The sequence below is a fragment of the Pyrgilauda ruficollis genome, unplaced genomic scaffold, assembly GCF_017590135.1.
Source record: "Pyrgilauda ruficollis isolate IOZ18807 unplaced genomic scaffold, ASM1759013v1 scaffold5, whole genome shotgun sequence".
Taxonomy (NCBI): Eukaryota; Metazoa; Chordata; class Aves; order Passeriformes; family Passeridae; genus Pyrgilauda; species Pyrgilauda ruficollis.
The window spans coordinates 15,874,415-16,162,772 of NW_024526599.1; the positions used below are offsets into that span (position 1 = coordinate 15,874,415).

General features: G+C 37.6%; 4 protein-coding genes across 17 annotated transcripts; 3 read left to right on the plus strand and 1 right to left on the minus strand.

Moving 5' to 3' along the window:
• Positions 1-2,693: 2,693 nt before the first annotated feature.
• SORBS2 (sorbin and SH3 domain containing 2) lies at positions 2,694-147,574 on the minus strand. Of its 13 annotated transcripts, XM_041479779.1 has the most exons (26): positions 147,222-147,574; positions 130,739-130,862; positions 82,142-82,191; positions 74,566-74,592; positions 73,445-73,569; positions 71,844-72,461; positions 64,091-64,570; positions 59,023-59,167; positions 56,566-56,741; positions 51,270-51,336; positions 50,425-50,469; positions 49,054-49,237; positions 45,802-45,916; positions 38,877-38,960; positions 36,726-36,782; positions 32,990-33,042; positions 32,130-32,317; positions 28,304-29,863; positions 25,536-25,624; positions 23,130-23,176; positions 21,725-21,839; positions 21,498-21,626; positions 19,537-19,740; positions 8,346-8,395; positions 5,482-5,588; positions 2,694-4,719 (listed from the first exon to the last, which is right to left on the minus strand). In XM_041479779.1, exons 3-26 carry the CDS (start codon positions 82,149-82,151, stop codon positions 4,658-4,660), a joined length of 4,737 nt encoding a protein of 1,578 aa, XP_041335713.1. In that variant the 5' UTR covers positions 82,152-82,191; positions 130,739-130,862; positions 147,222-147,574; the 3' UTR covers positions 2,694-4,657. The 13 variants fall into 13 exon arrangements, with proteins under 13 accessions (XP_041335713.1, XP_041335726.1, XP_041335715.1 ...); XM_041479792.1 differs by lacking the exons at positions 28,304-29,863; positions 64,091-64,570; positions 71,844-72,461 and having other exon boundaries at positions 147,222-147,521; XM_041479781.1 differs by lacking the exons at positions 38,877-38,960; positions 64,091-64,570; positions 71,844-72,461; positions 130,739-130,862; positions 147,222-147,574 and adding an exon at positions 75,199-75,291 and having other exon boundaries at positions 82,142-82,151.
• Positions 147,575-229,283: 81,709 nt separating this feature from the next.
• Positions 229,284-239,094, plus strand: TLR3 (toll like receptor 3). The gene is made up of 5 exons (XM_041480136.1): positions 229,284-229,364; positions 232,104-232,552; positions 233,786-233,977; positions 235,590-237,415; positions 238,195-239,094. The coding sequence occupies exons 2-5, from the start codon at positions 232,109-232,111 to the stop codon at positions 238,421-238,423; spliced, it is 2,691 nt and encodes an 896-aa protein (XP_041336070.1). The 5' UTR covers positions 229,284-229,364; positions 232,104-232,108; the 3' UTR covers positions 238,424-239,094.
• A 13,730-nt stretch (positions 239,095-252,824) lies between these two features.
• Positions 252,825-266,818, plus strand: FAM149A (family with sequence similarity 149 member A). Of its 2 annotated transcripts, XM_041480059.1 has the most exons (14): positions 252,825-252,855; positions 254,710-254,820; positions 255,756-255,888; positions 257,393-257,535; positions 258,300-258,425; positions 258,583-258,759; positions 260,556-260,746; positions 262,186-262,340; positions 263,456-263,559; positions 263,768-263,986; positions 264,304-264,415; positions 265,091-265,216; positions 265,579-265,660; positions 266,516-266,818. In XM_041480059.1, exons 4-14 carry the CDS (start codon positions 257,450-257,452, stop codon positions 266,587-266,589), a joined length of 1,452 nt encoding a protein of 483 aa, XP_041335993.1. In that variant the 5' UTR covers positions 252,825-252,855; positions 254,710-254,820; positions 255,756-255,888; positions 257,393-257,449; the 3' UTR covers positions 266,590-266,818. The 2 variants fall into 2 exon arrangements, with proteins under 2 accessions (XP_041335993.1, XP_041335994.1); XM_041480060.1 differs by lacking the exon at positions 254,710-254,820.
• Positions 266,819-274,406: 7,588 nt separating this feature from the next.
• On the plus strand, positions 274,407-287,220 carry LOC121360302 (cytochrome P450 4V2). The gene is made up of 11 exons (XM_041480061.1): positions 274,407-274,691; positions 276,183-276,295; positions 276,845-276,930; positions 278,447-278,637; positions 279,041-279,110; positions 280,127-280,253; positions 282,036-282,227; positions 283,959-284,061; positions 284,398-284,532; positions 284,705-284,884; positions 286,350-287,220. The coding sequence occupies exons 1-11, from the start codon at positions 274,478-274,480 to the stop codon at positions 286,523-286,525; spliced, it is 1,587 nt and encodes a 528-aa protein (XP_041335995.1). The 5' UTR covers positions 274,407-274,477; the 3' UTR covers positions 286,526-287,220.
• Positions 287,221-288,358: the final 1,138 nt, after the last annotated feature.

Consider the following 288,358-nt stretch of genomic DNA (forward strand, 5'->3'; position numbering starts at 1 on the left):
CTGATTTCCAATGTGTTGATCTGGCAGTTCCCTGCTGTGTAAAATGGATGGATTTAGGTGTTGGTCTGATTGGTATTTGCTGGTTGTAACAATGGATAAAAGAATTTTTTTAAGCTAACGTGTCAGTTAAGTACTAAAAAAGGCAACTATCTGCTCTGCTCTGTTGGGGGAACAGTTAAAGAAGTGGACTCTGGTCTCTGTGTGCACTCACACTTTCCAATATAATAAAACCAACCCAATCTGGACGTTCAGTTGTTCTAGTGCTTCTTTCTTATGCAATTTTAGTTTCACATTAACACAAAAATTACTACCAATACTGTGGGATCTGTTGACTTGAAAGGAGCTTGCTGTTAACTGGAGCAAAGGCAGGGTTTCACCCTGTAACTATAAATGCTGTGAGGGACTATACTTAGCAATGACCTAAGGTCTTTCTAGAGCTACTGACTTCATGTTTCCAGCTTCCCATGGGCTCATGCACTGTTTTTTCAAATGCACAGGAAGCACCTCGTGTTCCTGTCCGGGTTCTGTATATCAGCATTTAAAAGGCAACTAGTAAATGCCAGGCATCGCAGAATGACACCATGCTTTGCTTTGGCACGGGTGACAGAATGTGAGAGCTGCTAGGGTGACCCTTTGCTTAGTTTGGGATATAGATCACTACCCTGAACTGCTCATGCATTAGTCTCCCTGGCTTGTTGATATGTTAGGGGCTGTCTTGTTTTAGGAAGCTTTTGCCTCAGCAGCAACTACTTTCTCTGCAGGGTAGGGACTGAGATCAACTGGTTTTTCGGGATGCTGTTGTTATATTACCTGTTTGTCTGTAAGGTAGTGCAACTCTGCAACAGACTTGATTTTATTGCACTGGCACTGACTTTTCTTAGTCTGCAAATCCAGCTGCCAACTCATAGCATTAAAAGCAAATCTTAACAGAAATCATGAAGCATGCTACATATGCCGACAAGAGAAAAATAATTTGGTTTGATACATAATTTTCCAGAAAAATCAGTGAATATCTGAAGCTTTTAATTGATCTGTTCTCATCTTTTCCTAGATATTAAGTGGCTGGCCTCTAATTCCCCAGACCTCTCTTGCTCTCTGGCTTTTTCGATGAAACACCACCTACTTGTGTGGGGTGGCCTTCTTGGTTTTATAGGGGCCTATCCAAGGAAACTCAAAAAATGCTTTGTTTGTTCCTTCAGAAGTGTAGTTGGGATTTCAGCAGACTTAACAGAATTGAGTATGTTTGGTTTAACTGGATATACTTAAATAGTTGTCTGCTTTTTGATGAAAACATTAAGAACTACAGTCTTCTCCTGAAGTGTCAATGGCTTGCTAGTCTCATTACAATGGCAAATATTTTCCCCTTTTTCATTCACTTTACAGTTAGCAGAGGATTCTATTTCCCCCCTTAACCACTCAGACCTTTAACTATCCAGAATTTCTTTATATTAGTCAGACTATACTAACCAGCTGATGTCATTAGGCTAGTTTTTATAGAAGACTATTAAAGCACAACAATGCCTGTTTCTGACAGCTCTCACAGGTACCTGGCATACAGCAGGACTTCAGTGATGTCCTGAATCCCACGCTGGGTCACCCAGCAAGCAGAAAGGGCAAACCACACCATGTTACACTGCATGTGCCAGCATTTGGTTATTGGGCTGTGAGAAGAGATGCATGTGGTGGGTTTAAGCTAAATTAGCAGAGGAAGAGAATGGTCCCTTCAGTCATACTGACTAAATGAGGCCTTGTCCCAGCTGAAAACACTCCCAGCACTGACAGTTATACTGACACAGGAGTTTCTGCTGGAGTTTTAACAGCAGTCCTTGGTCTTAAACTTCCTGTAGACAGCTACATATTTATTATTTATTTAGAGATGTTGGTGGGCTTGCATTTTCCAACCCAGCAATTGTGAAGATGAAACAGCATACATCAGACTTGAGGAAATGGATTATTCCTGTGCAAATGCAGGTTACCGTTGTACTGGATTCTTTAGTGGTAGAAGTACACCATGCACAGCATTTGGGAAGAAGCAGCCTGGCAGGAATGGCCAGCATGACATGGTGAAGAAGGACTAAAGAGCTACTCTGAGGCTCCAGCAGTATCTGTGCAACCAGGCAGTGAAAAAAAATTTCAACAAAAAAACCAAACACAACCCCCCACCCAAAACCTAGAACCTGCTTTGCTTCTTGTTGCAAGTTTTTTTGGATAGTTGTTCTTTGCCAGGCAGAGATGTCCCAAGTGTAAAATGTTCCCCAAAAACCAGTGTTTTCCTCAATTCTCATTCCTATGCCATCATTTACCATGGGAGTTCTTGTTTTGCTTTTGTTGAAGGATTAGGATGTAGGAACTTCTGGCATGTAAAAAGGGTTTACATTGTGTGTTTTACCTTTGTGTTTCTGTGTGAAGGGTGGTTCTGGCAAGAGAAAAATCATCTCAAATTGGCACATTCTAAGCAGAAAGTCCATAATGTTGCTTTTGCATTCAAGTGTTTCAGGGATGACAGAGAAGTGGACAGTGAGAGCTGTGTAGGCAATGCTAGTGGCACATATATAACTGGTGTAGGCTTGATGGGGGGTGTGTGTGTGAGTACAAGGTGTACTGATATTTGCATATAAGCTTGAAGAGTTAAGCACTTCGCAATACTTAAGTGATAAGTTACTTGTATTTGGAGAAATGATAGGGGAAACAGTTTTGTACTCCAAGCAAAATTTATTAGAAGTCTATTCAAGGAAAAAAAAAACCACAGAGACCTTTTGCTTGTAGGAATTCAAAGTCAATTACCTGAAACCCAGGTATGAAAAACCTGCATTTTTCTAAAATCAGATACAGAGTAGAAACAGTACTTTTTAAATATCACAGGCAACAGATATTTAAGTCCTCAATCATAAATGGCATCAAAGATAGTATTAATCTCACAGCAAAGCTGCATGCAGATCTAGTTTAAAATTGAAAGCCTTTGAATATAAAGCTTTTGCCATGAAATCTGCAATAATAAAGGTATGCTGCACAAAGATGTTTCTTTACCTTTGCCTTAATGACCTTTCTCAGTAATAAAGACATATGTACATTTAGATTTGGCTGGTAAACCATATTTTAATTAATAAAATTTTGCATAAAAGGCTATCTTACAGAATTGCACTATCCAGATGTGCTTATGGTAAACAGAGAAAGAAAAGAAAAATGCATTGAAATGTTCTGTAGGTGAAGAGGGCAAATAAGAAACTTAATTTTTTAAAAATCAACAACCAAATGGCTCTGTACAAAAAAACAAGATTATGTACAAAATGCTACAGAGACTACATACATTTTGATAATTTTGATCCTTTACCCATGAAAAATGCAGCAGAAGCTTTTGCCATCTATAAGGTGCCAAAGAAACCAAATCCAAATTTTATTTTTATAAAGTCATAGTCATTATTATACTGTGCCTTAATTTCATTTGCTATTTATGCTTACCTTTGCTTATGGAAAATGTTTGTTTTCAAACACTTGTTCATTCAGACAAAAAACCAAAACCCAACACCTCTAAAATATATCCGTTTTAATACTTGTGACATTTTTTCCTGTCTAAATTACTAAAAAGAATGTGTAACTTGGGTTTCATTAACATACATACACATATATAGTTAAATAAATCAGTACATGATGCTTGTGAATATTTTTCAGGTGGCTATGTTAGGAAAGAAAAAAACCAAAATCCAACAATCCTTTGCACTAACACTGTTTACCTTCCTGCTTCTTTAATTTCCTGATAAGTAAAGACACTAACCTCTTACACTTCATGTTGCTTACTATTACAACATTTTGATTACAACCATTTAATATCAGACATCAACAGCAGGTTATTATTGTCTATGCTTACAGCACTGTCTTGCTCTTCCTTAAATCCTCTTTCCCAAGTCTATGTGCCTTTTGCACTTCTTACTTTTTAACAGAAAACACTACAGGTTCACTACAGTTTTTCATTAGGGAAAAAAAGAAAAAAGATTTAGCCAATACCATTGCACCCGTTCAGAACACTTGCAGTTCTTCCATTTTTCACTTTGCTTGCTTGAATTTTACAATCACTGTGCATTTGTTACAGCATACAAGTGCAGGCAAAAAATCTATATTATAGTTTGTCATACATTGTAAACCAGTACAATAGGCAAACCCGTGACACAGCAATGTGGAAGCAACAAATGCTGCCAAGCTAATAAGAATGTGTAAAATTAATTTTTTAAAAAATAGTAAACAGCAACTTTCCTCTGTATTACATGCATGCTGAAAAAATCCCACCAGACTTCATGGTAGTACCACAAATGTTCAAACCAAGATTCATTTTTTCTCCCTTCCCCCCTACCCCCCATGGCAACTCATTTGTGTACCTGTCATCAGGCTTTTCTTACTGTGTTTCACATGAAAAGACTTTAAAGCAGGGAGTATTTAAATGTTGAAATGATTTCTTTTGTCTCAGAAAAGCTTAGTTATTCACTCTGTGGTCGTTGCTGTAATACTGCTGGAACGTTTGGCGGGTGGGATGGGATGAGGATGAACTAGATGGCCTCTATTTGAGACTGCAAGCAAGAAAACAGAAGGCCAGCGTAGCATGTTTTCTAGCAGCTTTATGCAGATGTGTTGCAGAGATGCAGCATAAATAAGTTGAAAAAAAATTTCACAGCCTCTTGACATAGTTTCCAGGGAAAGTACCAAAGAATTTGGTTCTTCTTGAGGTTCCTGAAATTAGAAGCAATAGATGAAAGATGGGAATAACAACAGAAAATCATTATGTAAGCATGGCTTTAAAATTTTTTATGTTTAATATTGCACAAACAGAATGAACTAGACTTTCTTATACTATATAATTTTATTTGTGAGGTTTAACAAAATGTAACACAGGAAGCAAAATGCAAATGAAGAGGCATATTTGATTAAATTGTTACGCCTGATTAAAAGCTGTGCTAGAATTCTTGGTACATAGAAATAATTTAATTTCAACAACATAAGTCTATTTAAATAATGTGAATTTTTAAAATATTAAGAACTTGTCAGATGATTAAGTTAGCTGCTGTGTGCATGACGGTTTATGAAACGATTAAGCCACCATATCTACACCTGGTTATGAAATTGTTGCTTGTTTAGTAATACTTGGGTTTCACAAGTGATCAATGCTGTGGGTGTATTCCTGTGAGAAGGTTTTAAGTTACCTGGCCTTTATAAAGAGAGAAGTAATACATAGTCCATTCTGTGTCACAATTGACAGCAATGCTGTACAACAGTCTGGAGCCGTGTGTCAATTTGGCATCAATTTTAAAAGACAAAAGTGCAAAATCACCTGCTAATTTCAGTGGATTTTGGTTGGGATTTCTCCTGATAAAGCCAGGTTCAGGTTTATTACACTAAAAGCCAAAAGTCAAGTGGTTTAAAAGACGCTACACGAAGAGGGCAGCACAGGTCAGGGGGGGAAAAAAAGAAGAAAGCAACCAAATCAAAACATACCCACAAACCATCCATCATCACATTTTTCCATCACATCAATGACATCTCCCTCTCTGAGCTCCAATTCATCTTCATTCCTAGGAGTATAGTTATATAGAGCCTGAAACCTTAAATAGGACAAATGAGGCATTTAAAAAAGATGTAAGAGTTCCTTGCACTTTTGCTCAAGTAAAGGAGCTGGTTTAAACATTAAGAAGAAACACTTCTTGCAAACAGAGGGGAAATTGACTTTTTTTTGCCTGGTGGACTTGAGGGTTAGGAACTTATAATAAATAAAACCTTCATTAGAAAGGCAGCTCATGAGACACTGAAGACTGGGTTTAACAGCAAGCCTGATGGCTCCTCAACCAGTTGTTTCAAAAACATTTTTTAAAAAACATTTTAGTGTTATTTTATAGTTCAGTAACCAAAGAAAGGACTTCTAAAGGAGAGTCTAGATGTGCTAGCCCTGTAACCTTCCGTGGTCAGCACTGTGGTTCTGCCTTTAAGCTCTGGGAAGCCAGCAGCAGCACAAGCGAGGGTTCCCAGGACAGCAGCTCTCACACACTGTCACTGTGGCTGGGGGAGCTCCCTGGCTCTTCAGTGCTACACAGATCAGCCATCTATGAGAGTGAAGGAGAGGCCTGGATTGAATCAGTGGACATAGGGATGGAAACTCAATATTCAGTCCCTGAGCTGTGCTTCTACACCCGGCCAGGGCTGCAAATTGCAGGATGTAAGGTGGATAAATGGCAAGAGGTGTGCAATTACTAAATGCTTTGTATTTCATTCCTTTCCAGCTTTTGCCAATTAAAATTCCTTTTTAATTAAAGTTTTTTGAATTGAAAGAATAAACTCTCACTCGGGGGAATTGAAGGTTCTTGGGCTGACAGCCCACAGGAAGATTGTTGTACAAGCCTGTGAGTCCTGCAGAGACAGAATTGGCCTTTTTTCCTAAGCAACTGTGCCTTTTAGCCTGACTGTCTAAAAAGAAGCAGGGTATAACTGCAGAAATTGGGAAAGGGATATAGTTTTAATTTCAGATTACTGAAGCAAAACATAATTGTATCCATTCTTTTATCTTAGAACAGTTCACTGAGTTTTAAACCTTAATACCATCATTACACTTTCCCCAGTACAAACAAGACAGCTTGCTCATTGATGTATCTATCATTCTGGCTAAGTTTTCATGGCTTAAATAAGATGTTTAGTAAAAAACTCCAGTTCCTGAAAGCCCAATTTGAAAATCCTCTATACAGACTAGTGCTAGGTTTAGTTTCATGATGGTCATCTTAAATAAACCACACTCATTTTTCACATTGCTTGTTCAGAGGTTAGAAAAGAAGAAAATGTTCCAAGAAAAAAAAGAAAACCACCTTAATTTCTTGTCACTGGCAGTCATCTTCCCAAGCCCCCAAACTCTCTTTTTATATTTTAATTACTCTAACAAATTGGAAAGAGACTGGTTGTTTAAGCAATTACCTTTGGTAATTTGTGTGGCAGGAGTAAGAACAGTTTGTGCAAAAAACTAAGTGGCAATAATGTTTGCTGTTATGCTTATCATCATTCCAGGAAAGCAGAGCTATGGTGATATTCCAAAAATCATTAAATGCAGCTTCCAAGGGGACAAGATTTGTAGATTCAATAGGTCATGAATAGGATTCAAGCCAACTACTTACTCAAGTACAGTAACAAGAACTTACCAATGAGCTCTCTTTGTACTTTAGAGATTGAATTTTAGTAATTTCTAGATAATCCATCTAAAAAACACTTTTGTAGTAATTTCATTCTCTCTATGCTAAGACTTTTGTAAGTATGAAAACTCTACTAGCATTTACAATAGTGACAGAAAACATATTCAAGAGAATTTATATATAAATTTAAATATAAATTTAATTCATTTTTTTAAATTTTAGGAATCAATATGTTTAGTCAACTATATAAGTGAACTACTTATAATATATTGAACAAAAGGAATTGGAAAATTACTGCTTTGAAAACTGAGTTAGGTGCTTCAGTATGCTCAACTATACCAACAGGGAGTTGTGATTTTAGTGAGACTGAATATCCAAATCTAATTATGTATTAGTAGTATATGTATCTGGTAACTTTTTGTCCCTCTTTTTCGTCTTCAAATGACTAAGGAAAACTTAAAAATATTTTTAGACAATAAACCTTAGGTACATTTTATGAAAAATTATCTAATAGGGCTTGTGTGGAAGTGCTCTGATGCTAAAGGAAGAATGGCTGCTGGTTTCAGTGATCACTGAAGTAGGACCCGAGTGCAAGGCTGGGGGGGATCTCAAGACAATCTTGCACTGAACTTGCATTTTAACTGTCAGTAATGAAATATCCCAAGCATTTAAAAAAAGACTTGAGTTCCAGGTTCTTCTCCAGTTTTGAGAAAAGCTTTTCTTGTATCTTATATTTGAATTGCACTTGTAAATCACACCAAAAAGTGTGAGCCTGTGTTCCTGTGATCAACATTATCAAGTTACTTTTTTTTCTCTCTATTCACATCCAGAACTGTTTCTGAATAATTGTATCAAGTCAGTAAAACAGACCAGTTGAATCAGTGTTGAATCTGTAATTGTCATTTTGCTGAGATGTAAAATTGGAGAGAATAAAAAAGTCAAATCTCTTCTGTAAGTACAGACAATGGAGAACTGTTAAGTTGCCATGTCTGGCTGCACTGAATGTAAAATTAAACAAATAAGGCTTTTCCCTCTGGGACTTTCTTGACTATCTTCCTACATCATGCAGTTATCTATAAATCTGTGAAATCTCTTCATAACTGTACTTGGCCAGTTGAAAAATTATCTGATGACGTGCTGGCTGTTAGTTAAATGTTAGGTTTTGGTTTAGTAGACAAGAATTATACTTACGGTTCCCCCCCACTGTGTATATTTTCATGAGAAAGCACAGGGCGCTGTGGCTGAAATGAAATGATTTGAAATGTAATAAAGATTTGCAGTTTAAAGTCCAAATAGTTGAATAGGGGTGTAACACATAGTTGCTCAAGAGTCCATATTCTACCTTGTGTAAAACCATGGCCCATTCTGCCCCCCTTCCAACTCACAAGAAATCCTTAAGAGACATGACAAACAACTGAATTTTGGCATGTTTAAAGATCTGATTTTTGGAGGTCATAATAAAAATGAAACAAAACTCTGAACTTTATCAACAGTCCATTCTATTTATAGCATAGTACAAAGCTGGAATAGAACCCTGCTGCCTCTTTACTGTGAAACAGAAATAACATTAGAAAAATCAGATGCAACTGATGAGCATCATACATTTTTTGGGTGAAATACATTTTTAGATAAGCAGAAATTAAATTCCTCTACATAATGGCAGAATCTAGAATATTCACAGACGAACAACATACCAATTTACATTACACACAGAGAGTACTAACTTGGCAGGCATAACATGCTATGCTTTAACTAATTCTGTTTCATCTCAAGCCATGCGGGCTGTTGGGAGGCAAAGAACAGAAAACAATTTTGAAAGAATACATTTAATTGTGTGACTGTAACAATTAACACTTCAAAAGAAAAAAATAGTCTGTATTTCCAGTGCAAAGCTTTTTGAAAGGAACTATGTTCCTTCTTCATGGAGCATTACTGAGCAATAATATTCAATACATCTGGATGCATGGAAATGAAAAATACTAACTTTCTACAGAAACCATATCCTGATTAGAAAGTCATTGACTTATACTGATTAGAATCTGGCTGGGGCCAGAAAAGTGCAGGAGCAGCTGCTTGGAAAAGCTCTTGATATGAGCAGGGATTGTATTCTCTGTTGACTGAGGATGCCCTCTGGTCACTCTGTAGAGACAAGTCTGGGAACCATATCTGTTTTGGGAATGTGGATATCAAACACTGCTTATAGCACTTTCATGAATTGAGTAAACTGCAACCTGATCTTTAAGCCATGGAATTTGTCTTACTGCCCCATGATTCTCTCTTAGTTTGACTATTTCAGTCACTCTTGAAGATGATACAGTCTTCCAAGAGAGAAGGCAGCTGTAAAGAATCCCCAGGCTGATGGCAAAAATTGAACAGAAAAACAGAGGATGTAGTTAGGTTTCTTTTCCCTCTTTTCCCTCTCAGCATCTCCAGATGAAATTAGTTAAATTTCTTTTCAGCAGTTTCTATGAATACATGCAGAAAATATTGTGAACAATCTGTACTTTACAGTCTATAGAGTATAACTTTTAAAAGGTGCCTAAATTTGCAGGCAGGTAGATTACTTTTTAAATTTTTTAAAATTTTTTTATATTTTTTTTTTTAATTCATACTATTGAATGCTAGGTCAGAAACAAAGGTGCCTAAATTTGCAGGCAGGTAGATTACTTTTTAAATTTTTTTAAAATTTTTTATATATTTTTTTAATTCATACTATTGAATGCTAGGTCAGAAACATATTTTCAAAGTAAAAAAAAAAAAAAAGTTCATATTCTTTACTGTCTTGTCTCCCTTACTTTGCTCTGCCAGTGTATAAGAAAAATGGATAATTTTTATTGAAGAATAAACAGTAAAGATTACAAATCAAACAGTTCTCAGTAAACCTCCTTCAATGGCTGGCTTGTCTAGCAGGAGGAGAATAGTCAGAATTCTTTGTATTTAGACTGGAATCTGGAATCTTAGCCCTGATTTGCTGCTAATCTTTCATCAGGTCTGTAACTGAGCTGAATGCCAAACATAGAGATGTGAAAGAACTCAGCTGAGGTTAAGGACTTCTCCTATAAACAATGGAAGTAAAAGTCCTAAACAATGCTACAAATGATTTGATGCTTTGAACATAATACCAAGCCAGGAAGAAACTGGGTAGGTTAGTATTATCTTCTTTTTCTGCATATGCTTCATAAAAGGTTAATTGCTAATTAACCACTGTAGAAATAGATAAGAGTCAACGTGACTCATGATTTAACTCTATGTTATTGCTGCAGAGCAAACAGTCGCGGAGAAATAGGGTGAAGTGATTGGTGGTATGTCTGAGCAGGGGGACCTTGGTGCTTGCTCTCTATTTGGAGGCATTCCACAGTAATACCCCAGCAGACATCCAGAAGCTGTCTCCCTGTTTTCTTTCCCTAAGCTCTCATTTCCACATACAGCTGCACTGGCTAGACAAAGGACTGTTAACAAAGATTCCTAGTTTTCAACTGCACCTCAGTTTAACAGATTGTCCTGTTTCCTGGGAAATATTGCAGGACCTAATCCCAAAAACATTAAGGAGTGTGCAATCAAGTCAATGGTCCCAGTTGTATGCCTGATTTTCATGCATGATTGATATTTCACTTCTATATAAAAGTTCTGTAGAGTCCTGAGTATGCATGATATGTGCTCTTGTACTTTTGGAATTAAAGTAATAAACACACTACACATTGATCAGTACACTCCTCTTAATATATTGGCTACATGTCATTTATTTGGAGTAATGTGCAAAATTGAAATAGGACTTAATCCCTTTTTTACAGCTCTCATTCCTAGTTGGCCTTTCTGTTAGATGGTGTTTGTCTGCTGCTACAAGAATCCTGGCCTTCCTAGGATTGAACTGTCTTTCTTCATTAGTGAAGAAAGCACTGTCCCCTCAATACCTGGAAGCAAACAGAGGCCTGCCAAAAAGCTAAGACTTTGGAAGTTACACAAACCTGCATAACTTAAACTAGGATTCAAATTTTAAAAGGGAGACACCAGAAAGATGATAACCTAAAATCAGCATAAACAGCATAGGAAGCAAGTAATCCCATTACCAGTTTTAAGACCTAAATGTTAAGAAACCAATGCAAAGGATAAATAAATCCTGAACTGAAAGTAAAGCATAAACCACAAATTCTCATTCTCATATTGTTTAGGTTGAGGGTGGCGTTTTTGTGTTTGACTTTTTGTGTTTTTGGGTTTTTTTTTCCTTTTTTCATAATGTAGATTACCTTTTTGAGCAAAATCCATGCAAAACAACCTGACTTTCTGGCTAGGTGAAAATATTAGAGTTGTGTTATGGTTATGTTACAGATAAGAAGTGAAAGGTTAGAAAGTATTAAAATCTGGAATGATTGGATGAAGAGGACAGTATTGAGTGAAAAGAAATTTAGCAGGAGCAAAACATTTTGAAAAGAAGGACATGGATTCAAAACAAAAAATTCAGTCTGTATACATGCAATAGAGAATAAATTTTGACTCTTAGAAGCTGTAATTTTAATAAACTAAAAATGCTTTGAAAGAGAGGAGTAATTTTAATAGAACTAGACTAGCTATAAAGAACCAAATATAAACACCTTTTAGCACTGGAAATACCATGCAGTACTGCAGAGATACAATACACTAGTGGATTTACATAAAAAGTTCAGGCACACACAGACCTGTTGCCTTTACTCAGTCATAGCACAGAAGCACAACAGGAAGAAAACAGCATACTGATAGTATTGAGACACTTGGGTAAAAGCAAAATACTGAAAGACTAGACACAGCTCCTTGTCCATGGAAAAGCTGTTATTGCACACTGGGCACCCAGTACCATACCCTGTGTGAATAGCTGTGACCTCTGACAGGTGAGCTGCAGGATCTCTTAGTCATCACTGGGCTACGAGGAGGTTTACCCATAACAAATAGCTCCCTCTTTAAATTAGCCTAGAAGAACCACAAAAACTTTGTCAAGCGAGAGTTTAAGAATGAAGCACCATGGGATTTCTGTTGCTTCATTCGTACATGCAAGTCAGACATGCTTTTCCTGGTAACAAAAAGCAACTGTTACAGGTAGGAGGGGTACTATTAGTATACAGTATTTTCATTGCTACCACTGTATCTTTTTTTCCCAGGGGCTTCCTGCTCTGGTACACACCCTTACATGTTACAATTAGAAAATTAATCATGTATAGTATATGCAGTTGGAACAGTTATTGCATGTGTACCCCCTGAAGTAGCTCAACAACACAGAGCAGAAATGCTACCTTAGAAATACCAATGGCGAATGTAATTCCTTAGAAATACCAAGGGCGGATGTAAAAAATTACACCCCCTGGATTTGCATTTAGAAAGCAAGTAAATACTTGGTGGAAAGTACTTATGAAAGTATCCTCATTTTGTTAGCATCACTACAAATCAGCTTCACGTTTGTCAGAATTCAGTTATTAAGGGGTGTGTGTGCAGTCCATGTGAAATCTCATGGGCCGGGGTGAGCTGGGGGGAATGTGAGGAGACCAGAGTGCTATATTGGAAATATTTTCTTAGGTATTTGTGATTGTCAGTAGAATGTGACTAAACAAAAAAAAACAAAAACAAAAAAACAAACAAAAAAAACCCACCAAAACCAAAACCAGCCGCCTCTTAGGAGAGGGGTGAATAAGAACAGTAGAAAAAGATACCAAGAGAGGCCAAGGAGGCAGAAAAATGTCAGCATTTTTCCTTAGGATTTGTCTTCAGACTTCTTTTTTTGGAGGACACATCCCTCCCACCAACAAAATGTGAAGTGACACTTCCCACCCATAGCTCCTTGTATTCCATTTGGTTTTAAGCCACATAGCAAATATATATGTATATATATATGTGTGTGTGTGTATACATATGTATTTTTAAATTAAAAAAATTGTTACTGAAGTACCAGTATACAGTTTCAATAACATATATTCCTTCTATTTATTTTCAGCTCAGATTAACACACCTTGCTCAAATAAGGGCAAAGAATATTCAGGTCACCTAAAAAGAATTTCAGTGAAGATAAGGAATGTTTTTAATTTTTCTGGTTAGGCTAAGCAAAAGCGCCAAAAGCACTCTACCAACTGCTACATTATTAAAGCTGCAGAAACAAGTGCAGTACTCTATTTTACCCCTTCTCTGAGGTGGAACAAATCTAAGCTCATGACAGATTCATGCCCTGGAAAGAAGCCTTATGTCTCTTCCCTGCTTCAGAAAAAAAACAATAGATTTGTTGATCTTAAGACTTCTTTAAGTCCATTATGTTTGTGTTTTCTGTGAATGCACATTGTAAAATGGGGTATATCTCAAAAAAAAGAAAAAAAGAATAAGGAGAGAATTTATGACATAGATGTAATGATGCAATGATAACTTTTCTAGGATAGTTTCTCTTTACATTACTTTTTATCCTTTTCATGAGCAGACACATCTTCTGGAACTCAGCCCTGCAAATAGGCTTTGTCTTTCTAGAGCAAGTTTTCATTTTTCTGCCACCGAGCTTCAATGCTGACACGAACTGTAGTCCTGAAGAGGGAATAATCTTTGTCCAGTCCTTGACTAACAGAATTGGTATTTAGAACATGACCCTCAGCAGTGGTGCTTTCCTGTGAAATTTATGACATTTCTCCAAGGCTTTGGATTGAAATTGAAAACAGAAACACAAATGTTGTCTAGTTTCTGCATTCTTGGATATAGTTCTGTTTCATTCAATTAACTCAGTTACATTGCTGTCCTGGTATGAACCTGAAATTGAGTAAAGGCTTTCTGCTTTCCTATCATTGGTATCTCCTTAAACTATTTAATTGTATTACAATGGTTATAGTTTTACCTTGTGTTTCACTTGAGAAAGGCCTATAAATCCTCCATTTCTTATGTTATTTAATATTAGTAGAGAAAGCCGTACATCTGAGAAGATCAAACTCGGTGTTAGCCTTGCAGTTATTTAATAGACACGAAGGTTTGCAACAATCCATATTCAAGAGGTGCAGTTACCTTTAACTGTAGTGAGTCTTTCTCCTGCTGATGTAAGGGTTTAGAGAGGAGAGGAGCTGAGAGGGAAGCAGTAGACAGGGATACTGTAGGAACGGAGTGGGAAGTAGGTGCCTTGGCAGGGAGAAATGGAAGATTAGTGGAAAGATGGAAAAGAGGATCAGTCTCCTGATGTTCCAGCAGAGAGCAGAGCTGGCTTAAATGTTTAAGAAATATGAGAAGTAGCTCTGCTATAAAACTGTGTTCCAAAATCAGCTGAAGGATGTCAAATGCTCAGTAAGGGGACATGTAACTAACCCGAACAATCACAAATCTCATGCTAATCTTATTATTAGTCATCTGCTTTTCTGGAAGACATTTCTTGCCTCAGAAAGCATAAAAAAGTTGCCATTTGTGGCCATGGATTTCACCTCTATTCTTAAGTTTTTCTTCTGTGTTTTTCAGGTCATTTAAGGGTAGAATGTAATTAAAGGGCAAAATGTAATTAAATAGTTTAACATTTGGCCTAAAACATATTGTCCTAAGCACCTGACATGCATGCTGTCAGTGAAAGCAACTGCCTGAATAGTCTGTTGAAGTAAGTGCTGAACAGAAAAAAGAGCTATGCCTGGAAACCACATAAACTGTATAGTTACATTGTGGCATTTAATGGCCAGCACACGCTTGGGATAGTTCAGTGATGTATGGTCCCAAAGAGGAACGGGGAGGGCTTTGGGAGGAAGCATTTGTGTAACTGCCAAACATAATCTGATCTGTTACTGTTAGTCAGATCCTTGTAACAGAGCCTGCTATAAATACATCAGCTGGTGAGCTGACACATGCCAAGCACAAACCGCAGAGTCTCTGCAGCAGGCACATGTCCCTCCCTCTGGAGGCTGTTGACAGCATTTGCTTGCTGGGGCCTCTCTCTCAAAAGGGGCAGCATGCAATGGGTTAGTGAGGCAAATGATTCCCTGCTTTTCACATCAGACGCTCCTCGGCAAACAACAAGGGCAGGAGGGAAAGGACCAGCACAATTGATAGATCACAGAATTTACTATGGTGCATATGCCTGCTTCTGAGAAGGGACTGTCCTCTAACACTGACAATTTTTAATCATGGAATCATAGAACGGTTTGGGTGGGAAAGGATCTTAAAGATCATCTAGTTCCGACCTCCCTACCATGGGCAGGGACACCGTTCTTCTTAAACCAGCTTGCTCAGAGCTCAATTTTATCAAATGCAATTATATAAAAGTGTGCCTGTGCACAATACAAACATGTAGCTACAAGGCAGAGAATAATTATACTAAGTTATCTGAACACAGAAGTCAGGGTTGTCAGAAATTAAAATACCTTAAAGATATTTGGTGAAGTATATCCTTCATAACAATCCATAGAATCTTCTCCACTTGCTATTGGGAATTCTAAACTGTCATGTACCAGATCCTCCTCTATATACAGTCTAGTCAGTTCTTCTGTTGTGTCTTGTGCTTCTCCAGAGAAATCTGATTCTTGAGGTTCTGACTGATCCTCTCTATTAAGTGACAGGTCTGCAGTACAGATTTCCTCTTCATTTTCAGCACTTGCAGCTAGCACACTGGACAAGGAACCTTCTTCATATGGCAAAGGGATGTTACGCATAGCACCACGTTCACCTTCTCTTGCAGTATCTGACAAATCTCTAGGTTCTTCAATAACTAAAGGGTCAATTATGCTTTCTATGTCTTTATCTTTTCCTGACTTGGTATTGTTGCTGACATGGTTATATGCTATATCATGAGATGAGCTGGCTGAAGATGAGACAGAGGGAGATACAAGAGAGGACAGAGGAAGATCTGTAGGAGAGCTGAGAAACACCTCTGTATTTGGCATAAAGTGACCATCCTTAACATGGTGAATGCTGTTACCTGGGGAGATTGCTACAGTTTGGGAGGTTGCTAATGCCAAAGAATTGAGTTCTTCTAAGTCACAAAGAAAGCTGTCTCGAACTGATGGAGAATTTAAGTTGCACATGCCTGAAGGTGGAAACCCAACAGTCCTTGAGAAAAAGTCACTACAGTCAATCTGGAGAATCTTTTGATGAATGTGTGACCAAGACGACGGAAGTTGTCTGGAAAGTGGGGTCAGTGCTTGGGAAGGCAACTTCAAAAATAAGAAAAACATGGGAATTGAAATAGATAAGCATGACAGAGAATTAGGATATGAGTAAACTGGAAAAGAAAAATGTCTGTGCCATCATCTGGATTACAGGGTACAATTTCAGTGACCATGGATGTCTGAAATCACTACTATATGAATCAGAACAGCAGGAAAGACATTTGAAACATGAAACTATCAGGTTCTGGCTTAGGGCATAAATGTCAAACATGAAGATAGATCTGAATCATTACATTCATGAAGGCAACTGCATTTGATCTGCTGAAGTTATGTTACTTATGGTGCTCTGTTAGTGAGCCTGTCACAGGTTATTAAATCATACAATTAATATTAATGAAATTTTCCCAAATCATTATTCTTATTTTGAGAATAGAATTTTCAGAAGTACACTTCAGGTGTCATTAAATAGCTCTTTCTAAGTACAACAACCGAGGTAATTTCCAATTATTAAAATGTTAATACTTCTTACTTTTTCTTAGTACTTCTGATTAAGTGTTTAAGAAACATCTTTAATACATTGCATACTTTTATTAAGGCATGAGCAGCTGCTCAGAATGAATGAATTTGAGAATTCAGAATGAATTTGTTTTTCAAAATTAACCCTATTAGTTCAAAATGAAGTCAACATTTGTGAAAGGTACATTCAGTTCAAACTGGACATAGGCAGTCAACAATGCTTTTAAAATAGTGACAGCACAGTACACAAGAGTATGCTTTGAGTACCGTTACACAATATTGATTGAAGTATCCTTCTGGTAAAAGAAACGTCCTTTTCTAAGAACGAGAGACTGGTGAGTCATACGTACACAGCATCAGTAGATATCCATTGCTTCAGTAAATACTGAAAATGCATTTTTATTACTATAAATCCTCAAAATTAAAATTGAGCAAAAAATATTTTGACCTCATCATTACAACTATCCAAAATAATTAGATGTACACCTCTAAGTTATCTGGACTATTACACACTTATTAATGTAGAAGAGAAAAATAATTTCAGAAGTCTATAAAAATGTTGCAGAATAGGGAGGTTAGTTTACTTACCTTCTGCTTGAGTTTTCTTGAGGCAAACAGCTTTATATTATAGTTAGACCTTTGTTACAGAGTCTTCTGCACCAAAGTAAACAGCATAGACTGATACAATGCAGATTGCTAAAGCAGAGCTAGGCTGTTACAGAAATATCCAGTCTCTTTCCCTCATCATTCCTCTTAAGCAAGGGTCCCTAACCTGTGGTTTTAAGGTCAATAATACTGCTGAGGAGATTTCACCAGTTTTACTTTCCCATGGCTATAAGCTGTGCTAGATCTAAAGATATAGATGGATCAGGCTAAGTCACAGAGAGCAAAACTTGCTTACAACTTGTATTGCTTCTTTATTTTACTGCCATTAGGCCAGAGAAGTTTAGTACAATTGTTCTAGCAACAAGGAGCGATATGTGGTAAAAATCTCCAAAGGAATAGGGAAAGTGGTATCAGAAAGTGTGGTAAACTCTAGAACACTTCCAGGACTGATGAAATTCTTCTAGGTAACCAGGAACAACATGTCTTCTTCATGGTATTGCCATTTCTGAATACAGCTGAATCCAGAAAAAGGATGTGTGTTTAAGAGTCTCAGTGGAAGGTGTTTTTTTTTTTAAACCTGATTATTGAAGAACTATCCTGTGTTAAAAAGAAGGCTTCTACCAATTTCCTTCCCTCATTAATTAATTTAGTAAAAACTAACTTAATAATAGTGGCAGGATACTTTTGTAATATGGTTGTACACGCTCTGAAGCATCACCTGTGCTCAATAAGAGCTATGGAGCTTTGGCAGGATACCTTAGAGAGAAGCCTGCTCTATAGAAAACAGGGAGAGGCATCTCTGGACTAGGGAGCACTTGAGCTGCCTCACAGTCATGACTTGCCTTCAGGACCCTCTGGATTCCTGTAACAATAAGCCCTAGCTTATGCATACCTCAGTTGGCAGCTACAGAATCTGATGTTACTTGAGCAGTTTTGTGGGAATAGAAGAGATAGGATCTAGTTCTCTGTTGTGACACATTCTGGAAAACTAGACAAGACCTGTTTGAGCAACTGTCCCAAACCAACTAATACTTAGTAATAAGAAATATTTTCAGAGGCTACTGTTGCCTATAAATGACTTTTGGTAGCTTTTTGCAACCCCAAAGTAGTTGGTAAATGTGGAACTTATTTCAAAGTTGAAGCATGTGGATGACCACCAAGTATGGAAGTAGACAGAAGTACAAAAGAGGACAAACCCAAATGAAACATGAATTAATAGCAGGATAAAGAAGTTTATAATTACACACAAAACCCACTGCCCATGCTGAAGAGATAAACAATAAAGGTAAAGAGGAAGATCTAGAAAAGTTTCGATCTTGAGTGTTCAAAGTAATTGATAACAAGTTAATTCTAAGCACAGTTTGCATGCAGAAACTTCCTTAGTTTCTATCACTACCAAAAATGTTATGCTCCCCGCACAGGTGAGTGCAAAGCCTCACAAGTGAATGATAAACCAGAACACAGGAAACTTTCTGCAGCATCCTGTGGTGTGGTTTGTGGTGGTTATCTAGACTAGGAAGGAGAACAATTCAGAACCTACGATATACATCTGGTGTAAAAAATATACAGCCATAAAGGTCTGAATTCAAGTTCATTGACAAAGTGATGGCAATCATCTCACTCCTAAATGAAATAATACTGTCAAGTTTGTACCACTCCAAAGAATGTACCAACATTCTAGCCTCCTCACAGACTGTGAATGGAAAAGGAGGAAGGTTTTGGTACAGAATCACTGGCTGTTCTCCTTTGCTTCAAAAGGTACAGAACTGGTCTTGGCAAGCTGTGTCCTGCATGCTTATGGAACTGTAGGCTTTTAGGACAGCTGAGTTATGGGAATGTCTTCACATTGTACTATTAGAAGTCTGCTAGAAATACTCTTAACACTCAAATTCTTGCTAAGATATCCAAATATATTTTTCTCTGCTGACTTGACTTTTCTGCCCAAATTTCACCAATCTCTACTAAAGATAATGTAATAGCCAATTAAGAAAAGAGCATAAATCCTGGCATAATATGAGACATACTTGTCTATTAAAATTTTTTTATTAACAACATAGTAATGCAATTCTATCTGTGAACGAAAGAAAATATTGTGTAGTTAATCCTAAGTTATGTATAATGTTAGCAAAATGTTACATGTCCTTCTAAACCCACTCTAGGGTTGGCAGCTAATATCAGAAAATCCTTACCTTAGTTGAACTTAAATGATGTATTCTGTCACTAGAGTAGCTTTGGGGTATTGGAGGGTCAGGATAGTCATCTACACCTTTTGATGGATTCTTTTTGATGACTTCTACATAGGAGACAGGGAAGATGCCTTGTTTGTTGGTTCCTGGTATTTTACCTTCATACCAGTTTTGATCAACTCGCTTAAGAAGAATTACTCTGTCTCCCTGAAATGCATTATGAAAATGAGTTATCAGCACATACATTGAAAGTTAATTTTGTACATAACAGCTATTATTTTAACACACAACAGTATCTTCCCTACAGTGCTGCTTCCCATCAATCTTGAGCATCATCTCCATTTTCCCATTTTTCCTCCCATTGATAACAGCCACGTATAAAACTACCATCCCAGTAAAATGAGAGGTTAGGCATGGACTATAAATGTTGTTCTTTTATCTGAGGGGAATCTCATGTAGTCCTCTCCTCTTGCTTGGAAGATTAACTCTTTTCTTTGGAACATAACGTGTTTTAATTGTTGGCCAAACCACTAGCTAATGCCCCAACTATAGTATACATTGACTGCTATGCCCATTTTTTCTTAAGAGTGATAAAAGTTCAAGAATGAAATCCATGCAAGTGCTTTGTTATCAGTAAAATCTATATGAAGGTAGAAAACTAAAAAGTATGAGTCTGCTGAAAATACGAGAGAAGTAAGGGTTTTTCCTATGTAAAATGGGCAGAATCTCACTGTTCTTAGAGACAGTAGAAATTGAAATGGGAAACATCAACTTTGTATTCATACCTTTTACCTTATGAACTACACCCTTCTTTGGTTTACATGATGTTCTTTTCACCATGTCTTTCTGAAACAAATCCTTGCCTATTAGTTTTGCATTCTTTTGATTTTCTTTAATTTTGTTTCTGTAGTTGATGTGTGGAGTTCACTACAATTGTCTTTAGTGAGATGGAACAAAGGAAAACCAGTGCAAATCAACTTTCCAAACAAACCAAAACTGGGCTGTCAAGATTATAATCACCACAATAAGCATAAAAGCTAATTTTAGAAAGAAATAAGACATTGAATTATCCCCAACTTCTAATTTTTCTAAGTTCCTATTCCTGGGGTTTTTAAGCCTCTCTGACTTTTACAAATTCAAATGAATAAAAAAACACCCATTATTTTCAGTAGTGCTGGATTAGACTGTAGGTCAGCAACAAACATCTCTATCCTTACTTTTTTGTTCAAAAGAAAAACAAACCACTGAAAAGCTTCTATGAATTATAATTCATAAAAAAAAAACAAAACAAAAAAACAAAAAAAAAACAAATGTAAGGGGCACAACTTCCTACTGGATGAGAAGTAACCACTACTTACAAGTAAGTATTTAATATCTGCAATAATAAAGTTTCTCTACAGTATTAATATTTTGGTGTCTAACAAAATATTAGAAATTCAGAAATTAAACAACTACTTTGTTCATGTGCAATTCAGTATAGCCAACAAGATATGCATAGGAAAGGTAATAGAACATTATAAACAAAGAGCTGTTATTAAATAAAATATTTACATTCACAAAAATATCTCTGAGGCTTGTTTTTGGTATCTTTTATGTTCTGTAATTTTCTATTTATTCTGCATTAAAATCCTTAATACAATAATTGCGACAGCCAGGTATAATAATTTTAAAAAAGAATAGATAATTGAAGTGAAAACTCAAAATTTAGCTGGGCAGTTAGCAGATGATTGCATATGCTACTCTGCCACAGTCCAAATTAAAGGCAAAACACATTTACAGTATTTGCAGGTAGCTGAGACAGACTGCAAGCTAACAAGCTATTATGTTAAGATTTTCCTACCATGGCATTGCTTTCTGCATTGCAAATCTTGAATGCAGAGTGCACAAAGCACAGTATTATATTGATTCTGTGTAGCAGGAGACATTATAGTGGTATTTTGATGGAAGATAGTTCTCAACTGTACCTTTCTAAGTGATAACTCCACATTTGTGTCTGCACTGAAATTATATTTGGCAACAGCTTCTCCAATCTCTCCAATCTGTGCAGGGGGAGGTGGCCTGGCAGGCTGTGCTTTTTCTGGGGGAGAAAGTTTCTAGGGAAAAAGAAAAACCAGAATGATTTTCATCATTCTCATGTGGTTTGTGGACCTATCACCCAAATTAATTAAAGGAATTAAAACAAAGAACAAACCTCAACATAAGAAATTGGGAATATTCCAACTCTTCCATGGTGCTCACCCTCATACCAGTTTTGATCAATTTTCCTGAGGATATAGACAGTATCTCCTTTCTTAAAGGACAGCTCTCTGTAACAAATTTATTTATATCAGATGTTTATAGCTTTACATTTAACTCTCCTCGCTGCATGGTTCCTGAGATTTTACAGTTTGGAACTGAAACAGAATGTAACAACTAAACATTTGAAGAAAAAGTGTCACAGCTGTGGTACATTTATCAGTTGATCATAACATAGAAAATCAAATAACTTGCAGTTATGAATGCCATGCAGTATCTATAGGTTACAAAGGCCTGTCTTACATTGTGATTCCAAAGAAGCATTGCTAGTTACCACCAGAGAACTTAATATGATGTGTGCATGCAACTGTGATGTCTTTTGGACCACCTGTTTAAGTACTGCTTTTATGACAGAGGGATACTTGGTGTGTTCTTTATGAATTCAGTATGGAAACCACAGAGTGTATTCCACGTCTTCATGGCTTATCACTACCTTTCTGCAGCATAACAGCTTGGTGTGCTTCTGCTCTACACGTTTTCTTTTTCATAACAGCTATTCAGAAGCATGAAGGACACAGGATTATGTTCTCACCATCTCTCAGTATCAGAGACTGTGAGTTGTTAAAGTTTGGATACCAAAAAAGGGACTTTTTAACATCATTAAGAATCTTTTCAGATCCTGGCTTGGGAGATCTTTGCTCTATCATCCATTTGGTTTTTCAAGAGCTAATGTGCTGCTCTGGTAATTTCAGTTGTGAGTTTTGTCCTGACACAGCTAATGTAATTCTAGTGTCAATGTTTGGTATCTAAAGATTGTTTAAATGTCTTGAATCATTGGAAAAATGGTAGAAATGAATTGGTGATATTTTACTTTGACTGTCTCATATCCTAAATCAATGGTTCCCAATCTTTTGTTATGGACCACTGCTTTTTCTGTTGGTATGTGGCATGTCACATCCTGCAGAAAACCTGTGTATGTTAAGACAGACAGGAAGAGGCTGAAGCATTATACAGACTTTGATAAACTCATTATCTATGACAGTAGTTTAAGCAATTTACCCTCTGTCACCTAAATGTAATTCACAATAAACAAAGAGCATTCAGTGTGTGTCCTTCACAACCTGTGCTCTAGAAGGCTGAAGATGCACAGCTGTTCATGTGTTCAAACAGACACAATGGAGATATAATAATTTAATTTTGTTACAAAGTAACTTCTCACACAGTTTGCTTGTGCAGTGACAGCGAGCAGGGTCCTCCTGTCCATGGCACTTGCTGTTGAAACTGGCTCGAACACCACTTAAGTGGTAGAAAGAGTTTGCTTGAATTATGAATTCTTGAATGAACAAAAGTCTAGTACTTACTTAGAAGTTTGAGCTTTAAAGTCATATACAGCTCTAGCTGGCAGTTTCTGAAAAACAGGTGAAGTGATTAATACATTCAGGTAGTATTACTATATGATAAATGTGTTTCAATTTTTAAAAGATGTCCAAGATCCAAAAAGAAAAGGATGAGCTATTCAGTGGTTCTTGAAGAAATAGGCAATAAAATATATGTATTTCTTTTTTAAGGCAGTTAGGTGTTTGGGACTTAGTGTTCTAAAACCAGAAATAGCTAAATTTTAATGCAGACTGCTTTGCAACTTGATGTTTAAGAGAAGTACCAAAGTAAATAAAAAAGTTAACTATGTCAATGTGACTTTTAAGCAACTAGATCTCTAGGTGCAACATAAATACGCATACTAAATATTCTGTAGTATTTTAGATGCCTTTAATGTGAACTTGTTTTCTGTAGGCTAATTTCAATTGCAATGATGCATTACATTTATATATATATCTACATCTCCTCTGACAGCTGGAAATGGTTGGAATATTTTTAATTTCTATAATTACATTCATAGTTTTAAGAAAGCACAGGACTGGAGGTGATCTGAGTCATCTGTGCAGCTCTCTTGCTATCACAGGCAATCACATGATAACATTTCTTTCATACATTTATCAAGTTCTGTCACCAAGAGCATGTAAGCTCAATAGGACTGTCTGCATCTGACAAGCAGCCAGCACCAGATACTTCAGAGGAAGTGAAAGGCAGAACCACATGAGGGCATTTGTTAAAGTGACTTAGTCTTGCTCTGCAAGTACTCGCACAGACAAGATCACCCCATTCTAATAAATGCCTCTCTAGGATGTACTAGTGACTAGAATGAGCTGATTATGCTATTTCTGAGAGATACTATTTGTCATGATGTAAAGGTGCACATCTTTTTATGACAGGAATAAAAAGGGACACTTGTAAATTTCAAATTTTACCTTTATTCCAGGCCAGGTGTTCTTGACTTGGTTCTCTCTCTTCTTGTCATTTTAAGACTAGCAAACAGAGCACACCTACAGAACTGTCTTCACTAAAATAAGAAGTCCCTGAAGTTTATAGGGATCCTGTCAACTTGAATTTTGCCATACTAATACAATTTTCCATTACAGATCTCCTTCAAATAGGATAGCCTAAATTTAAAAGCATTTTTCTGTTCCTTGCTCTTATTAAAAACAGTCTTTTAGACAGGAGGGGATATTCATATCAACATATGATTCATATCAACTGTAGCTAAGCCCTATTCAGTCTTTCCTGATTTTGGTACAGCTGGTATTGTAACTATTAAAGCAAATAACAGAAAAAGTCGATATTAAAAGAACAGTGGAGCTGTTTAAATACAAAATACTTGAAAATGTACAAAACATGCCTTTCCTCTTTAACATTTTTAAACCTTTTAAAGTGATCTTAAAAATGGCTTGTAATTTAAGTATTTTATGTATTTTCAAGTTGAAAGATGACTTTCCATGTCACAAGATTCTTTAAAAGAAACATACAATATGGCTCCTATGGAACTATGGAACTCCTACAGAACAATATGGCTATGGAACTTTTTTAGCCTGTATTTTGTAATGAGAAATCTTTTTTTAAAAAATCAGACTTTTAATCAAATTGCAGCAATATAAGCACACCAGTGGGGTATAAATGGTTCTGAATTCAGTTCTAACCATACCACCATTTATCAAGGTATATAGCCCAGAGCAAAATCTTCTATATTAGCAATTAAAATATAGTAATCTTTTACGTTATTTGGAGAGCATTTATAGTTCTAGATCTATAAGCATTCTTAAGATACAGAATAATATACTTTATTTTTCAATATGTACTTTTCAGTGGTGCTTTGTGTTACTTTAAAGGTGGTATGCCTGCTTTCACTTCCTCTTCCAAAACATTACTGCAAGTAATCAGTACCTAATTACAATCACCAACTGCTACAGATGTTAGAGACTCCTCTTAGGATAACTGGTTTTTCTAATCCACTAACAGCAGTGGTTTGTTTTCCAAACAAAAAAATGGTGAAATATAGATGTTTTGTATCAGTTTTGAAACTAAGGTAGTTTCTTTGTGTAATACTTTGGGTTTTTGAACAGCCTTTCCCCAGTCAAATCTGTTATTTTTCCGTGTTCCAAACACACACTCCAATCAGCTTTGACAGAGCTGATCAATAAATACTGAATTTATGTCCATGTCTATTTAATAATGAACAGAAGAATACAGCTTATCTTACAAAGCCTGATATTATTTCAATTTCTTGAAGTACCAATCTCCTTAATGAAAAAGGAAGATGCTGTTCCTTTGATCTCCATCATTATATTGTCTTAAAACCAAGACAAATCTTGTCTCAAATATGTTACCAATTTTCCATATGAGTATTGCTGTGTTATTTATTGTTGTTTCACTACCTCTTTGTCTGCAGTTCCTCTTCTCTCCCTTGGAGTACATCGTCCCACATCAGTGAAAGCAGAAGAATAGCTTCCAGGAGACTCCTGGTCTACTGAAAACATAAATTATGTGAAACTATGATAAACAAAATCATTCGAATCTGTGATGCTGCTTGCTTTCATTTAGGGGGTTGAAAAGATATTGAAACCTATTATTTTACATTTAATAGAAAGAAAAGCATGTGGCATGAAGGTTAAGAGCACCTTTAAAGGAAAAAAAAAACCCTAACTTTAAGCAAAGGCTAAGGCTGTCCTCTGATCCAGAGCAGAAGGAACTCTATGATTGAGGATCAAGAGTGTATTTATGCCTCACTGTGGAAAAGGCTGCTCCCCAGCTGGGCCAAGGGGAAGACATGACAGCAGTACTCAGACTCCATCAGGTTGCATGATGTTGTTTTGGAATGCCAGCAATGTAAACACATAAGTACATGCACAACACATGATTCAACATGCTTCAATGAGAAAATGTGAAGAAACATTGTTTCCTCCTAAGTGATCTAAGATGCATTTCTACTTTACCAGGGGCACATGTTAGGCAGCACAAGGAAATTTAAAAGGATGTTACTTGATAAAAACAACTCTGTTTTAAGAGATGGAATACAAATAATATTACTCACCAATCTATGTGGCAGACTTTTCTAAAGCACAGTTTACCAATGTTTATTACAGGATGGTGAATATTTTCTCATGTTTTATAACATGATAAGGATAAAATCAAAACCTTATACACTCTATAGCTCTGCAAGTTGCAAATGTGAAATGAAAATAGAACTATTTAATGAACTGCCTCTTAACTTCTGAGAAGTACTGTTTTAGTCTCCTACTACGACAGTGGTACTTTCTAGTGGAAACATGATTTATATTTGTCTTCCTTTGACTTCATTCCCACAATCTGTCATACATTTCTAAAGAAATACAAGTGGAACAAAGAAAAGAACTGAAAGCATTTCATCCATTCTAATTGGTTATTGGCTAAGCCATGAAAACTTGTGGCTTTTGATAAATAAAATGGAGATAAAGAGATAATTTTATTATTTATGCCATTAGTTGTAAGCATGTCATTCCCAGTAAGTATATCATAGCCCTAGTTCTGGACAGCTTTTTTTGATATGGCATGTGTTCCTGAATGAGGATGTACACCTACTGCATAAACCTAAAGATACAATGAATGACTCCAAACACATCTATTTTTTTAAATTAAATTTCTAGCAGTAAGAGAAGGATATTGGAAATGAGTGAAAATGCAGAAGCTTTAGGACAAAAAAATCTTTTATCTACAGCTCCTTATGCAGTCAATACTGGTAGCTTTCAGTCATCTGCTATGACCTTCAGGTCTCTGTGTGGCTATAAGAGATGCACACACATCCAACAAAACATGAAAACTTGATTAGAAGTAGAGCTCAGCCATGACTGGTGCTGATGGAAACTAATGGAATATTCTGCTTTACTCATTCTCCACGCTACTTTAGGGATATTAATGTTGACAGAGTGTATTGCTTTCCTCATGCCAGGCTCCTTCATAGCTGCAAAAGCTATAAGAAATCCACATTTACTCTACACTACGGATTTCCTTATTTTCACAGACTGGAAAATTCTTATTTAGCAACTACAATATGTGAAGAACACATTTTTCAACAACTTCAGTCTGATCATGTAGTACTGTCTGCCAGGGTTAATTATGATCAGGTTTCGAGTATGACTAATTCAATTCTGAACTGCATTTTATAGCTGTTTTTTTACCAGATTTTCTATTCTAAATATGCCTATTACAACTAGTTAAGAAAAGATGGTAATAGCTTCAATTCTGATTTCTCTTGAAATACATGTGCTTCTTGCAAAAGTTACACAAAAATATGTGAGAATAAGGATAAGATGGGTCTGATCAAGTATTGCATAAATTTTATATTAAAGATATTCTCTCTTACATCCATTTGGGATTTCAAGAATATATTTTAACTATTTTTTTCTTTTTTTGATTAAAAGAAAAGAAAAATCGAAAAAACGAGGCAGAAAAACAACTCAAAGCAGTAACTTTAAAAACAGATTGGTCATACTTACCCTGTCAATTTCATTCAAGTTTTGATTATTGAGAAATTCCCTTCTATAAAGACAGGAAATTTCTCAAAATTTCATAGACATTTTGAAATTCTATGGAAAAAATTAGTTTTGCTGCCACAGAAATTGGAAGTTATTCGAACAGTGGAAATGGAAACTTCCTAAGATGACTGTAACATCTATTCACAAAAAGTAACAAAAAGCAGTGGATTCATAAGAAAACAGAATCGACTTTCTGTGGTACTGGCAGAATTAACAGCATTTTTACTGTTACTTACATTTAACAAAATTATATAGTAAAATACATTTTAGATGCACATTCTTTCTTTCTTAGTGATAAAGAAAGGGTTATCTGCATATTGTTTTCAGTTTGACCAGCATCTTATGATGCATGAATTCACTGCTTAATAACTTAATTATAATTTTTAGAACTAATTTAGTTTCAATTAGTTGAAATGCACTGTTACTTCAGTTGTCCTGATTACTGTATTTTGTGAATAGACAGCAAATTTATCTATCCGCAACACCTATGTGAAAATGATGTCCTTCACTAAGAATTTTGTGGGATGAAAGCTTCTTATAGACAATACAAAGTGGAATGAGAAAGGGTGGGAAACACAGGGAGTAAGGTTGGATAAGTCAATCACAAGGATAGAGGAAGAAAGTTAATCCACCTTGGAAACACAGTGCACTATCATTGTTGTTAGTTGCATCCATGTCTGGAAAAGAGGCACTAAGAGGTAATCTTCCACAATCATTCTGGTACAGTGGACAATGGATAGCACCATCTTGAGGCAGTGGATGAAAAGGCTGGTGCGTGGGACTCTTTTTCAGAGCTTTAAGAGATGAATTCCTTTCTGGAATGTCTGGAAGCAGCTCAGTAATAAGTCTGTGTAATATACTGTTGTCGGGTAAGCTTCCCCGCCTTTTTTCAGCTTTGATTTGGTCACAGATGTCTTTAAGTGCAGAATCTAGTGCTTCAAACACAGATGACTTGCATTTTTTCTTTTCAGTTTGTTTTTTAGGAGCTGCACTTTTTTTCCTCCGGAAAGGCACTGGACTGACGAGGAATGCTATCTTAGACAGGCCGGATTCTGCTTCCTGTCTCCTTGGATCTTCAGTGGTTTCTTGCTTAGCCCTTTCATGTTTTAGCATGGTGGTGAACCGGGTGTAGGATGCTGGGCATCGCCCTTTGCAGGAGCTGATGAGATGCCTGTGGTGGTGGTGGTGGTGGTGGTGGTGATGGCCTGATCCATAAAAGCTTTCAGATGAAGTGAAGGAAAAGTGATCAAAGTCACTTTCACTACAAAAGGATGAACCCTCTATCTGGATAAAGTCACTGAGATCAGAAACCACTCCGTCTTGATCGCTGTCTGAAAAATCTATATGTGATCGTTGTGGCTCATCACTGGTCACTTCAATATGAATTGGCACCAGGGTTTTAGACTTGTAGCTCCGTTGTACCTGAGAGGGATGTCTGACTGGAGTTTCTTCTTCCAGCAGGGATTCGATAGAAAATCGCCTCTTTGGACACAAGCCATTTTTAGGAGGCTCCAATGTAACAGTTGACAACATGTCATCACCAAGGTTCGGCATTGATTTTGACTTCTGAATTAACTTTTCAAATTCAGATATTCTGGTTGGCACCATGTCTCTGGGCACCTCCTCAGTAGAAGACTCTCTCCAGCCTTGAAGTATACCTTTGTGCTGCTCTTTTTCATATTGCAGTATTCTGGACTTGACAGAACAAATCACCTCAGAATTCATCAAGTCCTTGCGATTGATGCGGTGCATCTTTTTGTACATCTTCAGGAAACCTGGAGCATCATGTGCAGATCTATGACGAACTCTTGACCTACCACTACCACGGCCCTCAACGTATGGGGAGTTCCAGTTCATTGAGCAAATTTCTTTGGAGTCCTCCTCACACAACAGAGAGCCCATGCTCTCAGCCTTGGCCTGTGCATCGGGATAGCTATCGTGATCATCTGTCAACAGGTCATCACAGCTACGAGATTTCCTCTTTGGAGAAGCAGCTTCCTCTGTGCTACTCCAGACTTCTGCATTTTGCCGAGTCATTTGCCAGCCATTCTTGTAGCTGGTTGCCCTTCTTGAATCATTTGGAACAGCTAAATGTTGTCTGTAAGTGCTACAGTAATCTAATTCATTTGAGGTGTTGTGGTTGTGCACTGAGTAACTTAAAAGGGATGGATATACTTTGCTAATATCCCCACCTTTATAATCCATAGAGCAGCATGGTAAAAAAGAGACATTGCCAGAAATTAAAAGATTCAGAAAGTTGGAGTCAGCATCAGTAAGTTTTAGAAAAACTAGAAAAGAGAGAGCAATTAGTGCATCTATCAGCTTAGGTGAGTACATAGTTTGTTACAGCCTAGGACTGCAGAGCTAATTATTAAGTTATTTTCCAGGTGCAAAAATGCACTCATGATAATTTGAACAACAAAAGAATTCCTTATTAATTATGGAGATCTTATCTCCTCTACAATCCCTGCCATCCAAGCAATATAAGAAACCAGGCATTAATTGGGGATTAACTGGGATTTTTAAGCAGGTCAACAGACAACAGAAACTGCAAAGGATTTAAAGATGAAGCCACACAACAAATCTAGACCTCAGCATAATACTGACTTTTCCAACTGGGCATTCTGACCAAGATGTTTATGATTTTTAACCTGTATAATGCCCAGAGTTCACAGCATCCACATATTCTAAGATAGTTAAAATAAAGATAAATTTTTGGAAAATAGGATCAAAATAGGAAATAGGTCAAATAGGAAATTTCTCCAAGTCATTCACAGGTAGCCTGCTCCTTCCCTCTGTGATAGCACTGAAGGGAGCAGTGTTTTGTACAGCTTATGCAGGGCAGAATAAGGCAGTTCAAGAAATGTTATATAAGTGTAAAGGAAGGTGTATCAGTTTACTGAATCTAATCACAATGTAGAAGTAAAAATAACCCTTAGATTCACTTCCATAACAAAGGCCTGATTTTTCAAGCTTTAAGACGTATTTCTATGTGCATGGTAGATCTAGAAGGCATTATGAGACAAATCTGGAACGGTGGTCTTTCATAATTGTACTGAACTTTCAAAAATAGCCTCAAGTGGCAACATTCAGTTCAGGAAGGATGCTTCAAACAGCTCCATCTGCTTTCTAAAAAAAATGGAATCTAGATCTGAAACTGAAACACTTGAGTTCAAAATTCATGGTGATCAAACAGTTCATAATGTGCCTCTTCTTTAACAAATTGGTTAATTTCAAGAAAAATTAACATTCTACGGAGTTATAATGCTGGAAGAGAACAGTGTCACCTTCTGAAAACTAACTGGCTGTAGAAGATATTCTTAATGGAAGGATTTTCAAACACAGGAAGTGTTGAAGTCATGCTTAGTACTTGTTATTGGTGGTGGAGTCAAAGGCACAAACAGGCAAGTGGAATCTATTAACTTTTTACTGCCTGGCCTGGTAAGCCAAAAGGATGAGTTATTCCACTTTTAAATTACTGCTATAACAGTTCAAATGTTTCAAATGTTTAAAATACGTTTGCTTTTCAACCACCTCACTCTTAATGTTCCTCACTGCTTTTCTTTGACACCTTCTGTTGCAGTCTGGGTATTATGTTCTTTTCACTGAGAATTTACTTTTACAGAGGTTTACTGATAGCTACAAAATAGAGCAATTAAGAGAATAATACAAATAATGATTTGAACAGAAGGAGACATATTATATTCAGTATTATTCTATACATTACTTCCATTTTATGTTTTACTGGAAGCTTTTTTGTCTTTCTAGAAAAACCCATCCAAACCTCCAAACTCAAATGAACAACTGACTCTGTGATCTCTTTCCTGGAGAGATGTGGAAAACAGTAATAGGATGGTGAGTTACTTGCCAAAACCAAGCTAATTAGATTGCATCAGCTGTACTAAATACTTCCAAGGATTTAGAAAGTAAAAAATCAGACTATGGATGCTTTCTTGATTAAATCAGGTCCTGATAACTATGGATATTTTCTTGATTACATTAGGTCCTGATAACTGACAGCTAAGACATCAGCTATGGATTTAAAAGGTCTACTATCCTGTCCACACATCTTTAATCTTACACATTATTTGTCTCAATTTACTTTCTCAATATAACAAAACTAGTTTTAAAATCACAATAATCTAGTAAGAGAGTAGTAGAATTAATAAAAATATTAGGATTTATATATTGTGCTAGAATTCATAGTCTTCTTTTAGTCCATTCTCTTTTGTTAGAACAAGCAGTTGAAACTGGAAAATCCTTGTTACAAATCCAGCTTTCCAGCTTAAAATTACACCTGTAAGAATACACAAGTCAGCCTTTCATGAAAGGCCAAATCTGTTGCTTCACATCACATCCCCTGGGGACAGGCACTGAGCGACAGCAGGCAGCTGCTACCAACATATAGTACAACACATCATCAGTAGTTTTCTGCTAACTATTATGGTGTCCTCTTACCTTTAGCTCGTGATGGAGAAGAAGGAGATGAGCTAGTTAAAGGCTTCCTAAGGGTGGAACATGAGCCCTGTGTGTCTGTACGGCCCAGGTTAGGTCTGTTGGCGTTCTGATCGCTGGGTGCCCTCTGGTGACTTACAGTAGGCTCTGACTTCCTTCGCTTTCTGTAGTCACTCGCAGTACTTGCAGAACTACAGGAAAAAGCAGTATCAGTAGCAGTCTGACTGAGACCAGAATCCAGGAATTTAAGAAGTAAGGTTGTAATTATATTATTGGTTTATAGATTACAAAATGCAAAATAAATACATGAAAAACACATAAAGGGAAGAAGCACTGGTCTCACACATCTTACAGCCCATTTCCCAGTGAAAAGATTAATTTGTTCTTGACCCGATTGTTTTAAAGTTGTACACTACAGTACTATGCCATTTTCTTTGAAATAAATGCATCGAGTTCATTTAGACTATTTTTTGGAACTGGAGTTTAGGTGCAAAGATATGAAAAAGACAGAGACTGAGAACAGTCAAGGCATCATGCTTAGGAAAACAGCACTGAATACGCTGCAGGCAGTAAGAGTAAAGAATAAATCACTGCTGCTGAGAGAGAAGTTCAGGGATGTTAGTGGAAAGACCCAGAACACAGTGTGGTTAATTTAAATGCAAACACTAAGTCCTTGTAAAACTAAAATAAAATCTACACACCAGTATCAAAATCAACACTGTCTCCAAGCATCTAATTTGCCAGTAGCTCACAAAGCGAATGTTAAAATCTGACTCTTCACAAAATCTGCTGATGTCAGGTCCCAGAGAAGACCCTCAGGCTGGATAATCTGTGTCTGCTGAAGTATAGATAGTACTTCTTACCTGGAGGGCCTGTCCAGGCCTCTGTCTGTTGAATAGTGATGATATAAGGAAGCCTGTGAAAACAAACACATGGATTGTTATGTTTGTATTTGAAAAAGGAGTGAAAATTTTTGTTTATCATGTTTGATGGCTCCTTGTTACTCTGTGGCAAATCCTATAACAACAGCCCATGATAATTAACATCTGGGCACTCCGTCACAGAGACAGCAACATTTCATGAGAATAAATTATGCAGCTTTTAAAAAGCATCACTAGATTTCATTACCTATTCTACTTCAGCAATTTTTTTCCTTTAAAGCACTGCTAAATAATGATCCCAAATCATGCTTTTCTATATACTTTTCAAAACCAGACACAGAACAGCTGAAACAAATCTTTACTATAAGAACAGAAAAATCTGAAAATTATTCCTTTATGTACATGTGAGGTCTGCAATGCTTCTCTTCATTCCTTAGTTACTCACCAAAATACCACAATCAATAATAGCCAGAAACTTTTGTCAATCCCATGACATTTGTGGTCAGCAACTGGCCTTATATACCTTATAATCCTGGTAAGAACAGTTCTCATCACAGAAAATGAGTCATTGCTTATGGGGTTACAGATGCACTGCATGAACACTGGGAGATGGAACTTCCATAATTGTATTATTAATACAAAGCCAACCTTAAATGACTACTGATTTTAAATCAACCATTTCAAGCCTTCAGTCAGAATTAAATAATATTACAATTCTGGTAACCAGGTATGAATCTACAATGAACTGCATGGTTTCTGGGGTATTTCTTCATGGGTACAAAGCAGTCAAGTTCAAGAATTAAACTTCTTTCAAGTTCCTGGCATGTCATTTCAGCTTTCCATAACCAAATGGACTAGAAATAGAACTATCATACAGGTTTCTAAGGTGCAGGAAATATTTTTTCCCTTTATAAAGAGCCTTCTTGGCTTTTTCCCTGCATGGAAAAATCTTTGTCCTGAAGGACTGCCAAAGTAATGGCTCTCATAGGCTGCACAAGTCCTTCGTTTTGTTGGAATTTTTTTTCCCCCCCAGTGATTTCATTTGCAAGTTCATGAACAGAACTTCACCCAGGTCTGTTAAATGACACTTAGGTACATCTCCAGGAGTCACCAGTAGTCTTAGAATTTTTGGGAACAGATTTTTTAGGACTGTGGGGCAGGGAGAGCCACACAAACGTGCCACAATATGAAACAAATGTTATCTAAAACTTGAGCTAAGATAATTCCAAATGTTCACATATTTTCAAGTTTTTTTTTTACATCCTCTGAAGGCTTAAAAGTACTTTGTGACGATTTTCCCATCACTTTCCAAATGCAATCATTTTAAGATATATATCCAATACTATGAGGTCTGTCTGCAGTAAAACCATAGAAGCCAGACACAGTGTTGCTCACACCAACAGCCAGTATAACCACAGTAAGCAAAGGCCTCAGGTCTGTGTGCTTCCCTACACTAGCCATAAAACACACATTCAGCCTGTCCTGGAAAACGCCCGAGTCTCATTTCGAAACTGGCCACAACCATCTTCCTTCTCTTGACCAGTCACTGCCACGGTCTGGAACCAGCCAGGAAGGAAACTCAGGACCACAGGTGATCTCTCAGAACTTTGCACGAGGTGGTGCAAACACTGCAGATAAATTGTCATTGTGGATTCTTTTGTGCAGATGCCAACCACTTCCACTAGCGACCACTGGCCCCCTGGGAGGTGACAGTGGCCAAATGGCCCTGAGACAGTGATTGCTTCCCACCACCTGTAGTGGCTCCAAGCCTGTACAGACCATGATGTCACTCCCAAGGGTGGAGCAGATCCTCACTGTCTCCTTTGGAAGGCTGTGGGTAAATCACACAATGGAAATCACACAGAGGGAACTTCCTTATCCACAGCATTCCACAGGCTATACACAGATGGCTAGAAGTGCCTATCATGCCAAAATTGACTGCTGGGTTATTGGCTTTAATTTTTCATCCTTTAAGAATCTTTTATCACCTTGAATGCAACTTGCCCTTTTATCCTTCGTTTGATGCTGCCTTTGAAGCTTTTTCCATATGATGGATCCTGTACGTTGCCCATTCTACAACACTAATTTTTACTACAGGCATATATTATTTTATAGATTGTGTGGAGTTTATACCTTCTCTCCACAGGAAGAGCTTCATTCATGTGACATATAGAGGAAAGGTGAAAGTAAACACTGTGTATGGTTGTTTTTTACTGCTTGTTTTACTGTCTGCAGCTGTTCTATCAGCTCTTGGGCATTTATTAACTTACTTTTAGATGGCCCAATTGAACACATCTCTCCTATCTCCAAAAATAATTAGCCATCTTCCACAATATTCAATATTGCTCTGTATGAATAAAGGCAACTTGAAAAAAAATTAAATATTGGAGAGGACAACTCCAAACTACCAAATAAAATGTTTTTTGAATACTTTGATTTAGTTTTATTTTTAAAATTCTATATATATATATAGAATTAAGCCAGTATTTTAGCTGTTTTCATGCATCAAGGCTTTAATGCTGACTAAAAATGGAGCTAGGGAAAGTAAGCAAAAGTAAAAGGAAAATAACAAATGGGCCTGTTTGCATGATGGTTATAAAACTTGATAAAGTTATTTTGAATAGTCTCCCCCTATGGAGAAGTATTAAGTTGCTGTCATTTTTGAACATGGTTTATCATATTTAAAGGTTATTAAAATTTCAAAATTAAAGAGACGACTTAGTAAATTAATCAAAGAGAAAACCAGTGTTACTTAACAGCCATTTTACCCAGACCTACTGAACATGGGAATATTTCAAAGTCATATTAGGGCTTTTAAATTGTCTTCCTTGATATATTGAAAACCAACAGGAATTAGAAAAGGCCTAGAAGCTTTTTCTTTCAGAGAACTGGGCCCAAATTTCATAACTATGAGGTTTTTCTAGATATATAGAGAGCTTAAAATCAAACCAGAGTAAATTGCAAACAGTTAACAATTTAAGACCACAATTTGAGTTTAACTTTTAGAGAAACTACAGAAGATGAGAGTGAATCACAAATGTGGATGAAGTAAAGCCACCATACGAAGCAAAGCTGCCAGCAGAGGATTCACTGACTTTTGCCCTAACGCTGTAAAAATGGGGAGGGAGTGGAGAAGGAATGAAAGCCTGAATCTCTCCCACTCAGAGTAGGGCAATATCAGCCCACTACCTGATCTTGATTAATTTTATTTGGAGTACTGACAGCAACTGTCAATCCTGAGTTATAAATTACAAAAGTACTTTTAATTGCTGTTTTACCTGATAAGCAACCTTAATTGGAGATATGACAGCTTAGCCACAAAGGCTTCCACTTGACACATACAATTTTCAGTCAGATGTTTTAAAAAAAAATATATATACTGTGCTGATGGATTAATTGTGCAATGCACTTGCCCAACTCTGAAAAGTGGGAATTTGTCAGAGAGTTAGAGACGTATGGAGTGTTGTGTAATTCTGGGTGTTAATCTCTGAGAAGTTTTGGGTATAAGAACTCACAGTTCCTAGGATAATAAGATCAACATCCAAATGCACTAGTGATCTGGAAAGATATGAACACAAAGATACAATGATTGTGAATTAGACACGTCTCACAGCTACCAGAAGGAAACCACTACATTTTAACAAACCTAAGACATAAATGGTGAGCATTCCAACCCTTCTTCCCAAGAGAATCATCTGAAAAAGAGCCATTCATTTACCTCATTGGAAACACCAGAAGAACTGTCTTGAACATAGTCCAAAAGCTTTTTAGGTGGCTGCATCATAAAAGCAGAAGTGTAGAGATGAAATGGAGTAGGATCAATGGCAGCAAGGAATGGAACATGTGGAAAAGGTTACACAGTTAGAAATTAAGTGTTGACAGTGTCAGATACAAAGAGTGACACACACAGGTAGAATGGAAGGATAAATGTGTTATTTTTAAAATACCTTAATAAAATGTTAGTAACTTTAGGTGGCAAAATTTAAAACTGGAATGGTTGAATAAATAGCAGTTTTTAACACTGAGAGAGAAAAGTCTAAAGTATCACGGTTATGCTCTCTTGGAGGAATTTCAATATATTTTATCTTAAAAGCTATTGTTATCAGTAAAATATTGTTGAGATATGGTTAATCAGAAGAATTTATCTGTACTGTTTCTGCCCACCTAGAGGGAGAAATGATAATACCACTTGAATGGCAGGATAATGGAGATGAAAAGTAATCCATGACAATGTGATAACATTATAGACTACTGCACAAGAAATTAAACCCAGATATATTTACCTTTATTATTTTTTCTAATTTTCACAGGGTATTCAATGGGTAATTTTTAAAATGCTATGATTAAAGCATTAAGGTTTTAAAAGAGTGTATATGATTTGCTTTCTTTTCTGCTCTCCCTGAAGCAGCAGGGAGTTTTGATTTTGGCTCATGGCTAGCTACAGAAAGGGACTAAGGTGCCTGGTTCCAGGGTGTCCTCCAAGACCCTGTGTCAAGCTCAGGATCCTCATGTAGCTGGCATGTCACTAATTGAAATTCTGATTGGCCTCCAGAGAATTGTTGGCTGACAGGGAAAGAAAAGAATGGGGATATTTTAATTCCTGATCCTCTCAAGCTCATGTCTACTTTGGATTTCCTGCCTGTGGCTTCTGCTTTTTAAACTCAAAAAAATTAGGGGAGGATCTTGGGGAGCTATGAGAATGCTTAAAAAGACTGAGGGAGTGCTTAGGTTTACTTCCCTTCTTTTTCTAAGGGGATTTTAACTTTTCATTTTCTGCCTGTCTGGATATTCCAACTATCCTCTTAGACACTCTTCTGGGATGAAGACATTTACTATCCTTTTTCCTAAAGATGTTAGAGTGTACAGGAAAGAATTTGAGCCCTGTGAAGCCAGAGAGGGAGTGTGCAAAAGCAAGAGCAGGTGCATCTCCAACATAGTTGTTAAGGCAATGTGCAGGGAGGAAGTGAAACCTACTTCTCAGTCTTGCCTAAAGGACAGTGTTACTGTTTTACCATTGTAAAAAATATACAAACAGCCTTAGGTGCTTAGATACAATTAAACCTATGGCATTTGCAGAAGAACTGCAAGTGCTTAGGAAATCAAAGGTGAAAAATTGAGATATTTCTGATTTTTAGGTGTTTTGGCCAGATGGAATTCTTCAGGTTTATAATTTTAGATGTAAGTGCTGGCAGCAGATCTAAACCAGCAGCTGTTTGCCAGAGCCCTTGTTTTGTGTAATGGCTATTTGTGAAAATTGGAGCAGAACGGAAGTCTGTCCATTCAAACAGGTGTCCAGCTTGAAAACAGAGCAAACCCATATCTGTGTGTTCAGGTACAAAATACATATTCTGTATGTATGCATATAAGAGATGAAAAAAAGGAAAAAAAAATTGGTATTTCCTGCTATAAGAAATTTGTTTCTGGCTTCATACATTTAAATTTAGATATAGTCCTTCAAGTAACATATATGATGTGTAGCTTAGCATCCCTAATGCAAACTGTCATATTTTTCCATCCTAGAAGATTGTTCAAAAATAATCCAGCCAAATCTAAAAAGTTTAGGGAAACCAGCAAACATCCCTGTTTATCATAGAATTTGTCTTGTTATTAAATACTTACACACTACTATTTATCTAATACATACTCCTTATTAAACCTATTACTAGAACTACTCTAGCAAGTTAAGAGTTAAGAGATTTTGAAAAAAAATACTTATATTCATGGGACTTTACTGCCCTTCCTCAAAAAAGAAAAAAACAACTTATATTAATTTTACTGGCTTATACTTGCTGAATTTGGTAATTTAAATTCCTCATTCTAAAAAGATTTTTTCCTAAAGTGGAAATATCAATATTCTGTCCTCACTTACCGGACGTCCAAACTCCAGCTCTGAAAAGAATTTATACCAGGGTTCGTTTTCTAAATCTATGTCATCTGGGTTTATGCGATCAGTCTGGAGCAGTTGTGAAGGAAAAGGGAAGGAAAAGGCACACACTGAGCAAAGTGCTAGAAATGCTAGGTCACTTTAACAACAAACACACAGACATAGAACAAATGTTGGGAAAGAAATGGAATAAAATCAAAGAATGAAGATGGTATTTAAGATAGAGAATGTTCGTGTTCAAGAGCTGTCATTCACTGGTAGTTTTAATACTTTTCTTTTTGTTGATGTTCTTCCAAGGACTGGAAGATGTTAAACATTTTAAAATTACACTGTTAAAGCTAAGAGGGCTCTTTGACCTTTTCTTTAACATCATTGCATTAGTTAATTACATTTAATGCTGCTAAAGATTCCTTGTTAGGAAGATGGTTTAAATGATTGTCTTCTCCAGCATAAGCAGGATATTGCCCATCAGATCAGCAATAAAGAAACAACTTTATCTGTATTGCTTTTGGTCATTCTTTGTCTTCTCACAAAGCATGTTAATGCTGAATCTTCTTGAAGCACTGAGCAGAGATAAGGAACATGCATCATACAAGCATCGCTATGTTAAAAAGCCACTTCAGCATATGAAAAGGAACTGGTATATTTTAAATTCTATGGTCAAAACATCGGAAACAAAAAAAATTATGCATTCCATAATATTTGTTGCAGCAGTGCTGTGAAATGCTTTATCTTGCATAGCCTTGTTGACATAATGAAGCATTTTTTTCAACAGTGGAATACATTGTTTTCATCTGAAAATTCTCCCAGCCAAGGGATAAAGTAGCAATTGAAGATAGTATTAAGGAAATTCTTCAGTGAACAGAAGAATAATTGACAGATTTATTCAAGCAGCATGAAAACATGACGGTGCAAAACAGTACAGCTCTCAATGGGATATCTAATCAACTGTAAACTTGGCTGCATTAATTACTTTCTAAATAGCTTCAGTTTCTTTGTAGCATCTGATGTAAGCTTTCATGCAGCACAGAATTACAGTGAACTGTTGGCTTAAAGATCACTGACTCAGAGAAATCCTCTTGTTAAAGACATTTCTGAATTTAAAATTTGCTTCTCCATAACTGTAATTATCAGAACCTAGACATTGACTGTGGTGTGCCCTACAAAGCAATCATCAAAGAACATAGGGTCCTGCATAAAGAATGACATGTACGTGACACTTTTTCCTCCAGTCAAACTGCCACCAGTAGACCGGAGCAGTCACATACAGCTATTTCTGTTTTCTGCAAGAGATAACACTGTGCTCTTGACCATTTCAGGTAATTAAACATCTTACAGAACTTTTCTTGCTGCTTTTGGCGTTACTGGGACAGCCTGCCAACTCTGCTCTATTGAAAGGTCAACAGTCCTTCAGAACTACCTTGGTGCTCACGGATCTGTGAGCTGTTAATGCAGTATCTGGACCTCAGCTGTTGTTTTATACACTTATCTTCACAATGCCCTTTCAAGTAAGAGAAGTAGTATTCCTGTGAATGCAGAGGGAAGTAAATGTCACTGATGAAAAACTTGCTGTGCTCCACAGAAGGGTCAGGTAGTGAAGCTCCTCTGGAGTTTTGCCCTTATATTTCCACCATCCACAGCCGTACCTCAGCAGCACTAATGACAAGTGCTTGAACTCAACTATAGACACCCAAGCCTTTAGTAGAGAAACACTACTGAAATTAGTTTCATCAACTGACTACTAAAAATGTGCGACTCTAATAGAGACTATGACTAATTTAAGAAAAAAACACAGGATTCTCTTCTGCACAGATAAGAAGGCATGAGGGAACAAAATGACAGATGCAAAACGCAGAAGATAACTTTGCTGTATATCAACTTGATTCCCATTACAGGAAATGCTTGTCATATTTAGAGGCTTTTTTGCTTATCTTAAAAAAAATTCCACAATTTGCATCTGCAAGGGAGGAAGAACAGACTGACAAATCAACTGGGCTCCCCTAAGCCAGCCAAGGAGACAAAAATGAGAATGGAGTTGCCTCCCTTTTCAATTTCAAATACTCTTGCAATTAGCTGCAAGCTTAAAAACCCTTGTATTTCTGCTGGTAAAGAAGAAGCTAGAAATGTATTTTATCTAGTTTCTAAGTCTTCATGTCTTCCCGGGTAGCAAATAAAATGAGACTGTTACAAAGTATGTAAAGCTAACTCCATGCAGCCAAGTCCACTTCAATTTACAGCTTCAACCGCAGAGGGCAGCAAACAAAAAGAAACTGAGCACTAAAGTCTTCAAATTCCCTGCTGCTGGCAGTTCTGGAGACGACTGCATCTCCTGTTCTACCAAGATCAATACACAGGCAATTGATTTTGCTGGGCTTTTGGATTTAGTTTTGCTGACAGAGCTTTTTTCTATTATCTCCCCTTCTAAGAGACTTAAAATGAACGAATCATTTTGACTTAGAAGCTGCACTTGGCTTAGTCTCACAAAGTATCTCCCAAACTACTGGAATAGAGAAGTGAAAGCTATAAAGGAAAATCCTTTTTTATGAATTGCTAGTGAAATAATGTTCCTACAATCTATCCTTCATCTAGCAATTTAGTAATATTTTGATTATTTATTGAAAATATACTACTGAAGACCACTAAGATCAGTCCTTTTGCCTTTTGCCCCAGATGGTCAACACAACACTGCATCAGCATACTCAAGTACAGAACACAGATAATGAACAAAATTACATCTGTAGTATTACGTGTAGCTTTGCCTATTCTTGGTTTGACACACAAATAGAAATCCACAGGTAGTAATAAAAAAATCTGCATTTAAACTCATGAGTTAAATGGCTCTTACATGTAGATCAGTGTTTTGCATTTGCACGGTCAGACACCAAACTGAAGCCTATCTGGAAGAGAGGACTGAGACGCCTGATGTAAATTTGGCTTTGGCATTTTATTATCTCAAAATAAATTTCTTTTTCTTTTTTTTTGCTTTTTTTTTTTTTTTTTTTTTTTTTTTTCCTTTTGGACTACTTTTAAATAGCTGTGGCAACTCCAAGTCTAGTACCAGATGGACTTTTTCTGTTTCTTTATGAGAAGAAATATTTTATAATGCCATATTAAGCATACCAAGAGGAATATTCAGATAACCAGACTGAGATGTCAAAAGCAACCAAATATGCATTCTCTAAAGAAAATTTCCAATTTTTCACTACACTAAAAACCAAACCAAACAAAAAACAACAGATGTACATCATGGAACAAGCCCAGTCTATTTCTGGTATTTGACAAAACAGTAATTTAGAAAAATTGATTCTAATCATGAATTCCTCTTGCATATAAACTCAGTAGAAAATTTGTATGTTGAACAGAGACTAAAAAATCTAGAACTAAAATTTAACCTCACAGTTTTATTTGACTAGCATATGTATTCTTTTATGCTTAGAGTAAAATAACTAATGAAAATAGGGGCATTGCATGTACCAGTTTTATGAGGTCTTTTTTTTACAGTAACACTGAGATTTTTCCTTACATATTCTACTGCAGAAATAGATATATGTACATGTATGGAGAAATTGCTACTCATACATACAAGGTAAAAATTAGTAAAAAAAAAAAATAATTTCATTTACACACGAGTAAGATTAAGTTATTACATTGCCATTTACTTATTAATGAAAAGTAAACATCCTTTTTAGGAAACAAGTCCATGATTTGGATGACATTGGAGAAAAAGAGGAATATTTAGCTGAATTGCAGACACTGGAAATGGAAACATACATCCAAACACCCTATCAGTGGCTTCCTGAAATAGGAAAAAAAGGAGCTGTATCACCAAGTCTGGTAAGACTATTAAATGCCTTAATATCACAAATTTTTACTGTCATCTCAAAGTACTAATCCCAAACCCCTCCTTTATGATGATGTTTTATACTCTTACAATTCAAGTTATGGAAGAAAACACACTAATTTCCTGTTTCATGGAAGAGGCTACTACACAATACAGCAGTTTGAAACTGCACTCATCCTTCTGCATCTATAACAATTAGCGATCCCTAACCAATCTATCAATTTAATGTTTGTTATTAGGTCAATGTTTTAGTTTATTATTTCTCACATTGTTTTGATTAATGCAGATTTTCTTTTCATCAGTGAGGATCTGCTGCATAGTATTTCCCACTAAATGTTAGCTTCACACTGAATCCCAATTTCTTTTATTCTTGCCATGTTCTCATCTCCCCGTTAATCAGAACTGATTCCAATCTGTTACCTACACCAATAAAGGGAATGTTAATCAGTCAAATCTGACTTGGCAGACTTGACAGATTATGATACAAGGTAGCTGTAAATATTTTATATTTTTAACAGATTATTTTGCCATCAAAACTACAATCTTGTAGACATGGAAATTATTTAATTAAAAAAATTGGCGATTTGGAGTGTTAGAAAAACTCCCTTTGATTTCTTTGATTTTGACAAAACTAATAAAGTATGACTTTCTAGTTCAGACACTATAAATGTCCATCTTTTGCAATATTAATTTACTGCATTTATTTTATATTCCATATTTTTATTACTACTTTCCTTCAGTATCATCAAAACAAATTTTCAGACATTAGAAATCAAATATTTTGAGATTAAGATGGAAGATTTAATTCATGCACTACTGACACATTTGAGAATTTGGAGTTTTCATCTGAATTTGGAACCAATGCATTATTTTCAGATGTCAGCTTTTCCTATGCACAATGAAAAGAGCTTTTGACCTGCTTTGCTGACCATCATTTAAGAAGTTAGTTTTACTTTCTATCTGCTATTCAGTGAATACAAGGAAAGCAAATACTTCAGTGAAAACAACTAATTTTCTGTTAGTAACATGGTCCGAAGGAAGTATCTTAATTATATAAAGCTAAATAGCATCTTTATCAACAGTAGACATTCCAGATTGATGAAACTGTCATAGCTCCCTATTTTTTTCAACTATGTTACACTAGTGTAAGCAAAACTTTAATCTTATAATAATTTCCAATTTTTTACAGCTCTGAATCATACATAAACAAAAAAATCTCTCAATTCTGTACATGAATGTACTTTTCTCAGCTTTAAAAATTTCTTATACAATGAGACGGTTCCTTGTACGTACATCAGCTAAGCCTAAACTTTTAGTCTAAGCTTCAAGATGGCAAAGTATGACCTTACCCTTGATGGATATTGCTTAGTAAGTAACATGACTACAACACAACTAAAACTTTTCTGCATGAAAATATTTTAATGACCAAACAAAGATCAAAATTCCATCTCTTGATTTAGATTAGCAAAAGTATAATGCATAAGCAAGTGGAAAAAATATTCAGGAACAGTCAGCAATCCTCATTTTCTTGTTATTCCATTAGTTTGCTAGAATTGAAAAAATGTAGCTCTGGCAATATTCATCAGCACTGCAATGGTTATATGAATTATTTTTGTTCATATTACATTAGCGGAAAATGTAATTTATTAAAAAAGTGAGGTCATTCTTGGAATGCACTGAAATCAGTACAATTTTCTTATTTTTAATTTGAATCTGATTTTACACTTTGGCACTGGGAAAACTGGAAAATTACGTCAGTGTTTATAGTGCAGCCATGGCACTCAAAAAGTGCTCAGGACAAATGACACTGCCATTTAAATAAAATTCTTTGTTAAGTTCATCTGCACTCAGATAGTAATTATATTTATTCATTACCGGTTCCTAGAGAATTGCCAATTTCCTCTTTGAAAACCACATTGGTTCTGCAAGAACTCAATTTCACAGAAAAAGAGCTTTGTGTTTTCTAGCTAACAACAACACAGATTCCCGCAAAGACCACCAAAAAAAAGAAAAAAAAAAAAAAGGAAAAGGTGCTTGGTTCAGGTGTTTCACACTGTTGATATACTGCATATTCTGAAATTCAGTCATTTCCTTAATTTGCTTTAAATTGGCAAAATAAATTCTGTGAACAAGCATGTAATACAGAAGCAAATAACAATCCAGTACTCATTTCATAAACCTCTTCCTTAAAACTGGACTCCCTCAAACATTTCAACCTCAAAGTAAATGACCAAGAAATGAAAATATCAGATACAGAACAGCCTTTCTAAAATAAGAAAGTGTTAAGATAGTACAAAGTTAAATAAGAAGGGCTGGGTGAATGTGTCTTTCAGCAATGAAAACTTCTGTTAATTGTCATTTTGCAAGCATTAAGCACAGCTTTATTCCACAATTGCTATAATTATTCAGAAAGCAGGAATAAAGACTTCTAATTACATGTTAATGTACACTCATTCATAATGTACACTCACTCAAATCACAGAGTATTTGAGGCTGCAAAGGACCCAGAGGTCATCTAGCCCAACCTCCTGCTAAAGGTAGGTCTAATCATATCAAGTTCCTCAGGCCTGTGATCAGACGAGTCCTGTCTGGGCAACCTTGGCCAGTATTTGACCAAAATCTCCTTAGATATACAATTCAACACATCCTGAAAATGCAAATATCTTATTTTTATGCATTAATTATTCAGATATCATACGTGCTGTTAATACTACTGAAAATAAATGCTGTAGATGCACACCAATTAGAAAGAGCAGTTTCCATCTGTTTTGTCTATCTATTTTTGTGTTTCCAAGAAATCACCACCATGAGGTTTGCATGGTGGTGATTTCTTGGAAACACTGGAAGATGTAAGTTAAGTAAATAAGTCAAACCAAATTTTTCCAAAACAACCAATTTTTCCAAACCCAATACAACCATCAGATAAGAGCAAAGACAAATTGCTGTAAAATTATATTTGAAAAAGGATCTTCAATATTCTTCCAAATAGCAATTATTAATAGTAAATAATAAAAAGATAAGCTCTTACCAATCTCTTACTGTATTACCCATTTCATTTGTGTGTCTTACCGGTCTTTCGTGTTCAAGGATCGATGACTTTCCTGGTTCATACTCAAAAATACTTCTTGGTTCAGAACGGAACTTGCGAGTATCCACCTTTCTGTCAGGAGGATCCCAGTCATTCCTAAACAATAAACACAAGTAACTGAGCTGATTTACTGTCACCACCTTGTGATTTACTGCTCTGTACAACAGAAACCTGCATCAGAACAGCTAATATTTCCAGATCTCAGCTGTGGAACAGCCAGCCTCGTATCCCAGTGTTTTACTGTAACATCTCAACCTGTTTACAGCAGGTATGCTCAGTATAGCAGGAAGAATCCTAGAGATGTCCAGCCTGTGATCACTCATATCTTTTTTTTAACTAGTAGACCAGTTTAAAAACTACCCTGGCATACCATGTCAGGAAACATGCAAACCATTGCAAATAAATATACTTGTTTTGTGCAAATAACTATACTTGTTTTGTGCACTCTACTAATATAGGCAAGTGGTAGATATTTTTGTCACCACATAACGTGATGGTAAGGCCATATTGAAAAAGTTATAAAATCTTCTGAGCCAAAAAATGAGGAATTATTTTAAAAGACAGCAGGATGGTCATTATCTTGATCTGTAATAGAATTGCTTCTGAGTATCCTTGTAAGCAGGATATTGTTTCTCTGTTTTGAATAGAGAAACAAGAGGAAGAATTTGGCAGTTGAATTTGGAATGGAAATGTAACTATTTTCTCTATAATTACAAATTTGCTTTCAATTTAATAATGCTATGCAAAGAATAAAAAGTAACCCATGCTACCCAAAAGTAACCCAGTCATTTATGTCGTATTACTAGGTACATATACATTTTGGGGGAATACTTAGCTAGTTACAGTGGGAGCTACCTTTGCATGGCAGTTCTTGTAGTACCTACCTCCATTGTACTTGGAAAACTGTAGCTCACACATATTTTTATTTAACTCTGTGTAAAATGACCCACTAGTAACTTAAAGGTTGGAGGAAAGGGGAGGGGAAATACTACCAGCTATTGTCTGTATTTGATAAGAGCATACACTGATTAAATTTTATCAGTTCCATTGATCTTTCTGGCATGACTTGGTTTGATGTGACCTGACATCATAATGCACATGTCATGTGCCTTAAAAAGATCTGTGGAGTAGCTTTTGTTTATAGTATGCTTGCAAGCGCATTTCAGGGACACAGACATCTCTATTTATAAAATGCCCTACATTTCAAGGGAAATAGTTCTACATGGCTTTATTGTTTATTTTCACTGAGGAAAAAATTATTTTCAGAGCAAAAAAGGTTACATTTTTTGAGAATGAACAGGAAAATGGAAATATTCTGATGAAGCTGCATTATACTTCAAGCCACTGAAGCAGAAAGGATGCTACTGAAATTCTGATTCACACTCAGTTCAACTAATTTACAGTTTTCAGCCTTTTATCCTGTATGGACTATATTTTGAGCTCAACTGCTAATGCAAACCAGATCTTGCCTCGCAGCTATGAAACTTGTGATATATGTGGACCTAAGCCTCTTATGTGAGATTTTAAATACTATGGCTTTATAGGCAATTAAAAAAAGAATCTCCCAATGGCAGGAAAAGATTCATAAGCCATAGCTTTCAGCAGTGGGCAAAGCATAGCTAACATGTTTGGCATCCCTTGGCCTGGAGAACACAGATTTCCACTGCCTGTCGTATCATGCAGGAGATTAAATGGGGAGGTTAAATAGCCAAATGAAGTGCTGAGCAGCTGTTTCCAAGCTTGAAAAGATGCACTGCAACAGGCCTCAGTTTCTGTGACCGAGGCATTCGGCCTAGCACAGGACAATAACTCACACAACTTCAGCGATCAAAGCTAAACAGCTCCACATTTTTGTGTCCTGCTAAAAAAATCTGCACTTCTGTATGACCTGCTAACAAAATTCAAGCCTCATGGCCTCTGTGAGGCAGCCCAACTCTAACCTTTAGCATTTCCTCTTGACAACCTGCCCTTAGCAACAGGCAAGCCAAAATCAGTAACCATCAAGCAATCTCATCTTCCTCTGCAGTATGGGTATCTACTGATTTACATTTTGGATTGCCACTACCTACAAATTTTTCAAAAAGCTATAGTCATGTCTTAATTTTAAACACTTAGTGTGGTCTTTCCTCATAATAGTTTATTCAAATTGCTAATTACTTGAAACTGTTTAATATAATTACATTTCTACACATAAATATGTTTACAATGTCCAAACTGACAGAAATGGGCAAATTCTCTTTTGTTGTTTGAGTGTAACCAAGAGAGGGGAGCTTGTAGGCACAAATGAAAGGAAAATTATTACTCTTTTAATATGTAATATATACATAGACACACAGATATTTATAATAGCATATTATTATATTAACAGGTAGTATTAATTAATGTAAACACTAAAGAAGAAGATTTTTTCTTCTTCTTTATAGAAGAAGAAGAAAAAATACATATCTGTACCTACAGATATGCTGAAGTCAACAGAATTTGTGTGCAAGTTTTTTGCAAGGTTTTATCAAAAGGATAAGCATTTCTTTCCCGAGTCATTAATTACTAACTTTTTCCAGACTGAAGTCTAACCAATGGGACCTGGTTTCGTGCAGAGAATTTGGACAGAGAACTGTGAGATATCCAAAATGCCTCTTTAATCTGTAAACGCTGCCTTAGTCTACCAAAATGGAGATTGAAAAAATATGGGGGTATAAAGCACTTCTAAACTCTGGGGAAATGTGGGTTGGCTTCTACCCTCTTGTACAGCTTTGCTCTCCCTTAACTTTTGAATTACATCATCTTTTTGATCCTTTCTCTTTGGTGCTGGCTACAACAAATGGCCTTTCCTACTCAGAGACTAACTATTGAAGACAGCTCCTACGGTACAGATTGTTCTGAAACACAATAAACAGGACAGTACCACTAATGAGAATAAAAATCTTTAATGATGCTGATGGTTGCATCATGAATAAGAAAAAACACTTCTTTAGCCACTGAAGAAATGACAGATGCCTGTAGCAGGCCCAGAGCCTGCAAGGCCTCCTTGGAGGTTGGCCTCGGCAGTCCACCGGGCGCAGCCCGGCTGGAACCTACCAGGATAGATGCCCAGACTCCTGGCAAAGATCACCCCTCATCACCTGACTGGCCCTTGAAGTCATATTATTCTAGAGCTGCTATTTTATCCCTCGTTATATTCTGCAATTGGAGTACTGCACTTAGCAAGAATACCTTTTGAAAATGCACTAACTTACTTTTCTGGTGTAGACCGTTGCCTCATACGATGTGGTGGTACTGGTGGTGGCACGTGGGATGGCAAAGGGGACGAGACCTTAAAGGCATCGGAGCTACTGTCAGAAGCACTTTTGGACAGTGGTCTGTATGTCTGTGTCTTTGCAGCTGGGTGTGCCTGAGCAGAGAAGGATGGACTGTAGCTACCTAATATAAAACAAAACCAGAAATAGTCATAACATGAGAGTAAGTCTTAAAAAAACCACAACATGGAATGCTACAAGAGCGCACAGTAACTCAATAAAATGGCAAGATTACAAAAATGTGTAAATGAGTTTTAAAAGTACATTGCTGTGTATTATGCAGCTCATTAGAGAGCTTCTTATATATTTTTACACAAAATTACAAACACATAGGTAAAGTGCAGTATAGTTAAAATAAATTAATTTGATGGAGAAGTTAATGGGTGTATACATCCATCACATCTGTTAATGACAGCCTGTAATTAATCTCCAGGCTCATCCTGTTGCTCAGTTGTTCCATGTTCTGAAGGTAGAGAAGAGGCAGGAAACACACCTTTTTTGATTGTTTTAATAACTATTTGGTTTGTGATGATGAGGCAGTAGCATATCTTGAAGAGGATCACAAGAGTACAAAGAGATGTCAAACCACTGACCCACAACAAGTCATCTGAACAGCACAGAAAAAGGCACCATTGAGAGCATGTTTACTGCAACAAAAACTGAAATGAAAAAAAATTTGAATGGCTGTTTTGCAGAAGGCACTGTAGCCTTTTTGCACACAGTCTATTCATGCTTTCATTTTTGCTTTTTTTGGAAATAATTTTACCATATGGATATAATCTTCTTAAGACACAATGATTATATATCTGAGATGAGTATGTCTTTTCTTGTGGCTAAATAACATCAACATGAATGCCTATAACAAAAATGGAGAAGTTCGTAAAAAAATCAGTTTTATTAGGCACTCTCGCTGCATATTTTTCAAGTGTATTCAGTACATTATTTTTGTCTTTCCATGTCAGTAATTAGTATTTTCATTTTCACAGAGTAGTTCCCTTTCCATTTCTATGAAGGAAAGGCTGCTTTACTACCAATCACTAGTGAAAATAAATGCAATGTAATCAAGAAACCACAGTGTTATGTGTATCCCTCTACAGTAAGAGGTCCACAGCTGCAATTAATTTCTGTAGTAAGAATGAAACTAAAATTAAACTTGTTTCATTTGGGGGAAAAAGGCATGAACAACTGAGATCAAACGAGACACTAGAAAGTGTGTCTACAAGCATTGCAAAAGCGAGCGTGAAGAGTTAACTACACCATCACTTGCTGACATTAACAAAAGCGTCATTTTGAGCACGGAGTAATTCCTACCAGTATTGTATGCATATGCAGTATTATACAAGTCTGTGTCGTCATCTACAAAAAGAAATACATATGTTACAGTAGTGCCATACATGCCAGTTCATCACAGAAACTGAGCTTTGTCTTTGCAAATACAAGTAAGATTGGTAAGCAATCATGCACTGTATTTCTTTTCCTCGTCTCATAGGTGCTTTTGGAAGAATCTGTCTTCCCATTACCCTTAGGCTGCTTTTACCATCTTATTGTATTATATCTTCTGGTCATGTCACTCATATTGCATACTTACTAAGTTAGCACCAAACTGCAAATTACTTTTTGTCTGTTCTTTTCCCCTGCCCAGGCTTCATTCCTTCATTTTGTCAGCTTTCCTCTGCTACAGGCTGTTAAGTTGTTCCTATCACAAAGGGCAATCCTAAATATCTATGTGACTAGTGTTCAAGTTAGAGCCTGTAAGCCAACATTCTCCTGCCCACATTTCTTATTCTCCCACTAACATTCTGTGTGACCATACTGAATGTTAGCTCTGCCTCAGATGAATAGTCTCTTTCCTTCCGGAGGTATAATGAGCATAACTGCCATTTATACAGTTTCCTGGCATCCTTGGGGCAAATCATAAAGGACATGAAAGCTAGTGATGTCACCAAAGCTCAGTTTCAGCAAAACCAAGTAAGATATTCTATGACAATAGTCAAATTCAGGCACAAAATTTTTCCTTAAACCAGCCTGTTTACTAGCCCACGCTGTTCTAACACTAGAATTCTCCATAAAGAAAGGCAGATGGTAGGAGATTTACAGTAAAAAATTTCTCATCCCTCAAACTGGACATAAGGAGACAAAGACAAGAATATACTCACCAGGCTTATGAACCATATGGATTTGCTTGAACATTGTCTTGTACCAATCCTTTGGCCTGTCAACTGTCTGAAAAAAATATAGTTTTAACAATTAATGACAAAATAAAAGTACCCATGTGTACAGATTAAATCAGATTTTAATGTTATTCTGGAAAGAAATATATGTTATTCCCTATTTAATATAATAGTTTTTGTGTATTTTGAATGTATCTATGCATTTTATTGGAGAATTCCTGTAACAAATTCTGGAAGACACTGAAGATTGACTCAGTCTTGGACTCCGAGTCTTGGGATGGTATAATGGTTCAGAACATTGGAATTACTGCGAGATCAACAGTTCATCACCTTAGTGCCCTATATCTGACAATGATGAATGCTAGATTCTATGCAGGAAAATAGAAACACCTCAGCAGTTATGATTACAAGCATGTAAGAAGTGCTTCTTTTGACCTCCTGGCAATTTCTGGCTTAAATAACTTTCAAGATGTAATTGTTAAATAATGCATACAAGCTTTGTAATACTACTGAGAAAGAAGTAAGACCACACTATATTTCAGAGTTAGTGTTTAGATTGTAAACAAAGAGTATTCTTTTTACCAGTTTTAAAAGCCCTTTCCAGACAACTTAATTTTAATTTATTCAATAATCACTCAATAAATTATACTTATCCTTACTTTTGCAAACTAAGTAATCCTAATCCCAAGGTTCCCAACCTCTGCTCATATTGACTCTTGCTTGTGCTTCTTTGTATCTCTTACTCTTCTAAATTTTCTCTTTTGCTGCAATTTTCTTTGAGGGAGGATGATAATATTTCATGAAAGGATTAACACAAAGACAAATATGTTTTCAGGATTATCCTTCTTAGGTGCTAAAATTGTACTTGTCCCAGAGTAGCCATAAAAGCAGAAGTTTTAATGCAAAGAATCATGGAATAATAGAATGGGTTGGGTTGAAAGGGACCTTAAAGATCATCAAGTTCTAACATCCCTCACATGGAGAGGGACAACTTTCACTAGGCCAGGTTGCTTGGAGCTCCATCCAGTGTGGCCTTGAACACCTCCAGGGATGGGGCATCCACAGCTTCTCTGGGCAACCACAAAAACCGCTATGTTCAAACCTCATGGTACACAGGGAAAATTCAAAGGACCTCTCTTGAAGTGCATTATCTTGCACCAGCAAATACCAAATTTGCAATTACTTTGCTTACTCCTCTTTACCACAAAAAGCAAAAATCTGTAAATTCTTCCCTACAGAATACTGGACAGATTGCATGTGTTCACTACACACTGCCATCTTTACTAAATCCCACCTTTGCCATGACTACTTGTCATCTGTACATAACTAATATGTTTTGTTCACAATGGTGAGCTCTTACTATAAGGGACTAGGCAGAAATGTTACTGTATTTTGAAGACTCATATTGAATTCTCATAAAATTGCTACTAAATATTATTAGAAGAATGTTTAAAATAAGAGCTGACAGTCACTTGAAGAACTTGGGGATCTCCTGGGTAAGAAAAAAACAAAGCTGAGTCATGCTTTTTACCTAGGCCTGCCTTGCAATACAGAGGTAAAGGAGATTCAGTTTTGCCTCAAAATAAAATAGGTCCCTTCCCCCACTTACCAATATGCTGAGTTCTGCCAAGCGTAAGCTATTAAGAAGCAGATTTGGGTCATATTAATATTGTTTCCCTAAAGGTATTAAATATCTACAGTAGTGGAACTCTGGTTAGAATAATTTAGCTGGACTTGAAACAAGTATGCTGTTTAGTGCTCCAGGATGATATATGCTCAAAAGTTTACAATTCCAGGAGGTCTGAAGGAATTCACACTGATGGACATAACCTCCCTCCTTCTCATTTCCTACAGCAGCAGTCCCATGACATTGTGACTGCCATTCTGATTGTATTAAACCAAGAAGAGTGGTTAAATGAACAAATTGCAAATAATGCATAAACACTATTGCCATGTCCCTGCTGTTTGTCAAGCATTGCCTGGTCCTCTACAAAGTCAAAGGAGGCTCCCACATAGAGATCACATATGGAGAAGCTTCCATGAGTAGAGAAGGTTTCCCAACATTTTTCTGGATATTTGAATGTTTCTTTCTCTCATCATCTTCCCAGCAAACCCCTCCTAGGGGTTTCAGCCTCAGCCAATAACTTGGCTTTATGTTATAAACCAGACAGGATTAAAAAATAGAATACATTAATTTTGAAATTAATTTTCTCAATTTATATTCACTAATCCCACACACCAACATTGTTTGAGGAATTAAAGAGTATTCACAATGCACGAAGCCATTCAGATGCCATCCTGCTTTGCATATATTATGGCTGATGCAATTAAATGTTGGAACATGGCATCATGGTATGTGAAGAAAAAACAATCTGCCAAATAGCACGTAGAGGACATAACAAGTAACTGCAATTGCTTCTCAGAAGAGTCCATAATCCCTGCAGTATTGTAATCATCCATCAGGAAGTATGCAATTAAAGGAGGCCTCTCTTACCCTGAGATTAGCTCAGCTGTTGGGAACAGGGTGCTAATAATGCTTGGATCCTCATATGGGCTATTCACTTAGGAGCTGGACTTGATGATCCTTGTGGATCTTCCAAATCAGAATATTCTGAGGCTTTCAGTGGTTTTTCATTTTGTTTGTTGTTTTTTTCAAGCTGAAATATTACATCACTAAATATGGAAAAGAAACCTAGTGGGACTTGATTTTTTTTCATTCTTACTAAGTAGAGGCCTTTTCAGTCTACAGATTAATTTTGATAATTAGATATAAAGAAATCATTTTGGATGGACTAAAACAGTGCAGTCTTACAGCTTTTCATGAATCTGGCTTTTCCTTTCCCAGGTCCCCATCGGTGGTAAATGGTGCTATATTTGACTGAATGCTTTTCTGAGCGAACAGCATTTTATCCTCTCTTTTTCAGAGACTTCATTTTTAGTGTCTTGGAATTTTACCATCTTTGGGGCAGGGCTTGGCACAAAGGCAGAACCTAACAACAATCTGAATTTTCAGACTTGCATTTCCTAGAGCTAGAAGGAGCTAAAGTGGCATAGTGGGATGTTCTGAGTGAATAAAAAGCTCTATAGGAGTCTTTCCCTTCTCAGAAGCCTGATACAAAATGGGTTAGCAGGAATAGAAAGAACATCTTTCTGTTTTCCTTGGCTAAACAGCTGTCACAAACCAGACAGACACAAAGACAGGCTGGGAGGAGACAATCACATCTTGCAAAACCTCTTTACTCCTAAGAAGCACTCCAAATCTGGAACACAGATACTCCTGAGTTCTTAATAGCATGCTAAACTTTGAGCAGCACAGCATTTTGGAACACAATGTGTGTTACCTATCACCCCTGAATCTTCATTTACTGCTTTTTTGATAGACACCATTTTTGCAAAGAGGGAAGAGTAAGAAACTTCTAAACTTTACGTGCAACGATAAATTGAATTAATCTGAAAACTTCTCTCTTCAGATGGACTGAGAGTGAACCTTCTGGGAGAAGTTTCCCATTTGGATTGCTCACTGACCTTGGAGAAAGGACAGGTGATATACTCTACCTTCTACTATTAATGGAAAATGCAGTTTTAGCACTTTTGCAAGGTGCAGCATATTTGAGTCTTGCTGACAATTATACCAACTTTGTTCTTGCTCAGCTGGGATACACAGGGCTCAAACATACTCGTGCACACTTATAAAGTAATCTCAAATAAGTACTTTGAAAACAATTTTACTATGTCTTAAGGAAGGAGAATAAGGATGCAAAATGGCACATCAGATACACATGCTAGCATAAAGTTTTAATTTATATCTCATTGTGAGAATTATTTCTGTAACAGCAAGATAACAGGCTATAAGATTTCTTGAAACTGAAACACACGAAAAACCAGAGCAAAACCAGGAGGAAAATGTCCTAATTCAAACTGAATTACATTTTTAGGAGAAAATCTGAAATACTCAGATCATACAACCTCAAAGTTAAATATAGTTTGGCAGATTGCCAGCTTCATTAGGCACACTTAAGGGGGATTTCTGTTATAATCTTATATAACTGATATGCACCCTATTAGAACAATCTGCTACTAAAAAAGCACAAAACCAATTACCATATCCAATATAAAGCAAAGGGACTACTTACTTAAAAGTAGGACAGAAAGCTAGAGTATTGCTGGAAAGAAATGTCTTAATTTTTAAAATATTCTGATCATATTACTTTTTTATGTCAAAAATAAAGCAAGAAATGCCAGAGTTTTCCCCCATTCTTATAAGAATTATCCCCATCTTACTACTTATTCTGATTTTTTCCTATTGATTTTCTCCATTAATTCCTGGTTTCCCCTCTAACTTTTCAGTCCCTTGAAGCAATTTTTGGCAATACAACATAGCTCCATATGTCAATACTGGCAGACAGGATACATCCAACAGCTGCTACATCCCTGCACCTCACTAAGACTTCACCTGCAAGGGCTCTGCCGCTTTCATCCTGGCTCCCACTCTTCTCACTTTCTCCGTGCAGCACAGCAGTTCTTCTCTGGCTGGGAAGGCCAGTAAGTGCTGCCTTTACAGACCTAGTGCAGCTGCCTCTGCGCTCTCCGGAGCAGCCAGAAGAGGCTGCCCTGACAGCAGAGTGGAAAGAATGCTTCAGCATAGTGAAAACAAAACTCCTCAGTTTGACATCCTGGGACCACTCAAGCAGTGACCAGCGGCAGATGATCAAAACTGGGCTGCTCACAATGAAAGGGCTCCCCAGCTATTCGCTTATGTGCCACTCAAGGGCAAAATGATTATTTACTGCACTGTCACAAAAATGCTGCTGCCTTAGATTGCCATGAGAACAAAACCGCACATTTCCACATGACCCTGATGACATGAGAACACTGCCCCAAGAAATGCAGAAGTGTAAGATTTTTACATATACACACACACAGATGTATATACAATTATCTGCACACACAGACATATACATATATATACAGTATGCATAAACTTTATTTCAGAAATAAACCAAATGCAATTACCATGCATCTCCAAAACACAAGAACTACAAGAGACACAAGAAAGACACAAAATTTTGGCTACTTCTAATTAAAACTAGAAACATGAGGTTGCCCAATTATGCTCCCATCAGCATTCTCCTTTTCGTCAACACACAATATTATATTCACAAGGCTGCTGATTACACACGCTCTATTCCAAATTATATAAGAGTAGAAGAATGTGAAAAACCCATTACCAACAATCAGTTCATTGTATGAGTTCATACACAGATTTCCCAGAATGTCCTACCGTTCTAATTGCTGTAGGGATTCCAGATTCATCTACCGGGCCAATCCCTGCATAATGTGGAGCTTTAATTACTGTAATTTTTTTTTCTTCTTCTGAGGATCTACAGATTGGTATTGTACTGGTGGTGGTGGTGGTGCCAACATTTTGAACATGCTGTGAGTATGTCTCTGTGGACTCTGCAAAGATAACATGACAGAAAATTGTGTAATGACACAATAATCATACTTGGCAGTTAAAACATTCTTCCCCATTTCAGTACACTGTACAGAGGCTGACAATCTTAATCACATACATATATATTTTTTAAAAGAAATATCATCTTAACTAGGGATTTGCCCTACTTAATGTTACATTAACAGAATTATAAACTTATTTAAGGACCAGACAAACTATTAAACTCAGAATTAGAGTAGAAGTACTTTTTCACAATGTCTTGCTCAAAAAAATTAGAAAAAACCCCACAAATATAGCAAAATCTGTTGAGAAAGGTGCAGCAGCCTTTCTCCTGTAAATCAAACTTTTGCACCTTTTCTACCCATTCCCTGGAAACCAGTGACATAATTTCAAAACTTTCACCCACCAAGTCTAGCAAACTATAGAAAATTGCTGTTCTTTAAGCACAGAAGACAGCCTTGCACAAAAACTTATGTGATATGTACTAAAAAAAAAAGAAGTTTTGATGCATGAATATTTTTCAGAAAAAAATTCTGACCTGCAGTGTTCTTCCCTTAACGTGTGTTGATGTTTACAAGACTCCATGTATAATCCATAAAAATGGTTTTCGGTAACCTGGCACCTGCAGAGCAATCTGATGATGCCCCTACAGCAATTCAGGTGAAGTGTTCAAGCTGCTACTGTTTTATAGTGACCTGCAATATTTCTACCCTTCCCCCTCAAATCTTTCTTTATAACTAATGAAATTAATACATCACTATTACAATTTCCTTCTAAAATGCTGAACAAAACTTAACAAAAAAAAACCTCAGTGCTGGGATGTGACATGAAAATTTGTACTTCTGCAGAAAATACACTCTTTCTTGTATACAGGAAAAAGAGCCCTACTCCTTCAAGCAGCAGGTTCCAGTAAATTAGTGGGCTGCTATCACAAAGCCTCTATTTTGCAAACGCAGGACCAGTGAGACAGTTCTGCTGCAGGATAAATGAATGCAGGGAGTGCAAATATATGTTCTAACAGTAATGGTGACAATAACAATTGACTTTCATGTGGCATTAATATCCACTGATTATTCTGAAGAAAAATATGAGTTGTAATATGAGCCTGCAAAAGGAGCTCCGGTGAGTGAAAGCTCTAATTTTAATTTGAATATTTCTGCTCACTCCCACTGCAGTCTGGATTTGGCATGGCTGTTTCAGCTGTTTACTCAAGTCTGAAATCCTGTAAATAATACAGTGCTACACATATATGGCGAGGGGCAACTCTGTGTGGCAAACGTCTGGATATTTGGAACTTTTTCCCAAAATGCACGCTGTTAAATTTAGAAAACATTTTGGATTTGATCCTTCATTCTTCATAGGTCTTAAACAGGGGGATTTCTACATGAGCAAAGAGAATTAAATCAGGCTGTTACTGTGGAACACTGAACTTCAGCATCATACAAGAGTGAAAGTCTTGGAAAAATACATATTTTAAGTTTATCCACACCAGTATTGATAGATCTTTAGATCAGCAAACCAGAAGCACTCAAAAACCCTAGAATTCTGGGATGTGGAGTAACCCATGTATACAGTTTTTGTACTTATCACTATGATGACAGCAGCATTTGTCTAAGATGTCTCAGAGCAAGAACTGTCACCTAATTTCCCTGCAAGCACAAAAAAAATGTAAACTGTGGAACCACATTCAAGTTATTTTGCATGTATAATCTTTTCTAAATATGCACAACACTGGTAGAAAAAGCAAGTAAATTATTCTCTTGGCAAAACGGGATTATACTGGCAAAGAGCCTAAGGCTGATAGTATTTAGTTTGTGTTTAATTTTTAAATTAAAGCTGCCCTAAAAAAATACATGAACAAGTTTGAGATTGATGTGGCTTTAGATTTTTAAAAGCCCAGAGCCTCTCCCTTTGTTGACAGTATTTCTGCTAAAGAATTACAGAAGTTGTAGGGAGGAGCAAAGTACAAAGTGGGCTCTCGGTTTCTTGCAGCAAAATCTGAAAGGGCTGGACAGGTTGAGCTATTTTGATAGACGCCCTTTCCTTGGTAAAGCCAGTAGAAAATTGGCAAGAGGTTAGCTCACACACCTAGGTTATAAAACAGTAACTCCAGTTCAAGTATCCTGAACTGCTATTATTTCTTTGCATTTACTTCCCAAGGTAGATGAATAGACAATACCTCCATTATGGACATGAAGCACTCTGCAATTGTTTGCAGTCTTTGCCACATGAATCAGAACACGTTGTGTAATGTATAAAGCAAACATTCTGTGTGAGGCTTACCCATCATCCTGCCATGTTGCATGATAACAATGTTGGAATTGAGTGAAGCTGGTGGAGGGTAAGCTGAAGAAGGGGAAAAAGGCCTTTGAAAGTGACTCACTGGGCTGGCAGCAGTGCCAGAATTCCCATTCACTGTGATCTGAGCCTGAGAGAGACAAAACAATATCCCATTAAACTACACACAAAGCTCTTCACTGCAATCCCAAAGAAAGAGCGATGCAAGACTGTCATCTGTGCAACAATTACCAGTTGTCAGGTACACAGCCATAATGGCATCTGCATTCACTGAAACACAAAACCTATCACAAAGGGAGCAGAGTGTGGTCCTTCTATACCTTGTACCTCCCCTCTTCTCTCCTTGTGAGTGCGGGCTGTGACGCACGCTGTCTCGGGGAGGTGACAGAGAGATCATGGTCAAGGCAATGAAGATGGCACAAACAAGGTTTGCAAATGTCTGACAGCAATATAAAATGAAGATGGCAGTAAAAGCTCCCAACACTGTGTACAAAGGCTGTCGGCCACAGATCCCTCACACCAAGAGACATATTCCCTTAGTGCCCATGCTCAAGCATTATGGATATTAATGGGAACTTCTGTGCAGACTGAAGGGAAGTCTCATTAGGACTAGCTGAGAAGAGTGAAAAACATTTCTGTAAAATATGGAAGCCAGCTGGAGTGACTGTGGCATGCTGATGTGTAATCTATCACAATAAAAATAAATAGCACTAATTAAAAAAACCAACAACCCACAACCACAAAATGACAGAACAAAATCAAAAATGGGAGAGCCAAGCAAACTGGCAAAAGCAGCAAGCACCTAAAGCCATTTAGGCTTTAGTCACTAGAGGCACTTCACAAGAGGCAACTGCCCCCAGGTTTAGAATCCCTGCACTGGGGCTGCATCAGTTTTACATGATGTATTGAAAGAATCAAAACTGAGATGCTGAGCAAGCATTGAATGAAATAAGAGGGTAGTGAATATTTCAGCAGAAAAGCAAGTGAAGCTCTTTGCAACATCTCCTTTAATGCAGAACTGTTTTTTAAATCTGAATTAGAAGAACTACAAAATTTGCTCAGTTTTATGTAACAAATGAACTAAAACATGCTGCAGACGTAAACAAGAGACTACCTGAAGCAGCAAAGTATAAATAAAAACATATTAAAATGCATATTATTTTTACAAATAAAAATTAAATTATTCATGACCTTCTGTGTGCATTTGTATTTTGGAGATTACTGAACTGATTTCAAATTTTTAAAATCTTGGCCTCCCATAGCTAAGAGAGAAAAAACAATTTCTGGTCTTGTGCAGACATCATGTGAACTCCTAGATGTGTTTAAGGGTTTCTCATTTTAAGGATGTCTGCTTTCAGAAATGAGCTGAAAAGTCTATGTTGTGGTGATGTCTCCATTGAAAGTTTTGTGTTCAAACGTCCCCTCTCTTAATAAACTCCAGAACCAAAAGTAAGTTGGGTTTTCTTATGTGATCCTCTCCTCAAAAAAACCCCAAAAAACCCAACCAGCTTTGGAGATGTAAGAATAGAAAAGCTACACAACTCAAAGACAGCATTTCAAGAAGTATGCAGGCATGTTTTCAGATAAGGTTTCAAACTGAGGCCAGCAATCTCTCCTCTACTTTAGGTGTTCACCCATTCTCTTTTCTTACATACTGTCTTTGTGGGAAAGCTTGTTTCTAGGGAAGGCAGGGTGCAACTATGCAGAGCCTTACACCTTCTTACTCATTTACTATGGCTTTTGTTTCTCTGAGCAGAACTGGTGTGAGTCCTTTGCAGACTGGAAGGTACTCCTGTGAATTTCTGTGATAGAAGACTGAGATATTCCTGAGAAGGACTTTACCAAATATCTCAGCTAGACAGTAAGGCTAAGTACACTAAATAGTACAAAATACCACGAAAACAGGACCCACACAAGTAGTTGAAGGACATCAGTCATACATGTGTATGTGGCACGTTCATATATGACATTTTTGGGTTTGCTTCTGTAAGGTCTTAGATAAGAGCTCAGCTCAGCTATAATTTCTTAGTTTCTAATGATCTTCTCTTTGAGGAAAATGTCTGTGAAGGTGGCTATTTCATTTGTTCATCTGCTGCACCTTGCACGGTTTAAAGGGTTAGCTATAGAAGATAGTTTTACCAAAGGCCTTTTATTCCCATGGAATAATTTGGTAGTTACTGACATTTCAATCTGAGAATGTGACACTTTAGGTCCAGGTGACAGAGTTTATTCCCAGATTTTGAAGGAAGTGAAATCCTTTAAGATGTCTATTCATGAATTAGACATTTTGCTTTCCCAGGTCATCTTTGTGGGAAAAGAAGACTACGGAAAAAAATCCCTATTCAACCAAAATGCACCTATTTCCCAGTTTACTAGGAAAACGATAATTTTTCATGATGTTCCTTTCCTTAGCGACCTCCATTATTTTTTTTTCTCCAGTATACTTAACCTGTCCTCCACTGCAAGTAGAGCGACCTACTTCTGCAGCAAGACAATCAAGATCTTGTAAAAATTCCTATGAGGTATCAGGTTTAAAATTCCTCTAATTTGCCTGAGCATCAGAAAGAATAGCTCTCTGGATTTCTGAATCAGAACAGAAGGTGGCATCCATCTGGGACTGGAGCTGCTTTCTAACTTTCCCTCTGCTGAGACAGGGAGAAGAGGTCCCAGTATGGATGTCTGAGCAGTTCTTTGCAAGAATGCTGCACAGCACACACCTGACCTCAAGACACTAAATTAAGTTAAAATACTCAGAATCAATTGAAGCTCAAGACAGTCATAGAACTTGGTAAAAAGCAAAAATCTAATGTGTACTTCCATTTCCAAGTTTCCATTAGATTCCACAATTTCAAACTACATAAAAAAGAAGAACCCACGGAAATAATTTCATAGGAAAATGTTCATAATTGGAATACAACTAGAAAAAATAATTTCCAAAACCATCTGTTCTCTCATTTTAACTCCAAGTCTAAGCATAGGCCCAAATAAGAATTGCAAGTCTCATACTTCAGGTTTTCAAAGAATCCATAATCTGTGACTAAAGGTAAAGAAAATTGACCAGTTTTACCTTTAGCTCTGCCTTTTGCCTAGAATATTTGTAAATTTTGTTGACTCAGCTTTCCTGATGCTGCTGCTTCTTCTTAGAAGTTGCTTTAGAACTTTTTTGTCTAGTCTCATTACGACACTCAAAAATAAACATCCTCTATGTGGACATAAAGTCTTTAAAGCAGGGTTATATCTTATGCAGGCAGAGTGGTGGATGGCCCAATCCTTTATTACTTTTATCATTTTCCCCGTAGTTTTCACCTACAAAATCAACAGCACTCTGAGAATGAAGATCATTCCAGAATTAGAGCCACTACCAACATTTGTGTGCATGTGCCACCAGCTTTCCCATTGTTTTTTCATTTCATGGATGCATTTTTAGCCATCTAGCCCTTCTCTACAGAGAGTGGGAGATGATGACTTTTCTATACTGCAGAGTTGGGTTTTGCCAGCAGTTTAATTTCTGTGGGGTTCTTCGGACTACTTGGGGATTTTTGCTCTTGGGTGAGTGTCTTTTCATTTGGCTTTGTCCATTAACAGTGAACAAACGTCAGTGAACAAACGTCACACTCATCCCTGCCATGTCTAAAAGACAAGGTGGTGGTCAGACCTGACTACTACACAGCCTTCTACTGGGAGACTAACCCAAAAAGGGAAAGAAGGACCAACTGCTCACTTGAGCTTGCAAAAAATGATGCTCAAAGAAAACAAATACAGTTAGCTGACAATTTTAGAAGTAGGCTACAAGAAAATATAAACATTCTATCCTTCCCACAGCTAGCAAATGGTCATGTGGTGACTCTGTCTGACCAGTCTATACTTATTATGGTAGCTTTGGCTACAAGTGCTGTGTTGTATGCAGATCCATAGTAATGATTCTTAAAAAAACACCCAGCGTTTTCAGAGCTGTGTTGCAAAAGTTAAGAATTAAAGCTTTTACATGCCTTCTATTGGTGTTATTTTTTTAGCAGCATCCACAGCAATGCAACCAATCATTGGCTTTCCAGGTGACTATGTGCAAGGTTGGACTCAAAATATTTTTTTATAAATTATACACAAAGCTTAAAAAATAGATATACTGTTTTTTCTTTTCAGGCTTGAAAATTATTGTATGCTGAAGTATTTATACAAAGTTTGAACACTGCTGTGACCCAGTAAAACTTTGGATTCAGAACATCTTTCTGTTTTGCAATTCAGCAATGAATTGCTCAATTTAAATGAAGGCTTTGTTCTGACTCATTTTAATCATGTGGATAATCTCAAAAGAAATCAAAAGTGATCTGGGTTTGACCCAGATTCCATACCTTCTTTCTCCCCATATATGAGTATACTAAGATACAGAAAAATTAATGTATGTATAAAGTGTCTAACTGGACACTGGCTTTTTCCTTGACTTAACCAAGAGAAAAGTAACAAGACACTTGAATTGTTCAAGATTATTTATGCAGTTCAGTCCTATAAGAAACTGTGCTTAGGAGAGGAAATGGTTAATTAGAGGACAGAAAACCAGTTTTGTGCAGTCAGTCATCATGGCTGGGGAAAAAACTTCATTAAATACTGTGAACATTTACTATGAATTTAAAAATAACATTAATGAAATCTGCATCTCAGTGTAAATCAAAAATGGTGGTAGTCCAGACTCCAAAGACCTGTAAACTGTTAACAATATTTTAAACAAATATCTTCAAACTCCATGGAATGCTTGCTTTTAATACATTTGGAAAAAGTATTTCTTGAATTTATTTTCTTTTAAGCAAAGCATTTGATACACCTTAGCTGACCACACAACTGTGCAGCAATCATTTCCTACTCCCAAATCTGCTATGCCAATGCTTTTTTTTTTTTTTTTCTTTTAACAACTGTTACAAAACACTGTCAGACTGTGACCACAGAAAATTACTACCAAAATACTTGTTTGTGTAATGGTATAACAGACAAGGTCGAATTCTGTTCCCCTCTGACAACCTGTTTGAACAAAATGGAGGAGGAAAAAAGGAAGCATAATTACATGAGAAGTGGCAGCAGTGTTGGTTAAGGTGGTGCCATCTGACACAGCAGACATCTGGCTCAAGGTTGGGGAAGGTGTTTCAGAGCAGTCAGTGGTATCATAGCTACAAGTCTGCAGCTCATCTAGAATGGCTGTGGAGCACTCGCTCGCTGTGCGCGAGGAGCACTCGCTCAGGGCAGAGTCGGTGCTCACAGAGGCTGCTCCGCTCCTCTGGGCAGCACTGGCAGCAGCTGGGCACGGGCATTGGTAGGGACACTGGGACAGGGCTGGGGTTTTATAAAAGCGTGAAGGCAAAAAATCGTCAAGCGTTGGCAAAGAGTATGGTACTGGGTGGGTGCCACTGTCTGGTGAGAAAGAGGCTCTGTTAACTGGTACCACAGGAGAAGGAAGAGGCAGTGGAGAAGCTTCTGTTGATGTTTGTCTGTGTGTCTGTGAAGCATTTACCTCCATCACAGGGGCAGTTACTTTCTGGTTTCCAAGCTGAGATTTGAGGAAAAAAAAATAAGAAAAGAAACAGATTACTTAATGAATAAAGAACTTTTCCCTTTGCCTCTTGCTGGGTGTAGGGGAATTACAGAAGTGTAAGGTTTTCAGCCACCCGAGGAAGTTCACATTTACAAAGATTAGAAAATAAATCAACCATGCTCTATATTAGAGTAGGACAACATGAAAGAAATGAATGCATAAAATACTAGTGGAAGCAATGCCAGAAACCATAGTGTGCTGAGGATGAATATTCATAATGGACTGCATATATTAATGATCTCCATTGTGCATTGAGAGGGTTCACGCTATTTTATTCTTCACATAAATATGAGGCTAGAGAATGTCATGTCCATGTAGTTTTCAAAGCAAACATGTATCTGCAAGTCTGATCTTGGTAAATGTTACACTTATTTTGTCAAGGATATGTATGACTTTGAAACCAACTGTAATATAAAGTTGAGGAGGACTGCCAGCTATACAGAAACACACTTAATGACTATTCATATGATCTGCAAATAAGAGGTGGTAGATTTTTTTGCCTCTTGTGACTGAATACATCTTCTCCACTGCCTCTCTAATAAAAATATTTGGATGATCTTAGAATTTCCAAGCACCCTGGAAGCACCCTGTCACAACCTACTCTATAAGGTGTATGCATAGAAGTCTTTTTACATTAGAGGACATAAGGATTGTTAGGGTAACTGGTATAAATCTGAGGAACAAAGACTGGGAGCACAAGAACAGGACATACTGAAACAAAACATGCCAGCTTGGATTCAGCACAGTTCCTTAAAAGTAGAAGGGAACAGTCTCATGAGAGTGCTTCTGAAAACTGCCACACAATGTATGAGCTTTATGTACCATCATTTCAAATCAGTCACAGGGCACTCAGTTTAAACTAGTCCTGCAACTGGCTTTTTGCATCTGCAACTTCTTTTTGAACTAAAGCATGTTGGCTTCTAATATTTGTTAAACAGCTGCCCAAATCCTTCTATACTGCCTATTAAACCACAAGCTTTCCATTAATTCCTAAGTATTCAAAATACTGCCTTCTTCAGCACTAAGGGTTTCACTGTTGATAGGGCTGAGGACATCTGGAATAGCTACTGGGAAAGAGTGTTTGGGATTTTAAATTTATGTAAAACAGAGGACAGTAAGACACTATATGTAATAAATACCACTTTAAAAAGAAACATTCAGTCATCCATATCACCTTGTTATCAGTAATATGGTTATTTCCTATGCTTAGACTAGGCAGATGTCTTTAATCATTAAAAAAATGTTTCAAGCCATCAGATTAAAATGCCATTTTGGCATTTTAATCCAAAATCTGAAAATATCTTCTAAAGCCCTTATGGAAGACTTGGAACACAACCCAGATTATGCTACTTACAAGAGGTCACTGGGGTTCCAGTTGCATAATTCTTGTTGAGATCAACTAGAATTTACACAAATAACCTTACTGAGGTCAATGGGACCATCCCTATGAATAAGCATTACAGCAAAAGAATCTTAAGTATGTGAACAGATATCTATTACTTGTTCCAATTGATTCAAAATAAATCTTTGGCATCATTGGATCTCTAGGGCACACAAAAATAGGCAAAAGCTGCTGTTAAAATCTGCAGTCAAAACAGTGAAAAAACTTAGTCAAACAGCTTAAAATTCAAATCTTATTCACAGCAATGTTTCAAATCTACAACTGAACACCACCCAACTTAATCTTTTCATAGAAGACATCTGAACAGTTTACCTCCTAATTAAAATAATTAATAACTGAGTGTATGGCTGTAAAAGGACACAGTATTTTCACAGAGAACTAATTTGCCAATGGAAGTCTTCGAAAGAAAAATGGAATACTATTAAAAATAATGTCATGAAAAATTAGGATGATTATACAGCATAATACATTTAAGATGTTGGCATTCACATACACATATAAGAAACTGTAATTTCACCTCACAGGTACATAAAGGGGAGACAGAATCATCATTCATGATGATTTTCATCATCTATGTCATCAGATCATCATATCAAGATCTCCAGCAAAAGACAGGAACCAGGAGATCATGCTGTAATTATGAGGCAGAGCCAAAAAGCTCTGAAGTTCTTGAGACCACTTGTCCTCTCGGCATCCCCAGAAGAAAAGTTACATATGACTGAGTCAAAATGTGTAAATTAATCTCTATATGTTAAAATAACAGGAAATCTTGGGGAGTTGAGAAATCTAGTAAACCTTCTGGCTCTGTACTGAGGAGATTTCTTGCACGCTTGAGAAAAGAAGGGATGGACAACACAAGGACAGATATTCAGGGTGCATCCAGAGAGCTAATGAAACTGAGATTTTTGAAGAATTTAATTCACTGTGATTGGCAAATAATAGCTGATTTCATCAAGCCAAATTCTTAAAAAGAATATAAAGCTATTATTCTTACAATGCAGACAGAAGGAATGCAGCAAGTCTAGGGGCTGATTCCCAACATGAAGCTTCTTGGCTTTGTAGAGTAGAACTTCTGTTCTGCCTGGCTCTAGAATAGTTTCATATATATAATCATCTCTCTGGGAAAGAGTGGCTGAAATTGTGATTTAAAACTGTGTTGTTTTTGAAAACTGATTTACACCACTTAAAAAACATGGAATGTTGGTAATCTCAAACAACTACAACTGGCTACTACTAATCCATATTTTTCACTGTGCATGCGTTCTCATCTATGAATCTTATTTTCTTATATTTTTCACTGTGAAAAATATGAGAAAGACAAGGCTGAAGGCATTACAGAAAACTTTTAATACTGGTTTCATTCAGCATGCTTCAGATTAGGTTTGTTATTGATACAGCCCAAGAAATGCTAGCAGAAGTCAGGCAGATTAAATGCCAAACAACTACTTAATCAATTAGATTGATGAAAAACTAGCTCAACTGTGGCTGTTCTGGGCTGTGGAGCAACACTTGAGAGACAGATAAATGTCATCAGTCTTGATGTGAATTGAAGGTCTGAAGCGCAGACTTTGCTGCAGCCATCTGCTGGTCCTTTGAAATGCTTCTCTTCCTTCAAATAGTAAAATGTCAGGCCTGAAGAACACAGCTGGTATCCAATTCATATAAAGTAAACAGGTGACCCTAGCATGGGTTTCAAAATCAGTCATCTCTCATTTTAATGCAAGATATGTGGGGAGCGGTGTGAGATTACGAATGACACCAGAGTCCTGGCCTTGCTTCAACAGTCAAGACACAGATAAGGAGACTCAGAGATAGGTGAATAAATTCATTGTGTTAATACATAGCAGAGTTTAGTAATCAACAATCAAATTACACCCATACATTTGCATAAATGGGTAAAAATACCTCTATTTTTAATTATTAAAAGCTGATTTCAAAATGTCCAAACTAATCCTGCAAATTAAATTCCAATGCCCATTTTTCTACCTAGTCCTCTTATTCTAAATTTACTATAAGGAGGTGGAGTTCAGCTCTTGTCTAAAACAATACTTGTGATGCAGAACTTAAAAATAAAAAATACATGCTCAGTTTTCTTTGCTTCACATCTGTCCCCAGAATGCTGAAACCAGTTTTCTCTTTCTTCCATATCACTCTACATATTGTCAATACCTAAAACTCAGGAATGTACTCAATGAATTGATTTAGATTTTTTATTTTTAATTCTGGGTTTATTTTCCTTGATGCACATTTCTACAGCTATAAGGCTATCAAAAGAAACACTTTCATAAACATCTGCTATAGATGTTTTACTCCTCCAGCACATCAGGACTAAACCAAGTGTTCAACTCATCGGAGGAATTCAAATAGCAGAAAAAATGCTTTGCAACCTCAGTTTCAGAGAGTGATATCTAGAACAACAGGACACTTAGAAACCCAGGAAAAGAAATATTAAAAAAAAATCAGGTGATTATTTCTGAAGATGCAGTTCAGAATTCTTCATCAGTTTGTAACTTCTTCTCATGAGAAACTTGGACAATAAAATTTACCTCCACTGGTTTCATACTAGCAAATACAAATTTCTCTGTTGAAATAGATACAGTTATTTCTCTTGTACCTGCAGTATGGTACAAAGAAGCAGCATCTCTTGAGACTGTAATAATGTAACAATACTGAGTAACCTGAATGCTTCTATTTTCATACATACTTTTAAGGGGTTTAACCTTTCTCTGAGTAGGAGTGTTTACAAAATGTCACTCAGTGAGTCATAGCACACTTCTGCTTGCTCCTAAAGTTTCAACAGATAAGCACTGAAATTCAGTGCAAATAGGAGCACAGACATAGCAAGATACATTAACTTGGTCCACACAAGCTCCCTCTGGGCTGTGTATTTCCATACTTTGTGACAAAATACAGTTGTACATGTTGGCTAGACACAGATAACCCACATGCACAGTATTTCTTCTTTAATACCTCTTAAGAAGAGATGATTACCTGATCTTACCTCATTCTCCTTCACATACAAAAACCCAGATGCAGAGGGAGAGCTGCACCTTTCTAAGTGCACTTGTATTTTGAGAGTTTCTCTGGCAACTTTAAACACTGCTGGCAGGCCTAATCTACAGTCTGAGAGCATCCTTTGAGGACACACCTTGACCCACAACCTATATGCTGCAGGTACAGAAGTATTTTAACTCCTATACAAATCCTGTAGAGCTTGCAGATCTAAAACAATTTAAAAAAACGGTAATACTATCCTGCATTGTATACTGAAAGTTAATTTTCTGTGTGAGAGAAATTGTGACCTTTGCAAATATTATGATATATTGCACTAAAGGGATCATAATATTTGGCATTAGCTAGAACAGTTTCAAGGTTTTAAACTGAGATCTGAGTCAGAAAAGAAATATTTTTTAAACACATAGCTGCAGCCTTTATTTCTAATTTTAGTTCATGGCATCTTCATTTTGGGAACTCACCTGATGCAGATTTTTACATCATCCCCTATGCTGATTTGTACTCTAGTTTTAGGCATGTATTTTAACAAGGAGCTACAAAACCCAGTGGCTCCATGACTCAATTGTGATGCCAAATACACCCCCTTCATTAGAATTTATTTCAAAATTGAACATCACAGAAAATGTCAGCTGCATTTTGCAGATAAGAGATCCATAAAGGGATACAGCTTGAAAAGATGGCTACATGCCTTAACGATCTCTGTGATCAACAGAAATTTTTCTCCTTTTATTCAGAGCAACCCAGTCACCACATTTCTGATAGTGCTTCCCACATATTGAAATCAAGGAGAAAGCAGAAAGCTAGGTGCAGAATTGCCAAGTAAATCACAGATACTTTTCTGATTTTTTTCAGCTTGAAGTGAAACTAAACAACATTCAAAATTAAAAGGAAAATGCAAAATGTGTTTTGACTTTTAAAATTCTAAAAAAAAGCAGCTAGAAGATGAATTCTTTTTATTTTGCTGATTCGACTTTCAGTATTGCTCTTGATCATAAAAAGGTATTTCCACTAATCCTTGCTAGCTATCATACTTTCTGTTTGAGAGATTTATCTGCCTATATATAATTCATCATATTCTAAAAGGCTGAGCAACTATTTTTAAGTGAAAAGATAACAGATGCAAAAGCTGAATTGGCCACACCTACACCTGTTCTGCTGTTTGACAGTATCCTTTGATGCCCATATTTAAAAGACTTGCAATATCTTCATACCTACCCTATCTACCAGAAAAAGCTGTTGATCACCTTTCCTTACTGTTTCTGACATGGATTCTTTACTGGTGCTCTTGCTTGAAGTGACTTGTTGTACCTGACAAAAATCACTGAGTAGCAGATTGGTTCTTCTAAAGAGTAAAGCAACTTGTTTTTTCTCAAAATGTTCTAAATTTTATGCAGTCTAAAAGAAGGATTTAAGATGACAGTTTTGTGTCTAGTCTTGAGGAGGAAAAATGTGATTAGTGCTTCTGTGCTCCTATTTTTTAATGGGGAGAATTCAAAAGGAGCATTGCAGATTGTTGCCATATAATTTAACAGCTTTGTGCTGATCAAAAATTTTACTTGGGATTTGAAGGGGGAGACAGACATATTACAACTTTAAAACCATCCTGTTTTTAATGCAGATACTTATGTCTCAAAGAGTGGAGATCTGGTTGAATGTGATGCTCTGAAAGAACCTCAGTCTGGAAAAGCAGAGGTGTTACTACTATTGACAACAGAACTGTAAATGGACTTTTTAATTTACAAGATAATGCTGTATTTACTTCAGAGTAGCCTCAATGATTCCAGCAGAACTAGATGAACACAAATATGTCATGATGGGATTTTCACTCAGACAAAGCTTTGAAGCAGACATGCCTAGACCTACAGCAATCTGTACATCCATTTCAAACACAGATAAGCTGTTATACTGGTACATATACTGGAATAATTATCTTTTTAAATAGAAAAATCCTAATGTGTCTAGGTAAAGCAGAGTAGAAATTATAGAGCCAATTCAGAGCTCTCCTTTTGCCTAGTATGTATTCACTGCTGCTTTCTTGTGCCCAGGCTTATTTTATTTGACTCACGGAGTTTCTGAATGGTGACAAACCCTGCTCAGACTCCTCTGGTCCTACGCTGTGTGTCTGAAACTCCCATTTCTTCTAGGTGAGATCAGCATAGAATTTTCATTTCAGTAGGTGTAAGGTATAGGGGAAACAGATGGACTTAGAAGTTCAGTGCCCCATGATGTTTCATGTGGAGGTTGTTGCAAAGAGTTTACAGACCCATTTTCTTTAAAAAGCTCTGTTGCACAGGACACATAGGAGACGGCAGTGCCCAACCTTGCAGAAAGCACTGACTGACAAAATGTACTTTCTGTGGCCCTAGAAAACTGACAGAGCTGCATTTAAGCTTCCCCCAACCCAACCCAACCCAACCTAACCTTACTATCCATACTTGATCCTTCCAGCTTCTATGGCAGCAGAACCCTCTAATGCAATCCTCTCCAGGAAGAGCCACTTGAGCAGATGCATCACTTAAAGTACACTTATTTCCTATTTTCCTATGTTGCATTTGCACTCTGTAAAATGCTCACAGAGGAACAAAGAAGTCTGCCTTCCATCTCAGCTAAGCAACTTTTTTTTTTTTTTTTTTTTTTTTCAATAAGCTTCCAAAACCTTCAGTTTTTGTTCATTTCTGTTTTGGTCCATGTGACAGGTAGTTTTACCCAGAAAACACAAGATCTAACTTTGGTAATGTAAGTATAACTAAACAGATTGTTATTAAGTGATTCATGAAGATCTAAAATAAAAGATGGAAAAATTAAATATACCACATGGCATTCTGCAGCCTGTGAAGAAGGAAGAACTGTAGACTTTTGTCCCAAATCCTTTGAAGACATCTTTGAAGTGTCTGGAGAAATACTAGGTGGATGATCTTGGATTTCAGGCTCTGCTTTATTGTCAGGGGTGGGAACTATCTGAACAGAAAGAGACGCTGTGTGTATCTCAGGCATGGGGTTACAGGCAGGTGAGACAGGCCTTTGTGAAAATACTGGCTCTTCAACAGGCTTGAGCTGTTGCTGTGAATTACTAGGAGTGCTACTTGCTGGGTCACGTGTCCGGGTTAATTTCAGGGTAGATATCTTACGTTTTTGAGACTGTTGCCTTTGGCCTTGATGGAGAGTAGCACTAATGCCAGCTACTGTGCTTGTGTCTGCACTGGAGACTGACGTCAGTGGTCTAATGATTTTTTGTGCATAGGACACACTTGTGTTGGATATTTGAGAAGACATTGTCTCCTGAAAAAACGTCTCACTAGTGTAATAGGCAGTATCTGTGAGGTGGTGTTTAGCTGGACCAGCAGTTACTGCCTGGAGATTAATTTCGTTCTCGTGATTAGTTACTCTTGCTTTCTGAAAGCTTTCTTTTCTAGGAGGTGGCAGAGGTGCCTTATTTGCCAAAAGCATCCACACACAGCAAAATAACATTGAAGAAGAAACAGAAAGAAAGTAAATGTTAGTAGGAGATACAGTTCAGTTTTACTTTTATATTTAAACAAAGGAACAAGCAAATTAAAGGGTTTCATGTCAACATTGCTAATTCAATGGACAACTAAATTGGTCAGGTTCCCACCACCATTTCCTGTGCAACTTCTGTTTAAAAAGCCAGATGTTCCATTTGCTCAGACAAAAGTGGGATCAGAAAGCATCAGAAGGAAGCCCACAACAATTAATTTTCTTTTAAAAAACAATTATTACACTGAAAAAGAATTATTGCTGTGAAAGCATTTAGGTATGTAAGTACTCCATGATCTTAGATAGCAAGCAATTATTCACAGGTAACACACATATATAAAACACAGAGCCTCTTAAAAAATAGTACCAGAGAAAGTATTAAAATTGGTATGTTGATATTTTTTTGACAGATAAAGTTGTTTCCAAGTGTGGGGGTGGTTTTTTGTTTATGTTGTCTGATTTTTGCTTGATTTGGTTTTATTTTTGTTTCTGTTTTTAGTGTGCTCTAATTGCATTGTTCCACAAAAGTGGTAGAAGCATTTGCTACCATGTAATTAATACATCTTAATTCTCAGATATTTTGATGACTGGTGCATTTTTCCAAGTGTAAACTATTAATAAATACTCTTTGAAGCGCAGGAACACTCCTAGAAAGCTTTTACTTGTGTATGACCTAGTTTTATTTAGCTGTCTTGCTCACTGAAAGCAGTTTCTGGTAATTAACCTGGGGGCATACAGCCTGTGTGGAGTATGCATTACCTATACAGCACACCAGTGTGTAGCGACCAAATCACCATTTGAGCAGGTGATTCACACTATCTGCAAGACATCAGACAATGTTTCATAGAGGTGTCCCATCCACATGTGCTAACTCCCCGGCCATGGCACAGCATTAAATGTGGAGTGTCCAGTTTTACCTGAGTTGGTGATTTTTTATCCTGCAGATTTGGCCGCACGCTCCTGAAACCTTTTGCTGAAAGAGATGAGCTGCTGGCGTCTCCATTCAGGGTCTCTCTACTGCCATTATTGTAAGATTGCCAAGCTTTTGTAAATAAAAAAGAATGAAACCATTTTTTGGGTGTGATTAGTACATCTGCCCTGCTCTTAACATAACAACCCAGCCACTAAACAAACCACACAACTGACAATGATGCTGTTTTACCATGGAAGTTATAAGAACATGGCTAAAGCTGCCACTCTACAAAACATTAATCATTAAAATTTAGAGAATTCGAGCACTGACAACAGTTCTGGTATTGGGCAGGTAGACATCTTCCCATGATTTTCATACAAACTATGGATTTTCAACCTTGAGAGTCCTTTTGAGGTGCTGGTGCTTCAGCCCCTGTATAAATCAGGCTCAAGTTACTTCACTTTCAGATTACATTCTTGAACTTCACGGCTGTGTTAGATTTTGAAAAACATCTCAGCTCATGTAAAGTTAGCTGGTCATGGCAGTTTCACAAAATTTCATCACAGTACCCAACTAGTTGTTCCAATAGTGTTCCATTCTTATTGCAAAATCTAAATAACACCTCTATTTCCTAACCAACCAACCATGTTTTTTTCTCTGTCCTCAGACCTGGAATGCCCTCAAAGCGTTGGCCAAACATAGAGGGAGATGTTGAAGACAAAATACTGTAAGAGGCTGGGAAAAGTGACACATTATGTGAGCAGGCTGCTAAATGAAGGTGGGCAGAACTTGCAATCCTGAGTAAGGCACTAAAAAGGAAATAGCAAGTACCACTGAATGGTGCCACAGTGATGAAGCTAAAGGTGGCAAATTACCAGTCTGATTTTTTTCCCACACAATTCATTTTTCTGACAACATATTCTGTGTTACAAAAAATAACTGCTTTCAAAGGAGCCCTGAATTTGAGATCTCAGCCATTAACAATTAGGATTACAATTTCAGAGGTGCTTTCCTTGAAGAATGAGGAAGTATGGAGTAATGAAATCAAATAAATAGAAGATTGTTGCAATTCATCCACTTACATGGTATTACAGTGATACATTAATAATACAGTGTTTAATTTACCTGAATCTGGAGACTGAGAATCAGACCCTGAAAAAGAAATATCCAATATTAATTTGTGTTAGAAAGAAATTAAATTTGCAAAAACCACACAGAAGTATTGATAAGAAACAGTTCTGCCTGTCTAATGAATATTTAGTATGTTTTAATTGTTATGAATATTTTTAGGTAAGCAATCTTCATGAATTAATATTTCAAACTAATCTAGCTTCTGGCAAAGAAGCATTTTAAAACAACACTCAGATTCCTTTCCTTGAGAAGAATTTTTAAATGAAGTTTCAATAAAAAGTTTGTAATAAGCAAAACCTCTTTTTCATGCTTTGTTATCTTGAAAAAAATACAGGGGATGTGAGACCCAAAACACATATCAAGGGCAAAATTAATTTACTAATTTATTAATTTACAAATATAACTCATTTTTTCCTAAGTAGTCCCAATTTTTTTCATGAATGGCTACTAAACATAGGCAGAGAGCAATTAAGACCACTTTCTAAAAAGCATTGTAGAAGCAATACATCTGTCAGTGTAATAGAAAATAGTTCTACCCTTCTCCTCCTGGCAAAGGGATATGGCAGGAATGCATAACAGTGGAAAAAAGCCATTCAGAAGTTGTGTCTCAGTGGTTGGTGGTGATACCTGAGGCCAATAGGTTTGGAGAACTCTGAACTCTCTTCACAGCAGTTAATGTGACAGACATTGCAGCACGTTTGCGAGCACACCCACCGCTATCTGGAAGCACAAAACAATACAGACAGCAGCCCCAGACAAAGGGAGCAAGCACATGCAACACGTCACAGTGTGAGATCTGCCAAACATATATGAAAATAAGCATGCAGTTAGGGAACTGCTGCAGAAATGTGTGAATTTGCAGGTTTGGCAGATTAGCAGAATACATAAAATTTCACAGGCTTTAAATAACAATAAACCTCACAGAGAATAAGTGAAGAAAGCTGTATTTAATACTTAATCCACTAGGGAAATATATGCACTCTGTTACCTGAAAGACTGCTTAATTACAGCTAATTAGTAAAAGCAAACAAGTAATCAAGATAAAGGCTTAAGCACTCCAGAATAATACTAATCAATAATCTGCACTGTAAAATAATTTCATTGTAGGTATTAGAAAGACACCATTCATAAACTAAGCTCATGTTTGATCAGCTGACAAACTACTTTTGTTGAGTCTTTTGGATCCTTTATGCTCAAGAAACAAAATTACCAGTGAAGGCATAAATTTTTTTTTCATTTTGATGCAATGAACTGGCTGTCCCTCTTCCCTTTTTTTATCTAATGTAAGTTAAAAAAATAAAAGAAATGTATATCTGGAAGTGAATAACATTCTGAGGAAATGACTAGAAATCTAAAATAATTTTTAAAAAATGAGGTATAGAAAAAAACCCTTCCTCCTGGATCTTGCCCAGCTCTTTTCTTTATTCTACTCCTCTTTCACTGGAGCTGCCATTACATTTTATAAATACTCTCTTATTATTAAAAGACAGCTTTCCCACAACTTAGCTTTTTAGCAACTCTAGCATAGTTGTAAAAGAAAGTTAATAAATATTCTTAGCAAATATATTCAACTAGAGTAGTTTTCAGGTCTTCACTAAAATAATTATTTTAATTTTAGTATTTGATACTACTGAGATTTGATTTAGTGCTTCAAAGAAGTCAAGAAAACTACAAATATGATAAATGCCTTTTTACTTCCGTAACCTATGATAGGGAGTTTATAAAATTAAGGTCTTAATGAAGACCTGCAACCTATTAGCAGAAAGTATCTCCCATAATAGCAGTAATTTGAGCCACAGAGTCATCTTTAACCCAGGTCTGCAAGAGAAGTAAGCTCATGGTATTTCTTTGCTCATTCCAATATCCCCCTGCTACTTCAATCTTCCCAATACTCCCCTGGCCACAGGCCCTGTAGGATACGCATTAAGAAGTTGTTAACATTGGCAAATATCAGAGCTACCACCTCAGCAGTAAGTGGTACCAAAGTCTCATTGCCAATTCCAAGGTGCAAGGCAAAAGACCAAATTATTTCAGCCAGCAGTAGCTGAAAGCAATGCATTACCTGCCATTAATTATTGGCATTGTACATGTGACACAAAGGCAATGCCTATCAAATCTGTACATGTGTTTCAGTTTGCTTACATAAAGACAGAATGGAAATGGTAATTAAAATTACATTTTCTGCTCTTGTATTCCTTTTCCTCCACCTTCGACATACATCAGAGGTAATTCCAATGAGATTTGGTGACGTGTAGATACTGAGGTTCTGCTCTAGTCTGAACATTGGCAGACTTTGAAAGCATACTACATTTAATGTAAGCTAACATGCAAAAAAATTTGTTATACTGTCACAGCTCTTATTCAAACAAAGTGATGATTTATTTGTAATTTCTCAAGAGCTGCCTTCCTGAATTTCATGAGAGAAAGTGAAGACAACGAGAAAATGACTACAAACATTTAATTATTTTAACTTGGAAATTCTGCTTTGATTTAGTTTTTAATGTAACCCAGTGGAATCAGAGTTTTATACTTCATGGACCCATAATCTAGCAAAGTATTTTGGCTTCATTCAAGAGAAATGAAACAGATTTTAACTGACTACATACAATATTTACCCCTATATATATATAATTTATATATATTCACAAGTCTGTTCCTGCATTATTTATCAGTATCTGCAGAAAAAAATAATGAGATCTAATTAGCATTCAGTTAAGACATAACCTCACATTTATATGATATGGAGTTGTGCAAAATTTCTAGCAGAATAGGAACGCATGTGGCTAAGCACATATTGATGCATGATGGGTTCCATCCTCTCATTTATGTCCAGGCCAGGCTCCCATTAAGTGGAGTGTAGAGTATTAAGAAACAGCAAGGGAGACTGAATTAATGATCTTCTGCTCATTTCACTTGCAAACTGTAAGCAATTATATCACATAGCTGTCACTTAAGGAACAAATGAGGTTATATGAAACATTCGATACAAAACATTTGCATATATAAAAATGTGGGCACAAATATGCATACACACACTCACAATTCCTTTGACCTGAAAAATTCTTCAGGAAGGAGTCCTGTCTCACTAGGAATTGCTTTAACACTGAAGCAAAGGAGACCCAAACCAGCTAAGGCCTTCAGGCAGTGCTAGAATATGAAGTCAGGCAATAACTCACAATAAAAACAGCTGCCTAAATGTAATTGCAGCTTCTTTTTCTCTTCCTCTCTTAATTGTTTCCACATTTAACCCTTCCCCCTAAGTTCATAGCCCCAAAAGGTGCTCCCACTAGAGACAGCATCATCCTAAGTGAGCTGTATTGACAAATAGTCTACTAGTTGGGTCTTCCCCAAAGCCAGATGGAGATGATTCAAAACACCACCATTTCATTTAAGAGTGAGGGGTGGGTTTCTTAAAAAGACTGTTTCAGAGAGTCAGAAAAAGCAGTGGCATAAACAAAGAGGGCAAAGATGAAAGGGTGGTGACCTTGTGTGAAGAGGTGAGAGAGAGCAGCCAGGGGCAAAAAACTTTTAATAAGCTCTTAAAGCTTATTAAAGAAGAAAAGAAAAATGGCATCCAAACATTAGGCTAGCTGATTATTATTCTATTCACTGAAATTGTGAGTGGTATAATTTTTTCTTTTGTCTGCACAGTGAATTCAAGTTTAGAAGTCTTTAGAGCAGGGCTTCTTAGTCCTTATTTGCATTCTGACCTTTTGAGGTAAATACATATTGCTGGGTCCAACCTCCAAGACAGACCAAGCTGCTGCCTCTTTATGTCCCCAGGTCCAACCAGGACCAGGAGGGAGACTGGAAATGCCTTCCCAGCAGACAGATGTACACATCCACACATGGCTGGACACACAGCTCCTAACACTCACACTAACAGTGGCCTCAGCAGCCTCACCTCTCTGGCTGAAGGTCCAGTGGGGAGAATGGCACACGTGGACAGAGCGGATCCTTCCAGCACTGGGCTCAAACACTGACTCTGCCACTCATTCCATGCCTGTTCTCCTGTGACAGCCCTGGGATGGCCCTGGACAAGGGAGACCCTTTGTTCCTTGGGTCACCCTAATTTGTGTTCTTGCCTGCCCTTGTGTCCCTGTGCTCTTCCAGGCATATGGAGACAGACAGGCCATCAATGGCTCCCATGATGGGCCTAGGAGTATCCTGGCAGGGATTACTTGGGCTTCCTCTCCTCCCACTCTTTATCTGAATTCCTTTTTGGATGTGCTGATGAGTTTTTTACCACATAATCTACACTGACAGGTAAACCTATTATTTAGTTCTTTCATGCTGCTAAAATTCAAATTTTTTCTAGAATGCCTGGAACTCAAGCCCACCTAATTTACTTCAGTGATCTAAAAGTGGCTTAACAATCTGCTCAGGAACTCTGCATGGACCCAAGAAATTATGTTCTTGTCTCCCAGACAAAATATAAGAGAATAGTCCATGTAATGACTTCCATTAATAATTTTAACAAACAGATAATATTTGCAGTCTTCCAGAACTGCATACTTTTCACTCTTGGCTGTTCTTTATGTGCTTCATCTAATGCAAACAGCTAACTTGTTTAATAGCTTAAAATTAGATGCATTTATCAAGAATGATCTGTGTGAAATTCAGCCAAAATATTTACGGATGGACACTGAGAATCTGTTTTAACTATTAACTTCTATCCACTTATTATTCCTCAATGCAATATCCTCTCCTCGACATGAGCTATGCATGCACATGTGCATAATGAACAATAAGGACATTTATCCCGTGTTTTAATCTGATGTGAGTTTCAGGGGCAGCTCATGTTTTCTGTGAGTTACTTAATCAAGCAACCAAGTTAATGATGTTCATCTACCTGTAAAATACCTGCAGACTTATTGAAGAAACCCCCTAAATATAGCTTAAAATATGATTAAGCTATGATGATAGCTTACTCTGGGTATAAAAACACACACATTTTATGAGACTATTTTAAAATTATGACAACATTTGAACTCCAAAAGGAAGCAGAAACTAAAGTACCCTTGATACCTCTGAAAAACCTTCTCTATATCTTACCTCTGCTTCTTTGCTTTTGCAAAAACTGTTTCATTGCCTTATGCTGCTGAATATTCCTTCCTAACATGTGGTACAGAATTAACATCAAATGCTAAAAAATCCCTCCCATATATGGTAGAGTATTGCAAACCAAAGCTCTTCAAAACATTTTCTCTGTAGACAAAAATATCTTCCAGAGGGTTTGCTGAGACAGAGTGCCAAGTCTGCAGCCACAGGGAACTCTGGATTAGAGGAGCCCAGTCTAAGCAGTAGATTTACTTTTTATTTTTAAAGCTGCATATACATTAGCTTTGCTACTCCACCAGTTACTGGCATCAAACTAGAGAGCTCATTTATCTTCAGGAGTCATTAATGAAATGCATATTTTAAAAGCAAACTAATGGCAAATCTATAGCATCTGAAGACCTACATTTGCATCATGCACAAATTTCGGTTATAAAGCAGCGAAAGAAAACCCTCCCAACCCCAAACCAAAGCTGTAGCACTCATGTTCAAAAGACAGTGTACTGCAGAAAGAAAAAGTAAAAAAAAAAACCAAGAAAAAGCTAGACCAGAACAGCACATAGAACAGCTTCCACCTGAGTCACTCTCTTTCTTAATAAAGTAATGCTTTAGATAGGTACAAGGAATATGCAAGACATCCACTTTTACACCCTACCCACAGGTTTTTAAATTTTTTTATAGTCAGAAAACAATCTACCTCAACAGAACTGATAAGAAATGCCACATTTTGTCAATACCTTCCTTTCAGTGCATCTGATAACATGCAAATTAATATCAAGCACATAGAAGATGAAAAAAATGTTTTCACTGTCCAAGTGCAGAGTACATTAAAGCTCAACCTAAAATCATGGTAACTTTTAAGTAACCAGAGAGGATTTCAGGTGTGTTCAGGATATTAAGGTCTGTTTTTAAGGCTCCAGTGTTATCAGAAGACTCCCAATCCCCTAGAGAAGTCATTCAGCTACAGATTATTTAAATCTTATTTCTTCTCTCTTGAGAATTCATAACTTACATCAAAAATCTTAGTACAACATCGAACAAAGTCATACTTCAGGGCTGCAGTAGCACAAACTGGCAATTTACTTCTTTATTCATATTTTTTGAAGTAGAAGCTATAAAATTACCTCTATCATATGATTTTGACTCATATGACGGCAATGCACAATGTAATTATAGTATGATGATTAGCAAAGTTACGTCTGAAATTACAGTTCCGTGAAACAAGTTGTATTTTCGTACTACCTGAATTTTGCAGACTGACACGTTCAGGAAAGACATCACCAAAATTGAGAGAGGAATGGGACAAAATTCCAACAGTATTTTTATAAATGAAAAGTACACCACCTTGGTTAGGATTTGAAAAACAATTAAGAACCAAAACTTTGGAGAAAAAAAGTACACACTCAAATGAGAAAGTTAATTTCTCCTGCTTATTCTATTTACAAATGTAGTGGCTTCAAGTGAACCAAAATATTTTAACTTTGTATTAAAAGATACGTTCAAAAAATGGATCCTACTGAGTTCCAGTTGTCTGAGTAAAGAGGAAGCCACGAAGCCAGATTAATACAGTGATCTAGATAATGGCACCTCTACCATGGAAAAGCTAATCCCTTTGACTTAGAGCATGCTGCTGAAATTCAGACTTCAAAGGTAGTTCTGGTCCTCAGGTCCCACATATCATGTCATGGTGAAGCACTGCGGTTAATGATAAAGCCACTGGTTTGGAAAGGATGGATAGGTTGATCCCTGCACCACAGTTAATCTGAAAACCAGACAGCTCACCTATGGAGTCTGGAAGAGGTGACTGTAACTGAAAATTTACACCTGAGTGAGGCCACAGTTTCAGCAGTTTGCTTTCAAGAGGCCTATTCCCTCTTCCAGCACAAAGAGCAGGACTATCTTATTGGCTTCAGAAGTTCAGGAGCAAATACTACTACGCTGTCATAGATCACGAAGATAACTTTCTCTAGAGTCCTTAATTTGGTCAATACATCTGTTGCAGCAACTTGAGAGAAAATACAAAGCACTGTAAGTATAACATATCCTCAAGATTATCCTCAGCTGATATGCAGTTTATAATACAGGGATTATAAACCCCTTAACTTAGTGACAGTACAGAATGGAAATAAAGGATTTTTAAAGCATGTGCATTTTCTTAGGAAAATGTGATGCTTTAATAACACTTTTCCATCACTGTTATGTCCTCATACTATATATTTTCACACACAACACACACACGAAACTGATAAAACTGATACTATTAAATTAAGCACAGAAGTCTAAGCATGCACTTTTATTTTATGTATCCATATATGTCCATACATAGAAAAACATGTATGTAAATTTTATATATGGGATACAAATGCATATAAGCAGACATACTATTAAAATATCTTGCTTGTTTTGAGTTCAGCACCAAGTAAAGTAAAATTTGTTTACGAATATTCTAGTAAATTTGGGATCTTCTCTGCTCACACAACAACACAAAAAAAATCTCACAGATGCAGCATACCTGTGTTCATTTTGACACTGGAGGATTTGCTATAAAAGTCTTCAGATTTCCTGTAGAAAATAAAACGATCTATTAATTTGCACAGGACAAGAATGGGTGGTACAAAATGGCAGCAGAGCTTTTTGGAGGGGTGGAGAATCACTGTGATACAAATGGCAGTCCTATTTTAACACTGCTTTAATTAAATTGGTATTGCTTGTCCTTCCAAAGTTAAAGATGAGCTGCCGCTTCCATTATAAGTCACCCTATCTTCAAGTGTTTAGGAGCTTTCTTGTAAATATTTGCTGTAGGATAAAAAAACCTAGTGATTAACTTCTGGTCTTGAAACTATAAACTAAACATATTTTCCATACAGGAATACGGAAACATTTTCAAAACCGCTTATAAGGTTTATTCACTCTTTGCACAAACTAAAAGATGTGAAGAGTAGATCTCTCCAAATATTTTCTAAGCAGCCAAAGTTACCAAGTCTTTTTCAACGATTTATAAGCAGATGTGGTTGCTTTCATCCAGTGATTTAATATGTCTCCCCAGACAACACTGACATTCTTAATGTTGCTTGATGTATTTCTATGCACAGAATCAGGACATGGGTCTTGGCACTCACAGGAATCCTTATGAAAACTCCTAATGGAGTAACGAATCAGGTCACTTTTTAAAGATAATAATTTGCACCAAAATAATGTAAACTGCACACAAAGGTTGAATCTATTTAGACATCCCAACTCAATACAACACTTACAAACAAACAAAGAGTGAAACACAATCAGCCAAATTACAACTGAAGAAATCTCATAACATGCTATATTAACAGCCAACTTTAACCCACTGATGTCATGAGATGAAGCAGACACTATTTTCCACCTACTGCCAGTTTATGTCACAGCTTTACCTCAGGATAAAGTGAAATCTGCATATAGTCTTAGCTGTATTGTTACATATACACTGTCCAACAGAATCGACTTTAGCAAATGGGCAGACACATATTTAGCCAAAATACCGAGGGCTAAAAAAAAAATAAAAAAATTCTCCTACTGCATTATTCCCACGTCAAGTCCAAGATAAAACAAAGGCAAAATCAGATTCGTAATGTAATACAGCTTCAAAAAATAAATTCAAAAATTTAAACTGCCTGGCTATGTTGGAGTAGGAATGTGTGCATAAGGGGCCATTTTTATGATGGGAGATTAAGGTACTAATTAATACAAGTAAACAAAATAGCAAAACAGAATTCCAGTTTCAGTTCAACTCAACAGGAGCCCTGAAATAACTGCACCTCTGAGGTAACATCTATATTGCTGTATTCCCTTGTATCCATAACAAGGCCAGACATTCAACTGCTCGAAAAAATTACTGTTCTTCAGAAACTGTCTCATCTCTGCTGCTATTATTCAGTCAGTTTTGTGACAAAAAAAAAATTTTTTGTATTTTTTGAGATTTCTTGATTTTTTGAGATTTTATGTATTTCTTGAGAGTTATGGAAATAAATAACTGGCAGTGAATGAAGTTTTCTAATGTTATTTTTATGCTGCAGTTATCAGTAAATGCTATTTTTATGCTGCAGTTATCAGTAAATGCTATTTTTATGCTGCAGTTATCAGTAAACTACCACTGCGAATTTTTAAAAGCTCTTATAAAAATTAAGACAATTTTTTCTTTTTTTATATATGGTCTCTGACTGCAATTTTGCATTTCTTTAACTGCTACAGAATGTTCTTACAGCCTGAAATTCCCACTGCATTTTCAGACTGCTAGAGGAGACACCATTTCCATGCCTTCTTTTAGCTTGGAACTGAATTGCTGACCGTACCACATATAAGATACAAAATGCAACATGATATTTATTTTCAGACCCAACAAGTACAGGACTCTTGGAACACTGCAGAGCTAAAATGACTTCTAGCAGGTGGCTTCGATATATTTACCCAAAGCATGCTTAACTCTTATTCAAGTTTTAACAGACAAAACCCAGTTTCAGCACTACAGCTCTGTACTCCTAACAACTTCTCTCTGAACAGTTTAGACCACTTTGCTGACACTCACTGAGGGACCTCATACAAATCACTAGTTTTTCCATATTAATCTAATTTTGCTGAAAACAGGTTAGTCCTGTGTACCTAAAAGATACGCATGTAAATAAGGAAATCCAAATCTCATGCACACAAACCACAGGCCTTGTATTTAATACTAAAATGATTTTGAATTCTCTGCTTCTAAGGAGCTAAAACACCATTCAAACACATAATGATACTGGGGTAAAAGCCAAATGAATGCAATGAAACTAAATACCATATGCCTGAAATAATTTTATTCAACATTGTTTCAATCAGTCTTTAAGATCCTTGCTTCAAGAAGGAAGTGGTGGGGGGACGGAACAGGGAACAAAGGGCTGGTTTTGTTTTGTGCTTCTGCTCCTTCTTAATTTCCTCCTGAAAATTGTTCTTTGGGAAGGGGTTTGTCCCTGACAGAGGCAATGAATGTTGCACTGGAAGCATCAGACACTTTAGTGCCAAGACGCACACCTGGTGATCAGCTGAGATGCTCAGCTCTCAGACAGCCAATGCCATGGTGGAACAAAGGCCTGCAAGGGTCTGTGAACACAAAGCACCACTGCGGTGAGTGAGTTTTCAAAATCAGCCACCTGGATTGGGCTCACACCTGATCTTTGATGCTGAGGTAAAATAACACTAAGTTTAAGCACAGTAGGAGGCCTAACTTTCACAGAGGGAAATCCTGGATTTATCTTCATGACATTTTTCTACAGTTAGCTTCATCTGGAAGAGCTAATGCAGCAGGAAATGAATGACTGTGCTAATGCACAAAAACGGGTCTGTTGGGTTGCATACAACTGTAGTTACCATTGCTACATTTATTTTCCCTAAACACATATCCTTGATAATATACAATGATTAAGAGCTCAGAAATTCTTTGCATTGCAAGAGGTTACTGAAAAGACTTGTGGGAATCTCATTGACATCTGCTCTATTTTCTCCAGGAGACCCTGATATCTACTTGTAATTACTTCTGTTCCCGGTAAGTTCTGAAGTGTGGGGGGCTGAAGGAAAACATTCTGTCACCCCTTCTGTTCCACATTCATATGGAGCTATAAAAAGGGTTAGTGAGAAGTCAAGGAAGGTTTCCCCACCCTCAGTTTATTCATGAATCAAGATGTATGACTTTACTGTTAGGGGTTTAATTCCATTCCTTTTCAGATCTTCAAGCACCTGCAGACATTAAAGCAGAAGAACCATTTAGACAGAGTTCTGTGCATTGTGCTCTCAGACAACCTTGCCTGAGCAGGAAAGCTGGACCAGGTGACCCAGTGTAGTCCCTTTCAACCTTACCAATTTTGTGATTCTGTTATTTACTCTTTGCCATTTCACAAAATATATTATGAAAAGCAGATATAAATGTAATTTTCTGATAGAGTGTTTATATTAATTCTAAATCTAATTCTAGTATGTGCTCTTTATATCCTTTGTATTGAATTCTACTCCAAGGACCTTTGGTGAGAGGAGCAATTCATTTAGAACACAGAGTGCAGATGGATCAACAGCAGGATAGATACTGGTGTGTCTGGCTGGAAAATTACAGATTTTCATTTTCTTAGGTAGAGAGCAGTTCCCAGATATTTGGAGAGGACAGGAGCTTTCCTGACTTGCACGATAGGGAGTGTCAGACTTTCATCAATGGTGCTTTACCAGTTTCACAGTTTGAGCTTGACAGAGTAATCTACTCGAGAAAATATCTGCAAAGTTAAGAAATCTAATCAGTGGTGAGTTTACTACAAGGATTGTTTCTTCAGTCAGTTTATACATTGCAGGTGATCTACAAACACACATTTATTACCAGGCAGGATCCTATTTTGCATGTGGCAGTATATTCTTTTAATACACATCATTAAGACTCTGCAGAGCATTCCTGCTCTGCAACAAGACAATATCCTTCATATGCCAACGCATACACTCAGTGATGGAGGGTAAAAAAAAGGATGAAGCATTAGTTCTGAAAGTACAGTGAAGGTGACTATTTCATTTCTCTCCCTATTTAAAAGAAATTCTTTTAGATGTTTACTGTTAGCAGGAAAACTGCATAATGAGAATGTAATGAAAACTTGATAAACCCCAAATGTTTAGATTGTGACACCAACACTTGCACAAAGGAACAACTGTCCTGAGACTTCCTTGCTAGAAGAAGTCTCTCTTGCTGAGCCTATAAGCAGGTAGTAAGCTTATATGCAAATATACTCTTTGTATGAGAAAATGTTTGATGGAGCACAGACAGATGATGTCTATAATGAAAATGGCTCCCCGATGTTTCAGTTTTATTAACATATAACAAGAAGTCCCCAAAATGGCAGGAGATCTTTACTAAGATCCAGCACAACAAGCCATATGCTTAGCATATGCTTTAGTATGTGCTTTCTGAAAGCCCCACAGAACTATTTCTATGCTTTATGTTAAACAAAAGCACAAATAGTTTGCCCTAGACCACACTGCCTCACTCTATATGGATCTGAATACTCAGAAGCTAGAAATCTAGTTCTAATTAAAGTGTTTTCAGATAGGTAATCAAAGATAAAAACATAGGCAGATAATTGACATCATAGTTTTTGTAATTTTAAAGTTTTTCTTAAAAGAAGAGATCGTCATGCTAAGTGCAGTGCCATTATACATATTACACATATGCACATTGTCTGGAAATGTACTGATCAAATCATTAAACAATTGAGATGGTGAATAATTTGTACATGGTCATAAACTTCTACTGGAACACAATAGATAAGTCACTGTACTCAGCAGCAGTAAGTGCATGACCAGGGAAATCTCTACACACAAAAGTTCTGTTTCCTGGATCATCTGCAGTACTACAAACAAACTATCTTAGGCTGATACCTAACTTACAGCAGATCAGATATTTGAGCCTATTTGCTCAGCAAATACAGTACTAACATTGTTATTCAGTGTACTGCTAAGACTTTGTGTTGGACAATGGCAAGTGGTTCTAGTTCCCATGTACAAATGTACAAAGAGTATCAGATACAGGAAAATCCACCACAGGAGTCTACGGCTGATCGTTCTCTATAAGCACATCAAGGGATTGGATGCAAGTGGAGGAAATAAAAGCCCTATCAACCATTTCATGTATCTTAAATGTGAGTTGAAAATTGTAAGGTAATTTCTATTCATGAGAATCATTAAGGTCTGAAGCACTTGTCAGGAGTGCTGTGGTCAGACTTATGACTCTGAACTTGTCAAGCGTACGTGAAAAATGTGACAGTCCGAATGCAGGGGAATTAATCTGATGACACAGGAACTTCTTTCCAGACACTTTTTCTAATGTAATTCCTCTGTGAATGCTATAAATGCAAGATTAAGAGAAACTGGCATAACCTTTTGCCATGTTTCTTCATGAAACATAGAAAATTTACTAATTGTCTGATAGGAAAAGTAAAGACTGTATGTTTCTAAACTGCAGGTTTCTAACAGCAATCTTTATTTGTGCAGATAGCATTAGCAGAAAAAGTTCAAACACTTGAATTTAAATTGGTATCAATTTAAGTCTCTCTCTCTAGAGAAAACACATGAAGCTTAAAATTTTGCCTGTTTGTAGCATGATTTTTACTAGATACTTATTTTGACTTGGTATGTAGTGAAAAACAAACAATATTTCTGCACTTGGTTCTAAATAGATACTTGCTGGCATGTCAAAATACTTCTCAGATACTTCAGTAGCAGAACATTTTCCTAAAATGACACTGCAACTATACGAGGATACCAAGAAAGTTATTCAAGCCGACAACATTCTGTACATTTTACTGGGTATTTTTACAGCTGCAAAAGGATCGAGGAGGACAAACTGCTGCTCTAACATTCTGCATCTCCTCCTCTACCACTACAGTAAATTTAATTAATAATTCCAGTCATGCTTGTGGTGTTTGTGATTTTTTTCTTTATTTTTACCACTTCAATATAAATAAAAAAGGAGAAAGGTTCCATTAACTGAATAAAGGTTAAAAGAAAAGTTCCATTAACTTGCTGACTCCAACTCATATTTCTTACCCTTTTATCCAGGCACCTACTACTGTTTTTAATACTACCAAATTTCGAATTTCTAGCCTTTAGTGGTGGTTATTTTTGTTCCCTGCTTTTGTCTTCCACAATTGCTGTTACAGAAACTGTATTTGCGCAAATGGACTCATTCCATAGGCTGGAAATTATTTAAAATTACTGTATGGGAGCATGTCACTGAAGTAAATATGCAGTGGATTGGTGTGCACAGATGTAATTACAAAAAAACTCCACTTTAAGACAGAGTGCCTTAAAGGCATTCTGCATGCTTTTAGTACTTCTGAAAGTTTTCATTTTATTATGATGAAGTATTTGTCTTTTAGGAAATACAATTTTTAAACAATGGTACCCAGAATTCACCTGTCAAATCTTTTAGACATTCTTAAAATTCTATTTAATTTCCCAGAAAATACAAATATTCCTAGAATATTCAACTATTTCTCCACCTTTCTCAAGACAAATATCATTAGAACTATGTTCCTGTCAAAACCTCATCATTGAAGGGTTAAATTTGGATTCTTTAAATTGCAGTAACTACCAGAGTTATCAGGAACATAAGACAGTTTTAGTTTCATTTCCAGAACTTTGCGAATTACTGTTCACTTGAATACTTCAAGTATTGTCTAATTTTCTGTTCTATACATTATGACAAACAATGCATTCTTGCTCTTTTCTATTAAGTATGTAATAAGTATCAATTTCAGACTAAACATGTGTAAATCTCTACCTAAATTATAACTTGTTCAAATAGGGCTTTTTCCCCCCATGAGTCAATACCACTCCCTATATAATCAGTGGGAATAGTGTTAATTCATGAAAGAAAAGTCCATTTCTGTTTGCCTCTGTTGGTTTTGTCGTAAATATAAAAATATAAACAAAAATGTATATTAAAAATATATATTTTTATATAACATGTAAAAATATGTGACATTACCCCATAGTGCATTACCCTGCTAGGAGAGTTGGACCAATGGGTGAGGTGATACAAGACTCCTTAATATATTAAGTATGCTGAAGGAGAAGCATTTTGCTTTAATATTTCTGTAATACATGCATAAAACCAGAAAGAAAAACTATAACTTAAAAGACTAACTAAGAAGACACCAAGTGAAAGATTTTAATCCTTATTATCTTCCAAGATACTAATTTGAAGGGATTGTACAGGAAAACTTTTAGTTCCCTTCTACTGAGTACTTAAAACTTGTGACCAATTTTGGCTAAGCTTGACAGAGATGCAGAAGTCTTGGAAACATTGAAGGCTTACAAGTTCCATGAGGAATTCTGATAGAGAATACACACCTTACCAGAGCCACGTGGGCAATATACTCTAGCATTGTTAGATAAAAGTGAATTCATACAGGAAGGCAGACTTAGGAGCTGTACATGGATAAATGCACAGACCTTATAAACCCAACCACAAAACTCTCTCCCCCACAGCATCCAGTTTAATTTGCCTTCTTAGGCAGGAGGAAGACAACAAAAACAACCAAAATATTTCTGCTGTCTAAAAAGGTGAAGAGTTGAACCCAAGCTTTTTCCATTACATTCATTCCGAGCTCTGCATGCATTCCTGACTAACACAGTTGGAACTTACTCAACTGCCTCAGAGTGATTCAATTCCAAAGGGTGTTTCAGCATTTGCAAGCAGAAGTAACTTTCTCCAACAAAAGGGGAAATGTCAAAGCCTGACATCCACACAGGGGCTTGACTTCAGATCAGATCAACTCTGGCTCTGCAGACCAGAATCAGAGCTACTGACACACCTACTTAGTGACCTCCTGGCACAGGAAGGATGTGAGGCTCCTTCCTTGAGCCATATCTTCCAGTTTAGGTTTGTTGGTACATCTGCTGATCTACCCTGTGAACCCAAAATTACAAGAACTAAGGAGCAATAAAATGGGGGAAAGAAAGACCATAACATTTTAGTTTAGATTAAGGAGCTGTGAAGTAAAACCTAGACTAGATTTATTCACTGTTGGTCTGAACAGACATATGGTTTCATCAGTTCTGCAGCACAAGAAATACTTCGGGTCATTCAGTCTTCATGCTGACTTATAATGCCTCAGTACCTAAATGACTCATCAGCAAGTCAAATGCTATAAACTTCTATCTTCCATCCCTGCTGTAAAGCCTGTCTTATACCATGCAGTGTATCTTATGAACTCCTAGCACATTTTGCTATTTCTCAAGAATCATAGCACTGCTTTGCATAGCTGTAGTCCCATTGGAGACTTAACTGTTTAGAGGAAAGATATTTAACAGCAGCAATACTATGTGCTCTCAAGGAAAACTCTTTTTGAAGGAAAACTCTTTATGTACACATGAAAACCAGAATAATCGACCTTGCAAGCTGGAATTTGAACGTTTTACTGATACTGCATTTTGCCTTCTCCCATGGGGCACAATCATTAATTTTCATTTCATAGACCTTCACTCCTCCAGATAACAGATCAAAATAATGCCACTGCTACTGTTTACAACATGAGTATGTGCACTGTACTGTCAGCTGATTTCAGACCTCATGGAATCCAATATGCCTCAATGCTATATAGAACAACAACAAAAAAGCTACAATTCTTCCTAATATAAATAGTCAAAGAAAGAACTACCAACCATTATGGTTGGGAGCATAATTAACTCATGTAAGTAAGGAGTGTTAATACTAACTACCTGTACCTGCTAGCTGATTTCAAAAGTTCCAGACATTTGGTAAATTTTAGATTGCATGCTTATCCTTTTTTCTCCCTCTCAATACCTTATTCTTCACCAGCACATTTAAGATTTCTGCTAATGAGCACATCCTTTACTGATTCTAGAGCAAATCAGAAACCGTCTAAAACTACAACCAAAACTCACAAAGATTAGGCAGAATGTTATTGGAACAATTGTGAGATGGCACACAAAAAAGGTTCACTCTTCACAGAAACGCTGAAAGAAAACATCAGAGGTTTGTGCCAGGCTTGCAGCAAACATGGGATAAGGTTAGGGACGACCCGAGAGGTGAGTGGGTGCCTGTACAGCACTGCCACGTGTGGCTGTGCAGTGCATGGAATCTGCCTGCCACCCACCCACAGGTCAGAGCTTTCCGTGCTCTTCCACAGTAATGTACAAGACCCACCACCACAGGAATGAAGAGGGAGGGGCACAAATCAGGGTGGCTTTTCACTCTCTTAGTTCCCTACTACCAAAGCAAGCTGTGCCAGCAAATGGAAGAAGCACCTTAAATAGTCTACTACTGACCCCATTCCTTACCCAAACCTTCTCCCACATCCCATGAGGAGATCCAGTTTGTATTCTGGATGAGGCCAAAGATTAGCAGAAACAAGTGATTATAAAACAATTGCAGTAACTACATCCACATGGAGGCTACAAGCTGAAGCAGTACAGGTAGCATCAGCTGGCATTTCCTACCTCAGCCTTCACAATGCTAAGGTAATTCCTTTGCCCATCACCTTCTAGATTTTCTTTCCTTCTGAAAGGAAGGGGAAATACTCAAGTCTCATTATCTGGCACCACAGGGACACCCAAATCACTTTTCTAGAGCCATTAGACAAACATCTGCCTTCTAAGCTCTCAGCCCTAGATCCCTTCCTATCCAGTCTTAATCTCTCTTAACTCACTCAATTCCCAGTTTTGTTGCCTCTACTCTCCAAACCAAACTCCTCCTTCCCCTGCCAAAGGCAATTTGTCACAGTCTACTGCTCTTATTCCCTCAGTCTTCAAGCCAGGCAGCCTTTTCCTTGGCAAAGACTGGTCTATAGTGGGTCTGAAAGAATAGCAAACACCAGCACCTCATTTTCAGATTGCTCCAGCATTCATTGCAGTACCAACTACATGAATAGTCCCACTCATTCCCCATACTAGCCCTGGCACTCAGAAGCATTCAAGTACTCAATCCTAATTTTTCATTCATGTGCAATGGGAATAGGTTTTCAGATTCTGATTTTGCCAAATCTCTACTGAGCACCTGCACACAGATTTTTTTGTGAATTTTTGTAATGAGAGGGAAAAGTCACATTCCTATCAAAGCTGTGTTAAAGTTTTTCACACTATTCCAGCCAGTGAGTCCAATTTAGCTAAACTATAGCTGACCAGAATTTTTAATGCAAACAAAACCATTATATAGTAGAATCATGATCTCTAGCTTCTGACAAGAAACTTGAAACAGAATCTTAAATGAGCAAATTATGATAATAGTTTAACAGACAATGGGTCAGCAGCAGCTAGTTAACAGAGGCTAACAGTGCAGTTCTAAACAAAATGATTGAATATTTTAGTTTTCAGACAAGTTTTGTTTCATTATTACAATGACACATGATAGCCCATAAAGCCTGTTCTGCTTTCTAACCACCCAGTGATATTTTGCCACGGGTACGTTTCCAGGAACATGGATGGCAATGGGATTCAGTGGGTTTAGCACAGGTTCCAAACGCAGTGTGTTACACTGAGCTTATCACATTAGTTCAAAGGTACCTGCAGCAGCCCCAGCTCTGACAGCACCACGAGTGCTATTTAGGGCTCATTGTTCTGCTTGGTAAGTGTCACTCAGATAACTCATGGAGTGCCTGCACATGGGATGGTATCTGTTTCAGGAAAACACATGGATCAGTTACATGCCTTGCTGTAATACCAGCTGTTCAACCTCATCAACTGCGGGATGAATAGCAAAAAGGGGGATAGATGACATAATGCAGCATGACAGAATATCTTCCTTCACATACTACCCTCCAGATTACTTAATATAATTATTGAAATTATGGTCTCATCTTAATCTGGTGTACCCAGTACCTTAATATCAGTTTTACAGCACTAGGCATTTTTATGTGTTTATTTATTTTAAACTGGCAAGAGTAAGTGCCATTCCCTTAGCAGATGTTCTCAGTTCCCACACTCTTAATTATAGTTTTATAACCACAGCCACCTACCATACAGTGCACTGAAGCAGTGTGTCATTTTGGAAGCCACTGTTACTTGCTCATTAAATTCCCCTGCTTTGTAGAGCACAACTGATTTCAGCTGTATGCCAACCCACATGCACCTAACAGAGACTTCAACTCCAGCACATGCATTTCATGTGAATATGTACAAGGTAACACGGAGGCATGCTGATTTTGTTTAGGAGTGTTCAGAAGAAGAAAATATCATTCAGGTAAATGCATTTTATGATTTTAATTAATACACTACACTGATTGTTAAGTGGCATAACAAGTTACAGTAATTTTTTCTCTGAAGAGGAAATTTGCATAAAATAGCTTGAAAAATGGAAATGTAACTGTAAACAAATCTTACTATCAACAAACTAGACAGAGAAACATGGATAACACTGTTACTTTTCTACTGCTTTCACTCACCACTGTATGAAAATCTAAAATTTGAACAGGATTCAGACCTCACACTGAACAGTGATGGGAACAGTGTATGTTCCAATACTGCCATGGCAGCCTGCAACCTCCTCCTTTCAGCTTAGCCATACGAAAACCCACAAGGTTTTTGTCAGGAAGAAGTGTCAGGGTGCTCTGTCAGTTCTTGGTTTTCTCAGCAGCTTTCTGGGATGTTTTTCAGCATTCACAACTCACTTACAAGCTACTAGGCAGCAGCCCAGTAATCCTCACAATGGAATGCAGTATCTTTAAAGTTACCATTTCCAGATTTTTCTGCAGACAGAAGAGTCTGCAGAGGCAATTGGTAAATTTTAATTATCTTACAAATTGCGGTCCTACATAGTAGATTGGTAAAATTTTTAAATCTTTAAAAAAACATGGGGCTATAGGCCTGAAAATATACTAACTATGAAATTCATCAATATCTGCTTTGTAAGGATTTTAATATTTATTAGTCTGGCTTATAGCAATATTATTTAGAACTTGTTATTTCACAGTCATTCAGATCCAAAATGTATAATTAGTCACATGAAACAGTAAGAGAGGACTGTATGGCAGATGGGTATAGAAGTAAGCATCTCCTTTTTTAAAGAATTCAACATTTAAAGGACCAACATTAAATCAGATTTAAGACATTTAGAGTGACTCAAATTATTGATATTTCACCTGAACTTTCTGAATGAAAAGGAATAAGGTTTAAACTCACACTGCATTTTAAAACATGCATCTTTCTCATTCAATAAAGAAGTTATGCTAACTAGTCTTGAAATTTCCTGAAGTCATGAAATAGCTATCTGTGAAAAGCTGTCAAATTAATAAAGTTAATGAACTGAAAACACAATTGCTTTTTCATTCCTCACAGCATTTACTGGTGCTGCTTACAAAACACCGTGTACAAGAAGCAAGAAGCCTAAAAGAAGGAATGAGTTTTAAAATATAAAAAGCTAGTTTAATATCTCCACAAAGCCATCATCTTAAATTGGTCCCAGGAGATGTAAATACTTCCCCTGAAGATTAGTAACATTTGATGTAGTAAGATGCTCTTTCTCCCATCTAAATGAAATGGTATCAGAGTACTTCCAATCAAAAGATGAGATAATTCTGAAAGTCCATGTGTATACAAAGGAATGTATGTAGGAATCAATTTGCCTTTGAAAGGAAATTTTGACCAAGACAGATTAGTGTTCCAATTTCTTCTTCAAATAATTAAAAATTATATACTTCTTGAGAAACTAACAATTTTAGATAATACCTGTCTTATTGCTGATGCACGTCAATTTTTTTCTTTCTATTCTACTATCTTGCTGAAATTCCCTTTTTCAGTACTATAATTCTTTTCATACTCAGTTTTCACCTGTGTCTAACCCCACACAATCTCACTTTCCTGGCATCCTGTCCTCATTTCTGAAGGTGATCTGAGATAATTTTTCTCCTCTCTACTTGCTCTAAGTATTATCAATGGCACAGGTGCAGAAGTTTCTAAATTAACTCCTTTCATTTCAAAGGTGTGGCTGTGAACACCTCTCTGCTTTCTGGTATTTTGGCTGTAATTTCATCCCGTTCTGTCTTACCTCTTGGAAGCCTCCCTCTCACTCAAAATCCCATTCTGAGGCATCACTCCTATTGCTGATGAATGTGCACTTCTTTATAGGGTTACTGCAATGAGCACTATGCAGGAACACTCCCTAGAAAACTCGATGAGATCAAAATTACCACCCAAACACAACATTTTGTAGGAAAATACTTTTTCATAGAAAAATGGTCGTAGAAAAGACTAGCAATTATGGAAAATGGTGCAGCAGTTGCAAATTGTTAAGATGTCCTGTTTTGCTTTATCTACTTTTTAGCTGTTTTCCAAATTACATGTTTGATTTTTTGGCTAGTCTAAGCTTTTATTTAAATATAAGTTAGTACACTGTAAATTGGCTCTGAAGAACAACACCAACTAATGTTTCAAAAAATTATCTTAATCTGAATTTCCACTCACAGAAATTTGACATTGATGTTCAGGTTTTGCTTAGAAAGTCTGGAATAGTTTCTGTAATTTCAAAACAATTTCTGTAAAGCAAAGTAACAGTTTCCCATGCAACTCCACTGAGTTCTTTAGCTCTGCCCCATGATTTCACTTCAATTTAACTACTGACACAGCCTTGATATATGCTTGCCTTCAAGCATATTTTAATGCAATATTAGTTACCTTAAAGAAACCACAAGGTAAACACCAGATTTAAGTGAAGATAAAATTCATATTTTTCTCCTACTCCCTTCTTCTACATAGGTATAATATCTAAATGTTGGTCTTATTTAGAATAATTTATACCTCCTTGAAACCAGCTGCCTCATGATATCATGTTCATACTTCCTCTTTAAAAACCTTCTATACTACTCCTACCTGTGATACATTGTTTAGAATCAATTTAATTGATTTTTTGATATAGCACAGTAATCTAACTTGTTATTTGCTTAGGTAAGAGATATCTGCTTATATGTACTGTCCAAGTTATTGCTAAGTCACACTGTTTTTCAGTATAATTATTTTATTATTTCTTCCTAAAGAACACATGTTCTCACTACTTTACAAAACTGGTGGTTTCAACACAACCATTACAATGAAAGACGGTACAACAGAAAAATCACTCTTGCTAGAAATTTTTATGTCACATAGTAAGGCAATGCTAATACCAAAAAACATTGAGCATTTTGAAAATCCACACTGTCACTCAGTGGTTCTGTGATTCTGTCTTCCCAAGTCACTGTTACATGTGAAGGGACCCTGCTCTCCTGGGGATGGCTGAACACTGGCCTGCCCATGGGAAGCAGCGCATTCATTCCTTGTTTTGCTTTGCTTGAGTGTGCAGCTTTTGCTTTCTCTATTAAATTGTCTTTATCTCCAACCCATGAGTTCTGTATCTTTTACCATTCCAATTCTCTCCCCAGTCCTCCTGGTGGGGGAGTGAGGGAGCAGCTGTGTGGGGCTTGGCTGCTGTCTGGGGTAAACCACAACATGCATTCTCAGTTTGCTTTGACAACAGCCATCAAATTTGATCCATTAGCAAAAGCAATCGACACTGCTGAATAAAATTCTTAATGTGGAGTGAAACCTATTTATTGTAAAACATCAAAGTCAGTAGAATATGTACCAAATAAAAAGAAACAAACACTTTGCAATTGTTCAATAAGTTATTATGATGGTAAAGAAGTATACTGTACAATCAGCATCTAGCAATTGAGGGTTCTTGAATGTGACTGGTTTGAGAATTGCAGACTATCTTACTGGGAGAAGAACTATGTCAAAAACTAAACAAAAACTGTGTCAAAACATGGTAACAGATGTGATTACAGGCTTTGTGGATGTCTAAAGAAAGATATAAGCTGCATCTGTGCTCTAGTGCAGGACCGTGCTGCACTGTCTTCAGCTGAGTGACATCAGCATAAATAAAACTTAGAGTAGAAGATAAGGCCCTATGAATGTATCAGCAGTGAATTAGTAACTAAGGCCATGCCATCCCCAAACCACTGAATTTTTATGAAGTGCAGAAACTCTGAAACAGCAAATGCTCCTGAATATTAAGTGAACCAGAACTGTAGGTTTCAAAAATTATTAACTGTTCCCTCATGCCCTTGGTACTCTTATTTTATATTGAATGTCCCATTGCGTTTCATGGCCTCTGTACTGGCTGGCAAATACAATCCATTACTCTACCCAGCATTTTAAGAGACTGGATAATTTGCTTCAGCTTAGTAGATTTTAGAAATAGTGATACCAGATGAAGCTATGGCCTGAGCTAAAGAGCAAGAAAGACACGAATCCACACCTCAGCCATATCTACCACAATTCAGTGACTGCAGACAGCCGCTCTAATGCACCCCATTTCCATGGGGTATCAGGCACAAGTCTTCCAAACACCTGAACTTGTACAAAAGCTGCCCATGCACGCATAAAGCCTCTTCATTTCCATAAGCATGCAGAAACTAAATGCTGCATGTTATATCCCTCCAAGAAGAAACCTTGCACTTAGTATAAGCACAAATTCCTCTACTTTTCTGCTAAAAGCAAGGAAACTGCTTAAACTTGATGACCTCCGACGTTTTGCACAAGTAGGGTATCAGCTTCATTTAAATGATACCAAATCCCTACTTAAATTAACTGAAAGCAAAAAGTGAGTCATCAGAATTAATACCTATTTGCCTAACATTAGCAATAAAAGTCCTACTCCAAACTAAAACATACCATTTTCTGTAACACTTCATAATTTTTTATGTTTGCCCTCTGCTCAGCTCCTTTTTCTATCTTCCAATCTTAGAAATAGTGAAGAATGCAAATACTTCCTGCTATTTCCTCAGCTGTTACAAACCAGTGAAGTTCAACTGAGGTCAACGGTGCCCTTTTACTCCAGTTTAGGACCCAACCCTTAATTATCTCACATTTACTAAAACCTGTTTCATACAAGGAAGTTCTATGTAAACAGACTTTACAGACTATGGAATTTCTTCCACCACTTACGACATCAAACACAATAGAGGCTTTCTTGGTTTGCTGTTTTTAATTTAGAGACTATGTAAATACAAACTACTACTAGACATTAATAAGTCACTTGCAAGTAACCGCTACATTGCTACACTTAATGTGCAATAAATCACAATTTGTAGTGGCCTGTACACATTAATGGTCAACAATATATACTGTTGTATTACCATACAGCAAATAGAAGGGGACAGAAAAATTACTACAATACAAAAGTTTTGCATTTTGCCTCTAGAAAGCAGGTACAGAATGTACATGTGATAGTTGGAATGCTGCCATATGAGGACTTGCTTGCAGAAGCACCACAAAGCAGATCAGTTCAGTGGCTCTAAAATAATTTTGGGCTTTTTCATTTCAGATAATTCACAATTTTTGTTTGCGATAGATACACTTACAAGGGACCAGATTTTGTCTTAAATTCTTGTACACAATTTGTGCTCAGTGTTTAATACAAGTTCTATAGTAACTTCTATGCAAGAGTCTCCAAAGTATCACTTTACTATGAAATCCAAATGACCACTGTCAAAAATGGTGTAACTATCAACAGCTATCAAAAAGCAATTCTGTCACCTTTTCTTCCCTATGCATCACTTCAGTTTTTAGTATAGTTTATAAGAGAAAAATTCATTGTACATATTCATGATTACCATACCACCAAGGACATCTAACGGTTTCCTGAGTTCACAGCATTAAGACAGCCTGATTTCAGGGGCAAAACATTTTTGTTTGTGCTATCTCAAAGGAACAAAACCTGTCACTCCTTTTGCCCCATGAAATATATAATTACACAACTAAAGATTTATATTCTAAAAGAGCACCCACAGTGAACACTGTTGTAAAAATAGATACTTGAAGCAAATGAGTAAGATTCCTGCACTGCTGTTCTCCATCAACTTCTGTGCTTTGAAAAACTGACCACAGCACCTTATGTTAAAAACTTCATCTAAATGTTTAAAACACAAATTATTTCCTTTTAAGACTTAACCATTACCAGTATATTTGATCCAGATCTTGAGGGCTTCACCATCACAAACATTATTTTATTGAAGTAACCAAGATCAATGTTACCTGTTACATAAATATCACCACATAGAGAAGTAAAAAGCACTTGATTTTTTCCAGCCTTGTTTCCAAGACATGGGAGGATGAAGAGCCCTCCTCTCCACTGATGTCAGTTTTTCATCTGAGAATTTTTGTACTGCATATGAGCTGATATGTTATTCAAGAAAGTTACTGTCAAAAAGCCACACATTGTCTACCAAGCTAGATACTAGAGATGTTGACACTCACAGAAAAGCAGGCGTGCACTGATGTCAGTTTTTCATCTGAGAATTTTTGTACTGCATATGAGCTGATATGTTATTCAAGAAAGTTACTGTCAAAACTTATCACACATTATCTGCCAAGCTAGATACTAGAGATGTTGAGACTCACAGAAAAGCAGGCGTACCTTTACTAAAATGATACTTTTGAAATTTGTCTTATAAGAAATTATTCAGCACAGGACATTAGTTTGTAATTCATCGACACTGTCCAGAAGGTTATCAAACCATTCACTTCTTTCTCCAAGAATGCTAGGCTAAGTGAATATAAACCTAAATTACAGTGAACTGTCACACTCCAACACCTCAGCTAATTATATTTAGCAACAATTTTATTCCACAGAATTTTGCACGTATGGCTCACACATGAAGATGATGGGCATTAACGTCAGTAAGCTGTGTTTTCAGCCGCTGCTGTTTGGCTGCTGCAGAACATTTTACACACCCCTGTCCCACACAGACTTCCTTGAGGTATGACAGCAGGAAACAAATGTGGGTGTAGCTGGACAGGCTGTCATTGTTTTGAGCTTCCACTGGGTGTAGAGTTAGCAAGTCACGCAGAGGTCAGAGCCGCCACAGCGTCCCACTAGCTGAGCAGCGCTGCTCCATTGCCTGCTCGTCTCATCTTTGGAGCTCTTGTAGCTGCTTCCAGGCAAACAGACATGGGAAGAGTTTAATAACAGAGAAAGCAGGCAGTGGTTTTGTAAGAGTAATTTTCTCTGCACTGCTTTTGACAAGTCTTTTTAAAAGGAATTTGAGAGGAGCCTGGAGAATTCTTCCTGGGAGCAAAAAGTGGCAATTTTGAGACATGAACTAACTCACAGTAGCCACAATGGACACTGTGAAGTACATGCTAATGAACTTTCTGCTATATTAACTTAGACTGCTAAGGCTTCCTTTAAACAAATAATCTGTAACCGATCTCAGAGTAAATTAACCATATGGTTTTAGGTGCTGGACTGCACCTCAGGGCACCTGGACTCATTTCTCAATGTGAGAACAAAGAATCAATATGAACTCTGGCAGTATCGTTTTAAATAAAAGAAAACAAAATATTCTGTGAAGGAACAAGATAAAACACCTGCCAGGAATTTCTGCATTGAACATTCTGGAATTTCATGTCCATTTGGCACAAAGGTTACCAGATTTATAAGTTTGGCTCCTAATTAAAAAAGTAAACATTCATTGAAACAGTGCATTTCTGGGTCATTAGTAACAAGCAAACTCAAATTCATGGAGATCACCAGCCTTGGGAAGTTCCTGTTACAATGGAGGGATCCCTGAAGTGCTGGAGGAACAGGCTGAAAGGAAACTCATGAAATTCACCAGTCCTGCACCAGGAATGAAATGACTCCAGGCAGCACTTACAGCCCAAGGAGCAGCTCTGCAGAACAGGACCTGTGAACCTCCCCACAGGAACAGAAGTGGATCGCACACCTTGAGAGCAATGACAGCCACCTGCACAGGAGCTGCACCAGCAAGAGAAAACAGGTATGTCAGGGGTAGTTACAGGCTGGCTCTGCAGCTCCAGTTTAACTCTTCCACACATTCCATTTTTGTGTTTTGGAAGTAGCAGTGGACAGCCTGTCTAAACTCAGGCAGTTCCAGAGTTTCAAGTCTGAATGCCATTACTTTGCATATCAAGAAAAAACGTGCAGTGGTGAAGAGGGGCTCTTTTGCCTTTTATATGTTAAAAAAAAAAAACAACTAAAAAACAAAAACAAAAACAAAAAAACCAAAGAAAAAATAAATCAACTAAAAAACCCAACAAATGGCAGTAGAGGAGGAAATGACAAAATGACCTGGATGAGCTCACCAAGAAAATGATAACAAGAAATAAACAAATCTGGGAAGAAGAATGAGTTCAGCCATTCTCTGGAGTGCATACCACACAACTGCACATTGTGTGTCATCAGTAAAGTGACTGAACATTGCAGAGGTAAGGGAGAATTGCATTTTCTGCAGCTCAGCTTTAGAATAAAAAAAATGTACATGTTTAATCTACAATAAAATGTACTGGGTTCTTTTTATAGTGTGTTGACACAATTTTATTATGCACAAGCTCATTTTTGGCACAAGCTTAAGCTTACTGTAGGTAAAATGGTGATTTTTTTTTTAGAGCTGTTTTTGCATTAGCCAACAAAAGTTCCTGAAGAGGTGTCCATGAAAAATCATTACACAAATAAAGACTCAAGATCTGTAATTACAGGCTAACTTTTTGATAAATTATTTCTGGCCTCTGCCACCTGGACCAGTCTAAGCATTATAGGAATTTCATATTTTAGCTTTTCAGCAGAAAGCTCCTACAGATGTATACACATAATGCTTCCATTATTCAGAGTAAATTCAAAAATATTCTCATTTTACCCTGTAAACAAATATAAATGCCTTAGCCACGCTAACACAGTGGGAAATAGCTTTTGAGACTCACGTTCAACAGCTATAGCTAATTTATTACCTGTCAAATCTATCCCATCATGTAAATGACTTCCAATGCAAGTAGCAACACAGAGAGGCAAATGGCCAAGGATATGACAACTGTCTTAGCTACCTTTTCACTATATGTTTTTACTAGGCATTTGTGATGAAAGAAGTTTGGTTGTTTGTAGTGAGTCTTTTACTATTTTCTTAAAATAAGTTGTGAAAAAATCCCACCACCTAACCACAAACTGGTAGGTGAAAACAGATACAAGGCTTGAGTCAAGGCAAAACATGGCTAAAGCACAGGTCTGAAGAGGTTCTTTTCATTTCCATAAACACATCTAAAGCACTTATTAATTATGAAGCAAATTTTCCTGCTTTTTATGGCAGATGTGTTGCATAATTTTTTTCCCACCTGTTAAAACAACATTCCAAAAAAGAATATTAGACAACCCAATGCATCAGAGGTGATCCCATATATCTGAAAGCATCAAAGATAAAAATAGGCACTTCACCTATTTTTACTTTCCCTCAGTAGAATTGTCCAATGCTTTAACTCACAGTTCCACACCGTCCCCAGCTGGGATCAGTTTTTGCATCAGTGTTTCACCTAATTTAGAGTTTTTATGGGATCTATTTGCTGCTGTGAGTTCAGTCTTTACATTCGTGTTCTTCTGTTGTGACTGTCGCTTTTCTGAGAGGAAACTTAGCATCCAAAGGCCACCCCAAATCTTCCTGACATCTTTATTTTTACACCTACATTTTGTAAATGCTACGTAAAAATTGGTGGAAAAGACAATTGCAAAGACCTTTCAAGAAGTAAAGACCATTGCAAGACCATTCCAATAAGTAAAAATTATACATACATACATGCATATATTAATTTGCTCCTTGTGGTGTAAAGGTTACACAAATACCCTCCTAGCATTTTCTGAAGCCCATGAAAATTGACATGAATGGCAGCTAGAAGTACAGGCACCTTTAGGACATCCCAGTGTGTGGTTATATGACTCTTTAGCTAATTACAGAACTTGAAATAGCAGTCCCTGTGCATTTATAACATTTCAGAACAAACCTTTGTGAAATTGCAAACAGTACTGATGACTATCAGTAATTCTAAAAAGTTTAATTCTGTTCTTGGTCTGTCTTCTCAACTGGTCTTCCTAACAAGCACAAAATCATGCTTGACATGAGTGCACCGACCTTTGCACGAGAATGTGCATGTGGCAGGAATCATCAGCTGTCAGCTATTCCCTGCGAAAGGACCAGGTCCAAACCCTGTCCTTGTGATCCCCCAAACCCAGCCCAAGCAGTACAATACTGGGTCTGTAATTTGCCATTCTTGTACTGGCCAGAGATGTGAGAATCCTGTATCTTTGCTAGGTCCAACCTGCAATAACCATTTGACTGAGAACCTCTACAAACCACAAAACGTGTTTTGTTTTTCTCTTCCAGCCCTTGCTAATGCCTTGAGAAGCAGATTTAGTTTCCATCCTACAATTTTGCTGAATATACTTTGAGATCCATTGTCATTCCTCAATCTGGAGGTGCTCATTAAAAATTATTTCAGTAAGCATGCTACACATTAAGCAGAAAGACAGTGTAAAGTCAACAATATTCTCTAAAATTAACAATATTCTAAAGTTAACAATATTCTCTAAAACTTCTTCTTTGTGGTATTATTACATGTTGCAAGTATCATCTCACAACATGTAAGGTTTGTAACCAAACACGTTCATCTGTGCATGGTACCTTTCTCTCATTCCCTTCATAACTAGGCTACAGCTAAGACTTTACATCTCTTCCTTCTTCATTCTGATCAAGAATAACAGATTACTTCAATGAAGCCTATAGCCCCTACACTGAGCCCCTCTAACTTAGCTGAAATTCATCATATTTCTTTTAGGTTACATCTAAATTTTATGGTAAAAGTACCCCAGTAACCACTCTGTTGGTTGCTCTCCAATTCTGACTGAAAATGTGCAAATGCCTCTTTACCTATTTATGCAGTTTTAGTAACTCACACTGATGTTACCAGTGAAAAGAACTTTTTAATTAATTCAAGAACCTTTTTCACAGTAACCGGTGGTTACTCTGTGCTGTACTTGTTACTAATGTGTACTTTTTACACATTTTTTTGTTTTTTTTAAAAAAAAAATTATTTTTAAAGGAAGCACATCACTCCCACCTAAAACACAAACCAGGCATTTTTTGGATCATTTCCTGTTAAGGGGCATACTAGAGTGGCCTAGCGTTCTCTGCCTTCATCAGCTTTTCACACAGTTGAATCCAGTAGGGTGATGGTGGAGAAAAAAACCTCCTAGAAATCTCATCTTGAGAAAAAAAGAACATTTGGACACTCCTGGTAGTGGTAGCACACACCTAGGTACTCTAGTTATTAACTAACCAGATTTAATCTGTCATAATGCATGCAAAATGTGAAATAATTTACTTGTGCATACACCAAACACTCAATTCTACCAGGATCATCAGATCATAAAACTAAATATAAACTTATTTACATAAACTAAGTAAAACGCTCTGGTGTGAATCTTTCACAATTCCATAGTCACTGCTGGCATGATTAATTCTACTACCTACAAAAGTAAATCCTTTTTCTGTTTTCAGTCTATTTAGATCTAGATCTCAGAACCTAATTAAAACCAGGAAAAAATTTAAGCAAGGTTTTTAGAAAGACCTTGTGCCATGCAATTATCTTTTTAATGGAAATTTTCAGCAGGGATCCCTGTCTTTGTCCTGTGAGTACTACAAATGCCTACTAACACTATGCGTGTCTAATTAGATGACTGTGGGTTCCTATTTAGAAACATTGCCAGCCTATATACGTGAAAATAGCTTTTTGTATATAAACAATTGTTTAATGAGATTCATTAAACTTGTTCATTAACAGCTTTTTGTATATAAACAATTGTTTCATAAGATTCATAAAACCCGTTTCATCCTGCTTGCACTAAGAGGAAATGTTCAGTTGATACTCAAGAAAGGTGTATCAGAAAGCATGAGTCCTACATAGTATTAAAAGTTCATCTAAAAAGCACAGAAGCATATACTGAATTTTTACTTTCTCCTGAATGAAGAAAATAAATCAATGTAGGGGAAGGCCACAAGGCACCAGAAGCAAGATTAGTAGCCCTGATAAGATATGTAGTCATATTTTATAACTTGCTTTTCTTTCCAGAGTAAACACTGAATCACAGAAAGGTATTAAATTCCAAGTCCTACAGAAACTATGCAGTGACACCTGACCTTACCTCAAATAATGGAATAATTTACAATATTATAGCAGTTTCCAGACCTTTTTGTTTCATGGCATACAATGGCTTTGCCAGACATTTTCCCTAAGTGAGCACTGACCAAGCAGGGCAACGCTTTCTGACACTGAAAGCAGCGCAATGCTTTCTGGCCAAAGGCAGCTGAGCAGAAGGGAAAGGCAGCAACACTCTGCTCCTGCCTTTCCTCCAGCCTGCATGGCTCAGGCTCAGCTCTGTCATGGCTCAGCTTAGCTCCTGTCAAAGGCATGGGAGTCTCAGCTGATCTTAGTGCTCTGTCTTCAGTCATCTCTGCTGAAAATCCAACCTTCCCCAATAGGATAGGTACACAAAGAGGGTACTTTGAGAGCTGGATGATAGAAAAGCCTGAAGCAAGTTTCCTCTGCTGTCTTAAGACAGATGAGGCTGTTACACATCTCATAAACCATGTCAGAAGGATGCAAAGGTCCAAAAATAACCTTAGATTTTCACAGGTTCTCAAATGAGGACGCTAGCTTCAAGGCTTTGTACTAATACTGTGTCATGCTGCTAGGATAAATTATGATGCCACAACATTACATTATCACTACAGTACAGAGGATGCATCAGCTGTGAAGCAAGAGCAACACAGGACTGTCTTGGGCTTTGCACATCCTCTGTTTGGTGTTTTGGTCCCACTGCAGACGCCAATTGTTCAGGCACAATATGTGGAATTCGCACACAGAAAAGGAAGGCCAAGGGTGAGCTCTGCTCCCAATGTGTTAAATAGAACCAGCAGCCCAAGAACTGCCTACTTATCAACTTTAGCCTTGAATGATAGTATTATTCCACATGATACAAGAGTTTTCTGACATGAGACAAGCTGCAAGCTGAGAAATGATGGAAAGCAAAGGAAAACTGCTGCTATAATAATAATTTTTTCTTCTACTGACAACAGTGTTGATGTATTCCCTGTAACAGACATTGCTATGGTGTATTTCATAGACACAAATCTGTGCATATTGTGGAGAAATTAAACTTTCTGATTCGAATATCTGAAGCTGTAATTATGGCTAATACCAGGCTTGTAGCAGGATTCCATTCCTAGCGTTCCCATTTAAATATATTAGGGCTCTGAGTCAAAGTCTTTAATATATGCTCACAGAATCCAGAGTCTTCTTTGAGCTTTAAAATCAGGCTTTTCTATATAAGGATGGGATTATTCCCAAGCTACAACTAACCATGCACTGTAGAAATCTGCTGGATTTAGGCCTCAGAGAAAAAAAAACAAAACCCTCACATGAAACAGATTTTTAGCATTGATTTTGCATACTAGAAAGCACACATTTTCTACTTGCACACAGTTAACTGAGCTCAGTTAGCTTGTATTAAAAGCAGCCTAAACAATTTTTTGGCTACTGTAAGAACTGGAAAGCTTTAACTCTGCAGTTTTGCAATGCAGCAAGTACAGGGATATTTTTATGCTTTCTACTTTGTCGAACTTTTTATAGGCTATTTATTTTCTTCAATTCATTCCAAAAATGTCCCCTCCAAATATTTTTCCATATCTAGACACAAGATGTTGTTTCTTTTCTAAGAATACACAATACTTCAGTTTACAAAACTGTCAGTCAAACTCCTTGACGTGAACATATCTTTATATAGTAAAAGCATCCAAAGCCTTCTTGTGTGGTATGTGGTTACAAAGGGGCAGCCCTATTAGGTGGGAACCTATAAAGTCACATTTCCCTACCTACCTGATTGGTCATACTTGTAGAAATTTCCAGTGAAAACCACAAGATTATTTGTCATTTGCTTCTTTGCTCTGTTTTTCCAGTTTGCATTAAATGAGAAGTAATGTATATCTTCGGCCTCTAATATACTGAATATTGTTGATCATGCAAAAGAATCCTGATCATACCATGCTGAATTTGTATTTCCAGCTCTGGAGTCAGAAGAATCATCCATACTAAAAGTTATAGCATCACATGTGGTGGGGGAGGGGATTTGCAAATTAGCTGTCAAGTTGAATACCAATATGAAAAATTTAAGAAGCTGACAGTTACCATTTGACACTGCATTACTGATCATGCCTTACGGTAAAGATTAAATTATGTTAATATTGAAAAAACTGCAGCTACTGCAAAATTGAGCAACTATAAAACCTACACCAAATCTATTCACCTCTGAATTCAGAAGGTTACAAGTCTTTCAGAATAATAAAAATGTTACAAATTAAAAAATTATTGATGTATTTTAATGCTATCAAAAGGAACAGCCTAATAAATGGTTTCTAATGCCACATTATTTTTGTGTTCATAGCAATTCTCTACTGACAAACAAACTACTAGTAGTAGTTTTATAAATTAATAAATTAACATAAACAGTGAAATAAAGAAAATGATACTAAATTTTGTGTAGACTCTTTTACTAGTGTATTTTTCCCAGCACCTCTCAAATACAAAGCCTTTTGTTACTGGTTTGCATGGTTTTGCCTCACTTCTGCATTATAAACTATATGAAAGGTTATATTTATGGTAATAGGAAAAGAAGACAGCAAGTCTAGATAAGGGTGCCTCGCTCACTTGAAGAGCTGACAAAAAAACCCCAATCATTTTCTTCAGAACCTACACCCACCTTATTTCACACACAAAGTATCTGCTATACCAAGAAACTCACATCAGTGACAAGGTGACAAAACCTTAGAGCTGAAAAGGCATGGCTTGCTAAGATTTAATATTCTCTGCCTTTGATACATTCCAAATGCCAGATTTTGTTGATACAACCACTTTAATCCAGCCTTTTAATTTGTCCTTCCTATCCTACATGTAGGAATTGTTCATTATACATTTAAATGCCATTAACTGTATGCTGACTGCTATTTTGAATTACAAAATGTTAGCAGTAAACATTTCAGGAGAGGAGAAAGCATCTTGATGGCTACAACAACAGACACCTTCCCATCCCCCTCTTTACCCTCTGCAATGGGTTAAGTAACAACACTAATAAAATATAGATGATGGAAAACTCAGCCCTTGAGAGAACAAGATGAAGGCATCATATTTGTGGGGAGAATGCACATAAACAAAGCTCATTCTATATATTTAGTATTTTTATATTGCAAACAAGTATTTCACTAGCTGCTCAGAGAAGAGAAACAAAACTGAAAATTATTATTAATTTTTTAAAAAGGAAAAATACCTATAAAGGTAAGAAATGAACATTTTCTTGCCTGTCAGCTTTTTAAAAAAATGGGATGCGTGACTTGAGCTTTTATAGATCTTTTGGTGCTGCTTTCTATAACTGATGAATGTCATGAATAGCAGATATGCTTGGGAGAGAAACCAAGGGGAACAAATACACCGACCACTGCAAATCTCTTGCTGAGTATAATCAAATTCAGAACACAATTGCCGATAAGAGTGAACAGACAAATATTTCACTGAACTTTTACTAACAGTAACTTAGGTACAGTGATATCTGTAAATGAGACAGAGCATGCAGATTTAAATTCTCCTTAACAAGAGATGTATGTGTGAATACCAACACCTGCTATCCAATTTCTTGCAGAATTCCCAGGGAGGCCATGCATGTAAATACAGAAACACAGAATTAGGATACAATGTTTAGATTGGGATACCAAGCCAACTGAACAACCCAGACAAATAATAATCATACTGCTGAGTTTAGTATTTCCAGCTTTCTGGAAATATGTTTATAAAATTCAATTGCCATTGCTTCAAGATCCCAAGCTGGCATCATTCCAAACTTCCAGTTTCTAAAGGATAGCACAGCACAAAAGATAATTTAATCCTAAGAGTAGCGAGGGCCCCACATTTTCCCACACACATCTTACTATCTCAGGTATGGTGCCACATTTACACGACTTTTCTAGAACTAGCACAGCTCTGCACTGCTTGTTTGGGTTATCTGAATCCTCATTGCATGTACACTTGTCTTCCACAGGCCCTGAAGGAATTCCAGAGATTTCAAGCTCACTGTCCTATCTAGCTTCCCTATAGAATACAGAAGAGTCTGAATTTCTAAACTGAAGTAAATTCTAACTTGGACCCTGGCTGTATGATGTTTTGGAAGCAGTTTGTCCTATGTCATCAAGGAAGCGTGTCTGTGTACCCTAAACAGTCAGCGCAGCCTAAGAGGAGAAAGCGTGCAAATGCGTCACAGCTCAATTGCAGAGCTCCTTTTGCTCTTCATTTACATTTTTTGTTAAGGCAAATGATGCAGATGTTCAACATCTAGCCAAATTCTCTATTAAGCTTGTAGCATCAAGGCAAAGCTATGAACTTGGACAAGTGTTTCTAAAACAATCTAAATTTGCAGCTCATTCATCTTCTCACACTGCATGACTCCTTGAAGCAAGCAAAAATTACACATCTCCCTGCATAAAGCAGAAACACCAAAATGTGTGACACTGTAAACAAACTCTGTTGGATGATTCCATGGATTCATAACTAGCAAGATCACATCTTAGATTTTTTAATTTGGACTCCTTTGAAAGTATAAATGAAACCAGCTTGTGTTTAACTATGTGCAATATCCACTGTAGTTAACTATATGACTACTGCCTCTACACAAGCCCTGCAGCTACAAGTATATAAAATATTTATAAACATTTTACAAAAGAAATGTGCATATAAACAGTATAATAAATCAACACACAGCATACCAACATCAGACTAGCAGGAAAGATCAGGACCAAGGTCATGACTTACCTACTAAAATGTATCTGTGTTCAGAAGACAAAGAAGCCACATATACCACAGTATTGGAGCAAAGAAACTAAACTCTCCAGTTTCCTTCAGGACATCTCTGGGTAAAATTATGAACTCTAAATTAGCTTTTAACACTTTTACAGGACAGAATTATTGACACATTTCATATCTTCCAGAACAGGAACAACACACAATTACTAGCACCTGATGGCTTCCACTTACACAACAGCATCCAAATCTCCTGGTATGGTTAAACCAGGGACTAACCTCACTTTGCCTCTAAAATGCTGAGTGATGAATAATGTGGTGAATAATGTGAAAATAACGCATCACATAATGAACTGGTGAAATGAGTAAGACTCACTTTCCATTGCTTTTTCCAGAAAATGTGATCTCAGAAAGACAAATAGGAGTAGGACTAAAAGGTTTGCTAAAGAATAAAAGAAATCAGCAACTGAAAAAGACAGATAGTTAGAAAAGGGCAATGAAGCCCTTAAACAAAAAGATGACTGGGCAAAGAGCTGATGAAGAGGCCAGGCCTGATGACATTTTGGCCTGATTGGTATATTTTTGGGCTACATCTGCTCCCTACTGAGATCAGGAAACATTTAAGAGCTTCACTTCACATAACAGGATGTAAGAAGAGTAGTATAATAAAAGCCTTGGTAGAGCTCTGTTGCAGTAGCACTCTCTGGGAAAGCGACAGAAGCCTAAATACGCTCAACAGTCATCCCTGAGCACTCCTCATGTGCATCCAGCTAGGCAGAAGAGTTAAAGCCAGGATCTGCCAAGAAAAAGTACAGACATAAAGCTTTTACCCAGAAGGCAGTGAGAAATAAAAAATAAGTAAAATAATAATTATAATAATAAAATACAGCAGCAAAACCAACAGACATTACCTATTACTGTAACAAGCTCCACAATCTCAACAGCACAGCTAAGGTCAAAGTACACATCCAATTCTGAAAATGGGAACAAGAAACACATAGAAAAAAAAAACGGCTGGATTTTTTTTTGACTGATCTAGATTGAAAAGGAGATAAGAATCAAAGTCATTGACTCAGTGAAGGGAGGCATATAAATGGAGGCAAGGTTTCTTAAAAAAGATTTTGTTGTTTGTAACTTCTTGAACTATATAGTTTTTGACTGCTAAGAATTTCACATTATTTCAACTATAAACTGTAGTGTGGTGTCAAGAATTTTATTTAAAATGACATATTTCCACTACAATTAGTATATTAAAGCCTTGTCATTCCAGGAACAGAGGCATACTTAAGAAGTTCAATATATTTTATTTTAAAACTATCCATATAATTTGCAAGAGTATCTTGGAACTGAACTTGGAAAAAATATAATTTCAGATTTAAAGTTTTACAATGAGTCATTAATTGCTCATGAAAAATAGAAATGAAAAGTTAATGCACTACTCCAGAGTTGCTCCCATTGTTTATTGTAGTTAAGAACATAAGCATGACAGATACCGGCTTCAATTTTTAACATCAAAGTTACTTTTTTTCCCCCAAATTTTAAGCAACCTTTGAGATGGCCAGGAAGTTATCCCACAAAGACAAAAGGCATTTCAATGAACTGTATCTTTGTCACAATCATGTCTTACTAGAATACCAGCATACGATTGCATCTGTTCCACTAACTACTTGAAGAGTGCCCAAATCACCTCAATGTAAACATAGCTTGTCAACAAAGGATATTTTGTACAATAGGAAATGGAAATGTACAGTTCACTTGGATGTTTTAAGAGTGGTAAGTCACTTTCCTCTTCAGCTTTTACTTCCCTTTGTGTTTGGGAACATAATGTGTGTTTACTCTGTGACCATATAGGATAACAAACCATAGTCATTTCCTATCGACCACTTCATTGTGCAGCTCAAAGAATGTCAAGGTCATATTTTTATTCCAAGCCATAGTTACAGCCCCTGAAGGTAGCATGCAGGGCTTCATTAGCCACACTGAATTGTACAGAGCATTACTAATACCTAGATGAGCAATCTGCTTTAAATCAATGCAGCATCTGACATACTCTTTCTGGAATACAGAAGAGCCGAGAAAACACAGTAATTAAAAAACATGATCTGATCACACCAAATATTTTGCCCAATAATTTCTTTTATAACCAAAACACATATTCTTCCCAGACTAGAAGTGCTGAGTGTGATTTTGGGACAGCCTTGACTCAGCCCACAGATGAGTACACTCTGGTGCAATACAGCAGTGCCCTCATCTTTTCAGATGACTGCATGTGAAAATAAGTGATAAAATTTGCATATGGACAAAGAAAAGTCACATGTAAATTCCATAGCTGGGTAAACATGAGGACCAGCATGCCAGAGATTCTGTATGCAATTAGTATCACATACGTGAAATGGTGCGTATAATTATGGACCGTATTTGAAAATGCACCCTGTGTCATCCGTACCCTTCCAGGCTCCCCATCTACTCACCAGGATCTCAAGTGCTGGTCTTTGCACAGCACTAGGCATGAGTGTCTATATTAACTGGTCCAGCTGTCATGAGTGTTGCCTTCCAGCTATGATTCTCAGATGCTCATCAGACATGCTTATTCCAATCCAGTCTACAGAGTGAGTGGTTCAGCTGCTGTCTGCAGAGTGGAGTTTTTAAACAGCAGCTGTTGGGTAGTCATGATATCAAATCCACATTTCTAATGGACAGGACATTCTTGCAGAAAAAAATGGACACATCTGCTTTTGGTTTTACAGAGGTCTTAGTTCTCACATTTTTCTGGTACTAGAGCTGCAATGCCAGAAACTGTAATGCCAGAAACTTTAATGCATACACTTCCCACAAAGAAGGCAGAAAGGTATGTTCACAAACATGGAAAGACTATTTCCTCTTAATTTCCTTGTTTGATAGACTGTGCAGTTCCAGTATGTAATTTATATTCTTTTGACAGTTAAAAAATACTTATTACTATTATCTATTAAAGGGCACTTTCACCATAATAACAGGCTCAATGTTATTCACCTGTATATAATTCTACTTAAAAGTACTCAAGTACTCTTCCAACACTATTTTGTGATTTTTTTTTCTGCTTGGTTAAAACTGCAGATTACTCACATTCTCAAAGGTCAATACAATTAAATCTAATTATATGATGCCATATAGTAAGTATATAAGTCTGTAACTAAACTTCTTTCTAAATTATTGTCCTAGAGACCATCTCTCTGATCACAGCAATTGCAACTCTGCTACAAAGAGAGAAAATTCCAATTGAAAGCTTAATTAGAAAGAAAGTGTTTCCAAATCCATTGACTAGAGAACTGGAGGCCTCATAACCAAGTGTTCACTAGAAGAAATTAGAAAACTGCTAACTAACATAACTGACACAGAAAAGCTCTTATAAGATTCACTCTGGTAAGCATGAAACAGTAGGTAAATATGGGCAGCTAACAACTCCAATAGGAGGAGATTCCAGATGCACACAAAAAATTCTAAGATTTGAGGCATCACTTTCATCCCAAAATCAAAGATGGTAGACAGGCCACAGGAAACTTCAAACTTCTATGCTTCTGTTGCCAAGTACAGAATAGCCCAGTAAATGGAATTCTTGCCATTACCAGTAAAAAGTAACAGGCCAGTTAACCAGTAACAGTACTGGTCTGTTTTGACTGAATTTATAACATTGACAGACTAACAATAAATTCCTGGTTTTGCACACATATATGCTTTTTGGCTGTAAAAGTAAATAATGAGTTTGACATGAGGAGCTGTGGAAATATTTGCCTAGGTGCCTAGGGTGGGAGGAGGTGTCAAGCTTCAGAGTAACTGCTGGTTTGTATTACCCAAATGCCATCCCCCCAAACACAAATATCTGCCCTTATTACCAGCTTCTGAATTTTCTTATTTTGTCTCCTAGAGAAACTCACAAACCCTATTTTGAGTGGCATCACTGCTAAGTTACAAAGTTTATATCCGCTGTTATCTCTGATAGAGTTTGCCAAGCAGAATAATATTTGAATAAAACTTAATAAAGACATGTCCATCCTGTGACAGAAGACTTTATGGAAACACCTTTTCTTCAACAGCCACCAAAAAATTGCCCATTTTTTTTCTTAGCAAGTACCTTATTTGACCAGGTTTAGTTCTGAGGACTCTTCATTACACCAACAGAAGTTTACGGAATATTCTGAGTTAGAAGAGACCCAGAAGATTCATTGACTCCATCTCCTCAATGAATGGCCCATATGGGCATTGAACCCACAACCTTGGTGCTCTCTAACCAGCTGTGCTCATCTCAGTAGGAGAAAGTTAATACAATTAACTGGAAAGCACTCAGGAATCGGACACAACGGGACAAAAGGCACCATGCGAAAACTTGGGTTGGGGTTTCTTCACCATTTTGGAACACCCAATTAAAAAAGAATCCTCAGTGGTTTAACACTGCCAAGCACTTTTGTTGTGGCTTGTTTACAATCACTTTCAGCAAGCAGTGCCTGTCCCTGTGCTGAATGAGTTGCCAGACCCCGTGCATTTGAGGGACCTGAGTGCAAAGAGCTTGGCTGCTGTGACAGACTGCATAAAACATTTCCCCAGTCAGAATGATCTCAGGCTTTGTGTGCACTGGTCCATCCAAAGACAGCAATTAAATTACAGTGCCCTTACTAAACCTGAGAAACTTCTCAATTGTTACTTAAATGCTGAAGAAGGCTGGCTGCTGCTGGGACCAGCACTGACCAGTGTGGGCTGCTGACAAACAAAGATCTTAGCCCAGCACTTTGGTGTCTTTCATGTGGGGATCCCCCCATCTTCAAACTCATCACTTTATTAGCAGGGATAAAACTACTCCATCATATTTTTTAATGACAACTAAGAGACTGAAACTGAAATGCCATCAACATGCTGTACTCAAAGCCATTAGGCCACTCTCAAACAACCTTTTCCTTCCACTGCTCCTTGACAATTTTAGAAAGCCAGAAACTACTGCTTTCTACAGTTCCAGTAGTACACTAAGCACTATTAGAAAAATATATCCAGAAAATGGTAGACCTAATTCCAACCCTTACATTTACATTTAAAGCTTTGAAGGAGGTGCCACAGGCTACAGTGCTTAATTTTATCTTCATTAGTTTGCAAAGAAAATGTCTTTGGGGTTTAGAGACTAAATGCAGAAATGAACTCCCTTTGAGCAGTGCTTCTTGGTTTTTGGAAAAGATCAGCCCTAATTTCAAATTTTTTTTTCTAAAAACAAGTCAGACTACCCTATCAGTGCTTACTGTTATGAATCTTGATAAAACTATTCTAGGATTGAGACTCAAGAAAAAAATTGATTGTCATTCTTCCTTCTGAAATCCTGTAACATAAGTAATGCTTTTGCATCCACCTAGAGGTCATACAGCTGATAAATAAGTCCAGACCACTGCTAGTTGAATTATTTCCTCCATTCAGCTCATACATACCATCTTGTTCATTTACACTTGGTTTTACTTGTCTCTACTGAAGACAAAATAAAGCACTGGAGCTTCAAAAGACATTCTCTGAACCTGAATCATAAAGAAGGTTCCTAGTAAGAATGTTGTAAACATTCAAAGTTGCACCTTGAAGCTACAGAATTAATTTTTTTATTCTCAATAGAGACTGATTTCCAGTAAATGAAGAAGAAATATGTCACATTGACAGGCCCAGAATTTAGCCAAAAGGCTGTAATGCAAAAAAGCCTAGACTATAATTAATATTTAGTTTTCTTACCTGGGTTCTTGTTTGTTACATTATCACAGAATAGTACACTCAGACACTAAAAATGCATTGCACAAACTCTTCATGGGTTTCTCACCGTGTCACTTACCAATTTCCACATGCTTGCACTTGCTACAAGTGAAAAATGATATTTAAGAATGTATGAGGAGATATAATATCTTTAGGAACCTTAACCTATCAATTTAGCAAGTGAGGCTTCAAAGTAAACTTTCATTCAGATATCTAAGAATGATGGAAAAATCATATACTATGTAAATAAAACTGCTACTCTACAGAAAAACAACTCACTATAAAAAAGATCTCTGTGCAGATTTATTCAATCATGCATGCCTCATGTGTTACTACTACAGCAAATTACCCAAAAACAATTTCTCTGTTACTGAATAGACTCAATTCGTCTACCAGTGCTTAACAAATATTTGATCCTAATTAAACTTAATGATTTTCTCTGCTTCTGAGATGGTGCAGCAGATCAACTCTTTTTTTAGCACAATACTTGATTTAAAAGCAAAATTCTGACAACCTGGTGTCAATTCTGTTCAGACATGAGTTAACATGGAAAAACTGTGTCTTCTCTATCAAGAGATTCTAAAAGTGGTAAGTTGGTTATTCAAACTGTGTTGCTTCCCAGATAACTAAATCAGATACATTCCTGTCACCAAAAATCGGCTGCTAATGAAAAGCCACTCAGGACCCCAAAGCCACTGGAAATCTATTCATACATTAAATAAATCATCAAGATATTCTATACTTGATTACACATTTATAACTGAAGAAATAGCTTGTTCTTTTAAGGTGTTTTGCCAGTTTGTTTCCTTTAAATAAGGAAAAAAAGTTGGAGCTTGCATGCTTATTTTTGTGTTCACTTGAAATTTCAGCATTCTGTTCTGTCAGGATATTAGGGAGCCCATCTTTTGAAAGATTTCTACCACTGCATAAAAAGAATTTTTTAATTTTCTTTAAAATCAGAACATTCAGCAACTTTTTTTGTTTGCTTGTTTGTTTTTTAAATTAAAAACCTTGTTCCAGCTTTGTCAAAATTCACCTTTTATCCCTCAGGTGTGGGAAGGTTACCATTAGGAAGACAAAGCTCATTCAGCCAAGCCATACACACAGGATTTAGGGTGGCCAGCACTGCTTGTTAGAGACAGCACTGGGGAAGAGAATTCCAAGGTCTTTCTTCTATCAAAAGAAATCTTAAGATACTGTTTTGAACATCTCCCATGGATGGCACTGGCACCCTGAAGTCAAATATATTCCAAATAAAGTATTCTGTCATGTACTAGGCTAATTTCACAGTAATTCCTTTGTTGTTATTTCACACCTCACGATTACGAACTTCTCATTTTAAATAACTACTGTTACCTCCCTCACTTAGAAGTACTCACAATTTTTCAGAGTGTGGAATGGATTTGTCTGAGCATAGCTTATTTACTAGTTATCAGAAAAACAGAATTGCCACCTTATTTGACACTAACTGGTGGCCTCAGCACAGAAGGGATATTCATGCTTGCCTAGACAAAAAGTCTCCCCAGAGACGTGCTCCATAGTTGTCTCATGCCAAGGGAAACGGAGCATATGCTTCTGTGAATTCTGGTGCTGCCCAAGAAAACCTTTATTTTTAAATAAAACTTTTTTTAAATTTTGAAACTTCCAAGAGCATGTATTTCACAGGTTTTCCTCCAGCCATGCAAGGAAGAATAGCAGAGGCAAACATTCCTCCCTCAAGCTGAGCCTATAAATGAAAATTAGAATCTAAATCACTGATGTAAGGTAATACTGGCAGGAGTGGGTGCTTAGAACTAGTTTAAACTAAACATTCTAAATTGTTTCATCAGACACCTGCAGGAATCCTAATTTATTTTAATGCATGCAATTTAGCAGTTGCAGAAACACTATATTTCAGCAGTATTGACACTATCAGCTATGTAGGCCAAGGCAGTTAAAAACTTAAAATAGAAATTTTGTAAGGAATTAAAATGAAATACTGTATCCTCTATACCTGGAGCTAACCTATTTTCTGATTTGGGGACAACTAGAATGTCTTTTCAAGCTTTGGGTAGATATTTCAAATCTATGCAAAGTTGAAATTTTTAGGAGATACAGAAGTGAGACTTCATGACACACAAACACTTGTGCATAAAGTGAGAAGAGATGGCAAGAGAGACTACAGGGATAGAATCACTGCATTTACTCAGTGTTGAATAATTTCTTTTGCAAGTCCTATTTACATGAGCAAAGCATATGAGTACTTTCAAGGAGTGATTAAACCTATTCCAGATCAAACTTCCTTTTGACTGAGCTGCTGTTGACTCCATATAGAATCCCAATTCTGGCACATTAGTGAAGGGCCTAAAGTTCAGTGTGTCCAACCCAAGTCTTGTGGAAATACTGAATTCCAGGTGTATAATTTTTAAAACGTTTCTTCACAGGACTCTCAATCCCTTTCTAAGGAGCATCTTTGCTCATTGTAATGGTTTGAATTACAGGTTTTAATGCTTTTGAAGTTCTACCGTACATCTGCCCCAAACCCGAATGATTATCATCATGACCTGATTTGTGAAGAGTTTACATTTCTTTGAAGAAACAGGTTTCGAGTTTTTACATCACTTGGGTATTGCCAGGTTTCCAGCAGAATTTGAAGTCTTCACCTTAGTTCTCTCCAGGAACACCTGTACCTTTCTGACAGAAAAATATTTAATGGCACCATCTACCTCACTACGTCATTTTCCTAGACAGACTGTTTCTAATAATAATCTAAATAAGTGCATTGCTGGTTTTGCTGATAATCTTCTGACAGAAATGCTGGACATGGATAAATGTTAGGCTAGCTGGCATAGGATAGGAGAATCCAGCTGCATTTGCCTCCTTGTGCACAGGCAATAAGGTTGTTTTGTGCCTAAGCAGCTCGACTGCAACAGGAGCACACATGTAAGATGTAGTACAGCTTTCAGGATTGTGAATTCTGTTAAGAACAAGAGCTCAGAACAGCAACATAACCACCTAAATTCGTATAGGAAGGTATTTTGCTAATAAATGGAAATAATCTGAAAATGTACTCTCTAATAAAAGGGAATTCATAAGGTAGAAGCTATTACAACATCAGGAGTGCTGCTGTTGACACATGAAATGAGGTATTGAAATTTAAAAAGTAATGACTACTTACAATTTGTACTTACAAAACCAACATGAAGAAGGGAGGCAAGTAATTAATTTTTAGCCTTTAAAATACAGGAACTAGCAAGAGATTAATCTAATTTTGTGAGACTTCTTTTAAGACAATGGCTGAGACTGTCTCTTGGACAATAACCTAAGTGTTTATAGGCCAAAACACATAAAAAAGAGTCTTGCCCCTAGGATATTCACAAGGTGTCTATGCAACAAAATTACAATTTTTCTATTACCAAAACTGAAAATTAAATCTAGTTTTCACTACACATAAATCCCTCCAACACAACTACTAATGAGCAGATTGCACAGTGAAATCCTAGTCTATTCCCTCTTGCCAGATACAGCTGAGATCCTGATGGGATACAAATCATCATGGATACTGTTCTATTGAGAATTCAGGGAACAAGCTAGAACAACAGTGGAGGAATTCCCTTATCTTAGAATCCTTATGATCACAGAACCATTATGTTTGGAAAAGACCTGAGATTGTTGAGCCCAACCATTAACCTTGCACCACTGTGTTCATCACTAAACCATGACTGCAAGGGACACATTGACACACTTTCTGAAAAATTCTGGGGATGGTGATTCTAACACTTCCCCCTGGGTAGTCTGTTCCAATGCCTGCCCACTCTTTCTGTAAAGAGTTTTTTCCTAATGACCAATCTTTAGCACTGCATTATGATTAAACATCATCAACACTGCCATCATCTTAAGTCTTTCCTCTGCTTGCAGGACCTCACAGATTTCCTACTTACTGCATCCAAAGTTTCTAATACTCTTCAGGATTTAAGGCTGCAGCAACTATGATAGATATCAATAGGCAAATTTCACATGGATAGCACAAGTTTTAGAAGTTCTGATTATCAGTATCTGACATTAAAGATGATGTGTGAAGTCAATATATGAAGATACTTTAATGTTTAATGAACAAGGCAAAGTACAGTAAACTTGAGAGGCAGCCAATGTAAGGGGTTATGAAAATTCCATATAAGCTTTGAATATTTTATATTCTGGGAACACTCTTGATTTTTAAGATTCCAGTGCAAAATTATCAAAACAGTAATTTGCATCTGTTTGTTCTCCAGTTTTTGCTGTATAGTAAAATTTAATTTGGGATTTGAAATGCACTACTGTCTTCATGGTTTTAAGCTCATATTTAACTGATTCTGCTTTTTAGGGTGGTAGAAGGCATGGGGATGAATTTTTTTTTAAAGAAAGTAATGGTTAACCTTCTGTCACGTTCGTGATTTATATATCAAGAAACTATACAGCTGAAGACTGTTTTTGCATAAGTATTTCAGGATTTTGTCCACAATCCAGCTAAAATCTTGTTGTTAAGGAGAAGCATAAGAACAGTCACATTTATGATCAAACAGAAGCCTTTTAAATAATCTAATATATGGGGGAGTTTACGGTTGCCTAGACAGAAGCATAAATGGATACTTATCTCTGCTCAGGGACTGGGAAAGCTGACAATCATCTGCTACCTGCTGTGATGAATATCCCATTGCTTACCACGTGCCTACTAATTTTTCAAGTGCACTGATGTAAGATGACTGTCTAAACCAGGTTTTCTTCCATCATATTAGTTCACTCAGAGTTCACCTGAGCAGCTCAAAAAAGGCACTTCATATTAAACACAATCACTTTAATCATTCTTAATTTACAATTAGAGAATTAAAAACAGGGTACCTTAAGAGTATGGGAAGATATGGTTTATTGAAGAGATTTCTCTACTTCAGCGTGCTTTTACTGACTTTCTGTAATCCTGTACCTCATGACTGCTTTGGTGCTGCTTGTACTGAGACAGAGAAAAAAATGGTGTGTGTGGGCCATGCAGTGGTATGAAGGTAAAGTAACTCAGGCTAACCTTTAGTGATGACAGCTTATTTCCCCCTATTTCATCCCTGTCTATTGAAGGAGACCAACAAAGCTTTCTTCAGAAGGCAATGACAGGCAAATATCTGAACCTGCCTGGCCCTTTGACAACACTGTTGTGTCACACATTAAAGCAGTCAAAGAGAATGGCCCAAGAAAGCCAGAGTTATCATTTGTTAATATCACCCTTATCTTCTGCTCTAAAAGTTAATGGTATGACTAATTTAAAAATACTATTGGAATCTAATTTTTATTACCCAGAAAGCAGATTCTGTAAAACTGTACATCTCAGAGGAATTTTAAAATAAACACTCATGTCTGCTCAATGTTATATTCAAAGGTAAGACACTGGTCTGGAACTACTAGGGTATATTACATTTGAAGGTTGTGTACAAACCAGTTATTTTTCTCCATTTCCTACAAAGGCTACCAAAGACAAATTACACAGTTCTAGAGTTGATTTTGCTCAGTCTGGGATCCTGCCTTGATCAGGAAAGGTGCATCTCCTTTCCCTGTCAGTTCTGCTTTCCCTGTGTTAGGTCTACTGATCACTTGATATGGGATAAATAAGAACTAATCCTGCAACTAGGACCAAAAATTAATGCCTGTTTTTGCATATACATTTTCAGTTAGGTAAGCTATATTGATTTAAACATTATTTTGAAAATGTGAGCATAGTTGGCCTGAAGTTCATATTGACTTCATATCCAAGGTGGTTCAGACTAACAGTTCACTGCCTAATGTCCTTAACTGCACCACTGAAAACAAGCAACTAGCCAGACAAGCTTATCTGAGACCTCGGTATCAGCTGCAAAAGTAGTACCTCTGTCTAGGCCAGATGGGCTTCATCATTCCAAGGAGTTAGCACACCAAGGAAGCTAAGGAATGACAACTGATTGACCACAGTAGTTGCATTACACAGTGATCTAGCACTGAGTATTTCTTAAACACAATTTGTCTTAGTATTTCTACTTATACCATCTCCTGCCAGAACATTCTATTTTTTTAATACTATAATGCTCTCCAACTTGTAGCTTCAAACAAACAGTAAAAAAAGATTTTGCTCTTAGCTATATAACCTTTACATTGCTCTAGACACTAACATCAATAATATTCCTACTACTATACTATTTTGTAACAGCAAAAGGAGAAGATTAAGAAATGGCCACAAAGGTGAATGATGGAATTTAAATAAATTCTGACATTAGAAATAGGGACAAAATAAATTACTCAGTCATTCTCAGAAGAAAATGTCGTTTCCAAGGAAAGGTGTATCTATTTGTAACAAACACTATGCTTTTTGTCATAAAGGCAAGGCCCAAAAGAGTAACAAGTTTTAAAAATCTGTTTCACCATTATTGATTTTATATGTGTCATTGCTGCATTAAAGCTACGCCCAATCTCTAAAATATGGTAACAGAAAATATAATAAGTTGCCAAATAAGATCCAATTTAAAAGGTGATTTGAAACTTAGTTGCAGTGTTAGCAGTACAGAATGAGTTCATGTACACTGCTTGGTCCAAACAGAACTAATTCTTCTCAAGGACTATTTTAATTCCCAGCATTAAGCATCTGCCAATGTGAAAGAGAATACTGTTGGGAAAAAAAAAATTGTAATAGAAGGCCAGGCAGAAAACGAGAATGCTGCACCTACAAGAATTTACACTGGCAAAATCTCCTTTGCAACAGCATCTGTATTCACCCAAGCACCCCTGAAGCATATGCCAAATTCCTGCAGATATAATACCTTGTCTATCACAAGGCTGAAATGCCCTTACTTTCATTCAATCAAGACTGAAGCGGGCTTAGGGCTTGTGTTCATATAGAGTTAAATGCCCATCTGACAATCACTGAACTGTTTGCAACATTAAAAAAATTCAGACAACTTCCTGCTTCCTTCCTTTCCTTCAATTAGGCTTTCCTCACACATAACAAGCTTTACCCTTTACACCTACTGATGGATTTATAGGAATGCCTACTGGTATAGCTACAAGGTTCTGTGTGAGGATACACCTGTATCCTGAGGCACAGCAGCGGCTGCCACACCACAGCCACCGAGGGAGCTGCCCTTCCCTCACCTTTGCAGAGCAGCTTGCAGCGTCCCAGGGTTCTCCAAGACACAGCTCTGGAAAGTCACTCTGAGGCTTTCAAGCTCACAGGCAGAAAACATCAGCAGAGAAAAACAGATGACTGTACCAAAGGTCTTAATGAAGCTTTTGAATTTCTCTGCCCTTTCAAGCACTGAAATTGTATCCTGGCAATTAATGAACAGAATATTTGACTGTAGCATGACCTTTGTCTACCACATTTTAAAAAAGCTAGCAGTAACATTTCTGGTAAAATTCTTTATTAAAGCAGTATATTTTTCTTGGTTCCAAGAAAACGTTTTTACTGGAATCTTAGTAGGCAGGCAAGAACAATAACCATGTCCTCACTTGCAGCTGAATTGCAATAAGCAATGTACTTGCAATCCAAAGACTGAAACTGTTACTGAACATTCAGCAATAGTGCTGAGAGAATATGACAAAGTCATCGTTAGTCAGGGCACTCTGACTTACCTCTAGGCTGGAAATTTTATAGATCTAGTTTGACCTATCACAGCCCCTCAGCATGAGCACAGACAAAGAATAAAAGCTCCAATATGCATCTCCAATATATACGAGAAAAAACAACATACATTTGATTAAGAATATTTTAATAGTGAAAATATTGCTCAAGTTCATAATTAGTTATAAAAAAATTTAGGAAAGTGTTTTCAAGTTTTACATTTCACCCTCATGACTGATTTTCTATTTCCTCCATTTCTTTAGCTAGCCTATCTGTGGAATGATAAATACCACCCAAACAGCTGAGCCTTTACCACGTGCACTCACAAAGTTGTGTCTTGTTATGGTTCCAGCAAGTTATTTTCAGCAAAGGTCATCAAGTTCTGAAATCCATTAGAAAGCAAGAAAAACAAACAAACAAAAAAAAAAAATCCAGTTTTATATCTATCATAGACATCAAGGCAAAATTATTCCAAGACAAAATTTGATAAGCAGTGAATTAAGTGTTAAGATAACCCTTTAACAGATTAAGTCTTAACACTGACTTGTGTTATGATAAGTCCACTACAGAGAAAAAAGACTTTTGTTGTTGTTATAGCTTGTTCTTCTTTTCTCTTCCCATAAATTCATATCCTTAGCTAAGTTGACGATATGATTCAGAAATCAGATAATTCTCACGCAGGTCATTACGGTCAGAAATAAGCCCATGTAAAAAAGCCCAAAGACATCTGGTTCAAAAGGAGGTCTTTTGTACCCCAGATTTTGCAGTATGACACACCAGCTTAATTCTTTATACTCTAAAGCTAGCTGAGCACCTTCCAATTGAGTGCTAATCTAGTGTGAAGTTTTACCTAGTCACAATTAGTCAAACACGTTTCTTGCAAAAATGCACTTGAATTCTGAAATGTAATTATGCCTCATATATTGCCTAGGAAAAAAAAAAAAAAAAAGAAAAAAGTAAACCAACCAGTACTTATTCCACAAAAAAATGTTTGGAATGAAGTGCAAAACCAAAACCATTCTGGTGTCAATTGATAAATATATCTTGGGCTGACCCTGTAGTGACAGAGAGATAGAGCAGAGTAAATGTCTCGCTCATTCCAGACACAGAAGAAGCCAGGCCAGACTGGAACACATGAGGTCTCATCTCAGAAGATACTGCCTTGCCAGCAGGGAGTTGCCTGTGTCAAATGGACTAAAGCATTTCACTGACTTCACATAGACCAAATTGCTGTGATTGAAAACCATGTGTGAACTCAACATGCAAGCAGTGCACAGAAAATAGTCACAGTGACATTTACGGATGCCAGTGGGAAAGGCAATGACACTTTGGCAATAACAGCATAAAATGAAGTAGCTGTCAAAGAAGTGACTGAAAGCCTAAGGTCTGACATGTCACAGCTCATGTCAGTAGCACAGCTACATCTGAAGGGCCAAACTACCTACCATGGTCTTAACTCAGTGGTCTTATACTGAACTTTGAGGTTGTTCTCTTTATTTCACTTGGCCACAGCAGGACAGTGATTTGCATGGCTACACTAGCAATCTTGGCCTGGAGTTTTAGCACAGATAGGTAGACAGAGCTTGTAGCACTGAACAGTCGAGTATTCTGCAAGTGCAGAGCTGTTTGTGACAGTTCAAATGCTCAGACACATACACAAACCTTTTAAGGCCTTAAGAATATGAACAACCTTTGTCCAGGCCACTCTGGTTTGTCAGATAATTGACAGACAAGTTAGTAAACTCAATGAAAAAACATTTTGTAATAAGTAGTTCAACCAGCTGACTCAAAGCTCTTTCAGACTTGCTCTGCTGTGTTTGCTGGCCCGTAAACTACTTCCTCAAAGGAGCCCAGATTTCAACTGGAAACAGGTCTCCAACTCTAAACAAACATTCTGATCAAGCACTTAAATATTATTGCTAAAAGTAGAACAGACTGCAAATATTAGAGCATTACTGTCACACTATTACTTTTCTTTCTACCTGTCCCCACAGAATACAAAGATCTGAAAATTTAACAAAAGCATGCTCCTTACCCATGTCATATAATGGTATTTTCAGTCTGAAGTAGGTTGAATGGTTTTGTTCAAATTCTGATTAGAAGTCAGCACTCTGCTGATTTCAGCTGTTCTACCCATTCCTTATTATTAATATATGTATTTTAATACCTGTCTAAAAAATGTAACTTTTTTTGATTAATCATTTGGTTTTACAACCAAACATTTGGCACATCTCACTATAGAAATCTAAGCACCCTAAGTCATTTGGATGAGACTTCCTAGATCCCAGGAAGACAGATAAACACCATGCTGACCTGCCGCCTGTCACTTAAGTGTTCTGCTAGAAAATCACCATGCAGTCAGCTGCTGCAAAGCAAGAAACTGTACAATTATTTCCAAGTCAGTGGATTTACGCTTATCTATTTACATAAAAGAAGGAAATCCAGATGGGGTGGAGAGGTCAGTGTATAGCAACCTTTGCACCAGCATATACAAAATACAGAGGACTTGAAGTTCAAAATAATTCAGACAGCCCGTTTGCAATACATCTTTATGCCTTTCAGTAATTCAGAAGTTTGCTTAGTTATGCTTTTCAGCCTTTTAATTCCAAAGCTTTGGGGTTTGTTGGGGTTTTGTTCATTTGGTTGGTCTTGGATTTGTTTTTAAAAAGGGTATTTGATAACAGTGCTTTTCAGAAATGTGGCCCTCAAGTCAAAACTGAATTCCAGTTCAAATAGTAGGTTAAACTGTACATCTGCTCAATTTTAATAAATAATCTTCCCTTTAATGCAAAGCCATTACTGCAAAATGTTTTGTGTGAACATATTATTGAGATATCACTAAGAAGTGGTGACACAGCTTTTACCAACCAGCTGTTGCGTTACAGGTAGGCTTTTAGGAACCTGCCTGCAGATGAAGTAAAGACACACTTTAAGGAAGATTTTTTCAAAAACTTTCAACACTAGCTTAATTCTGCTTACAGAAGTCTAAGATCACTTTTAGAAACACTGTTTCTATCATGGGAAAATGCAGAATTTTTCAGCACATTAGAATGTCCCTAGACTTTAAGCTATAACATCTAAATTCCTTGTTTAATGCAAACATATTTCATATCCTTGCTTTTAACCAAGTCTTACAAGATTTTTATTCTCACTTTTAAACTATTACTTTGGGCCTGAGCTGCAACATTCCTAAAATCAGTCATCAGCTTCTCTTTTCAGCACTGGAAAGCTCTGTTCAGGAGCCAGAAGGGAAGTAGGAACCAAAAGGTGATTTTACACATTTGGAGATCCAACAGACCTCTAACAGCAAGTTCCAAGTGCCTTTATTTGACTAACCATCACTCTAGAAAGATTAACTAGCAAATTTGGTATGTTGAAGTTTATGAAAGATCTTGAAAAATTCTATCCATTGGTCAGAACCTGACTGTTTTGAAAGACTAAATCTTATCAAGACAGAGGACTCATTCTCCAAATCAACTGTCCCTTTACATGAGCAACATAGCTTACCTTCCCATCTGCACCTCCTCTGCTTCCCTCCCTCTCAGGAATTAAATAAGACACTAGTACATTGTAAGATATAATCTGTTAGATAAACTGTTTATCTCTGTTCACATTTCAACCTTTTTTTGACTTCAGAGAAGAAACCCACTACTTTCCAGAAGGTCCAGAGGCCTCACAGAGATTCAGGGTCACACATACAGCTCTGTTGCACTCAGCTGCACCTCATGCCTTAGCTCACTAGATCTATCAAGATAAACCACACAAGTAAGTGAATCCTATGCAGGTGCCTCAAGGAGCAGCTTCAAAGTCGAGAGGCTCCTCGCACACAGGAACTTGGTGCTTGGACTTTCAGCTTCAAAAGGCTGGAGCTGCTACTGCCTTTCCCTTTTTCCCCTTTTTTTTTTTTTTTTTTTTTTTTTTTTGCACAGACTAGTGAAGATATGCATGCTAAAAGTCTCCTTTGCACCAGGGCAGTTCTTTTCTAAATGCATTTGTGCTAAATGACTGTTACAGGGAACCTTTCTGGGAAACAAGTCACTAGCAGTCTCAAGCGTGGAAGGAGCCTAGGTGCCCAAGTCATGTCCAGCACTAAAGATGACATAGCATCAAACATTCTAACAGCATTAAACATTTAGGGCCATAAGTTACTAAGGAAACATACCAATTCTTAAGACACTAATATTATGGAGACAAAGGCAGACTTACAAGTATAAAGAGATAATGCCTTATGTGAGCCACCTTGAAAACAGATTAAAGCATACTTATTAGATTACTTAGGAAGAGAAAGTGCTCAAAAGCATGCTTTTCTCAATAAAGTACAAGCACACAAGTGGAGGGATTTTGGACCAGATGACCTCACTGTGCTTCCTTCCAATTGTACCCATTCTGTGGTCCTGTGTCTAAAAAGGTGAATTCTCTGCCATGTATAAACAACTTTTTTCCTAAAACAGTACTTTTCAAACTTATACAAAAATTGGAATCAAATGAAACTCAAGGCTTGGGGCAGAAGTGAAAATTATTCCTTGTTTCATATGCAAAAGTACCTGGTTTTCATTTGCAACCATTACTTTTTTTTTTTTTTTTAAGATGGAAAATTAATAACTCTGAAGTTGCAGAACATGGAAAATGTTTTTCTAAAAGACAGTGGTTTTCTTTAAAAAGTTAAACAACCAAAAGCTTAGACATTATAGTTAAAATTATTAATTCTTACAAAAGATGCTGACTGCTGTACTTGAATATTAATAAAGTGATTAATTTTACTCTCTTCCCCCAAACCACAGATTAATGATGATGATCAGAGGCTACTGTGAGAAGCTGGGAATCCTGCCAGCTCCTGTTTCATTTGGATCAATTGAAAGGTTAAGCTCAGCCAAAGCTCCAAAGCCAACAGAGGCATTGCAATTTTGCACTACTGCAGACACGAGATAACCGAGGATGCCATAAAATTTCAACCCTCTATAGCAGCTGGTTGGTTACATACAGAATCATATCACAAACTTTTTCCAGAGCTATGTATTGCTATCTGAAAATACCACATGGCCAAGTAGTCCAATGCAGACACAACTCATAGATCTCACATATGAATGTTCTCAGCATCTCCATTTTGGTATATCCCCAGTTAATGTGAGGAAGAGATGGCTGCAGGATGGCCTTTTACTCAGATTATTTACTCTATCACCAGGTCCTGATTTCAAGTTTTCAAAACACCTTTTTCTTCTCCAGCATTGTTACATATTAAATCTGTTCAGTTTCACCATATTACTATGATCTGCTGATCTGCTTAGATCATAGATGAGAATCCCATACAGAACAGGTCCCACAAAACTCCACTGTCCCCAGTAAATGAACAGAAGACCACACCATGGAAGTAACATCATGACTAAACAGAACATTAAGCTAAGGTCTTTCTCAGCACAAAGCTTTTAACAAGAAATCTGAGTTATCATGATCCTTTGTTTCTCAAGGTAACAGTTTGGTAATATCATATTCTGTTTGGATAACATTTATGTTGGCAAAAAGAAAACATTTTCTGAGATATTTTAATAAAATAATTCCATCACAAAATGCTGATAGATACACCTGCCTCCTACCCTTCTATTTGAGCTCACAAAGACACTGCACAGGGAACATAGCTGTGTAACCAAACTGTTCTAACTGAGCCTTTTTTCTACATACACAAAACATTATAAACAATGGTGTTAGGCCATCCCAGATTTAATGGGTTCCTTGGGACTACAAAATTAAGTAAAATGAAAAATTCAAATATGAAAGTTGTTGGCTTTTTTTTTTCAGTGTATTTGACATCCCTTTTGGGAAGTGAACAAAGACACAGTCAAAAGCAGAAACTTGCACAAAATGTTACCATTTGTTCCCCATGAATGCTGAGGTATACTTATTCAAGGAAAGGAATTCCACTGCTCTCCAGAGATTTTTTCTCTTATGTTGAATTTTGTGCCAAGTTTATTCAGCTAAAGTTTGGGTTGTGTTAGCATGCCAGGTACAAGTTCCTTTAAGTCAGTCCTGCTATTCACTCAAAAAATGCACGCAAAATATATGGCAAATTCAAACTCACACAAATTAAGAAATTACCATTAATAGACCATCACTGGTCCTTACTTTGAACAGTTTAAGCAGTGTTTTTAATTGAAAATAATTGGTATATATTTTTTGTCTATTATCCAGCCTATTTATGTGTAATTTCTCCTCCAGCTATGTCTTCCGACATGTTAAGGGATCACATATTTCTCAACTGCTCAAAGAATAATTGCAGCATGGCCTCTGAGGTGTCCTAAGTTCCTTCAGAAGCTTCAGCTTTTTAAGAAGTAATTCTCAGGTGACAAACTCCTTTTATATGAAAACCACCAACATAAGACAAGGAAGATATTTTTTATGAAATCTAGACATCCATTTCAGCTTTTCTCTTTTTATCCAAAAATAAGATGGAAAGCTTCTTACTAAAGCTTAAATTAGTTGTAAAGCCTCCAAACAGCTTCTATGTAAGAGTGTTGATCTGTTTTATTTAAGTTTTTTTTCTATGAAAAGATAACTATTGCTTTACATTAAATTAACACTTACTTTAAAAATGAAATTGAGTTTTCAACATATTTTTGAAATAAACTGATGTCAGGGCTATAGCAAAGCCTGCAAAATGAGCTGTGCAGAACCAGGGCATGCAGTATGTAAGTACACAGTAATTGTGGTAAGCCAAAGCATTGCAGCATAAGTGGTCAGATGGACTGGGTATATATCGGGTGCCATCTAATGCCAGCCAACTGCTTAGAAAAACCTCAGCACGGAGCAAAACATTTTCTGCTCTTCCAAGACTTTCTTCATTTTATTGCAATGAAAATAAAAATAGAAGGTAGAGGACAAACTTGCTTTTGTTTGGGTCAAACTCAGTTAATACTTCATAATCAAAGGAAAAAAAATTGTTTCAAGCTGTACAATCAAAACCTAAGGAAACTATAAGACATAAATATCTTTAATAGAACTGTTACAGAATTATATGATCAATTAAAGACTACTGAAAAGTATGCTGACTGTTCCTTGAAATAGGCACATCACCAAGAAAAATAAAGCATTGCATTTAATAACACCAACCTACTTTATCTGGAAGAGGTGAAACCAAAAATCAATGAGACATGAATGAATGCTGGGAAAGTTTATTTTTAAACTCTGACTTGACACCGAATATACCTTGCAATAAACATTCTTACACTACTTTATTAAATACAGACCATTCAGACAGGTAAATCCAAGACAGAACAATCACCATTTTTGATTTAAAACATTTAATGCCTTCATTACAGCAAAATCAGAAAAAAGTACCAGATTAATGATTAAACCCCACGTGTACCAAAGTAGCATACAGAATCACAGATACTATTCTGAAGTTTGTAAAAGCAGCACAGAAATGCCTTTGGAGCTTGATGTACTTCATATACAGAATGCGCCAGTACTACCAGCAAGCCAAAGCTGGCTTTCTCTGAGCACTAATTAGAAACTCAAGAATGCAAGTCATAAGGGCAGGAAGAAAGATAAATTCTTAAGAAAAGTATGACTTACCAGACAGATGAGTTTAGCTGTGTCACAAATGCAGCAGAAGAAATTTCTGTGTATGTAGACCTTGTTTATTTAGCCCTTTATGAAGGTTTCTCTGAAGAAATTAATTTAACTCACATGCAAGAGTCTGCAAAAGAAAAAGAGAAAGAGTCTAAACTGCTGGCTTTTTTTTTTTTTTAAGAATATTTGAGCTATTTTCAGCAGTAATGGGCTTGTCTACTATCGAAATGAAAATGTAATACAGCACAAGCAGCCTCCCAACCCAAGCTAAAAAAATCAGGAAATCCATAGCAAAAAAACTTTGTTCATTGTCCAATTTTTTATTTAAAGAAACAGAAGAAGCGGGGAACAACCACTGTTGATGAAAAAAACCAAACCAAACTACTGTTAAAAGGAGATCAGGGACCTTGAAGATTATAACTTTTAGCTCAGACAATGAACACCATGTATTTTTTTTTTCAGTGTGAAGAACACCTTTTGAGTTTGGTTATCTCTGAAGATATTTTGCCTTCTCTACACAAGATTTCATCTGAGATGGGAGTAATTCTGTTTGCATTATAGTCCATCATATCTGACTGGTATACACATCTGAGGACAGGACAAATCAGTATACCAAGACTGAAGTTACAAACAGTAGTTTGTTTCTAATCTGCATCTCAAGTTTCCAGTTTCAGCAACAGTACTATTCTGGAAGCCTAGTGACCTGAAGCTGCTGGAATTCCATTTTTTTTAACCAGGGCCATTCACTGACATGATAAATATCTTCCTGTCCTCCTCTGTCATGTTGCCAACCAACTAACTTACCCTCCCATAATGTAAAAATACTGGGAAACAGAAAGTATAAATACAAATTAATGGCTCTAAGAAAAGACCCTGAATATCTTCACAGGTACATAAAAGCTAACTACTTTGAAGTTTAAGAAAACACAGATAAACTTAGTCAGTGAAAAAATTATCACTGTTTAATTTTTTTCAGCTTCTTCTGGTAGAGGAGAAAGCTTCTATCATATCCCTCTCTATAACTTCCCTCTGTATATCTCAGCAATTCTTAGTTTTGCTTCCTCAGAAAAAGGGCTCAAACACCATCACACTGTTAGGTATTGCCACTGAAAAATTTTGTTACTTTTGTTCAAGGAAGAGTTATGAGACTTACAGTCACTCTCACAGCTCAAAACCTAAAACAGGCTGGTGTGGTAAGATTGCAAAATGTTGCAATATCTGCTACAATTTCCAGTGACATCTACTTAAGCACATTCATTTGATAACATTTTAGAACACCTTCATTTCTGATTTATTCATCAACAGGAGCTGTTTGGAAGTTGTATGGACACATGAAACAGGATGCCAGACACAAGCTATTTATTGAACTGTTAAATGAGTAAAGCAATGCTCATTGGTATAAACAAACATGAAAAGAACATTTTCTCCTGAATACTTGCATTAAAAACATTAGGTATAGAACACTTAAAAAGATCATGAAAAAGATGGTAAATGTAAAAATATAGCACAAATTCTTTCTGTGTTAGCTCAAAAGCATCCTTTCCATTTGATCTCAGCTATTTTTAGTGTTAAAGCAGTTAAAAGAAGCTACAACAAAATCCACAAGCTCTAAATATCTACTTGTTAAATTAATCATTATTGCTCCTTCATTCCTGATGTCTAGTTTAAGACCATCATTTTACCACAAAACTAGTTCAAGCAAAGATAAAAAGCTCAGTTTGTACTTGAGATTCATGAACAAAGATATTCAAGGACTCCAATAGCTTAAATTTCAGTGAATGTGTGAGTTACAGCCAGCCTGAGAGCTGTAATGGTCAAGTGGAACATGCAGTATAGTTTGTAAATAAATACAAGACCTGTGTCCACCAGACCACAAGTGTCACATCCTACATTACCTTGCCATCCACAATGCTTTCGTCTTGTGATTACAAGCTAAATCAATAAATATCCACATGCTGAATGCTAATACTACAGAAGCACAAAACTAGAAGTATGTGCTAAAGTCATTATTAGCAATAGCAATTTACTACTGACACAATTTAATACACAACACTTTGCAGTTCAGCATTTCTTTTCAGAGGCATTTTCTCAGAAGACAGATTACCATTAGCTGAGTCACCATCAGCACTTGTTTCTTCACACACTCTGTGCAACTGTATTTGTGTAAATAAATAAATAAATAAATTACATAGAATCCACTAAAAATTATTATTATACTTTTAAATCAGCACCAAATAACTACATTAAAGCATAAGGATACTCTCAACTTTGAAGTGAAATCACAGGCATTTAACCCCCTTCCAGCTATTGAAAGCACATTATCTAAATATTTAAAGGCTCTTAGTCACCTGTTAGAACCAATTCCATATAACTGGGTGCAAACTATGTAACTGCTCTCATAATGATGTGAAAAATTACTACAGCCACTGCAGCTACCATTCTGAAACTGGACCAACAGGATAATATGCCTGCCTATTTTGCTAGTTAAACTAACTTCCTCTGTTCCAAGAGCAAACAGTTAAAAATGAACAGGAAAATAAATATGAGAAGGCCTTTTCAGGAAATAGGGAACAGAAGCTTATTGTTAATCTCACTCTTAATATACATTGCTAGGCCATTGTTTCAAGAACTTGGTACAAAGTTACTTGTCCTTCAGGTCTGTTTTCTGCTAGACTGTGCTTAACTCTTGTGTAAGACTGCAGTTGTTTTTTTGGGAGGGTGTTGAAGTCATTACGGAGTGGGGTTTTCCTAAAGGTCTAAACCTCAGAAATGTAAACAAGCTAGGACTCTCAACCTGTGATTTACTAATGCAAGTAACAGGGTCTTTTGAGCCCAAATTAAAAGGGGCATTTTTTAAAATACCCATTATATATAGATATATATAGATATATATATACACACACCCCCTCAAATTTCTAAGCATCAGCATGTCTTTTAACAGTGAGCTAAAATTCTCCTCCAGAACCAAGCAAGCAATGCCTTGTCTTAATGAAAAAGTTTGGTGAAGCTGTCCTGTACAACCTTGTGTTTTATCAATCTCAAATCTGAGGCACAAGTATCCAAAAGACGTTCTCAGGTTTTTTCCACTTATCAAAACCATGGATGATGATGTTATGCCACCACGTTATTTTTAAAAACACTGTACTGATGGACATTAGAACATCTGCCACGGATATGGAAAACCTGGATTAAACTTCCAGAAGGATTTATAGTCACATCTTCCACTTCCGTGACACAACACCAAGCGTCATGCTATTGTCTGGTCTCTTGAGGACACTGGCCCCCTTTCACAGAGTAACCACATACTTCATGTGGCTCACAGAGCAAGAACTGGACTCTCTCTCAGAAGCTAAAGAAAGAAAAAACTTTCATAGGAGAAAGGAAAGTCTGAACAACTGCTTTCAGTTACTCTGAAATATTTACACCCAAGCAATATACTCTGGAACATTAACACCTTCCCAGAGTTATCTACAGATAAAACTGTGCTCACTTCTCAAGGGAGAACTGCCATCACCAGGCTCTGGGGCCATGATCCTGTGTGCAGCTGCCACTCTCAAGCTGCTGGTCCATGTAAGGAAAAAGAAATCCACAGAAGTAACACAAGTCCCAAATCCTTCCTTCCTTCCACTTTACAAAGACTTATGTTACAGAGCACACAAGCCTAACACCATTCTGCTTTTTCTTAAACCACCAGATTATGGCCAGGCCAGCTTTACACCTCCGCACTCTGTATTGAGCTTCTATTCCAATTACCATGACTAAATCCACAAAGGAATTCAGGCTTCTCAATAATTAACACAATGGTTTTCTGCCAATTTGCTAAGCTGCCAGGCTAGTAATGAAAAAACAAGGGACCTATATGAAAAACAGTCCTTAGCTTTACCAATTAAGTAATTTTAATGTTTTCTGCTACTCATAGCATAGGAGGTAGGAAAGAGCTGAGCTGCTGCAGCAGAAGCTTTCAGGCACGGAACCCTAGGGTGAGCACGCGTCGCCTCAAATGAGTACAAAACCTCTCACTACAAGTCAAACAACAGTGTAGAGTACCATCTTTCCATCAGTTGTCCTTTAGTCAATTTATACATTTTACTACTATGATCCACCAACTGAAAACACAACCTAACGAGATAACTCTTCAGCACTTTAGAATACAAAGCAATACTACCAGAGTCTAGTATTTTTCTGATATCTCTTTCTTTTTTTCCCCCATTATTCTGATTTCAAAGGCAATATCCAGTTTTCAGCAACCCAACATTTGTATTTATGTTTCCTACCTCTAATGGCAGCATACATTATTGACATAATAGAAGCAGCTAAAGTCAGACAAAGCTCACCAAGACACAATCACTTTGGCAAACTGGTGCTCACAGTTTCACATAATCATGACAATTATCAGTCCTTCAGGCTGCAAAAAAGGTAGCTATTTCAAGAGCTCAGGTACATGACACCAGCAGACTAAACCTACTTGCAGCTACACTGCCTCCACCTTTGTCTGCCTTCATGTTGCTTATCAGCAAGAAAAGGTGCTGCCAAAATGCCTGAGCCTACCAAGCCTGCTCCTGCTCCCTACAAAAAAACTCCTTTCTGCAGTATGATGTAGCACACAACAGGAAGCTCCTAAAACAGAAAACTGACTCCTTCCTGTTCCAATCTCTTTGTTCCTGAAGATCGCGATTTCCCCAAAGATCTGACAAGTCTTCATACAGTAGCTTGGAGGGAAAGGAACTCCAGGAAAGGTTTCCAGGAAGCTTTACAGCTCCCAAAGGCAAAGTTAAAGCACGATACCAACACCTGCCAGCAGAGAATGGCTCAGGGAATCGGTGCTGAGCTTGTGTTTGTTTTGTCTTCTTGTTAACAGAGGCACATGATAATGCAGTCATCTATCACTATTGCTTCAGCTAAGTGAAAATGAGAGCTCTTTCACAGGTTTTCTTTGCTGTTTGTGTTCTTTACAGGACTATTAATTGCAGAACAGGTTATTAGTTTGAAACATTTGTTTGAACTATGTTCATGCTTTTCCTAGCTCAGGAAAGACAATTTGATATTTGCTATACTCAAGGCAGTGCAGGATGTTACAGTTGTACTACCAGGTAATTGCTCTCTGTTGAATTATCTGCAGGTCAGAACTAATTTTTCAGCTAACAGAATCTGACCCTCATTTAAGTGGCAAATAACAGAGACAAGAAGAGCATAGTCATCATGTGTGACATTACTTTAAGGATTTTTAGAACTTTCCTAATTCTTCTCTATCAATAAGCTTCCACTGCTGAGTAGTGAACATGAGTAATAAAGAATTCAAAACTGCAGCCATATTTTCCCCTGCAAACTTTCTCCCTGAATGGAAAAATTCTTCCACAAGGAAGACAGTCTACAGACACAACTCTAAAATAAGACTTCTTTGCTATCTCTGTTTTCAGTAGCCAGTATGATTACACATTTTATGAGATACAGTGAATACTCCTTAGGAAAATTAGGCCATTAAAGAAACCCCAATTCCTATGACAAAGGCCAGTGCCACCCAGAAAGGTGGAGAGAAAAGATCCTTAAAAATATTCTTAAACAGCAACAAACTGAAAGCTGGAACAATATGACTATACAGATTTTGCACATTGGGTAGAGGAAGGAGCACCTGTATCACATCATAAATCTAAGGTGGCTGAAGTTGCAAAAAAGAAGGTTGGGAGAGGGATTCTGAAGATAAGTGAGAGCTGGAAGTCAAAAGTAACATAATCTGAAGTAGATGTCCTGTTTTGCATGCATGAAGTTTTACACCTATTAGGTAGTTTCCTCTCATTGAAAAATAAACACATGGAAAGGTGGGTTTCCCTTCCTAGAAATTGTTCACTTCCTCAGAACTTTAACATCCTCTGGTTTTCAAATTCCTCTGCCTTTTAGTAATAATAGCTCAAAAGGCCCTTCTTTCCCCTCAAGGCTGTTTACTGTTCATCAGGTTGATGAAACAACTGCTCAAAACAGAAAAATTCCATTTTAACCCTTAGACAATGATCACTACAAACAGCAACAGAGTTGTGCACATTTGCACTTAAAAAACCTGAAGGATGAAGGCAGTGACTTGTGGTATCTTCTGCTTCTAAAGTGGCTTGAAAACTTAACCTAAATAGAAAAACAAAATTGAGAAGTTGAAAGATAAATTTTCTCTACAAAATTAATACAGAATAGCTAATCACACAATTTTCTTACTTCCCAAAAGAGACGGTATAAATAAAAAAAGTTGTCAAATTACAGCATTGTATATAAAGACATCAAAAGTAGACAGCAGACATATCTTAGCAGAAGTCTAACTATTACAAATTTAGTGTCCAAAAACACATTAAACTGCTTGTGTTCTGCTTGCCCTGTCTTCTGCTTTGAATCCGTTGACTTAAAATTTAAGCTCAGGCTTAAATTTGTTTCCTGCAGCAATTAAACAAATTGCTCATAAGGAGAACATTGGAAAAGCATTTGATGATATTTTGTTCAGCCTTTATGTTCTGATCAGCAGGGTGAAGAAAAAATTACATGTGATTGACAGTTATCTGAAGAATATTTTTGTTCAGCCTTTATGTTCTGATCAGCAGGGTGAAGAAAAAATTACATGTTTGAAAGAGTTTGAAACAAGAGGGCAACAAAGAGGGGGGAAATTACTAATAGTTTTACATAGCGTCTGCACAGCTTTTGGTTATTTATAACAAAATCAGCTTACAATAGATAGGCAGCATGAACTAGAAACATGTGAGTTAAAATCAAAGTCTAAACTGTCCAGAAGTTGAGCTGTTCAAATAATTTTAATAGCGCTTTCAAAAACAGAAAGAGCATTGAAATATTAAAAAAAAAAAAATCAAACCTCTATGCTAACTTTTATATGATCCACACCTAAAGAAGTCAACACACAAAATCTTTTTATGATGCAGTATTGAAACATTGCTGCCTTTGAAATGACAACACAAAGGCATCTCTATTTCCTGATTCCTCCTCCTCATGAAGCCAGTGACCACTTAGCCTGGTTTTGATGGTGACATTTCAAACTCACAGGTGTGTCTGATACAGACAGTGCAGAAAGTTCAAGGTGAAAAAACATCACAATTGCACTGACCACAGTTTGAAAATCTGGTTAGCATTTGCAGGATTCCAAGTTGAAATGCACAGCACAATTTGAACATAACTTCTGATGTTCATCAAGTTTTAAGAAGCAGGACTATTTACCTAACAGAACAACCCCAAAATATGGTAAAAGTTGTATATATAAACAGGTGAAGCTATTTCCAGTAATACATACACTGTAAATAAGGTTAGCAGATTCGTTCAAGATGGTGCCAACCTTTTCAGCCCAGATCTTACTTATGATAGTAAGACTTAAATGCTGATGTAAGTAACGACAATCAGAAAATCATTACATCAAGAGACACAAATAAACACAAGTGCAACAATTTTTTTCATCTTTTAGACAAGTCTTTTCAGTATACTTCAAAAGAAATTTACAGGCACTTTGGGCTGAACCTAAAGCTGGAATAGCAAAAAGCTGGATGCTAAGGCCTTTTAATGATATTTTAAAAGTACACAGATTTACTGTAACTACTTTTAATTCAGGGAGGATTCCTACCATTCATTCAAAGAAAGAAAACATCAATAAGAGCTTTCAAAAATACCAAAGTTTAAAATAATATAATTTGTAAGTGTAATTTTGCTGAATCCCTCTCTGCCCTCTTCCAACAAACCTTTAAATGAATTCTAAGTTCCTTGTTTAGAATGTGTCTTGGTAAAGAAAACACCCAGGCTTGAGGGAAGTCACAGATGAACAACTGCCTTGAAGTCATGCCCTTGCTTTTAAAAATATTATTCAGACCGGATTCTTACAAGGCCAAACTTGAATCATCATTTCAGCACTTAACACTGTAAGATACTAATTTAGGATTATGAGAAACAAGAAGTTAGATTTCACAGTTTTGCAGACATAAGGGTAAAAATTCTACAGTTGTTTATTGCATCCACTAAAAAGGGTAGAGGCCTCAGAGTATAGTTCCAAACCTATCCCTAAAAAAGTTCATTAAAAACAATTATCTGCTTCTGGGCAAAGCAAAGCTAAAAATCCTTTTAGCTCTTTAAAAAAGTGTTTAGTAAAAACTATCCACGTCATCACTAGAGAAAATAAGTCTGGAATTCTAAATAAATGGTTTCTTTTGTGAAGATTTAAATTACATATATTATTATCTTGTTTTGACAATTTTTGGTACTGAATGTGAAATTTTAACAGCATTATCTGCAATTAGTTCAGAAAAACCCCCACAGTTTTAATGACTATACAGAGAAGCTGTTTCTAATCATACTGGAAGATAAAGTCCATAGAACTCTAACTACAATATATACAATACTGAAGATGACAGTAGAATTACATAGATTTGACAGGACTACACACAAGAAAGCTTGCAATATAATTATTCTTTCAAGTCATGTTTGAACTCAAGCCACCTGCAAGCTCCAGCTCAGCTCATAATTTTAAAACCAAGTAATACACTGAGAAATAGACATTTTCCATGAAAGACATTTGCAGCCCTAACACACTTGTGTATAAAGCAAAATGCATGAATTATCCCACCAACATTCTAAGAGACTTTGTCCCAGTTAAAATAATTTGGTGCAAAATCAAGGGACAGAAATTAGAGCTCCTTACCTGATCAGACCCTCAAAACTGCATTATCCCATTGCTGGTGCAGGACAGCTAGAGAGAATCCCATTTCCATAACGGGCAATCACATCGAAAATGTAAACTTCTAATGCTTCTTCTAAAGTGCTTGTGAAGGGACAGAACTCATCCATTTGGGTCTTCCAAGAATAAAATACAACATAAAATTAAAAAAAATACAAACCAGATCAATTTGTTTTCAGATCTGAAAATTTCAACTGGAGTTACTATATATGCAGATGAAGACTAAAAATCAATTAAAAAATGAAATCTGTAGCTTGCCCTGGCACAATGTGTATAGGCTGGAGAATTGACTAGAATGCAAACATGACTTTTTTTTTTTTTTTTTTTTTTTTTTTTTTTTTTTTTTTAATAAAAACCCAAAAAAACCCATTGAATGCTCAAGTATGTGAACTCCTCAAGGAACTGGCTCATGTTTCTTCACACTTGTTTTCCCTTCACTCTGTGTGTGTTGTAGCTTTCCCTGAGAGGACTGATTTCTCCACAGCACTTTTGAAATCTGATTTCTAATTTTGTTTTGGTCCCCCCATGAGGAATGCTATTGTTTAGGCCTCCTGTCAACACACAATTTAACTGCAGTATCTGAACCCACGGTTTTAAGTAACACGTTCTGGTCTATGCAAGATGCACCCCATGAGACCAGTGGAATTTTTTTTTCTTCGAAGCTACTGTAGCTGTTCCTGCCCCAGAACAGAGGGTACATATAGATGGCTTGTTGTCTTGTCACTGCAGCAATTATATCTGTCTTTTCCCTTTCAAGCACTTTTGTAATTCTCTTCCTGTCTCCTCTTGCAACTCCCAGAAGTCTCTTCACATATCTGCTCAAATTTCCCCACATACATTTCATCCACTCATAAGTAGCAGTGATCTTTTATCGTAACAACACTTCCCAAGTTCATCTACAAAGATACTATTTGCTTCTTCCTCAGACACCTTTTATATTTTCATTTCTGCTACAGGAAATCAAGAAACCACTGGTGTTGTAGTCAAGCAGAGGTCAAAGCTGCCTGTTAATAAACCTGCTTTTCAGTTTACCTTTGCATCAAGCCCGCTCCATCTTTCATGTTCAGCACTTATTGCAAAGAGAACTTGACCCTGCTGTACTTTCTGTAGCTCTTACTGACATGTTTATTTTCATTTGTATTTTTTATCTAAGTGGTGACTAATTTTAGAGAATTATGTTTAAGATAATTACACCACTAAATATAACAAAAACCAAATTCACACTTGAATTAATTTAGCATACCATCTCTGCAATTATTATTGCCTTGCTCATAAGAGAAGTATTTCTTCAAGCTGGAAGGGATCCTCCTCCTGCTTTGTATGTATTAATTACAACAAGTGCTGGTTTTCAAACAATTTTTGTAGAGTTTGCAGTCCTGACAGTTAAAAGTGTGTCCTGAATTTGGCCTTTGCTCAAGACCATAAATCAGTCATCTGTGAATCAAATGGCAATGGCAAAAACATGTGAATATGTTAATCTACAGCTATGCAAATAAGGAATTAAAAACCTCTCTCTTGTACTTGTTTAGAAGTAGAATGATAATCTGCAAGGCTCAGATTACATGATCTGTATCTGTAAAGTGACCCTTATTGAAGAGGTCTCTTAAAAGACTTGAATTTGCCTGATTATCTGCATGTATGTCAAAACAAAGCCTTTGGTTTGGTCTTTATTCTACTGTCAAACCTGTCACCCTTTCCTTTTGCTCTCATACAGTAGCACTTCATTTGATTAGCCTCTTTTATATTTTACTTATTCAAAGTAAACCATTTGATTGCATCAGTCACACTGAAATAATTATTTCCTTCAGATTCCTAACAAATACAGATTTCTCCAAAAGTAAAACTGCAATTACCATGAATTTGATTATCTGTAGAATATCACTACTTAGAGTTCCCTGTTCATTAGAAATTCACTAGAAACTAAATTAAATTAAATTTGTGCTGGCAACTGCTGTCTTCTGTCAGAATTTGCTTATTAAAATGTGTAACTGCTTAACTGGCTAGAAGAAGCAGTGTGACATACCTGATCAATATATGAATTAAATTAAACATAACCAGTGTTTCCCACTGGCAGCCCTTTGGGTTGCTACTGCTTTCTTTTCTTTAAAATCTTTACTGTTAGTGGGAAGAAAGAAAACACAAGGTTGATGCCTAAATCAGACAATAACTGTGTACAATTTTAACAAGTGCAAAGCACAAAATACACAAAAGTCAGTAGTGTGACCTTATGTTCAGAAAGGAATTATTTCTTGTATACTTCACCTAGGCCAATCCCTAAAATTTAGAATTGTCTCAAAAGCTGAAACAATCTGAAACTCAAAACAATATGAAATTCAAAACACTTGAAATACCAACAAACTTGGGCCATCTAATCCATTAACCCACTCCTTATGAAGGTCCATGATGGTTGCTTTATTGGAGAGAGCAAAACATCCTGTGCTGAAGATTTACTAAATAACCTTCATGAAATACAATTTTTTTTGTAATTCTCACCAATCAATAATCAATACTCTTCCTTATTTAGCATAGTCCAACATACTAGAAAAACTCTCATTTCAACAGATAAGAGAATTTGAAATTCTCAAATGAACACAAAATTCAGTAAGAAACAGGTATTTAGTACCTTATAAATGTAATTTTGCACCCGCTTGATACCAACATGTCAGACTACATTTATGTTTATATAAATGTTTATATACATTTATGTTTAAAAAATGAAGATATTTTTATTTTATAATTATGTCCAATTTTTTTATTAAGAAAAAATGAACATTAAAATAAAAACAACAGTCAAAGCACCCAAATTATCTAACCCATGCTTTGTTCTATTGCCTGAATCACTACTTTTAATTTGTAGTCACTTCAGATAGTGAAAACACCTTTTGTATGCACAGAGGCCCTCTGTAGTAACATGCAATTTCTAGTTCATGGATTTTTCAGACATCAGAATTGATCCAGATAACTGAATCTTGGATAGCCTCCCCCATCCCACCATTTGCTAAAACTAAACCCTGACAAAACATTAGTTTTCAGCAAGTTAATCCCAGTGAGAGATACGCGGCTTTGTTAAACACTGTAGCACTCCAGGTACACTGTGGTGATGAAGCTTCATGTTCAGGCTGTGGTTAATTAGGAGTCCTCAGACAGCATGGCATCATGCTGACAAGAACGCCCTGTGGCTGTCCTGCTCTTGACACAGTCCCTACCCTTCTAATCACAGACCACCCCATCCAGCATAAGCCTCTTAGCAAGGGTTACAGTCACCTTTCAGCCTTGCTGCCTGTTGAACTGGGATTTCACCTATTGGTGCTGCTCAGAAAAAAAAAAAAACAACAAAATGAAAACCCAAACCAAAAAAAAAACCACAAAAACAATACATTAAGGAACCAGACATGTTGCTCTTAAAACTGTTTGAAAAAACACAAAGACCCTTCCACCTATTTCGACCTTCAGTCACAACTACTGATCTCCGATTAGCATAACTCATGATCCTACAACCAAATGCAACCCTTAGAAATCAATGCATTTTACTATTTTCATAAACTTCAATGAATCTGATTTTCAGCTGTGAAAGAACTGCAGTTACTGATTCCATTCCCATTTGGTCTTATCATGAATTCCTGCATATTCTTTTGGGTCCTGAAGAAGCAAAAAAATAAAGCTGCTGTGCTTGTGGACAAATTTAGTTGATAAGCCACTGCTGCTAAACTAAGGATAGCTTTAGGTACCCATCAAATGATTCAGCTGTACACTGCTTAAATATTTGTATATAAAATGCAAGATGAGTACCCTTAAGAGAAGTAAAGCTTTCATTGTTCTATCTCTCAGCATTATTTAACAGCTGTTTTATGAAAAGGCTAATGGAAAAGTTTGGTGTATAGTTTGATCATAGTAATGATTGAGAGGAAGAATGTTTGCTTTTCCTTTTAGTGTTTTTCCCACTATTCTTTGAGACTCAGGACCTTCAGTATCACCTCTTTAAAAGTGCACTATGTTACTCAGGTTACTTAAGAACACAGAACCACATCTGTGCTATTCAACCCCCTGATGGTGGTTGGTGAGGTTTTTAAGGGTGGATGAGTCAGAACACTATCTGTATTCAGTACAGAAAGACCAAAAAAACCAATCTATTCAGGGAAAGAAGTTAGAAATAACAGAAGAAACGGGTCCGCCTTTGGAATTTCCTACATCACAGCAGCATTAGCTATGATGTATCATTGTTATGGAACAACACATCTGAACAGAAAAATATATTACATGCTTCAAAAACACTGAAAGCGGGAGTAGATCTAAAATGCTGTCATCTAGCATGCCTTTACTCAAAGATACATGCTGCCCTTTTAAGTACTTCTCTCCCTTTTCCCTCCCATACATGAACTTTTCCATTACATCAGTGCCTTTGAAAGTCTTTCTAGTTTTTGTTTTAGCTTTTAAATGTTAAGAAGCTTCATAATTTCAGAAAGGTCAGCTTTTGTCAAAACACTTTCATGAAAAGACACAAGAGTATTTGAATAAAAATGAACACAGAGCATCTATGGCACAGTCTTCTCTCCTATAGGAAGCTCCACAGAACAGTAAAGAAAGGAAATGCACACTGGCAACAGTAACATGCTTAATCCAACAGGAAATAATGACATGAGAAAGGACTGGTACCAGAGCAGTAGGACACAGCAACAAAGTATACATTTGTACAATTCTAGTTTACAAACAGCTAGAAATTGACAATTTTTATGTCTATTTTTGTGCAGACAGCCTCACCAGAGCAGAAATACTGTTCCAAGGTCACATCTGACAGAGGCTGTGCACTCCAGACAAAACCACATAATTGATGTATTACATTCAATACCTGATCCTTCTGGTGCAGAAGTGACATTCAGCCATTTCACAGTGTAACATCACACAACATACCCTAACTCGATAACTGTGTCTTCCCTGGGCACATCCCATCTGTACTGCTGCTCACAGGCTGGTCACGTATGTAAGTACACTGAGAAGAGACCACAGGCAGAGCACAGACAACACATTTCCACACTAGCTCTTATAAGGTTACTGTGCTCTACACACCCCATGATTGGTTGATGCTTATCACTGTTTGCTCAAACCTGATTATTTTAAACAAACAGCATACCAAATAAACTGTTACACCACTTCATTTTACCTCCTTCGGTCATCCTGGTCTCTTATTTCCATTACTATTTGCACCTGCTACTATGACACTGCATTTTAGGATTAATCTGCCTGGTTTTGCTTTGTTGGTATTCTGTTTGAGAGCTACACATGGACCCAGAGTCACCTTCTAAGGTCATCTGTCTAAAAAATGTTTGAAGCGACTGTAATGTTAAAGCATGACAGCTGATGTTATTTACATCTCTGCTGACCAAGAGAGAGCCTGACTTCGGACAACCTAGAGGCTTTCCAATAATGCATAATCACCTCTTGATAAAAACCATGGCTCCACTGAAACCTGAAAAACTTCTAGACTTCAACTAGAACTCTACGCTACCATTTCTCATACCAAACTTTCCAAATTGTCCGGTATCATATTATTGTCAAGGTCTGTTTGTAAACCTTCTTTACAAGAAGACCTTGTAAACAGACCTTATAAGTACACTTCAATTCATCATGAGAGGAAAAATGTCCCTCTTCATGTATGCCCATTTGATTTCTACATCAGTGACCCAATTCTAGGCCTTTAAAACTTACATGATGTGGAATTAGTTTGCACTGGATACGCTCATTACTTGGTTGCTGTTTCTTACCTCTAACTCATTTAAATTCTTCCTCCACATCAGATTCTATTGCAATACCTCCATGACCACTACTGACAGTCACCGATTTGATTTACAAATAGCTCTGATGGGATCAGATGTTGCCAAAGAGACAGTAAGGAAGCAGAGGGAAGCTGGGAATCAATATGAGAAAAATAACAAAAGGAGAAAAGCAGAATGGAAAGAGCACAGAATATTGGTTTATATAATACTGACTAATAAGATGCATCTATCAGCACCTAATGGGTGCACACTGTTTAGTGATTAGTCATTGCTAGTCTTCACTTATTTTCCTCAAACCATAAATTCTTCTAAGTGAGAAGAATCCACAGCGAGAATCAATTCACCTTGAACTGCAAGATCCTTTACTTTGTATACTGCTATATCCATGTTATTGTTGTAACAAAATCTCCCTCTTTGTTAAAGACTTACCAACATCTTAGCTCTGCTTGTTTATAATTTTCCTCATAATTACAGACTCAATCATAAATATTCATGCAGTGCCACACTGTAAAGGCATATTCCACTTTCCAGATCACAGAGGAAGGCAGTTCTCTAAACCACTGACTGTGTGACCCCTACAAAGAGGCATAAAGAGGTTGGTGTGTGTGCATTCACCAAAAAACAGAATCCTGAAATGGTTCAAGTAAAATGGAGCTTTTCTAATGGGAAGAACACATAGTAGCAATTCAATTATATACTGCTGTTTCCAAATGCAATGTCTCACTTGGGGGATAGTTGCTGATCATGCTTGTTCAAATGCCTTTGCAGGATATATACAGAAACAACACTGGAATTTGGCTCCTCGTTACAGAGTGCTGGTTACTAATTTAACTATAAAGATACCAGACCTCGAATTCTTGGTTTCATGCCCACTCAACTGTCCAAACAAATGGCTCATCTCAGTGGGATTTATATCCACATATCATTAAAAAAGGCTTAAGACCAAAATATCATCTTATTTTCTATAGATGCAAAGGGAATCAGAATATTTAGATCAGTTTTCAGAATAATTTAATGCATTTAATTATAAGAGAATTCAGAAATTGTATTAATGCATAAGAATACAGTTGGTAGTTAGGAAAATCTACTTTAAATAGAAACGTTATCTGTCCTAAGGGATTGGGGTTTTATTGACCTAGGTTTAACTACAGCAAATGTGTTGTGATTAATAACTATTCGGAACAATTCATCTTGCACTGAAAACACAGCATTAACACACAGTCCCTATCAGAAGACCTCTCCCATTCCTACTAGTTCCTTATATACGTCTTAGTGTTTTTATTGTCTCTACCTTCAGTAGATTATCTCAGAATCCCTGGGATTGTTCAATAAAAGTTTAACCGTCTTGCGCTATTAATGTGCTGGTGCTCCATGTGGAGTGCTCGTTTCCTTCCTTTTATTGAACGCCAAACGGAGGGACACAATGGGTGTGTTGTGCTCTGTCTAGCACGGAACGTGCGATATCTTTAAAAAGGAGGTGTGAGCTGGCTTTAATACCACTACTCTTAACAGCACAAGTACCACGAACTAATCAACCACAGCACTGGGGCATGCAGTCCATCGAAAGCTGGTGAAAAAGCTGCTTTTTATTATGACCTACATACTGCACAGCAGCAGTCGGACAATTTAAATCTAACACTGAGGCTGAGCACAATGCATGGAATCCACTAGTGATGAACTCCGTGATGTAAGGCAAACATGCTCACGAGTTCCATAATATTTTATTTCACCCACGCTATCCTCATAATAAAAAACACAATGACAATCCAAACAAAAATATAATCCTTGCCTTTTAGTAGAATTACCTACTGAAAAATTTATCATCTATTGGAAGCATCCTTCTGAATCAGCAACCATATGGAACAACACTCACATCGAAACGTTTAAGGACAACGCAGTCAGATCAATGAATTCAGCAACCACCCTAAAGCAGCCACCGACCAAAGCCAAGGCACAGCTACCGAGAGAAGCCTGTTTCCTGCACCAAGTTGTGCCCAGCTGTGCCACAGACCTGCACCAGCCCGTGCCCAGGTACCTCTCCCGCAGCAGCCGAGGCGCACAGCGGTTCCCTTTTGTGGCCGAGTCCAGCGGCTGGAGCAGCTCTCCCGGCGGGAGCAGCCCGGGAGCCGCAGCGGCGCCGGGCCGAGCCGCACACCTGCTCCTGCTCCCGGCAGCGCCGCGCCCGGCGCCGGCCGCGCTCCGAGCGGCAGCGGCGACTCCCTTGCCCTGGATCCCGGCTGGGCTCCGAGCGGTGGCTAGACAGCACTGCGGAGGAGCCCTGCCTTCACACGACAAACCCCCGCTCCGCTGCCTGACAGCAGATATGCAGCATTATCGCCCCGCATTCCACCTCCCCCGGCCAGCGGCGGGAGCGGCGGCCGCCAGCCTGTCAAAATGGCAGCTCGCGAGCCCGCTCTGCCGCCCGGCTTACTCACTAATGTGCCCGTTCCTCCTGCGTCCCCCGACGGGATTTTTGTTTATTCCCCGGTATAGCACAGCATAATATGTCACATTGTTTTCCATAAGCAAAATGGCTGGTCCCCTCGGCACCGCCGCAGAGCGCTCATTGGGCTCCCCCGGCTTGCCGGAGCCATGGCAACAGCCAACAGCGGCCCGGCCCGCCCCGGCCGCCCCGCACCGCGCCCGCGCCCGGCGGCGGTGGGGCAGCGCCGGAGTGCCCGCGCCCGGCGGCGGTGGGGCAGCGCCGGGAGTGCCCGCATCCCGCGGCGGTGGGGCAGCGCCGGAGCCCCCCGCGCCCGCGGGCTTCAAAGCACCGCGTGAACGCGGCCAGGGAAGCGTCTCTGATGCGCCAGACTGAAGCGCCAAAATTGACAGGGCTCTGTATAAGCACTCAGGGTAAATAGTCGTCCTTACCTAGGAAATAGACATTAGGGACGGGCATTATACAGTAGTCAGCTGGTTTTTCAACAGCCAAGCCTAAGTCCCCACTCATTCACAGTAACCTAACACCTGACAATTCCTAGTGTTCATAAACACATTGGTTGATCTTGAAGGGTTAAACATTGCTGCTCGTTAGACGACTTTCAAAGATTGTACATTGCAATCACTATGTAAAGCAATTTTATTCTATTTAGAATAGCACCTTTTTTTTTTTTCATTTCAGTTAGAAGTAGGAAGAAAATGAGACATTTGTGAAGAATTTCAAGCTGCTCATAAAAATTTCTGCTCTTCCAGACCTGTCATGAACATGTATCTCAACTGCCTAAGGAGTCAGGAATATAAGATTGAGAGGACAAGCAACACCCATCAGCCTAAAGTTCTCAAAAAATCATTTAGAAGCATTAAACGTATCTAAGCTAGCATGCTGCTTTTCATACCCAAGAGTTCTGAGTATTGGTCAGAACTTCCCAGTTGTTAGCAGGGATTGACTTAATACATATATGAAACAATTGCATTTCCTTGTTCAGTTATACTTTTCTAGGGATACAGCAGATTTTTCACCTCTGAATACAACTTGTAGACAAAGCTCTGCTGCTCCACCCCTCCAAGTGAATTTGCTGCTCTCAGGATCCAAGGGCAGTGGTGTCACTGTGGAGTCCTGGGCAGAGAACTAAGGAACTTTCTTCAGCATCTTCACCCTATTTTCCTTGTCTAAATTTCTCTGAAAGTGAGTACTGAGCTCTGTGAAAGTGACCTGGGAGGGGCTCACAAGGAAACAAGTAAGTAAATTCTGTTTAGAATTCTGAGGTGTTGGAGCTGAAACATTCCAGTATATTTATACAGGTGCTTCAACCCAAATGCTAATTTAGTATTGTTTCTTTGTCTCTTAGCCTTCTTAAAAAAGATGGGTGGATGTCCACATCTCTCAAACTGCATCAGGGGCTAAGAGTCTGTTCTAGCATCCGGTGAAAGTACTCCCTGCTCCCATGACCCACACACATATTTTGGTGCCATGACTACTGTTCAACAGTCATTTTTTGATCGAAAAGGGATGTCTGCTGATTTGGCAACCCAGTTCTGAAGTTTTTGCCTGGAAAACATTAAACTACTGAAGTAATTATTTACATACTAAGTATTAAAACAAGACCAGCCTGCATTACAAAAGCACTGTTTCACCATGATTGGTTCACTAACTTTTTTTGTTAATAAGCAACATAGGACAGACTGCACATCCAGTCTCTTTCTTTTCAATGCATTGATACAGTCACTGACTTCAAAAAGAATTAAAAATGCTCTTCAGTAAGGGAAGACACAAACAGGTTTTCTATCACTTTATTACACTAAGTGCAGTTACTATCGCAATACCCTCCACAGACAGGCTAAAACAGCATTTGGAAGGCTGTGAGTTTTTAAAAAATATGTTACAGCTTGGAAAAGCTTCAGGATGTTTGTCCATGTCTCTGTACCTAAACATACTCAGGCACATGAAAGTACAGTGAAAGTATGTCCATTAAAATGTATTTGATTTTATTTTCTTTTAAATGAAAGCCTGTTTTAAGATTTCAAGTTCATAATTCAATATTTAGGGTTCTAGAACTCTGTCTGTAAGGCAGACACACTTTATCCAGAAAAGGCTGATGGAGCTTTTTCCTGCAGTATCTCATAGGACTTAACAATATACACGTACATGGAACCTTTCCTTCTCTGCAGTTTCCTAAGTGATTAGGCAGAAATTAGAAGAGGCTTAACCCAAGTGCAGATTACGGCTCCAATTCAGCAAACAATTGAAGCACAATTGTGAGAAGCTAACCTGAGTTTACCTAAAAGCTCCACAGAAGTCCTTGAAACAGTTTCTGATGCACGCTCTGCACAGGCATAAAATTTCTTCTGGAAAAACCCTCTAAAACCATAACGTCAAAGGATGTGAACTGGACCCAGAGTGAAGGTGTGAGACTGAATAACCTCTGGTAGTCTCTGCAGGCTCAGTTACACTGGTATGTCTGTGCTTCTAGGAAAGCTCCAGAACCAGGCAGCTGAAATCGGGGCTGCTAGCACGCTCCCCTTACATAAAAATGTAAGTGCAAGGCATAGAGTCATACTGACCCTACAATGAGTATTTAAGTGCTTAAAGATAACCACCTGCCTGCTGTATTAGAACAGAGCTGAAAATAGAACACATCATTTGGTATCTTTGCTCAAATCCTACTCCCACGTTAATTCAAATGAGTTTCCTGATCTCACCTGTAGTACCTGGAGAGCAGTTGCTCATACCAGAGCAATCAGAGCTGAAAGAAAACTAATATTCACCAATTCTTCAGCAGAACATTGCTAACAGTCTTCAGTTTGGGGACAGAAATAACATTATTCTCAGCCTTATCTGTATCAGCATATCATTCACCACTGTAGTTTAGCCCTGTCGTGCTATTTTCCTTCACAAACCGGTTTCCAGCTGTCTCAAACCAGCTCCATGCAATATAAAACACATACCTCCATTAAGGCAACCTTTAATTCTTAAATCAACTCAAGAACTGTGATTTGCATACAATCCATTAAAATTCATTGGTTTATGAATAATTAATTTGCATTCTAACACTTTTAAAAGCATGAACAGTAACATATTAAAAGGCATTGTCACTCTTGGACAGGAAATGTCAAAAGAGAAGATACTAAGTTGAGAAGCAATTACTATGTTAAAATCACCATTTCATTTGTTGCATGGCATTGAAATTATTCCTATGGATATTAACTATCCAAGAAGGAAAACACCTAGTGTTCAGACATCCTGAATATCATTAACAATTACTGATCTTTCTGACCCTCATTCAATTTCTGTAATCACTTGATGGTATATTGAAATGAGAAAGACTTATAAAGGCAAATTGGGCTGTTATAATCACAAAGAAATCATCATCTATGAAAGTTCTTAAATTTAAAGAGACTGATTTTTTTTTAATATTGTTTGGTCAACTGGCTTGAATGCAAAGCAGTAGATAAACACATGGAATACTTGTAGGTGGTTATGCTGGAGTACAGAGTAGCTAACCTTGTTTTTCCAAGGTTCCATGTGATGACAAGCCTATGAAAAAAAAGCACTGATATTCAATTCCCAAGACATTACTATAATTAACTGCCTGAGACACAACCTGTAGACAAGTAAACTGAAATTCAGACATAAAGAATTAATTTTATCTGGGGTGAAACTTGTTTGTAGCTCCTCCAGCTACTGAACACTGAGTGGAACTCCAGTTATTGGCTTTGTATTTTAAGGTTCTCACCAATAACAACTCTGATGAATTTTTCTGTACTGTGGATTCAATCACACACTTGGCAAAGATACTGACAGAGAATTCTATCTAGATTGAATAGAGCAATGAGTTGATTTAAGTATTTAAGGTGTGTCATACATTTAAATAAAACAATCACAAGAGCATTGCAGAAACATTTTCTCGAGTGTATTCAGGTAATGCTTATCACAGGAAATATATTCTTTTATTCACAGTTACTCTTTAAGACACATTCCTCACCACATGAGTACAGCCATAGAAAAAGCAGAGAAGAGAGAACTAACTTCGATTTTCTTAAAAGCAAATATTTAAAAATTCTAAAAGGAAACCCTGAAGCCCTTTTGTAATTAATTAGAGATGAAAGAGTCTTAACCTAATAAGACTAGATCCCTCATGTTTTATACCAGGGTGAAAAATCCTAGTGAATTCCTGGAGCAATTTCCACACTATTTCCTATCCCACATTTAGTATTTTACTTTCTGATGTAATTTAGTAAAAAAGCAACATTGAAAGTATAACTGGCTCAAATACAAAATGTTACAAAAATTCAATTAAGCTGCTTTTTAGCTGTTCGGACATACAGTTTTGAATTAACTTCTGCTGCATTTTAAGTAAGATAAAAAATCTAAAATAGATTTTTTTTTCTTTTCTGTTTGCTTGGTTATGAAATTGGATTATTTAATGCATTATATAAATTAAAAAGCTATATGTATGTATAAATACACACACACTATAACACATATATAACTTTGTTTTCACTTATTCCAAAACACCTCAATTTTTATGGTATTGAGCAGATTTTAAATCAGGAGAACTATAGTATGGATAAATATTCCATTTTCAGATCCTTAAGATGGTATTTGAGAGAAGAAATGTGAACTCAAAAAGGCAATGTGCTCCCAAAAGATATTCCATTTTCAGATCCTTAAGATGGTATTTGAGAGAAGAAATGTGAACTTGAGCTCAAAAAGGCAATGTGCTCCCAAAAATAAATGCTTAAACATGCAGTTCAAGAGAAAATAGCAGAACTTCAAAGCAAAACTAACACACAGAAAGGAAGTGTCTTAAAGTTATCCTCAGAATTTTGGAGATAATACCGAGAGGTCAGCTGTGACCTAAGGCAAAACAAAAAAAATGAGAAATTGCTACTGAAATGCACTGTGCTTTCAGAGAATGCCAAGGATATTGTCAAGACAATTAATAGTTTATCTGGTCAATTTGTACTTGAAAGTTTTCCAGTCCTGATTGTGTCACGTACTAACAATGCCATTAAATAACTGCATTAATTCATAGCCCTAAGCAAGAGTTCAGATGTAGTCCTGAAGAACACCCCAGGCCACCTAGTTTCCAGAACCCAAAAAAGCAAGTTTTGTCTCTGTTATGAATTGGAGATCCCTACAAGCCTGAGTTCCTGTGAACATCAAATTTCAGTCTCAGCGCAGAGGCCTGAATTGCTGACAGTGCTTGAAATTTTTTGCTTCCCACTCTATTGGAAAACCAAACTTGGCAGCATATATTATGAAGTCTTATTGCACATTCCACACTTGTGTAGAAAAGTATAAATTTCAGATTGATAGATACATAAGGAAAAGGAACTGCTTTCTCATCTTTTCTCCAAGACTAGGGCAAACAGAATTTTTAAGTGAAAATTTTATTAACTTCTCAGTAAGAGGTTCCTCACATATTGCAATTCATAGAGGAAGTATAATGAACAAATACCCAGGACAAAGGTTATTCCCCCTGCTTAGACACCAACAGCCAACTCCTCTATGCTGAAAATTTGTGAGTATTTCTCAAACATCACTTTTAGATATTTAGGAAGATAAGCTGTCAGTCTCCAAGCCTCCTCTTTCCTCCATTTATGATACATAAATCTAAAACTTTTACCTACCCCTCTATTGTTATCCTTCATCACCTTCTCCTTACCTCAAACCTGAAGCCACATCCCTGGGCTATTGCCACTGTCCATCCTGCTGAACTGCACCTTCTCCACTGGCATCACTTCCTCTTCCTTAAATCTCTTCTTCAGCTTTGTAACTCCTTGAGAGTAGCTTCCAAAAAGCTTCAGGCCCTTGTATTCCCAATTTGCTGTCACTTCATTTCAAAATCTTGCTTCATACCACTTCATAGGCAGTTCTTCCATATTCTGATTATTAGGATATGCATTCCTCTCCCCCATTTTGAGAAACAATTCTTAGCACCTAATCACTATGTTTATACAATATTAATTGTAAGAAATTTTAAAAAAATGGCAGGAAGAAGAGTTTGTTAGTGGAAAAATGGGGCAGGAATATTGATTTTCACATGCTGCCCACAATACTTGAAAATGCTTTGCAAGGGACTTTTACAACTGCCCTAGACCTCCTCATGAATCCTACCTCAGGTCTGCTTGGCACAAAAACCTAAATCAACAAGAATCAATTAAAACTGTTCTATTTCTGTACAACTTGAATTATCTAGAGATAGCTGAGTCATTGCTAATAATTCAGATGGGGGTTGTTACTCTTTTTTTTTAAAAAAAAAAATTGTTTGTCTATATCTATATTCTTTTTTTCCCTATAGCCTCAATCTCTTTCAGCCACCTGCATTTTGTTGTATTTTTGTACCCCTTGCACTACTACCCAGTAAACAATAAGTATATTTCTTAATATACCTCTGACCAATCTAATTCTGTTCAATCTGGCATAGGAAAAACAAAGAAGAAATTAAGTAATAAAATCAACCCCAAATGATCTCTTTCCAGCTCCCCCACCCATTACTTTCAACATTGCACAACGCTGAGAATCAGTTTACTAAAAATAGAGAGCACTTCCCTAGACATGACCATACTTGTGGCTCTCATCTCAAAAGAGTTGTTCTTGCCCGATTAGATTGGCTTATTAAGTGATAGAGAGCATGTTGGGCTAGTCCAATCTGTCTCTGACTCTCCTCAGAGCTAACCAGAGAATATGTAAAGATCTGCCCTTATTCCAGTTAGACTCCACACACCCTGGATTCAGCATTTTCTTACCTTCACAGTCCCCCCTGGAAAAATTACTGTTTAAAACCTACACTCAAAAGTATCAGAAAGAAATGCCAGTAGCTGTGGTATTTCAGATCATTGTTTATTAGAAGCAATAAGATTTGGAAAGAGCAGATGAATGGGAACATCAGCAGCAAATAAGTGTGATAAAGGTAGCAAACCACCATATTTTTCCAAGTTCTTTGAAGACAGGAAATTTTAAATAAACTTGGAAAGGGGACTTAAATTATATCAATTCTGAGAACTTGGCAGCATCTCTCTATGCCAGATGAGGTCACAAATCAATCTCAAAACACTTCTGACAAAGTGTAAATACCATAGCAGGGTATGTCTAAGTCACACTAACATGTCTGGCTGGCATAACTACAATAGCAGAGTTGATAAGGTAGCAACCAGCTTATCCACAGCATTCTTTTCATGAAGAGGTCATTTCTTCTTTTGTGCTAGGAAGTGAAACAATGCCAAAGCATTCCAGAATTGCTTAAACAAATAGCAGCATCTACCTCCTCTTAGAGGTTAACAGTTTGTACTTTTTTGGTAGCTTATTTATTTTCTCTAGGGGATAACATAACACTTTAGGAACTTTAGCAGACCACCTGACAGATATATCCTTTATTCTAGGAAGTGAATCAGCTTTTTTTGTTACAGTACTTCTAGTTTACAATTGCCTTCTCGTTTGGCTTCTTCTTTGGCCATGGTTTGGCTTCTTAAACTTAATTCAACACTCACTTCCTTTTAGCCCAAAGTGGCTCTCTTAAGTTTTCGTCTTGAACAATGTTCAAGAAATAGGTATAAAGTCACAAAACATGACTATATTAAAAAGTCTGCTGCCAGTTTTCCATCAGGTACCTCACTTACATTAAGAGCTTGTTATAGAGACTTAATCTAGACTTCTCACTAGAGAGGGGAAAGGTGAAATATTCCAATAGGAATGTGATCCTTCTCCTCTCTGCAGTGCTGGTAAGGTCAACCCTGCAGAACTCTGTCTGGCTCTGAGCTTCCCTGTGCAAGGAGCCTTTACCTCCAGGGTTAGAGAATACTGCACGCAGCATCCAGGATCAGAGACAACAGGCGCAAACTGAAATATGGAAAAGTCTGTCTAAACATTAGAAAACACTTTTTTAATGTGAAGGTGGCTGAGAAGTGCCACAGGTTGGCCAGTGGGTGTTGCGTTTCTGTCACAGAGGATATTCAAAAGCCTTCTGGATATCATCCTGGACAATTGACTCTAGATGGTCTTGCTAAAGCAGGGGGATTGGGCCAGACAGTCTCCAGAGGTCCCTTCCAACCTCAACCATTCTGTGATATAAGAAAAAACAATTGTCCAAGTTTTTGTTTTTCAATTACTATAGATATTTATTAATCTTTGGCACAAAGATTTAGATCTTTGATTTCCTCACATAGAATCAGACTCAGATCAGCAGAAACACAAAAAGTAATAGCAGAATCTCTGATATAAGAATGGTTGGATACTACAGACTCCTAGCATTTAACTTTAAGGAAGCAGCAGTGGAGAGTTTGCTCAGCATCACTTTCTGAAATAAGCTGCAGATTTAGTGTGGGAGGGAAAGAACCACTGTATACAAACAAGTGGAAAGAAAACAAGAGACTCAAATGCATTCAAGATTTAGAAGCTCACAACACTGATGTTGTTTCCATAGCAACTAACATACTTGAAAGCAGGGAAAAAACAGGGTGAGGATTTTAAAGGACAGCACCACATACAGATTAAAAGCAGATACTCCCCACCCACTGATAATCTGAGGTTTGGACTGATGAAATTACACAGTTTATGACAAGAAGTATCACTTTTTAAGGGAGTCAAGATCCAGTGAAACTACCCTACTGACAAAATAAGAGTGAAAGAATAAAAACAGCAGAGTGAAACACCCTGGTGCTTGACGGCCTATCTTCCAACTCTTTAGCAGGCTAAAGCCAAGATGAACAATACACTCCCAGCTAATGCAGTTATGCCTTGGGCACTCACCGCTCACTGTCAAAGGTGGTGTCCAATGTTATTTCCCTCATTAGTCAGAATAAATGACCTATGTGACTCCAAGGAAAGACAGTATAAAGTAGATAAGGAGAAGCATACATTTCACTAAGCTAAATCAGATGACTCAATTGGTTTGCAATGCTTATGTTTTTATATCTTGCCCATGCAGTTGATGGCATTGATAAAATTACCCTTTTCATAAAAAAAAAATACAAGCAAAGAAGAGAATTTATACTTTTTGAGCTTAGGGAAGACAAAGGAAGACCATGTCAGTTCTAGAAATAATATGTAGTCATGGAAAAAATGCTTGGTAATAAAGGTGCAGCTATAATTCTGCTGGATCAAGGCCTTAACTGGTCTCTTTTGCAGCAAATGCTAACAACAGGCATAAAACCCCTGACAGAGTAAACCCCTGTATACAATTCTTCCATTTATCACCATTTCTGAGAAATGAGATAGCATAAACTTGTAATTTAAGTGCAGTCTATGCTCAATAAATGGCTTTTGGCAGAAAAGCCTTATGAACTGTATATTTCTATACTACATCAGGCTACATCTGACATATAGCACAACTTCAGAATTTTCAGCTGCATAAAAGTTACATGGGAGGCAAAATCCAATTTCAAGCTAATTAGCCACATAGCACAGCTGTATGCAGTTTCATCATCACACATGTCCAGGAACAGGCACCAAAGGAATTCCCAATCACAAGTGCCAGACTCCTACCCTTTGTAACTGACTTTTCAGGAGCAGGATCACAAAGACATTCTTGCTTATCACGAAAAGGGAACGTCATGGAAAGATCAGTCTGAAGCAAAGTTTCAGAAGGGTGCTAACAGCACTCTTGGGATCTGCAGAGCTACGCAGTTAATGTCTATGAAATGAAATGAGTTCAGTGTACTATTTTCAAATGCTTGGTTTGGTGTAATAATAATTTTCAAGTGTTCTGCCAATAATCAACAGGTAAAGTCAACATCTACCCAACACCACTTCAGCTGACTTGTTCCTCATCTGGAATTTCTTTCAAGTACCTTATCTTTTTAGAAATCAGTATCCTAACATCCATACAAGAGGTAGAATACACAACCAAACAAAATCTACAGTAGTTTCCCAGATTGATATATTTCAATATTCAAATTATGCAGAAAATTCTGGCACTGGATTGCTAAAATTTACTTTTGTTATTAGAACAAAAAAAAGGAAAAAGCTGATTTTTTTTCTACCACAGCAGTGAAAAGGATGTAGGTGGGGACTATAATTGACACTAATTATTTGTAGGAAAGGTCAGGGTTACCTTTTACCAACACTGTGAGGCAGCCGATTATCTGTCACATCTCTGGAACACAGTCACGAATTTGTCAGTGACTAAAGGACAAACAGGCTCTGGCTAGCAATCAAACCTGGCAGCGTTCAGCAACACAGCACAGCAGATGTCTTTTTAAAATAGGTAAATGGTGAGGCACTAGATAGTGTAATGCTAGATAGCTGTAATGCTGAAAAAAACCTTGATAAAAGCTCCTGTTTAAGCACTTAATAGGTGATTTGGCAGTATGAGGTTCTCAGCATTTGAAGACCTGAAAAGAACAACTATATCACAAAATTCCAACTCAGTTCTGAACTCCCTCAGAAAGTCTTCAGTTTCTACAGGACATGTAATTTAATTTATTTGATACATTAATACCATTTTGAACAAAAACTGCACGTAAAAGGTATAAGACAGATAGCTATGTCAAGATATCTGAAAAATAAAGACTAGATTGGGTAGCTTAAAAATACATAGTACCTCAAAAATTAGGGAATTTTGTCTCAGAGTGTCTGGAAATACACCTCTAAAAGCTGAAAATTATCATACCATATTACAATTATTACTGTTGGTGAAAAATCCAACCAGAGAGCTGGTACATATTGTTTGATAACTGATTTGTTAATGGGATACTCAGTGCTCCAAGAAAAATGTTGTTTGTTATTTAGTATGTCCCTGGAGAAGTTTACTGTGCATTAAGTGAAATGAAAGTTCCACCACTGAGATCCTCTTACTGGCTTTTCAGAGAGTGGAGTTTACAGGGATGAGGCAGCTCATTTCCAAGAAGCATTGCCTCACATTTTAATCTCAGAATCATGAGAATGGAACATATCCATATGCCCATGCACTCCTACTTAACAAATTAGCTTTTCCAAACAAAATCCCTAAATGAAACAGTGTAACAAATTCAGTGAGACTTCACTGTATGTAATTTTGGCTGTATACGTTATAATAGTTACCAGTCCATATTTAAGGTTATGTATAAACTTAAAATTTTTTTGGAGTAGAAAGAGTTCATTTACAGTTATGCCGTGCAGTTCTCCAGTAGCCAGTTTAAATGCCATCAGCTCCAGCTTTTGCCTACAGGTACATACATTCAGCAGTCAAACAATGCTGGGAGAGTGCAGTGGAGAATCCTGACACCACCACTCTTCTTGATGCTGAGGAATTCTACATCCAGGGGATCATAGCACCCATCTGGGCATTTCCATTCTCTGAAATTCTTTAAGTAATACTACCAAATTTCATGCCAAAGCAGCAGTTCTGGGGAAAAGCTCTGCTTTCCTCAGATGTTTCAGGGTCATGGTTCTAAAATGAATTTTGATAGGAAAAGGAATCAATCGCTTGGGCTCTCCAGATAATGGTAGCTTTAATTAGTGAGAATTTAGACTAGCAAAACAGGGAGAAAGATAGTTATGCAGACTGGTAGTCCTGGTGCATAGAGCTGTCAGCTTTCCTTCCTTTCTTGCCCAAGAACACTGCAGAATTGAGCGGTTCAAGCTTCACAAAGCACACCGAACCCTGGCTCCTGGTTTTGCAGAAGTTAGTAAGCAGTAGTTTGCAACATGATACTTCCCAAAGGAAACACCAAAACTTTTCTTAGTTCTCCTCAGCAGAGACACAAGGATATTTGTGAATCAATCCAAAAGCATTTTGAAGCGCAAGTGTCAATAACTGCAACAAGCAAAGTGAAAATAACCTATCCTGCTTTAAATTTATAACTGATCACAGTTAGCTGACAGCACTTTGCTTAGCGTAAGCCACAGGTCCCTGATGCTTATCAGGTAGAGAAACTACTTTTAATTCCAGTGCAACAACACTAAAGCTTAAAAGCAGAAGGGTTAACAAATCTTTCTGACTGACCACAGGGCAGTGGCCCTGCATGACACTATTGTTTTGTGACAGGCCTATAACTTTACCCATAACTCACTGTAAATATCATGTTTTCATCTGGTTTTTGCTGATTGTATCCTAACAAGGAGGGTGTTATTACATTCCTCAAGGAGTGAAAAAACAGGACAAGAAATATGAAAATCCTGGTATCTTTTCTGAATAGCTAGTCTTTTATTTAGGAATAGAAAGCTGTCTCAGTGCCAAAAATTAATAGAAAAACCTGACTTAAAATTGAGAGACGGCAATCAGGATGAGAGTGCAAGGTTTCTGAAACACCTCTGGAATTATAAAGCCAGCTGTTTTTCATGGAAATCACCATCACACCAGTGCCAGCCTCAGGTTCCTCCATCACTCCACATGGTGAGAGACATGATTTTCACTGGTTTGACAGGCCTTTAGTCCTGGTCAAGACCCTAATCAATTGGCCCAGTTGCTTTCCTTTAAACCCATCATTGTTCCAGTGGCAGCTTTTTGAATTTTAACTTCCCACTTGGAAACTTTGATATACAGTCAATAAACTTGACTTTATATTCAACAAGACTAAAGCAAATAATCAGGAACAGACAGGAGAAATCTTACTGCATTTTGGTGTGAAGAATTCCAAATACATTCCTCCTTTTTAATGAGTTATCAGAAAACTTAATGACTTATCAGTTTCTCCTTCCCCAGTGGCATATATTTTAAATAGAGAAACTCTGGATACACTGTTGCATTTACGAGTACCAAGCTGAGGGTTTTTTTTGTTGGCCAAGGTCAAAATTGAGGAAATGTTCAAGCTTCTAAGTGAAACAAGAGCCCAGAGTTTTGAAAATGTGCAAGGAGACAGAGCTGGTATTTCTAGTGTACCAGTCCAAAATGAAACAGAATTCCATTTCCCAGTTAGGAGCACATAACTGACTTGCATTTGCTCAGCTGATTGCAGGGTGCAATCCTAGCTGTCACCATGATATTTTATGAAAAATCCTTTGTTAGGATTTTTCCCTCTTGAGGAGCTGAGGGCCTCAGGAAAGAAATGTAAACAATAACTATCTGCTGTGGTAGAATGCAACAGGTGCATCTGTGATGGTGCATGTTGGTTGTTGCTAATTAAGAGCCAATCACAGATGCAGCTGCATCGGACTCTGAGAGCCACAAGATTTTGTTATGCATTCTATTCTTGTTCTTTCAAGCCTTCTGATGAATCTTTCCTTTCTGTTCTTTTAGTATAGTTTTAATGTAGTATCTTAATATAATATATAATATAATAAACCAGCCTTCTGAAACATGGAGTCAAGCCTTGCGTCTCCACACATGGGGAGTTCTCAACACCTAGCTCCAATTCCATTGTGCAAATCCTCACATTACTAGGTTCTGGCTCTAAATTCAAGGATACAGAAGAAAAAGACAGGGCATGCTCTCTGTCCACCTCTAGCCTGTGCAAATCCTTTGTCCATACACAGAAAACACAAAACATTTTGTCCACCTTTTTGTCAGCATTCCAGAAGGGTGAAGGAAAGAGGCATCATACAGTAACTGCTCATCCCAAATTTGGCAGCCAGGTCCAATCCTAAATACTGAGTCTTCTGTCAATGGCAGCAACAAATCACATGACAGTACTCTGTCTCACTGGCCCTTTTTCCCTGCAAAGGCACAGTAATTAACACGTTAGCAGTACCTTTGCTATATCATAACTCATGGACCTGAGCCACAGCCTTACAGTTCCAGGCTATTTACTATTAGGCCAGGAAAGCCCCAAAGGGGGAGGACCAGAGCCAGAGCCACTCTTGAAGAAAGCAGTCTAGAACTCAGGATGCATGTTTCCTACCCAGATTTATTATTCTCTTCCTACTTATTTAAATTGCTCCAGGCCAGACTGGATCATCTGGTTGATGTGCTTTTATAGAACAGCTATGCTGACATGTAAGCTTATGTTATTTGTCTGAGCTCATCCAGAACTTACGTACAAATTTAAAGATCTAGTTACAACCATGGAAAGCAAGCTACAAGAATTCAGAAAAAGTAAAAAACTCCCCTGCTTTAAAAAAAATCAAGTAATCTTTTTGGTGAAGAGTGGCCATGACTCTGTCAAAACAAAGTGATGGTGGTGAAAATGGAACTGTTCTTCAAGACCTAGTATACCTGCTAAGAACTTAATACACAACTGGAAAAATAAGATTTCATAATTGACACTATGAATGATGACGGATGCAAATGTATTAGAAAATTAAATTCAAAAACAATGAAAGTTTTATTCCTTATGGAATGAGTAATGAGATTTGAATAAGGACAAATCTCAGTTTTCAGTTTCCACACTTTGTGGTCAGGCAATTCCTTTTAAGACCTATAGTATCAAGAGTCAGTCTTACAAGACACAAAAAAAACCCAACAAAATTCAGTTTCATCCATTCGGTATAGTTTTGTAGATTGCAATGAAAAACATCTTTCACAGCCAATTGTTTTCCGTGCTTCTGCACTGGAACTTTACTTACAGCTAATTACTAACAGAGGGGTTTTTTAACAAGTATTTGAGGTATACTTGAGGTATCTGTTCTGACAGTAATCACGGAGTCCCCAAAGAAAATGTAGGTGGAATCAATTATTTTTATTGAAAGAAAAAGAATTCTTTGTTACTAAAAGGATCTGAAAAGTATGATTCACAGGAGAGAGAATATTCAAAGTTATAGTATGGTGACTTATTTCACAATGAGAAAAGCAATTTCCAAGAGCCTGAAGGAGGTAGATCTTCACTGTATAAAGCTGAAGACTTCCTTTCAGATTTAGAATTTAGGCAGAGATTTGAGGGGAAAATAATAACAAAAAAAAAAAAGATTCCAAAGCTGTGCATTGTTATCAGGTCCTTAAATTTTCCTACTATAATAAAAATTTCAAGCTCCAATATCTTTAAAGGGTACACCTTGCTAAATAATCTGACAGGCTTGGCTTGGACTCTTTTTTTTTTGTTTCTTTGTCCCTTCCTAAGTTTTTCGTGAAATTTCTTAAGTTCTAGTCATTTGATTTCCTGAACAGTTTTAAAATTATTTTTTAAAAAGTTCAAAGAAAACCCAGTAGAGCATTCAGAAATCACAGTGATATATTTTAAACAGTAAACTCTTTTACTGCTTCACAGACATTTATTTTCCAATGTACCTACAGTTGGTAAATTACCAGGTGAACCTACATGTGTCACTATAAGGTAGATTGTGAAAACAAAATTATGTGGAACAAGTAATGATTTTCAGGATGCTTCTCTCATTTTTTATATTTGCCTACATTTTATATACCTTTATTAATCAGAGACAGCAGCAGAAATAGTGAAGTGATAGAATTTACACTGATTTACAATGATTGTCATATCTGATGAAAGTATAACAAATAAATATTAAGACTGAGATATTTTCATAAGCTATCAGGGTCTGTATTCCTTGAGTAATAGAAGTGTGAACTCTGTAACAAGAGTAGCTGTGTGAACTTTCATAGCTCTTGATAAAAATTGTTAGTCCTAATTAGGAGCTACAATGGAATTACTGATAACAACTCTGAACTGAGCAGTTATTCTAATTCTGCACAGTTAACACCTTTCAAGGGAGTACTGCGTGGGTGTATGTGTATTCCCAGGCTCCAAATAAAACTCAGCCTACTGTTCCATACTGATGCAAGACAATTTTCAAAAAACAGAGAACTTGCACTTCTCTCCTGTGCAGCATTTGAAAACAAGTTTACAAGAGAGTTAACTGCCTTTGCCAGGGGATGCTCTACACAATTGCACCACAGTGTATTATCAGGGAGCTTTCATGACTACCCTGAAGCATGTCAATTGTTTTGGATAAAGCCACATCCAAATGGTTTGCTGTATATGGATTATCCATATCCTATCCCTTAGGACAGATAAATGACAGGAGAAAGACCTCACACCAAACAATAAGACAAATCATGCTGGAAAGAGATAAATCTTTTCACTTGGATGCACTCATAGGAGGGCCAGGGAAGTCACTGTATTTCCTAGCATGAGGTCTTTGCTCTTTATTTCCTGAAGAGGAGCAGCTAACATCACACCCTGCTCAAAATGTATGTAGTGTGGATACAGCCATCCCATCTCTCTCTTTCATATTCTACCAATAACACAATTGTGCCCTTGGTACCACCAGCAGGGCCCCAGTGACCAAGCCTGCCTACAAGCACCTGCTTTGTGAAATTGAAGATTTACAGTGCAGTAACAAATATATTTTGAGAACAGTGCTAAGAGCCAAAAACCTGCGGGAGCACAGCACCTAGCTGCCCTTCCAACACTTCCACTGAAAGCTGGAAAATATTCAGAGCTAGTTTCTTGTCTTTAGGACTCCAAGAGGCATTCCACAATGAGGAAATAAAATCTGAGTGATGCTGTATGCCTTCTTTGTAAGGAACTCTAAATCTATTACCGTGGTCTGATCAATGCAAAGTTCCAGTGTTTTAATGACAGTAACATTAAATCTAGTGATAAACATAAGGAATTTCCAGGGAAGCCAAAGGAAGTCTAAAGTAAAATTCCAGTCTTCTGAAGGGCTAACTTAGCTGAATAATTTATTTTCTTATCACTTGCTGTAGCTTGATGTTATTTTAGAACACTAGCTACTTATGAAAAACATCCATTCATTACTGACCACATCCTGAGCAATATGTGCCCATTACATCAGCTGAGATAAAACATGTCCCTGCTTTCAAGCACTCAGACTCTAGGGAATAGCTGCTTCTTTAAACAGTTTCCTACATTTCCCTCCTGAAAGTCCAGTGTAGTCAGAACTTTGTTTCAAAACTTTATAGTATTTTTAGTTGCCAGAATCAGACATACTCAAAAACATTAAAGCAGTTTTTGTTTATAATTACACCCAAAAAATGCTAAGCCAAATAGTTAATCTCATCTTTGATATTTAGAATATTACAAATAGAAATCATAGTCAGAAGTATAGTTTTTTTGATTGGTCATCAGTTTTGATGTCACCAGTTCAGGAAGTTATACAATCACATACTGTACATTCCAAACAAATGAGCTGACACCTAGTCTTTTTAGCTGAAAAGTTACACTTTCACACTTTGTCAATGAATTAGTATTCATTGAAGGTCTATAAACAGAATGATATACACATTTTTGAGACTCATCAGCTTAATTTATATATAGTCTGTTGAAAGACTGGCTTGCTAAGAGCATATTTTAGAAGAGAACAGAAAAACAACTCAGCCTCTTCTACTGCCTGGGCTCCCACCTACAGGAGATGCCAGAATTAGCACTAACATTTGGTTAAGTGGTAGGTAGGAGCCCTAACTCTGTAAGTAGCTAGCTCAGTGTATAGAAAACTGTATGATGAGAAGTCAGTGTTTGATATGCTGAACTCAAAGGAACCTATTCTGAATTTCTGCAAGTCTTGCACTAGTTTTAGTAGCCTCAAGTTTCACGCACTTCAGAATTGCATTAACTCATGTTTACCATTAAGATCTCACAAATTTCCTCTTTCATCAGGAGTAATCAGTGTCTCCTTTTACACTTTCCTGCAAGTTTTCCAGATACTCTAAGAGGGTACCATAATATTTGTCTTTCATAATGCCATGCTGATTTACATATCACTATAGGATACTTATACTGCAGTTAAACAGCTGATGATGTAGCTAAGATTCATTCTGCTAGTTACTAGAAGCTATTTAAGAGTCTTCACTTAATGACATTGTCCTGCACTGAACTGATGGTAAAAAGGAAACTTAGGTGCAGAAAGGCATTTTAAAAAGAAGCTTAGCCATAACAATACCTTCTCATATTGTGTTGTCTATTTTAATGAGAATTTGATTTCACCATGATAAACTTTATAAATTTACATTCACACCCTTACATTTCCAGCATTTCAAATCTTGCAGCAAATACAGAAACACAAGCAGGTATTTTACCAAACTGACAAGACTTGCCTGTTTGTTTTGGTTGGGCTGGGGCTTGAAACAAAAAGGAACAGATATCAGAGCAAGCAGTCAACCTGAAGAACTGGTAAGAGTGCACTAACATTTCCCCACCTATGTCAAACTGAGCTAAAGGCAGCCAAAGAGAAAGGACCTGTAAGAACTCTAAAGCAATTTACCTATTTTAATGGAGTTATCCACATCTCAGTCTACTCATTTTAAAATTTGCCATTACAGAAAAATTTGTCCAGTCTTTTACCTCTCAGGGGAGTTCTGATATCCTTGAAAGCAGCAACACCTCTCCTGCCTGCACTATATATGGTCTGTAGAGACATGTGAAAATACTGATGGTATTTTTGGCCATGCTCTCTGCATTGGATGGGTCACACTTATTTTTAAGTGTTCTGAAAAACAAAGAAGGCTGATTTCTTTCTAAAGAAATTATACACAGCCCTATTATGACACTCTCTGATTAATTTTTTTGTTTGTTTGTTTTTAAACAGTCTGTCATCTTATTCTAGTTATTTGGTTGTATAAGGTAAGGCAAAGCACAGGGTGGCAACTTGTTGCAGTGTGGTTAATTATAACCACCATATCAATATGAGCTGCCATTCAAGTTAATCAAGGTATTCCATTATTTTTATTATCAGGTTAAGAGAATGAGATCATTAGCACTAGTCAAGCTATAAAAAACTGTGGCATAACTGAAAGCTGATGCAATCCTAAAATAAACTTAGAAAGAAGTTTGTCTTTTTCCAAATAGATAATTTAATTCTCTTAAATATCATTACATGCACACTTAAAACAGTTATAGTTTTATTTTAAAATATCTGGATTGTTCATACAATGAAAAACACTCATTGGATATCCAGCCTTCACAAGGGTACAAGTTATTAAAGTGCTTGTTACAGTAACATTGTAAAGTTACTTTTTTTTTCCTGGATGACATCCACCACATTTTACCAGTAAATTTATTTTCTAAAATGCTAGCTCTCATTTTACAGTGAGATTTGAAACTACAATTATGGTCACACAGATTCACATGATCATAGAAAACATCCTACAGGCCCAATAGCACCCCAGGTCCCATCTGTGCAAAATCACAGCCCTTAGCCAATGCATTTACTCTTTCTTTTTTTCAGTTGTGTGTAATGAGAGGTACAATTTTAAGTAGTGAGGTTGGTCTAGGTGTTACTGAATTCAAATGAATTAATTGATCTAAGATGGAGAAAAAAAATCACTCCCTAACAACACTCTTAGTTCAATAATGGTACAATTTTAAGTAGTGAGGTTGGTCTAGGTGTTACTGAATTCAAATTAATTCATTGATCTAAGATGGAGAAAAAAATCACTCCCCAACAACACTCTTAGTTCAATAACAATGGTAAAATGGGGAGAGTGTTTAATCTGTATAACAATTCCATACTAAGTATTTATTGTACAAAAATAGTGTATGAATATATTAGATCAGAAAAAAAATCTAAATGTATTAATAAAGGAATGATGACATTTACTGAAACATCACAAAACCAGATAAATTAACCACTTTAAATCAGTGAGTGAATTTAAATCTGTATTTTTAATCCCTGACCTGCTGCATAAAACATCAATGCTTCTTTTTTGGGAGAGCTTGCACATTCAGAATAAGATGAAAATAAACATTAAACTTCAGCTCTGAATTTAATTATTCTCTTTAAAACAATTAACTGATTTTCTTGCTTCCCTGCTCTTCTCAAGAGGAGAGGTCCCAACCCTTAAGAGAAGACAAATGTTTTTAGCTGTATGAAATTACTGAGAATTTGAACTATAACTCTTACTTTTTTTTTTCAAGTAGTATATCAGCTGTTAAGGATCAGAAAACTAAGATGCCAAAAAGATTTTACTATGATGATTTCTAGCACAGCAAATAGGTTACCAAGCAACATTAATATATAGCATTTCTTTTGTATGCACTCTACCACTCTCTGCTTCAGGGAGCAGGATATGTCTGGGAAAGACTAGCAAAAACCTCTGTCCTCTGAAAAACTTTAAGCATAAAGGTAATTCACCCACTCACCGATTATTTTGACCTAGCTAGTTTTGAATCTAAGCTCAAAAAATACATGTAAAACATCACTAGAATACCTCTCAAGCGTTCAACTACACATAGTCCTGCTAAAAACAAACTTTCCTCCAGAGTTCTGTCTTTCCAGTGTAAAGCAATGCAGCAATAACATGTCCCTTCCCATGAGAAGAAAGCTCCATCCTCTACTGACCTGAGGCCCTACTACCTGATTCCCAGTATTATGATTACAGATACAGCCACACTGGTACAATCCATCACAAAGCTATTTACTTAGGATTTTTCATGAATAATTTTTATTGGCAAAAGACATAAACATTGAAAAAGCCTTTCCTGTGCTGGAAACTGCCCTGACCATGGATTCTTAGCTTTACTCATGTAATTGGATTACTGAAGACATAATTTCTGGCAGGTAGCTCTAGCCAGTGATTATCATAAATCGTGGCCAAGAGTCTTTTGTTTATGGCTTAGCATCATAAACCAGGATCGTGACATAGCAGATGTTTGGCAGTTTCCTTATTCAGGATGGATCCTTGTGGTCCTCCTCCACTCATGCTGATGTTTTAAGAGCTTCATTTAAAAAGCAATGCTTTAAGAAGCATTTTCTAGTAAACCATAGCTGCTATTTGTAAGCTAATCTCATTAACAAACGTTTACACTCACTAACAAGCCTCAGCAAACTTCCAGCAGTGAGCAATGCACACGGAAATAAAGCAGTCCTGAAGGCTTTCAGTAATCACTGTTGCACAGTGACGTGATACCATTCAAAACACTTTTAAAAGAATATGGGCATTTCAGAACACTGAAATACAAATAGTAAGTGCACTAAATTCTGTTAGCTTATTCTCAAGCAATCACATATATGAACACTGGGAGTACCTATTTTGTCTTGAGTAGAACCAGGCTATATGAATATTTGAGGTAAGATAAATATCTTTTATACCTACTGAAGTTACAATGAATGGAGGGAAGAGAGCACATACAGAGAAAGATACAGTAACTTTGTAGGACTGAAATTTAAATGTGTAGAATCCAAAGGTCCATAACTATATCCAGCCTTTTGACAGAGCATCTGCTCTACACTGTTTCATTTTGACTATTCTAAGGATGTTGCATTTTCATGTGATAAATATTTAAGTAACTGACAACTGGTATTAGATGGCTTACTACAAATTCTTATCTGTGTTAATCTGCATCCCTTAAACACAAAAGAAGCTTTTCTTGGGAGTATAGCACTATGCTGGGCAAATCAGCATTCCTGGCTGGGCAGCTCATTCCAACTGTTCTTAGAAGCACAGCTATTACAGAAGCAGTTCCAAGGATGAAGCCAAATGCACGCCAGATTTCACAGCAGGTAGTCAGTGGCATGGCAGCAACTGCACATCTCTACTCCCAGCCCTGAAAACACCACCCATATCTGAAATACCCCAGGTGTACTTTTATGTGCAATTGCCTCAGTGATAATGTAAGAAATTGAACAGACAGTTTGAATAGCAGAAGATGCAGTGGGCTGCATTTCTCAAAAAGTAAGAATATTTTGTTGTTTCAGCATACTAAATCTTAATTCTTCTTACGTAGTTATTGGATGTGACAGCATTCCCTTGCACCAAAACAGTAAGTTAGATTGCAGGGACAAAATACATGAACACACCAGCACACCCATTTTGTGATCTACTAGGTCCTTCTCTGAGGTTTTCTACAGTGGTACAGGTTTTCTGTTGGCTTTTAGGTTTTGGCTGTCATTTTTATACAATGTGTAATCTCCAAATGTATTGCACTTTGGACATGAGCATTGCAATCCTGCAAACCATAAGGGACTCACAATTCAGGACCTTGCCATGAGAACTGAAATTCATGACATGCAAAAGTATCTACCTCCTGGAGTCAGCATTAGAAAAGGTAGTAAGGGTCTTCATTATGACAGTGGATGAAAACCTTAGTCTGCATTACAGCACAGGGGTTGTATTCAGGACCTTGCCATGAGAACTGAAATTCATGACATGCAAAAGTATCTACCTCCTGGAGTCAGCATTAGAAAAGGTAGTAAGGGTCTTCATTATGACAGTGGATGAAAAATCTCAGTCTGCATTACAGCACAGGGGTTGCTCTCACAAAAACTCAAAACCATTAACAGATTAGAGATACTGCATCATAAAATGAGGACTATGTCACTGATATAAAATGGTCAGCTGAGCCTACTAGTCAGAAAGCACTGCACTGGAAGTATTTTATATTCTGTAAGAGACCATTAAAATACATACATGCAACATGTGTGGTTTTGAAAAATAACAAGTTTACCTTGCTAAGTATATGGTTGCAGTGTTCCTTTCCCTTAGTGTCTTAGTGTCATCCAGTGAATATTTTATAAAACAAAAAGAAAACAAAAAGAAAACAAATCGAAATGAGAAATTCTATTTTAAAACTCTTGTGATTGAACACTGGAGAAAGTTGTGAAAGAAAGTTTAGGTTGTGAAATCTTTAGTCTTGGAGATGTTCAAAATCTGTCTGGACATGGTTTTGAGCAAGCTGCTGCAGCTTATCCAGATTTGAGCAGAGTGGATTGGACTAGACAGTCTCCCTAAGTCTTTTTAAGCACCAATTGTGTTGCAATCCTATAATTCATCAGGTTAGGCAGCTGGAGCACTGACAGAAAACACACCAGAGTTGTATGGAATGCTCATTCCCCTGGAAAGCCCTGAATCTCTGGTGTCCCCTCAACAGCAGCAGCCTCAGAGGACTGCCTTATTTTCTGAGCCAGTGAGAGATCAGACAAAACCTGACAAGAAGCAGAGGGTCTACCTTTGGTTTTGACCTTTCAGGCTAATGGGTACCCAGTATAATTACAAAAACCATAGGAATTTATTCAGTAGAGGAATCTTCATCATAGGAATATATTCCAGTTCAGAGATAAACAGTTAATTAGGTCTTGTAATTTCTGAGCACAACCTTAATAAGTGTTTAAAATGTGAAAATATTCATTTACTCATACTCATAGGATATGCTCAAATTCTGGAAACTGATAAAATGTCCATTACTACTCACCAGGAATTCGCATTAACAGTAGTGTCCCCATGATAAGTGACTCCTGAGTGCAGGATTAGGGCACTTGGAGCACTTTCATCACTTACACCCTTCCTGCACTGTCACAATAGAAATAAATCACTCATCTCGACAGAAGATTTGGTAAGGATACCTTAACACAATTAAGGAAGAAAAAGCAGAGAGTAAAACAAGATGTCTGAATTCTAGAAACAAGGAACAGGTTTTTGGTTTTTTGCTAAGGGAGCTTGCACAATTTGTTTCCACTATGTTGAGTTTCCACAGAACTGTAGAATATGACTAAAATGTAAAAAGATTTTGATTTTGATCTTCAGATTCCTTTTTCTTGTTTTTTTTTTTCCCTCCTGATCCCCTAGATTCAAGGACACAGTAGGAAATTTTCAAAAGGCTCCTAATGGTCTACAACCAGTTTGCTGTTCACCCATCCTATAAAATATGCAGGCTAAATAAGGCACATTAAAACAGGGTAGTCAGACACCAGAGATATCACACAGAATCACTGAATCAAGTTTGGAAGAAACCTTCGAAATTATCTGGTCAAATTGTGAACCCATGCCAATATAATCACAACCATACCCTTGAGAAAAATACTGATATTCTTTCTGGCTCTACTGACTGGTCCTCAGTCAGCAGAGAAAATATGTTTAAATTGCATACTGCAAACCAGCATGGTTCAAGCTTATGAAAAAAGTGCCTCGGTACTAGCATGGTCTGAACCTAAGTTCACCAGGTTCAGTCTCAGTAAGTTTTACTTGGTCAGGCTAGAGATTAATCTGCTTATCTCACTGATCCTACAAGACATCCTTTAGCTTGTACTACACATCCATCATTCCTCAAGAAAACAATTTGGGATTCATCACAAGTGTGTGAAAAATGCTATATTGAACTGAAATACAAGACATTGGATAACTAGATGGTTTCACTCAACAGCTTAATAACATAAAACTGCACATAAACTCAGTTCCTGTGGTAAGTACACTGCAGAGTGACAGCCTGCCTGGAAATAGGCGTTCTCTAAGGAATCCCTACTAGAAGAAGCACAAAGTTCATTCCAGCCTGTGATCTATGTATCAGAGGGAACGAGCAGATTCACTTAAGACCAAGCAACTGCCAGTTCTCCACAGAGAATACGCAAACCTTAAAGCAATTAATACGCTTCAGTACATATCTGGTATCTTTTAGTATACAGCTCCTTTTAATTAAAACAAAATACAGCACAAAGGAAATATAACCTTGGAATCAATTATACTACCAACAACACAAGCTGAGGAGCTCAAAACTCAGTTTCAAAGTGGCTTATTTCTTAGGATTTTGTCAGATTTTCTGGGTCTCATTTTAAGATTCACCACAAAGTACAGAAATGAAAAAAACAACTTCTTTCTACGAAAGTGCTATTAGACTACAATTTACTACAGAAGCTTTGGGGTTTTTGAGTTCAAAACTGAAAACATTAAATTGACATAACTGATTAATGAACTGAGGACAGGATTTTTTTTTGTGTGTGTGTGTGAAAAATAAGCTCAAGTCACTAACATGAATTTCAATTAGCTGCACTAATCAGCATGAACAGTAGCAATGAAAGATTCTCTGAATTCTCTGAACTGTGGAAATAAAGCTGCTACTTCAGAAAAATAACTGTAAAGAAGCACCTCAGGGCAAGTACTGGGTTTGAGCAAGCACCTGCCTGCTCCCAGGCTATGGAGAGTAGGGCACATGCAGTCAATATTCTCACTTGAGCGTGCAAACATGTGCAAGAGCCTGTATGCAATCTGTGCAGGAATATGAGCAAACACAATAAAAGTAGCTGCCTCACAGGGGAACCATTTCAGCCATTCTCAAAGAGAAACAACATTTGATAGTTACATTTTCAAAGCCTATCACATCCTTGCTAAAGCATTTAGGATTCATGAGCTAGAAGCAGAGCTTTTTCTAGAAGGAACACACATAGTACTACTGAATTCTTCAGTCTATAACTATACTTGTTCAGATGACAAGTACAGAAAATCCCACTTCTGGTAAATCCTGATGAACTGTTTTTATCTCATTAGGAGCAGGAATATGGATGGCGTGTGGTATGTTTCTATTTCATTTAAAAGTTTTGGAAAATTATCACAGTTAAACCAGATTTATTTTTTATACTTTTAAAGTTGTCACAGTCAAGCAATATAATGAGGCCTCATACATTAGGAGATGCCAACCCAAGGGAAAAAAGTGTGACAGAAAAAACCTGGAAGGCATGAGAATACTTATGTCCCTCCATTTTTCACACATCAGTATTTCCTTCCTAGCTGTTACAGAAACCTAAGAGTCCACACAGGAATTACTGCCTGCATGTAAGCTGTTACACTTCATCTTCTGGGAACTGAGAAATGCTATTCTTTTAAGGATAGACTAGGCAAGAAAAACAGTTGGGAGTTAAAGTAATTATGCATAATTACTCAGTGGCAGAAATGAGAAATCTAGGCTATATTTCCAGGAGAAAGCATTTCCTAAGTATAGCAGCAGGGCCACCTTAGAGACATCTATACCCAACTAACTTTTTTAATGTATAAATACCTTTAAAATTGTACTTTGTAAAATTAGGAGCTACTTGAAGAGTGCAGTTGTTATGTTGAGCATGTTTGCTGTACAGAAGGTAAATTCAAATTATTTATTTCTATCCTCACAAGAGCTCTAAAATAATTCAAGCTTTAACATAATTCTCTTGCCAACTGTTCTATACACGAATCCTTAAAGATTATTTAACTTTTGGTTTATTCAGATTACCAGGTACTAAGAACATGCTTGTTATTGCACAAAAGAGGCACACAGTGCTATTTAGAAGTGCTAACATAATATATCAAACACAAATGTGTTTGACAAAACACATTATCAAAAATACATATTAGCATTACATTTTATAAAATTTGTTGTACAAATTCCATAATTGGCTTTGGAAACTGGAGACAGCACAGATAGCATTTGCTTGACAGTCATATACACTGAAATAGCTAGAAAAAGCTAGACAAGATGATTTGAGAACATGAGCTTGAAGGACTAGGATGCTGAAGAGTAGTTTAATATAGTTTTCTGTTCAATAGCAACAGTTTTGCTATTGAATATTGTTTCAGTAAGTCCACAACTTGTTTGAGCTGAAAAAAAAAAATTAACCAGGAGCATACTCTCCTGTTACAACTAAAAAACCACATTACATTCCCTAATGTTTTAAGGATTGACTTTGATGTCTTTAAATTGCAAAATTTCAACATTATAAAAGTCGGTATAGAAATTTTCCTGCAATGCCTGGAAGAATTGTAGATACAGTGATGTTTTGTGGTTACAAGTATCAAATATTACCAGGTAATTCATCCCTGGATGAAGATACTGGAGTATTTTATCTTTTCTTACATCAGCTATACTAATTTTGTTTCCACCCCTACTAAGATTTTGAGCAAAAGCAGCTACAGGAGCAACAAGATGAAAGAATTGTGCTTCTTTAAAGCATTACTTTATTTTTTAGCTGTTTTGCACTCCTTCTTCAACCCCAAAGATCTCTGTAACAAATTCACATGATCACAGCAGTGGGGTTGGAAGGGGCTTCAGGAGCTCATCCGCAGCAGCAGCCTGCTCAAGTGGGATCAGCTAGAGCAGGTTTTTCTGGTCTGTGCCAGTGGGGTTGAACAGTTACAAGAATGGAGATTGTCAGCCTCTACAGGCAGCCTTTTCCAGTGTTTCACCACTCTGATTACATAAGTTTCCTTGTGTTCAGGCAGAATTACATGCATATCAACTTGGGGCTAGAGACAGTTGGCTTACTCTGATGCATGCAGATACCTGAGTCCCAAAGTGCAGCTCGGTAGCACTGCCTCCTGGGGTGCCAGCCCACACAGAACAGCTCAGACCCGGGCTCTGGGACACTCCTGCTTAGTGTGTGCATTCTCTCAGGTATTCAAGGCTACAGTGTACATATAGTCAGCCCTTCAACCAGACTGAGACCTGGGACTGGCCCTTCCAGGTAGGTACCCTGGCTCTTATTCCTCCACTGGCCTGTGGAAACATGAAAGGACATCTCCCTGAACACAGAAAGGAGAACTTGTCTTGCCGAAGTCAAAACACAACAGTTAGAGCATTCTGTAAGACAAACCAAGGAACTAAAACTGAAGGCAAGGGGAGACTGAGTCAAGTTCTTCAATTTGCTGATATTTTATCATGCTGCGATACAAGAAAGAAAAGTTATATTATTCAACTTAAATGCGTAAAATGACCAGTACCAGAAAAAACTCATGTTACAAACATGGAGTATTTCCATGCTCAGAAGTGCAGGGAATCAAGTATGGTCCTGCCCTCAGTGTTGTCCATTGGGTAGCTCTTCCTCGTTGAAGAAAACTACACCTTTCCTTGGCTGATAAGTATCTATTCTAGCACATGCTGCAGAATTGACTTCAGTATGTTCTTAGAAAGAATTCAGTCTTACTGTCTGCTTGGCTTTCAAGGTCTATCTTGTTTTGTTGACCCTCCTGAATGCACTTCATTTGTGTTACAAGCTAAGGAAAGGCTGCCTTTCCTCAGGCCTAGATAGAACAAGGACACAGCAAATGCTTCTATTATTGACTCTGCTGAGTAAAAAACTGACCTAGAAAGGCTGTTCTCCTTGCTTAGGTAATCATATTGATCTGCATACAGAAGACAGAACTTGCCTTAATAAAGTCCAGTTTATCCTAGAAATTAGGAATTGCTATGTCTATGACCAAGGGGTTTGGCAAGCGATTCTTTGCAGCAGTGTAGAAAAGACAGTGCTTCATTAGAGTAATCACAGCTTCAAGAAAAACCTGATTTACATCCTTCTTTAGGATATAGTCTTATATATTCAGTATTCTTGAACAGGTACTGAACTAGCAAAGTCGTAATAAAATTTGAAAAATGGTTGTAACATTGGTGGGATTTCTGAAATTACAGTATTGATAAGACAAAGAAAATTTTTGTGCATATCATTTACCCCATATTATTCCATAATAGTATGAAGAACAAATAACCACCTCAAGATCAAGTTTGATTGATTAAGTCAAGTATGTCTAATTGACTGATCAAGTAGGTAAAATTTAGCTGACCTTGTCAATTACAAGCTGTTTAAAAAGTTCTAAGGTCATGTATTTTAGTATCACAGGACCACAATTCTGCTATGTGCTAGAAGAAGCAGCATGGAGATGCCAAGGTATTTACAAATGTCTCATGAAGCAATTATGACTAAGTATATTTTTTATTATTTTTTTTACTTTAATCTTTAAAATTTAAAGCACAATAAAAATAATTTTCTCTTATGATCTGCCCATGTGGAAGATATTTTAAGGATTGTTCTATCTTGATGAAAACTTTCTCAGTTATGTAGTACATTATATCCAGTAGGTGGTACATGTAGAAAAGTATGTTTGTGCCTGTTTTTATCTAATAAAATTCATTAGATAATGCTTGTATAAGCAGCTATTAGTTTTTTCTTTTAGTTATCAATTGCAAACAATAGTAAATGGAAGCATAATTTTGCAAATTATAGCCACCTTCAAGTTTCATTATGTTTGACACTAAGGTTACATTTCTAATAACTGCAAAGGAAGGATTAAGACATCCCACAGTTTGGCTCACTGTTTCACTTAAAATTTTATGTCAGAAGAAAAGAAGCAGAGGTGCTTGCTGCCAAAATATTTAAAAAGGTGAATTTAACCTTCAATTCATTGAATTTTTGCATTATCTCATTATACATGTGGTATAAAACAGGAATTGTTGCTATGACAAAAGCTTGTGTGTATTTAAATAAATCATAATTTAGTCTTAAGTTTCCTCTTGCAATCAGCATAAGCAACTGGTCCACAGCTACTAAGAAAGACATTTAAACATGACTTAACACTTTCTTCATGATGGAAAATTTGATATCTGCATTTTTGATGAGGCCACTATCAGGTATTTTCGTATTATTTTGGTATGTATACAGGTTCAGAGCCCATATATGTATACAAATTCCCTGAGCCTAGATATTATATACAGGCTCTGGGTAAGACAGAGCTTTATCTTATTTCCCAGTTTAGCAGTAGACTTAAAAACCCTTTTGGAGGAAAATCTTTGTAAAGTCTGTTAGTTACCTCTTCACATTCAGTTGTTTCAGAAAATGTAGTCTTTGCAACACATAGAAGTAAACCCATCTGCTACTACCAGAATTTAAAAGGAGATGAAGTTTTTAAGCACAACATTATCCAGGGAGTTCATGTTCTGGTCATTATTCATCAATTATTCATCAAGAACCCTGATCCACTTTCTAGTCAACCTGTCAAGTGAATATTTTTCTTGATGCTTTTTACAATTTTTCCTCTTCATCTGAGTTTCTGATTTGACTGCATTAAAACATGATTGAATTCACCCTCATTTTATGAGAGAAGCACTCTCCTCTTGAGTACTATCAGGATGAGGTTCAAATTAATTGAATTCTTACATTTAATATACAGAAGGTTTTCTGTTTCTCCCTGAATAATTAAAAGCACAGGGCTGTGATATCTGTAAATACATGTAATCTGGATCTATTGAATATTTGTGTTTCAGGCAAGTAATTGTTAATTTTACAAAAACCACAGCAAACAGCACACAAATACCTTGTAACTTACGATGCAGCCGAACAAAACAATTTTATCTAACTACAGGCAATATGACCATCAAAAATGTAAATAAAATTATGTATAGAATCATAGAGTCATTTAGGTGGGATTAGATCTCCAAGATCGTTGAGTCCAACCCTGGAACAATCAATCACCACCTTGTCTATTAGGCCATAGCACTAAGTGCCACACCCAGGAGTTTCTTGAACACTTCCAGGGAAGGTGACTCCAGCACCTTCCTGGGCAGTCCATTCCAATGCTTTACAACAATTTCTGTGAAGGAATTCTTCCTGATGTCTAATCTGAACCTCCCAAGGTGCAGCTGGGGGCCATGCCCACTTGTCTCTTGCTGTCTGGGAGAAGAGGCTGACTCCCTCCTGGCTACAACCTCCTTTCAGGTATTTGTGGTGAGCAATAACGTCTCCTTCTTTTCTCCAGGCTAAAAACCGCCAGCTCCCTCAGCCCCTTCTCATATGACTCACCCTCTACACTCTTCACCAGCTTCATTCCCCTTGCCTGGACTCACTCCATCACCTCAGTGTCCTTCTTGTAGGGAGAGGCTCAGAGCTGGACACAGCACTCGAGATGTGGCCTCATCAGTGCCAAATACAGAGTGACAATCCCTGCCCTGGTCCTGCTGGCCACACTATTTTTAACACCATCCAGGATGCCATTGGTCCTCTTGGTTACCTGGGCACAGCTGGCTCCTGTTCAGCTGCTCTCAACCAGCACCTTCAGGTCCTGGCTCTGATGCACCTCTTTCCATCCACTCTGCCCTTGGCCAGTAGTGCTGCAGGGCGTTGTTGTGATCCAAATGCAGGACCTGGCACTTGGCCTTACTCAACCTCATACCTTCGGCCTCAGCCCATTGATCCAACCTGCCCAAATCCCTCTGCAGATCCTTCCCACCTTCCAGCAGATCAACATTCCCACACAACTTAATATTGTCTGCAAACTGGCTGAGGGTGCTTTGATCCCCTTGTCCAGATCATCCATGTAGTTGCATTTTGGAGGCATTAGAGTTAAAATTCCAAGACACAGAACAATGTAAGTACACCAGATTGTAAAGCAGTAGGATATCCTGCAAAATATCTAAAAAAATTACTGAAAACCCCTAATAAACAAGAAAAAGAGCATGTAAGATCCTCTTTTTTGATAGGGCTGCAAGAAGTATAAAACTAAGAAAGAAGAGAAAAAGAAATACACTCTATTTCTGAATTCTCTCAGAATTAAAGCCTGATTGGCTTGACCACCTTGATTAAGAGCATCAAGGACAACTTCCATGAGTTCTAAGTACATAGCTCATCAATTCTCAGATATTGTATACTTGGAGGTAGCATAAGACACGCTTAAAGGCCAGTTTGGTGCATACAGTAATTGCATTATCAATAGAGGCAAAAAATTACTCTTTTGTTAATGCTTGAATTTAATAAAGGTTTGCTCTAAAATGTGAAGTCTCATTTAATAGTTTCTGAACTCTCCTACCACAAAAATCTCTAGTTCACAAACTGTATAAAGGTTTCTGTTCTAACAGTAAAATTCATACTACCCTAAATCAGAACGGGCTCTCTCCAGTGTCCAACTGAATCCATAAAAAGTATTGTCTGAACAGAGTGATGTCACTACTTCCTACTTTCCTGTCAGCATCATAAGTACAGGGATCTGAGCTGGTCAAATACTGCATGTATGTAGGTTGCTATCAAGACCAGGGTCTTTGTCTTTCCATCACAAAACTTCAGTCTACATGAAAGCGGACTATTGAGAATCAGTCTACTCTATTGGCTTAATTAAATCTGTCAAAAAGAAGTTCACTGCTGTGTTAAGAAAATCCACCCTTCTTCATACTCATGGAGAAGCTACAAAAGCTGGTATATATAATTGTAAGTGGGATAAAGAGACCAGTGTTTTCCATATTTGTATCTTTGTGGGTTTAGCTTATTTTGTTTTAAAGGTCTTTTTAATAAAAAGAACTGGATTTATAAATGTGAGCCTTCTGCTGTGGCTTTTGGTTATCTGTAGTATATTTGCTATACTTGGCAGAGTACATCCAAATCAATTTGTCAACAGTGCTCTGGTTCCCATTGTTCTCTAGGATTATTTTAAAAGCTGAGCCACTAACAAGAATCAACCTTATCAAGAAAGAGTAAGTCTCCATTCAGAATGTGACCTCTGGTCTTGGGAACTGTCATTCCCACATCTGAGACAAAAGAGTTGTGCTACTACCCTCTCTATCTTTCCTAGAATCTGTCCATTCTAGGATCTAGGATCTGTCCATTCCAGCTAAGAACTATCTGAAATAGTTTGTGACCGCCCTTGGAAAATCACCTCCAGTATGATTAGACAAGAATATCTCAGCCCATGTGTTCACACACTTAAAATAGCCGCAGATCAAAGTCCGCCTCCTTAGTTTTTCAGAAACTGGACTGCATTTTGATGTTACAAATTATTCCACTACTCTGCTATGTGAACTCATAATTTTGTTCAACTGTAAACATACATACATATGATGCGAGGCATAGGCATGCCACAGTTGGAGACTATTACAACCGTATATACCCTGTAAGTGTTACTGGCTTTTACTGGAGAGTAACTCAGATTTTTTCAGAAGCCATAGAAAAAATTTTACCTGAAAAGAAGTTTCAAAAGCCTTCACCACTATAGAAGACATCAGCAACTGGAGCTTCCATGTTGACCACCTATACTAGCTTTCAAAACTGTTGACATGAACAGTAAAATTTATAAAACTGAAATTAGTGCTAGGAAAAAGGACAGTGAGCAAATATTTTACTCAAATACCAGTAGTGCAGCTTTCATACTGCTTTCCAAGAGATTTTAGGACAAATAAGAAAAAAAAAAGTGATAGCCAGAGAACTGGTAGATAAAAGTTTAGCCTTCTGAATTTAATCAAAAAAGCCATAGGGAATATTATAGTAGTGTAGAAACCACAGATGAAAAGAAAGCTCTCCCATTTATTTAAATAAATGGGAGGAGAGAGTACATAGACCATTCAGGCTGGAATAAAAGAGCTACAAAGTGCCAGAAGCAGAGATGTTTGACTTACGATAAAGAACAAAGTGTAACTTTGCAAAGTTTGGTAAATACACAGAATTAGTTCTTTAGAAAGAAAATTGGGACAAACGATGAAGTTAAAGCTTGTAATGCCACTAGCTAATTGAAATTCAGGGTAGTCAAGCATGTGGCATGATAAAAAGGACAAAAGTCATGCTTAATATTACAATTTATGAGGAATTAATATAAGAATACTTTAATCTACATTCTACATTCCAGTACATTTTCCAGTTGTTGATGCATATAATCGCCTTCTCTCTTTGTTATGTTAACCAATTATACTTCATCTTACATTTTAACCCAACCAGTACCTTCCCATCCCTCAAGGCTTTATTCACAAAGCTCAGTGAAAGGGGAGATATTTTGGATCAAGAAAGCAACAACATTCAAATTTTATCTCTGTAAAATGTCCTTTTTAAAAGACTTTCCTCCAGTTTAGAATGAGCTCAGTGTTTATTAATCAGCCAGCGATTCTCATCTTGAAGAATGCAGTAAAATATAATAGTATTTCACTATTTAATCTTTCAGCCACTTTCTTCAATCCACTTGAGTTTTACCTAAATCCTCAGCTACTAAACCCTCCTGCCCTACCCTTCCAGGGCAGAATCTACAGCTTCACATTTCCTACATTTACATTTTCCTTCAGCCAAAGAAGGTTATCTAAATATTCAGTACTAATTCTTTGCTGGTCAAAGACAACACATTAGTCTGATCTGAATAGTTATGACATTACAGCACAGAGTTAACTGAAAGGTTCAAAGTCCTGAGTAGCTGAAATATTTTCCTGCAGAAGGTAATATTGCAGAAAACGAGCAGATGTTTTAGCTGTGGAATTGCAATTTCAGATGATGCTATGAAGTAATTCTAGTTGAAAGAAAGATCCATTTCTTTATAATGCTGCTTATAATGAACTTAAGTTATTTACTGCATGTTCAGAGTGCTGAACTGTAGAATTTTATACTGCAGTTTAAGTGACCATAGCATTGTGGTGCTAAAGAAAGTACATTTATACTGTTAAGCACCAATAGTCAGGATTTGCTAAAATTACTAGCTAATAGGTTTAATATACCACCAACACAAAGTCTGCTTAGAAACATGAATGTACTTTGCATAAAGCAAAATAGTGAATTGTCTTTGGTCACCCATGATTTGAATAATAAGCTTTGAGAGCACATTTCAGGAAAACTCAGATGCTACAAGTTTTTTAGGGATAATTGTAATTTCCTTCTCATTGCATCTCATGAACTTTAAAATTCAAGTACTTTTTTACAGAATGGCTTTTGGAATATACCCCAAACACATATCATTTATTATGACACTGTTCTCAGAAAGACTACACATGTGTATTCCCATATCAAGGGGGTAGAATGGACTGGCTTACACCTACACTTAAACTGAGACCTACAACACTGAGCTACGTGCACAGTGGTGACAATGTTTTGGTGAAATCATCTTGTCCCCTGAATGCTTTGATGAGGCAAAAGCCCTCCCTTGGCATCTTGTGCATCCAATTTCTCAGTAGTACTTGGGTTCGGTAAAACTGTCTTTTCTGATAAAAAACACCACAATAACCTTAAACAAAACTAGGAGAACTAAAATCACACAGCAAGAATAAAATGCAATAGTAATGGTGTTCAGGCCATATCTATATAGTGACAGATTTGATGCAATATTTGCATGTAAAAATTTTGAATACCTGCTTGAATAAAATCTCTGGGAGAGCCTTATTTTGCAACAAGAACAATATGTATTTCCTCAACTATTTAACTTGCATTAATAGCCACTTTCTTTTAACAATTTCTTGTATCTAATGTAGAATGTCGAATGTTCTGCTCTATTTTCTTGCTAAAAAACAGCTGATGGACAAACAGTAACATGAGCAGTGGTGCCTAGGTATACATCATTAGATTTTTCCTTATATGGAGCAGTTGAAAAGTTCATTTGTTTGCCTTGAAAAAGTCAATGTGTGTGCAACAGGAAAAAATGGAAAGGATTAAAATATAAAAATTAAATGAAATTACTGCTGGGAATTTTCCTAGTTTTTGAACTTGATTAAATATAGGTAGATTCCCATTCTGCAAAGGGTTTATCCTCAGTACAAGTGTCTTATGCTTTCCAGCCTTCAACATATATGCAAATAAACAAAACTCAACATGGAGAGCGAGCAGAACTCCTTAAGTTCACAAAAGTATCACAAAAGGGTGATATTTTATGAGCCTGAAATCGTGTACTGTCTTCCATCTCACACTTAAAACACTCAGGACAAACAACTAACTGAAGTACAGCAGAAGTTTTCAGTATCAAAAGAACCAAGACTGAAGTATTCTGTATTTTTGTCTGCAGGAGCAGTGTTCAAGCTCATAATCAAAGTTTTGCTTGAAGGGCAACAACATTTAAGCCAAGTGCTCTAGGAGAATCTAATACAAAACCCCACTGAACTATGTCATAAGATATAGTCCTGAATATTTTGCACACTGGACATCAGTCCTTATCTGCCTGTCTGCTGGATAGTGACAATATACATTTTGTAGTTCTGTTTTTCTGTTAAATATGTCTGTCATCCGTTGTTTTTCTTAAAGATGCATAAAATACAAAGCAAGGAAATCTTGATAGATTACTTTCAATCTTACAACAAAGTTACTATGATTAAGATTCCTCTCAGGACACACACTCTTGGATTTTTAAGTCAGATACGACTTTCAGGCTTCACTGCATGAGAATAAAAACCAAGACAAGAAAAGACTGTAAAGTTGATTGGAGATACTACAAAAAGGCTTCCTCACTATTGAATTAGGATATGAAGTAAGCTTACTATCATGTCACAGAGCTATTTTATGGATCTGTCCTCACTTTGTGTAGTGTTCAAACATAGGAAGGACAAATGCACCAAACTTCCATTCTGGTCAATCAGTCAGTGTTCTACATGAAACTTCTTGCCTACCTGGCATTTTTCTTACTAGTCTTAGTGATCCTTTATTGCTCCCAGACCCCCAAAAGCTCTTTATACCAAATCCACACTGCAACACTTGGTGAACAGGCCTAGATTTGTGTAACTGCTTAATTTAGGAGTTACTTTCATTAACTAAATCACTACTCCTAAGTGAGCAAAGCTTTTTGTTCATTCATTAAGCAAAAGAATTCCTCAAGTATACTGAAAATTAAACCACTTACCATATGCTTCATAAACATCTAATTGCTCAGAAGAAAAATTCAGGCAATTGGCAGTGGTAGTAACAGAGGACATCTCTGCCCCTCAGCAGCAGTCTCCCTTTTTTGGGCTCTTCCTTCTACCCATACTGAGAACTGTGATCTACCTTGTAAAGACTTGTGCATTAGCAATTTAGTCATCTTGCTTGAAATGAACTGTTTCCATAAGCTACTTGATAGGATTATTTTCTTCCTCCCAATTTCCACACAAATTGTAAGAGTGCACAGCTGGGTCAACATAGCCAAGAACATACTTTGACCCACTGATTATAAGAACAGCTGCCAAGTTTAGTGCATATGAAGGAAACAAACAATTTAACTGAGGCTGGAAAATTGTCCTTTCAGCTTCATATTTAGGTTAAAGTAATTGTGCCCTAAATCCACAGCTATTGAAAGCTTCTACTATTTCTGCTCTGGATTACAATTCTACAGTAACAGAGACCTAGAAATCTGTGTTAAAACTTTTCTAATTGTGAATACTTCATTTTCAATAATGAAAAATAAAAGAAGTCTATGGTTTCATAAAAGTATTTTCAAAGATTCTACAAAGAGCGCTGAAGTTTTCCATCAATGCAAGAGCTTTAGTTAAGTGTCTCAGAAGCTTACCTACACCAATAAAGACAATGATCACTTGGTGGTGGTGGTGGAGGAGACTAAAAACAACAACAACAAAAATCAAAAATCAAGTGGACTATCTGCTCTAACAATTGCTTTGGTTTAGACCCTTTTGACTGTCAAACCTGCCTTTTACATGCTATGAACTCTGGACTGCTACATAGATTTCGTAATCTAGAATGTAACCACATATTATATTTCCATTCAAGGATAATAAATGAAGACATGGAATAATGCAAGCAGAAATACTTTCTTATAGTGAGACTTCATTTCAAGACCTTACAATTAGCAGACCTCAGTTCCTAGAGAAACACAGGGGAAATATTAATTCTTTTTTTTCAACATAGAACTGAGTTCTAATTTCAGATGCATCCAGCTGTGCTGAAATGAAACTCATTTGAATAAGTAGTCAAAATTACAGCAGAAAGTCATAAGCTGATTTTTTGCAAAGAAACAAATGGAGTTATATTAAAAATTCGACATGATTAGCCACATGAGATTAAGTTCTGGACAAATTACAAAAAGCTAATAGTGATTGCAGGAATTGTACAATAAAGAGATCATGAGAAAAATACTTGTTTAAAGTGACTTTTATATAAGTGAACTAATTTACAAGGATGAGTAACTAGCAGCTGTCCAACAGTTATCCAACTCAGGACTGTGCTTTCCAGAGTAAGTCCTACATAAAGCAACATGTAAACTCTTAGAAATACAAATGTCAGTACATAAATGCAACACATTGTCACCCAAGGATCCCTTTGAATAACTGTTTATAAACAGGTTTTATGAAACTAGAGTGGCTCAAAATTTTCCAGCATAGTTCCTTACTCAAAAAAATAGATGCCTCAATATTTGGCAAATAATATCTTGATTTTGCTGAACATTCTCATGTCGAAGAAATCTGCCTATGTTCTTACCAGTAGCTGTGGAATGCAGATTTTCAGTCACTCCAGCCAGCATGAGAGATTGCATTCTGCTCATCTGGAAGAAGAGGCTCCAGAAGAACCTTTAAGTTCCAAACCACACATAGCCGAGAACCTGGTAACTTGGGAGCTTAGTTTTTGGGCCTTCTTTTTATTCTGTTTTGGGAGTCCCAATATAGTTCAATGCTCTTCTGGGAAAGAAGAGCTTTGTTTTCTCTTGTATAAAGTATTAAAAAAATAAAATAAAATATTGGTTTTTTTGAGGACAATGTGAATTTGTTTTGAACTGGGAATACTTAAAATACTTTATTCAAGTGGAAACAGGTCTCAATCAAGCTTAGGACAATTAGAAAATAAGCAAAGAAGCTTCATTTCAGGAAAGGTAAGTCACATTAGAGGCAGGACAGACTTTGCCCTAAAGGCGCACAGATGCAGCCACAAAAAGCTGCAGATGAGTTAGCAACAGCAGAACCAATTGAAGATGCTTTTTAGAGTTGTGCAAAAATACAGCAGAAAAATCTTTCAGGCATTACTAAAATGAGGTCAAAGAAAACTGACGGACATAAAGGACATGCTCCCTGTTAAGAAAGATGGGGTCACAAACATTCAGATCATCCGCAGATAAACAAGGTCACAGAAGACAGATAGCAAAAATGGAATGCAGTAATGAAAATAATAAAAACCAACAGAAAACATGAGATTGAGGTTGGTGATAAATTTGAAGATTCAACAGAAGGACATGTGCTTAGTTATAATTATCAGTTAGTTAATACCTGAAATAATGTACCATTGATGAGACGTTTTATTTTAGAAATATTTATAGATCCCAGTTTGCTTACTGCTATGTAAGATGCAAAAGAAATCATAAAGTTGTTGAAATTGTGCAAATTATAATAGAAAATAAAGCCCATTTCATCTCTTTCTCAACAGTTCCATGTTCTCAACTTCCCCAGACTTTGTGCTCTGGTATTTGTTAACACTAGAAAAATAGGGAACATTTCAACTAATTTGGAAACATTTGATCTGGGGAACAGACTTTCAACCTTTTGCCTGACAACTTGAACACTTTTCATTTTACCTTATATTGAAATCACTGTGTGAAAATTTACTGAGAGGGGAAAGGCCATGCAGGTGGCTGCCACCATCTCTATTTGTTTTCACAGATTCTGCTGTATTTGTTTTCACAGATTCTGCTGTATTTTCATTACCACCAATGTCAGCGGCTGACACAATCCTGATCCTGAAATAAGTTGCTAATAACAGTAAAGCTCACTCTAATAGTTACATTTTTCAAGAAGGATATTTTAAAAGCCATCATCACAATCAAGTAATCATTTGGGGGAGAGTGTCCAGGGGAAATAAATCTCATGATGCCACTGATCCCAGATTTCTTTACAGCTAATTCTCCCTAAATAGTGCTGAAGAATTCTGAATTAGCTTCCACTAGATTCATCTTTTGCAGGTAATTATGAAGGCACACATGTCCTTGAAATAGAAAAGTAGAAAAACTAGAAAAAATGAAAGAGTTTTTTTGTGTAGACTAACTTATAAATCACAGCTTTCTTGGTGACACACCTGGTGCTGAAATTCTGTAATGATTTACAGTATTGCAACTTATATCAACATATGTTCTATTCCTTTGTGCTCTGGAGATAAACAACTAGTAGATATGCCACTTCTGTTTTTAATGTTACAGCTTATGTAAGACTTAATTATAGAAGAAATTAGGGTGTGCTGTATTTTGGTACTGAGGTGTGATACTGCACTTAAATCAGTACAGTGATATTAAAAGACCTGGAAAAAAGTGGCTGCTGAAATGTGCAGCTAATTAGTAGTGTTGTAATTAAGCTACGAAAAAGCTACTGAACAGCTTTGCCTGGTGTATTACATATGAAATTACAAAACAGTCAACACTCCTAGCACACGACTTGCACCACTAAATCTCATGGTAAATACAGCTTTCCTACAGTGATATCCTAATTCTAATAAAAAGTTACTGACACAAACACCTTTACAGCTGGAGTAACATTTCTAAATAGTGATGTTGATAGAGTGAGAGCAAAATACAGTGCCTCAGTTTCTCTATCCAAAGACAATTCTGAAGATTTCTCCCTTGCAGAGAAATCTGACTCATCAAAACAAACCCATCACATGTAAACAAAGGTCTGCTTGAGACAGCAGACTGAGCACTATACTCTTTGCTTTTTACACATAGGAAATTTTACCTGTTGATTTAAATAATTTTAATGAATTCATACAAGTAGGCTTTGAAACATCATTTATAAAGCTTTCTTTTCATAAAAAAAGTATCTCACTTCCTAAAGTATTTGGAAGTTGGTCATGCTCCAAATTTAAAGACTATTAGTCAGCTACAATGACTACTTCTAGTATTCATCAGCAAGTAAAACCTCAAATTATTTCCCACTCTAAATATGAGAAAAATAGTTGGGTTTTGTCTGATTAGTATTGGATCTTAAAGAAAATCAGCAAATAACTCAAAATTAGTATCTCCAAAGTTATTCAGCCAACTTCTAAGAGATACTGCTCTTTGAGAAAGGGATGCTTGATATCTTTAACCCTCCAATACACATCCTAAGTATCATATCAAGCTAAAACTGTCTTGAAGCCTGCCATGCTTCTGGAACAGATGGACATAATAAGCATCTTCTGCAGTTTCCTTGTGTTCTATTGAAGACATAAATGTCAGACTTAAGCAGACTGATTCATTTTGAAGACTACCAAGCTTTTTCAAATAACAGCAAAGTACCACAGTTGGGCAGCCTACCTACAGGCATCTGCCAGCTCTCTCCTCTTAAGAAGTCCATCAGGCAAACAGGATTTTCTCAGGCACGTACACATTTAAGTTCCAGGTTCTGCAGACTTGGATAGTGGCTAGAGCAGCAGGTGCAGGGTTCTTCATAGGCTCAGTGTCACACATGAAGCACCTTCTCATGCAGTCCAGCTCACACTACTCTTGTATAACAGTGGCATCACCAGTTTATGTCAGTCCCTGCATTACAGAGCAAGTTTAGCTGCTCAGATGGCACATACAGTGCTCTGCATAAACTACATTTCAAAGTACTGTCCAGTCTGAATAAAATCTTTAAACCTTCCTACTTTTCAGACAAATCTCTGTCTAAAGCAAATCCACATCTGCATTCGTGACACTATTTCAGATTATACAGGTTGACTAAAAAATATGCACACACATCTTTTTTTACAGCTCAGTGAATATGATACTCAAACTGAAGTGATATTGGTATGGCTGTTTCTGCAATGCTTCTGACTTTAGTCATGAAGTGACATACAGAACTCCTGGCTCACCTGACCAGATGCCTGTACTAAATGCAGAAGATATTGTGTATAACTAAACTTTCTGCGTACAACTTCAGCAGGTCAGGATTAGGCACTAGATATTTAAAGACCTTTACAAACTGCAGAGCCATTACATGCCATCTAATATTATAAACTGAATCCTGAGAAGTAGTTATTTCCATGAGAAGTATCTTGCTCATCCAACTCCATGAATAGCCTACTAGTCAGGCCAAGCTATGCAGTGTTTGAATTAGTTTCTATGACTTTGATATTTAGCTGATATGGTGCTTCTATCAAGCCCTCTGCACAGAGCCCATGCATAAAGAGATATTACTGCACTGCAGCTCTTGGGACACCATCCTGAAAAATTCTGCAGACTCCAATAACAACTGTATTTCTACATGTAGTTATACATGAAAAAATTCAGTAGAATTGGAATACAGTATCATTAAAGACCCCTTTTTTAATTCTGCTGGCCACACTATTACTGATACAGGCCAATATGTCATTGGCCTTACTGTAAATGGATATTCTCTGCATTGAAATAATTTCATGTCTTGTCTTAAGAATGCTGCATTAAAAAAGGACTATGCAGAAAAACATCATTAGAAATATCCAAAGCATAATAAACTGGTTCGTAGAGGTCAGATGTTCAGGGACTTGACACAGTGGAACAATGTCCATAAGACTCATTTGTCTAGCAAAAATGCAGCTTAAATTCTGTTTAAATGCTTCTGGTTCTGTGTTAGCTTGTGTGAACTAAGTCAGTTCTCTGAGTGCATCTGAATGTTAACATAAGGCTAGAAGAAGCTTGTGACCATCAGTCTCAACAGCATGTGTATTTTTATTCAATCATCTCAATTCAAAAAATCTTTATTCATGTTTTCATACCTTCTGAGTAAACCATTACACTGCATATAAAAGAGTTTCTCCCAATCCACCCTTTTTCACAAAATATGAAAAGACCAAAAGAGAATCTTGAATGCAAGCCAGTTCCCACAATTTCTGATGCTAGCTCAGGTCTGTTCAGGGGAATAGTTTAATAGAAGCTCAAGAATATCACTTTACTTCAGCACACAGTATCTTCTATTCTGGGATCTGTGTATTCATTAGCTCTCCACCTTTGCAACATATTACATAGCTACTTAAAGTAATCTGAATCCACCAATTCACAACGAACTGAAAGCAGAAAATTCTTTTCGGCCTCAGCCTTCCAAAATGATCTTTCTCATTTTACAGGAAACTGCAAAATATTATTTCTGTTGAGACTTAAGGTAAAATATTGTAGAAAATTAAAGCAGTTACTTTAATTTTACTTTAGAAAATTAAAGTAGTAGAAAATTAGAGTAGTTACTCTAATTTAAAAAGGCAAGTGTAAAATTTTCAGGTGTTCAAAAATTCTCAGAGCAACAGCTAATTGTAAACCTAATCAGTTTTACAGGACATTTAGGGTGTATTTACATCAACTCATTTGCAGGATGCAAAAGTTGTTTATTATAGGTAAAACTATTTCTATTAGGCCTTCAGAAGGGGTTCCTCCCTGTTTAGTTCTCACAATTGCAAACCAGTTTTTTGCGGCACACCTTATCAACATGCCCTCCTATCATCCTAGGAAACACTTTAATAGTTGCAGGTACCAGCTCAAGGTGTTTTCTAATTTTAGTTCTAAGGGACAAAATTGTACTTTATACTCTGTGAGTTAAGACCAAGCATAGTGTACTAAATGTAATAGCATTAGAGCAAAGACTAGAGTGCCCAGTTCTAAGTAACAAAGGCCATTGTAAAATTTTAATCCAAGGTCCAAAATTCTGTGGTGGAGGTAGAACTGATCTCTCTGTTCTTCTACAGCATTATTCTAACCAAATCTGTCATCTAATGTGATCTCAAAGGATCCTCGAATAGGCAGTTTAGGGTAAGTGGCTAACATGCATTTCTTCTTCCATCAGAAAAACTGAGAATTACATCCATATTAATTTGTTTTTAACTATATTTTCTAAGCCAAACTAGCAAATTCTAATTAAATCATTGTACATCTACAAAGTATATTCTACTTTCTTTATTTTCTGATCTAGTATCTCAGCCAAATTCTTCTCTGAAGACACGTAATCATTATCCTGAATGCATCAAGCAAGATCTACAAGTGCAAAAACACTCTGTACCAAAAGCCATGCTGACATTATGAAAGGGCAAGAACTTAAAATTCTAGTGCTTGTGCATAGACTGCATGAGGCTATGGCACTCTGCATAAAATGTATATGTATGATCTCCACATTTATGAATACCACGCTTCATCACTCTGCTGTTATATGTAACAATATGGCTGAGAAGACAGGACATTGCTACTTAATTTTATCAGCCTGTACCTCACAGCAACTGGTTGGTAGTAGCCATAGACATAGATGATTTTTTTTAATATACCATAAGGAGAAAAATTTTTCAGGAGAAATGAAAAATAAAAAGTATCTTCTGGGGAAATATAAAATAAACTATAAAAAATCTGGCTATTAGAATACCTCAGAAAAGCATTTTCCGTTAATTTGACCAGTTGTGATTATATTCATTGTATGGAAAATGTGATGCCATAGGTTTTAGCTTTTATATTTTTCAGATTCTGTGCTGCTTTAGTGTGTAGTTCTGAACTTCACATTAAGGGATGGTAAGCTCTCTTCACAGAGTAGGGAGACAAAACAATTCCTTTCCTAGCTAGGGACCAAGGACAAATGATCCAAATTTCAGGCCCAAGAGCATAAAAAACATGGACTGAAGAGAGAAAAACAAGAAGGATGGGACATCATAACCTAAAGCTATAACTGAACAATTAACTCCAATATGCAAAGGAACCAGAAATTATAAAAGTGAGAGACCCCATGACCGGTTGCCCGTTTTGTGACCATTTTGGGTTCCTCTTGGGTGTAGGCCTGGCTGGGCTCCTCTACTGCCTGAAGTGAGTCCATTGAGGCCTTTCAATAAATCCCTACTTTATTCTTTAACTCTGTCTAGCCTCTGTTCTAGGTCAGCCTTGACAAGGCATCAAATGAACTATAAAAAGTATTATAATTATATGGTGTAGGTTCAGTCTGTTTCACCTTTTCTCAGCAATACTACAAGGATTGTGGCTACTTCAGTGAAACACATTTCAGCTGTATCCAGAGTGTGAGCTAATAAAGCAAGCTAACTCAAATGACATTTCCTCATTTTAGTGGAGATGGGCAGAATTCTCTTGTTGCAGAGCAGTGAGGTGTATATAGAGGGCCTGAATACCCTCTTCTCCACCACCCCTTCCCCCTCAGTCATTGAAATCTAGTAAAAGCATCAGTTTTCTTTTTCACCAGGTTATGGCAGCACCTCGTTTCACACTTGAGTCATTCCCCACATCACTTATAGCTCAGAATAAACAAATCAATTTTCACATGGGAAAATTGAAAGCACAGCTACACCATTCATCAGGAACACCATTCATTCACTGGTCCTCCCAAATACACTTTTACATAACTACTCCAACGGAGCAAAGTGATCCAACAATTGAGTAATATTTTTTAAATCCCTAGACAGATAATTTTCTGACCCGTACTGGCAAGATTCTTCATAGTTTTACCTCAAGAAGAACACTGCAATTGCATGGATTACTAAAGCAGTTTTGATTTTCTAGATTTCAGATTATTATGTCTAAATTGTCAGGATATATCTAAGTTTTCATCTGTTCAGTGGATATTAACATTCCAACATTATTCCTAATAGTTATTCTATAAGCTAATATTGAAGACTAATTCCTTGATATTTAAATGCTCTTTTGATACCTACATCACTACAGAGTCACTGCTGCCAAATGCAAACAGGCTTTTATGAAAGGACTCCCTGAAGCACTAGAACTCTATATAGTCTATATAAATATTATTCAAATAGTTTTATGAAGTATTTGGTGTGTTTCACAGACTTTCTGGCAAGGGCTTCAAGCCTCTGCTTCGCCATGTCTGTTGCTGAGAAACACAGGGCCCAGTTTTCAAGCTTTTATAGCACAGTTGCAAGCACTACCTTTATATAAAACCAGCTTGGCATATCTTGTATGCCATACCCGTCAGGCTTGCAAGAAAGCACACTTCTGCAGAAAGAGAACATGTGCTCAATATCCAAATTAGTATACACAAAGTGCATATATGTCTGCAAAAAAGACGGTCTGTTTTTAAGTCTAGCAAGCAAAAGAAATTAAAATGTAAATTTCATAAAAGTCTGGCTTTACTTTATCTGAGGAAACACATTTCTGTGATAGCCCTGAGGCATTGATGATTATGCCAATTTATCCTTCACTTCTCTATATAAAGATTGACCTTTCCCTCCTAACAACCAATAGTTAAATTACGTAAAGACCATATATTTTCAAGGAAAGCATTTAATATAAATAGTCTATCAAATAGCAGCCTACTCAAACAGCTAAAATCCAGTACATATTAAGAGGACAAAATAACTATCTGGTAGTTTTTAATTAGCTATTTTTAATTTGATTACATAGAGACTATCTAGTATTTCTTTTCGGTAATATTCTAGTTTGTTAACTTTAAGTAATTTACACTATAAACTGACTTTACTCTCTGATACATCAGCTTAGATGTGTATATATCAAGATATGAGTAATAAACTTGAAGGCCTACACAAGTAAGAAAACATATGGAAATCTAAAAATTCTAACTTCACAGGACTCTGGTTACCTAGTGTGTGATGTGCTCTGAAGTCTGAATTTTATCTTTTATTAGCTATATTGACAAATATCCCTCAAGAACACAAATTATGTGAGTTTTTTTGTGGTAGTTATACCATCTTGATTCACTCAGTCTGGGCCAGTTCTAGCATGATCCTGTGGAGTATTTTCACCCTAAGTGCAGTGTGGATAACAGATCCATGGCATCATATATTTTACAGGTCCGTCTTGTCTAACTACATTTTTGGTTAATGGAAACACCTGAAGGTCCTCCATATATGATTTTTATGTGCTATTAATAGAGGGACCTTAAATTTGCATTGATATTACTAGAAGTACAGAGAAACGTTTTTGGCCTTAGCATTTACAGATGAAATAGGAACAGCTGCCTTGACTTTCTTTTCCAAAGCAGTCTCTTAATAAAGCTTTAATAAAGATATTCCCATGCTTCTGCCTCCTAATCTGTGGCTGCAGTAGTGTAGCTCTCTATCTTCTGGGAGATCTATAGGAAAAGGAGTTCCTTTTGGTGCCCCATTATCACACTGAAACAGCCTATGAGCCAAAGAAGCTGTGCCTAAAAAGACACACTTGTAAGACAGCTGTGAAATAATCACTTAATATGGACTCTCCTCTATAAAACTGGTAAAATAAAACTTAGTGCTTGGGGTCACCTCTAGTCCATTAGTCTTTGCAACTTCTCTGGAACTAACTTCCCATGAACCTCATCCCCTTGCAAAGAAAAACCATTTGAAGACAAATACAATAACAATAATTAAGTGTATTAACTTTTGTAAGTGGTACTGGTACTTTTGTTTATTTTCTCCCATTTGTTCATTCGAAAAATTCATCTTCACCCTTACCCATTCACCCCAGGAAATCAGTTTTCAGGATCATGCACACCTTTTCTTAATGTTTATTTAAGATCTGGTTTTCCCTTTCACAGTACCAAAAGCACGTGGTCTGCAGAAAAAGTTGAACACTAAAAAAAAGATTTAAAGTTTATTTAAAGTAAGTGCTTTTCTTCCATGTAAATATACAGTACAAAGTTACTTAACCCCAAGAAACGTTTCTCCAAGCACTGCTTTTTTGAAGTATAAATAATTGATGACTTTTTAAAATTTGGCACAAAAGAAAGTCCTGAGTACTGGCCCAATTCTCCTGTTATCTGGATATATATTCATCTATATAGTTATATTCATATAAATGAACAGAAATACTCCAAACTACCCCAGAACAGCTGGAAAAACACTGGCTTTTTTTTTTTTTTCTTCTTTCCACTTAAAGATGTCTGAAGGAAAGCAATTGAACATCCAGGTTTCACCATCTAGATAATCTAATTCTGAAATATAATCTATTTGAAGTCCTGCCTGTATCTAACTCCTCATGCCTTTTAATTACTATAATGACAAGTTGTTGGTTTTTATTTTTTTCTGTAGAGAATCCACAAATCAAAATATGTGCAAAGCACAATTTAAACATGAGGAAATGGATAGGCAGCCAAAGTAAAGTAGGGTAACAAAAATGTATGATCAGAGAAGTGACAGAGAAATAAATAAAATTGCCTGTGTTTAGCAGTTCATCTGAGAACACGTTACCTGTAGACTGTACAGCTGTATTAGAGAACATACTTTAGTTAATTTGGAAGCCTTTGAAAGAAAGCATGGTATCTGGAACTGAAAATCTATCATAATGATTGGTGAGCTTTTCACCTATAAGGTGTTTGACCTATAACACAGGATATAACCTGCATCCACTGAACTTCAGCTATGCCAGTGCTTTGATAAGAACATGAACTAGTTCAAGTTGAGAAAATTACAGACACAAGCAGTTCACCAATTTGCTCCTGCATGTCATATCAGGACATAAACAAGTTAAAGATCAGAACTCTGACATGTCCCTATAATTTCAGAAAATGCCATCAGTTTCTGTATTACACTTATACATGCTACCCCATGTGGCACATATGGACTGACTTGACATAATTACCATGTGTCATATTTTATTTGTAAACACTTACTTAAACAACAAATAAATTGCTACTACTTTCCAGTATTGCAACAACAGAACTATGAGAACAAGAAATGCCAGCCTCAGTTTAGAAGTATAGTATTTATTCAAAGGCACTACACCTATCTGGTCTGATAGGTGGATGCCATAGACAGAAGGCATAAGATGGCATTAACTGAAAGAAAAAAAACACCCTGCAGAGTTTCTGGTCAATTAAATTTCTCTAGATCTTTAGCTTCAGCTTATTGAATTGTCCTTTGAATTGTCCTGAGACCAAAAAAATATTCAATATACCAATACCTGCTTTTTATTATAGCTCTTAACAGCATTAACATGATAGCCCGTATGTCATACTCATGTTATCATTGAGGATATTTCAAGCAGTCCACTTCCACCAAACTTCCATCTCCACTACTGTAATCCACTGAACAGCCATGGTCTGACTCAGTTATTAGTCTGCAGGTTACAGTTTCCTTTCACCATTCCTTAAATATGCTTATGTAGATCATTAGTAAGATATGCCTTGTCACCCCAACAGCAGCTTCTTTCCAATTTTGACTAAATATTTAAGTACCACTTGTTTCACAGCAATACACAAAGCCAAGTTATAGAAGCAGAAAAAGGCTTCTGTAATTAGCCATCTTTTCCAGCTTATTTTACATTTGAAGATATAAAATATTCAACGGAGATCAGTTACTAGGACATGCAATTGAACCACTTAAAAAATGACAGTCTACATTACAGAAGTTCTTTCTTGAAATACATCCTTTAACATAATGCATCAATAGCCTAGCAATCCCAAGAAATCTTTTATTTTGAAGGAAATATTCAAATATAATGAAAATATGAATACCTTGTAATTAGAAGACTCCAGCAAAAAAAGGTTACAGCCTGCTTGCCAGATAGTTTGCAGTGTTATAATGCAGCATATGCCTGTACCCTTCCAGTGTTGCCCTTTCTTCTCTGTCTCTGTCCTTCATGACAGCCTTTACTACCCCATGAGGCATTTACAACGTACGTGTTGCATTCACGCACAGGGAAGAAGAGCAACAAAATCTGTTACTTGTTAGGAAGCATCAAACCTTTACCTCCTTGCCCATCTGAGAGGATGGCTGCTGAGCTCACTACTCACACCTTAACCTTCAGCTGGGCTCATTTATTTCCCAGGAGACACATTCAGAAAACTGAGAGTTACAGGAACAGTAGCAGGTTAGCAGAGCTCGCCTGGGGGAGGGGAAATTCCAAACCAAGAAAAGCTTCTCAAAAAAGGTTTATAGCTTTCCAAGCTTACATGTAGACTAAACAAGGACAAGCCTAATAAAATTAATTGCTTCACAATAGCAAGCTTTGTGTTTACATTCTGAAAATACTGTAAGCTGAATCTGCTTAGAACAATATTGAATGGTCAGGTGGTTTGCAGTTTTAAAGCATGTTAGCATAATCAGCCTTAAATTAAAACAGATGGGAATGACAGATATGTTAAGGTTATTAAAGACCTCTAAAGGATAGAGTTAAATAAGGTTACCTAATCCATCTTAGAAGGGTATTATGAATTGCATCACTTAAGCAAGAATAGCATTCTTGTATCTATTTTTGATTTTACAAGACTAAATGAAATTACCAACACAATTTAGCCAATGGCATGCACATAATATATGTCTACTTGTCTCAGTTTTTGAGTGAAAAAAGAGGATGTTTCCTGATATTAAAAGGCTTTCATACAGATCTTTTAACAATGAGGATGATAATTCTCCTGATGTAGCAGTTCATGGTGAATGCTCACCAATGAGCACAATATATCAGCATATCAAAAACCAGCATATAGTATCTATTTAGGGAGAATTAGAATTCTACCACTGAAACCCTCAAATATTGTGGTACAGACTTCTCAGATGTTCTTTTAAACAAAACCCCAAAACACCCAAGCCCTTCAAATCTTGATGCACATTGTTATTTTCACTTGTGCAAAGTGTGTAATACAAATTTATTTTAACAATAATATCTTCATACATGCAACAGCCATTACCTTGCCTTTTAAGGGCTTGTTCTTGCTACCATAGCTATGATAAAAATGTTTGTGATACCTCATTGTCTGGTGTACACAAGCAGAGTGGGAAGCTCGCCTCTAGCTTCCACTCCTGTACCAATACTGTGTTTTCTTCTGTGAAACACTTTTCAGCCCAGTAAAGAGTTTTCAACAAGCAGCCAAACTAGCTTAAAGCTTTCTAGTCATATACAAATGGGGTGGAAAACATGGTTAAGAGCCTGCTCACATCAGAGGGAGGAAAACCTCAACCCACAGGCACATGGTAAATTCTTAGCAGCAGGTCATCTTATAAAGGAAGCTTCATGCACCCTCCCCATGGAAGACAAGAGGCTGCTCAGAAACCCCGCCAGGAAGCAGTGCTAAACACGCTTTCTGAGGAGAGGTGCCAGTACCAGCTTCCAGGCAGAAAAAGGGTTTATGAATCCTGTTTGGGTTTTGGTATGAATACGTGTTAATATGCTGAGACTTGTCAAAGCTGCAATGCTATCTCAGCATGTACAAAAGCCATATAAAATATCCTTTTTTTAACCTTCCCTGCCCCTGTCTTTACAATCCCCAGACTAACAAATCCCAGTTCCCAAGGTTAACTGAAGATTGGGTAACAGCACTGGCTCCCAGAGTCACTTTTCTGAATTTAGATGCCTATATTGAAGTAAATCCCATTTTGCAAGCAGCTTGGAAATTATTTTCAAGGATTTCCAATATCAAGGTAAAAGGTACATGGACAGTTTAATCAAGCTGGAGCACCTAACATCTAAAGTTCTGTTATTGTAAACTTTAAATTCTGAAAGTGTGACTGAGGCTTTTCAAAATTTTTCAGTGTCTCTATTTTTGAGAGTAAATGACCCAACACCTATTTTTAATACACAATTTATTAATAATTTTTATATCTTTATTGCTTTTGCTGCACCAGAAAATACAAAGGGATCAGGAATCAACTTATCTACTTCATGGCCTTTGTAAGATTAAAGAAAGCATTTTATTCAGCTACAAATTACATTCAACTATTTAAAGAGCTCTACATAATCAAAGTTTTCCGTGTGCATTTATGTATAACAGAGCTGCACTAGGTCAACCATCTCCTATTGAAATGTTCAGCTCCATTTTCCCAGCTGCAGGGCACTGGCAATATCTGGGCACATTCTAACCATCCACCAGGATTTAAAGAAACTGAACTGAAATCTAACAGCAGTATAATTCACCAAGACTAAATTCAATCAGCACCCAGAAGGAAAGGGGATTAGAATTAGCATTCTAAATCTGTGTTTGATAGATCACACACACACTTTCCTTTCTATTCAGTAGAGAAAGTTGCAATGGAGAATATGAAGTGGAATCTTTGCTAGTAACAAAACACATAATTCCAAGGCTAATATATTATGTGAAATTAAAATGCATAGCTCAGATAAAATCAGCATCTATAGAACCAGAAGAAAATTTAGACTCATTAGTTTCCTTAAAGAGATCAAACATCAAGAAAAAAGAAGTGCTTTATCTATAAAAGCACTCCAATATATCTTATTATAGAGAGAGCTAGTATATTAATCTCAGTACACTGCTATTTTTCACTATTTTATTTAAAGGTGTCATTAAAGCAGTTTCTTATATGGTAGAAGTTTTGGCACAGGTATTCTTTAGGCATTACAGATATATATCCATTTGTAAGTACCTTAAACTGACTTCTAAGTGACATCTGGCAAGTTATACCAGAGTTCCTCATGAAGTTCCCTTAAACAAGAATAGTGTCTTTTCTTAAATGTGTCTTTAGAAAATAAATCTAAAAGGTTTCATGTAAAGTGGCTTTATTATTTTTTAAGCAATAATTTGGAGTACAGCATGAAGTGAGGACAATGCTATAATCATAACAGATCTCAGAAGAACACAGGAAACCTGTCTCAAGTCACAAGAAAAGCATTACAGAAACAAAAAAACCCCATGTGCTACAATTCAATTTTCTTGCATTATTAAACAAAAATCTCAACATTAAAAACAAAGATCAGCTACTTACCTTTGCCAAACAGGTCAAGTTAATAATGAGTGTGCAATAACCCCAGTCTTTTCACCACCTTTACAGTGCACTTTTGTTTGTTTTCATGAACTAGAAATTCCTTTTTAAGATAGAAAGCAAGACTGTCAAGTGTCATATGATTCTAGAAGCTCTGACTGTTACAAAGCCAATTGCTTCCAGTGAAAGCAAGATTTATCAAAAGTTAGCAGGCTACTGAGTTGAAACAATCACTGATCAAGAAAATGTTACAAATATTCAATGGAGTCAATATTCCACTATTTTTCCTTGAAAAATGTTATATTCTACTTGAAGGACACTTGAAAAATACCAGTTAGTGTGTTAACAGGCTAAAAGCTACTGACACTGACGTGCTGCTGTTATCTGAGGCATTAGTCCTACAGCAAACTCAATTCTGCATAGAACAAGACCTGCTTGCAGATCTGGGGCACAGCCAGAGCTAGGAGGGACAGAGGCAGTTGAGCTCCAAGAAAGCACAGACAGATTTATCTGCAACTAATGGAGAATTTGTTGCCTCCTTTCTCTGCAGTAACCATCACTTGCAAACTCATTCCCACAAATAAAGTTGATCTCCTCTACCCTTAGGCTATCAAATACTGAGTTGTGCAGTTCTTAAACAGCAAGTTCTTTTAAACAATTCTCACTTATTTTCATAGCACCTACTATTCAAACAGGTATATAACTAGTGGAACTAGCACCCTGTTACTAAATACAGTTTTTCTGTACATTATCCACAGGACCCAACCAGAAAGCACATGATGTACTAGCAGTCAGATTTCAACACTGCTGGAATGCAAAGCCTTGACCAGAAGTCAGGGTTAGTATCCTATGTGTTGAAATGAAAACTGTCAGAAGAAACAGCAACTGCTTCAAAGAAAGAATAAAGAATAAAGACATGAGATTAAAGAAAACACCTTGGAGGTGCTCACATCCTCAGGGGATTGGTATTTTCTCCAATCTCATCGAGACTCTAGCACATTCAAGTAAAACATATGGACCTATGTAAAGCTACACTGCAGAAAGCAAAACTGACAAAGATTTTAATCTCCATTGGAAAAGCTTAAGAGCATAACATCCACTTACTTAATAACATATGCCAGGGTTTTACAAAATCTCAATAAAGAGGGCTTTCAGAGTCTACCAGGCAATTAGGAAGGCTGCTAGGATATTATGACAGCATTCAATATGTTTAAGTTTATATTGACAATGGCACACACTACTTTGAATAATATTATTGTGCAAGCTTCCAGTTGTTCATTATATCCCCCTGCTATTAGTCACAGCTGAGTACTGTAAGGCAGAAGGCAAGCAGCTGTCTAGGGGAGAAATACCATCAGTCTTCACTGCCTACTTCAAACTTGACAGAGTCTCGGAAGCACTTGCAAACTTGTCTCTGAGAGAAAAAGGAGAAAAGAGTCTGGAAGAGAATGTTACACAATAGTAAAATTGTGTAAATAGAAAAACAGAAGCATCTTTACCTCTCAATTCACAACTCATGAAAGTGGCAGAAGTGCTGGACCTGACACTTCCTCTCCTCCCAGCCTCGCTTCTGCTATATGAGTTTTCCTTTATCACTAAGAAGCTTTGGGTCAATCTAGATAAAAATACCCTGGAGTTAACAAGGAATGTAACAGCAGAATGGGCAACTACAGGAACAGCAGGAAAGACTACTTATAGCACTTTGCCCTGGTTAAGAATACATTGGCAGAAAATTAGTTGAGGTTTGTGACCAGTTGTGTAGAAATACCATTTATGCTACAGTAGACACTTGTCATTTCTTTCACCCAGAGCTGTATTTCCTAACTTGAGATCAGATGTATTTTGTTATTTGTTCTCTTCTCAGCAATGTCTTAAATTGGAAGTTCCTAGGAGACAGGTGATGTTCAAAAGGGATAAATGAAAGCAGTATGTAAGATGTAATTATTTCTACTATTTAGTTATATTGTTAAACAGAAGAGGACTACCTGAGGCAACCAGGACTGCAAACTGTTCTTCATCTTTACCTGTCAGCAGATGCTATGGCAGATTCCAAGACTTAAAGGTAACTTTTTATCCTATCACATCTAATGAGAAAATGTTTTACCGCTGTCATTTTAAGCCTTGTTGCCTCCAATCCTCACTGTTGATTGCACCCAAACAATGTAACTCCAAGACCATACTCCCAAGTGCAAAGCAGACTAATTTTGTTACAGCAGTATGACTGTAACAGCAGTCTCAGAGAAGAGTTAGAGAATCTTCAGTTAAGCCACACACATGCAGAAAAATCTGAAAATACCTACTTTGAGTGCTATTACAGAGTCTTTTCACTTATCAGTTGGTTGTTGAAAGGTCACTTTTACATTTCTTGCAGTAATGTAGCTGTAACTATCGTTTATTTTGGCATCTAGCTGGTATTTGGTGGGCTCAATATTTTTACACATACAGCACACTTCAAAAACTTCACTAAAACAGTTCACTGTTTCCTCAAAAATGAAAATATTAATGACGTAAGACTCTGAAGAAATACAAGTTTTGTTCCTCTGCCAAAGTTGATACAGTTTCCGTGAAAAGCAAACTCCCCTGTAGCCTTGCACTAATAAAACTGTGCAAATAACTCCAGCTCATATTCCACTCCGCAAGGATTCAGCTGCTTCATAATAAATGGGTTACACTCTAATTCTTGTGCCCTGCCCAGCAGCACTAGGCAGAGAGGTTACACTGAGATCAGTTGTGTGGCTAGCTTCTACCTTAATTTATGAGCCAAGCAGAGTTTGAGTTCTCACTAACTTGCCACAGCAAAACAACTTAGTATTTTGCTAGTTTTCGCTCACTTCTCTCAAAAGCTCAGGAGCCACAGGCATCAAAAAATCACATTATCATCATTAATCACCTAGTTCTTAAAGCACACTTGCCATAGCAAATACAACTAGTTCATAGTAGCAAAATGAAACTCCATCTACAGATGCTTTATCCAGGGTGAAGACAACTTAGTTCTTATTCTAACTTCTACTATTTCTTGACATATTGCAGTGATTTTGTTGATACTAAGTTTTTATTAGTGTGAAGCCTGGTCATGTTCTGTGCAACATGGTTTTTATATTTGAATTACTGGATTTTGGTAAGCATACAATCTGTGTTATTTTAGTTGACTCTCCTTTCCTTAATCCAATATTATGAAAGCAATAAAAGGCTTGAAAAAAGACTAGGAGAGATACTGAAACTGTTCTTCTCCTCAGTAGAAAGCATAAAACACTCGTTTGTTTTGTTGGTATTTTTACAGAAAAAACATCTTGACCATGTTGTCAACCCAACTCTTCTTTCACTAATTCCATCCAGTACTGAAATGGAAACTCACAGAAATAGTTTCTCAATGAGTAACTTAAATAAAATATATGAAAGTTAAGTAGATGACAATATACCAGGGCCAGCAAACTAAAAGCTCAATATGGTATACATTTAAATTTCATACATAAACATTTTCTCCTTTTAAGAAAAGATAAGACTCTATTCAATGTCATAAGCAATGTAATTAGGGAGATGTGGTAAAAAGGAATAAGGTGAAAATCACACACCCACATAATTTGAAAAATCTTGAAACAGGAGGGAACTGGGCAGAAACAAGCCTGCCTCATTCACACCACAGAATTAACTTTTAGGAGGAACAAGATTTTTAATCATGCCTACAATTCAGCCCCAAGGTCCAGAGCATTTGTGGCTTGAAAACAAGATTTTATAGCTATTGGTGTTCCAAGCTTATGTGCTATTGGGTAGATATTACAGCAAACAGTTGGACTCATTTCCATGAGGAACAAATATTGCCGAGTTAAATGCTCTGCTTTATGGTAGACTATAACAGGTGTTTTATTTTAACACTATAGCAACATTGACTAAGTTCTCGCTGAGAAATTACATTTCTCTAGGGTTTAAGGCGTTCAACTGTTCCTTAAAAATACCAAAAGTCACTTTTGTCATCTTGCAGAAAGTAAAGGATACAGTTATATTATAGAAATTGGTGCGGCTCTTTATCTCAAAAGATATCTGTATGCTATCTTTCTCCATATTTGTCTCTCACAATCTTAGCCCTCTATTTAACTACTAGATTAAAAATGTTAAAAATTTAGAAAATTATTGCTTTCTAACAGAAACCAATTCTTTAGTTCCAACACATTACTGCTAAATAAACTGTCAAAAAGTTGACAAGAGAAAAAGAGATATAAAACAAAGCAGTATTGGAACCTTTGTAGGAATTAAGTTAAAATACTCTTCAAAACAAGCCTTTACTTGATTGTTTTTTGTAGCTGTTATCATACCTAGTAATAGTCATCAACCCATTCCACTCTAGTTATCAGGCCTGTATTAAAATTTTTAAGGTGGAAGTGTGAAACATTAAGAATTAATAATTAGCACCCCAAGAAAAGCCAAGAATAAATATTTGTGTCACTTCTCAGGCTTTTGATAATGACAACTATTTTTCAGCTGCTCACACAGAAACAACAATCCTGTGTTGCTCACCATTTCGTTCACAATTGAAGTAAATTGTGGAGTTAGAGAAGTAAGAATATGGAATGGAGAAAGAAGGCCTTGTGCAGGAGAGGAGGGTATGTCCTGCAGGGGTGGGCAGAAGCCTTCTTAAGAATCAGCAGATGCTTGTGTGGGTGCCACGGGTGGGAAGATGCCAGGGTGGTATTCCTAAAGTCAGGGGATGGCTTTTGGGCAGGCTTGTACCCTTGTGCGATGTGAACTGCCAGTGAGCAGTGCAACCTCGTCCCAGGGTAACACGTGCTTGAGAACAGCTTCTGCTTGCTGCGGGACCAGCAGGAGTGAGGCTGCAGTAGGGTTCGGAGGCTGAGGGTCTCCTCTGAAGCAGATTTTTGGGCTTGGGGAGAAAGCGCTCACTGCATGGTGTTGGGAAAGGTTTCCACAGGAAAGGTGCAGAGCACTATATGCCTTCCACAGGAAGGGTGCTCACCAGATGCTGTTTGCCAGCAAAGTGCCTTGCATAAACATTTGGGTGAGCTTGCAGTCTATGGACAAGGGGTAGGGGGCAGGGAGGATGGCTGGGAACAGACAAATGGATTTGTCCAGAAGGAGAGGATGCCTTTGAAGATGGCAGGGTGAAGTTGCTGTGGCAGTACGGATCCATAGGCTAAGGGATTGAGGAAAGCTTGTGGGCTTGTGAGCAGTGAGTTGCTGGGGGAAGGACAGCCTTCTGAAAGACTTGCACATGCATGTGTGCAGCTGCCATATGGTGTGAAGGTGGTGGGGGTGGCAGGAGAGTGCGCTGATGCTATTCATGGGCTGAGTGCCTCATGTTTTGGTGGGCTTGTCTTCCAAGAGAGGACCTGTTATGTGGGGGTACTCACTTGCCCATGAGTGGAGTGCCTCGTGTTTGGAGCAGGCTTCCAGTCTTGTGAAAAGTGGTTGTTTGGAAAGCAGAAGCCACCACTAAGTGGGACAGAAAGTCTGGAGAAAGGACTGGGGATATGTAGGGAGGAGCCTTGTCTAGGGGTGACAGGGGATTGTGAGGCAAGACATGGTGGGCAAAAGCTTGCTGTGGTGATTGTGAGCAAAGTGCATCCTGTCAGGGCAGGCTTGTAGTTATGCAAAAAGGCTTGTCCCCCCTTCTGTGGGACAAGGAGGAAGTCTTGTCCTGGAGTGACCACTGCTTTTACACAGCTTCCATTTGCAGTGTGGACCTTGTAGGCAGCAACAGTGTGATGAGCGCAGTGATTTATGTTTGAGGGAGTCTCATCTTGAAAAAAGGCCATTCCAGCAAGTGGGGATGGGTGCCTGTGAGTGGCAGATGCCTGCAACAATTACAAGTTGTATGAGGGAAGACTTGAACTTCTGTGCATGACCTTCTTAATTTACTACCCACCTCCCTTCCCCACATTTTAGGTTTATTTACAGGGACAAAAAAACAACCTTAGAAAAAGTTAAAATCATGTGTTATCTTACCACCTATGGACTTTTTTAGTGCTACTTTTCTTAGCTGCCTCCTTAATGCTTAAACTGACCACCTTTCTTTGGAAAGACTTGAGACTCACTTTAAAACAAGTTCACAGAAAACTGCTGTAGCCCAATTCAGATTTCAGCTTCCACTCTGATTCTTCTCTTCTGACTCCCTGCTTTAGAACACATGCTTTTTGGACTATTACACTTTAACATGTAATTTCTCTTTCCCATTCTTCTCTACTTTATTATTGTCTAGCAGAGACACATACTGCCCAATGCCCAGCCAGCTCATATCCCCTCTCAGCACCTACCTCTTTCCAGTCACTTCAGTTCACCAGGGATTTTTGTTTGCTCTTGTCTCAATGCCCAATCCAGACAGAACTAGAAGGATCAAGCAGTGCAGTCAGATTTTGCAGGGTGATTTTGTGAAGCTGCAAGTATTTGTGATGCCTGGAAGTCTCTACTGGTGTGCTGCAGCTGGCTGTAGTTCCCAGGTTAGGAATCCCTGACGTTTTTCTGTCTAATGCTGGTGGTCTTTTTAGAATTTGGACTGAGGCTAGTATGGGTTATAATTTAACTTGATTGGTATGAAGCGATTTTCATTCCAAATACTGCTGGCTGCGCCAAGCACACTGTTATACTTGGGGTGTTCAGAGACAGGGTAAAGGTGACTGATAATGTCCAAATTTTTTTGCTTGCTGTAGAGAAAATAGGTGGTGAGCAAAAGTTGAAATGAAGGAGGAAAATCTGACGAGTATGGTACTCCAACACCTAAATAGTGTTTACTTGAGATATAGGTTATAGGCTCATCCTTCTGAAAACCTACCAAGTGTAATAGCACTGGAGGAATTATTATGGAGTGTCTTCATGCTGAATGTTGCAATTCACAACTGTATGGATTTATTGTTTTTGAGAGATACTGTATGTGCTGTCATAGCAGTTAAAAGATAATATTGTTTTAAATTAATTTATTTTTTTATGGCTATTTAGGATTTTCTTAGGCATAATTAAGATGTCGGTGCTTGGCTGCAGCAGCAGGTAAAGATGGGATCTGTCACCTGTTGCAGTCACTGATTTTTAAGTTTCAGTGTTCTTGTCTTAACAGCACTATTTTGGAGACTTCTCTTCACTGGGCTATTACTTAGCTATGCTGTGTTTGTAGATCTAGATCTTGAAATGCAGGTACTGGCCCAGTTTATCGAACCAGAGAGGTGCCCTTTGAGGTGTTAAACTTGACTCTGTCTGGTGTGGTACACTCTGGATTGCTGTGATTTTGGCCTGTGTTGCTAAATTTTTATTCCACCAAAACCAGGTTTATCTTTAAATGCCTCAAGGTAGTGCTTCTGGGAGCTGTGATTGCTATGGTAATCCTGCTCATACAGTAGGCTTGTGAGTACACCTACACTCGAGCAACTTCAGTGGCTGCAGATATAGTTGGTGACACAGCAGTCAGTAGGAAGAATTGCAATGGTTTTCTTTAACATGGATTTTTAAAAATTGGAACAGATTGCTTTCATCATCCAGAGCTTTTTATTTGAAAAGGAGCTGAGGGAACAATCTGTTGCCTACATTACACTCTTAAAGTTTTCACTGGGGGAGGTAGAAAGCTGTAAGCCAGCCTTGGAGGTCTACTCTTGCCTGCTAGGAAGACAGCAGTCTGTGAATGACTCAGTTTGGAACCATGGCAAAGTGGAGCTTATGTAAAGGAGATATTGCTGCCATCAGCCACCCTGGCATGGTGAACAGCTCAGAAGTGAGGTAACTGTGTAGTGCTTCAGACACAAGATGCCTTCCTATAGACATCAACGATTTGCAACAAATACCTCTTTGGGCCCAGCATAAAAATATGGAAACAATAACACCTTTCCTGGGGCTAGGATGAAGCATAAATTACAGAGGGCACCTTATAAACCTGTTTGGGGCAATTTAGACATCTGTGCTATCTTTTGAGTGTCTTTCCTTCTCAAAGCAGAACGTTTTTGTAATTTTGTTTTGCTACCATTTTTACTTTACTTTTGGTAAGAAAATAGGCTCTCTGTTCTTAGTAGCTGTTTTGGTTTTGGTGATACTGAATAAATTTAAGAATTTTAAGTTGTTACACAAGAAGTTTAAAATAATCCTTTCTGAGCTGGGCAATGTAGATTTAGAGATTCTTTACTTTGCAGTAGTATAGCCTCCATAGAAAGCTGCATTTGGGCATCTCCTATTTTAACTGAAGAGTCTATTGTGTTCTGTCCTGCCTAATCTTTCTGTAATAGTTGGATGAAAAGGATGATTGCCCTCAAATGTACACTTTCATCATGACAAATGTACTTTCATCTTGACTTTTTCATACCACCAGCAGTGACTCTTCTAAAGAGCAATAACTCTTCGTACAGCACTGTAACAAAGTTTTTGCCAGCCTGACCTTTCAGCATGTAAAAGATTGCAGGAGCCAACAGAAACACCAAGTGAGGGACAAAATTTGGTGTTCATAGTTACAGTTGTTTGTGCTTGATTAAAGGTATTTACACTGCAATTAAATAATATTTTGGTATAAGTTTCATAACAGAAAGGAAGGATTCAGTGATGTGTTATAATTACAGATCAAATCTCTGGAATGTGTTTAGTTACATGTTTAGAAAGCAATGGACTGTGCCTACATCTCCAGATTACTTCTCTTGCCTTTGCTAGTAGCTGCAATGTAATGTGCACAGTAACAGCAGAGATAGTAAGAGTACACAAGGAGGAAAATGTGTGAAAAGCACACATCAATTTTACCTTTATGTTGTTGTCCCGCTTCTTTACCAGAATTCCTTTTGTTGCATATTGCTTTTGAAAGACTCTAAAGCAGACATGAAAATGTTTTCTTAACAGCTGGAGTTCTGTGTTTGCTGAGGTTATCTAAAAATGGTGCAACAAGGTTCAGAGATTTTTAGACTAATAACAATAGTAACTGGTGGCCACATATTTGAGAACAATTGGCCTTCTCACTGTGAAACATAAAGGTGACTTTGCTGTAAGTGATTCTCTGCATAAAACTTTTCTATTGATGATGGATTAATCTTAAATGATGTCTTGAAATTCCCCACTAAATAATTTTTTTTGTGAATAATTACATTATCATTTTTCCATTTGTCCATCTTGATTCAATTTATCAGGTTCATTTTCTTTCTATAGAAAACCAAGGGGGACTTCCATATTTGATGCCTTCAATTCTGCAAATCATGTCCTCATAACTCACAATATAATTTGAGAACAGTGTCCTAAATTACTGTCTAATTCACAGTTGGGCTTATTATCCTCAAAATATTTTCCAGAGTGATTGTTGGCACAGAGCAAAACAAGATTAAGTGTTGTTCACAATGGGTTGCTTCAAAGTTATTTTGGTTTTCTTCAGTGTGTTGTGTCTTATTTTTAAAGCCAAGCCTTTCTGTTTAACCTCATCCAGCAAGCCAGTGCAGGCACCTGCTCACCTGAAAGGTGGAGCTGAACCACTCTGTCACCCATAAAACAAAACAGTTTGCAGGACTTCTGGATGTAGTTTAATACCCCGAAACTCAGAGCAAGCAAAATTCTGGCAGACCGAGATACCCTGTAATGTACATATTTATGCATGAGCAATTTGTTTCCATGAAACCCTTCCTGGGCAAGATTTTGTCTGACATCAAGCAGCCTGAAAGAAATTCTGAATGAAATGTGGTCATGTTCAAGGACAGAAACAGCAGGTGAATTATGATAATGAAGTAAATGCATCTTCATATATTTTGGTTAGAAAAGTGTTTTTTATTTGAGCGTCTTTTCCAGCACAACACTTAATTTAATAGATTCTCTTTAGAAGGAAACATTGAAGTTCCCTAAGAGTAATGGAAAAGGAAAAATTTTCATAACCTGTAGTACTAAAATTTGGAATATTTTATATAATTTGGACAATGGAAAAATATCAAAGCTCTGAATCCAGCAAAAAGGGAAAGACCTGGTTAGCTTTTAGCAGGCTTTATCTATGCCCAGGTGTTTGCTTGTACTCCCTGCATAACTTTACACTTAGATAAATATAGTGATGTAATAGTCTATGGACCGTATCCCAGGCTGCCAAGGTAATTCACCTGGCTTGCACCCTGCTTTTGACCATCCAAGAATTTCTGGTCCTGGCAAAGGAATGAACCACAGGCCAAATCCATATTCTGATGGTAGCTGCTTATTTGACAGTCTTGACCTTCTCTCCCTGCCAAAGACCAAAATGAAGTAGTGAAGAGTTCTGCAATCTGTGCAGTAAGCATATCTCTTCTGAAAATGTTCTGTACTGTACATACACAGCAGTTTGTGACATGATAGGAGAAAAATTGAGATATATTATTCTAATCTCCATAACTGGCAATTTTAGCAGGAAGCTGGATTCCTTTTTGTTACATTAAAAATGTGTTCACAATAAGGGAAGATACCTACACAAAACTCTTGAGGTGGGGAGTTATACACATCTGACAGTGGGATAACTGACATTAAAGAATTTCTATTTAGACTGGAATGTTATTCTGAAACAGATTTTTAATTTGCTTCTAACCCAACAGAAATCCATTTGACTATCAGTGTCTGAATTATACCATAAAATTGAAGAATTATTCTTAATCAGGATTATAATTAGATAGATGCCAGGGAAAGGGAAGTTGCATTAATGAAGATGAGAAGAAGCTTTAAGGCCAAGGAAGTTGCTACTGCCTTTCACCTAAGTCCATGCACCGATAATAATCGCTGATGAGGATATAAATCTAATTTCAAGCTGTGTCCAGGTATCTGGGATGTTCAGGATCAAGAATTTCTGCTGGAAATGTTTAGTAACTTTCCAGAGGGAAAAATAGTTCCAGGACAAGACATGGGGACAAACCTTAGTCAAGTGAGGTGCATAGGATAATCCCGTTTCGTGGAAGGCACAGGTTGCTGTCCTAGGTGATGCAAAAAATTGAAGGTAGATTGCTTCTCTGTCTGTCTCATCTTGTTTAAACCTCCTTTCCTCTAAAGACAGAAAGTCTGACTAATGCTTGAGCTTAGTGAGAAATTTTGAAATATAAAATACAAGACATGACCTTGAAAGTTAATGTTTGACAGCATGCCCAATTACTTTGAGGATTATAATGAAAAATTACTTCTACTGAAATTCTTTGTAGTATTGTTTTTAAGCAGGAGTTTGTTAACTTTCCAGACATACTTTTCATATCCACCTGGCTTGTAATATTTCACTTGATAACATGTACTGAAATGTTTGTCAGGCTTATTAGGATCTTGGTGGGTTAGTTTCAAACAAATACAACTAAATATTTATAAAGCTTCTTGCTGATAAAAAGGAAATGGTGCAATATACACACCATAATACTGTAGCTGCCTTGTTGGTCATCAGTTCTTTCTGCACTTGGAAGTGTGCGCATTTCTTGAACATGCTGTAACTCATCGCTATTCTATATTGGTGCAAATTCCTCAAAGTCAAGCAAGCATGCTTTTTAAACAGAATCCTTGGCAACAAGAAGAAAGGGAAAAAAAAATCCAAAGGGCTTGTTTTTCTAAAGATTGACAGAGGCTACAAGTTGAGAGGTGAATCAAGTAAGCTGGATAATGTCCAGAAAGTGAGATTAAGAAGAAAGGAAAGAATCCTAGGCTCAGGCAACAGAATGATAGAGTAATTTTCTAGGACTTAATAGCGTGACATCAGTGAGCCTTTTAGTTCTGTCTGCCAGTGTATTTATTTCCTTTCTAACTTAAGTTCAGTTTGTTTTACTTTTAATTCTGTTCCTAGCAAAAGCATGAGTCACCTCTTGCAAATAGATCCATGTTCCTGAACAGTGCAAGTTTTTATACATGAACTGAACGGTTTTCAAAGTCGAGAGAATGCAAAACAAACAAGTTCTTTAGAATATACTTGAGCTGCTGTTGATCACTAAATAGTTGCAGACAGATCCTTTGCTGATGCAAATGGGTATAACTTCCATTGATTCCAAGAGGGCTGTGTTGAGCCTTTACAATACAATAAGTTACTGGGTAGAGAGCTGTTACCATCCCACAATCAGGTTTTGTTGAAAAGAAGTCTTGCAAAGTTTTCTCTCGAGGCTCTATAGAACTGCTTGCAACAGGCTTCAATAAATGCTGCTGAATGAAGTAAATAGTTTTAATTTTCCTCTGCTCAGTAAGTATTTTCAGCCAGTATTTTCACTGGTCAGTACTACCAGTCACTTGAAATGAGGTTCTTCATTTACCAGAGCATCCATGAAGTTCTAGAGCACCAGAACCCTAAGAAAAGCTCTATTTCCTCTAAACTTTTACTCCAGGTCCAGCATGAAGAGTCAATAGTTAATATCAGCTCAGAAGAATTGGAACAGGAGACATCCAGCTCTAGGACTGAAGACAAAACAACTATTAGATTCTTTATGCATGTGTTGGCTGCTTACTGCTGTGTGGTAGAATGGTCAGAGTTAAAAATTTGCTGTTGATAAAGAAGACATCATATTACATCTTATTGCCAGTGAAGGAGTTACATTATCAGTTTCTTTAGAAGGAATAAAAGGATGTAAAGAAAACTTCATAGTAAATATGTTTCCTTCTACTGAAAAATCAGGTGTTTAAAGTTCAATAATTTTTTTTGGCTTGGACAATATACAGAATTTTATTCTATGATCGTGTTTTTCCCATATATGCATCATTTGGGATATATGGTAAGTATATTTGGAAGAGTGTCAAAATTAAACATGTTGCTCATAATTTTTTGAATATATTTGCTACCTACAATTTTAAAAAAAATTGCTTTCACCTACATATAAGTAATAAAAAAACCAAGGCTCTTCTAATGCTATAATATTGATTCATATATACTAATTTTAAGGTTTACTGTATAGTATCAGTTTCCCTGTATTTCAGTTGAAAACTAAAATGATGAGTAAAATGACAGTGGAGGAAACCTTCTTGCTCCCTCACCTTTTTCTAGTGCACAGGTATTTACAGCAAGAAAATGGCAGCAGATATTTTCTTTTACTGGTGTTAACTTTTAACTTTTTTTTAACAGGTGTTAACTTTTATGTTCTTAAATATTTAATTTAATTTCTTGAATGATGACTCTGAAGACATCTACATGAGGGACACTGTAAGACAAAGCATGTTAATGAATCTTGGCATTTGTACTCAGAGCTGATCAGAAGTTGTTCTAGGCAAAATAATCTTGGACCCAGCACTTCTGACAGAGAACAGTTAACAGAAGCCCTCATTTCAGGACATTAAGAGTATTAACAGTTTTGGCTAGTTAAATTGAAGCACTATATAACTTATCCCCTTTTCTAGATTATGTAGAGGCCTGCAGAGCTGAAAATACCATGCTTTAGGGCACATTTCTAATTCTTCTACTGTCAGACATTGACAGGTGTATTTATTTCTCCACCCTTGGCTATCACTGCAATACAAATGGGTTATAGCAAAAATTCTAGACTCTGTTGGAGCAGATGTTAATCCCTGATTTCAAATGAATAACTATACCCTGTTCCTGATGGAATAAAACTAACTACATTTAAAATCTAAATTTGAATACAGACTACCCCTGTGCACCAATTCATTTGAGTTTGCTGCAGTATTGCATAGTCTACACTATCTCTGTTTAAATGTGTAGTTAATAATGCTTAAATGTATAAATAAATGCAGTGGCATTGGCTGTTTCAGTTTCTCATCAGCACTCTGTAAAGATCTCTGTTCAGGCTCATGGCTTTCTAATAATATTATCAGCAAATATTTTCCCGTATCACATATAAGGTAAAGGGGAGCCTGAAATTTGCTTTCATTATAAGTGCTACATTTCGTGCTTTCCTTTAATCAAACTCAGATTTGACCAAGTGAAAACACATTAAAAGGAAACTAAGTTGTCCTGGTCTCTTTGGAATGGATTGTGTGAAGTCACAGCTGAAGATGGAGGAAGGGCCTCTGAAGATTATTTAGTCAATGCTCTGTGCAAAGGAAGGTCATGTAGAGCAGCTTGATATTAGTTGTGTCCAGTCTGGTCTTGAATATCTCCAAGGATGGAGACTTTATAACCTCTGAAACCTGTTCCAGTGTTTCATCACCCTAAGTAAAAATATTTTTTTAAAAACAATTTCCCGTATTGCCATCCATTCTCTAGCTACGACTGAGTATTGTACATGCTCCCATCAGATACTTCTCCAGGCTGAACACTCATAGTACTTTCAAACTGCCATATGAAAAGCACTGCAATCCTTTAATTGCCTTTGCTGCCCTTGCTCTGGTATGTCTATGTCTGCCTTGTAGCCAGGGAGCCCAGAGTGTACACAGTGGTCTGAGCAGTGCTGAGCCTAGGGAGAGAGCTGCCTCCATCAGCCTGCTGGCTAATGCAACTCAAGGTGTTGGCAAGTTTTGCTGCACAGATTGGGTTCAACTTGCTTTGCATGAAGATCTCCAGGTTTTCTACCATGCCACTTTCCATTCAAATGCACCCCCGTGTGCCTGGGTACTTGAGGATATTCCTCCTGAGGTGAAGGATTTTTGCACATCTCTTTCATTATCAGGATTAGTCTTAAAAAGTAATTCTACTGAAAGACTATGTTTTTCTTAGAGATTATATAAAGCTTAAATAACAAAATGGTTTGGATTTGGGTACAGCTATGAGAATCAGAAAAACAAATCAGGACCTTTTCTAGCCAGCTCTAAATATTGCAACCTTAAATCAAAACTTGTGGGTAAGTACAGATGTAAAGTGAGTTTATATAGACAGTCGTTTTATCCTAATTTCACCATGTATTTCCGTAATACTTCCTAGAAAATGCAAATTTGCAAGTGAGGGCTGGTAGTTTTGTACCTCTTCCAGAGGTACAAAGTACTTCTTCCAGATTTTATTTTCTAAAACTATTTGTGCAGTGCTGCAAATGGGTGGCACTGGTGGTATGTACTGTTGGAATTTTGCCTTGACCCTGCCAAAATTCATTCAAGCAATGATCTTTGAATATTTCTTTCCAAACCACATGACGGGCTTTTGGCTTCTGCAAAGGTTATGTTTATCCAAAACCACCCTTAAAATTCAGTCAAAAAAAACCCCACATGTCCTGTTTAGGATATCTAAAATCACCTTCTTGTGATTGTTTTGGTTTTTTTTTTTTTCATGCAGCCATTGGTTGTGAGCTTAGGCTATGCTTCCAGTTTGAGTGATTAGTTGTAATGTCACTGTTCTCCTGTCCTTACCGGCCACGTCTACGTGCATCTATAAAGATATTTTTCCTTTTACTAATTTTGATCCAGGGTAGTAATATCATGAATTTTTTTTTTAATAAGTGAAAGCTTTCTTTGCTGTATTTCATTGCAAGAGCATTTCAAGCATCAAAATGAAAGTCAAAGAGCTTAAAAGCCAGCTAGGTTGCATTTGCCACAACATATGTATTTGTTGTGATGACAGATTTGCAACAGAGATCTTGTGTAGCTGGGGAAGACTTAACATGGCCTCATTGCTATTAAGAAACAACATGATTGTTCTTATCTAAGGGTCTTAAATTCATTTCAATACATTACACATTGATGAAAGTAGAATAAGTTTGGTTAAGCAGCAAAGATGTGGAAAAACTTGCTGATCAATTAAAAAATGCAGTAAAAATTAATAAAACACTGTACAAGCTGCAAAGAACTTGATTGTTATATTGCTCTGTCTTCTGCAGATCATACCTCTGTGAAAGCATTTTTTTGAGACACTCTAAAGCAAAAAAACCCAATTAAAATTAAGAGTCTGCAACTCCACCCCTTATTGGACTGTGGTTGTATGTGGGCTCTTCACAGCACAACAAGGTTGATAGTGAAAAGAGGTGGTGACAGGTTATCTTTTAGCATCTCAGGGATGACTGAATACATTCCCCACCACTCTCAGCACTAGAAAGGTCCCCTGCTCCTGGTGCTTGGCAGGTCAATGCACTGAGGCAGCACTAAGTGACACTCTGCAGTGTGCTGAACCTTCTTTCCATTAGGCATGCTCACTTGTCCTTCAGAACAGGAACCTCAGCACATCTTCCACTCTCTTTCCAAAGATTCTTCTTCAGTCTGTGTAGGAGATACAAACATAATAGCTCACAGAAGAAGTAAAGTACGTCAAAAGCAAAACAACCTGGTAAAATGCCAAACCCTAGAAGAAGATACATCTGTATGTGTAGGTTGAAGTAAACAAAAAAAGACTTATAACCAACTGTGCCTTTAGTGCCTAGCTTGCTTGCTTCTTTCTTTTACTGAAACTGAATATCCACTGCAGTGCATTAACTTTCCCATTCAATGTAATTTGACTGGAGCTATGTGAACAATTGTGCCATAATTTTTGTCCATTCTTTAAAGAAGCATTTGAAAGTAATTTCATAGGGATGAGTGACTTAAGTTGGTAGTTTAATGTCTTTCCATGACTAAATTAGTGAATTTATTATGCAGTGAAACAAGGACCATAATGTGAATACTGAGGAGTCACAGTCAAATTCTACTTTTGCTCAGCTCCAGTTACAAGAGCAGGCTCTGTAGAAGAACACTGAATAATGAGTTTGTGCTGGCGAATGCCCACGGCTGCCCAGCATTCGATGCACTGTCATCTCTATTTCCTATTTCACAGCTATAAGACTGCCTTTTATCTTGGCACATAAATATTTGGCAGACTTTCATTATTTATGTTTATCACAGCCCTTATGCTTTTGCATAAATCATTACGATTGGTTTTTAATGTGACCTAGATAAATAGAATCTCACAATACATCGTAAGAAATTTTAAGTTAGAATCCTGTTTCATGAATGCCTGTATTCATAAGCTACACGAATATAACATTGATGCTTGTCACACTCATTGCTTTCATGTTACCAAAGACAAGTTTGGAAAGGTATGCATGAGAAACCTACTGCTGAGACCTGGGGTAGCAAGTTTCCCATAGCATTCCTAGAATAACAGAGGAAGAAATATGCAAATCACTTCAAACCCAGACACTTTGGACACAGCTTACAAATTAGTCTTTTTGGCATAAATCCTAGTTCAATAGCTTGATTATTCAACTGTAGTTTTGCACTCCTGCTACAAAAGGAAGGAATTTCAAGCACGTTGTTTGTGAGCTGCTTACAAGCCCTCCCCTATGAACCCTGGACCCTTTTCTTAACTGCAGCAAAGCAGGCTGAGAACATACCACAGAGCAGTGTGCTGGAATAGTTTTTAAATGTTAATGAATAATATGATTACTTTATTAGAGGACCCTTCTGTGATGTGTTTCCAGGCACTGGTCAGGAATGTATTTATGCACACAATGTTTTATTTGCTTAAGAGAACTAATCATTTTTTTTTATATCCTTTGACCTTCCCCCGCTCCCCCTTTTCAACTTTTCAAGTTGTTGATGTAAAACTTCTGTGAAACAAAGCAGGGTAACTGGCAGAGAACAGTGTTCTAATGTCTGCTGTAAGTATTTTTGAAGAGTCACGATCTATTCTGTACCCAAATGATTAAGGAGATCGTGTCTATGCAACAGCATTAATCACTCCTTCAATTATATCCCTGAACTGCTTCCAGAGCTCTGCTATCTTATTCCTTCATCTCATATTACATGTGACAGGAATGAAATGAGGCTGTAAAAAAGAAGTGGGCACTACTTCCTATTCTAATTCCTGGTATACATAAAATCGCAATCCTACTTATATCTGGCATTAAAAAATCTGGATAACATTCTGCTTGTGGAGAGAATACAACAACAGTGACAGGGATAATTCAGGCATTTTTCTTTAAGCAGGTTGTCAACTTGAAAAACTGTGCTGTAAATTAAAACAGCTCATCCAAGCAGCTGTAAATTGCATGACTAGCACTTACTCAGCAAATGACTTCCTGCAGACCTCACTGACCTTGTCAATATTGTGAGGGGCATGGCTTCAGATGGAGAGAAATTGCTTTTGAATACTTACCCTGAGAAAGTACAAAAAAGTATCTCTGTAACAAGGAGGCATGAGATAACTTAAAAATACATGAGAATTTTTAAAGCATAGAAAGGACGTACAAAAATTTTCTGTATATTCAGTGTTCCTGATCCACAGCTTTCTTGCTTGTCTCACTGTTTTGTGTTCAAGCTATAATTTTAGTAATAATTCTTTAAAAAAAAAACCAACAAAACAATCTCAGCTTGTTTGGAGGGAAGGTTATTCATTAGCTGTCATATTTATGTAAGAGCTTCCAGCTGTCAGCTTAATTGGACTAACATGCAAAATAAAGCATTCTTAGCCCAAAGTTTTACTCCTGATGTCAGGTCAATTTCAAGCCAAGCTGAGTTTTTCTGAGAACTGAAATTGTGTGTGAGTCATGGTTCCAGTTGGCAATATTGGTGAGATCTGCACTAGATTCCTTTGTGTACTTTTTAAACTTAATGTAAATATTATCTATTGAAAAGATATTTTCCAAGGCATAACACTAATTTTTAGCTTTAAGATCCTGGACTCTGTGAAATGTATACTTTTATTTTTTTTTCTCCTAATAACTGTCTGTAGCCAAAAATTTATCCAGGTAACTCAACAGACAATTAAAGTAAGATTTGAACCCCTTTATTTTTAAATTTGTAAATATTTTTTCTCTCCATGATTTTGAATTTTTTTTTGCAATTCACCCCTGCACTTGTCCACAAAGTAGACAAATTACAGAACTGTGCTGTGAACTGTCTTGCTTCTTGACAGAAGTGATTTTATTTGCAATTTGAAGGATTTGCTGTCTCTTACTTACTGTTTCCTGAACTGGTAGCAGAAATGATTTGGAAGTCAAACAGTATGGCTCAAGGAAGCACCATTTGTCTCAAACAGTTTTGCTGTGTGCTTAGATATGTCCAGCCATTGTGACTTAGGTAAGACAGCTCAATGCTGTTGCACACCCTGAGGTGTTCCTGGACTATAGAACTGCAAGGACTGTAGAACTTGCATAGTGGATCTTTTGCAGATTTTTTGGCATTTAGAAATGGAATCTTTCAACCAGCACTAACACTATGGTAATGTCCAGAATTTAAGGCTGCCAGGTGCTCTATAAATTCTGATACTCTCTGTGCTAAAGGACTTAAAATTTAATTCACACAATACCCAACTGCCTGTAGGAATAATTTCAATGGAACAAGAGAGAATGGAGAAAATAGCAATGCAATAGTCTGTTTAAGAAAACTGGTAAGGCCTTGGATTTCATGGTCAGTTCACATTCAATACAGATGGGAAAAATCTCATGGAAGGAACTGATTTGGAAAACCAGTTCAATTCTAGGCTGGTCATTCCTGGCTGCACATACAAATACAGCTGATAATATGCAGTATACTCTATCTGCAGGTGGCCACTAAAAATTTAGTTTCATTAAAAATTGAAACCTAATTTAATCTCCACCTATAAGATAGAGAAAATGATAAAAGGGTAGTAAAAAAGCCATCCCAGGCTTGCACTGCAGGGGAACATCAAAGGACAGAATTTCTTATGAATCTATACTGCATTCTATCTGCAACACATTTTGCGCTTAGCCTTATCTGAAATAAAACTAAAAACATGACTTCCTACTGACATTGTTTAGAACAAAAATATTAAATCAAAATTAATCATCACTTCTGCCTTCAATTCATATCTTCCTAGATACAGTAACCTGTATTGAAATTTAAGTACAAAAATGTTCCACTACCTATGCTGCCAATTTAAAACAACTTATCATTACCACGTAAGAATAGATTTCATAGCTGGCTTTGATGAGCAGTGTAAAAGTCTAGATTCCAATACCAAGTGTTCCTACATGGTGAATTTTCACACTTTGTGTTCAGATCTGCTTGCTTCTACAAATCAGCACAAGAATTCAGAAAGAAAAGCCAGGTCAAAGGCATTTTGGTACGGCACATATCCTCATGGCAGGAAGTAAAACAAGCTGGTAGAAGAGACACTTAGCTGAATCAGAAAAGAAATTCTCAGGTGTCTTGTCTTTTGCCAAAAAAACCCTCCAAGTGCTGTCAGCTTTCTGGTTTGGTGTTTTGGTGTTGTTTGTTTGTTTGTTTGTTTCATAATTGTAATTAATCCACCACCAGGAAATCATATGAGTAGTTTGTGGGCAGTCTTGGGAAAGGTTAAGTCTTGTATCTTAGGAATAATAAGCCAGGTATTTTAAGTATCTCAGCACTGTCATAACACCTCTAAATTTTACAGGACGTAGTCTGTTATAAAACTGTTAAAGTGCAGTTCTGTCCATATGTTCCTCCTTATGTTATTTGGATAAAATTCTGGTAAATTCAGTAGCAGCAGCAGCAGGCAGCTTATGAGTAGTGATTGCAGTATATATACCAGATTCCATAGGCTGTGGTCCTGGCTCTTTTTTTTTTGATTTTTTTTCCCCTCCATTTTTTTAGCTGAATAAAATTACTCATTCTGTGTGTATTAAATGTTCAGTTATTTGGGATAAGAATACGGAATTTCTTGTAATTCTAAATTTAATTCAACCAATGGAATCGTGCCAGTCACATAGCCCTGATTTCTGAAGCAGTTGAAGGATCCGTTTTCTGTAATGAACTTCGGGCTTCATGAGCTACTTTTAGGGTTTGTGTCGATTTCTAAATAGAAACCAACCAATAGGTTGGTTGGCATTTTGCAGAAAGTTACTGCTGACATCTAGTGGTGTTCTTTGAGAGTACTAAACCCCGACAGATATGACACCTTCATGAGTAAGTGAAACCGCTAAGCTGATACTTCCACGCTGCCTTTTCAAAATAATACAGTTTTGACACTTCCTATTATAAATAGCTTTCTTTGCTGGGGGTGGGGTGGAATAAGTCAATAGCACCAATTGCACCTCTATGCTTTTGAAATTATCTTACTCTCTTATACAGAAAAGGTGATTCATTGCATTTCTCCTAACTTTCTTATAATAAAAGTACCCAAAATAAAATATTTCTCATAGTTCCATTATTAGGTCAGTTTCTAAATAATACAGTGCAAAAAAAAGTATTATGGATCCATTATTTTTGTATCAATCTATTTGTATTTCAACTATTAGCCATAGTAAAGCAGAGACTAATAGTTTCAGGTCTAAAAATCTCAAGGAATTTCAAGAAACCTATTCAGTAATTGCTTGCGTATTTGGCCAGGTAGTACTATATGGGATCATATAGTTTCTCCCAATGAAAAACTCTCTCTTTTTTTTTTTTTTTTTTTTTTTTTTTGTTTCAGTGCTTTTAATTTAAGGTTTTGAGTTTTTTTTGGATTTTTTCCCTGATACTGGCAACACAAGGAATTCAGATCAGAAGAGATGCATAGTATCCACTGTCGGTTTATAAAGTACAATAAAGGAGATAATTTCCAAAGTAGATTCTTAGCAGTTAGAGAAACTTAAATTATGCAGTTTGGAGGATACAAATAACAGTTTTGAGATACTCTGGTTGATGCTATATACACATGCATTTGTTTTCACTACAGGCACAGATACTAGGTATATAGATATAAGATGCTGAACTTTAATTGAAGAGAAATTAATTTGCTTTATGGTCATGTTTATGTAGATATATGACCCCGATTTTCCAGTGTGATCAGGAGCTGGGATGAAGAACATAATACCATACCTATCTTGTGTGGTGTAATTAAAAGGAATCATTGATGTGAAGTCACTTTTTGACAACACAGCCTACGTACTTTATTTCCCCATTATTTTATTATGCTTTATGCTTGACATAGCCATGCATCCTGAACTGAAGTAGGTTACTTAGATATACTGAGACTTCATTTCTCACCTAAATTTCAGGATGTCCAAAACGTTGGAACTATTAACTCGACAGATGCATACAGTGATAGAATTATACTTCTAGACTTAATATTTGGACAATTAATAAGAAATTCCTGATGGGTTGTGTTTATTCAATTGGGTAGTATTAGGGCAAGGATGCAAGAGGCTCCCACTGCCCAATAGATGACCTTCAGAAGGTCAGCCTATGTTGTAAATTTAAACTGTCAATCATCTTTGTGTGCAAGTCTTATTTCACATGTGTACATGATAAAAAACAGTATAAACATGGGAGAACAACATTGTAAAGAAATTGCACTTAGGTTGAAGCAATCAAAAAAGGCAGTATTCCACAGGGAAGGGCTCCAGGGAAGGTAGAACATAGGCATGGTGTTTTGGCTAAATGCATGTTCCGGATTTACTTTCCTCCTCTTCAGTAGTGACATCAGGGCAATGAGCTTCAGGCTGGTGAAACCCATAAAATCTTTCTCAAATCTTTCAAGCTTCATGCAAGACACATGCAGAAACTGCTGCTTCAGAAGGCTTCTAGACAGCCCAGAAAGCACTGCTTGGCAAGTTCCCCCCCTTTTTTCCCCACTGTGTATTGCTTCTACAGGCTGTAATGCTACAACATTAATCTAACAGTTTTTCACAGAACTTTTTAATGCTCTTCTCATATTTCCTCTTCTTGTCTGTCTCTTTACACTTGCTTTCTCCTTAAGCAACTTCCAAACAAGTAGCCCTGCTTTCATCATCCAATAAGCAGAAGACAGAATTGAAACCTTAACAAAAAATAGTAAACTAAATTTGTGAATAGAGTTTTTTTTCAGGCTATCTTCACATCCAGAAAAATGTCAGAGCACTAGTTTTTACTTGTTTTCTATTGCTCAAATGACAAGAAACCTATAAACTCCTCTTTAAAAGACAGTTTCCGACCGTGCTTAATGTGAATGACCTGATACTCAACCAATAGACCAACGTGTTACATGTTTGCATTTTCCTTTTGGAGAGACAGAATACAGGGATTCTAAAATCTCCCATTCATCTGTTAAAAACAGATTTAGATTCCTGAAAAAGTAATGCCTTAATCTCTGTATTTCTGGGCAACCCAGCAATTCAGATAAGTGTGTAGTATAGTATATGTAAAGCATAAGCAAGCTATCAGTTGATAGGAGTCAATGTCTTGCCTTATGTGACAATTTTTTAATAATTCTTTGCCCTGTAGATATTATAGAAAGGTCTATAACAAATGTTCTTATTGCAGGATTGCTACCATTGTCAATGTATGTTCTACCTCCTGCACTTTTCTTGTGCAATATTCTCTTTGCTTTTCAATTTGTACAGCAGGTTTAGGGCTCCTTACATTGCAGGCAGTAAGTCTGTGACAGTGGCCTGTGCAGATGTTTGATAGATCCTCCAGATCTAGGCTGTCTGTAAAAGCAGGAAGCAGATCCCAATGATATGGATTGTCTCTTGCAGGTTTTATTTGGCTGTGTTGCTTGGCAAGATTTTCTGCAGAATGTAAAATCATCTCTTGCAGAATCTTTCTAGCTCTCAGCATATTTTTTTTAAATTAACAATGATCAGTGATTGGTTGCACAACATAAGGTTTCAAATGGATATTAAAAACTAATTAGATTTAAGTAGTCTCTCTGGTGACCTTCAATCATCAGGTCATCTTGCATATTTCCTGTGTTATTAGCAGTGAGTGATAAATCCTTACTTCTGGTAAATTAGGTCAGAATTCACCCAATGTAACCTGCTGTGGAGCAAGCTGCCAGTCTCAGATGGAATTTGTCTATATGCTTTGTTCTGATCCCTGGTCCTCAGGCTTCTCACGCTTCTGTGTGCCTGGGGTGGTCTCATTACCACAGCAAGGATCCATATTTTAAGGATCTATTTTTTTAAACTCCATATCTCACTTTCTGTTGTTTGCATAAATGCACAACACACTGCAGGATTTCTTTTTGTCTTTACTGCCCATTTATATTATTCTCAAGCACCCCCTGATACTTTAGAAAATAGAAACCCTACAGACAACCAGTTTCCAGTGTTACAGGCATGCTGCTTCAGTTGTGCCAAACAGAGTGGTGACTCACACTTCCTTAACATTGTTCTGCAGTTTTACTTTCCCTAATGCAAATTGGTCTGAACGTTATGCTGTTATTCCATTAAATTCCCCACTGGGTCAAAATTACAGCCAAGTGACTGGCGCATTAGGTAATTAAATCCACTTATCAGGATGGTTAATGGAGAACAGCAGAGCTATTACCATGCAGGGGAACATATTTATATGCAAATGCCTATTTGTATTTACAAACAAATGTTTCCAAATTTATTTTGTATGCTGAAAGCAAAAAGCTGTAGGCAAGAGGAAACTGACCTCAAGGAATGCATTTTGTGCAATACAGTAAAAAAATTGCAAGCTTCTAGCTCTAGCTTCAACACACTGAATCAGGCCCAGTGATTTACAATTTGTTTTTAAAATATTTTTTTGAATTTCACAAATGTTAATAGATAAACTTCTGTCCATAATAGCAATATTTCTACTACTTGCATAAAACTTAGTATAATAATTAAATGAAATTGTAAATGTGTATCAACTGTTAAACCTAGTATTTTATTTAGCCAGTTACTGTAAGGCACACTTCTCTATTTTTGTGCCCTTGTTCTGGCTAGGAGAAGGAATTGAAAGATATTGTTCCATGCTTTATTTATAGATAAGAGTTTTCACATTCTTAATCTTAGAAAAACAACAGATGTTTAAGGTCTGCAGGTGAATTTGGTAACAATCTAACACACAGGACCTCATATTTCAATCTAGCAATATTATAGTTAAAGCCTGATATTTTTGCTAGCAGTTATGGTTGACCTTTCTTTTTTTTTCTTCTCTGTGAATGATTTTCTAATTCTCTCTGTTTGTCTTGCAAAGGGAGGGCTACCGTGGCACTGTACCTAAAATGGCACATGGACCTAAAAAGCTGTTGTTTGGATTCAAATAGCTGTTGCGTTCACATGGATTCAGAATGAAAAATAGAAGTTTTAAACACCTGTAGAATCAAAGTTTTGTCCTAAGAACACTGAATCATGTTAATTTGTTCTATACTTTTATTGAATTAATAATTTTTGTGTTACATTTGTTACATTTAAGATTACACAGGTCACGTTTACCACTACTAAAATAAAATCTAACATGGAAGAGGAAGTTGAAATTATTTGATATCTTTTCTTCAAAAACTTTGTCCAAGTAGTTCTTCCCCAGATACCAGAATCTGGTTTTATAAGGACTGTTACAATTTCTTTGGCTATCTATTTCTTTAGCTATCTGAGGTACTCAGCAACCTCAAACCTGTAACTAAAATTGTATTATGTTGATTTCAGTACTTAATAGAAGGCAAATTAAACAAAGTTGTATCGGGAGAAATGTGCGAATACCCTTGAATTCTTCACAATAAAACAGAGCATTGCCAAAATCCCACACAGTTAGGTAGAATAGACAGAGGTAGGCTCATCTCTGGGCAGTCCATGTAAACAATGATATTTCCAGAAGGCTCACATCAATATTCACTGCATTTAAAAGCATGCTCATGATTTGATTACTACCCTGTAAGGGAAGTTAGATGCAGCCACTCATGTCTGTGGCTGTTCTAAAACACTTCAGAAATTTTTTAATACCTGGCAGCTGAGAGTGTCTCCCTTCATTACACTGCAATTTGAAAGGGTATAAAATATACTTATTTTCATGAGGAAAAACCAACCTGAAATTACTTATTGCTACTCTTTCCATATTTTCATGAGAGACATTAGAAAATAATTGTGGACAAGACATGTGCTTGGGCCACTGTAAAGAAGAAATTTTGGATTTGAAGTCAGCTGTCAGCACAGCCAAATACTTCTTGGGAATGAGGAATTACAAAGTGTGGATTATTTGACTGTTTTCATAGTTGTTTACTTCTGTGCATCTTACCTTCTGTGAACTCAAGGGGAATCTGAACATTTAGGGCTTTGAAGCCACAGTGATTCCTCAGGAAAAAAATCAATGAAAAAATATACTGGATAGAGATTTCAGTAAATGGAAAGCTGAAATACACCTGTGGCTCTTTTAAATGCAGGTTACCTTCAGATTCCAGGGATTAGATTGCCTTAAAAGCATAGTGGGAAAATATTTCTAAAAGTGGTAGCCTTGTCTTAATGTTTGCTCTTTGTGTTACAAGCATGACTGTAAATCAAATGATGGAATTTCTCCTCTATTATTAAAGTTTGCTGTGTTCACAGTGAAACCACTTGGCATGGGAGCCACTGTATGTGACCTGAACTGGGATATAGATTTCCTGTTGGAAATATACTGTGAAAACATTCATGGCAATGTGCCAGAAAAAGGGGGAACAACAAAAAAGGAAGGGATTCTGAAACCAGACAATTAGATACTGTGAGAGATGCTGTTAAATAGAAACTGTTGCAAATAAAAAATATTTAATATGCATGCTTAATTGAGAAATCTGGAACAAGATTTTAGGAATGAGATTTTAAGAAGATTGTGAGAACCAAATTTTAGGAAGGCTGTCACCTTTTGGGGAGAGTTCTTGGAGGCACAAAAATATTTCCACAACACAAGAACATCTAGGTCCTAAATTCTAGCTTCTTTACTATTTATGAAAAAGGGCTAAAACATTTAAGAACAATAATTCTACATACATTAATCAAGTGCTGCAAATATGAAACATTGAGGGATCTCTTTTATAAAATGGTGACATAATGAAGTGAAACATTTTGACCTTCTCTAACCCTGTCTAAAAGGTTAACTTAAAAGTTAGTGACTTCTCCTTTGTCTGGCTCCAGAGTCCTCTCTTTGGGGTTAGAATTCCCTGGATGAAAAGTAAAGGCATTGACATAATATGTGTGCTGGTATTGATGCATCCTTGCAGGAGCAGTGGAAGATGCAGTGAAAAAGGTTCCAAAGGCTGCCTTTGAAACTGTCCCAATAAAGAGAGGAGAGCTAGTGTTTGAACAGGAATCTGTCCTACAGCTGAATTCTCAGTCCTCTAATTTGCCTCCTGGCTAGGCTAAGTAAAGCAACCTAACTAGTGAAATGAACTGTAGTGAATGCTCTTATGAGCCAGAATATTTCAGATACCTGTTCTGTTCAGGCAATGTGACCTATTCTGCAGTAGCATTTCATCTTTACAGGCAGTGCACACATCAGAAAAGAGTCAAAGCTGATGAGTCAAAGCTGTACTTTATCTCTGCATATTCACTGGCATTTTGAATGTTACTTCCAGGTGACAAACACTTTAGTCAGAGCCACTGCTCTTGGCTGGCTACACATAGCTTAAATCCCAAACAATGGCTGGAGTTCTCAGCTACCTGTCCAGGTCATGTTCCCAGATTTCATTCACAAACACATTTTTTTGTTCCACAAGAAGAATTAAACAAAGGAATGCATGGCAGTAAATTCTTCTGTCTTTGAGGTTTGGGAGGATGCTAGTGAACATAGTCTGCCCGTGAATCACCATGTACTCTTTTCCCATTTTGTGTCAACAAAAAGCTAATGTAATTTAATTTTTACAACTTGTAAATTAGCAGTATTGACTGAGCAACCTCAGAGGAACTATTGCATCTAAAAGTCTCGTGACCTGCTAGATACTTCAACAGCACAGTTAAACTTAGCCAAATTCATGTAATCACAAGAGAAGAAGCATCTATTCTTGTCTCAGGAGGCACACCCATGCTATCTGTCTGCCACATTGTCCTCCATTCTAGCTGCCTTGATGTTGCATGAAGTCCCCTGTCAAGACGACTCAGATCTTTAGTGTTCACGTCTGCTCTTTCCTGCTTTTTTTCTCCTGGTACCTGTGCTCACTTCCAGATATCTTTAAATTCTGTTTCCATGAACCTGTCCATTGCTGCATAGGATGTCTGAATCCAACCACAACAAAAGGTGCTTTCACCTTTTGAGTGGCTGATGGTCATTGGAAGTGTCTGCATGTGTTCTCTCAGTTTAGATCTTCTCCCTGATGCTTGCAGTGTGACTTGCAGTTTACAAAAGCACTGAAGTCCCAGTGTGTTATCTGGGAATCCATGTTAACCCATGTGCTAAATGAATACATTCTTTTTGTATCTGAATATCAGGTAAGATCAGTAGACTTCCTTATTTCCTAGGCTCAGTTTTGTGGCATGTTAGCTCTGGCACTGTTCTGTGAGATCCTGCAGGTACATTCCCACCCTTCGTGTTTATAGACAGGATCAGCTTCAGCTGGGTCTGTGCAGCAGCTGGTTACTCTGCTCTTAAACATGTATGTGAGATGGCTACATCTCCAGTATTTTGCCTGACTGTGTTTTCAGAACCACCTCACTCAAGCTTATCCTGACCCCAATGTGAAAGCCTTGCCTAATTTTTGTGCTGCTTTTTTTTCTAAATTATTCTCTGGACATGTGGATTGCTTAACTATGCCCTCCATTATGCCCTGTCATGTTCTTTCCAGCACTTGAAAACAAAAGTACAGGGTAAAGTAGGCTACACAGTGGAGTTATGGCAGCTTGGGAACCTGATGAGATTGCACAGGGCTGAAGTAAGCACAAATGTATCCCTGTATGCCCCAGAGTGTATCTTGCACAGTACTATCTTGCTGGCTCTTGTAAGTTACACTGCAAAATGTTTACAAGAGTTTCGTTGCTTTGAAATTTTCTGTACTAAAACAAATGTTCTTACCCCCAGTGCAAGAGCTCCAAAAGAGTGGAGATTTTGACCAACCACGTGCTGTTGTCTCCCCAAGCCACTGATATTTTTGTAAGGCTAGAGTGTTGAAAAAGCCTGAGTGAAAAAATTAACAGCTTCACCAGCATTAGGTGGTTTTCCTTCATTGTGCCTGGGACAATTGTAGCTTCCTAATAGTCTCCTATGTGTACAGGGAAGAGAGGTTTCAGAAGCAATAAATTGTGAGGTAAGATCAAAGACCACATTTAGCTGTAGTTATGAGTATGGTGAAGGGAGAGATAAAATACCTGAGAGTATTGCCATGCTGGAATAGTGATCTACTAAGGTTATTAATTATTATGTTTCTTACCATCAATGTGACCTTCTGTGTTCGAAAGCAGCAGAATTACAACACACAAAGCAAAAATCCTCTTCAGATTAACTTAATGTGACTTCAGCTGGCTGTCCTCCTGATCAAGTGACCTTATCCTGACACAAACACATTGGATAGCATGGAACAGAAATTTACTCTTCCCACACCAAGAGGAAAGGGAGGATCAAGGTTTAACTGTGAAATTGAAATGAAAGGCTTTAGGGCCTTTCAGCTCCAAAAGACCTTGGTTCTTGTCTCAGTTTGTGTCCCAGTTCCAAGAATAAAAAATAATTTCTATTTGGCAATTGCTGAAAGAGTTCAGAGAACAGAAGCAGGAAGTAAGGGCTTCAACCTCGTTGTTACCCAGCCCATCTCCCAGACAGCCTCCTCCACAGCAAAAATGTTGCTAGTCTCAGATTTAGGGTAGAAACCAGCACAAGCTCCCTCCCTCCCCAGAGCTCCTGATGGGCAGGCAGTAAACACATTGCTGCAGGTTATAATTTCAAACACTTCTAACGAAGAATTAAAGCCCAACTTTACTCTTTTCTGGGTTAGTCTGCAGCTACCCACTCTTCATTTAAGAGGGGACAGGACAATTACTTAAAAATGTCAGGTGACCTCAGCTGTTGTTGTGTCCTACATATAGCTGGATCAGTTCTGCAGAATATTCATGAATGCCGATGTAGTAGAAGCAATCGCACTTCTTGTCGTGTCCAGAAGGTGGTACTGAGAAAGTCCCCTCCAGGAAACTGATGGCCAGGTCCTCTGGAAAGCAGAGGCGCACAGATTCACAAACAGTATTGAGGACACACATCTGAAAGCTGTGTGCCTGAAACTTTAACTTGGACTTTTAAAAATAATTTGTTGGTTTGTTGGTTTTTGTTTTAAATACAAAATATTTTATTATCTCTCTTAGAAATTAAATATATTACTTTCTCACATAATCAAATTCCGCTTTAAAAGGAATACTGTACATGGCTCTGTAGGAAACGTTGCTGTTTCTACTCTAAAAACTAATATTCCTATGCCAGTAATCTGTCGGTCAGGATATTGACTTTTGGGATATGCCCTTGAGGATTTTCAGACACTGGAAATAGCCAGGAATAAATTATATCTGAGTTTTAAATAGGATCGTGTGATGCTGCTGCTCATTTGTGATACATCTGTGTGTTTCAATCCCTTTACTTGTGCTCAGCATCCACAAGCAGCAACCGGGCTGTGAGGTTAGGAGCTTTGTCCACCCTCAGCACCTCTGAAACCTTTCATCTCGGAGGGTTCGCTGGGGCTGGGGAGCCGTGGCTGCCGCTGCCCGGGGATGCTCACCCCGCCGGCTCGGAGCCGGCCCCGCCGCTCCCCGCTGCCCTCGGCGCGCCCGGCCGCGCTTTCGGTTTCACTTCTTCCTGCGCACGGGGCAGAGTGTTTCCTCACGGTGTTCGTGTGCTGAGAAACTAGTGCAGAGGTGGGATGCTTCCAGACACAAGGGGATAAAGCCCGCAGAGGTGAGTCGGTAAAATTCTTCACTTCATAGTAATAAATGTGAATATCGAGGTGCAAAGGTAAAGCGCTGCTCAGGAGTTCGGGTGATTTCCTGATTTCCTTGATCCTGGATTTTTCTTCACTTGCAAGTTAGCCAAGTCAGTGCCAGTTTTTAAAGTTCTTGCTCATAATGTTAAAACTATACTTCTTTCTTTTGCCCATCTGAAACGCTGTCCCTGAAGTTTGATAATGGGTGTGTGATTTCTTCACTGGACCCCCAGACAAAGCTAAAACACCTAAAGCTGGTTCCAGACTTCTTACAATGAATAATCCAGGAAAAGGCAGCCAATGGAAGTCAGCTAAAGAACCTGGTTTGTGATTGTGCAGTACATTTCTTCTGCCTTTCAAACTTAAAAGTGAGCCTGGCAACAATTGCTGCAGAACCCAGAAGCTGTCTGATCGCCTGTCTAACACAAACCCTGAGGATGATGCAGACCAGGATGCAAGCTTCTGTCACAGATAAGCTTCCCTTTTGTTTTCCTTAGTGTTTCCTGCAGTTAGGGTGCAGAGGAAAGAGGTAGGACAGGTGGTCCTTTATTTTCTCAGCTACAGGGACACGGGTTCTGTGCTTGGCAGCAGCTGTAGCAGGCCAGCCTGCCTGCAGGACCAAGAGTTTGTTGTCCCATCCTCCTCCCCATTAACCAGTGGCAGATGAGTGGAGAGCCGGGCTCTAAGAGCTGCAGGATGTGGTGAGCACGCAGTACTCAGGAGGGAGTTGTTTTTTCATTGAGGTTTATTTTAAACCATCTTTTTTAGTCTGTTCTGTGTGCCTTTGCAATGTTTTATGTCCCTATATCCTTTGTTTTTACCCCCATTCCCACTGGAGTATACAACTGTCTCCCCTTAGATGGCCAGGTTGCTCCCAAAAAGGCAGCCATGAGATTCCCCTCTAGCCACTATAATGTGACTTTTTGTTAGTGGAACAGTCCTAATGCATGCCCTCTGAAAAGGCAGGTCAGCTACAGAGTCACACTCTGCTGGGGTCTGACCTGTTAAGCTCCTGTTTGGCTGCTGGTTACAGTGTCACCCTTAGAGTGTTTTGTTATGCTAGTGGAAATTGTTCTCTTTAGAAAACATCAGTTATGAAGAATTTTTCCTTTTATCTATACAAATATGCTGGTTTCATTTCTCTTCTCATTTCTTGTTTCATTGTTTGCTAAAGCACAGTACTCTAATGTGCTCAAAGCTCGATCATATTAATTAAACACAGGTTCCTAGCAAAGGAAAATGGGAGCTGTAGAAGTAAGAAAGCTCACACTTCCCATGAGTTAGTCTTTTGAGAAGCTCTTTTAGCTTCCTGCTAAGTGTAGGCAGGTTTATTCCTGTCTATAGCCTGTTCTGTACTGGGGCACTAACAGCCTTCTTTGCGTGGGAGCCCATCCTGCTGAGACTGAACTCATTGGTAAATTGAGGTTGGTAGGTAGGTTCCAAGTTTGCTGGCAGAAGGCCATACAGATAGGTGTGTATCATGACTGTGGAGACACTATCACACATCAGGGTTGAAAATAAAAACTTTCTATTTTTTAAAAAAGAAAAATATTGAAGACAGGAGCCTAAGCTTACTGTGCTCTGCTACAGCATGAAAAAAAACGTTCTGGCAAGCACTCACAAAGTATGTTCTCCCTCTACCAAAGATTAATTCTGTAGAGAACAATATGGAAGATACAGAGGACTCATCTTTTGATTAGAAGAAATGTCATTTAATTAGACAAGTCTATGACTCAGAAGGCTAGTCAAACCCTTCTGAGCTCTCACAGCTCTGTTCTGATCAGAATTTTTATGGAATTAATTTTATTTCTTTGCGCAGTAAAGTTTCATTACAAGATCACCAGGTGAATTTAAATCTAATGGATACTAAATGGAAAATGAACAAAATATGAAAAAGCCTAAGATTCATTAGAAATGTAGTGACAGAACAGGTAGAGCCATTGAAAATTAGAGTTTCAGTGTCGCTATCCTAATCTAAATGACCAAAAGATATGGGGTGGAATATATAAATTTGTAAATGTGCAAGTTTTCCTGAAAGTATTTGGATAAATATATTGAATCAATGGGCAGTGTTTCCTCTACACCTTGGCTGTTCTCCATTTCTCTCTCTGATTAGGTTGGTATTGATTTACTTTGTGTGTTCTTACTTTCTCATATATGTTTCCATAGCCTGGTATTCCTTCTTTCTCTATAAGATGGAAAGAAAGATAGAATTTTGTGTGATTGACTTGTAAAATAAAAACTGGCAAGAACAGTAAAAAAAGAAGTGGTATATTATGTATTTTTACTGCATATAACTATAAATATTTCAGATGTAATTAAGCTCAGAGGTCAGTTACTAACATTGAGAGGCTTATGTACAATTTGTCATATTTATTGTATTTTATAAATGTTAAAGCAATGTGAAATTAATCAGAAACGAGAAAGCAATTGGAAATTTTCATTGGTAATAGATAAAGTTGGTAGCTTTTTGAACATACCTATTTTTGTGCAAGACAATATTATTGCTTTTAATTAAAAGTATTTATTTAGAGAGATTATTTGACATAACTCTACAGAAGTAAATGCAGAAAAAAATTCATGGGTTAAAAACACTGACTGTTTGCTCACTATGAAATCATGTATTTTTTAAGCCTTGCTTGCTTAGCCTTCAGATGAAGACACAAGTCACGTCAAAATGATTGTAATTTGCAGTGTTCTTTTTGCCTTTGCAGATATAATGATGCAAAACGCTATTCTTTGGTGGAGCAGCTTATGTGTCAGATTGATGTTTGTCTTCTGGCCGTGTGCATCAGCTGGAAAGCAATGTCACATCCAAAATGAAATGGCTGACTGCAGTCACCTAAAGCTGACTCAAATTCCCTCTGATCTTCCAAATAATATAACGAGTTTGGACATTTCTCATAATCAGCTAAGACAGCTAGGTCCTGCAAATCTGACCAAGTACAGCCAGCTGGTTTACTTGAATGCAGGCTACAACAGCATCTCTAAACTGCAACCAGAATTGTGCCAAAATGTGCCCCTGTTGCAGATTCTGAAGTTAGAACATAATGAATTGTATAAGCTCCCTGACAGAGTCTTTGCTTCCTGCACCAACCTGACCGAGCTCAATCTAGGATACAATAGACTAAATATAAAAAATGATCCTTTCAAAACCCTGAAGGTAAGAGTTAGAAATGCATCTTTTTGTGTAAATTAAGTATAAATGTGGAATTTACTGTATTTCCCAGTGTATATACACAACTGCTTCCTTGGTATCTCAAAATACCCAACATACAATCTTTCACTGATTTTTGCTGAAGAAGAGGCCTTGTGGGTTCTTCTGTTATAGCATGTTGGAGTCTCAGTCATCTTTGTGAGTCAATGCTTTCCATTCCTTTCTCTGTCTTGCATCCTTTGAAGCACCTCTCCCATGCAGGATGTGTGCTGAGTGAATAGCAGCAGCAGATGATGAGAACAGTGAAGTGGATGCTGTAGAATCCGAGCTGCCTGGGTAGCTGGTAGCCTCAATTCTCAAGGTTGAGGTTTAAGTATTCAAACCAGGAAGGCCAGTGCTTAGGCTGAATGTATCTCTCAGGACTTTAAGAACTGAGAAAGAGTAAAAATGTTATTACTGTACCTTTGCTTTCTCTGGTAGTTTACATGTGGTTAAATATTCTTGGCTGTAGCAGAGACTGGGGGACCACCACAGAGAGCAGGAAAAGACGATTTCACTGTCTTTGCACCAGGCAGGACTCATGCAAAAGGAAGAGCCTAAGGACAAAAAAAAAGTAAAGTAAGGACCCTGTGTAGGTACTAATTGTCACTCAGTGTTCCAATGAGTATGCATGTGGTTTCGAGTAGGTCTGAACTTTCTAAACTCAGTATTCCAGTTCAGTTGCATGAAGTGTACTTGCTTGTATTGTATGATTGTTGGCACAACTAAATACAAGTGAGTGCAACCAACCAGCTTCTATGCTGGGAACTTCACCTTCCTCATTCCATTTACAGGGCTGGACCATGCTGAAAGAGCACAGAATACAATGTTTAATACTGCAATAGCTGTAACTGCAGCCACCTGTAGGCTTTTGCATTTATCACTTTATCTGAGAAAGGAGGGCCTTCTGTGAATTAAGGAACTTTAACTAAATCTACTTTGGTTTGCAGTAGATACTTTAACAGGTTAACACCATTAATACCATGAAAGTTATTGGTGTGAAAGATACAGAATACTTCTTCTAGCAGGAGCTTGAAAGCTGCCATTTCTGTATTACAAATTTATTATAAGTGTAGTATTGCAACTAATTTCTAATCAGTTATACTCTAATGAAATATTTCTAAATTTTTTGTGTATTACATACAAAAAAAATTTAAAATTAATGCTACACTTTTTTTTTTTCTTGCATCTTCTCTCCAGAACTTGAAAATTTTGGACCTATCTCATAATTCTTTGAAGTCAGCCAATTTAGGATTGGAGCAACAGTTGGAGAGACTTCATGAGCTCAGGTTGGGAAGCAACCAAATCACTGAGTTGAAAAAAGAAGACTTCAGTTTTCTTAGCAACACCTCACTGAATAGTCTTGATTTGTCATCAAATCCACTAAAAGAGGTAGGAAGCATTTAAACAGAAATTTAACAAGTGTAAGTGTAAAATGGAACTATCCCAATTTACCCTTTATGGTTGTATGGCATTTACATTACAATTTTGATGCACTGAGGTCCAAAACCCATTCTATTTTACACAGCATTCCTCCTGACCTCCATCAGTGATTTACAGAATTACTGTTTTGCCACTGAAATTGGCACACGCTGGTTTCATATGGGCTGGTTCCATGTAGATCAGAGGTCTCAAGCAAAACCTACATTGAGATGCTCTTAGAATCCTTACCAGGTATTTTCTGTGCAGAACTTTTTTTGCACGTGCTGAAGGTGAAGGTCTGACACACTTTCTAAGTGTGGGTATAAAGTGTGCTGTGCAAAGTCTGGTTATACAATCTAGGTTTCACTTCACAGTTAATCAAAGGGAGCATTCAGCTTGTGGCTGTGGGAACACCAGAGAAATAATCATTCCAGAAACATATGCTCACTCCTTTTAAAAAAAACCCACACAGGTACTTTGTCTTCCATCTGTGCTCTCTGACCTGCTTCTCGGTGTTTTGATTCTTTGAAGAGTGACGGTTAAGTGTGGCATTTCTAAACTGGCTTACCCTCAGCATATGAATACTGAATATGCATTGAATTTCCTTGGTTCGTATGGTTTTTGTTTGTTTCTTTTGCTTTGTTTTCCAGTTGATTGATCTCTAAAAAATATGTACATTGAACCTACAAGAATATTTTAAGGTGGTATAAGTTTGTATCAGTGCTAAGAGTGAACCCCACCATCCTCTTTTGCTTGGCCTCTTCATCCCTCCCTCTTTCTGATATCAGCTTTTATGAGGCTATGTGCTGGATCATGGGGGAAACTCTACAAGTGTTTTGGCTTGGTTACCTTGTGGTCACACTGGTTCCCTACCTGGTTCAGTGTGTGACTGCATGTAGGGCACAAGGGTACAGGGTGTGGATGAGGAAATGGCACTGCTTCTTTCTTGGGCACTGCTACTTTGTGCCACTTTCAGCTGCTCTGGTTTTACAGTACTGCCATCTAAAAAGCAGCCATATGCATTTGAATCATTCTGAAAAATGCAGTATTTAATCCCTCAGATGATATCTTAATCAAGATGAGGGGCCAACATTATGATAAAAGCTTGTGATCCATATTGTGAAAGCAAGTGTGTAGTATTAGATTTCATATTAGCTTTGGCTTGGACAGAGAAACTGGGTTTCTTCTTGTCTGTCTGCAGACCTAATAACTAGTAAATTAGTATACCTGGCAGATACCAATAAAAGAAAGCTGAAGAAAGATATCAAAATTTTTAAGATACTTCTAGAGAAGGAGTTTTGGTTGTTGGATACAAACTCGCATCTCACTAAGCCACTTTCTGTCTTCTAAAATAATACTACTCAGATTTATGGTAATCATGTTATAAATTATAGAACTATTGTCACAAGAAGTATAAACTCCAAAAAGCGTTTGCCTGAACTTGGCTGTGAAGCAATCTGAGTGTAATTCTATTCTTCTTGGAAATCGTGTTCGAAAGACTTTCCAAGTTTTTGTTCTATTGGTCAACTTTCTTACATAATCCCCTTGTTTAGCTCTAAACTTTTTTTTCTTGTCCTTTCAGTTTCATACGGGATGTTTCCATACAATTGGAAATTTGTGTGGCCTCATACTGAACAATGTTGAACTTGGTGAAAATCGCACAAAGAAACTTTGTGCAGAATTATCAAACACAGCGATTCGAAACCTCTCACTGAGCCATGTGAAACTTTCCTACATTGGCAAGTCAACTTTCCAGGGACTGCAAGGAACAAATCTTACAATTTTAAACCTTTCCCAAAATTCTCTCTCTGATGTAGAAAATGACTCATTTCAGTGGCTTTCAAGTTTACAATACTTAAACCTGAAGATTAATAATATTCATGTATCTTCACGTTTATTTTATGGATTATCCAGCCTTAAATATTTGAATCTCATAAACTCACTTACTGGGAAAATTGAAGATTTTTCTTTTCATTGGCTATACCACCTGGAGTACCTTATAATGGATAATAACAATTTTCCAAGAATTACTGCTAATATGTTCACAGGTCTGAACAACCTGAAATATCTGAGCCTCTGCAACTGCAACATAAACTTACAAACAATAACTAATAAAACATTTTCATCACTTGCTAATTCTAGCTTACAGGTTCTCAACCTCACAAAAACCAGAATCTATACAATAGAAAGTGGGGCATTTTCTTCCCTGGGACACCTGAAAATTCTTGATCTTGGTCTCAATGAAATTAGTCAACAGCTTACAGGTCATGAGTTTAAAGGTCTCAGTAATATACAAGATATTTATCTTTCCTATAATAAAAACTTGACTTTGCAAAGTGAATCATTCATTTTTGTCCCAGGCCTTAGAAAACTGATGCTGAGGAAGGTAGGCTGCAGTAATCTGGCACTTTCTCCTTCACCTTTTCATCCTCTACGAAACCTGACTGTCCTGGACATCAGCAATAACAACATAGCAAACATAAAAGAAGACTTGTTTGATGGACTTGACAAACTTGATATCCTGGATCTGCAGCACAATAATTTAGCCCGGCTTTGGAAACATGCAAATCCGGGTGGCCCTGTTCTTTTTCTAAAGGGTCTTCCCAATTTGCGAATCCTTAATTTAAAATCAAATGGTCTTGATGAAATTCCAGTTCAGGTTTTCAAGGGTCTGTTTCAATTAAAACACTTGGATTTAGGCTCAAATAATTTGAATTTGCTTCCAGCAACTCTGTTTGATGACCAAGCCTCTCTGAATTCATTGAACCTTCAGAAAAATCTGATAACCTCAGTTGAAGAAAAAGTATTTGGCCCACCTTTCAGGAGCTTGAGAAAACTAGAAATGGATTCCAATCCCTTTGATTGTACCTGTGAAAGCATTGCTTGGTTTGCTGATTGGCTTAATGAGACCCAAGCAGATATACCTGGATTGAGGTCCCAGTACATTTGCAACACCCCACCTAAATATCATGGTAGTCTGGTTTTGTATTTTGATAGTTCAGCATGCAAAGACAGTGCTCCATTTAAACTTCTTTTTGTGATCTCTACCACTATTGTGACGCTATTCATTGTTATTGTCCTTACCATCCATTTTGAAGGGTGGAGAATAGCTTTCTACTGGAATATTTTAGTCAATCGAATGCTTGGTTTTAAAGAATTTGAGAGACAACAGGAACAGTATGATTATGATGCCTATGTTATTCATGCAAGAGAGGACAAGAACTGGGTGTCTAAAAATTTCATGTCTCTGGAAAAAAATAACCACTTTGAAATTAAGTTTTGTATAGAAGAACGGGATTTTGAAGCAGGTGTATCTGTGTTTGAAGCCACGATTAACAGCATAAAAATGAGCAGGAAGATTATTTTTGTTGTGACTGAACACCTTTTACAGGATCCCTGGTGTAAAAAGTGAGTAGGATTTTAAATTATATCTGTAAGAGGAAAAATTTCTTAAGAGTTATTTTAACAAGATCATTTTTTAATAAAAAATAGCATTTAATGAAAAAATTCCCACTCAAAATCTATTTCAATATATTTTCCTAATATATTGTAACTTCAAAAAAATTTCTCAGTTAATAAAGTTGTTTCACACATACGATTGTGTACATTTGGATATCTAAGTCAATGTTTTAGGCATTTTCTTGGGTATTTTTTGTGTTTTTTTGTTTGTTTGTTTGATTTATTTGTTTGGGATTTTAGGTTTGTTTTTGTTGTGGTTTTTGTTTGTTTTTTGTTTGTTTGGTTTGTTGGTTTTCTTTTTGCTTTTGGGGTTTTTTTTTTTGGGGGGGGGGGAATCTTTTGTTTTGTTTGGTTGGGGTTTTTTTCCCAAAAGTCAGGCTGACACCTTTGCAGATTGCTTTCCTTAAAATCACACATTTGAAGAAGAACAACAATGATCAAGACCACTGGCATTGAAAGATGATTTTTGTTTGCCTTTAAAGTAGTCTTTTCACTATTCTTATATAGTGGTCGCATAAAGAAAGGGATTTTGCTAAACAAGGCTGTATCAAGACAGTACACTTAGGTTATACTTTTAGAGCATTATTTTTTTTTTTAGTTAGAGGCAACTAATTTAAGAAAAGTAATAACCATTGTATATCACAAAATAGACATTAAGACCTCTGTTAATCTTTTCTTTCGCTTTCACCTAAAAGAAAACACTGATTTTTGTCTTGTTTTTGCTTCAGTTTCAAGGTGTATCATGCTCTTCAGCAAGCTATTGAACAAAGTCGGGACTCCATCATACTGATCTTTCTTGATGATATCCAAGATTACAAGTTGTATCACGCACTTCACCTGAGAAGAGGAATGTTCAGATCTCGCTGCATCTTGAACTGGCCAGCCCAGAAAGAACGAGTCAGTGCATTTCATCAGCAATTAGTGATGGCACTTAAATGTAAAACTAAAGTGCACTGATTTTTGAACTACAGATTTGAATTATGGGGTCATTTTATTGTATATTTTCTGCCACTGGAAAACTAGCAAGCCTTCATGAAAGTCTGAAAAAGTTTGTCATCCTGTAAATATATGTAAGGGGCACCATAATTTAAATTTATTTGTTTATATTAATATTTTTTCTGATATTTTAATTCAGCTGCACTGAAGTGATGTTAAAGGGAATCATGGTGGATAGTCATTTCAATCAGTGTATTAGAAATGTGGCAGAAATTCTGAAAAGCAGTAAGAATCACTGATGTTACATGAAATGATGTTGGGTAGAAAAGACAGACTCTCTAAGGAGATATACAAAAGAAAATGCATTAATGATAAAAATTGTAGAAGGTAGAGTGGACACTAGTTCTTGCTTTTGAAACATGGGGGATTCAGTGCCTCCAGTGGAAAGATTACCTTATGAAACACATTAAGTAACACAGAAAATTACTTCTGTAATTCAAAACAAGAATTTGCAGTTCAAAAGTGAGTTTCAGAGTTTTAAAACCTTTGTGATTATGCCTTCTGGGGATATGCCTTCTGGGGGGGCTAATACTGGTTGCTATCAAAAAGCGACCTTCAGGCTGATGAGTCAACTGATTTAATAAATTTGGTATCAGGAAAAAGAATTTTTGCTCTTCTGTGGTGAAATTCAGAGAGCTGGCACGACATTAACACTGAGAGATGTCACCTTGATTCTTAGAATGCACACAAAACTGTATGCGGGCCTGTACACAGAACTCGAAATCAATGTGAAGCATGGCCACGGCACAGCTGCTGCACCTCTATAAAATTAATAAAGGCACAGCTATTTTTATAATATAACCATAAGAAGACTTTGTGAAGAAAGTGGTACTACTGCAATTTCATTACCAAAAATTTTGTTACTGGTAAAGCAACAACAACAAAACCAAAGAAATAATTTTAAATAGTATCAGAAACATTATTGTGACCACAGTTAGAGGTGGAGTCGGAAAAAAATATCAACATTAGATTAATTTCAATTTTTTTCTTCCCCTTTATACACAGTTTTGCCTTTGATAGCTAAAAACAAAACTATAAAAAATAGAATTCTGTAGTTTATTTCTTGCATATTAAGCTAGTTTGATTTTTTTTCTCCTGAACATATTTTTCAGAAATATGGGCTAGATGGCAATTGCCAGGGCATTAAGGTTCAAACATATGGGCTAGCAGCTTGATCTGGAGAGAGAGCTGAGGCTGAGCAAAATGTGCTTTGCAAGAGTGTTTATAATGTTTAACACTGGCTAAAATTTTATGGTGAATCTGAGCACAAGTTATTGTAAATTAGACACAAGGCAGTATATTTTTGTTAATATTTGATTGCTGCTGCAAGGACCTTTTATAACTTTGTCAGCTTTTAGTAGGTCTGTGATCTTTCAATAGCTCAGGAGTATTTTTAAATTGCTTTTTCCCCCTAGCATTTCCCTCATCAACGTCAATACCACTATTGCTACAAGAATGCTGTTTTACTGCTTTAGAAAACAGTTCTATGCTTCACATTTTAAACAGCTTTTCTCATTACTTGCTATATGTGTAGATGAAAAATTGGGTTTTAGTACGTTTCCTATGTCCCATGATGATAAAAAACTAAACAAGACAAATAATTAGTGAAATAGGATTATTCATGCACTGGAATAGTGAAGGGGGTGCAGATGTCTTCACTTGGTCGGGAAGTCCTGAGTGAAAACAAAACAGGCTTTGTTTACAGCTGAAGTGATAGATGATGATTCCCTAATTACAGTAATAGGATTATCCCCATTGTGATGCTTTCATCTCATCTTTCTCACCTTTTCAGGTGAAGTGACAAATTCTCTCTTCATGCTTAGGCCATGAAAGTTGAGGAGGCAAGTTGGTAATTATGGTGTACCAGGTATGCACCATATCAACTGTTCTCTCCCTTATTTAAAGACTAACATGTGACAGGGTTCCTATCCTAAATCTGCAATGACACAAAGCAGCAGAATTTCTCTTTCCACATCAATATAAATTGTTCAGAAAATGCTAGTAGTTCACATGGATATTATTAATATTCACATGGTTATTGAAAATGACATAAAGATGAAGAGAATGCATGGAGAAATGCTGCAGTGAAATGTGATACAAGAGGTCAGACTAGATTATTTTAGATAATCTAGTCTGACCTCTAGAAAAGACCCTTAGATGTCAGGCTCTAAGGGTCTTTTCTGACCCTTAGAGCCTGACAAATGACAGCATGTCTAAATTCTTAAAGATTTTTCTTGTTAGTACAAAAGCTCCCAAAATTGGTTTCAGAACAGTAAAAAAAAATGTTTTAAGTGCTTAGTTTTGTAATACTGCTAGGAATACAAACCAGAAGTTCTTGGTGATCAATGAAAAATCCCTTTAAATTATAAAAATATGATGAATACATTCTAAACAGTTATTTTAGTACCTAGATTCAGTTTAAAATAATCTACCACAGTAATAGACATTATAAAGGTTCACAATGTGTAAAATAAAAAAAGGCTCATAATGTAAAAAAAAAGGCACAAAACTAATAATCACAGGGCCAGTGGTAATCATCAGTTACACCAGACCTAAAATTTTCCTATAAATTTTCCCTGTTTTTCTGAAAGTTACTTCTGGTCTGCTCCTGTAGATTTGTTTCACAATTCTATTGAGAGTAAATAAATGGGTTTACCATGGCTAAGAGTTGGAAGTGCTTTCAGGATTCACAGTCTATGCCTGAGCTGGGCAGCCTCGTTGCAGTGGGCAGCATCAGATTATATTATGCTGATCTGCTGATGAGTTGAACACCAAATAAATGAAAAGTAGTTCCAAACTTGTAATATTGGAGATGTTACGTAGGACTAAAGAGGAGTCATTTGTATTGAAAGCAGAATATGTAAAGGACTTGAGTGAGGCAGAATGCTCACTGCAGATTTGGAGTGGAACCTGACTGTTTCTGCAGATCTTGAATGACAGGGTCACGGTTTAGGAATACTATTCTCCAATTTAGTGTTCTAAACCATGTGCTGCTCGCTTACTCCTCCCTCCCCCTGGCAGGCTGGAGAGCAGAACTGGAGGCACAAAAGGTAAAGATCATGGGTTGAGATAAGAACCATTTACTTGAAAAAGCAATGAAACAAAAACCAAACAGTACCATGAACAATATTAATAACAGAGTGTACAAGAGAGTTGATCGATTCACATATGAGTTCTTACCACATGGAACACAAAGGACCCCTGCCCCCTGTGCTTGATGTGAGGTGCAGAATTACTTCAGGGTCCCAGCCATGCCCCTCCTTGCTACTGCAAACATTAACCCAGTCCTGGCCAGAACCTGGACACAAGGAGTAAAGAACATGTTACTGATAGTGATGTTCATATATATAGCTGAGATAAATATACTACTCACCAGTGAGCTCAATTATGCTACTTTCACTGTGACTCAGTCAGGGCTTTTCACCATGGTAGGAATAAATTCAGATTGTGTTGCTGTTAGATTTAAGTGCATCTATTCCATAAGGTTTTGTCAGAACATATTTATCCTGGTTTGTAAGAAAAAGGCCAGGAATGCCCCAGTTTAAAATCTCAGTCCTCTACTTGGTGTTCTGTGTGTTCTCTCTGCCAGCTCATTGCACTCCTTGATGTGCCAGGAAGAAAGGCAGGGATAAAATTCCCCACTTTGTACCAGTGGTTGCTGTAGACCAGCAGCTGCCAACTTAAAATCGATAGTACAGCTAGTTACTTGATGTGTGATCCTGGGGCTCATATGTATAAAGCAACTGGTCTAACTTTCAGCCTGTGCTGTTCTCTTGGCCACTCCAAGGGCCACGTGACCTGTCATGTTCTGAGCTGGCACAATGTTTGCCTTGTCCATAATACTAAGCATTACAGTGTTCCCAAACTGCTGCTGGTGTGTTCGTATTTCTCTTCAGCCAGGCAGACAACCCAGTGTTGGAAAGCTAGGGCAAAGTCAATTATTCCCCACTCGTGAGCCCTCAGCTGTGTGGCTTGTGCCACTGTCACCCTCCACTGCTCTGCAAACTGCTCAGGATGGCCGGGAGCGCCTTTAAAAGCTGTTGCTTCCACACAGCTCCCTTCTGCGTCTGCCTGGCATGGTGATAAAGATGTGCTGTCTTCCGTCGCTCTCACTCCCCACTTCTGGTTAAGCCTTTCCTACGCACAGATGCGTGAAGAAGGCCCTGCTGCCCTGGCAGGTGGCCTTAGTTTTTGCCCCGTAATATTAGATGGGATTCTAACTGAGGGGAAATCTCACGCTTTGTTCGCCCGGCTCGCCGCCCGGTGCCCGCAGGTGCGCAGGCTGCTCGGGGTGCTGCCGGGCCTTCCGCGGCGCGGAGCTCCCCGCCCAGGGCGGTGCGCGCCCGGCGGGGTTTGTTTCGCTTAGCAACGCCTGCCGGGCCGCAGGCAGCGGGCAGCTCCTGCCGGAGGCCGCCGGCCCCTGGACAGGGCTTGCGGCGCCGGGAAGGGGCTCCCGTCCCAGCCTGCCATGAAGGTGGCGGCCCTAGGGGCGGGCGCCCTTCTCTCCAGGCTGCGCCGCTCCCCGCCGGCCCCCAGCCCGCGACCCCCGTCCGGCGGGGGCCGCGCCGCGGGCAGGGGCGGCCGCACCCCGCGCCCGGCGCCCAGCGAGACGGACAAGGAGCCGGGGGGGCGGGCGGCGGCCAAGGGGCTGCTCATCAGCCTGCCCGACATCGGGGAGGAGGCGGCGGCCGAGGGCGACGAGGCGGCCGGCAGCCCACGGCTTCCCGCGTGAGTGAGCGCCCCGCAAACCCGGGGGTACGGGGGAGGTGTGCGCCCCTCACTCCCGTGGCTTCCTTCCACCTGGCTTTTTCTGCCTCTGGGTGTCCTGAGAGGTACCGAACATCTCCGTGGGCAGGGTTTTCCTTCCCCCGGCAGTATGCCAGAGGCAGGGAAGCGCATCTTTGCGGGCAGGAGCGGTGGCTCGCACGGGCGGCGCCGCAAGGAACGAAGAGCTGGAAAATGCTCCCGGTTCCGCGGGAAGGGGACGGGCGTCAGACCCCGGCCCCGCACGGCCGGAGGAAAATTGTCCCGTCCCAACCTCGAGATGCGCAGGGAGAGAAGCCGAGGTGCAGAGGGCGCGCAGGGCACGGTGAGCTTGAGTAGGTATCGTAAAGATCCCTCTCGTAGGTGTGTGAGTGGTATCGAGTTGTGTCCCGAAGTTGCTGCTGCGCATCAAAGCAGACATTTCAGTCACTGCCTAGTGAGGTTCTAAAGTGTCAATAACAGGTGTGAAAGTTGGTTTGGATGCTTCTGTGTTTAATTTTCAAGTCTCACCTTGAAACGTTTAGGGTTTGCTGCATATTAAAGAAGTCTGTTAAATCTGTGTGCTTCCATTTGGTGATATTTTGCTACAGCAAAGGTGTACTGAAGTGGTTTCTTAGGGTATGTAAAACAGAAGAGTTTATAGAAGTGAGCAACAATTGCATTACTGTATTGGTGGAATTTTTCATACTGTTACAAAAAAAAAAAAAAAAAAAAAGGGAAGCTGCTGTATATATTTTGTGGACATCTATAATTGCTGCTTCTGTAGTACTAAACTGTGCTAATCTTTACAATTGACAGAAGAACAGGTGTTTGTTAGATGTTGATAGGAATGAATGTATGTTTAAGTTTTTAACTCTAAAGGACTGGAATCTCTTTTAGTACACTTAAATCTTCAGATGGATTTTGGAACCTCTGCTTTAAGTTCGGTTTCCATGTAGCATAATATTTAAAGTAGGAGCACAGATCCTCCCTGATGTACTTCTTTTATTTCCCCATACTCCAATCTAGAGCTTTTTATTTTGTTTCAGAATATATTGTAAGCTCTTTCAGGCTTAAACTTTTACTGTATTTGTGTAAAATAGTAGCCTTTTATGAATAGGGAGGTTAATCTGGTTTTATGTGTAGTAACAGAGTTCTATTTATGTTTGGTGCTTTATATAAACAATGCCAGAACAAATCAGTGTTATGTCCTTGTAATTTCCCCCTAGCTACTTCTTTTTTCAGTACCAAAAATAAAGCCAAGTAAAATATCTATGGCTTTTATCATTAAAAAAATTTGAAGAATGGAATCCACTCTTATAACAAACTTATTGTATTGGGATGAAGAATAAACCCTGTTATTTTAAAACTGATTGTGTCCAGCAAAATACTTATTTTGACTTGCTATTGAATCACTTCTAATTGATATAACTTAATTATCCCCAACTTAAACTTTTGTATGCATGGTGTCATTTCAAATATTTTATTAATAGCAATAAAGATAAGGTATTGTCTGTCTTCAAAAAGCCAAAACCAAACCAGAAAGACATAGAAGAAGGAAAAAGATACATCACTTTGACAAGGAAAGTCTATACCTCCACATTAGCATTTTTTTAATTAGATGGTTTCACTTAAGCTTTTAGAAGAAGCATCTTAATTAAATATTGAAAACCTTAGTATTCCTTGTTTGGAGTTGAGATTAGAATTTGTGAGTTACAGAATATGATAATACATTATTGATAGTTATACACAGTAAGCTTTTGCTTATGTAAATAAAGTTCCAATCATTACAAGTTTTATTGCTGTTTAAAATTATTTAGAAGACATCAATGGCCAGTGTATTTTCATTGATAGCAATCTACAATGAGTTAATAAAGGAAAGGATCCATTTTATGCCTTAGTATTTTTTCTTAAAAATACTAAGCTGATAGCAATGACAGTACATGGATAGTGCAAAATATTGAAAATCTGGCACTGATTTCTTTCTGTCTTTCTTAGACATGCTAAATTTTCTGATTTCCACAACCACCAACTACTTGTCCTAAGAGTGTATAGGACTAAACTATGGCAGTACTTTGTGAGATTTAACATTTACTGTTTATTTACATAGCAATTTCCTGTTCTTTTAACCAAATTGAAGAAGCATTTACTATGAAAAAATCTTTTTCTTCATAATGGAAAAAGAAATTCGCAGTTTTTATTCTTATTTGAAAGAAAATTTATTCTGCTAAAAAACACTGTGATATTCTTGAGAGAATATGAAGATGCTTTATGCTACACTTACACAATATGTTAATGTACCAAGACACACAGATTCCTTTTTAAAGAAACATTATTGCTATTCTAACATGTTGCAATAGGTAGGCGAGATGAGATAACAACCCCTACCTAATCTAAACTGGGCAAAGCTTAAATTATGTTGTTTAGGGGTGGGTAATATTTTATAGAAACCAATTTTGCTGCTCCCTGTTTTCAGAATGGTTCTGACACATGGAAAAAAATGTTTGTGAACTTGGTATGAGAAGTGTAGCTTTATCTGTGATGTACAAATATCATTATCTTTTGTCAATTTTTAGTTCTCGAGGCTCAAGCTTTGGGTTTCAAAATTACTAATTCCTAACTTTGAAAATGTGGATATAAGTAACCTGATGAGCTGCAGAAGAGGGTGGGAACTCTGATTCCCTGTCTCCTGTTTTACCCACTAAAAGAATACATCTCTTTCACACTGTAATGCATACTAACCTAGATGGGATATTGTAGTGTTACCAAGCTGGTCACATCCCTTACTGTACTGGTCTAAAAGAGTAAATATAGTAATGGTGGTTTGCTATGGTCTATTTTTTCATTGCAATTAGGTGTATAAGAACTCAGAAGTAAATTTTAATTTCACATGGTGCTACACATTCATCTACACTCTCTAGATGGATGCAACTAAAAATAATTACTAACATGTAGTAATATTGTATATAAACCTCAGTTTTTGGAAAATGTTATGGACTTCCAACAATGGTTTGGGTTGCAAGGGACCTTAAAGATCATCTAGTTCCATTCCCCCTGCCATGGGCAGGGGCACCTTCTGGTAGACCAGATTGGCTCAAAGCCCTGTTCAATCTGGTCTTGAACACTTTCAGGGATAGGTCATCCACAACTTGTCTGGGCAACCTGCTCCAGTGCCTCACCACCCTCAGAGTAAAGAATTTCTTCTCAGTATCTGTTTGAAACCTGTCCTCTTTCAGTTTAAAGCCTTTCTCCCTTGTCCTACCACTTCATGTCTTTGTAAAAAGTCTCTCTCCAGTTGTCCTGCAGGCCTCCTTTAGGTAGTAGAAGCCTCCTCTAAGGTCTCCCCTTTTCTTCTCCAGGCTGAACAATCCCTGCACTCTCAGCCTGTCCTCATAGGAGAGGTGTTCTGGATCTCTGATCATCTTCATGGCTTTCCGTTGTTTGTTGGAAACTAAGATGATATATTTACAACCAGGCATTTTATTTCTGATCCAGTGCTCAAAAAACAGGATTATTAAGTCAACCATAAAAAGAAGAGGAAGGACCCTCAGTCTTTGTTGTTACTCTTAACTGTTGTGAACTCCTCTAAAATTTTGTGAGTTAGGGGACTATTTCTTTTTAATTGTTCATGAATGGAGAGTTCAGCATGTGTTGTTCATGGGGACCATGCTTTTAGTTAAGGTTAGGGCCCATAATGGGCATTTTTTTTTTCAATCAATATTTTTGGTAAGGAAGAAGATTCTTGGATACTGCAGTAGTTTGATGAAAATTTGTGGTCTTTTCAGTGGTGAGATTATTCCTGTCAGTTTTGTCAAATGCTAAAGGAATTAGAGATTTCTTGTCTCAGAGAATACTTGGGACTGAATCAGTCAGTCTTTTTTCACTGTTGCTACAGTGAAAAGTTGGAAAAGTTTTTGTGTGCTGTGTATGTGTACTTGTGCATGTATGTACACTAAATGGATATCAGTGTGGGGATTTCTGTGCTGTTTTGAGTCCTTCACTTGAAAACATATGTTCATAATGTTCACAAGTTGGCATGTGATAGTTTTTACATCCTTACTCTGATGACTTCTGTCTCCTGAGTAGATACTGTGTTTTTGATTCATTATGAGAATGATGTTGGTAATGCACCGATGTTTGGTTGTTGCTAAGCAGTGCTTGTCCCAAGTCAAGGACTTTTCAGTGTGCCAGGCTCTGCCAGTGAGGAACTGCACAAAAAGCTGTAAGGGAGCATGGCCAGGACAGCTGACCTGAACTGGCCAAAGGGATATTCCACACAGGTGGTGAGCAGTGGTATTGTGCAATTGCTTGTTTTTCGTTTGCATTTTATTGCTCTGTCTCTCTCTCTGGTTTTTGGGAAAGGAGTTGTGGTTGTGGAATGAATAAAGGATCGTTACTTTTTTATTCAGTAGTGCCTTTCTTCCAGTACACCACCATGGAAGTCACACTATAGCAAGAAGATAGGAAAACTCTCAGGTCCTCAGATCTGTTTGGCTACATAATAATTTAGCAATAGGATAGCACATCTTGACATCTCAAGCCAGGGGTGTTTGTGGTTACAGAGGAAGGAGAAAAATATTTAATATGCCTGAGCATATGCAGACTAAGGTGTCCCCACAATTGCATTGCTTCACTCTGTGCTATAGAACTGTCACATTTCAGATTATTTTTGGGTTTTGTTTTTTAAATTCTGAGAGGATAAAGTTCTGCACCTGTTCTTGGTGATTCATTATATGTGCAATATTCTTCAGAGATCAATGATCAGAAGGGAAAATACGTTCCAATCTCTATGATGTTATGCTGCTCAAAGAAGTCTGATTTAAAAAAAAAAAAATTACCGTATTTCCAAATTTACATAAAAAGAATACACAGGGAAAGTCTTGTGGATCACTTCCAAGTGTTTTGTTAGGGTGCTACTTTGTCTCTGTCTGTTCAGACACTTGATCCTGCATCAGTAAATGCCTCCTATCAGATCCAAAGAAATAAAACACCTTCTCTAAGACACTAATTAGCATTCTTTATTATTTCAGTTAATTAAGATGATAGTATTTTTCTCAATGTTGATTCACAATTTATAATAAAAAGTGAGATTTACTTCAATTATATCTTGCACTCAGAAATTGTTTATATTTCCTATAACCAATAATTATACTTGCAGTTAGTTACATTTTTACAGTGAATCAAAATTACACATATATATCAAAATTATATATATAATACCTTGCAAGCTCATGCCATCTCAAATGCATTTCAAACTTACAAAGCCTTTAAAATTTGCAAAAGAATAAAATTACTATATACAAATAAGCCTGTCTTAAAAATTGGAGCAGTTTATTCTTACTTTGTTTTATAAAGATAGGAACAGAACTCAGCATAGATCATGGCTGGAAAAGCTTTAAATCTGTTTCAAGGATTCAATATAAAAATGTCTAATAGGAGGCATTGCACTTAAGTGTATGTACTACAAATAGCTGCCTGAGATGCTGTGTTGTATGCACACACATTGAGATTGTATTAAAAATGATGGCCTGTTTTTACTGTTGTTGGTGATTTAAGAAAGTAATTACATTCACTTCTTTATGATTTTTCTCCACTCCAGATGAAATAACAAGTGAAAACCTTGAGCCTAAGGGGAAGCAGGTCTTGGGTAGAAGAGGTGATTTTGAGTGCACCTAGTGAGCACTCTGTGCAGGAGGCAGCCACAGAGGACTGACAAACTGTAGATGGTGATGCAGGCAAGCACAGAGAAACTTTCATGCTTTCATTCCAATGCTACCTATCTTTTGAACCAAGTGAGGCTTTTATGTTTATTTACAAATAGAATTTTAGCAACACATGAAGAAAATTCGCTTTGTGGAAATTGTGGTAATGTGGTCAGATCAAAAAGATAGTCACAGGAAAAACTCACCAAGAGTTGAACTGTACGAATGCTCCCAAGGTAGTTTGATCATCAAAGCATCAGTAACCCACACATGGCTTCAAAGACAGTAAGTGACATTTTTATAAGAGGAAAGGGCCAATCAAGTTGTATGATTAAACACTATCAGAGGAAAGACTCTGATAAATATTTGTATTTTCATGCTTCAGATACAGTGAGTACTTCATTCATTGACCAACAACCAGATGACTGAAAGCATTGAAACACTTCTGGCAGTGCTCATTAATAAAGATGAGAACAAAATGAAAATTATCTCCAAGCCTGGAGTGACACTCTCAAATGGAGATGTGCTATAATTTTTGGAGTGTATTTTTGCTAGCTGACAAGCCTCTGGCATGTTCAGTAACAGTAATGATAAAGATGTGTTGCTAGAAGCTAAGAAGGTCAACATTTACTGTATTACTTTTCAAGGCAGGTTTTCTTTTTCCTTTTCCTTAATAAGCCATGTCATTTCTAAGCCAACAAGCCAAACATATTATAGCTGCCTTAAAATAATTTACAACAGAAGGCTAGATGAATGTTCTATTAAATTTCTTATAATTCTTTTTCATTTACATGCACCTACTGGAGTTACGTCAGCTAAACTATTCCTGGGATGCTTTTTCAAGATATGCCACAATGAGCCTGATTTTGAGAAAGCTGAGGCACTGTGATTGTAAGCAGGGACAGGCATTGTTGTCATCTCCCTAGATTTTCTTTGTATTGCTGCAGTAAGTGATTAAATTGAGCCAAACTGACTGCTTTCATGAGCTGTAAAAGTCACTGGATATATCTCATAAAAAGTCCAGACTACTGAAGGAAGAATTTGGCGCTGTTGTATTAATCAAGTGTAAGAATGCTCAGCCTTGGCACAGTTGTTGCAGCAGTCTTCAGGTAGTATGACCTATTCGGGGATCTGCCAATGACATTCAATCCTGTCTGTTATATCTGGAAGTTTGTGGTCACTGAAGTTGTTACAAGAATGTGAAAGTGTTTTTCCTAACAATCCTCTCAATCTTGAAAAAGATGTGTTTTGTCAAGCAATAGACGGAGAGCTTACCATGGCTGACTGCAACCAAGTTGGACAGATGACTACCTGACCTAGAAAGAAATGGATGTGTGTATTTCTTATGAATTTTGTATTTTCTGTAGTATAAATATTCAACTACAATACTGCAATGCATGCCTGGAATGTTGTACATTATCAATGTGGAAAGTAGTCATCTCATGTCTGTTTCTTGCGTGCTCCAAAGACGGAGCAGCATGAGCTGAACATGATCACGATGGTGATCGTGCAGAAGGACCATTTTGTGCAGTGACGGTTTTTCAGTGTTGTTTGCAACAAAGTTTGTACATTCTGCTCAGTGAACAAGACACTGACCAGGAATGTCTATTCACTTCTAAGAAAATACCCCTGACAGGTGGATACTGTGTTGGGAGTGATCCTTTACAGAGGAATATTTGAGCAGGCCGGATTTGTGGCGTTACAGCTTCTGTTTACTATATCACTTCAAAGAAGAATAAGAAATAGACTTCCATGGTCATTGTCCCAGACCAGTTTAAGAAAGATTGGTGTGATTTCAAAATCTGTTTTTTCCCGCAGATGTGTTTCCACTTTTATGCTAGAGAGAGCATATAGTTTATTTTTTTTTAATACTCTCACATCAAAGTTTTATAGAAATCTGGCATACAAATAGTAATCTCTTGGTGTTACAAACCAAGTATGGGATAGACAAACAAGCAGAAAGTGAGAATATGAGTGAAATGAATAAAGAAAATAATCAAGGTTGGAAAAGACCCCAAAATCATTAAGTCCAACCATTAACCCAGCACTGACGTGTTCCCTATTAAATCCCCAGGTGCGACACCTACTCTTCCAGGGTTGGGATTCCACCACTATCTGGGCAGCCTATTGCAAGGCTTGGCCACCCTGTCAGTGTAGAATATTTTTCTAATATCCAATCTAAACCTCCTCCGGCACAACTTGAGGCTACTTCTGCTCATCCTGCCACTTGTTACTTGGGAGGAGAGAAAACCCCTAGCTGGCTACAAACTCCTTTCAGGTAGTTGTAGAGAGTGATAAGGTTCTCCTGAACCCTCTTTTTCTTCAGGTTTAACTGCCCCAGCTGTAAATGGTAGGTTAAAAGATAAAGCTTGTCTTGTTGTGAGAGCATGATGTGGTTATTATGTTTACATTTGTTACAAATCATGCTTCCAAAATAGTAAACGACATATAAATATGTGAAATCTAAGAAAATTAATTATTTCAGACAACAAGGCAGCAGCTTAATTAGAAATTAGGATATTATACATTGTTGGCAAAGGAGCAATGCATAATAAATATTTTCTGTTGGGGCTGTGGCTACAAAACAGACTTTGAATAATCTATTAAAGAGGTCTCATAGCATGTGTGACAGATAATAAAGTTAGCATTTTTCTCTATTAATTGACTTGTAAACTCCTCTGGTTGAATGTCTTTTGGTATGTCCTTTGTTAGTTCTCTCCAGTTCCAAATCAGAGTGATGAAAGTAGCATTCGCACTAATAATATACTCCTTCACAATTATTTATCCATATAATTATCATTGTGTTGGTTGGAAAGGAAGAAGGGCTTGGATTAGAAAAATGCAAATGATATTGTGGGGTTTTGTGGTGGTAAGATGTGGGGGTGACCACTGGCTGAATCTTGCTGCAATGACAAAAAAGCCTTCCAAAATGGTTGCACAAAATTTAACTCTTGCTCTTAGTCTCTCCACTGTGGAAATATGGGAGAAGGTGGAAGGTTAAAATTGCATTTTCTTAATCAGGCATAATTTTCTATTCTAGATTTCATCTGTTTGGATAAGTTTTTCTTAACAAAGGACTCTTATTTTCGTGTGTGTGCACGTGTGTCCGAAGTGTTGGACAAACCTGCTCCTATAGAAGAATGATGGCTAAGGACAAGGAAAGTTGTAATTACACATGCAGTTTCTTAATGATTTACTGACATGGAAGAATGGGGCTTTGAAGAATGTGGAACTTTCCTTACTGAACAGGTTAAAAAAAATATTTTATCATTAGAGAACAAATGGTGTGCGTTTTCTACACACCTTTCTTAGTAATATTTTGTTTGGTTATGAAACTTTAAATGTCATTTAAATGCTGCTGATTGTTTTCCTCTAAGGTGAGGCTTCGTGTGCCTTGCTTTTTCAGTCTTAATTTTCAGCATATTTAATGCTGCCTTTATTTTTATTTTAATTTCTCTTTATTGCATTTTCTTTTTCCTTATGAGCATATCTGCTTCCTCCTTTAAGAGAGGCTTTCTGCAAAATATGTAGACGCGCGAGCTTTTATGTCGTGGAGCTAGAGATGAATGGAGCTAATGGATTACTGGAGCTTGTGTAAATCTGCAGCTGACAGTCTATGCTCTGCCCTGCCCCCGTGCTGAGGAAGATCGGTGATGTGCACAGGGGTAGTTCGAGGAGAACTCAATTCACAAGGGAAAATCTTTATCTAGTTGGCCAGCATCGCATAACCCTTGTTCATTTACGAAGGGGAGGGAAACCTCCTCTGGTCAGAAAGACCAAGCTCGGCGTTCTTTGGCTGCGTGTTGTGAGGCGAGGGGAAATTCCACCGCTCCGGCCCAGGCTGACGCTTTAGCTTTTCGTGGGGAGGCCCGGAGGGGTGCGAGGCCTTGCCGCGGGGCGCGGCGCGGGGAGCCCGCGGGCGGAGGGCCGGGGGCTGCTCGTGCTGGGGTGAGTGTGGCGGCGGGGCCGGGGGCTGCGGCCCGTGGCGGGGCTGTGTCCGCGGCCCGCCTGCCGTCCTGCCGGGGCGGCGGGAGCGCTGCCGCGGTGTTGTTGTCCCCGTGTAATGCCCGTCGCTGCGGAGCTTTCGGTGAGCAGCCGGCAGCTGCTCCAGCTTCTGGTGCTCCCTTGCCAGCGCAGGGGAAGTGATGCTATAGATGTGCTGGGAGGGGTTTTTCCTATAGTTTTATTTTATTGCAATAATTTCCCGGCACATCTAATGGCGCATGATCCAAGGAGTCAGGAGACGTGCTACAACAACATGCAGTGGAAAAATGTGGCAGGAACGCTACTTTGCTCCACCTCACATCAAGACAAGAGGACACAGCCTGAAGTTGTGCCAGGCGAGGTTTAGCTTGGGTATTAGTAAGCAGAAGGTAACAGTAAGTGGTTTCCTCCCCCAGTGGTGTTTCATGGGAATCCGACCTGGGCAGTGTGAGCAGCTAAAGAGCAGTGAAGTGTTAAACCTTGGTGGTGGTATTAAGTTGTGGAAAAATACTAAGAACAAGAGTCAGCTATGAAAAAAAAAAAAAAAAAATTAAAGACCTTATAAGGCTGCCTGAGCAATAAATAACATGGCAAATGTTAGACAGAGAGGGGTGTACGGGAACAGAAGGAAACGGCATTCCATGCAGAAGATAGACTGTGAGCTCACTGTTACTTCCTGGGAGATAGATCTTGGTGTTAGGACAAAATGAAACTCAAGTCATGGGACTGGACTTTATGAATATTCATAGAGCCTCCTGGTGCTTACTTGCCAAAAGCAGATGCTAGGGAAGAGATAGGATATGAAGTGCAAACACACAGAAATGCTTTCCACTGCTGTTTTATCAGCCTTGAAGAATTTTAAATTTAAGGTCTTCCCTGATGAGAAGTTCAAGCTTATGGTAGGTTTTGCTGTTTTCTTAATCAATACATAAATAACAGTAGGATGTGTGGTGTGGTCCATTTGAGTGGGGAGTTAGATTTTGACATATGTGTCTTTGTAATATGTGTAATGGAAAGAAAAATATCAGAAAGGATAGAAAGAAGACAGAGCAATCCTAACTGCTGCAGGGCCAATCTACAGTTCTTGTCTAAACAAATGACGAAAATTCTTGGACCTGTGAGCTGTTTTCTTATAGTTACTTTTTCACAAATGTGCTTCGATGCAGTCATGCTGCTGTGAGGCTTTTGTGGCATGAAAATAGGTGAAGCAATCAGTTGTTGTAAGTGCTTCCAAGGAGCACTTTCACATATCTTTACATATTCTGAAGAGGTGGGTTTAGCATGTTAATGACCCAACTTCATGCATCGAATTTAATATGTAATTATGACAGTTGTGTAATTATAAATAATTTCCATCTAAAAAAAACCAAACAAAAAACCCCCCAACAAAAAGCCCCACCCTCCCAAACAAAGGAAAAAACATTCCTTCATTAAACTGTTGCATGGGCAGTTACTGGTTTGTGCCTTTGCTCTGTTGTTGCAGTAGTGAGGTGCTGATTCATTTGTGTGTGTGCTTCTTGCAAAGTTCATGCAAAACCCAAGGAGGATGCCAATGGAGTAAAGCAAGTCTCAAAGTAAAAGTACATTTTTTTAAAACATACTTCTGTAAGTAAAGCAAATAAAAGCTATTTTAAAACAAAGCAGTTTGTTTCAAGCAAATGTTTGTCTTGATGAATAGGACTGAAAAATCGAAAAATTCAACAGAGTAGTTATCTTCCTCCTCTTCTCCTTTTCTCTGCCCTCCTTACCCCCCCTTCCAGTGGAGATGTGAATTAACTTTATTTGAAATTATGGAATGTTATGTTTCTGTATTTATAGGAAGGGACTGTCCAGAGGTTCCCCAAATCGGTGTCTCTCTGGAAAAAGTGGAGTGTCTCTTCCATCAGTTTTTGCAAGAAATGTTCAAGAAGCCATTGACAATTATACCTGGTATACATGTACTTCTGAAATAATACTTAATTAACTTACTTTTGACTTAGATATTTCCAGATTGGAGTTAATTTTCACTAATCATTCTTCCAGTCATTCTCATGGATAATAATTATTGCACGATATAGTGCAGGATACAAATTGACCTAACCTGCTCTTTAAAGGATTTGAACTTTATTCCTGGTTTGTGATATGGATTTAAGTATTTTAAGACCATAGTAGAGGACACTGATTATGTCTGGAAGGGAAATCAGACTTCATGATTAAATTGAAATCATGCTCACCAATGTTGCAGGCTAGTTAACTTTCAAGAAATTTTATTCCGGATGACAGTGGTTAGGATTTGCCTGCACATCCAATTACCACTGCTTTCCCTGCATCCTGGGGTGGGTGGTAAGTGGCAGGGACCAGCTAGAACTTTGGGGGCTTGAGTTGCTGTGGCCCAAATTTTAAAGTGCACCAAATTTACCAACATAAAAAGCACTGCATAGAGACATGTAACTCAGTGCTATTTGAAACATTTGTAGAGATCTTGTGCTTAGTTTTGCAAAAGTTTTCTTGTGGAAGCTTCTAATGTGAAAGAGTTAAGAAAGCTGATCTTCTTTTTCATCTGTTTTTCATGTGATCACTAGGTGATGTGGAGAAACCAAAATAATTGTTTGATCTGGAAATACAGATACATGCATGTAATTATAGTCAAATACATACACATGCATATTTTAGAGTGCCATACAGTTGCAATGGTCCATATGCATGCAAAAACTTAATAGTGTAGAAGGAATTGCCTTTAAGGCAGTAAATAGTATTAATAGGAGCATGTATTCACTCTACTTTAAAATACCTGCTTGCACCATTTACTTTATTGGTTGCTTTATTTAAAACATGTTTATACAGAAAATAATTGTGTTCTTCATTCTAATTTGTCTTCTTTTCAGTGAGACACTTTCATCACTTTCACCTAGTGGTTGCACAACACCCACGGAGCTGAGTAATTCTTGGTCTGGAATAAACAGCTATACTACTAGTTTGTCTACTGAAAGAAGTTCAGTTTACTCCTGGAGAGATGATGTATGTCACAGAAACTTTTACAGTACCCTTTCTCTAAATATTGTAGAAATATTAGTTTTTTACTGATGTTGGACATGCAGCAACTCATTTATATTAGCCTAATGAATAAGTGTATTAATTGAATTTTTAAAAAATAGTTTTGGTTGCATGTTGGTATTGGTGCAGCTAATGTGTAGCAAAGGAAAATGGAATAAAATGATAAATGATGAAGGTTGGGGAAAACAAAGCTGTTTTGAAGAAGGTAGGCTTTGGTTTCGGAGTCCAAGTGAATGATAAAGCATGTCTTTTCAAACACCCTGTAGTGCAGGCAATGTCTAATTGAACTGTTCTCAATGTTTTCAGTTATGAAGTACATTCATGAACATGCATATAAATTTCCCAGTCTTGGTAAATATTTAGCTCTTACATGAAGTCAGTTATTTTTTGTAGATGATGCAGAGAGAGGTCCTGCTGTTACAAAGGCTGACCTCTGAGGCATACCTGGTGCAGGCTGGAAGTTGCAGCATTGCAGCTGCTGCCACTTTCATTTCAGAAAGCCTTCTGTGGCTGGTAGTGTAGTTCTGCCTTTCTTTTTGCATAATGCTCTAACCTTTAGGGTACTGACCCGATCTGTTGCTGCCAGCCCTTCAGGAGAAAGCCTGACGCTGGGTATTACAGTAACATGTGTGAGAGTTATTTTCTCATTCCTTTTCAGTGTGGTCCCTTCTGTGGCCTGAAGTGCTTTGAGGCATTCAGCTGGAAGTGAACAAGCGTAATTTGGGCCTTGAGTTTTACCAGTTTTTTTAGTGTATCAAAGTATCTAATGTAAGTGGCAAATGTCATTAAAAACAGTGCCCAGCTGAGGAACCCTCAGTCAAGTGCTTGTCTCTGCATCACTGGATAAAATCAGGCATTTCTGTACTATTTTCATTTGCCTTTATGTTAACCTACTATCTAGTTGCACTGAGTTGTAGGTTCAGTGAAGAGGTATGGAAGGGCATTTCTCACACCGACAGCTGTTTCCTAAGCCCTAGACTGGGTCACACAGGCATAAGGTGCTCCCTCTTTGCCCTCTTAGCTGTTGTACATAGAAAGGAAGAAGAAGAGCACTTCATGAAAGAGCAGAGTGCCCTGGGTGCCAGAGATGCAGTGTGTGTTCTTCACATTGGCACAGGGAATAAGCTGGGAGGCTAAACAACTCATAACGATTGTCTTTTTTTTTTTTTTTTTTTAAATATGGGCTAATTCTAGGCAGCTGTATCTTATATGTTAATGTTAAAGAAATGCAGTCTTGTAGTTGTTTTTTTGCTAAATCAACTTGTTCAGGCCAGCTATATGGGATTTTTTTGGGTTGTTGGGGTTTTTTTTGCATTGTGGTATATAAATTGTGTCTAAAATACATAGTCTGAACGTGTGTTCTGACACACTAAACCAAGTTGATTCATGTTGTTCTGTTCTTTAAATATCACGGAAATTTTAGTATACATGCATATTTGCTGACAGCTATTAACTTTATAATATATAGGAATTTGATAAAGCCAACACACAGAGAGTGCATCAGTTATTTTGGGAGATTGATGAAATGCTGTTTGAAGGAAAAGTGACCTCCCAAACAGAGAACCTGCAGGCAGAATGTGCAGATTGGGTTGAACAATTTCCTCATATAAGGTAAGGAAATTCTTGCTAGTAGTAGTTTTAATTGGTTACCATTCTAATTTGAATTTTTGGGGTACCCTCTTGTGGTTTGGGCATCAGCAACACTTGTGCATTCAGATCTGTATCTCTGGGACGGAGGTGTGCCATAGCTGTCAGTAAATCTGGGCAGTGGTGCTTTAGCAACTGATGCCCTTTATTTTGATTAATAAAATGATTGCAGACAAACTTGTTCAGAAATTATTTTATTATATAATTTAGTGTATATTTATTAGAGTTGCTTTCACCTTTTCTCTCTTCCTCTCTACATTATGCGTGTTGGAGTTCGCACATTTTCTGAACTTTACCTGGAGCCTTAACTTTCCATGTAAACATTTTTGATTAGCACTTTTACTCATAGTGGTGGATACTGGAGTTGGATAAGTGAAGTCATAGCAGATGTTATTTGTTTTCTGCATCTATTTTTAAATGTATCTCACTGAGTTTTTTCATAAGAAAGGAAGTGTGTTTACTTTTGTCTGGCTTCAGAACAATCTAACAAGTTTTACTATTTGCTCTTAAAATTTATAAACTAGAATCTCATCTTGTGTAAATCAACTTAACTTTAATAATTTAAATAATAGGCAATATTAAGGCAATACACAAGGCTCTGGCCCCTCAAGGCCGATGTAAGTTGTGCTTTTGCATTGCCTACTGTTTGCAGGTGCTTGTATTCTGCATATTTGCATATGGCTAAGGTTTCCATCTATGACACTGCTTGTTCTCTCCTTTTTATTCAGGGTTCTAGGAAAGCAGCTCCTAGTGCCAAAGGATGAAGGCTTTCAGCATTTTCAGAGCAGAAATGATGCCCATGTAGATACTAAGTGTGTGCCTGGCCTCCTTGAATGTACTGGTCATACAAAAGAGTATGTTAATTTTTTTAAACTTTTTGTTTTGGTCTTCCCTCTTCAGAAACACGTACAAATATTACTTTTGTATTACTGAAACATGTCAGTATAATTAAATATGCACTTTCTCCTTTCTTTGAATGTTTAATTCTCATTTTCTTGATATTTTTTTCAGGCTCTGCATCTCAGGCTCTAAATTGATCCCAACAGTATCTCCAATACATACAGCACTGGATGCAAGTTCCACTAGGGTTTCTGCTTCAGACTCAGCCACGTATTCCTTCCTGGAAGAAGAAATTTATGATGAGGATGGAAAAATAGAGGAATATCTTGCCTTTGACAACAAGGAACTGTAAATAACAGATATGTGTATTTTTGAAGAGTGCAGTGAAAAATTATCAATGAACTGAGTCAGGGTTCCTAAACTGTGTAAGATATAGTTCCTTCTGTCCCTCTGTTCGGTAGCACAGTGGTCAGAACACTCACTGGGCATGTGGAAGATTAGGTATGTTGTCTTTCTAGTGGGTTAAATCTCACATCTCCCATTTCAGAGGAATGTCTTAACCACTAGTTGTTTTGAGGTATTTGATGCATGGAGATTCAGTGAAATGAATATTTAATTTTGAGGTGGGGCAGAATGAAGGCATCCCCTCTCCCCAAGTGACTGCCTTGAGCATCAGGTTGTTTAGTGTCATTACACTGCTTGTGCTGTCATTCTCTGCCCTAATGAGTCTTAAACTCTTTCTGTGCAGAGTACAACAGCTTTGTGAGGAGAGCTGCAGGTTACAGCCTGCAACTGGAGCACTCTTGTGAGCAAAGAGTCATTCAGTCATCTTCTTGACAGGGCAGCTTAGGTTTCCTGCAAGCCAGTTGAATGTTCCAGCAGCTAGGCTACTGGGTGTATGAAAGATCATCATGTGCTGTTTTCTAAAAGGCCTCTAAAAGGGGAAAGCTTTGGTAGGACTCGTTAGGCACAAAGCACAGCTTTTTGTGCTAAGGCCTTATGCGCACTCAGAACAAAGACATGGTTGCTCTGAAAACCTGAGGAACCTTTCAGGCAGAGACCCTTTCAGTGCTCTTTTTGAAAGAAGGCTGGGATTGCTGCCTTTTTAGGAAGCATTTAGGTTTAAGAATACTCTCAGTAGTTTTCTCTCTTTGTTTTAATAAGTAAGCAAACTTAATTTGGGAGGATTGTCTGAAGGTTTGCTTCTCTCTTTTGTCTCCTTCATATGCTTCTTGTTTCCTTCAGTTCTGAAGTACCTTGTTCTCCATAACTAAAACATTAGGTGTCGTAAAGCCTGACAGGAGAATAGCGTGATCATTTTGTGAGTTGCACCAATCAGCCACATCTCATATACAGTTAGGAATTATGCAGTGTGGCTTGAAGAAGTGAAGAAGTGACAGAGAAGAGAAAGGGAGGTAGTAGAAACCAGTAGGAATTTGGAAGCATCTTTTTGATCTCAAAAAACCCAAAACCCCCCATTCCTTAGAAAAAAATACAATGGAATTAAAAAAAGAAAAAAGTTTAAACATTCTTCCTGAGAGGGTGTATTAGAAGACCCAGTTAGGAGATGTTGCTAAAACATGTTTCCCTAGAAACAGAGGAAATAGAAAAAAAACCTAAAAAGCGTAACTCTTTTTACTTTAGTGCATAGGGAGAAGATACGTGTAAGGCTATGGGCTCTACTATTCTTGTCATACTGCAGAAATCCTTCAAAATTGTTTCATCTTTGATCAATGGTGGAAAATTATAGATGTGTGCAGGTACACAGGGCATGCTGAGAAAGAAATTCTCATGTGAGAGTCCTCTTGACAAATACAACAGATGTTGTTGCCTATGTTGTAAAAAGCGTAGGATTTAGTCTGAAGGATTTAGCCACATATAAAACTTCTTCCTAGACCTGCAGATCTTTCTGTTGTAATGCCCTAATGGGATTTTTAAATTTTTCAATGGCAAGCAAATGAAAAAGAAATCAGTATATGTGTTTGATAGGTTCTCTTCCCTTAGGTGAATTTGAGTTTGAATTTTTTGGTTATCTCCAGCTGACTGCCTTTTCTTCTATATGTATGTTTCTCTATTGAAGGAGGGGGCAGGGGTGGGGGAGTCAATTCCCATGGGAATTCTTTTGAATCTGTTTCCTTTATTAGTGAGGATGAGATTTGGGAACAAAAGAAAATGCGTCTTTCTGAGAAGAGGTGTAAGCGTGGCATTCCCCCTGTTTCTCCCAATGCCTGTATCAAAGATGCTGTGGCTTCTGAAGTGTTTGATCATATCTGGAGCAGTGTCATTGGAATATTGGAGGAACTGATTAAAAAAAATTGGGAAACTAGTATCCCAGGTATTTGATATTTTCATTTGAAAATATGGTATTTTTTGAATCTAATTCAGAAAAGTCATCCTTCCCTATCTGCTTAAATTAAGCAAATATTCCAAGCTTTAGTTAAGATAACCAGTGCTGTAGAACTGTAATAAATGTAGCGCCTTGCCACGAGAATGTTGCACACACATGCACCTAAAATAAAACTTTCTTCCTAATTTTCAGGGAGTTTTGTATGAGAAATGTAAAAAGAAAAATACTGACTGAAATAGCTTCATTGCAAGAGAGCATGTTAAAAAAATAAAAATATTAATCACTGGCTTGAAGATGCACATTGATGCTGTTAGTCATGATTAGTCAGGGGATCACTGACAATGTGATCTGGAACCTAGGAATCAGTCTCCTAGTCCTCACTGTTTAAGCTTTAGAAATAGAAAGAAATAGAACCCTTGGGGAGTCAGAATGTTAAAGTGAGATAGACAGTCTTGCTGATGTGCAGGAGTTCATGACTTGTCTACAGGATGAAGAAAAGGTGATGCGTGTAACTTTATTTTATGTTTTCATTCTAACAGACTGTAGTGAGAAAAAGGAAAAGCTAGGAAAAATAAGTACAAGTGAAAATCTATTTAGTGTGCATATGTTGTGTCTGGAGGCTGAGGGGAATTTCAGTTCTTTCAATGTGTTTTAAAAGGACAGAAGTAACAGAAGAATGTTACCACCCGAGGGTGGATCTTGGAAGTTACCTCTAATGTGAGGTACACTCAACCTCAAATATAAGAATACAACAAAATAAGAAATTGCAAAATTTCTCTGAATGTTTACAGTATCAGAATTTAACATTTCAGATTTTTCTGTAATTTAAAAGTTCTTTTGACACTGCAGGTGGATTGTTTAGCTCTCTCTATTATAGTTTAGGGAGGATCATTTAGCAGTATTATGATAGGTTTGCCTTTTTATTTTTATTTATTTTTAAAGGTCATATAGCTAGTATTTAAACTAGGAAGGAAAAGAATTTGGGTTTATAATAGAAATGAGATCGTAGCTTATATCCAAAATGAAACAGTGTATAGCTGCTGTCAGATGAGGCTGGTATCAATAGACTTTTTATTTTATATATATATATATATTTTTTTTTTTTTTTAATTTTTTTACTACTTAGAAAGGAAAAGCTCTGGGGATTTTTAGACAGCATTTCAAAGATCTTAGCTGTGTTTTCTTAAACAGCCACCTCCAAATCTACCTGTATAGGCCAGCTTGTATGTCAGTGTCAGAGAAAGCATAGACAAATGGAAATGCTTTAAAAAACCCATAATTTATGTTAGATTTTTAAATAGCATGGAAACGTAAAGCTACGTGCAAGTCTTTATTTACTGTGTAATATTGTGTGAACCCCAAGAAATGATGGCTGGTAAACATAGAAAATATTTCCTATTCTCTCTACTTTTTTTGCTGTTGTGCAGAGTGTGACCAACAAATAGAAAAACTGAAAACTGTTACAGCAAAACTGCCGCATTTGCCAGTCATTCGTATTACAGCAGATGCTGGGATCGTTCCTCTTTCCAGAGGCTCTGAAGCACAAAGTGTATCTTTTGGGGCTCATTTGGTTTCATCACAGGTAAAAATAAAACCTTTTTGTCAAATGTTCTTTTTTCTTCAAACCTTGGACAGTCTTGATCAAAACTTGAAAAGGCTCTTTTTCTTTATTTCCTTTTTTTTTTTTCTTTATACCAATTAGGGGTACTTGAAGTCATCTGATTTAAAATGAGGTTTAATTCAGTGTTCATTTTTTGCTTATTGTCACTTGTTTTTCTTTGGTGGTTCTTAAAGTACAATTTATCACTAAGGTATTGCTGCCATTGATTTGCAAAGTCTTGTTAAATTCTATTCTGTCCTTAAAAATTAATTATGCTTTTATTGTGATCCAGTAGTTTCTTCATGGTAGAATTAAAAAGACAAACTGGGATGTGAAGTTGCAACTTAGAATGCTTTTCTCGTAACACTGCGAGTTTCAGACTCTCCCATTCCTTCTCTTTTTCTTTGCCTCTTGTGAAAGGGGATTCTGCAGTACATCCACTAGCATGCTGGCACTAGGACTTACCTGTCTTTGTAGAAGCTTATGCTTATATTGATAAAATGTCCTATTTTGTCCTGCTTGCTGTCTCCTCCGTCTGTCTCCTGATTAGTGTATTGCACATTTGTTTCCTTTTTCAGCCACTGCTTCTGTTTGTGTTTTTTTTTCTTTTCTCCTGTCTCTCACTACTGAGTTCAAGTGACTTAATTTTCTTCCATTGGCTCTTTTTACCATGCTTGCTAAATAGTGAGATAAGGAACACAGGAAAGATAGCACAGCAGTCTTGGTTCTCCCCATAAATGTACTTTGTTCTGTAGCAGTCCCAGCAGCCAGGAGAAGTAAAATGCTTTGATAAATCATGCCCCTGTACTGAGGGAAAATGAAATGCTTGAAGACTTAATCTTTGGCTTCAACTGAAATTTATGTTGTAAATTGAGTTACAATTCAGTAACTAAATTACATAAATTGTGTTTATAAAAATATGTTGAAGATAAGCAAAAGAAAAAAGCATAGTTGCCCCATGTACTCCTGAGAATTGTACTGAACCATCTTAAAAGGAACTTTTGTAAAAAACGAGTAAAATACCTTTTAACTGTGTGCTTTTTGAGATCTTCCTTCTAAAAAAGTAAAGGTTAACGCATAGTTGTTGCTTTTAATAGGTTTACCGTTTCTCCAGCAACTTCTGTAGTGATCTGAGTGGTGTGATGACAATTCAAGCAAAACCGCTCCAACAGAGGCATGCTGCCGTAGCAGAAAAAACGCAGTAGGTGGCATTGACATTTAAAAAATATGACATAATTCACATAATGTAAAAATTGTTTTGCAATTAGAAAAAAACCTATAAAAAAGGCAGTGATCTGGTGTGATCTTGTGGTCACTGATATGATAGTAATTTGCAGAGGTAGAAATGATGCACTGTTAAACCCTTGTTTTTCTTGATCCTAATTCCTTACTTCTTTCTCTTTCCCTAGGAATGAGCAAGAAGACAAACAGCATACCAGTGCCTCCAGCACTCCAAATTCAGCACATGCTAGGTTGGGGAGAATTTCTGATAACAGTGTTCTTTCAGCATCTCCGGCTCTACTGGCATCCTCTAGGAAAGTAGCAAGGTTACCTTCTCTCACCTCTGACCAGCCCTGCTCAGAAGTTCCTAATATGCACAATGATGAAATCCGTAAAGGGACAAAATTGTGAGTTTTTCATTTTATTATTTTCTTTTCTCAGAACTTTACTGAAATTTCACCACTGAGGGATTTTGCAAAATACTTGAGAACTAACACATAATTTACTATTAATTGTAGAATTCAGAGGGAAGAAGAAAGCAAGCAGAGCCATGATTTTTTTGAAGAAAGGCATTTGTTCTACTTCTTTATTGCTGTATTAGGTGCTGTTACTTTCTGCAGCTGAGCTTTATAAAGAAATGTGCTACTTAATAATTTCATATTACTTCAATGAAGAAGTCTGTAATGTGAATGCTCCTAAAAGAGGAACCTTTAAAATTCTGTAGGGTTGGCAGCAGTTTATCTTCTGCTCATGCACCTGCAACACGGAACAAGTTACCACCAATAAACTCCGAAGCTGTTGAACATGTTTCAGTACCTCGAATGCAACAGAGCCCTGTAAGTTGTGTTCATTATTTATTTAACCAGTGAAGAACTTCAAGCTATGTAGAAGTAAATTACGATATGTCACTGGTTGAAGTGAGTAATTTTACAGCTTGTGTTGGTTTGTATTTAATACATAGTTTTAACATGCTAATGTATGTTACATTGGGGTGCAATTACAATGCAAGAAAAGGCAGTTCAAAACCTTAGGTCACAGACAGATCATAGTGGAAAGACATCTGACAACAGAAAAATCTGGTTAAAAAAAAAAAAAAAAGCTAAAAAGAACCAGCCAACAAGATGACAAGGTAATAACCTTGCTCTTCTATGCATCTGGATTTAAATAGCTCTTTTCAGTAGTTTATTCACTAATGTTAGGTCATAAGAATTAGAAAACTATGCTGACTGAAGTAGAAAAGGCTAACAACTGAAAAAAGCCAGATCTTATATTGGCCAGTTTTGAAGGTTGGGGAAGTAGTAAATCACCAGAATGAAGGTAAATTAGCATGTTGATATATCGACATGCCAACATAGAAACAGTCTTGCATCTGTTAAAAAAACAGGCAAACACTTGAATTGGTGCTTTTGGTTATTGAAAACATATTTTTCTTATCTTGTGAACTTTTGTATGTCAACAGAAAAAAAAAATAAACTTACTCAATTGCTGCATTCTCTTTTTAATTCTCTCAGCATCAAGAACGATATACTCATAGCAGAGTGTCAAGTGCAGTAGCTGGCAGGACAGAGCAAAAGCCACTCAGAGAAAGACCTGTTACTGTTCAATTTTCAAGACCCAACACAACTCATACATTCAGGGTATGTTACAGTATAAGTGGAGACATGGAAAAAGGGAAGAGGTTTTCTTTCATGCCTGCTGTTGGTTTACAGAAAGTCTCATTTCTGAGTCTCTCCTGACTTCTGATGTACAGGGATTCCTGCTACCTGTTGAGAGAAGGATGCTAAAAGTTTTGGGGAGGGTGTGGGACTGTTGTATGAAGAATAATTTTTTTTCTGTTTTTGAGGGGGTGTGTGTGCTAGAAGTGTGCAGTTTTAGTGCTGCTTTGAGCTTTGCACTTTGGTAGGATCCAGTCTGCTGGACTAGATCATAAAACCGTAATCGATCTCTTTCCATAGATAAGTGTATCTCACTAGCTAAGAGTGTATCTTTCCTTTTACAGAGAGACACACCTCAGAAGAAGTCACTGACTCCCGTGGATTTTGCTAACCACAGAAAGACCGGTCAAGGATTTTTGATAACAGGTAGGCAAAGGAGAATGACTTAAAAGGTAAAAGGCCAACAAAACTTATTAGCCCGTCGTATTATCAAAAAGTAAAGAGCTTAGGGAGAGCTATCTCAGCATAAAAGAGCAATATGTTTTCTTGGCAGGATCTTTTGAGTTTGGTTTTGAAATTTCTTCTCACTTATTCTGAGGTAGTCCTAATTCTTATGGGTAGGAATCCTGTGAATCTTCTTTTTCTTGTTATGACAGGAAAAGGAAAAGGATTCAGTCTCATCATCTCTCTTTTTTTTTTTTTTTTTTTTTTTTGGTATTTTGACATATTTACAACTATAGCAAGAGTATGTGGTGTACAGGCCAGATATTTTTGCAGCTGCTATAGTAGTAACACAGTTGCACTTGTGAACTGCTAATGACAAATTCTATTTTAGGTCTGAAATTAATAAACTTTTTTTTTTGTGTAGAAAAAGTAGATTTGAAAATATGCATTTTAAGCAAAAATATAAAGCTCTTATAAAAAACAAAGTATTTGCATCTCTGTCTTGAATTTAAATTCAAGACAGAGATTTGCATCTCTGTCTTGAATTTACAACCCCAAAAAGAGAGTAATCCTCTGTAGCTCATTTTGTTTCATTTTTACAATAAAGCTGACTAGCTAGGTTCCTCATGTATTTGGTTTCTTATAATTAATCTTTACTTGTTTGGAAGTTCTTTGAGTTTAAATAATTATATCATTGACAAAGTTGTATAACAGGTGATGTAGGAATAAGGGCAGGTTAGCAAATATTGATCTGAGCACATTGGTGGAAGTAACTAATATATAATCTTGGAGTGTCTATCAGAAACTACAACAATTAGCAATGTTTTTATTTTCCAGGTTCACAGAATTACTCCAGATCCTTTCAGAGAAATCCTGCAACCTCAAAGAAGAGATTTCAGATCGCTTCTTAACCTGTTTTAGGAAGAAACAGAAACCCTCTGCACTGATTGAAAGACTGAAGCACTAAATTTACCACTTAGTATCTTGTGTAACAAAGAAGGTGTGCATATGCTGGTGTCTGCTGAGCCTTGCAATCCTCAGGATGCCTGCATTACCTTCTTTTAAAATTATTTGACCAGAGCTTAGATTAAAAATTATAGCAAAAGGAAATAAATGGTTGAGGTGTCTGCTCTGTTTGCAGTATCAAGAGACTGTGACTGTGTTTTCTTCTCAGGCATTCCTCCTTTCTGTGCCTTTCCTAGGATATTGTTTTTCTACCTATCAAATCAGATCTGTTTAGAACATAAGAGGTGCTGTTCACACTTTTTTTGTTTCCTTAAAGATGTTCTAGTCTATCTAAATATTAGTCATATATAAAATTTATACTTTTAAACAGAAGTTTGCAATACTTCCTCTTTAACTGCTGTTTTAACATTTCTCCATTTTTCAGTCTGTCTGCTTATTATTATATTATGATAATATTTTATCTCTTACAAGTATTATCTGTACCAACCTTTTTTTCTTCCTTTAATTCTTTTGAAATCTTTTATTGCTGTTCTAATCATCAGTAACTATGGGAACTGCTGGGATAAACTTGTTTACAGCAAGTAATATTTTCCCTGCCAAGCCAGGCCTTTATAGATGCTGAGCAATCGAACCTCATGCTGACAAATCTGTAAGGCCATTCCAACTTTTTGAGATTTCTTGCACAAATGAAGAGAAGAGCAGAACAACAAGCTTCTGCAGCTTAAAAAGAAAGATTTGCTAATTACTAGAGCAGCAATGGATTGCTCTGAGGTGGCAAGAGAGAGGAAGAGGGATGTTTGCTGTCTACCCAGAAGTATTTTAACACTTCTCCCTTTTGGTCAGTCTTTGGTCACCTGACAATCACTGGTCATCTTACATCCTGATAATCATTACAGACTCATTCCAGGTTGGAAGGGACCTCAAGGATCATCTGGTCCAATCTTTGCTGGTGAAAGCACAGTCTGGGTGAGATGGCCCATCATCCTGTCCAGCTGAATCTTAAGTCTCCAGTGCTGGGGAATCCACCACTTGCCACATAACGGAGAGATTATTCCAAAGGCTGATTATTCTCATAGTGAAAAGTTTTCTCTTGTGTCCAGTTGGAATCATCCCAGGTGTAACTTGCGCATATCACTCCTCACTTTTCCATAAGACTCCTTGTGAAAAGGGAATCTCCATCTTCTTAGTAGACACCCTTTAAATACAGGAACACAATGATAAGATGTGCCTAAGCTTATTTTCTCTGAGCTGGACAAATCCAGTTTTCTCAACCTTTCTTCATGTGACAGGCTACCCAGTAATTTGGTCATCTTTGTTGCCCTTTATGTCACTTTCTCCACCCTGTCCACATCTTTCTTGTATAACAGGGACCAAAACTGAACACAATATTCAGATGTGACCTGACCAGAACTGATTAGAATGGCATAGTTACTTTATCTCTCCTGTCATTGATGTAGCCAAGTCTTTTATTGGCTTTCTTTGCTGCAGCAACAGACTGCTCACTCACACTGAACTGCTTGTCCACCAGGACCCTCAGGTCCTTTTCCATAGAGCTGTTCCCTAGCCAGGTAGATCCCCAGCCTGTGCTGCTCTCTGGATTATGTTTTTGCATGTGCAGGACCATATATTTGTCCTTTTTGAACTTCATAAGGCTCTTGTTTGCCTAATTTTTCAGCGTCTCCAGGTCGTCCTGCAGGCTGGCTCTCCCAAAGTGTCCACTGCCTCACTCAGTTTGGTGTCACTGACAAACTTCATCTGGGTACACTTGATCCCATAATCCAACCACTGATGAAGATACTAAACAGCCTTGGGCCCAGTATCATTCCCTGGGGGACTCCACTTGAGGCAGTTGCCAGTGTGAAAGGGGGCAATTTACCACCACCTTCCAGGGCAGCCAATTTCCAACCCACTGCATGGATCACACATCCACACCATCACATACACATTTCTGTAGGAGGAGGCCATGGGAAACCATATCAAAAGCCTTGGAGATATCCAGGTAGACAACGTTCACTGCAGGCCCCACATCAGCCAAGCAGGTTCATTTGTTGTAAGAGGCAATCAGGTTTGTCAAGCAAAATTTGTCCTTTGTCAATCTGTGCTGGCTTTTCCTAATCATGGGATCCATTTGACTTTTATCAGCACCCAGGAAAATTTGTTCCATAGGTTTCCCAGGGACTGAAGTAAGACAGATGGACCTGTAATTTTCTGGGTCCTCTCTGAAGTTCTTGTAGACAGGAGTGGCATTAGCCTTCTTTTAGTTTTCTTGGATGTCCCCCAAATTCCACAACTCGAAAATTATGGAGAGTGGCCTCAGCTATATTGGCCAGCTTTCCTTCGTTGGATACCGTCAGAGCACATCAGTGTGTAGAGATCAAGCTCCTGTAATACTTCATACACCAACCCTTCCTTCACAGATAGTGGATCTGTGTTTGCATCAGCCAGGATTTCTTTCCAAAGGCCTGGTGCTGATGGAAGGACAAGGGTGAAGAAAGGGTGATGGAAGGACAAGAGTGTTGAGTACCTCTGCCTTTTCAGCCTTGTTGATGACTAATTCATCTCTCCAGTTAAACAGCAGGAAAATACTTTGTTTCTGCTTGTTTACATATTTGGTTTCACCTGGAATAGAATTTATTTCCATCCTAGTACCTGGCACAGTGTTGTGTTTTAAATTGGTATGAGAATAATGTTGATTACACCGTAATGTTTCAGTTCTTGCTAAGTTGTGTTTGCCCAACATCAAAGACTTTTCAGTGCTCTGACAGTGAGAGGCTCCACATGAAGCTGTGAGAGAACATGGCCAGGACAGCTGACCCCACCTGGTCAGAGGGATATTCCGTACCACAGAAGGCCCTGCTCAGTACATGAACTGGGGGGGGGGGTGGCTGGGAGGGACCTATTGCTGCTTAGGGGTGGACTAAGGTCAGTGCGTGGTAAGGAATTGTTTTGTGTAATTGCTTGTGTTTCTTAGGTTTTGTTCCTCTCTCTTCTTTTCCTGTTTTCATTTTACTTTATTATATTTCAATCATTAAACTTCTCTTATCTCAACCATGGTTTTTATCTTTTTTTCTGATATTCTACTCTGTTCCACTGGGATGGGGTGTATGCATGGTTCTTTATCGTGGTCTAAGCCATGATAGTACTTAAAGAACTCTTGTAGTTTTTGACATCTCTGGCAAATTTCCATTTGAGCTGAGGTTTTGCTTTTCTAACTTCATCTCTGCACACCCTTCCAATGGCCTTATGCTTACTTGGATGTAATCCTGAAGCATAGAAGAAGATTCACAGAGATCTGGACAAGGTGTTTGGTAAGTTTTCCATTCCTCCTTTGTCAAGATTGAAGAAATTGAGATAGGAATGCACCATGTGGCCACTCTGGGGTTTTAAGTAGCTAGAGGTGGCTGGGATGGGTGCTGGAATATCTGCAGGACAGAGTACTGAGAAAGTTTTCCAGGTAAAGGGTAGGGGTTTTCTCTTTTTTATTTCATGGTAAAGCAGTTATAGACAGCCACCTATTTGCTGTTTTGATCCTTCTTCCTTTCCCTTTTCTCCTAGGTGAAGGATATAAAGTATTGAATGGTACAAATACTCCTGTTATAACCTGTGCCCTACCAAGATTTTCCCTGACCTGGAGGAGTTTAGTCCTGAGCGATTCTTCCCTGAACATTGTAAGGAAAAGCACCTGTATGGTTTCCAATATTTAATGCTGTTGACAGTTTTCATGCATCCATCACTTTGTAACTGACATTTCTGGACTCACTAGGGGGTGATGTGAAGGATATTTCACCCCTATTTTCCCTTTCAGTCTAGTGATTGTTTCATGGTAGACTTTTCAGCTGAGTGTAGATGTCATGGTGTCAGTAGCAGCCCTGCCACTGAGGTAGCCTCTCTGAGAAAAGGCTAGAGAGGAGAACACAGTTCCTGTTGGCTCCACTCTGGATCCACTGCAGGACACAGCTGAGCTAAGCAGCCAAAACAGTGGCACTTCAGAGAAAAAGTATTTACAAGTGTACAAAAAATGCTAAACAGAGAAGTGTGGGGAGGGGAAAGAGAGTGAAAGAGCAGTACAAACACCAAGGTCTGAAGGAGGAGGAGGCAGTGCTCCAGGCTCCAGAGCAGAGATTCCTCAGCAGCATGTGGAGAAACTATGCTGGAGCAGGAGAAAAGAGTGAGGAGGGAGCAGCAGAGAGGAACTTTTGTCTTTGTTTTTAGCTTCCTCATTATCTGTTTTTAATTGCCTATAAATTAAATTGAATTTCCAAATTTAACTCTGTTTTACCCCTGATGGTAACCAATAAGCAGTCTTTGAGTCTATTTTGGCTCCTAAGCTTTTGTGTCCTGTTGAGGGAGGGGAGTGAATGGGGGGCTCTCTGACTGCTGGCCAAGGCTAACCCACCACAGCTTCTAAGAGGATGTGTTATGTGCAGGCACATCAAATGTGGACAAAGAACTTCCTAGAGCAAACACCGATACCAAATCTTCCATGCTGCAAGAATGCAGGTAGTAGATTTTCAGTGCCATGCTTCTGTGTCCCACAAGTTTTTCCTGGTCTTAAACTGCCCTGTTTATTAATTTTTCATGACCTCTGGCTCACTTCATGTAGTGTGTTGCATGCTGTTAAATGTTTTCTTTAAATCTGCTGGAGTTTACCAAGGAGGAGCCCCTCTACAATCTAGCCAAATCACAGACAAATGGGCAGAATCTTCACTTGGAGAGTGTAACAACCTTGGAGGAGTTGTAATCATCCAGCTTGGGAGTATGCACTTTCCTGGAAACATTGATGAATGAACACGGGTGTGGTGCTTTGGTAGCTACTTAGTGTTAATTGTCTATTAGTTATGCCAACATAACTGACACCTTATCAGAATTGCTTTGCAACAGTAGTCTGAGTTCTAGGGCATGAGTGGTGGTCTCTGTTATTGTAAGTCGTGTTGTTGTCCTGGTAGGGAAGATTATGGTTTCTTAGGAGGCAGGCTTTTGTATTCTGTTGGGGATAATTCATTCTCGCAAAATGTTGCGTAGTGAAGGAACTAAACAGTTGCTGCTCTACAGTGAACACTAGGTTGCAGAAACCAAGCAAGGTATGCTTGGTGGAGGTGGCATCAAACCAGTCGGTCTCTCTGAAAAACAGCTGTGGTCTCTGTCTCACAAATGCTGTTAATGTCCTGTACCTGTGTGAGAAAGGGTCCACAGAAGGATTGGAAGCTGGAGTCTTCCTCAGGATTTGTTCTTGAAAGCCTAGATTTTCGGTATGAAGTTTTAGTAGCCTTGTTTGGGCATGAAATTTAGTATCAGGCCCTAAAATTCCTCTCTGAGGACTGGGGAGATCTCTGAGCTCTCCAGCTGTCCAGCTGATGACATATTTTGAAATGGAGACATACTGTGTTATGTTTCCTTTGTCTAGGCGATGGCTGTTGTGGACTACAAATAGCTCATTTATTTCAGAGTAGCCTTCTGCATAAGGGTTAATCATGTTGCAATGGTGTGTTAGAAAGAGAGAAGCTCTTGCTAAGAAAGCCTTTCTTAAGAAAAAAACAGTTTTTCAGAATGAGTTGTGTACTTCTCTATTCAGCTTGGCTGCTGAGCTATTCAGCTTGTACTTCAGCTTTGTTGCTGTGCTCAGCTGTGTTCTGCAGTGGATCCAGAGTGGAGCCAGCAGGAACCCCCCTCTGTTGTATCAGATCCACTTTAGACTTGCTTTGCTTTGTCTTGGTCTTTTTTTTTTTTTTTTTTTTTTTTTTTCTGTTGATGATGATTTTTTTAGTTTTTATTATTGAAGAATCCAGGCTTCATTCTAGGGACTAGCAGAAGCCCGTGTTTCATGGCTGACGCAGCTGCCTAAGAGGTTGCTTGTCTTCTGCCAGCACAGGTAGATAGGCTTCCACTTAGGCAAGAGGCTGAAGAAGAGCAGGTTTGCACTGTTACAAGCATTTATAAAAGTAAAGATTCACTAACCAGTGGAATGCTCACAGAAATGCAACACTGAGCAATAGCTCTCAGGGTAAAAAGGAAATGCTCATCACAATCTGGTAGAAAACTCATTTCCTACAGAACATCCTCCAAGTTTTGTTATGATTCCAAGTCTTGGTGACATAATTAGGCCTCAAAGATGCTAGACCTCTCATTTCTTGTTTCTTGGATATGTATCTTTTATGTCTCATTCCAGTGTTTCTGCTGCCTTTTATTAACATCATCACCATTGCTAGTTGCTGGCAGGATGCTGCAGTATTTGCTTTGCAGTGTTCCCTACTGCTTTCCCAATGCCTTTCCACCTTCTCCTTGCTGTTTCACAGGGTTTTTTTTTTGTTTTTGCTGTTTGGTTTTTGTGTTTTTCCTATAGAAGAAGTAATCAGCAGTTAGAAGTACAGATTTTTGACTCAGAATCACAAATAGTCACTTCACCTAATTATTGGTGCAATTAGGGCAACAAACTGCAAGACTTTTTGTAAATATGAGAGTATAATTATTCAGCTGATCTTCATGTTAAAAATACAAAAGGTGAGTCTCTTTGTCCTGTGTGCTTGTTTCCTTCCTAGGTTTTCACCTGAACAAAAGAGGGGACTGACGATTGTCTAACTTGCCTATGTGTTTGCAAGACTGGGTATATATCTGCTGCTTTCTGTCACAACCATTACAAATAACAGCAAGAGTAGCAAAGTTCATTTCCAGCTGTTTACTGTCCAGAAAGATATAACAGTCAGCATTTATGATAAAGTTTCTGCTGGGAGTTTGCAAGAACAAAGTGCCAAAATTTACCCGCCTCTGATGCCAAGGGTCACAGAAACTTACTTAACTTCTGATGTTCTGAGCTTTCTGTTTGTGTTTTTCTCTTAGTTGTTTTGTTTATGCTATTTGTTGATTTGCTAAAAATGCTTTTGCAGTCATTTTTGGTACAAAGCAAAGAGGATAAATGTGACTATGGCCATAAGCACATACCATTTGTGCTTTATTTGGGGGGGTGAAGTTTTGTGAATTGGCTGTGAACCATGCTGCCTCTACCAAAATTCTGTTTCACCAAAAGGTTCCTGAGCACCCACTTTGAGAAACAGATGCTCAGTAGCCCTGCAGCAGTGAAAAGAGACCCTGGATCCTCCTGAGGCAGGAGGGGCAGCAGTGTATATGGTGGGTTTGGTACTGTGAGTACCCGGGCGCTTTGCAAGTTGGGGTACAGGTGCTGGTGCTGCCAGTTGTTTTACTGGCACCCTTAGCCTGTGTCTGAGCATTCAACAATGAGAACGGTAAAGGCCATATGAGCGGATAAGCATCAATGTGCTTTGCAGTGCTGCTGTTGATCAGGGATCTTTATGGGCTTTGGTTTTTGTAATCCCTTGAAGCCATCAAACCAGCTGAAAAAGGGAATTCTCCATCCGACCCTTCAGTTATTGTGTTGGCCAGCACTGGAGCAGTTCTCTATGGCAAAATGGTGTTGAGCACCTGGGAACAGATTGAGAAAGATGATATTAACTAAACTCATCTATCCCAAATCAGCAAAAAGGTGTTTTTTTTTCTTGATGGTGCTTTGTTTTTTCCTTGTGAGGTATTGCATGGGCCTGCAAAGAAGGTTCTCACTCCTCACTTGGCTCGAACCAAGTGAGGGCAGTGACTGTTTCCTCTGGCTTGCCTGTCACCAGGAAATGCTAGAATGCAGCCTCTCCGTAAGAGTGTTTTTGAACTCGGTTAAACTCTGTTTATTTTCCTGGCAAGAAGCTACGCCAGTAGCCTGTGTGGTGGCCCCGCCTCCTGCTCTTCTGGCCGACTTTTCTGCTGTGCCGGGTACAGGCAGCGCCAGTTTCACAGCAGGGATTGAGGCTCAGAGCAGGAGGCTGAGAGGTGATGATGGAGGTCGTGGAAGGACTCTCAGGGAGACCCCAGCTACTGCCATGGGGAGCTGGGATTGTTGCTGTGCTTTTGACAATCGTGACTGTGTGTGCCCTGCCTTCCCTGATGGAATACTGGAGGCAATGGCGGATGATGAAGTCGATCCCGGGTGTCAGCCCCTGCTATCCTGTGGTGGGAAATGCCCTGCTCTTTGAGCGGAAAGGAGAAGGTAATAGGTAACACACTGTAGCCAGTGAGGTCCCTGCACTGCCTGGGGTTTGCTGGAGGAGCCAGTGGTGGTGACGTACTTGTGTGGCTGAGCTGTGGAAGGGGAGTGGGGTATCAGAGGATGTGCTGTTGTCTTTAGGTCTCTCTGGGCAGTCTGCAGAGGGGAACAGTGTGAGGAGCGGGCAGTGAAGAGGAAAGGAGAGGAACTGCATACATGTGGCATAAGACTAACTGGAGGTTAAATCTGACAGCAGCTGCTGCTGGGCTCAGACCGTTAAGTTGTTGGTGGGGTGGAGCATGAACGCTGTGGAATGTGAGGGAGGCGTGCTCTGGGATCTTGCAGGAAGTGCTGCTTCACAAAGTTAAACACTATGTCCTCATGACTTTTTTGCTGTGATCCAAACAAAGCTTGAAATAATTACCTTCCCCAAGCAAGCATGTGCAAGGGACTTTAGCATTCCAAGTTGTTTTTACCTGAGCTCACTTCCAGAATCATCTGTGACTTAGAGTTATGTGTTGAGTGCGAAAGAACGTGCTGATCATTTATAGTACATCACTCAAAAGCAAATCCTTTTGTTCTTGAACTGATTAATGAGACCTTCTTTCTGCCAGGTGCATGAGAGAGCACTAATGTGCTAGATGTTCCCTTTCAATTTGGTACTCATATTTTAACAGGAACATATTTCTTAAGGAGTTTGTGGTATGAAAGTGTTGCTGAGTGTGCTGCAGGTGGCCCACACTCCTCTGTGTGTGTTTGGGATGCCTGTGTATGCCAGCTCTGCTCTGTGCACGTGTTGCTGGCTGTGCAGCTGTGCATGCTGCCAGAAGAGAGACTAATGGGTCGTGGGTGAAGTCAAGTGAGTACAGCGTTGGAATGCAAATTGCCCCATGCTGACCCATGCTGGGACATGGTGCCTCTGTTCACAAGGCTGTAAAGGTGTCATTTGTTTAAGCTTGTTTCTGAAAGGGCAAAGTGTTCAATCCTCAAACATCCTGAGAGTGGCCCCCACCTCTAATATTGCGGAGTGAACCTGATTGTCCTCTGTGATGAGATAGTGTCAAAGACCTTTTTGAATTAAGTCAAACACCATCTACTCTTCTTACCCTGCCAACAGATTCAGCTATCTCCCATGCTTTCTGTATAGCTGAATTGACAAGATATGGACTGAATAATTGCATAATGATCTGGGGAGGAGTATTCGCTGGGTTACTGAGCTCACTGGTATGAAGTCCAACTGGCACAGCTGGACAGCAGTGGTGTCCCTCAGGTTGATCTGTGGCATAAATGGTGCTGTGAGTCTGTGCCTGAAGAAATTAGGACACTTGAACTGTAAAATCTGCTGGTGCAAAATATGCTGCTAGGTCACAGCAGCAGGTTAAAACTCCTAGATAATCACAATTGCAGGGCTCAGGGTGCAAGAGTTCATTACAGAAGCCTTGCTTATTTTGTAAATCCCCCTTCTTGAAGATCTACTCTGATTTTCTATTCCAGATTTTTTTAATCAGATAAAGATTTATACTGAAAAGTTCAGAAGTTGGCCATTGTTCAAACTTTGGATAGGACCAGTACCTGCCACGTTTTTGTATCACCCTGACAGTGTGGAGGTGAGTGTGCTGGTCTGTCTATTCTACTGGGATGCAGAGCAGTGCCCAACATCTTACTTTCTATTACCTCAATGTAACTTTTGTTCAAAAGGGTTTGGACTAATTTGCTTTGGGGACCTCTGAGTTAGTGGTAAACAAAGGTGTAAAGTAAAGGAGTATAAAAAGGCCTAGTCAGAGGGGACTGGGAAATATTGAAGACGACCAACAAATGAAAGCATCAAAGAAGCATCTCCTTAAGCTTTGTTTTCACATATAAGAAAGCTTCTGCTCCAAAGATCAGAACAAATAAGCAGATAGCAGGGAATACAGGATCACTGAAATAAGGACAGAACATTATGAAATTCAGGTTGCAGTGCTTGTGTCTCTTTGATGGACTTCTGCATTAAAACTTAGTGAGTCTGTTTTGATGCCATGAAACGTAGTCATAAGTCCTTGATCTAGTAAGACAGTGTTTCTCTGTTGGAGTGTTTATTGAAGAAATAGGGAAGAAATCTCTCTCTCTACATCTAACAAGTAATATTTTTAACTCGCTGTTCATTTTTCTGACAGGCTATTCTGAACAATTCAAAACATATAGAAAAATCATACCTGTATGAATTCCTGCATCCATGGCTGGGCACTGGACTTCTGACAAGGTATAATGTATAATGAAATGAAGGTGCACTGCTGCCTTTTTGAAATTTGCACTGTATATGATAAGAGAAGATCTTTGCGGTGGGAATGCTGTATGTATTTCTGAACAAAGAGATTGTGTGCATTGCTTATCTCAGCTGGTCATATTGCAGACCAGTCGGATAGGCCTGAGGTTGATGGTGCTTTGGGGTAGGATAGAAAAGTATCTTCATTTCATTCATGAAGTAGAGGATCATGAGAAATGAGCCTGGGTAGGAGCATAAATCAGGAGTGGAGAAAGGGAGGAGCAGCGGTATAAGGGTTTGGTGTCCTCCAGTCTTGGAAGGGCAAAGGAAGGATTGGTCTGGATGATGCAGATATTCAAGAGTCAGAGCAAGGTAAGTATAGAGTGTCTTTGGTACCTTTGAGCCTCTTCTCAAAGGTACCAAAGACACTCTATGCTTGAAAAAAGGTCAAGGTCCCAGTGTTAGTGTTTAACTTTGTTGCTTGTTTGGAGCCCTCAGAGGTTGGCTTCTCATGCTTTATGATGGGACCATGGTATTGTAAAAGCCAGCTGTGATCATGTGGTGTGGGAAGTGCAAATTCATTGGAGAGGATGAGGCATGCATTTTATCCTGAGTTTTGTTCACGGCCTTTGGGAAGGCAGTAAGTAATCAGTAACACTGTGCAGAGGTGAAGTTCAGGAGCATCAGGCATGGTGTATCCTCGCAGTTCTCCTTACTGGTTGTTTTGTCTTCCATAGATGTACAGAGCTATTTTGACTTGTGCTTGCAAAAACATAATGGAGGAGAATGTTCCAGTCTCTGCTGATTAGGGGCAGCAGTGGCAGACAGCAAGCTGATATGCTGGCCTGTGGAGTGCCCCAATAGCAAGTTACATAGGCAGTGGTCTGATACTTTTACCCTGTGAGCAGAAGTGTCAGCTGTGTGCCTCTGGGACATGTTATTTAGAAAAAGAGGACAAGGAGCCCCAGGAAGCTGGTGACACTCACTGCAGCTCCATGCTTGTCATTGGTGTGTGGGAAATGACTGCCTGTCTCCAAGGAAGTAGCTTGTAGCCGTGCCTTTAGGCAGTCATTTTCATAATGTCTCTAGGCCCTAGTTCTCTGCAGGCCTCATTTCATGGTCAGGGGACGGAGGCAAGCAAAAACACTGATTCAGAGAGATGGGGGGTGGTTGAGGCCTTGATACTGAGTAGCTGGTTTGGCCTCTGGCTGGCTTCTGCTTGGTCCCTCTGAGCCTGTGCACTGACTAACAAGGATGACTGTCTGGAGGCTTTTTGGCATCTCCATTTGTTGAGATCAGCAGGAGAAATGGTGGCTTCTGCTTCCAAGAGACCTGGAGCAAGAAATATTTCCATTTGCTCCTTCCGTGGGGTGCTATGAACAGCTTGAAGGGACATCTACAGTGTGTCCATCTCTTCCAGGCTGCAGTATTCACTGGGTACTTCCTGGAATGGTGAGGATGTTATTTTTGACTTGGAGTTTTTTAGCCTTCCTTCTCCCCATTAATTTTACAGCACTGGAGACAAGTGGCGGTCACGGAGGAAGATGATAACTCCCACATTCCACTTTGCAATCTTGAGTGACTTTCTAGAGGTCATGAATGAACAAGGAAATATTTTGGTGAAGAAACTTGAGAAGCATGTTGACAAGGAGCCATTTGATGTCTTTATGGACATCACTCTGTGTGCCCTTGATATCATTTGTGGTAAGTCCTGTTCAGTTATTGAGGTAGAATTGTGAATGATGAAGAAGATCCTGAGTGTAGCTGTGCCAGTTTGTGTAAGATCATTGAAGGGCAATGTCCCTGCATATTTTCTAAATACATTTCCATCCTTCCCAACCTTTTTCCCCAGAGTTCACTACTTGCATCTGAGCAGCTGAGTTTTGGGACTGGCAGGACACAGGTAGCAGTCTGAAGTGATGTTTTCTTAAGGAGCAGGATTCCTGGGCATGGAAATACAAAGAAGGCTCATTCCCTGCAAAGGGTTATGTGTAGTCACTTGTTGAAGGGATGGTGTGGTGATACTCAGAAGCTGGGAGCAGTAGTAACTCACTCTGTTCACTGCCTTTCACTTTGCACTTGTGAAATATTGATATTTTCCTCCTAGAAACAGCAATGGGCAGGAATGTGGGTGCCCAGAAGAATAAGGATTCTGACTATGTTTCTGCTGTCTATAGGTAAACACACATTTTCCTTAGTTATTTTTCAGTTGAGCTGGAATTAATGCTGCTGGTTTCAGGAAGGAAGGCCAGGGTGTCAGAGAGGGAGGGATGTAAAGGATTGGAACAGATTAACCCTGAGTCACTAAATACCCTGGAGGTGTTTGAAAGGCATGTTCCTATGGCACTTAGGGTCATGGTGTAGCCATGGACTGGGTTAACACTAGGTTAAGAGTCAGACTCAATGATCTAAAAGGTCTTTTCCAACCTAAATGAATCTGTGATTCTATGATCTCACTCCTAACTTTTATGGAGCTTGTTGAGACAGGTATGATTAAAAATGGGAAGGGTTTGATTATCATCAGTTCCTTGGCCTTTTCCAAATTGTAGCACAAGTGTGCTTGAAGTTGATAATAATTACTCTGCAGAAAAAGCATGTATGAGAGCTGAATAGCAATGACAATCAGCCCTTCTAAATGTACTCCACTTGTGTTTGAGCATACTTGAAGTCTCATATTTTTCATTTTAAATGCATTTTAAGTCCTTTAATGTGCGCTCTGGTATCTGGACGTTCAAGTAGGAATGCAATGCTCTCAGAAACTGTTTGAGTTCTTGGGGCAGATATTTTGGGAGCGTGCCATGAGTAGTCTTTATAACACTGTCAGTGCTTTGCTGAAGTGGGGTGTGGTGGGATTGGATGACTTAATAGGACTGTTTCAAGAGGATTCAGACTAAATGAGAATATGCTGTCCTTCTAAGAGATCAATACTTAAGGATATAAAACATGATGATGCTGGGATAAGTAACAGAAATTTTGAGATGGTGTAAAATCAAGACACAAATGTGAGTGGCCTTCCTTTCAAATAATGGGTTTAAATCTACACAATATATTAAGTTCTACTTTATTAGGGTACATAGAAGTTTGTTTTGTTTGTTTGTTTTTTGGTTTTTTTTTCTTTTTTTGTTCTTGAAATGTGCTATAATTTGGTGGTTTTGTCAAGTAATATTACATGATATAATTGTTTTGCCCCTAGGATGAGTGATCTAATCCAACGGCGACAGATGAGCCCTTGGCTTTGGCCTGACTTTTTGTATGTATTGTTCAAAGAAGGAAGAGAGCACAAGAGGAAGCTCAGCATCCTTCACAATTTTACAGATACGGTATAGAGTCTTTAAAAAAATTATAATATTTATAATGATCACTTTCATTGTTGGACTAAAATTTTGCACTCAGGTCTTCCAAATGGGGGATGAGGTTCAGCCTCCTTGATATGCTGTCTCTCTATTGGGATGCTGAGGAATTCCCTGAAAAGAAGACAAGAACTGACTTCCCTTTCAGGATCTCTGCTGAATTTAAACAGGAAAGTAGATTACACCAAGGGAGTGCTAGAACTTGCAGGTCCTTGACAATTGAAACAAACAACAGAAATTCATTGGACTCTTGTTCTGCCTGAAAAGCTCCACATCTGGATGATGTCCACAGCTCACTGCCAAGTTTGGAGCAGTAAACATAGGGCTCTGGATGGTAGTGCCACTGGGTTCAGCCCTCAGAAACTGAAGCCTGTATTCATTTTCCCTTTATAGAACAGAACTGCTGAGAGGAGCAAACACATGCAGGTCCCCACATCAGCAGTAAGGCACTTTGATACAGAAATCATTAGGCATGCATTACTTACTTGGCATAAAATAAAGTGTTCTCTCACCTTGTTAGACTGTGGAAGTAACAGCCTTTTCTCTCACCAAATAATTCCTATGTTATTCTTTCCAAAGTTTGCCCTCCCAAATGTACTATTAGTATGTTATCAAGGAGGCTGCTTTTCCTATGCACATACCCCATGATGTCATTGTATCAATGTCTTTGACAAAGGAAATAATCTCTGATCTTTGGCTATGTATAATGAGCCACATTGCCTCTGTGTTACTTTTTTCTTGCTTCCTCTTATTGGAAATTGCAGCAGTGAGTCATTGGAGAGGCTCTTAACACTTGCACTCTTCCCATGCTGGGCTGGTGCACTGAAGAATATAAGCAACCAAATCATAGAAGATGACAAAGGACCATAAATAATAATTGTACCTGTGTAGGTGCTGACAGCAAGCACTGAGGTGAAGGATGAGACAATATAAGACACACGTGCATGTTCAGTGAGGAAAACAGTGTATGTGCATGGCCCTGTATTTTTTTTTTCTTCCATTCAGTGATTCCTCCAAAGAGAAATGCATACTCAACACACTGTTTAAATTACTTTGTTGTTTTTAAGAGCAATGCCAGTTTATTGAAGGGTTCTGCTTTGACTTTGCAACAACAATGGCAACAATAAGAAATTTATGTCTGTTACTGGGTCTGTACTTTGACCTGAAAAAGGGAAATTCAGATATTGCTCTCGTACTGGAGAAAATTTGGGAAGCTTTTTTTTTTGGGAAGTGGGTTCAGCAACACTGTGTGTAGCCTTGACACATAGTTCTGGGATGCCCTGGCTTCTCTTCAGTTTCCTGAGTTTTTTGGAGGTTGGTAGTGAGATCTTTCCTTAGTTCTCAGATAGGATAGAGAAGATCTTATTGGTGATTAATATGATCACACTGTGGTGATTTTTTTTATATGCTGTTACCATAGTTGGCATTCATTATTGGTGTATTCTAGATACTCTGGATATGTTTACACTTCTTGATGGCCCCCAAGTTGTTTACGTAGTTTGGCTATCTATTTTCTTGATCTCACAAAGGCTGTTCAAGGCATATTCTATTGCTTGGGGCAAGAAAGTTTGGTCATAATTCAATACTAATAAAGATTAAGTTAAATTTCGTGACCTAATGCTGACAGCTGTGCTAACTAGCTCATGTAGACTGCTACAGATGGATACTGTTTTGATAAGTTAGGACAAAACTGTATGAGGCAGACAGCTTGTGCTGAATTCATCATATCTGATGTAATGGTTCTAATCTCAGGTCATTGCAGAAAAAGCTGAAGAACTTAAAAACACCCAGCAAAAGAAACATGATAATGATGGTAACTCTGTGGAAGGTGGTTCCAAAAAGAGAAAAGCATTCCTGGACATGCTGCTGAATGCAACAGATGATGAAGGGCAAAAATTGAGCTACAGGGACATTCGTGAGGAAGTGGATACTTTCATGTTTGAGGTAACCAAGAAATTTATTGGTTTATTGTTCTGTTGTTGTTGTTGTTTTGGAAGGTTTTATTTGCTGGGTTTTTTTGTTTGATTTTTTCCCTCAAAACTAAAGATTCAGAATTTTCAGGTGGTGATTCATGTCTTAGTTCAGGAGATTGCTTTTAGCATGATGTTATTTAAGCCCTAGAAGCCTAAGAGAAAAGATCAATGTTTCTATTCTACAGAGGTAGGATAGAAGCATTAGTATGCCCTGGAAAAACTTTGGACAATGCAGATGTGGTAGGCCCTGCCTGTGTGAGCAGGGTCTACTCATGAAAGCAGGTGAGAAATGAAAACTTAAAGGCTGACATGGACCATAGACTCTTGCCTTTTGTTGCAAACTTCATTAACATTAAAGAAGTCACTGTTTTGACTTGCATTTTGTCATGTCTCCTCACATTTTTTCCCTTGCTACACTGCCTGCAGTCTTCTGGTTCTGTAGTCCACTGTGCATCAGTGCTTCATCTTGTAGAAACTTGTCCTAGAATGGCTTGAGTTGGAAGGGACCTTAAAGATCATCTAGTTACAATCCTCCTGCCATGGGCAGGGATGTCATCAACTAGATTGGGTTGCCAGGGCCCCATCCCACCTGTTACTGAAACCTTGAGAGACAGGACATTCAAAACTTCTCTAGCCAACGTGTTTTTCACTAATCTCTGAGTAAAAAATTTCTTCCTAATATCTAATCTAAACTTTCTCTTTTAGTTGAAAATTATTCTCTCTTGTCCTATAAGTACCTGCTCATGTAAAATGTCTCACACCCTCTTTTTTTTTTTTTTTTTTTTGTAAGTCCTCTCTAGGTGCTGAAACGTCACAATCAGGTGTTCCCAGAGCCTTCTCTTCTCTATCCCCAACTCTCTCAGCCTGTCTTCATAGGAGACGTGTCCCATCCATCTGATTATCTCAAAGACCTTTCTTGTCTGATTCCCTAAGGGAGGATCTGAAGAAGATTTTCACAAATTTCCCGCACACTTCCATTAGATGGACCTGAATTCTCTCAGAAGAGCTTAATTCATAGAATCATATTAATGCTGTTGTAACCTAGAGGAATTATCTTCTCATCTTGCCCTGAAGTACACTACAAGTGTGCTTTTTTAGTATCAAAATCCTTTTTTGGTCAACTTTTCCCTTTTCTGTTCCTCCCTTTTTTATGGCTTTATTTTTCCTTCTTTGGTTCATGTATTGTCTCTCCTTTCTTTTCCTCTCCTTTCCACAGTGCTAGGAGCTAGTAGTTGATTCCCTTCCCATAGAAGACCAAGCTTTTTCCCCTATGACTACTGTATTGTGTCTCATAAAATAATTTTTAGATACTTTTGAAAAGGTTACAAATTGTGTCCATTGTATCTCTCCTGTGACAGTCACTGGCCCCCCTCGATGTTGACTGGACAGTAACCAAAAAGATGAATATAAATCTGATTAATTGTGTAGATACTGATAGTTCATGCAGCTCCTAGGAATCAGAAGAGAGGAATTTTGCTTGGGTTATTTCAATACTTTCCCCTTTTGTCAGAACGATTGTGGATCACCTTTTATCTTGATAGTTAGTGAGTTGAATAATTCACTCTTGATTCTTGTTTTTATCTTGGTGGTGGGACTAATAAATCTCACTTTCCATACTAACTGCACATCTAAGTATTTCCAAACCCCACTGGTACATGGAAATAGAGTTGAAATGAATGTCTTTGTAAATCTGGACCTGTAGGGCCATGATACAACAGCAGCTGCTATGAACTGGGTCTTGTACTTGCTTGGACATAATCCAGAAGTTCAGAAGAAGGTTCACAAGGAATTGGATGAGGTGTTTGGTAAGTCCATTCCCCCTTCATCAGGGTTTTGCTCCATTTGTGAGTGGAAATATGTTAAAAGCCTAGAAGTAGAAGGGGGTTTAAGAGCACGCCTTGTGGCCCTTCTGGAGCTTTCAGCAGCTAGAGGTGCTTGGGATGGGTGTGGGAAGGTCTGTTGGGTTGTACAACCAAACTTATGTCTTTGGGGCAAGATATGCATGTTTAATATATTTGTAACCCCTTCTTGTACGTAGTCTTGGTGCATGATGAGAGTTTCTGGAGGGATCCAGGATGAGTTTGTTCAGCCAAAGATGGGGAGTTTTGGTCTTGGTCATCCCTCTATTTGTTTTTGGACAGACAATACTGAACGTGCTGTTACAATGGAGGATTTGAAGAATCTTCGATACCTCGAATGTGTTGTGAAAGAAGCTCTTCGTCTCTACCCTTCAGTTCCCATATTTGCCCGCACCTTGAGAGAGGATTGCTGCATTAGTAAGTGGTGTTCTGTGTTTGCCACTTTCTCTTGTGTTAGCATTTATTTCTGCAGTGGAGATGTTTCCCAAGAAAAGGACAGCATTGTTTTATTTTTTACTGTTCTGTTGTGTATAGGAAGTCACTTGTTTGCTGTTGTTTTGATTCTTCTCTCTTTCTCTCCTCTCTTTAGGGGGCTATCAGGTACCAAGAGGTGCTAGTGTTGTTGTTTTAACTTATGCCCTGCATAGAGACCCTGAGGTCTTCCCTGACCCGGAGGAGTTCAGGCCTGAGCGATTCTTCCCTGAAAATTCTAAGGGAAGGCACCCATATGCTTATGTGCCCTTCTCAGCTGGTCCCAGGAACTGCATTGGTATGTATCTGGAGGGGAAGCCCTTGTAAGGTTCTGTTTTGAACGTGGTAACTGAGACAGCAATGAGTACCGTTTGTATAGTGTTCTTCCTCACTCCCCATCCCTGAGTCTGGGCACTGTGTGCCCTGCAAGCCACACACTTCCATTAGATGGACCTGAATTCTCTCAGAAGAGTTTAATTCATAGACTCACATTGATACTGTTGAGCTGCCCCATTTGTTTCTTCCAAAGGATTTCCTTTATTCCTCGGGAAGAGTGTCTATCATGCTGATGTTTCTTCCTCACTGCTGTGCAGCCTGGCAGCGTGTTATTTGGCTCCTGTGTTAGGACATGATTGCTTCCTAATTTCTGATCCTCAGTGTCAGCAACACAGAATGAGAGAAGACACAAGTCCTGCACCTGTTTTGCTCTGGAAACTGTTCATATGTCTCTCTCAGGTTCTGAGCTGAATGTCCAAAGCATGAAATCTGCAGCTGATGTATTCTTTCCCTATTTCTGACACTGTAGTTGGTTTGGTGTTTTCTCTGTCATCCCAGAACTCATTAGCACTTTCAGATGCCACTGAGATGCTTGGCATTGCTGTGCTTCAAGTAGAGACAGTGTTCTTTATATTGTAGAACATGTGAAAAGACTGTTCCCTGCACTGATTTTAAGTGCAGATGGGGAACATCCAAAAGTTGTCATGCCATTATGATAATGGGAAATATTACTTCCTTTTGTTTTTTTGGTTTTGCTTGTTTGGTTTCTGTTTTTGGGAGATGCAATTGGTTAGTTTTGATTTGTCTCATTGGTAGTAGGTGCCTTTTTCCATAAGAGAAGTAAACTAGGTCTTTCCTTGTTCCAAAGAGAAATCTAATTTAATATAACATGTCTAGCTAGATCCTGAGTGTGCAGGAACATGTGCAGGAGAGGTGGTTCATTAGTATAATTGCAAAAGTGCATTGTGTGTACATGTGTACTAACTTCTGTGTATATAATCAATATATAATCTATGTATATAATACAGAGGGGAGAACATAAAAAGTTCTCAGCCCTGCATTTTGTGTCCCATCTCCAATTTTTAGTTTTTGTCAACTGCCTTGTGGCATTTGATTTGGTTTCCCTCACATTTCTTTGTTCTCATGTTTCTGCCTTCACCTATCTCTGAATTGTAAATGGAACTTTGCCCTCTGTGCTACCAAATCATCAGTGTGTATGAGGCTTAATGATCACTGAAGGAAAGTCTGTCTGTCATTCCATTGCAGTTGCATCTCCTTTGCTCCTCTCCACATATATGGAACCATAGGATTTTTCTCTCCTCGCAGTCCCTGTGCTGCATCTTCTGCTCTGGTCTGCTATCCGTCCCTCCTGCCTAGTCCTTTCAAGAGACATGACAAGGCTGTATTTTATAGTATCTCCATATAAAGGGTTGACTGTTGATGCAACCTGACAATAACTTTTTTTTTTTCTGTCCTGTAACTCATAGGTCAGCGCTTTGCACTAATGGAGGAGAAAACTCTTCTAGCCCTCATCCTGCGGCGCTTTTGGGTGGAATCATGTCAAAAGCCAGAAGAGCTTGGTTTATGTGGAGAATTGATTCTTCGTCCAAATAAAGGCATCTGGATTAAACTGAAGAGGAGACCAAATGCTGGATCAGAATGAAAGGAATTTCAAGAGTTTACTTCCGAAAGTTTTCAATCTATGTAGGCTGAGACATATTTTAAAATCAAATATTTTGATGTCAGCCCAGCAATTCGTTAAACTAGCTGCTATTGTTTTATTAAAAAAGATGCAGTAATAGCCCTAGTTGCTCTACTTTTTTAGGGCTTGTGAACATCATGTTAATCTTTGAAATGCAAGTCTTTAATTCTTGTATTTTAGTGCCTTATCTGCTCAGATGAAACTATTCTATTGCCACAGTGCCATAAAAACTAACTTATGGTAATAACAACAGCAATGCCTGTCATGAAGTGGTCAGCTTACACGCCATAGCATTTTCCAAGTAACTGGGAAGTCTCAAGTGTTTGTAAGGTTTTCAGGTTTCTTTTTCTTTATTTCTGAAAAATACCAGTGATAATCCTTCTTCTTGGCACAATTATTTTTTTTTCTTTTGGTGATGACTGCCTCTGTAAGACCACACAAAAATCTCTGATAATTTCATTCCTTCTTGGTAAGCATTTAAAGTAGTTTGTAAGAAGGAGGTGCTCTGAATTATTTTTTAGCAAACTGTACCAAAAGCATTAATCTGTATAACCACAGCAGGAACTAGACCATGTGCAAATTACACACAGGATTTTGTAATGACAAAATCAATGTATTATTACACACTTTGAGAATAAACTCCTCCTATGTCTCAATGTGGACTGAAATTGTACCTGTTGAAATTGCATGCCTGTGTGGAGGTAAATTGCTGATGAATACTTTTTTCTTAGCATCGGTTCCTCTCGGGTGATCAATCAACTACATTTTACTCTGCTGGTCAAAGCTGAAACAATGAGCCAGTGTGCTCTTGCCTTCTAGTGCCCTGAAGACAGCATACAGAGTTTTTTGCTAATTGATGTTGAAGAGGAATTACAGTGATGGAATGAAGTGCCTGTGAAAGTTTCTGACTGCTCCTTCATGACAGGTCAAAGTCTGCTACAGGCCATACAGCTGGAGAACAGACTCTCCACAATTTTTGCAAGCTCTGAAGACAAAGCTAGTGCTAAACCAAGCTGAGGTCCTCTAGCTGGTCTGGCTTTACTTGTGCCCTTTGCTTTGGGGCTTCTTTTGACTGGTTTGTGCTGCTCCAGCACGATACCTGGTGCTGTACAAAGAGGGGTGCCCACCAATAACCACACTCGTGCCTTTAGCTGTTCTTGCCACTTGGCAGTGAGGACTTTTGGTGTGTTGTTGCCTTCATGTTGTTCTTGGGCTGTGGGCGGCCTGCAGAGGGGGACTGGATGAGAAGCTGGAGGTCAGAGCTGATAAAACTAATATGAACTGGTCCAGAAATTATTAATGTGTTACAAAGTAGGAAAGGAATCATGTGTTCTTACTCATTTTGTTGCCATTTACAGATTTTTTCTCTTGTCTGTTTCTATGTTTCCTTTTAACAACACTTAGTCACTTAATACCTGGGATACTGCTGTATTTTGCAGAATTTCATAATAATGACAAAAATAATTTATATTTGTTCCAAATAAATTAGAGGTTTCCCTGAACCTGCCAATTTTTTAATATTCTGATAAGCCTAGTTTTTACCATTTTTTGAGGATCTTCTAAAAAGAAAGTGTTTAACAATTAGTTTACAAAAATGAAATCACAGATTTTGACAAGTAGTCTATAATCACTACCTTTATTTTACCATTAAGACAAAAGAGCCTTTAACAATAGCAATATTTGCATTCTTCAGCTTTCTTTTTCAAAGATATGTCTCATTGCTGTATAATAGCAAGAATTTCAGATTCCAGGGCTGAATCTAAAAATTGTCTTCTTTATAATGAGATAACTTTT

Coding starts and splice junctions, on each gene's coding strand:
- SORBS2 (XM_041479779.1), bottom strand. Junction 73,570..74,565: donor TTCTCAGTCTCCAGATTCAG/GTAAATTAAACA, acceptor TATTTACAAAAG/CTTGGCAATCTTACAATAAT. Junction 64,571..71,843: donor AGGCTGCAGAATGCCATGTG/GTATATTTAATT, acceptor CTCAAATCTCAG/CTTGGAAACCAGAAAGTAAC.
- TLR3 (XM_041480136.1), top strand. CDS start 232,109: ATGATGCAAAACGCTATTCTTTGGTGGAGCAGCTTATGTGTCAGATTG. Junction 233,978..235,589: donor CATCAAATCCACTAAAAGAG/GTAGGAAGCATT, acceptor TTGTCCTTTCAG/TTTCATACGGGATGTTTCCA. Junction 237,416..238,194: donor CAGGATCCCTGGTGTAAAAA/GTGAGTAGGATT, acceptor TTTTTGCTTCAG/TTTCAAGGTGTATCATGCTC.
- FAM149A (XM_041480059.1), top strand. CDS start 257,450: ATGCTGTTTGAAGGAAAAGTGACCTCCCAAACAGAGAACCTGCAGGCA. Junction 257,536..258,299: donor GAACAATTTCCTCATATAAG/GTAAGGAAATTC, acceptor CTTTTTATTCAG/GGTTCTAGGAAAGCAGCTCC. Junction 265,661..266,515: donor TCAAGGATTTTTGATAACAG/GTAGGCAAAGGA, acceptor TTTATTTTCCAG/GTTCACAGAATTACTCCAGA.
- LOC121360302 (XM_041480061.1), top strand. CDS start 274,478: ATGATGGAGGTCGTGGAAGGACTCTCAGGGAGACCCCAGCTACTGCCA. Junction 274,692..276,182: donor CTTTGAGCGGAAAGGAGAAG/GTAATAGGTAAC, acceptor TTTCTATTCCAG/ATTTTTTTAATCAGATAAAG. Junction 279,111..280,126: donor TATGTTTCTGCTGTCTATAG/GTAAACACACAT, acceptor TTTTGCCCCTAG/GATGAGTGATCTAATCCAAC.